Below are 235,392 nucleotides of genomic sequence, written 5' to 3' on the forward strand. Positions count from 1 at the left end.
GGGGGGGGGGGTGTTATGGTGTGGTGGTTGTTTTTCAGGGGTTGGGCTTTGCCGCTTAGTTCCAGTGAAGGGAACTCTTAAGTCATCAGCATACCGAGACATTTTGGACAATTTCATGCTCCAATTTTGTGGGAACAGTTTGGGGATGGCCCCTTCCTGTTCCAACATGACTGCGCACCAGTGCACAAACAAGGTCAATAAAGACATGGATGAGCGAGTTTGGGGTGGAGGAACTTGACTGGCACAGGGTCCTGACCTCAACCCGATAGAACACCTTTGGGATGAATTAAACCAGAGACTGCGAGCCAGGCCTTCTCGTCCACATCAGTGCCTGACCTCACAAATGCGCTTCTGGAAGAATGGTCAAACATTCCCATAGACACACTCCTAAGCCTTTGAGAAGAGTTGAAGCTGTTATAGCTGTAAAGAGTAGGCCAACTCAATATTGAACCCTACAGACTAAGACTGGGATGACATTAAAGTTCATCTGTGAGTAAAGGCAGTCATCCCAATAGTGTGTATGTACAGTATCTGATAAAAGTGAGTACACCCCTCCCATTTTTGTAAATATTTTATATGTTTTCATGTGACAACACTGAAGAAATGACACTTTGCTACAATGTAAAGTAGTGAGTGTACAGCTTGTATAACAGTGTAAATTTGCTGTTCCCTCAAAATAACTCAACACACAGCCATTAATGTCTAAACCACTGGCAACAAAAGTGAATACACCCCTAAGTGAAAATATCCAAATTGGGCCCAGTTAGCCATTTTCTCACCTCGGTGTCATGTGACACACGCTACAAGGTCTCAGGTGTGAATGGGGTGCAGGTGTGTTAAATTTGGTGTTATCGCTCTCACTCTGTCATACTGGTCACTGGAAGTTCAACATGGCACCTCATGGCAAAGAACTCTCTGAGGATCTGAAAAAAATAATTGTTGCTCTACATAAAGATGGCCTAGGCTATTAGAAGATTGCCAAAAGCCTGAAACTGAGCTGCAGCAGGGTGGCCAAGACCATACAGAGGTTTAACAAGACAGGTTCCACTCAGAACAAGCCTTCGCCGTGGTTGATCAAAAAAGTTGAGTACACATGCTCAGTGTCATATCCAGAGGTTGTCTTTGGGAAATAGACATATGAGTGCTGCCAGAATTACTGCAGAGGTTAAAGAGGTGGCGGGTCAGCCTGTCAGTGCTCAGACCATACACTGCACACTGCATCAAATTGTTCTGCATGGCTGTCATCCCAGAAGAATGCCTCTTCTAAAGATTATGCACAAAAAAGCCTGCAAACAGTTTGCTGAAGACAAGTAGACTAATGCCGCGTACACACGAGCGGACTGTATGGCGTACTTAGTCCGTCATACAATCCGACGGACAGTCCGTCGTACTTTCCACTGAACGGACTTGACCACACACGGATGCACAAACAGTCCGTCGAAAGCTTGCGCGATGACGTGTACAGCACGTACGACGGGACTAGAAATAGGAAGTCCAATACACAGCAAAGCACCCTTCCGCCGTGTAAATCCTTTCTGGGCATGCGCCATTCTTAGTCCGTCGAACTAGCCTACTGACGAGCGGATTGTCCGCTGAAACCAAAGTATGACGGACAGAAATTCGAAAAATCCGAAATACTTAGTACGCCAGACTGCACGCTGAAAAAGTCCGCTGAAGCCCACACACGAGCGGACTGTCCGCTGAAATGTGTTTCGACTGACTAAGTAGGCCATACAGTCCGCCCGTGTGTACGCGGCATAAGGACAAGGATTACTGGAACCATATCCTGTGGTCTGACGAGACCAAGATAAACTTATTTGGTTCAGATGGTGTCAAGCGTGTGTGGGGGCAACCAGGTGAGGAGTAGAAAGACAAGTGTGTCTTTCCTACAGTCAAGCATGGTGGTGGAGTGTCATGGTCTGGGGCTGCATGAGTGCTGCCAGCACTGGGGAACTACAGTTCATTGAGGGAACTATGAATGCCAACATGTACTGTGACATACTCAAGCCAAGCATAATCTCCTCTCTTTAGAGACTGGGCCACAGGGCAGTATTACAACATGATAACGACCCCAAACACACCTCCAAGATGATCACTGCTTTGCTAAAGAAGCTGAGGGTAAAGGTGATGGACTGGCCAAACATGTCTCCAGATCTAAACCTTATTGAGCATCTGTGGGGCATCCTCAAATAGAAGGTGGAGGAGCGCAAGATCTCTAACATCCACCATCTCTGCGATGCCATCATGGAGGAGTAGAAGAGGACTCCAGTGGCAACCTGTGAAGTTCTGGTGAACTCCATGCCCAAGAGGGTTAAGGCCGTGCTGGAAAATAATGGCAGCCACACAAAATATTGACACTTTGGGCCCAATTTGGACATTTTCGCTAAGGGGTGTACTCACTTTTGTTGCCAGCGGTTTAGACATTAATGGCTGTGTGTTGAGTTATTTTGAGGGAACAGCAAATTACAGCTTATACAAGCTGTACACTCACTACTTTACATTGTAGCAAAGTGTCATTTCTTCAGTGTTGTCACATGAAAAGACATAATAAACTATTTTCAAAAATGTGAGGGGTGTATACTAATATATTATATATTATACAGTTACAGTGTGTATGTATATATATATATATATATATATATATATATATATATATATATATATATATATATATATATATACACACATACACACACATATACGCACACACATGTCCAAAATTAAGCAATTGTATTGATGTAAGACTGAATATTCAAATTCTTCCATAAGCCCAATTGTGACTGGTTCCACCAAACAGTATGAAGCCTGTCTATGCCACAGTCAACATGAAAGTCAACAGTTCCTGTTTAAATGGTTAGACTTCATATACATGTTGACCAAATGGCTGTGGTCATCGTGCACAGATACCACTTCTTTTCCTTCTCCTGCCCAGTCCGGCCAAACGTCCTCCAGTTATCTCTTTAGATTCTAGCACTAAGGGTGTGTGTGTGTGCAGTAACTTTTTTTCCCCCGACTAATAAACAATTAAGGCACGGCACAAACACACAGATACACAGACGCACACACACATTGGACACACACATACACGCCAGTGTGGCCCCTCGCTTCTCTTTAAGAGACTGCAGGGGATGGGGAGCGATAAGGCTCATTGCAAAAAAAAAAAATTCCATGGTGGCAGCTACTAAGTCCAGCCCCAGTTTTTCTTCTTGCTTCCTCCTCGTGCGGTAGAGGGCTAGGCCACAGTTACGATATCAACCACTGTGATTCTGACCCTTTCACACCCTGACATTCTAGAATTGTTTGTTTAAGAGGGGTGGTGACTCCTAACTGTGGTAGCTGTCTGAGAACTTGGAGACTTCAGTGGTGCACAGGTCCCGCTCTTGCCATCGCTCTGGACTCCGCTAACGGTAATAGTTATGGGAGACTGCTTACGTTGTTCTGGACTGGTGACCTTAAGAGAAGTCATTGAGGTCTCTTTAGTCTGTTTGCTGTCAACTGTGCTGCTTCCAGCAACAGATTTGGACAATCTTGTTTGGTCATTTTCCACTCCAACGTTAGTAGGCTTATTAGGTAAGGAAGAAGGGGTGATTGATACCTGATTGGTGTCAGGCTTGTTGACCTTGTCATGACTTGGTGGAAATGAGTTCTTTTTGGCCTGGTCACTCAGAATTCTGCTGATGCTACCATCCGAAGCAGCAGTTGGCAATTTGGCTTTTTTTTTTTCCTCACTAGCATTATAAGTGCTTGGATGATCAGAGGTGCCCCTCATCTTGTCGCTGGCTGTTCCTGAAAGCCCGCCGGTAACTGAGGGGTTCTCAGTAGGACTTTTAAAACCAGCTTCGGGGCCAGGTACCGGAGGAGTGGTGACCGTTGTCTTGTCACTCCCCGCTCTGCTAACCTTGTTTACAGTTAACTGAGTATTGCTTGTTGAATGATGAATTTCTGTCTTACTAGTCTGGCTCTGGTTGGCTGCCAGTTTATGTACTTCTGCTCCACCTATTTTATCTTGCATTTTTGTTTTATCACTATCTGCTCCATTTACCGAACTATTATCTGACATAGTAGAAGCTTGGGGTGTCTGTGTGCTTTCCACATTGCTTATCTGTATGCTTACTGGGGAAAGAGGTTTCACAGTAGCTAAAGCAGGAACAGGAATTTGGGAATCTTTTACAGCAGCTCCATTTCCTATAGTGTTTTCCATGGTGGGCACTGCGGTAATAAAAGTTTTTGTTAGTTCCGATTTTACTTCACTGCTCCTCATGGGCGATACATTATTATTATCCTGATTAGCTGGAGGCTTCTCACCATTTAGTATGGAGGTAGAATCCTTTACCTGGTCAATTTTCACTTCATTTATTCTAACGGGGTGGGAGGAAGCAGACTGGAAGGTCTCTGAGAGCTTGGCACTTGGCGGAGAAAGGGAAGGACATTTTGAATTATCAATGTTTAATTTTTCATCCTTTATACTGAAGGGTGGGTCACCTTTAGGGGCCTCTGGTTTCTTCTCTTCAGTTGGCTGAGAAGAAGGCTTAATAGCTTTAGGGTCAGTTGTCTTCATTGGAGTAACTTCTTTGTTTTTGTCTTTTGTAGCATGAGCGTGATCGGAGTGGAGATGTTGAAGGGAACTGGTGGTGTATTTCACTGGGTCAGGTTCAACAGTTTTAGACTTAATTATGTGTGAACTTGCCTGAGAAGCCTGGGAGTCTTTGTGGATGGAGGGACTACTTTTTATAGTACTTTTACCCACTGTAGTCAGCTCTTCAACCACTTCTAAATACCAACGTTCCTTCATGGTCCCACTGTCTTCCTCGTCATCCTCTCCTTTTTCTCCCTTTTTGCCTTCAGCTTCCCCGATGCCTTCTTCTCCTTCCCCCCGTCTACCTTCATGTTCCTGCACAGGACTTAGCGTTTTGACCTGACATCTTCCTGTCATGGCATGAGAAGGCTCACCTTGTGTGGGTAGAGCAGCCGTCACAATGGAAGGCGGTTCCTGGGGTGAAAATGAGGTGGGAGTTCGAACAACAGTGCCTATCTTTCCTACTACTGGAACTTTCCCTTCAACACCTTTGTGCCCCTCAACCTGTTGTGATATTCCGATCCCAATATCACTCTCCAGCCTTTCCAAACTGTCCACTAACAGGTCTCCTGCACATAAGCTCCGAGGAGATTCCTGTCGGCCTACTCGTCTAACTGGCTGAGATCTTCCCCCCATACTTTCTCCCACTTCTCCCTCTGGTGTTCCACCTCCTGGCTCTTGTTTTCTTGGTGACCCACCACTTCCCCCTCCACCCAACTTCTCTGCAGACTGCACTCTCTTCAGGAGAGGGGAACGTGGGGGCTCTGCACTTTTCGGGCGTGGACGGGAAACAGGAGGGGAGGGGTGCAATTTTGGAGGGAAGCTCTGAGTGGTCAAGCTGCTACCTACACTGTGGCTAGGAAGAAGAGGAGGTGAGGCAGCTGCAGTGGGTGAAGGTGTATGAGCCAGGGGGGATAAGGGCATGTTACCGGCAGACTTGCATCTTGCAGAGCGATACTGGCGGTGCAGTTTTGGGGACAACCCATGAAGTGTGCTTGGGCGAATGTGAGGAGAGGTAGATGCAGATGATGAGGATGAGGAGGATGTTGGAGCACAGGACGTCGAGGAGGATGGAGGAGGAGGGGCTGGGGAGTTGGGAGTGCTGGAAGAAGGAGAACTGCCTTGCGAAGAAGCTCCTGAAACAAAAAACATGAGAGGAAGCATTAATAATCTGAATAACAATCTCATCCTGGAGCCTGTTATAAATCTACACAGTCTGCTGCTCTTTGATTCAACACTACCATTCTGTAAAATATTTCTCCCAAGCAGAAAGAACATTTTAATCTGAGATTAGACAAGAACATCAGGATGTAAGCAAGAACACCATGACCCAGCAAAAAAAAAGAAAGTGCATCAGAACTGTAGGGAGATACAAGAATTTCATTCCCCAACCCTTAAAAAAGATTGGGATGAGCCAAAGCTGGATTCCATAGCCGCTATCTGTTCTTGACTTTCAAGGGCAGTGCAAGAGTTGTAACATTTGTTCCTACAAATGAACACATTTTTTTTCAATTTGCATCATTTTCTTTGCACCTTTTCACAGGGGATGTTTGTTTTGCATAATATACTGTTTTTTGTTGCTGTGAAATAGAATTATATATACATCATATAAAATACCCCCATTTATGAACTCAGCATTTATTTTCCTGGGTATTTATGTCTGATCAAAGGTTTTTCAGGAGCATCCAGCAAAACCAATTTCCCTGCCAACCTTTTTGGATCTGTCCTCCATAGCAAACCACTGTTACTTGTATTTAATGTTAAGCAAACTCACCAAGGATTATTTTAGGCACACCAAATACTGTCTTTATGCTTGCAGGTCTGTGAAACTCCAAAGGTATAGTTGGAAGTAACAGTACAAAATCATGAGTAAAGAGCATACTTGTTGGATGTCCTGTCATGGAACACTGTGGGTTTGAATTACTACAACTGGAGAGTAAGGATCAGGCGTGTTCACATCCACACGTGCAGAGCCCGCCAGGAAGTTGGCACTGCGGAACGCTTATCACAAGCAGTGAGACATTTTCCCGATCCAACGCTGTGCAGTGCCGACTTCCTGGCGGGCTCTGCATGTGCGGTTGCGAACACGCCTGAGATCATCCTTACTGGAGAGTGCAAAATCTGCTGTAGCTGTGCATGGTAGCCAATCAGCTTCTAACTTCAGCTTGTTCAATTAAGCTTTGACATAAAAAAAAAACTGAAAGCTGATTGGTTTCTATGCAGAGCTGCACCAGATTTTGCGATCGTCAGTTTTAGTAAATCGACCCCATATTGATCTAGGCTGTGGTGTGCTTGGAGGGTTCCATTCTGCAAAACATACCATGCGCAGAAACTCTAATGGGCAGCTGCAAACACTTCTCTGTGGCAGAAAGTCCAACTAGTGCACTTTGTTATTGTTTTCTAGTCTCAGGCCGCGTACACACGGGCGGACTGTTCGCCCAACCTTGTCCGCTGAACAGTGTTTGGGCGGACAGTCCGCTCGTGTGTGGGCTTTCAGCGGACAGTTTCAGCGGACAGTTGGACGAACAAGGTTTTTCGGAAATTCCGTAAAACTGTCCGCTGAAACCTTGTTTCAGCGAACAGTCCGTCCGTGTGTAGGCTTGTTCGACAGACTAAGTTTGGCGCATGCTCAGAAAGGATTTACACGCCAAAAGTTATAATGCAGTGTATAGGACGTCGTATTTTTCGTCCCGTCGTACGTGCCGTTCACGTCATCGCGCACGGTTTCAGCGGACTGTTCGTTCGTCGTGTGTGGCCATGTCCGTCCATGCTAATTTTGAGCGGACTGTTTGCCGAAACTGTTGGACGGACAAAGTTGGGCGAACAGTCCGCCCGTGTGTACGCGGCCTCAATCATCCGCTGTAGCGAAGTTTCAAAAGCTACAGCTTCAACAGTTCCAATGCCCCCAAAAGGCAGATTAAGCTTGTAGTTTAGGTGTAGATATTTTGTTGCAAAAGTTCCTTAAATAAGAAGTGTGACAATGCTATGGACATGTGAGATATTTTTTAACAAGCAGTAAATGGGCTTTAAAACAAGCCCTGACCGATCTCTGCAGCTGGAGGTACTGTGGAGTAATCCATTAAAGAGGAGCTGCACCTAAAAAAAAAATATTAAAAGCCAGCAGCTACTAATATTGCAGCTGCTGACTTTTAATAAAATCACACTTACCTGTCCCAGGTTCCAGCGATGTCGGCGGCAGATGACGAGCGATCGCTCGTCTCGCTGCTGCCACCGCCGCCATCCTCTGTCAGGGAATCGGGAAGTGAAACATGACGGCTTCACTGCCCGGTTCCCTACTGCGCATGCGCGAGTCGCGCTGCGCGTCTCTTATGGTCCCCCGCTGTGTCTCTGGGAACTGTGTGTTTCCCAGAACACAACGGGGGGGGGCGGAGCGTCTGCGGGGGTCTGCGGCGGTCTGGCCGGAAGTGGGTGCAGTTACCTGGATTATCCAGGTAACTGCACCCCCCTCCCCCCTGAAAGGTGCCGATTGTGGCACCGGAGGGGGGGAGGGATAAGATTAGCGGAACTTCCCCTTTAGGGTGAAGAACCGCTTTAACAGCATTTACAGTAAAAACAAATTTATTGTTTCTCAAAAGTCACCTTTCATTCCTCTTCCCAGCAGTGACAAATCTCTAATGTAAACTGATACATAGAAAGGGGGAGCCCAGTGCTGAGACCTGACAGGGCTTCCTCTGTGAACTTTGAGAATTAATTGCTCCATAGTGCCTGCAGCTACAGGTCAGTTAGGGTTTGCTTTAAAGTGATATTAAAGTCTTGCTTTTTTTTTAAAAAAAAATATCATGTTGCACTTACTTTCTCTGTGCAGTGGTTTTGCACAGAGCAGCCCAGATCCTCCTCTTCTCAGATCCCATGTTGGCACTCCTGGCCCCTCCCTTCTGTTGGGTGCCCCCACAGCAAGCAGCTTGCTATGGGGGCACCACTGAATCACTGCTCAGTGTGTCCATTTGCCTATGGAGCCATGGTTTGGCCCCACCCTCTCCTGCTACTGCCAAAAGCCAATCAGGAGTACAAGTTTCCAGAGAGGCAAGACTCCCCTGGACATCGCTGGATCAAGAGGGGGCTCAGGAAAGTATTGAGGGGGGGGGCTGCTGCACACACATGCATAGAATGAGCCACGATTAAGGCCTGATGGCCAAAACGCATTGGAATTATTGACTGTGCTATAATAAAACAATGTTTTAGCCAACTTCCATGGCACCAGTACATTCCCCTTTTTTGCATGGTTTACATGGAGGTTTAAAGAGAATTCAAAGGCTGAGTGCTGTGCTCTTGAGGCTCATCAGGGGTTGCACAGGAGGTAGTAGCTCATATGCACCTCTTCCAAAAAAACCTTGTGCCTTTACAACCTCTTTAAGTGCATGTACTAGTTAGGAATATTGAAATATTTGAATGTCTATAGTCTGGCTCCAGTTCTACTTTAAATATATAAAAAGACTTTGAGTGCATTGACCAACAGCCATCCACGCAAAATGTATATTTGTTTGGGTATGCCAAGCCTTTAAAGTACCAGTAAACATGACATGGTTTTAGTTATGGTAAAGCCCTACCAACAACATATTATCTCGTATATTACTCTTGTTGAGAATCCCATTATGCTTTGCTGTTCCATCATTTTAGGTGTAAAAAGGCTTACCAGGGGCATTTGGCGGTATAGTTTACTGGAACTATATATTTTAGAAAATAATTTCTGCTTAGGCTCCATTACCCAAAATACCTGCTTGAATGAATGAATGAATGAATGAAATACTTGTATAGCACACAATGCGAACTGAATCGCCTCTAGGCGCTGTGGCGAGCTTTGATCATCTGCTAAAAGAGGAAGGTCTTGAGTTTTTTCCTAAAAGCCAGGTGATTTTCTTCCTGGCGGATGTTGATTGGTAGAGCATTCCATAGCCGAGGCCCTTGGACAGCGAATCTCCGATCCCCCTTGGATTTATACCGGGCTTTGGGCATGAGGAGGAGGTTTTTGTTGGCTGATCGAAGACTGCGGTTTGGTGTGTAATGATTTATTTTCTCCATTAGGTATTGCGGAGCTTCTCTATGCACGCATTTGTGGGTGAGGCAAAGGGTCTTGAACGTGATCCGATTTTTTACGGTTAGCCAATGTAAGCTCCTCAGTGAAGGAGAGATGGATTCCCAGGGTTTTTTTCCTGTTATCAGCCTTGCCGCCGTGTTTTGGATCAGTTGTAATCGCGCAAGTTGATATTGTGGTAATCCTATGTAAAGCGAGTTTGCGTAGTCCAGTCGTGAATTAATGATTGTTCCAACTACCACTGCTTTGTCATTCTTTGGGATAAAAGGGATGAGTCTGCGAAGCATGCGCAGCAGATGGTGAGATCCACTGACTACAGATCCTATTTGCGCATCCATTGACATTTGTGCGTCTAAAATAACCCAGAGACTCTTGGCTTTGGTCTTTGGGGAGATAGTCTGCCCAAAGACGGTTGGTGGAGACCAGGAGCTTTTGGTTGCGGGCTTATGATTTGGGTGTAAGATAAGAAGCTCTGTCTTTGATTCGTTCAGCTGGAGGGAGTTAGTGGTCATCCAGTCCTCTATTGATTTGAGGCAGTTTTCAAGTTGTTGTTGGTGATCTTTTTTTCCATTGATCCGGAAATAAAGTTGCGTGTCGTCAGCGTAAGAGTGGAAGCAGAGATCTGAGCATCTGATGATTTGAAGGAGTGGGCGAATGTAAATGTTGAAGAGAACGGGTTGATTTTACACCAGGTCTGTTGTGCCGTGTCTGGGCATAGATGCCCAATGCAGGCTCAACTCAAGGACGAGGCAGAAATCCTTGCTTTGTATGCAGCCTGTTCATACCAATGTCCTTTGGTGATAAAATGTTCTAGGCATGTTGCGTGGTACAACTTGACACTGCACTGCAGCACGATTGCTGTGTTGAACCTTATATAAAGTGTAATTTTGTGAAACTTCAAATAAAGTTACAAAAAAGTAAACAGTGTGCAATGCTTTTTACCAGTGCACCAATCATTGCTCCTATACATTCTACACTAACCCACCTGCATTTTAACATGTGAGCTGGTGAGAACCAAACCCAAATGGAATGTACACCTTTCTTTTTTCCTTTTTTTTTTTGCACATAGAAGAGATCACCTAGATGATGCAGTGCTCTACTGCTCCTTCTCACATATATCTATGAGTCAACTGACTTGCTGGAAACACCACAATCCCTCTGTAGTTATTTTATCTCAACAATTGTTAAGAAGGTAGACAAAGTGATTGTAAATGAGTGTTTGGTCATCCCCCATAAAACCAGCTTCAACTGAATTAAAGTTGAATTCCACAACTGTTCTTTCCTCAATGTTTGGAAAGCAAATGTAATCTGTATTAGATACACACTATTAGGTCAAAGTTTTGTGGACATCACACCATCACGCCTACTGTGTATAAGTTTCTTGGACATCCCATTTCCAGACCATTGACATTAATACGGAGTTGGTTTGCTCTTTGTGGCTATAACAGCCTTCACTCTTCTGGGAAAGTGTTTCAATGTCTATGGGAGTTTCAGCCCAAAGAGTATTTTGAGGTCCGGTACTGATTTTGAACAAGAAGGCTTAGCTCACACTCAGTGTTCAAGTTTATCCCAAAGATGTTCAGTAGGGTTGAGGTCAGGGATCTGTGCAGACTACTCAAGCTCCTTCACAACAAACTCACCAAATCATGTCTTTATGAAACTTGCTTTGTACACTGGGGTACGGTCAAAATGGAACAGAAGAGGGTCTTACCCAAACTGTTTCCACAAGGTTGAAAGCGCACAATTGTCTAAAATGTCTTTGTATGCTGTTGCATTAACAGTACCCTTCGCTGGAAACCCCTGAACGCAATCATTGGGAAAGTTGTCCACACACATTTGGCCAGGACTGGTGCAAGAATTTTTGACACCCTAGGCGAAAACCTAATTTTGCCGCCCCCATTGGCTCCACCCCTGACTCCACCTACTTTGCCCTGCCCGTGTGACAGGAGGCAGCGCTATACAGGAAGCATAGACTCTGCTTCCTCTAGTGCTGGCTCCAGTGCTGCGCTATGCCTCTAATTACAATACCGGCTAGATGGAGCAGCTGCCTGGGATTGAGTTAGTTACATGCTGCAGCCTGCAGACCATGCGGACGTGGAGGGAAATCAGTGGCCGAGTGCCCCTAGGTAGCAGTGCGCCCTAGGCGGCTGGCTAGGTTGCCCAGTGGTAGCGCCGGCCCTGCATTTGGCCATAAAGTGTGCCTCTGTAGTGTCCTGCACTGGAAACACTGAAGTAAATTATTTGACCTCCATGCACTTCACTTTACGTGGACATGTGTTTACGTGGACATGTGTTTTCTCCCTGCATTCTGCCCTATTTAAATCTTATAGTCAGCCAAAAGGTCACCGCTGCCGTTAGAACAGCAGACACTATTTCACCTCATACTCCATTGTGGGGCAACCCTAAACTACTGCATTTTAGATCCATTCCAGACCCCAGCAATTGCGCTAAAGATGGAATTGTGAAATTGCAGCAGATTATGCCTGCTGGGGTTTTACTTTTTTTTTCCCTGAATTATGGGAAACATTTCAACTCCCCTCGTGGATGCTGTTTCGCTACCTACAGCTGGAACATGCAGCACAGGCGCAATTTCCCCAGAGTGGCCACCATGATGCCAGGTTTGTATGGAGTCAGTGAAGTCTTACACTGTCAGGTCATTCTTGTCAGTGCCATGTTGATATACAGCCATTGCAGTTTTTACTCTCAGATGGGGTCTATTACAAGCTGCCATAAAGCAAAGGTGGCCAGTATGACTGCAGATCCCCAGTGAGGAGTGATTAGAGGTGGCAGTGATGCAACACTTGAGCTACTTGAGCTACAGAGACTTCTTCAACTTTTCTAACCAGCGCATGCATCTCCTTTAAAGAAACCCATGGTGAGGAATCATGGAGGCTCCCCTTCTAAAGATACTGGTTTCTTGGCTGTAATGCTGATCCAGTGGCTTCAATGCTTTCTTAGTCACAGATATGAAACAAGCATGCCCATCCAGAGGTCTGGCCTCACTCCAATTTTCCTAAACTTTATGCTTGTTTCATGTCAGTGAGCCAAAATTTTGAACCCAGAGACAGCCAGAGAACTAGCACTTTCGGAAGATGGTCAGCAATGGCAGCACAGCTTTCCTTTAAGGTTTGATTCTGAATTTCTGAATTCCGCCTCAACTGTCCATGAATCAGCTAGATAATGCAGATGTTGGACTGAGCTGCTTCCTTTTCTTGCCCAGTTTTCCTAGGTATGGTATAAATTTGGGTTGTACCGGTACCCTTCTTTATCAGCGAGTACTGATGCTTTTGGTCAAGTACTCACCGATACCTTGTAACAATACTTTGTGGTCAATTTGCATCCATACAAAGTGAATGGGCGCAAAAAAAAAAAAAAAAAAAATTGGAATTGAAAAAAAAAATATTACAAATTTAAAAAAAAACTTTGTAATTCAGGGAGGTTCTGTCAGGTAGACTGTACAGGGCCCCCATGATTTATAATGGCAGCCCTGTTAGGACTGCTCCAGCACTGTACAAATATGGTATTTCCAAGCAGCAATTCAGCATCAGCAAATAAGGAACATAATTATATTTCCTATGTTACAAAACACACTTATATACTTGTCACCCCTACCTAGGTATGCAGAGTCCATTGACCGATAGCTGTGGGTTGGAGAGCGAGCAGAGAAGCTGTGAGTGGGAGATCCTGGCAGACTGTCACTAGAGGATAGAGAGCGGCTGAGAGAGGAAAGAGAGCGGCTGGTGTGCAGCAGATTGGACTGCTTGGTGATCTTACGAAAGAGAGAGCTGCGCTTCTTACTGTCAGGGGAAGAGCAAGACAGGAAAGAAAAGAGAAAAGGATGGAAAAGGAACAGACAGCCCTTCAATAATAATCATACGTTTGTGTGATTTTCCTATTGCCCACAGCTGAGTGGATTGATTGTTGATTTACCGCTGCCTATCTGCCACTCATTCCATTTACACCCACCCCTTGTCTCATTCCTTTTGTATTCCATAATTCCTTCTTTGTCTTTTTACGCAATGGCAAAAGGTCTGCACTGTCAACTGCTCATCTGCTACCTTATATGCCACCCATGATACAAAGACAAAGGTTTCAGTGATTTTGGAATAATGCCTCCTTAGTCACAGCCCTCCATACAGCTGCACTTCAGGTAGATGATTAAAGTTGAATTCCAGGAATTCAGCCCCTCTGTAAAAAAATGAAGGCACACTATGTGTTACGTCCAGCGAGGTGCATGGCACCTCCAGGGCTTAACTCTATTATTTACATCTGACAGCTTTATAGTACTCCCAGAAGATGGTTGTTCAAGAAGCCCAATGCTGATCCTTCTGAGCTCTGCATCTTGAACAGGAGAGTAGCTGCAGCTGCTATGCCCGCCCTGCCCTGCCCCTGCCCAATCACAGAAGCTTTGGTATTCTTTGAACTTCTTCAGAAAATACACAATATACAAAGGCTTCTGCTAGTGGGTATCAAAAGGGGAAGAGCCCTGGAGTATCTCCCCAGCAAAGTAATAAACCTGTGAAATGTCAATAAACCTGAAAGATATCATGCAGCTCCTTAGACTTAACTCATAGTGTGCCTTCACGTTTTTACAAAGTGTTCAGCTTTAAATCTACAATTGAAGTGGTTCTAAACTCAAAATACTTTTTTTTTATTAATTTTTTATTTTTTTTTACGTTAATGCATTACTGGCATTAGGAGAAAAAAAACACCCTACTACCTGTTCTACCCACCTCTCTAAACACTTACCTGATAGCGCTGTCCCAGCGGCAGAAACACTCTCCCCTTTTGCTGTTCTCACAGGAGAACCAGGCAGCAGTGGAAGCTATAGGCTGTCAGTCAGATTCCTGTGTGGAGGATGTGGATGCGTGGCTAACCATTGCTGTGTGTGTCTATGGACACACACAGCCAAGCTCGGGAGCATGCCCGCTTCCTTAGCATGGGGCTTGCTAAGGAAGAAGGAGCGAAAAGCTCCCTAACATTTCAGAGAGCAGGAAAAAATATATAGTTTTAATTTTAAATTAATTAATATATACAGTATCTCACAAAAGTGAGTACACCCCTCACATTTTTGAAAATATATTATATCCTTTCGTTTGACAACACTGAAGAAATTACACTTTTCTACAATGTAAAGTAGTGAGTGTACAGCTTGTATAACAGTGTACATTTGCTGTCCCCTCAAAATAACTCAACACACAGCCATTAATGTCTAAACAGCTGGCAACAAAATGAGTACAGCCCTAAGTGTAAATGTCCAAACTGGGCCCAAGTAGACATTTTCCCTCCCCAATGTCATGCGACTCGTGTTACAAGGTCTCTGGTGTGAAAGGGGAGCAGGTGTGTTACATTTGAGGTTATAGCTCTCACTCTCTCATACTGGTCACTGGAAGTTCAACATGGCACCTCATGGCAAAGAACTCTCTGAGGATCTGAAAAAAAGAATTGTTGCTCTATATAAAGATAGCCTAGGTTATAAGAAGATTGCCAAGACCCTGAAACTGAGCTGCAGCATGGTGGGCAATACCATACAGTAATTTAACAGGACAGGTTTCATTCAGAAGAGGCCTCGCCATGGTCGACCAAAGAAGTTGAGTGCACGTGCTCAGAGTCATATCCAGAGATTGTCTTTGGGAAACAGACATAAGAGTGCTGCCAGCATTGCTGCAGAGGTTGAAGGGGTGGAGGGGGTCAGCCTGTCAGTGCTCAGACCATGTGCCCCACACTATGTCAAATTGGTCTGCATGGCTGTCATCCCAGAAGGAAGCCTTTTCTAAAGACGATGCACAAGACAAGCCTGCAAACAGTTTGCTGAAGATAAGCAGACTAAGGACAAGGATTACTGGAACCATGTCCTGTGGTCTGATGAGACCAAGATAAACTTATTTGGTTTAATTGGTGTGAAGCGTGTGTGGCGGCAACCAGGTGAGGAGTACAAAGACAAGTGTGTCTTGCCTACAGTCAAGCATGGTGGTGGGAGTGTCATGGTCTGGGGCTGCATGAGTGCTGCCGGCATTGGGGAACTACAGTTCATTGAGAGAACCATGAATGCCAACATGTACTGTGACATACTGAAGCAGAGCATGATCCCCTCCCTTTGGAGACTGGCCCGCAGGGCAGTACCCCAACATGATACCAACCCCAAACACGCCTCCAAGATGACCACTGCCTTGCTAAAGAAGCTGAGGGTAAAGGTGATGGACTGGCCAAGCATGTCTACAGACCTAAACCCTATTGAGCATCTGTGGGGCATCCTCAAACGGGAGGGGGTGTACTCACTTTTGTTGCCAGTGTGTTGAGTTATTTTGAGAGGACAGCAAATTTACACTGGTATACAAGCTGTACACTCACTACTTTACATTGTAGCAAAGTGTAAGCAAAGTGTAAGCAAAGTGTAATTTCTTCAGTGTTGTATGAAAATATATAATAAAATATGTACAAAAATATGAGGGGTGTACTCACTTTTGTGAAATACTGCATATATCTAAATTTATTGCAAACCCATAAAATGACAAAATTTACATGTAATGTTCCAAATACAACAGTCATTTTATGAATTTACAACAAATTTGAAGTGCAACAATCCCTGATTGACTTTTTCTATATATGACCTTTGGGATGGTCTGATTGCTTTGCACTGAAACAATTCCGTTGTGCTATGCACCACACCTTTTTGGACTATCCCCCACTTTTAGTCCCAGTAACAATAATATCCAGGAGAACATACCGTATATACTCGAGTATAGGCCGACCCGAATATAAGCCGAGGCCCCCAATTTACCCCCAAAAAACTGGAAAACTTATTGACTCGTGTATAAGCCGAGGGTGAGACATGGCTGTCCATCCCTGTGTGTCCGTCCATCCCTGTGTGTGTGTCCGTCCATCCATCCCTGTGTGTGTGTCCATCCATCCATCCATCCCTGTGTGTGTGTCCGTCCATCCATCCCTGTGTGTGTGTCCATCCATCCATCCATCCCTGTGTGTGTGTGTGTGTGTGTGTGTGTGTGTGTATCCATCCATCCATCCATCCATCCCTGTGTGTGTGTGTGTATCCATCCATCCATCCATCCATCCCTGTGTGTGTGTGTGTGTGTGTGTGTGTGTGTGTGTGTGTGTGTGTGTGTGTGTGTGTGTGTGTGTCCATCCACTCCTGAGATTTTACACGGTTTTACCATATAGCGCAGACAGACTGGTGACCTGACATATATGTGTTGTAGTTAAGAAATACAGATAGGTCAACTTCCTGCCCTTAGCCTGTGAAAGGATTGTACAAAAAGCTGTAATAGTTCACGGTTCCTCCTGTTTTCTCCTCATCATATTTCTTTTCAGCACATGTACTGCTCACAACTCATTGGCTCTTAGTTCTACCCTTTCCTGTATCAGTCTGCAGTGCTGGGGACCACAAAATACCAATATCATGACCAATGCATGTACTTGCACATTGGTTGCATTTAAAAATACATCCATCCCTGTGTGTGTGTCCGTGCAGCCTTGTGTGTGTGTCCAGCCTACCTGTGTCCCGAGCCTCCGTCCCGAGCCTCCTCCGTCCCGTGCCTCCTCCGTCCCGTGCCTCCTCCGTCCCGTGCCTCCTCCGTCCCGTGCCTCCTCCGTCCCGTGTCGTGCCGATGGATCGCCGCTCTTCTCGGCGGCCATTCTACAATTCAAAAGCCGCGCCTCCGCCTCCGCCTGTGATAGGCGGAACACTCAATTTCCCAGCAGCCTGTGTTCCGCCTATCACGGACATCCTCTCATCGTCGTCCGTAGTATGAGAATGAGCGGATGTCCGTGATAGGCGGAACACTGACTGCTGGGAAATTCAGTGTTCCGCCTATCACAGGCGGAGGCGGAGAAGGTGGCGCGGCTTTTGAATTTTAATGTCCGCCGTCTGTCTGCTCGATACGCTGATCGAGCAGTCAGACAGCGGTGACTCGAGTATAAGCCGAGGGGGCACTTTCAGCCTCAAAAAAGAGGCTGAAAATCTCGGCTTATACTCGAGTATATACGGTACATTCATTATTGACCTGTTTTCTTTTTAATATGTGGCAGGGGGTCCACTATAAATAGGGCATGTTTTTTTTTGTTTGTTTTTTATAATTGTAATTTTTATTAATTTTTAAAGCAAAAACAAAAACAATACACTAAAGCATTAGAAAAATCAGTAAATGGCATGTTAAAGTGGAAGTAAACCCTTCTATCGTTTTCAGTCAAGGAAGCCGCCATCTTGCATGCTGCACATGTGATCAGTTATGACTCCAGCCATTGGCTTATTTGAAAGTTTGGTTGAGAGCACAACCAATGTGAACGTTAGCATTTACGGCATGCCGGGAATGTAAGTGTTTTTTTAAACTGGGTTTACTCCCGCTTTAAAATACACTGAAACCTTCACTGGAAAACCCTACCCTAGCCAACTCCTTATAATGGACCTTTATTGACCCGCATAGCCCCCTCCACTTTTCCCAGCTTACCTCTCCTGTCCTTCTCTTCCTATGCTCCTCTTGGTTCTCCTGGCCATCTTTGACCGGTAGCTGCTTCTCCTAGCTGGACCAGTTCTAATTGACGTGTTCTCAAAAGGCGTTGTGGTGACAAGAACCTTGTTACCGCTCTGTGGAAAGATGGTGAGCAGTCAAGCATGCTATAGCATAAGCTGGAGGACCTTTCTCTTTACTTCACCAAGGAGGAACTGAATGTCTCACCTTCAGAATTAGTTCCACCACCTCAGTGTGAACTAAGCCATGAACCGGCTCGCCATTAACATGGGTGATGAGGTCGCCAGCACAGAGCCCTGCCTCATGGGCGGGACCACCTTCTTCAACATGCTATGGAAAACAAAGGTAGAGTTACCCGAGAAAGATACCAGAAAAATGACAGATGCAGGATTTTTCCACTAGGTTGAAGTATCAACAAAACCGGAATGCTATCTAATTATGTAAATTGTGGGACAGACACACACAGTGCCTTAAAAAAGTATTGATACCCCTTGAAATTTTCCACATTTTGTCATGTTACAACCAAAAACGTAAATGTATTTTATTGGGATTTTATGTGATAGACCAACACAAAGTGACACATAATTGTGAAGTGGAAGGAAAACAATAAATGGTTTTCAAAATTTTTGCAAATAAATATCTGAAAAGGGTGGCATGCATTTGTATTCAGCCCTCTTTACTCCAATACCCCTAACTCAAATCTAGTGAAACCAATTGCCTTTAGAAGTCATCTAATTAGTAAATAAAGTCCACCTGTGTGTGCTTTAATCTCAGTATAAATACAGCTGTTCTGGGAATCCCTCAGAGGTTTGTTAGAGAACCTTAGTGAACAAACAGCATCATAAAGGCCAAGGAACACACCAGACAGGTCAGGGATAAAGTTGCGGAAAAGTTTAAAGCAGGTTTAGGGTATAAAAAAATATCCCAAGCTTTGAACATCTCATGGAGCACTGGTAAATCCATCATCCGAAAATGGAAAGAGTATGGCACAACTGCAAACCTACCAAGACATGGCCGTCCACCTAAACTGACAGACCGGGCAAGGAGAACATTAATCAGAGAAGCAGCCAAGAGTCCGGTGATGGTAACTCTGAAGGAGCTTCAGAGATCCACAACTCAGGTGGGAGAATCTGTCCACAAGACAACTATTAGTCGTGCACTCCACAAATCTGACCTTTATGGAAGAGCGGCAAGAAGAAAGTCATTGCTGAAAGAATGTCATAAGAAATCCCTTTTGCAGTTTGTGAGAAGCCATGTGTGGAACACAGCAAATATGTGGAAGAAGGTTCTCTGGTCAGATGAGACCAAAATTTAACTTTTTGGCCTAAAAGCAAAACGCTATGTGTGGTGGAAAACTAATGCCCCGTACACACGAGAGGGATTAAGTCTGACAGACCTCCAAAGGAGTTCCGCCGGAGTTCCGACGGAGTTCCGACGGAGTTCTGGCGGACTTTTCGACCGAACGGACTTGACCACACACCATCACACCAAACTCCGACGGAGTCGAACGTGATGACGTACGACTGGATTCGACGTAGGAAGTTCCTAGACAGTAGCCAATAGCTGCCCTAGCGTCGGTTTTAGTCCGTCGGAGTAGCACACACACGAGCGGATTTTTCAAAGGGGACCGGGTCCGGCGGAGTTCCGTCGGGAAAATTTAAAGCATGCTTCATTTCTAAAGTCCGTCAGACTTTAGCTTCGCTAAAGTCCGTTGCAGCCCACACACGATCGGATAGTCCGCCGGACTCAGTCCGTCGGAGTTTGGATGTCGAAAAGTCCGCTCGTGTGTACGGGGCATAACACTGCACATCACCCTGAACACACCATCACACATGGTGGTGGCAGTATCGTGTTGTGGGGATGCTTTTTTTTTCAGAAGGGACAGGGAAGTTGATGGGAAGATGGATGGAGCCAAATACAGGGCAATCTTAGAAGAAAACCTGTTAGAGTCTGCAAAAGACTAGAGACTGGGGTGGAGGTTCACCTTCCAAGGACCCTAAGTATACAGCCAGAGCTACAATGAAATGGTTTGGATCAAAGCATATTCATGCGTTACAATGGCCCAGTCAACGTCCAGACCTAAATCCAATTGAGAATCTGTGGCAAGACTTGAAAATTGCTGTTCACAGACGCTCTCCATCCAATCTTACAGAGCTTGAGCTATTTTGCAAAGGAGAATAGACAAATATGTGACTCTCTATATGTAAAAAAGCTGGTAGAGACATCTCCATAAAGAATTGCAGCTGTAATTACAGCAAAAGGTGGTTCTACAAAGTATTGACTCCGGGGGGCTGACTACAAATGTACATCACACTTTTCACATATTTATTTGTAAAAAAATTTGAAAACCATTTATCATTTTACTTCCACTTCACAATTATGTGCCACTTTGTGTTGTTCTATTACATAAAATCCCAATAAAATAAATTTACGGTTTTGGTTATAACATGACAAAATTTGGAAAATTTCAAGAGGTATGAATACTTTTGCAAGAAACTGTAGCAAAAAATAAATCTAAAGAGTTATGATGATGTCACGGGTAAATAAAATCTACCCTCATTACAGGATTAAGATAAAACAGGGGTCTCCAAACTTTCTAAACAAAGGGCAAGTTTACTGTCCTTCAAACCTTTGGAGGGCCGGGCTGTGGGAAAAAAACAATGCCCCATCATTGGTATTCGGGGGGGGGGAGGGATAGTGCCCCATCATTGGTGTCAGTATCAGGAATAGCACCCTATGATTGGTGGTAATGGAAATAACAATGCCCCATCGTTGGTACCAATGGGAGGACTAGTGCCCCATCTTAAGTGCCAGTGGGCAGAATAGTGCCCCATGATTGATATCAGTGGGACAAATAAAGCCCCATTATTGGTGTCAGTAGGAGGAATTATGCCCCATCATTGGTGTCAGTAAAAATAGTAGTTCCCCATCATTGGTGTCAGTGGGAGGAATAGTGCCCCATCATTGGTGTCATTAGGAAGAGTAGTGCCTCATAGTTGGTATTAGGGATGCACCGATACCATTTTCTTGGTACAAGTAAGAGTACCGATAGTTTTCTTTAGTACTCACCGATAACAATTACCGATACCTACAGCAACTGTTTTGTTTTAACTTCAGCTTTCAGCAATGGTACAAAGCATTTAAAAGTCATTTACAAACAAAATAAATAGATTATTTTTAATTTTGCGCTTTTTCAATGTGAAATCTGTAAATAATATATGTTAATATATATATGTGTAAAAATATTCACTAACAAGGAAAACAAAAAAGTTTTAATTGTTTATCGTTTATAAAATAGATGTGAAAAAAAGCAGGAAAATAATAATTAAATGGAGGAGAATAGGGAGTTAAGGCTGATTAGAGTAAATTAAGGGTTAATAAGGGGATAAACAGGGGAACATTTGTTCATCCCTTTGATCTGAAGATGAAAAAACAGAAAGATACAAAAAGAAACAATGTTTCTTTTTATTTTAGTGTTTCAGAGCTTAGTAATGTTAATAAACATTGCAGGCTGCTTTTTTTTTGTTTTTTGACAGCTCCAATTACCGGACTTCTTTAACACAGGGGAGACCCACTGACAGCTCAAAGAACCGAGCCTGAAAGTATCGGTTTCAGGTATCGGTGCATTTGCACGAGTACCGATACTCGTGAAAATACTCGGTATCGGCACCGATGCCAATACTAATATCGGTGCAACCGTAGTGGGTATAATTGAGAGGAATAGTGTGGCATTGTCAGTGTCAGTAGCAGGAACTATTCCCCACTTTTGCTGATGGTGGGGGGAAATAGTGCCCCAAGGGCCAAGATAAAAGAGATGCTTTAAGCCCCCGGGCCACAGTTTGGAGACTGGGATAAAAGATAGAAACAATTCTGGGACATGCTCTAGAGCAGGGGTCTCAAACTGGCGGCCCTCCAGCTGTTGCTAAACTACAAGTCCCATGAGGCATTGCAAGGCTGACAGTTACAAGCATGACTCCCACAGGCAGAGGCATGATGGGAGAGAGAGAAGTTTGGGGTAGATTTAGGTAATGCCTGGACATAACCCTTAAGTCTATCTTTGACCTCTCACGTGTCTGTTTTGATACCTCGAAAGGCAGAAGACACCCCAGTCCAAAATTAATGAGACCCTAGGCAAATACTGACTTTTAAAAAATTTGGTATTTGCATATGGCTAGGCACAAACTGATGTCACAGGCACTCAGATCCCGACAGTAGGCCGCTCTTATGCTGCGTACACACGATCGGAATTTCGGCCAGCAAAAGACCGATGAGAGCTTTTTCATCGAAAAATGTGACTTTGTGTATGCTCCATCGGAATTTAGCTGGCAGAATTCCTGCCAGAATTTTTTTTACAGCATATTCTCAATTTTTCCGATGGAAAAACGTTCTATCGGAAATTTCCGATTGTGTATATGCAATTGCGACACACAAAAACTCACGCATGTTTAGATTCAACTACGAGATGGAAGCTATTGGCTACTGGCTATTGAACTTCCTTTTTCTAGTCCTGTCGTACGTGTTTTACGTCACTGCTTTATAAACGATCGGAATTTGATGTGACCATGTGTAGGCAAGACAGCTTGAGCGAAATCCTGTCGGAATTCCGTTGGGAAAACCATCAGAGCTTTTTCCGACCAAAATTGCAATCGTGTGCACGCGGCATGACACAGAAAATTGCGTTATGGTGGGGAGTGGGAAGGTGCACCCCATACCTGGAAATATCAGTTTTTTAGAAGGCTGGAGAAATAGATCAGGGAGCTGACTGACTATAAAAAGATTGTATGGCACAGTAACTAGATGTTTGCTTTTATTTGCTAATTCAAAGACAGTGGTTGGTATGCCAATCACTGCACTTTATTTCTTCCCACAAATATTTTTTACAGATTCCACCCTGTTTCTTTGAAAGTTAGGTTCACAACTTTGTCTGCCTGAGTAGCTTTGCTGTAATAAAAAGGCATACAGGAAACCTATTGATGCCCCCTATTGAAAGTCAAACTCCTGCAAGTATTAACTGCTTGTTTATGTCTACGGGACTTAGGCTGGCCATACATTATACAATTTTTCCTTAGATTTCCCCAAATCACATAATATGAGGTCAAACCTAAACATTTTCAATTTGTATGCAATCAGGCAGACCCTTGTACTACATAGTTGAAGGTAAATCTAAAGGAACTTGAATAATAAAATTGTCCATTACTGCAGTTTTCTTTGTGCTTCTAGAATGGTCCCCACAGCCCCTTCTCCCCTGTGCTCTAGAGGTCTAAGATCTTTTCACATCATCAAGACTGATGCAAGGACCATAGATGTGAGGGTGCTGAGGAACAGTCCATTGCTGAAGTATGGGGGAGAGCTGTCTGTCGGAGGAGCAGAGGTAGGTAAGCAACATCTTTTAAAATCGCTTAGACCCCTTTCACACTGGGGCGGCGCGGGCGCCGGCGGTAAAACGGCGCTATTTTTAGCGACGCTTTAACGTAGTTTTAGCTGCGTTATTCGGCCACTAGTGGCGAGAAAGGGTTAAAACCACCGTATAGCCGCGCTGCCCCATTCATTTCAATGGGCAGGAGCAGTGAAGGAGCGGTGTATACACCGCTCCTTCACCCATCCAAAGATGCTGCTAGCAGGACTTTTTTTACCGTTCTGCCAGCGCACCACTCCAGTGTAAAAGCAGTATGAGGAGCGGCTCTTTCAGGGAGCTTTGCAGACACTATTTTTAGCGCTGTAACGCCTGCAAAGCACCCCAGTGTGAAAGGGGTCTTAGATCATGGGTATCCAAACTTTCTAAGCAAGGGGCCAGGTTATTGTCCTTCAGTCTTTGGGGGGGCCGGACTGTGGAGCAGAAAATGCTTCAGCATCAGTGCCCTATGATTGTTTTTTATGGGGGGAATAGTGCCCCCTTGATGGTGTCAGTAGGGGGAATGAATACAAATGTGTAAGTGCTTCCACCTTCTTGCATCCAGTAGGGGGAATGGTGCCCCATCACTGGTGTCAGTGGGTGGAATAGTGCCCAAAGGGCCAGATAAAGGCAAGTGAAGGGCCACAATTTGGAGACCACTGATATAGACATAAGCAAGCAGTTAACCCTTCTAATGTGGATGCAGTCACACTGCAAGGGAGAGTTTTTAGATATTCTGGAATTGGGCTTTAAGGTATTGCATTATCAGTGCTGCAGTGTGAACAGCTCCATTGGAAGCAATGGGTGGCATTTCAGAGGATGAAGATGTACCATCCCCTTTCTTTCCAGTCACTCACCCAGACAATGTGCTGAACGCTGTACACATCGCTCTCCCCCATGTAGACTCGTATAGCCCTGAGCGTGAAGCCATACTTCTTCCCTGACCGCTGAATGGTGATGGGGGAGCGCAGGCTGCTGACGGCGGGGGTGTAGTCACGGCTGGGTGAGGAGTCCCGGGAGGAAGGATTGGATGACAGAGAGCGGGGGGACATTGGACTGACCAGAGGGGAGCTGCTGTGCTGTTCCACTGCATTGGAGACATAGAAATCAACTGTAAGCTTCATACTATACATACAGACAATATATAAATATATGCCATACAACATCAACTCTAACCAATATCACCGGCTACTGATGCCTCCTATTACCTTGAAGAGAACCCGAGACACAGGAAAGGAAGGGCAGAGGGCTCTGTGATATGAGGGCTGCAGCTAACATCCTGGCTTCACCTTCACTAGGATATTCATGGGGGAAGATAGCAGTGTCCTACTGGGGGTAGTTCTTGGGGGCAGACTGGAGCTCGTGTTTACTGACTAGGCATCAATTTGGTGCTTATAAACTGAATACTTCATATGTGGCAGCAGCTTCTACAAGCTCTGGCAAAGAAATGGGTTCTTTGTCAACATTGACAGAACTGGGCTTTCAATGGGCTTCATAAATATAGATTTGGTCGTTCCAATCCACATATGAAGGGCCGCTGTAAGACCACAAAGTAAAAAGTGAAGACCAGACATACAGGACGCAAATGGCTGAGACTCAGTAGGCTAGCAAAGGCTGGGGCTCAGGACTTCTGTTCAGCCAATCTTGTGATTCACAGCCAGGAGGGTAATACCTTCTTGTCTATATTCCTATCGCACACGTTCCTGGAAAACAAGGCTCATCAATGGTGGGTGCTGCGGTGATTACCAGCTGGATCCTGGAGACATCAAGAAAGTGTACATATTCACCAGCTCACCATGGATCTATAATCATCGTCCAAAGACTTTTATTGCAGAGAGATCACATCACACGTGTCGGAGTCGCGTAGGACCCTTTGTGCCTGACGAAGGGTCCTGCACAATTCCGAACCATTGCACCTGTCTTTGTGATGTGATCTCTCTGCAATAAAAGCCTTTGGACAATGATTGTAGGAGGGCGACACCTAGTGACAGCTGGTGCTCCGTCGGGGGGGGGGGGGCAAACCTGAGATGAACAAACCTGAGACTAACCCCCCCCCCCAGTCGCTCCAACATGCAACCCCACATCAATCCCCTCATTTGCCGGCTCACGCTGATCGTTCGGCACTTACCCCATCCAAGTCATGGCTGCGCCCCCCCCCTCCGTGTCACAGCATTTGCTGCTTCTCCTGGCACATTGGGTCTTTGGACTCCTGGCCAATGGGGTCTTAGGACTCCCAGTCAATCGGGTCTGAGGACCCGCTTCCTGATTGTCCAGGAGTAGAAACAGGAAGACATTAGCGAATATTAATTTGCTAATGTCACACAACAGGGTGGGGTCAGGGCGCAGTGCCCCCCCCCAGTTGCTCCAGCCCCCAACCCCACATCAATCCCCTCACTCGTCGATCGTTCGGCACTTACCCCATCCAAGTCACATCTGCAGCCCCTCCATCTCCTCCGTTTCCCAGTGGTCACTGCTTCTCCTCCCGGCAAATTGGGTCTTTGGACTCCCGGCCAATGAGGTCTTAGGACTCCCGGCCAATCGGGTCTCAGGACCCGCTTCCTGATTGGCCGGGAGTAGAAACAGGAAGACATTAGCGAATATTAATTCACTAATGTCACACAACTGGGTGGGCTCAAGGCTCCAGCCATGAGCCAACCCTTTTTTAAAGTCAATTAGATCATGTGCCTTAAAAAAAAACAAAAGCCATGGAAATCCATGTGTCGGGGGCCCTGCATGTAGGCCAGGTGCACTGGATTAGCGGAGTAGCGCCCCTTAAAGTGGGGTGCCCCTTAAAAAAGAAAAGAATTCAAGTCAGCAGCTACAAATGCTGCAGCTGCTGACTTTTAATAATCGGGCACTTACCTGTCGATGCGGGGGAACGAAGCTCCGCTCGGCGGCGCCGGCTTTCTTACCATGGACACTGTGCGGCATATCACGGCATGCGGTGCCGCTCGCTAAGCCACAGCCGGGTACCCACTGCGCATGCGCCAGCGGCACCGCGTGCCGTGATACGCCGCGCAGTCATCTGGGACCTGTCACGTGTCCCAGATAAATGACTGCGCAGAGGGGAAATTACATTGGGTGCCCGGGCACTGAAGGAGGCAGGCTACGAGGGACCCCCTAGCAACAGGCATTTAGAGGCGAGTTAAATAAAAAAAAATTCCAATTTCTTTTTACATTTTTTGGGGGAATTTTACTCATATTTTTTTTTTGGGGGGAAACCACTTTAAGGAGTGCCCATCACTGATAATACCGCCTTCTTTTCTAAGGTATCCAGCAATTTTTCTGCTTCAGCCTGCTGAATGGATGATAAAGGAAAAGCAGCACACTGATAAGATCCTGTCTGCGGCCTCTATTTGCCTTTAGTAAATTAACCCCAAGGTGTGTGATGGTCATGCAATTCCAAAGTTACTCAGGTTTAGGAAGAATGATGATATGAAGACTAAAATGTTAAAAACCAAGCATGTAACATGGCAGGGGTCATACTATCTTTCATCAATTTTGAATGGCTTTACCCTTCAAAGTGAGCCTTAAAGACAGCTCCCAGTCTCTAGTAATGAGGGGAAGGTTGCGGGACAGGCTCACAATCATGTGACCACTGTGACAGCCAATTGCATGACAGGGCAGGCCTTCCTTCACCTTGGGCATAGAGACCTATTTAAAGGGACACCAGGGCTGGGAGGAAAAGGTTTAAAATGCACAGAATGTAAATACATACATAGTAAAGGTATCACATAAAAAAAAAAAAGCAAAAAATATGCAGATGGGTTTTAAGTGTTGAGCAGCACCTGTAGGAATCATCACAGACAGTGCAGTGGTGGAAGCCGATTTTATAACCTTGCCCCCGGTTCTCCTCCGGTCACTGTCCCCAGATAGATGCTGGTGACGAGCTCTACGCAGAACAAGGTCATTGGTGGCGCGAGGGGAGAAGTCTGCATCCTGGTGCCCTTGAGATTCTGACGACTTGTCTCCTAGATGATGGAGGAAGTGAGTTACATTAAGTAAGATGTAGGAATTGTGTACTAGGTTTATGTTTATGCATGGTCTCCATCACCAAAGGGGGGAAGGGAAAAGAATAAAAAATTGGGAATACTTTGTCAAATAATGATTGCTATGTGGATGAGATGATATACAGATGTGTATCTTACTATCATGCACACACATATGAAAATGTGAAATTCCGTCTTTTTCAGTTGTCTGTTAGTCCTGTGAGGTTCCCCTATACCCCAAGCCACAAGTTTACCAGCACTTACCCAGTTTTTGTCCCGAGGAAGTTAATATTTTAGTGAAACGCGTAGACAAGCAAGTTTTTGGAGGCATTACTGGATCAGAAATTCTCCTCTTACTTTAATACATTATAAAAAAAGGCAAAACACTGCGCTACTAAAATAAGACTAGCAGCTAATACTCAAACAAACAAAGTTATAATAAGTGTGAGAAAACAAAAGTATAGCGCTGAAAGAATGGGTCCGAAAACCTTAAAGTGAATTAAATAAGTGCAAATACCTAAACTCGAAAACTGGAGTTAGTACTTACCGGTAACTCCTTTTCCGGTGGTCTTCCAGGACAGCCCTTGAGAGATGGAGCTCCTCCCATCGACACAGGAAACACATTGCCACAGTTCAAAAGGCGGTCCCTGGTCAGTCATTCACCAAGAACCGAAGGATGGAACTGAAAAACATATAAACCATAACAGGTAATAACATTAGTACATCACTACAATCAAATAAAGGGTGGGATCGTGCTGTCCTGGAAGACCACCGGAAAAGGAGTTACCGGTAAGTACTAACTCCAGTTTTCCCAAGTGTTCTTCCAGGACAGCCCTTGAGAGGATCCCCAAGTACTTACCAGATTAGGGGGGGACCACAGCCTGGAGGACTTTCCTCCCAAAGGCCTGATCCTGACTAGACATTAAGTCCAGTCGGTAATGCCTTGTAAAGGTGGAAAAGCTTTACCATGTGGCTGCTTTACATACCTGCTCCGGGGTGGCACCAGCTCTTTCTGCCCAGGATGCAGACAACGCTCTTGTGGAGTGAGCTTTAACACCCTCAGGAGGATCTCTATTCAAGGCCTTATACCCCTCTGCTATAGCTAGCCTAATCCATCTAGCTATGGTTACTTTTGAAGCTTTCTGTCCCCTACGCTGTCCGGAAAAAAGGACAAAAAGGGAGTCTGAGATTCTGAATGGATTTGTTATTTTAAGATATTCTAGAATACACCTCCTCACATCCAATAAATGAAAAACGTTCCTCTTTCTCATTTGCTGCATTTTGACAAAATGAAGGGAGGACAATATCTTGGGACCTATGGAAGCTAGATGCTACCTTTGGTAAGAACCCAGGGTCTGTCTTTAGAATGACTCTGTCTTCTAGGATCTGTAGGAATGGTTCCCTGATGGAAAGTGCTTGGATTTCACTGACCCTACGGGCTGAAGTGATTGCCACCAGGAGAACTGTCTTAAAGGTAATAAGCCTTAGGGAGGCCTCTGAGATAGGCTCAAAGGGTGACCCCAAGAAAGCTTTTAGCACAACTGCTAAATCCCAGGATGGGACTTTTGTGATTCTGACTGGCTTGCGTCTAGCGACTGCCTTACAGAATCTAGCGACAAAAGGATTTTCCTGTAAGCGTTCATCTAGGTATACACTTAAGGCAGCTATCTGTACCTTAATAGTACTTAGGGTTAAACCCTTGTTTACACCTTCCTGTAAAAACTGTAGAATATTAGCCGTATTTATGTCCCGGCTATTCAGCCAGCTATTGAATTTTTTCCAGACTTTTTTGTAAATAGCTCTCGTGACTGGTTTGCGACTCTGTAGTAAGGTCGCAATTACCTCGTCTGACAGGCCCTTACTCCTTAAGATTTCCTCCTCAGTAACCACGCTGACAGCTTCAGTGTGGCGACCTGCGGATGGTAAAGAGGTCCCTGCGACAGGAGGTCCTGTCTGTAGGGAAGTCTTAGAGGCGGACAATCTGTCAATTGTAGCAACGTTGTGAACCACGGTCTCCTGGGCCAAAAAGGTGCTACTAGAATCAAACAGGTTTTCTCCTTGAGGAATCTTGCTAGGACCCTCGGAATGAGATGAAGAGGGGGAAATGCATACGCCAGACTGAAAGTCCATGGAGTTTGCAAGGCATCTACCGCCAGGGGTTGATCTCCTGGGTTTAGCGAGAAAAAATTGGGAACCTTTGCATTTTTCTTGCTCGCAAAAAGGTCTACCTCTGGTTCTCCCCAGTGAGCTGTTATGAGATTGAATGCCTCTGGGTGTAAGGACCATTCTTGGTTCGAAATCCTCTGTCGACTCAAGAAGTCCGCCTTGTTGTTCAGCTCCCCTTTCAGGTGAACTGCAGAAATGGATTCCAGATTGGCTTCTGCCCACTGGAGAATGCGTCTGGCTACCAACATCAAACGAGGACTTCTGGTTCCTCCTTGTTTGTTTATGTATGCTACAGCCGTCGTATTGTCTGAACGGACTTGTAGATGGTGACCCTGTATTGCGGGGTGGAAAGCTAGAACAGCTCTCAGGATTGCTGTTAGTTCTTTCCAATTGGAAGAGAAACATTTCTCCTCCGGGGTCCACTTGTCCTGGACCCAGCTTGAGCCTAGGTGGGCTCACCAGCCCCAACTGCTCGCATCCGTTGTTAGTGTTGAAGTGATAGGAAGGACCCAATGAACCCCTTTGTTTAGGTTCTCCCTGTCCTTCCACCACCAGAGGGAGCGTTTTACCCTTGAGGGGATCGATACCTCCTCCTCCAGATCTCTGCCTTTTAATTGTTCTAACAGAAAACCCTGAAGTTCTCTTTGATGGAACCTGGCCCATTGTACGGCTGGAATGGCTGCCGTCATAAGACCTAAGACCGACATTACTTCCCTCACCGTACACTTGGGGCTGCATTGAAGAAAAGATATTCTCTGCCACAGATTCAAAATCTTTTCTTCCGGCAGTATAATTTTCTGATCTACAGACTTGATCCAGTACCCCAGATACAGGATCTCCTGTGTTGGGGTTGTCTTGGATTTCTCCTGACTGACAATCCACCCTAATCGACTCAGACTGAGTTGAGTCAATTCTAGGTCCTGAGAAAGACGACTCTCTGAGTGGGCTGTTAGGAGCAGATCGTCTAGGTAGGGGATAATTGAGACTGATTGAAGCCTCAGAGGAACTAAAGCCTCTCCGAGAACCTTGGTAAAGATTCTCGGAGAGGATGATAGACCGAAGGGAAGTGCTCTGCACTGAAAGTGGTAAACCTTTGTGTCTATCTGCACTGCCATCCGAAGGAATTTCTGGCATTCCTCCCTTATTGGAATGTGCAGATAAGCATCCCTTAGGTCCAGGGTTGCCATAAATGTCTCTTTCTGCAGGAGATTCTTTATGGAATAAATGGACTCCATACGAAATCTCTTGTAACGGATGGAGCGATTCAGTGGACGGAGGTTCATAATTAGTCTGAATCTCCCTGACGGTTTTCTTACCACAAAGATGTGCGAGTAAAAACCGTCCCCTTGTTCCTGAATAGGGACTGGTGTCAATACTTCTTGATCTACCATTTCCCCTATTAGTAAAGGTAAGGCCCTGGCCTTTTCTGAGTGACTTGGAAGCTTTGTCACCAGAAACTTGGAAGGAGGGTTGCTGTGAAATTCCAGCGCATGACCCCTTTTTATTATATTTAAGACAAACTCGTTCGAGGTTGTCTCTTCCCATTGAGGAAGAAATTTGCTTAATCTTCCTCCCACAGGAACCCTGACGTCACTGGGGTTTGGGATCCTGATTGGGGCAGCTAAACAGTATGCCCCCTTTTCCTTTCCCTTTATGTCCCGACCAATGTTTTTTGGGGGTTGAACTCTTCTCTGGTTTAGAGGGTTCCTTAAAGGGACGAAAACATTTTCTTTGAAAATTTTTCTTTTTTGCGGGAAAGGTTTTCTTTTTGTCCGCCGTCCTTTCTAAGGCGGAGTCTAATTCAGGCCCGAAGACTAAGTCTCCTGTAAAAGGGACGCTGCACAGGCGGGTTTTAGACGCCGTGTCTCCCCCCCAGGTTTTCATCCATACTGACCTCCTTGCTGCCACTGAAAGTGCTGCAGATTTAGCCGTAAATTTAACGGAGTCCGTGGAGGCGTCAGAGATGAAACTGGTGGCCTTAAAAAGCATAGGGAAGGATTTCAAAAGCTCCCCCCTAGGAGTGCCTGCCTTTAAGTGTTCTTGTAGTTGCGATAACCAGAACTCCAGGTTTCTAGCTACACAGGAAGTGGCTAGAGCTGGTTTTAAGCCTGCCATAGAGGCATCCCAGGCCCTCTTTAAGACAATGTCTGTTCTCCTGTCCATGGGATCTTTCAGGTGGCCCATATCCTCAAAGGCCAGATCAGCCTGCTTTGAGATTTTGGACAGAGGGGTGTCTAGTTTTGGATTTTTATTCCAGACCGCCTCTGGGCTCTCATCAAAAGGGAACCTTCTCTTAAGGGATTTAGGAAAGAAAACCTTCTTGTCTGGTTCAGACCACTCCTTATAGACAAGGTCAGAAAGCACCTTATGTATAGGAAAAACCCTTGCTTTCTTTTTCCCCAGAGCCTCATACATTTGATCATGTCTGGATAACTGAGTTTCTTCCTCCTCAATTTCCAGCGTATCATAGATAGCCCCCATTAGCTCATCTACTTCCTCGAGAGATAATCTATATTTTGAGGCTTTAGATGTTGCTTGATCCTCTTCCTGACCCGAGTCAGTGTCAGAGGATTCGGGGCTAATCAACGTGGGGCTAGGCTCCCTGACCATACGGGGCTCCCCTGAGCTGGGTGTTGTAAGGCATGGTGAGGATGAGATTATAGTTGTTTTACTCGTGGAGGCAGCTGCAGCTGATCCCACGTCAGTGATTAACTCCCGGAGGGACTTAAAGGTCGACGCCATTTCCTCTTTAAAGGAGCCCAAAAACTTTGCTAAAGGGGAATCTGCCTCAGATTTAAGCAAGCTTGCAATGCATTGCTTGCATAGGGCTTTGTTAGAGCCAGAGGACAACCTATTCCCACAATTAGGGCACTTTTTGCGGCCTGTCTTGTCTTCCCTTGGCATCTCTTTAGCCTGAAAATAAGAAGACAAAGGATTTCTTAGCGTCAGCACCATGTCCCTCTTAGAATCACCACTAACAAACAACCTCACTGTGAGTAAACCGCCACCGTGGGGCACTACAGGGCCCAGCCTACAAACACCACCACTCCACCAGAGTAATAGCATGCCCAGCAGCCTACCTGGGTTTGGCTGGTGCCTGTCTCCGCCGGAGTATCCTGGGGAATAGCCTCCATGGTCCCCCTCTGACGCTCCGAATCCCGCCGCTAATCCGGTATAGCTGGACGCTGGTCGGGCTTCACAGGCACAGCGCTGGCTCTCCCTCTCCTCCTTGTACCCTAGAGACCCGGAACCGGAAGTCTCGGCACGCAGTGATGACGCGGTTCCGCCGGAAGTGAACGCTCGGCGTCTCCGACCCCCTGCAACGAGGAGGGAAGATGGAAGGTTCCACTCACCACTCCTGGGGGAAACCGGCGTCATTCTGCCCCTGGCCACCTCGGCACTGGAAGGAGGAGGGTAACGGGTCTGCTCCGGTTCAGCTGGACGGTACCCGAGCCAAAGAAAAAAGGTATGGACCCAAACTGCAGCCATAAACCAGGACCCGGTCCCTTAGGCTTGCAGGTTCTCAGGCAGCCCCTGAGAGGGGCCTCCAGGTTCCTGGCAACATGTTCCTCCGACGGAGGAAACACAAATGACTGACCAGGGACCTGAGGGACCGCCTTTTGAACTGTGGCAATGTGTTTCCTGTGTCGATGGGAGGAGCTCCATCTCTCAAGGGCTGTCCTGGAAGAACACTTGGGAAAGAGAACTTTGCACTAAACAAGTGCAAGCAACAACATGTGCAAAGTGCAACCCTTAATGTATACATATAATAGTGCATTAAGAATATAATGGCAGTGAGATCACATGACATGAATCTTTAAAAATAGGCTAACAACAGTTCGTCAGTCTATATATGGGTCCACTTAAATGGAGGGAGAGTAGCAGATCTTCTCGTATAGACTTTAGATCAAGATGACATAGGGACAACCACGTCAATCTGTTTGTCTGTAGAGATATCTGTAGATGCAACAATCTGGAATTTATAAGATGTATACTCTTACCAGAACAGTTGGACCCGCATGCCCTATGACAATGGGTCTAAAGAGCTTGTAACCCCTAAGGGTTGTACTCCAGCCTCTGAAGAGTAGGATCCCAGTATGGAGTCTTCTTACAGGTGTCCACGATCCCAGCTGGAAATGATTGGGCCGGATGATTAGCAGCCAGTAGTTCCCGTATTCAGGGATGGTGGGGGGTGGCCCCTGTTGATGACCGCTTGTGTCGAAACGCGTCGGGAAGCTTTACTTGCATCCCATATTGCTTTTTCTCAGCTTTTTTGTCCTTTTGTGATCACTTTTTACTTTTGCAATATATGTTTTTTAATAAAACCTATCGGTTTTTGTTTGACCTACACTATCCGGAGCCCTCTTCTTTTTTACTTTTCGTTATATGTTACGAGTACGAATCCTTGAAACAGGAGCTGGGACATACTAACCTCTGGAAGTACAACCATCCCTGAATACGGGAACTACTGGCTGCTAATCATCCGGCCCAATCATTTCCAGCTGGGATCGTGGACGCCTGTAAGAAGACTCCATACTGGGATCCTTCTCTTCAGAGGCTGGAGTACAACCCTTAGGGGTTACAAGCTCTTTAGACCCATTGTCGTAGGGCATGCAGGTCCAACTGTTCTGGTAAGAGTATACATCTTATAAATTCCATATAGTTGCATCTACAGATATCTCTACAGACAAACAGATTGACGTGGTTGTCCCTATGTCATCTTGATCTAAAGTCTATACGAGAAGATCTGCTACTCTCCTTCCATTTAAGTGGACCCATATATAGACTGACGAACTGTTAGCCTATTTTTTAAGATTCATGTCATGTGATCTCACTGCCATTATATTCTTTATGCACTATTATATGTATACAACATTAAGGGTTGCACTTTGCACATGTTGTTGCTTGCACTTGTTGAGTGCAAAGTTCTCTTTCGAGTTTAGGTATTTGCACTTATTTAATTCACTTTAAGGTTTTCCGACCCATTCTTTCAGCGCTATACTTTTGTTTTCTTACCTTTAATACATTATGACATCAATCTCTGTACCTTCGTTTCAGCCCTCTGTAACTGCATCATTGGGTAACTGTGCCCATGCATGGTGTTGTTTGTATGTTTGTTATAGTATTTTTTGTCATTTTAATTATGCTGTAATAATTTTTTTTTTTTTTTTTTTTTTTTTTACACATTTACCCTGTCATTGTGTGCCCACAAAGTCCGCCAGTTTTTTTGACTTGGCCAATCATTGTATATGTATTTTGGATTTTGGCATGGTGAGGGTCCTCCCTACCTAGATAATATATTGAATTTTTTATTTTTTTTGTAAATTGTTGCACAAACTGCTGGCACTATAAAGTATATGTCCTATAAAATAAATATTTTTTTTCCTATATTATATACCAATATTATAATTATAATAATATTTGAGCATATTATACAATATTCTCAAATTGGGAATGTATTATATTTGAGAATATTTTGTTACAATATCTCCCGAAGTCCAGAACAATGTACTACGAAGGGAGTATTAAAGTATTTGTGAACCTTGTAAAACAACTGATTCAGGTTAAACTATAAATGAAAGTCAAAACATTTGTTATAAATATAAATATATATGTTATGGGGCTTTTTATTTTTGCCTCTATTATACAATCTCAGGAGCTGTAAGTGCCCGTTCACACAGGGGTGACGCGACTTGCAGCGCGACTCACAGACGCGACCTGCACACGACTTCAGCGGCGACTTGCAAAATGACTTCTGTATAGAAGTCAATGCAAGTCGCCTGAAGTCGCCCCAAAAATAGTACAGGAACCTTTTTCTAAGTCGGAGCGACTTGAGTCGCTCCTATTAGAACGGTTCCATAGTACAGAACGGAGCGCGACTTGTCAGGCGGCTAAGTCGCCTGACAAGTCGCGGTAGTGTGAACGGGCACTAAGAGTATTTAAGGTCAGGCAACTAACAAGACAGCAGCTCTGACACTAAAGTTGAAGTATCATATTCAGAAAAAGCAAATAGAACTATGTGGGAAGGTACTGTGAGATATATACATACACACACATACACACTATATTGTCATATATAGTCAAAGTATTGGGACGCCTGCCTTTACACACACATGAACTTTAATGATATCCCAGTCTTAGTCTGTAGGGTTCAGTATTGAGTTGGCCCACCCTTTGCAGCTATAACAACTTCAACTCTTCTGGAATGGCTATCCACAGGTTTTAGGCAGAGCCGGTACAAGAGGGTGGCGGAAGGGACGGATGCCCTGGGTGATACAAGTGTCCTTCTAAAACAGCCATCACTAGTTTGCTGGGACCGCGGATTTCCCCAGCAACCAGTGACGCTGCGAGCGTGAGTGCGCCCACCCTCCTGCTCCTCACCGCAGGTCTCGGAGTTAACAGACTACCAGCTCGCACTCACGGTAGGGGCGTGACGTCACGTGCGCGCCCCATCCCCCTGCTACTCACGGTTCCCGGGGTCCTGGCTCTCCATATCTCGCAGCTTCCGCCCCTTTGGTATTTCAGCTGTGCCCTCCTGTATTCAAGGTGTGTGGGTCACATGTTAACTAGTGATCACTGATGGGCATATTTTTATTGTGAACACTGCTGGGCATATTTTGTTCAAAGTCACGCTGATGGGCACCTTTTTTATGTTAAGGGGCACTTTGATGGACAAATTTTATTTTAAGGGGCACGCTGATGGGTATATTTTTAATGTGCACACTGGTGGGCATATTTTCTTAAGGGTCACACTGATGCACACATTTTGTTGTGCCCATCAGAGTGCCCCTTAACATAAAAGGTGCCCATCAGCGTGACCCTTATTTTATGTTAATGGAAACACTGATGGGCACATTTTATGTCAAGGGGCACTCTGATGGGCATATTTTATTTTAACAGCAACACTGATGGGCACATTTTATATTAAGAGTCACTCTAATGGGCAAATTTTACGTTAAGTGGCACGTTTTGTTGTGCCCATCAGAGTGCCCCTTAATATAAAATGTGCCCATCAGGGTTCCCCTTAACATACAATTTGCCCATTAGAGTGTCCCTTAATATAATAATAAGTATATTCTTGTTTTGAAACAACATTGATTCTTTCTTAAAAATGGGGGGGGGGGCACGACATAGTTTTCCATCTTCACCCTGGGCACGAAATGGCCTTGTCCCAGCACTGGGTTTAGGAGTGTGTCTATGGGAATGCTTGATCATTCTTCTAGAAGCGCATTTGTGAGGTCAGGCACTGATGTTGGACAAGAAGGCCTGGCTCAAAGTCTCTCCTTGAATTCATCCCAAAGGTGTTTGATCAGACTGAGGTTAGGATTCTGTGCAGGCCAGTGAGGTTCTTTCAACCCAAACTTGCTCATCCATGTCTTTATGGACCATGCTGTGTTCACTTGTCCAAAGAATTTGTTGGGGGGGGGGGATTATGGTGTGGGGTTGTTATTCGGGGGTTGGGTTTGGCCCTTTAGTTCCAGTGAAGAGAACTCTGAAGAGAAGTCATCAGCATACCAAGACATTTTGGACAATTTCATGCTCCCAACTTTGTGGGAACAGTTTGGGGATGGCCCCTCCCTGTTCCAACATGACTGCACACCAGTGCACAAACAAGGTCCATAAAGACATGGATGAGCAAGTTTGGGGTGGAGGAACTTGACTGGTCTGCACAGAATCCTGACCTCAGCCTGATGGAACACCTTTAGGATGAATTCGAGCAGAGACTTCGAGCCAGGCCTTCTCATCCAACATCAGTGCCTGACCTCACAAATGCGCTTCTGGAAGAATGGTCAAACATTCCCATAGACACACTCCTAAACCTTGTGGACAGCCTTCCCAGAAGAGTTGAAGCTGTTATAGCTGCAAAGGGTGGGCCAACTCAATACTCAACCCTACGGACTAAGACTGGGATGCCATTAAAGTTCATGTGTGTGTGTAAAGGCAGGTGTCCCAATACTTTTGGAAATTTAGCCTATATTAAAAACATTATAGATTTTTTTTTTTAATAGGTGATCACATACCCTCTGTTTTTGCTGCATTAGGAGCTCAGATAGCTGGGGGAGGGTGGGGGGTAGCAACACACTGGTCTTCCCAGTGAATGGGCTGTCATGCCTAGTGTGGTCAGTTTGACATAGGAAAGCAGGGTGACTGGCAGGAACACCAGAGATTTTATGCAAATGAAGCGATACAGAGAACAGGATACTTTCTCATACAAGTACATGGCCCAGCTGGCACATATTAGGAATATGGAATTTTGTGTTTACATATTCTTTAAGAAGGGATGTTGGAGCATGCTTCAGCTGTATGTTGTATGCATCCCTATGTTGGCCTAAGGCTGCATTCTGCGGGGTATTTAGCCATGCTGCATATCCCAGGGGCAAGATTCTTGCAGATGGGAATGACAGCTGTGTGCTGATAGGTGCGACCACCAAACCTATACAGTGCAATGACAGACTGTCGGCGGCTGCCGAGATTTGCAATTGGTCACACAGCCAGCGATTACCTGCGGTGATCATGGCTGGACGCAATTTGCCCTGAACTTTAGTACTAGACGTGCAATTTGACAATTTTTTCAATTTCCGAAATTTCGAATTTCTAAATTTTCGAAAAAAATTCTAAATTTAGAAAATTTAGAAAATCAGAATTTTGGAAATTTGAAAATTCGAAATTTCAGAAATTAGAAATTTCAGAAATTCAAATTTTGGAAATTCCAGAAGTTCGGAAATTCGAAGTTCGGAAATTCGGAAATTCAAAAACTGGGAATTTGAAATTCCAAAAATAATAATGAAAATCTGAACATTCAAAAGAATGAGAATCTGAAAATTCGAAAACCCGAAAATCTGAAATAATAACTAATAATAAATATTAAATTATAGATATTGGAATTCCTTTCAAAATTTGCCTGTTAGTGAACATATTTGAACGAATTACCTGAAATAACGAATGCCGTATCTAAACGAATGGAACGTAACGATCTAATAATAATAAATAATAATAAAATCTTTTTTTATTATTATTATTTATTATTATTAATTTGTTGCATTCCATTTGTTTAGATGCAGCATTCGTTATTTCGGATAATTCGTAACTTCAGATAAATTTGTATTCGCTTCATTCGCAAACAGCCAAATTTGAAATGAAATTCCAATACCTAAAATTTAAGTTAATTATTATTAGTTAGCTAGTTATTATTTTGAATTTTACCGGTTTTCTCTCTTTTTTCAGATTTTTGGATTTTCGAATTTCTGAATTTTTGAAATCCAAAAATTCTGAGATTCGGAATTCAAAAATTCTGAATTAGAAAAATTTGGAATTCGAAATTCAAAAAATTTGGAAATTTGAAAATTTGAAAAAATTGAATTTCCAAATCTCAGAATTTCAGAGAAAAGCAAAAAAACGAATGAAACGAAAATGAAAACAAACACATTATTTTGTCAGTGCACATGTCTATTTAGTACCATTTTGGTGCAGTGTACAGCCCAGTCCATCCACAGCAGCTTTTAGCCTCTTTGGCCATTTGCGTCTTATATCATGACACCAGTGGTGACTCACCTGGTTCTAGCTCTCCCAGGGGGATTTTACTTTGGCCGTGCTGAGTTCCACTGCTGCCCTTCACCCTGCTCTCTCCTTCCCCTTCCAGAGGGGCCACAAAACGAGCGGTGTCCACCAGGGCGGAGAACCGGCGCCTCGCAGCTAGTGGTGGGCTGGAGTCAGCATCGACTGAGTCTGAAAAATGTTTCCTGCAACAAGATGCCTCATCTGTAACCTTTATACCAAACCTTGCAGCTTCTAATTAGCTGATTTTCTAACATTGACCGGATGCCAAGCAAAGGGAATGGAGGAGCCCACTTACATCTCAGGAGACACAGTCCTCCAGCAGCGATCCCTCAGGGTCACACCTCCAAGGGTCTCCCTCTTGCTTGTCCTTTCAGATCTCTCTTGCTTGTTGCTGTCTTGAGATGTAGAGGGGGCCTTCTGCTCTAGCTGTGAAAGCTGTTCCATGCTGCTGTACACCTGTGCAGCATTTGGAAAATGGAGACAGAATTCAGAATGACAACTTTAAAATGGGTAAACAGACATTTAAACTGATATATACACTGCTGTGCAAAAGTTTTAGACGGTTGTAAAAAAAAAAAAATGCTTTCTGTAATAGAAGTGTTAATAGTTTATTTTTATCAGTTAAAAAAAATGGAAAGTAAATGAACAGAAGATTAGTGATGGCCGAACGGTTCGCCCGGCGGTCGTTTCGCGGCGAATTTCCGACATTCGCGGTCCGCACGTTCGAACGCCTTTTTCCGTCGTTCGCCGCGGCGGACTTACGTGTTTAATGTATACAAGAACTTTAACCTTTGGTGACACGTTTATCATGTGATACAGGACAGCCAATTGAGACATGACAGCACATGGACACTTGTACATTCCCCCTAACCTATAAATACACCCGATCCGGTGGCCATTTTACATTCTTTCTTCTGTTAAGATAGGGACAGGTTCCTGTGTGGAGTAGGGAGAGATAAACCACTAGCTATTTGGTACACAAAAGTTCTTTTCAGGACTGGTATAGGTGTTAGGTGTTGATAGGTTTGCTGTGCTGCTGATTCTTGCAGCAGCCTGAGTGTCTTTTGTTAGTTTAGAGAAAGGGAAAGGACGGTGTATGCTACAGGGACAGCCAGATTAGTCTTTCATCATCATCATCATCATCATCATCATTAGCTGTTACTATCAAGGTCCACAAAAGAGCTGTTCCAGTAACCACTAATCGTTCTCTTTTTTTGCCAATTTGTATAGGGACAGGAAGGAAGCAGTGTTGTCAGGCAGTGAGGGTAATTTTAAAGACTTGCTGTTATTATTAGTTCCACAAAGGTTCTTTTCAGGACTGGTATCAGTGGTACAGTAATAGGCTTGTACATGTATAATATTCTTTCTTCCAAATATAGAAAGGATATTATACTTGACTGCTGCCCTTCTGCTGCAGTCTGCTAAACATTCACAACTCACTTGTTCCACAAAAGTTCTTATAAGGACTGGTAACTTGGTATAGGGTGCTACGGTACATAGGCTTGAGTGCGGTACAGTCTGCTGTTCTGTAAGGACCGCTATCGGTCCACAATAGATAGGGTTGACGTGCACCACTGCTGACCGCTGCCCTATACTGCAGCAGTCCTTCAGCGGTATAGGGACTGACGTACAGTCTGCTAATCACTAACACACAACCTGCTTGTTCCACAAAAGTTCTTATAAGGACTGGTAACTTGGTATAGGGTGCTACGGTACATAGGCTTGAGTGCGGTACAGTCTGCTGTTCTGTAAGGACCGCTATCGGTCCACAATAGATAGGGTTGACGTGCACCACTGCTGACCGCTGCCCTATACTGCAGCAGTCCTTCAGCGGTATAGGGACTGACGTACAGTCTGCTAAAAACTAATACACAACCTGCTTGGTCCACAAAAGTTCTTATAAGGACTGGTAACTTGGTATAGGGTGCTACGGTACATAGGCTTGAGTGCGGTACAGTCTGCTGTTCTGTAAGGACCGCTATCGGTCCACAATAGATAGGGTTGACGTGCACCACTGCTGACCGCTGCCCTATACTGCAGCAGTCCTTCAGCGGTATAGGGACTGACGTACAGTCTGCTAAAAACTAATACACAACCTGCTTGGTCCACAAAAGTTCTTATAAGGACTGGTAACTTGGTATAGGGTGCTACGGTACATAGGCTTGAGTGCGGTACAGTCTGCTGTTCTGTAAGGACCGCTATCGGTCCACAATAGATAGGGTTGACGTGCACCACTGCTGACCGCTCACCTATACTGCAGCAGTCCTTCAGCGGTATAGGGACTGACGTACAGTCTGCTAAACACTAATACACAACCTGCTTGTTCCACAAAAGTTCTTATAAGGACTGGTAACTTGGTATAGGGTGCTACGGTACATAGGCTTGAGTGCGGTACAGTCTGCTGTTCTGTAAGGACCGCTATCGGTCCACAATAGATAGGGTTGACGTGCACCACTGCTGACCGCTCACCTATACTGCAGCAGTCCTTCAGCGGTATAGGGACTGACGTACAGTCTGCTAATCACTAACACACAACCTGCTTGTTCCACAAAAGTTCTTATAAGGACTGGTAACTTGGTATAGGGTGCTACGGTACATAGGCTTGAGTGCGGTACAGTCTGCTGTTCTGTAAGGACCGCTATCGGTCCACAATAGATAGGGTTGACGTGCACCACTGCTGACCGCTCACCTATACTGCAGCAGTCCTTCAGCGGTATAGGGACTGACGTACAGTCTGCTAAACACTAATACACAACCTGCTTGTTCCACAAAAGTTCTTATAAGGACTGGTAACTTGGTATAGGGTGCTACGGTACATAGGCTTGAGTGCGGTACAGTCTGCTGTTCTGTAAGGACCGCTATCGGTCCACAATAGATAGGGTTGACGTGCACCACTGCTGACCGCTGCCCTATACTGCAGCAGTCCTTCAGCGGTATAGGGACTGACGTACAGTCTGCTAAACACTAATACACAACCTGCTTGGTCCACAAAAGTTCTTATAAGGACTGGTAACTTGGTATAGGGTGCTACGGTACATAGGCTTGAGTGCGGTACAGTCTGCTGTTCTGTAAGGACCGCTATCGGTCCACAATAGATAGGGTTGACGTGCACCACTGCTGACCGCTCACCTATACTGCAGCAGTCCTTCAGCGGTATAGGGACTGACGTACAGTCTGCTAATCACTAACACACAACCTGCTTGTTCCACAAAAGTTCTTATAAGGACTGGTAACTTGGTATAGGGTGCTACGGTACATAGGCTTGAGTGCGGTACAGTCTGCTGTTCTGTAAGGACCGCTATCGGTCCACAATAGATAGGGTTGACGTGCACCACTGCTGACCGCTGCCCTATACTGCAGCAGTCCTTCAGCGGTATAGGGACTGACGTACAGTCTGCTAAACACTAATACACAACCTGCTTGGTCCACAAAAGTTCTTATAAGGACTGGTAACTTGGTATAGGGTGCTACGGTACATAGGCTTGAGTGCGGTACAGTCTGCTGTTCTGTAAGGACCGCTATCGGTCCACAATAGATAGGGTTGACGTGCACCACTGCTGACCGCTGCCCTATACTGCAGCAGTCCTTCAGCGGTATAGGGACTGACGTACAGTCTGCTAAACACTAATACACAACCTGCTTGGTCCACAAAAGTTCTTATAAGGACTGGTAACTTGGTATAGGGTGCTACGGTACATAGGCTTGAGTGCGGTACAGTCTGCTGTTCTGTAAGGACCGCTATCGGTCCACAATAGATAGGGTTGACGTGCACCACTGCTGACCGCTGCCCTATACTGCAGCAGTCCTTCAGCGGTATAGGGACTGACGTACAGTCTGCTAAACACTAATACACAACCTGCTTGGTCCACAAAAGTTCTTATAAGGACTGGTAACTTGGTATAGGGTGCTACGGTACATAGGCTTGAGTGCGGTACAGTCTGCTGTTCTGTAAGGACCGCTATAGGTCCACAATAGATAGGGTTGACGTGCACCACTGCTGACCGCTCACCTATACTGCAGCAGTCCTTCAGCGGTATAGGGACTAAGAGTTTTGTCACAGGGTCATTTAAAAAATGACATGCAGAGGAAGAGGCAGGCCCTTCCGCAGGGGTGGTAGGGGTAGGGCAGGAGCAACAGGCTTGAGCCAAAGTGGGAAGTTGCAGAAGGTGCGTTCAATTACTTTAAAGGATGCACCAGACTTGGTTGAGTGGCTCGCTCAGCCTTACTCTTCTGCACCCTCCTCATCCTCTCGATCTGCACCCTCTTCTTCACTCTCTGCTATGTGCACCCCCAAAGACACTACCACCAACAACACGACCACCACCACCACCACCACATACCTTCCGCTTGAGTCACTGGAATTATTTTCCGATCCATATCAAGAGGACATTTCTGATGCGCAGCCACTCTTGGTATTGGATCAGGAAGAGGAGGTAGCAACAAGCGCTACTCAGCAGTCTGACGCCAGTACCCAGATCAGCCCAAGGAGGAGGTTGGTCCCCGGTGTTGCTGCCTACTCCGAGATCTCTACTTATAGCGGTGGGGAAGGTGACGTTGATGATGACGTGTCTAGTGATGTCACGTGGGTGCCCACAAGAGAGGAAGAGGAGGGGAGTTCAGAGGGAGATATGGACCAGCAGATAGGGAGGAGAAGCAGCAATGACTTACATTGCACAGCAGGGACAAAGCAGACTGCAAATGTATCAGGAGCGAGTCATCGACCATGTACGGTCACATCTGGCGCTCCCAGGACACCGGCACATGGCTCCGCAGTGTGGGCTTTTTTTAACGTGTCCGCTGCTGACAATAGCGTTGCCATCTGCAATCTTTGCAGTCAACGCGTTAGTCGCGGTAAGCCCAATACTCACCTAGGGACGACCGCCTTAAGAAGGCACATGAGCAGCCATCACCGAGCCCAGTGGGAGCAACGGAACACACAAAGCCACACTGCAGGCTCTCACCGTCCAGCCTCGTCTTCTACTTCTCCTTCTCCTCTCTCCTCACAATTGTCCTCCACTCCACCTTCCATCACGCCAAGCTCACATTTTTCTGCAAAAAGGCAGGCTTCCGTGGGCCTAATGTTTGAGCGTAAAAAAATGATGATGCCGGATAACCCTCTTGCCCAACGGTTGGCGGCTGGCTTGTCAGAACTCATAGCCCGCCAACTACTGCCATATAAACTGGTGGACTCGGAGGCCTTTCGCAAATTTGTGGCCATTGGAACACCACAATGGAAGGTCCCAGGAAGGAAGTATTTCTCAGAGAAGGGCATCCCAGAGCTATATGGCCATGTTCAGCGGCAAGTGAATGTATCTCTGGCACACAGTGTCGGTGCCAAGATACATCTGACCACAGACACGTGGTCTAGCAAACACGGGCAGGGAAGGTATATCAGTTTTACTGCCCACTGGGTGAACCTTCTGACGGCCGTCAAGCATGTAACCCGTGGCACCCGTGTAGATTTGGTTTTACCGCCACGGATTGCATGCAGGCCTGACTCTTCTTCTCCTCCTCCTACTCCATCCTCCTCCCTCTCCTCCTCAGCTGCCTCCTCCTTTTCCGCTGCTAGCGTCTCTTCCACTGCACCGCCCAAGCTCCCCAGAACCTATTCCACATGCCAGGTGAGACGTTGCCATGCCGTGCTGCGTCTGTTGTGCCTGGAAGCAAAGAGCCACACTGGCCCGGCACTCCTTTCAGCTTTGCGTTCACAGGCAGATGAGTGGCTAACACCGCTCAATTTGACAGTTGGTAAAGTGGTGTGTGACAACGGTGCCAATCTGCTTAGCGCATTGAAACAGGGCAAAATCACGCACGTGCCGTGCATGGCACACGTCTTAAACTTGGTCGTGCAGCGATTCCTTGTCAAATACCCTGGGGTCCAGGACATCTTGCGGCAGGCAAGGAAAATCTCGGCCCATTTCAGAAGATCTTACACGGCCATGGCTCGCCTTGCTGACATTCAGCGGCGACACCATCTGCCGGTCAGACGTCTTATTTGCGATTGCCCGACGCGATGGAACTCAACCTTCTATATGCTTGATAGGCTGCTCCAGCAGAAACGTGCAGTTAACGTCTACCTGTATGAACTCTGCGAAAGAAACGGTTCTGGGGAGCTGGGTTTTTTTTCACCGCGCCAGTGGCTGCTCATGCGCGACACATGCAGACTTCTGCGGCCATTTGAGGAGATCACCAAACTGGTCAGTCGCAGCCATGGCGCCATCAGTGACATGGTACCTTATGCCTTCTTTCTGGAGCGTGCATTGCGTCGTGTCATTGATCAGGCTGTGGAGGAGCAGGAGCGGGAAGATGAGGAAGTCGCAATGCTGGATGAATTCCCAGGGGGGGCTACTCTATCTGAGACAAGTCAACAACAGGAGTCTGATGAGGAGTCAGAGGAGGATGGTGCCGGGGCGGATGAGCAGGAGCAAGAAGAGCATGCTTTAAACCTTTCTGGGATCCCTGTTGTGCGAGGATGGGGAGAGGAGAATGAAGAGGACGACATTATCCTGGATGATGAGCAGGAGCCAGGCCACCACACCGCTTCCACTTTAGTGCAAATGGGGGCCTTCATGCTCCAGTGTTTTAATAGGGACCCCCGTATAAAAAGCATGAGGGTCAAGGACCAGTACTGGGTGGCAACGTACTTAGACCCCCGGTACAAACACAAAATGGCGGAAATGTTACCGCCGTCGCAGAGGGCTGTCAGAATGCAGCACTTCCAGGCCTTGCTTCGAGAAATGCTGCATTCTGCTTTTGCGTGCGCTGGCAGAGGAGCAATTCCCACTCCCAGAGAAGGATTTGCGGGTACCAATCCAACAGCGCCTGCAAGAAGAGGCCGGTTTGAAGATGTGTTGGTGACTTCGGATATGAGGTCATTCTTTCAGCCGACCCATCGACAGGTGTCATCCGGATCCAGCATCAGGGAACGCCTAGACCGTCAGGTGTCCGACTACATTGGGTTAACGGCCGATGTGGACGCTCTGAGGAGTGATGAACCCCTAGACTACTGGGTGGGCAGGCTTGACCTCTGGCCAGAGCTTGCCCAATTTGCAATCGAACTGTTGGCTTGCCCCTCATCCAGTGTCCTGTCCGAAAGGACGTTCAGCGCAGCAGGGGGGATTGTGACCGATAAGCGTACTCGCCTAGCTCACCACAGTGTTAACTACCTCACATTTCTAAAAATGAATGAGGCATGGATCTCGGAGGAATTCAACACATGTGACCAGTAGACCATGTATATGTCTATAAACTATTTTTTTAATCAAGCACACAGACCTTCTTAATTCATTTGGCTCACTTCCTTGACCCAAAAAAGCACACCGTACTATATGCCCCTACCCTCCTCTTTGAAGAGGTTGAGCGGTGTCATATTTCTACTGGGGCTGCTTATGATATCCCTGTGCTGTGCTGACTTCCTCCTGGGGGTTCTTATTATGAAGGGATCACACTATCCCTGTGCTGTGCTGACTTCCTCCTGGGGGTTCTTATTATGAGGGGATCACACCATCCCTGTGCTGTGCTGACTTCCTCCTGGGGCTGCTTACGGTGCTGCTGTCAGTGCTGTATGTCACGGTGCTGCTGTCAGCGCTGTATGTCACGGTGCTGCTGTCAGCGCTGTATGTCACGGTGCTGCTGTCAGCGCTGTATGTCACGGTGCTGCTGTCAGCGCTGTATGTCACGGTGCTGCTGTCAGCGCTGTATGTCACGGTGCTGCTGTCAGCGCTGTATGTCACGGTGCTGCTGTCAGCGCTGTATGTCACGGTGCTGCTGTCAGCGCTGTATGTCACGGTGCTGCTGTCAGCGCTGTATGTCACGGTGCTGCTGTCAGCGCTGTATGTCACGGTGCTGCTGTCAGCGCTGTATGTCACGGTGCTGCTGTCAGTGCTCTGTATTACGGTGCTGCTGTCAGATGCCTCTATCACGGTGCATGTGTCATTCCGGTATGTCACGCTGCTGGTGATCATCTCCTGCACCCTCTTCTTTGCCTACCCTGGTCCCTGACCTTCCCTCTCCTCCATTGCCTTCATTAGCTCCATAGTCCTGAATTGTTAGAACAATTTCCCAAATAAAATAAAAATGCTTGTAGTTATCGATCCCAAATTCACCTCATACATGTATTATGTCATTGTCCAGATGGTGGGACTACGTTTTACCCCCTAATAATTACCACGTGGCCGCAAATTCGACATGAAGGTTTGCAAAGTTCGCCTCCCATTGAAGTCAATGGGGCCCGCGGCGAACGGTCGGTTTCGCGAACGTTTGGGTCCGTTCGCATTTCGCGTTCGCGAAACGTCCCGTCGGAAGTTCGTCCATCACTACAGAAGATAAATCCTAATCAATATTTGGTGTGACCCCCCTCCCTTTGTTTCAAATCTTCTAGGTACACTTGCACACAGTTTTTGAAGGAACTGGGCAGGTAGGTTGTTCCAAATATCTCGGCGAACTAACCACAGATGTGGATGAAGGCTGTCTCAAATCCTTCTGTCTCTTCATGTAATCCCAGACAGACCCCATGATGTTGAGATCAGGGCTCTGTGGGGACCAAACCATCACTTCCAGGACTCCTTGTTCCTCTTTACAGTGGAGATAGTGCTTAATGACATAGGCTGTATGTTTGGGGTCGTTGTCCTGCTGCAGAATGCATTTTAGGTCAATCACACGCCTCCCTGATGGTATGGCATGATGGATAAGTATCTGCCGCCATTTTTTCAGTTTTGAGGACACTATTGATCCTAACCAAATTTGTGACTCCATTTGCAGAATTGCATCACCAAACTTGCAAAGAACCTCTACCATGCTTCACTGTTGCCTGCAGACCCTCATTGTTGTACTGCTCTCCAGCCCTCTGGTGAAAAAACTGCCTCCTGTTACAGCCAAATATTTCAAATTTTGACCCACCAGTCCAGAGCACCTGCTGCCAGTTTTCTGCACCCCAGTTCCTATGATTTTATGCATAGTTGAGACACTTAGCCTTGTTCCCATATCAGAGGTATGGCTTTTTGCCCGAAATTATTCCATGAAGGACACTTTTGGCCAGACTTCTCCGGAGTAGATGGGTGTACCTGGGTCCTACCAGTTTCCCCAAGTTCTGTGCTGATGGCACTACTGGACATCATCGGATGTCAAAGGGAAGTAAGCATAAGGTGTCTTTCAACTGCTGCATTAAAATTTTCCTTGGCCGACCACTGTATCCTTAACATTGCCTATTTCTTTGTCCTTTTTCCAAAAAGCTTGAAGCACATCTTAAAATTCAAGGCTGCTTTGAAATCTTTGCTGGGAGAGATGTTACTGATGTAGTATAACTATCTTGTCTTTTGTTGCTGTGCTCAGTCTTGCCATGGTGTATGACCTGTGACACAAAACTGTCTTCTACAACCTCACCTTAGTAGCAGCATTTGGCTGTTCCTCACCCAGTTTAAAGGAGTTGTAAGGTCTCATGGTTTTTCACCTTAATGCATTCTATGGACTTCTGGACTCCTGACAGACCCTTGCATCTTTCATCCAGTGCTGCACTGACATTTCTGGATTCTGAGTCATGGGGACAGCAAAAGAATTGTCAAAGGATCTTCGGGAAAATTTAATTGAACTGTCTAAAACAGAAAGGGATATAAAAAGATATCCAAAGAATTGAGAATGCCAATCAGCAGTGTTCAAACTCAAAACAAGAAGTGGAAAGTGAGGGGCTCTGTTGAAACCAAACCACGGTCAGGTAGACCAACTAGAATTTCAGCCGCAACTGCCAGGAAAATTGTTCTGGATGCAAAGGAAAAACTCACAAATAACTTGGTGAAATACAGGACTCTCTGAAAACATGTGGTGTGGTTGTTTCAAGATGCACAATAAGGAGGCACTTGAAGAAAAATGGGCTGCATGGTCGAGTCGCCAGAAGAAAGCCATTATTACGCGAATGCCACAAATTGTCCTGCTTACAATACGCCAAACAGCAAAGAGACAAGCCTCAAACCTTCTGGCACAAAGAAATTTGGAGTGATGAGACCAAAATTTAGATTTTTGGCCATAACCATAAATGCTACATTTGGAGAGGAGTCAACAAGGCCTATGATGAAAGGTACACCATTCCTACTGTGAAACACGGAGGTGGATCGCTGATGTTTTGGGGATGTGTAAGCTACAAAGGCACTGGATATTTTGTCAAAATTGATGGCAAGATGAATGCAGTATGTTATCAAAAAATACTGGAGGAACATTTGCGTTCATCAGCCAGGAAGCTGCGCATGGGACGTACTTGGACATTCCAACATGACAAGGATCCAAAACACAAGGCCAAGTAGACCTGTCATTTGCTACAGCAGAATAAAGTGAAGGTTCTGGAGTGGTCATCTCAGTCTCCTGACCTCAATATCATTGAGCCCCTCTGGGGAGATCTCAAACATGCAGTTCATGCAAGACAGACCAAGAATTTACAGGAACTGGAGGCTTTTTGCCAGGAGGCATGGGCAGCTTTGCCATCAGAGAAGATAAACAGCCTCATCCACAAAATACCACAAAAGACTTCAAGCTGTCATTGATGTTAAAGGGGGCAATACACGGTATTAAGAACTGGGGTATGTCAACTCTTGATCAGGGTCATTTGGGTAGTTTCTGTTGTCATTATGATTTAAAAAAAGTAAACACAGTTGATTGATAATAAATGGCTTCAGCCAAACACTAATCATGAGTGAAAGAAGTTTTTGTGTTATCATTCATATTATCAGAAAAATGGGCAAGAAACCATAAATTCTGTCAGGGTATGTATACTTATGAGCACAACTGTATATGTATATATATATATATATATATATATATATATATATATATATATATATATAGATATATATATATATATATATATATACACACACACACACACACAGTGCCTTGCGAAAGTATTCGGCCCCCTTGAACTTTTCAACCTTTTGCCACATTTCAGGCTTTAAACATAAAGATATAAAATTTTTCTTTTTTGTGAAGAATCACCAACAAGTGGGACACAATTGTGAAGTGGAACGAAATCTATTGGATTTTTGAAACTTTTTTAACTAATAAAAAAATGAAAAGTGGGGCGTGCAAAATTATTCGGCCCCCTTGCGTTAATACTTTGTAGAGCCCCCTTTTGCTGCGATTACAGCTGCAAGTCGCTTGGGGTATGTCTCTATCAGTTTTGCACATCGAGAGACTGAAATTCTTGCCCATTCTTCCTTGCAAAACAGCTCGAGCTCAGTGAGGTTGGATGGAGAGCGTTTGTGAACAGCAGTTTTCAGCTCTTTCCACAGATTCTCGATTGGATTCAGGCCTGGACTTTGTCTTGGCCATTCTAACACCTGGATACATTTATTTGTGAACCATTCCTTTGTAGATTTTGCTGTATGTTTGGGATCATTGTCTTGTTGGAAAATAAATCTCCATCCCAGTTTCAAGTCTTTTGCAGATTCCAACAGGTTTTCATCCAGAATAATCCTGTATTTGGCTGCATCCATCTTCCCCTCAATTTTAACCATCTTCCCTGTCCCTGCTGAAGAAAAGCAGGCCCAAACCATAATGCTGCCACCACCATGTTTGACAGTGGGGATGGTGTGTTGAGGGTGATGAGCTGTGTTGCTTTTACTCCAAACATATCGTTTTGCATTGTGGGCAAAAAGTTCGATTTTGGTTTCATTTGACCAGAGCACCTTCTTTCACATGTTTGGTGTCTCTCCCAGGTGGCTTGTGGCAAACTTTAGACGAGACTTTTTATAGATATCTTTGAGAAATGGCTTTCTTCTTGCTTCCATAAAGGCCAGATTTGTGCAGTGTACGACTGATTGTTGTCCTATGGACAGACTCTCCCACCTCAGCTGTAGTTCTCTGCAGTTCTCTGATCAGTCTTCTACTTGTCTGAGCTGAAAGTTTATACTCCTTCCATTTCAAAATGATCGCTTGCACAGTGCTCCTTGGGATGTTTAAAGCTTGGGAACTCTTTTTGTATCCAAATCCGGCTTTAAACTTCTCCACAACAGTATTACGGACCTGCCTGGTGTGTTCCTTGGTCTTCATGATGCTCTCTGCGCTTTCATCAGAACCCTGAGACTATCACAGAGCAGGTGCATTTATACAGAGACTTGATTACACACATCAGTCATTTAGGACAACATTGGATCATTCAGAGATCCTCGCTGAACTTTGGAGTGAGTTTGCTGCACTGAAAGTAAAGGGGCCGAATAATTTTGCACGCACCACTTTTCAGTTTTTTATTTGCTAAAAAAGTTTAAATTATCCAATAGATTTCGTTCCACTTCACAATTGTGTCCCACTTGTTGGTGAATCTTCACAAAAAAATAAAAATTTTATATCTTTATAGTATAAACTCTGGTGCAGTGGATTGGTTCAGATCAGATAGCCTCCACTGTCACCTTGTGGTTATATAAAATACTGCATTTTATTTTGCTGCTTCATTATAAAGCTAAACTCAAAGCAGCTCAAAAAAAAATAAAGATTAAAAAAAGAAAATGTTTAGCTCAAGGTACACCACTATACAACTTGAAACAATAAAAATATAGAATAAGCTGGGATAACTGGATAATAATAAACATTATTAATAAATAGCGAACACTCATCTTATAATGAGACATGACTTGTCATGCGACTTGTCATTCGAATTTGAACTGTCAAATCGCATGAGAAATCACATCGGTGTGAACCAGGGCTTAAAGAGGAAGTAAACCCTGATGGGTTTACTTCCTCTTTTTTTCCCTGCAAAGGTAAAGCATAATGGACTACTATGCATTGCATAGTAGCTCATTATGTGTCACTTACCTGACACAGGAGCCAGCGAAGTCACCGCTGTCCCCTGTAGTCCGCCGCATCCATCTTGCTGGTGGCGTCTCGCAGCTCCGACGAATGACAGCGGCGAAGCCGCGATGACGTCACTCCCGCGCATGCGCACGGGAGTCGCGTCTCGCAGCTCCGCCGCTGCCATTCGGCGAAGCCGCGATGACGTCACTCCCGCGCATGCGCACGGGAGTCGACAAATTAGGCAAATCCATTCTTGGACTTGCCGCATTTAGTGCGCCTGCGCGCCGCTGTCTACGGCGCATGCGCCGTAGACAGCGGTGCCCATTTTCGGGCAAATATCTCCTAAACCATATACCGTAGGTTTAGGAGATATTGCTTGGACCTACAGGTAAGCCTTAATCTAGGCTTACCTGTAGGTCAAAGTGGTTTGAAAGTGAATCTTCCTCTTTAAGACTGATGCTAAGCAGTAAGTGATCTCACTGATATGATATGGTGGGCAATGATTCCAAAACTTTTACATGTAGGTGGATGATGAATAGTCTTTTTATATATGATTACTGACACAGAGTGACAGTGAATTGAATACATTGTTGCTGATTGTCAGTAAAACAATACAAAGCCGTGTTTCATGACAGCTGGTGCAGGATACAATGTTATGAATGTGCATTGCCCTGAGCAGTGTTCAAGAAGGAATTTAGCATATACTGTACATAAGGATAAGTAGCAGTTCTTAGCCCTGGTAAGGTGATTGCAGTGTATGGATACGTCAATCAGGGTGAACTAATATTGATCAGTTGTGGATTTCACCCTATACCCTACAATCTTTGTGTCAATATTGCAGGATACCGGACCATGTTGGCTAAGCACGGGCAAATGATGAGATGTAATAAAGCAAACCCTGATGCTTGAGGATGGTTAGCACCAGTGCCGGGACAAAGCCGTCTAGAGCCCATGGCAAACATGCCCCCCCAAGATGTATGAGCATTATGTGTCAGCAAAAGTCGCCCCACAAAAGCACTAGTCTGCATGCTTGCCACCTAAGCATAAATCCCCCCTTCCTGCTGAAATCCCTTGCCTCCCAATACAAATTCCCCTTAAATTCCTCCACCACAAATCTTCTCCCTCCCCCTATCCCGCTCCCAACACATATCCCCCTAAATCTCCACTCTTAGCAGACCCCTCTTAGAACAAAACGTACCCCCTACAGCACCCCATATTCCCCCTTACAACACAAATCACCCTCAATTTCTTCATGTGTGCCCCCCCCCCCCCCCCCCATTTCATATGATACCACAGTGCCCACCATTTTTCCCAACTCTAGTTAGCACTCAACCAGTATAGACATGTTGGTGATGATATATGGCTATGTCTTTTAATGTGAATTTGCAGCATGGATATTTGCAATACTAAAATGATGGATGGGCTAATGCAATAAAGAAGTTAATTTGTGAGAACTGGCAAATTTTTGGATTTGATTACATCCCTGTGTTTTATTAGATATAAAGTATCTCACAAAAGTGAGTACACCCCTCACATTTTTGTAAATATTTTATTATATCTTTTCATGTGACAACACTGAAGAAATAACACTTTGCTACAATATAAAGTAGTGAGTGTACAGCTTGTATAACATTGTAAGTATGCTGTCCCCTCAAAATAATTCAACACACAGCCATTAATGTCTGAACCACTGGCAACAAAAGTGAGCACACCCCTAAGTGAAAATGTCCAAATTGGGCTCAAAGTGTCAATATTTTGTGTGGCCGCTATTATTTTCCAGCACTGCCTTAACTCTCTGGGGCATGGAGTTCACCAGAGCTTCACAGGTTGCCACTTCTCCATGACAACATCCCAGATCTGGAGGATGTTAGAGATCTTGCACCTCTCCACCTTCTGTTTGAGGATGCCCCACAGATGCTCAATAGGGTTTAGGTCTGGAGACATGTTTGGTCAGTGCATCACCTTTACCCTCAGCTTCTTTAGCATAGCAGTGGTTGTCCTGGAGGTGTGTTTGGGGTCGTTATGTTAGAATACTGCCCAGCGGTCCAGTCTCCGAAGGCAGGGGATCATGCTCTGCTTCAGTATGTCACAGTACATGTTGGCATTCATGGTTCCCTCAATAAACTGTAGTTCCCCAGTGCCAGCAGTACTCATGCAGCCCCAGACCATGACACTCCCCCACCATGCTTGACTGTAGGCAAGACACACTTGTCTTTGTACTCCTCACCTGGTTGCCGCCACACAAGCTTGACACCATCTGAACCAAATACGTTTATCTTGGTCTCATCAGACCACAGAACATGGTTCCAGTAATCTATGTCCCTAGTCTGCTTGTCTTCAGCAAGCTGTTTGTGGGCTTTCTTGTGCATCATCTTTAGAAGAGGCTTCCTTCTGGGATAACAGCCATGCAGACCAATTTGATGCAGTGTGCGGCGTATGGTCTGAGCACTGACAGGCTAACCCCCCACCCCTTCAACCTCTGCAGCAATGCTGGCAGCACTCATATGTCTATTTCCCAAAGACAACTTCTGGATATGACGCTGAGTATGTGCACTCAACCTCTTTGGTTGACCATGGCGAGGCCTGTTCTGAGTGGAACCTGTCCTGTTAAACCGCTATAAGGTCGTGACCACCATGCCACAGCTCAGTTTCAGGGTCTTGGCAATCTTCTTATAGACTAATCCATCTTTTTTTCTTTGTCATGAGGTGCCGCGTTGAACTTCCAGTGATCAGTAAGAGAGTGAGAGCGATAACACCAAATTTAACACACCTGCTCCCCATTCACACCTGAGACCTTGTAACACTAACGAGTCACATGACACTGGGGAGGGAAAAATGGCCAATTCCTCCCAATTTGGACATTTTCCCTTAGGGGTGTACTCACTTTTGTTGCCAGCAGTATAGACATTAATGGCTGTGTGTTGAGATATTTTGAGGGGACAGCAAATTTACACTGTTATACAAGCTGTACACTCACTACTTTACATTGTAGCAAAGTGTCATTTCTTCAGTGTTGTCACATGAAAAGATATAATAACATATTTACAAAAATGTGAGGGGTGTACTCACTTTTGTGAGATACTGTATGTGGCAACATTCTGCTTTTCTGCGTTTACATATTATTGGGTAAAGTTGCTGCCTTTCATATGCTCTGAGTTGTATTTGCTTTGAATGGGTTTAAAGTGGTTGTAAACCCTTACAAACCACTTTGACCTACAGGTAAGCCTAGATTAAGGATTACCTATAGGTCCAAGAAATATCTCCTAAACCTATATGTTTAGGAGATATTTACAAAAAGACAGCTCGCAGCGATACGCCGCGAGTGTCGGCTCCCGTGTGCATGCACGGGAGTGACATCATCGCTGCTCCGGTGAATCACAGCACCAAAGCAGCGAGACCCGGAAGTCACTCCGGGATCCATGGCAGCGGCGGACATGAAGACGGAGGACCGCTTTGGGGGCTTCGTTCTCAGGTAACTTATTCATAATGAGCTAGTATGCTATGCATACTAGCTCATTATGCCTTTGCCTTGCAGGTTCCCTTTTTATTTTATTTTTTCAACTGCCTTTACTTCCTCTTTAATGTTTAATAACATAACTCGGGTTATAGTCTGTTATGTTAGTAACTGTAATATGTTTCTATTACCTCTATGTAATTGAATGTACAGGATTCAGGAGGAGGGTCAGCAGTATGACCCAACCCGACTCTACAGTTTGCATAGTACTGTCACTCTAGCACTGGCAGCTTGCTAACAAAAGGAGGGAACAGAGTGATGATCTCATCAGTGTTCCTCTTCTCCTGCATTTTCCAGCCAACAGCTTACTGGTGAGTTCTAAATTGAATAAAGTCAAGTCAAACCTGGTATGTTATATGGCAGGGGTGCATGCTTGGATCAAAGGATGAGCTGAACAGAATTGTAAACCCTTTGGTATAGTCAGATTTAAAGGAACCTTGTAGTGAGGATGTACAGGGGCTGCCACTACTACCTCTCCTTCTGAAAGTAGTAGTTCCCCAGCTATCATGCTGATCCAATTGCTTTAGGACTTTATAAGTTACTGAATGGGAACAAGCATGCAGATTGGGAGCTCTGCTTGTACAATTACTTTTCTATCCTGCATACTTATCTAGGTTTGTGTGTTAAAATACTGAGACAGACAGGCAACCAGCATTTTTAAAAGGTCAAACATTTCAGCTTTTTTATTTCTATGAGTGGACGTTTCTTTTAAGGAAAAGTACATATAGCCCACCTCTTGAGAAGGGAAAGTACATGGTAAGTCTGGATTCAGGGCTTTTATCTGGATAGGTCATGCCTGCCTCTGGCAACCCCCACATCTACCAGAATATGAAGATCAGTAAAAATAAAAAACAGGCACTGCCTTTCAACATGGAAGAAACACATCCCAAATACACGTGTTAAATGCATTGCAATACCACCTCATTTCCAGCACTATCACTTGTTCAGGCTGAATTATTATGCCACGTACACACGACCGGACTTTGACAGACTTGGTCCGGCGGACAATCTGACGAACTTTGCAGCTGAGGTCCGCCAGACTTTCAAACGAACGGACTTGGCCCCACACGATCACTCCAAAAGTCAGACGGATTCGAACGTGATGATGTAGAATAAGGAAGTTCAAAGCCAGTAGCCAATAGCTGCCCTAACATCGTTTTTTTTGTCCATCGGACTAGCATACAGACGAACAGATTGTCCGCTAAAAGCCGAGTCTGGCTGGCAAATTTGAAGCCAATCCTATTTCTAGGTCCGCCGGACTTTTGGGAAGAAAAAGTCCGCTGGAGCCCACACACGATCGAATTGTCCAACGGACTCTGGTCCGCTGGAAATTCCAATCATGTGTACGCGGCATTACAGGTAAGAGAGCAAATGCATAACCTGTGTATCCTGTCCCATTATCAATAATGGTACTCTGCACATTTACACATTAGGAAATACTGAACCTACAAAATATTTTTAGGCTTACCTTACTGAACCGTGGAGTGCAGGATGAGAACTGACGAATCTCTACAGAGTCTTCATCATTTGTATCATCTTCATCATAAGAGTTAATATGCTGATAACGATCTGATCGAGCTAAAGAGATACATAAATATTAAAGGAGAGTAAAGTAATGTCATTATCCTCGTCTCCTAAATGTATTATTACCCCCCCGCCCCCCCCCCCCCAGCATCTTATTATAGTAACCCAGCTCCTGAGTGTCTTATTACCCCTGTAATATCTTATTACAGTAACCCAGCTCCTGAGTGTCTTATTACCCCTGTAATATTTTATTACAGTAACCCAGCTCCTGAGTGTCTTATTACCCCTGTAATGTCTTATTACAGTAACCCAGCTCCTGAGTGTATCACCCGTTTCCTTACCCTGAAGCTCTGGTGAACTTTGTGCCCAAGAAGGTTAAGGCAGTGCCAAAAAATAATGGTGGCCGCATAAAATATTGACACTTTGGACCCAATTTAGTGGTGTACTTACTTTTGTTGCCAGTGGTGTAGACATTAATGGCTGTGTGGTGAGTTATTTTGAGGGGACAGCAAATTGACACTGTTATACAAGCTGTACAATCACTACTTTACATTGTAGCAAAGTGTCATTTCTTCAGTGTTGTCACATGAAAAGATATAATAAAATATTTATAAAAATGTGAGGGGTGTACTCACTTTTGTGAGATACTGTATCTTTTGTAATAAAAACCATTTAATAATTTTACCTTTGACTGCTTAATGCCAGGTAATATACGGTACCATCAAAGTCCTTCTCTCTGTCTATATCTTATTGCAGTAACCCAGCTCCTGAGTGTATCACCTGTTTCCTAACCCTCCTTTGTGGCTATTACGAACATTTTCTCATACTCACTGTCAAAGTAGCTTGTATCATCTTCAGCCTCCAGATGAGGTATAAATTCAGCTTTTTGTCTCAGTAACCCATTCCAATCCAAATCTGTGAAAAATTTGTGTGCTTTGACCTCAACAGCACCCCCTGAGAGAACAAGAAGACAGGAAAACACATAAAACACACGCAATGGGGGGTTATTTACGAAAGGAAAATCCACTTTGCACTGCAAGTGCACTTGGAAGTGCAGTTGCTATAAATCTAATGCCGTGTACACACGACAGGACTTAAGTCCGGCAGACTTTCGACGGAGTTCTGACGGAGTTCTGACAGAGTTCTGACGGACTTTCCGAATGAACGGACTTGGCCACACACAATCACACCAAAGTCCGACGGATTGGAACGTGATGACGTATGACTGGACTAGAATAAGGAAGTTCATAGCCAGTAACCAATAGCTGCCCTAGCGTCGGTTTTAGTCCGTCAGACTAGCATACACACGAGCGAATTTCTGGGTCCGGCAGAGTTCTGTCGGAAAAATTTGAAACATGTTCCATTTCTAAAGTCTGTCAGACTTTTGCAAATCAAAAGTCCGCTGCAGCCCACACACGATCGAATGGTCTGCCGGAATTATTCCGTCAGACTTTTGATGTTGAAAAGTCTGGTCGTGTGTACGGGGCATTAGGTGTAGATCTGAAATGAGGGGAAGCTCTGCTGATTTTATCATCCAATCATGTGGAAACGTTAAGTGCACTTGCAGTGCAAAGTGGATTTTCCTTTAGTAAATAGCCACCATTGTCTATGATTATAATATAGTTCTATTACACTTTATACATACATAGAACCCTGCACTTCCACTGTGACCTTATTACCGATCAAGATAGTACTGTAAAAGGGGAAGTATGGTCAAAGTTTGTTGGCCATACTTCTCTTAAAGAGGAAGTAAACCCTGATGGGTTTACTTCCTCTTTGATTCCCTGCAAAGGTAAAGCATAATGGACTACTATGCATCGCATAGTAGTCCATTATGTGTCACTTACCTGACACAGGAGCCAGCGATGTCACCGATGTCCCCTGTAGTTCCGAGCGTCCATCTTCTTGGTGGGTCTCGCTGCTCCGGTGCTGTGATTCGCCGGAGCAGCGATGACGTCATTCCCGCGCATGCGCACGGGGGCCGACACTCGCGGCATATCGCCGCGATCTGTGGCTTACCCAGTGCGCCTGTGCGCCGCTATCTACGGCGCATGCGCCGTAGACAGCGGTGGCTGTCTTCAGGTAAATATCTCCTAAACCGTATAGGTTTAGGAAATATTTTTTGGACCTACAGGTAAGCCTTAATCTAGCCTTACCTGTAAGTCAAAGTGGTTTGTAAGGGTTTACAACCACTTTAAGGGTCCCCTATCACCCAGTGTAAGCTGATATTGGGCTATTGCCTGCCATCAGCCGATGAGGCATCTCAGGAAATATCACAAAAAGATTATTCAAGTACGAGAGATACAGTAGATAGATAGATAGATAGATAGATAGATAGATAGATAGATAGATAGATAGATAGATAGATAGACATGAGAAGTAGAGTTTGTAATGCCCTGAACTCTCTCGTCACTTTCAGTTCAAATAGCACTAAAAAAAGCATTCTGCATATCTCAGTGCCTGTTAAGCAGGTTATTGTTTTTGCATTTGAACATGCTTTGGGCAAACATAAATCTATAATCAGCAAAAAAGGTTAAAAACAAAAATAGACAAAAAAAGGAAAAACAAAAAACAAAAAAAAGTAAAAAAGAGCACTTGATCTTTTTCGGTCTTAGCTATGCTATGTGCCATGTTTAATCCCTTCACGCCGACTGTACACAAATATGCGGCCTGTTGGCAGGTGGGCCTTGGAGCTGAATGGTCGCATATTTGCATTCCACGCTGCAGACACAGCTGTGCCGAGAGCGCAAGCCCTGCGCACTCCCGACACAGTTATAGGCGGCTAACGGAAAGCCCCTGAACTCTCCTTGCGATCGGGAACTTTCCGACCATGTTAATGCCGGGACAGCCAATTACAGCAGTCACATGACCATAAACCCCGCCCTGCCTCCCGACATTAGAAACCCCTTAAAGAGCCAGCTCAAAGGGGTTAATAAAGTAAACATGTGTCCAGTCCATGGTTATGACAGTATCTGCATATTCTTATTAAGCAGTAAAAAGAGCTTTAACACAAAGAAAGGGTCCTAGCACTTGCCCAATCCACTTGTAGCGTAAATGGCCCCTAAAGCTGGCCATACCCAAAGCAAATGTCAGCTAGTCCCTGATGAACCCAACCAAAATTTGAGCCATGGGTGGCCGTGTTGGCCTCATTTCGCCTGACATCCTTCAATCAATCCGAGAATCAATCAAACCAATTTATTAACCTTCTATGAGGAGGTGAACTGCCATCTAGATAAAGGAATGCCCGTAGACGTGGTATATCTGGCTTTTGTAAAGGCATTCGATACAGTTCCCCATAAACGTTTACTGTACAAACTAAGGTCTGTCAGCATCGATCAAAGGGTGAGTACATGGATTGAAAACTAGCTACAGGGGCAAGTTCAGAAGGTAGTGATAAATGGGGAGTACTTGCATTGGTCCAGTATGGAAAGTGGGGTCCCCCAGGGTTCTGTCCTGGGTCCAATCCTATTTAATTTATTTATAAACGACCTGGAGGATGGAATAAGCAGCTCAATCTCAGTATTTGTGGACAATACTAAGCTAAGCAGGGCAATAATTTATCTGCAAGATGTGGAAACCTTGTAAGAAGATCTGAACAAATTAATGGGGAGGGCAACTACATGGCAAATGAGGTTCAATGTAGAAAAATGTAAAATAATGCATTTGGGTAGCAAAAACATGAATGCAATCTACTCACTAGGGGGTGAACATCTGGGGGGAATCGAGGATGGAAAAGGACCTGGGGGTCCTAGTAGATGACAGGCTCAGCAATGGCATTCAATGCCAAGCTGCTGCAAGCAAAGCCAATGTAATTTTTAGTATGCATTAAAAAGGGGATTAACTCCAGAGATAAAATTATAATTCTCCCGCTCTACACGACTCTGGTCCGGCTGCACCTGGAGTATGCAGCCCAGTTCTGGGTTCCCTCCAGTCCTCAGGAAAGATGTGCTGGAACTGGAGAGGGTCCAGAGAAGGGAAACAAATCTAATAAAGGGACTGGAGGATCTCAGCTATGGGGAAAGACTGCAAGCACTGAACTTATGCTCCCTAGAGAAGAGACGCTTGAGAGGGGATACGATTTCAATGTACAAATACTGTACTGGTGACCCCACAATAGGGATAAAACTTTTCTGCAAAAGGAAAATTTAAAAAGACATGCGGCCATTCATCAAAATTGGAAGAGAAGCGGTTTAACCTTAAACTGCATAGAGGGTTCTTTACTGTTAGAGCGGTAAGGATGTGGAATTCCCTTCCACAGGCGGTGGTTTCAGCAGGGAGCACAGATAATTTTAAAAACTATTAGATAAGCACCTGAGCGACCATAGAATACAGGGCTATACAATGTAATACTGACATAAAAACACACACACAGGTTGGACTTGATGGACTTGTGTCTTTTTTCAACCTCACTAACTATGTAACTGTTAACCTCCTTAGCGGTAATCCCGAGTCTGGCTCGGGTTGGGAATTTCATTACAATAGCGGTAACCCCGAGCCAGACTCGGGCTTGCACCGCTCGATGCAGGGGAGGACACAGGTAACGTCACTTACCTTGTCCCCTGGATCCAGCGATGTCCGCCGCGCTGTGTGATCGAGCCGTCCTGCGCTCGATTCACAGTGCCGAATGCCGCCGAGCTCCGTTCCCTGCGACGTTACGGCGCACGGGAGCGGAGAACGGCGGCAAATTCAAAAATGTAAAAAGACACAAAAGACACACAGCACTGTAATCTTACAGATTACAGTGCTGTAGTAAAAAATACACACCCCCTTTGTCCCTAGTGGTCTGTGCAATGCCCTGCATGCACTTTTATATTATAAATACTGTTTTTTACTGCTTGTAATTTGGAGATTGTCCATAGCAACCAAAACATGTCCCTTTTTCATCTTTTTTTGGATTTGATTACATTATTCAATAATTTTTATTATTCTTTATTATATTATAAACTTTATCATACCCGGGATGTCCGCTAGACTCTGGTTTGAAGAGATTTCAGAACGTTATTCCTAAGAATTACAGGACTACAAAATAAAAGCCAGATTTCCATGCAAAATAATTGTACCGCTTTCAGCACCTTATTCCAGACTGAATCATACCGCCAGGGAGGTTAATATGCATTTGGAAAAATTCTACAGTGAACCAAGACACATGGACCTGAGAATTTGAGAATGTAGTGTATTGTAAAATATGTGTAGTTTGGCTTCTAGAAAAAGGTGTTATATAAATCGTTATTTAGGACTGTGGAGAGCAAGCCAGTTTACTAGGAACATTGACCCAATTGGGTTGAATTACTAAACCTGGAAAGTGCAAAATCTGGTGCAGCTCTGCATAGAAACCAATCAACTTCCAGGTTTTTCTCTCAAAAGCTTAATTGAACAAGCCAAGGTTAGAAACTGATCGGTTACCGTGCACAGCTGCTCCAGATTCTGAGTGCTCCAGTTTTAGTAAATCTACCCCAATATGTCTAACCTGTGCCTAGTCTGAGTAATGGATCTGTCTGCAGAAGGCTAGAAATAAGATGTTGGGCATCAGCTGGAAGTGCTTCTTCCCCTTCCGGCCACACTATGTCATCTGGAAGAGAAGAAACAAGGAGAATTAACAAGAGAAGTAAGCATGACATATATATTATCACATTTTTTAGGAAATCAAACAAGTTTAACTACAAGTCCATCAAAACTCCCTATTCTCATATCTGCTCAAATTCTGAACCAGTCTGCCAAAATACATTGAGAGCTAAAATATGACAAAGACAGCAGAGAAATGTACAGATGCCAAACATATGATAGACATGAGCATAAGAGATACTCACCACTAATCACCTGACCAAACAGCTCTTCAGGGGTGTCGCCAAAGAAAGGGACACAGCCCACCAGGAACTCATATAGTATAATGCCCATTGCCCACCAATCCACAGGCTTTCCATATCCCTGCCGCAGGATTACTTCTGGAGCAATGTATTCTGGGGTCCCACAAACCTAGGATACAAGAAAAAATATGTTCCTGTAGTTGTTACCTTTCTATTAAAAAAACAGACTACCGTATATACTCGAGTATAAGCCGAGATTTTCAGCCTCTTTTTTGAGGCTGAAAGTGCCCCCCTCGGCTTATACTCGAGTCATCGCTGTCTGCCCGCTCGATCAGCGTGTCGAGCAGACAGACAGCGGCCATTCTATTCAAAAGCCGCGCCTCCGGCTCCGCCTTCGCCTGTGATAGGCGGAACACTGAATTTCCCAGCAGCCTGTGTTCCGCCTATCACGGACGTCGTATCATCCTCGTACTACGGACGAGGATGATACGACGTCTGTGATAGGCGGAACACAGGCTGCTGGGAAATTCAGTGTTCCGCCTATCACAGGCGAAGGCGGCGGCGCAGCTTTTGAACTTACAATGGCCGCCGACGAAGAGGGCACGGGACGGCACGGCACGGGACGGGACGGGACGGGGGCAAGGCAAGGCACGACACGGGACGGATGCAAGGAGGCAAGGCCCGGCACGGGACGGAGGCAAGGAGGCAAGGCACGGGACGGAGGCTCGGGACAAAGGTAGGCTGGACACACACACACACACACACACACACACACACACACACACACACACACACACACACACACACACACACACACACACACACACACACACACACACACACACACACACGGATGGAGACACACACAGGGATGGATGGATGGATGGATGGAGACACACACACACAGGGATGGATGGATGGATGGATGGATGGAGACACACACACACAGGGATGGATGGATGGATGGATGGAGACACACACACACACAGGGATGGATGGATGGATGGACACACACACACACAGGGATGGATGGACGGACACACAGGGATGGACGGACACACAGGGATGGACGGACACACAGGGATGGACGGACACACAGGGATGGACGGACACACACACAGGGATGGACAGGCATGTCTCACCCTCGGCTTATACACGAGTCAATAAGTTTGCCAGTTTTTTTGGGGGTAAATTGGGGGCCTCGGCTTATATTCGGGTCGGCCTATACTCGAGTATATACGGTATGTAAAAAGTCTTTCCCACCCATGAAGTCTGTCTCTACAACCACAGGGTGGCACAGACAGGAGGAGCATTGTGACATGGAGTCTGTCCCTCCCACCACGGGGTGACACAGACAAGGGAAGCTATGTGCATCATGGAGCTTGTCCCTCCTACCACAGGGTGACATTGACAATTTAAAGTAACCCTTTATTATCACCTGTTTGTCCAGGAATTCTCTGGCCTCACTCTCGATATGTCCTTCATATAAATTGGTGGTGAGATTCATAAGCCCCATTTTGGATAAGCCAAAATCAGTTAGTTTTACGTGCCCCATGGAAGTAATCAAAAGACTGAAGTGAGAAAAAGAAAAGAGACAGAAAGGAGTAAAGATACTTTAAGTCAGACATTAACAGAGAAAGACACAGATTATACATAATGATATATACCACTGTGGAAGCAAAAGGTTTCAGAGTGAACATCAACTACTGGGCCTGACCTGTGAAAAGGGTCCAGCCTTGTCTTTTGTCTACATGTCTTTCCTTACTCATTGCACTGATAGAAGCATTAAACAATGTGTATATGATCTAGAAGATGATTTTATACCCACAAATGTGTTAGACTGTGTAAAGACTGAATAGTAAGTATGTGTATAATGTGTGTACAGTAGGTGGTTCTTACCCATTACAACTACAGTTTTGCAACACCTTTGCTATATTCATGACTATAAAAAAAACTAGTGCAGTGGTATAGCAACAGCAGGGTGGCCCATGTGCTTTGCCCTTGGTACAGCCCGCTGAAGAGTGCTCTATAAGAGTAGGCAGGGGAAAAGTGACCTGGGCCAGAAAAGCCGCCCCTGCACATTAACACTTTGGGGTTCCAGGTGATGTCAAAGTTTACTTTGTCCAAAACTCTGCAAGATCAACCACATAGTAGTGTCTGCCCTGTGTATACCCCTGGAGAGCAGAGGGAAGTCCTTGTAGGCTCCTCCTTGGCTCTGATGTGTCACATGACACAAAGGAGAGGGCGTTGGGAGGACTTCACCTTGTTTTGCACTAGGCACCGCTCTGCTTTTGAGGTCTGATTCATTTTTTGCATGGTGGGTGGAAAATTTTTGCTGAAAGTCAATTTGTGCTGGGTAGGGGTGGCAGATTTGGTGCTGGGAGATATGAGCAAATATTGTCACTTTACCGATTTGTTGCCCACATTGTAATTATTGCCCGTTTGCTGTCTGGGTTTCTTTTTCATTTATTGAAGGGTACAGCCAAGATCTTCTGTATGACACACAAAAAAAACAAAAGCACAGCCTAGGGGCGGCCACTGATGGTGGTCAAACACCCCATATGCTAGAGGCAGCTCAGTTAATCAAAATGCAGTAGAACAACTGGTAACAAACAAAGAAGATGGGAGGGTGCTGTGTCCTTCAGTCAGAGAGAAGAGTGCTGTGCCCTTCATTGAACTTTGAGAAAAGGGTTTTAAGGTAGGTACAAAAATCCAATTTTTATAATGGTTACCCATATGTTGCCTACATAGGTTATGTGATAGCCCATTTGTAGCTCATGCCCTGCCATTTATTTTCCTGCAAATTGTCAACTCACTTCTGTTTCAAACACTATATTAATATAATACATTTTCTAGCAGGTCTGTCGTTCAAGCGACCCCATTACTTTCCCCATGTTTTTTGTAGTTTGCTAAGTACGCCACAGCTTGACTCTTGCATATGGGTGGGTGAGAGGTATTTAAAAAATAATCCACTGTTGCTAAAAATTCCTTGTTTGTATGTACACAATTATACTGTATGAACAGACTGGTCTTTACTTGTCAGGTTTCAGGTCACGGTGAACTATTCCATAATTGTGCAAGTACTCCAAAGCCAATACAGTCTCAGCGAAATATAGCCGTGCCATCTCCAGTGGAAGGGCACCAATGTGCTTCAGAAGTGTGGCACAGTCACCCCCTGCCAAGGACAGAACACAGCATCAGTAAGAGTACAGAAAACACTTAATACAAAAATTATACAAACACCCCATCAATCAAGAACCAGGAGGCAAACTGCAAAGGATGCAGGCTGGGATTCTAAATACTTCATAGAGGACTGATACCTAAACATAAAGATTATTTTAAAGTGACCCATGCTATTCCTTTTGTTATCCCATATAACAGTACATGTGCAAAGAGGCAGTTGTAAGCTCTGTATTGCTCCCTCTCTTATGGCACAGCTCAATAGCAATACCTACATAGCATCTATGGATACATTTTTTATGTTTTTAAGCTTTTACACAATTTTATTTTTATTTATTAAACTATCTGTAAAATAGGAGAGCAAAGAAAGGTAAGCATTACGGTGGGGCACTATTAAAATGGAGAATAGAAACTTCCCATATACTATACTACCAACAGGGGGCAATGGGAAGAGAAAGGGGATTTATGTGCCAGAACAAAAATCAAAAAAAGACATAGGGGGATATTTACGAAAAGGAAAATCCACTTTGCACTGCAAGTGCACTTGAAAGTGCAGTCGCTGTAAATCCAAGGGGGGCATGCACGGAAAATATAAAACAGCTGTAGCGCCCTGCTCCTGATGAGCAAACGCTATTGTTTTTTTCTTAAATGTAATTATCTGAAGCTGTAGTTTGGCTCAGACTAATGTCTCTAAAGTTCTGGTTTCTGTACCAGTTCAGCTGGGTTGCACCGATTCCCACCTGACCGTAGGTGTCGCTATCACCGTCAGTGGGTGTGGAACAGCAGCAGGCTGGATGTATTGAATTCCGCCTCTTGCTCAGAAATGGTTCAGTGGGTGTGGTTTCCCTGTTGCGCATTCTGAGAAAGGGTATTTAAGGTACAGACGCCATTTTTCTGGGTTCGTCCGTTGTTTCTGGGGTCCGTGATCCCAACCCCTCCTGGCCTGGGGTCTGTGACACATGGTCCTGCGCCTCCGGCCTGCTGGCCCGAGGCTCTGCAACTGAGAGTGTAGGCCCAGGAATGTCTTGGGGCCTACTGATCCAGGGGTCGTCCTGTGCTGTCTCGCCTGCGGGGAGAAGACGAGTAAAGCTGAAGGATCCAGGGGAGGACTTTTCCAGTGGAGGACCGAACGCTAGGCTGGAGGAGGAGCCTAGAAACTCAGTTTGAGGACGCATCCCGGAATCAATATCCTTACAGTATCGCCGGGTCAGCTGAAAGAATCTGGTACTGTATGGTAGTTCTTCCTAAAAACTCTCAAGCATTTCTAAGTTCAATTAACAAGTCTGTGGCAGAAACTTTGTTGTGCATCTACTCTCAAAAACCACTAACTTTCATTAACAAGTCTGTGGCAGAGACTTTGTTGCGCATCTACTCTCAAGAACCACTAAGTTTAACTAACAAGTCTGTGGCAGAGACTTTGTTTGGCATCTCATCGGCTGCTAGGTCAAGTGAGAGGGGCCTATCCGGTGATTGGTGGATCCAGTCTGTGGAGCTGTTTGTCCTCTGGATCTGACTGATACCTCTAACCCGCAATTACCAGGTGCCTGAACTCCCTCTTATCCTCTAACCCTCTGTTGAAGGGCTGTGTCTTGTGTCTTTCTTTGGTGTCTGCTTTGGTGTCTTTGGTGTTACCCCTAAATAAATCTTCAAAAAGGGCCACGTGTCTGATATATCTTCATTTGGGCTACTTTCCATGGGACTCCCCTAGGATGAAGAGGCGAGCAGAAGAGGTAACGGTAATAATAAAACCAGCAGCTCCTTCGGGGGTTAGTGCTACACAGCATTTTAGCTTGCACATGATTGGAAGATATAATCAGCAGAACTTCCCCCAATTTCAGATCTACCCCTCAGATTTACAGCGACTGCACTTCCAAGTGCACTTGCAGTGCACTTGTAGTGCAAAGTGGATTTGCCTTTTGTAAATAACCCCCACAGTCCATAAAATTACATTTTTATTTCCACATTAAAATGAGCAAAACCTAAAAACATGCATCATCAGCTACAATCTGGTATAAGGAATATGCATCAACATACAAAAGATGATAAGTGGATCAGTATTACAGGGAACCTGTTGCTTTGCCAATACATTGGGTTCTTTTACAGCCTCACCTGTTGAGTTCTGTAGAAACCAGACTTTTTTTTTTTAATGACAGAAGGAGATACTGGAAAATACATGCAAAGAAGCGTAAAGCTCTACTGGCTCAAAAGGAGAATGCAAAATATCAATGTGCAATAAACCTGACTTAAAGTGGAACTCCAGGCCTGGTATCCCTCCCTCATCCTTCGATGACCCCCAAGATTTTATTTTAAAATAAACCGGACATATGCCTCAGTCCAGTAATGTCCATCCAGTACTGAGCAGCGTTCATAAAATTACATTCAAATGCTGCAGTGTCCTGGAGTACTGTGATCCCAGTCAAGGTGAAGATGTATCCCCTAGGGGTGAGCGTAAACAACAAGCTAGCCTCACAAGAAAAGGACATAATGGCAGGGCGTCTGTCTGCACTGAAAAGGACTCTCAGAGCTGGACTAAGGGGGACATTAGAGACAGTGCTGGAGAGTGGAGAAGGTGTGTGAAGAATGGCACTATTTTTTGTACAGAAGGAGTATAAATATGAATAACAATCCTGGAAATCATATTTTAAAGTTAAAAAAAATAAAATAAAAGATTTCAATATTTTTTTTTGCTAATCCTGAGTCCTGACCAAAAATGTATAAATAAAGAAAGTATGTACAAAACCACTACATCTTAAAGCACGCCAAACTTTGGAGTTTAGATCTACATTAACATTTGAATAAAGCACTTTGGGTTTAGGACTTTTATTTAACTGTACATATCTTGAGCCTCACCTTCTACATACTCCATGACCATACAGAGGTGTCGGCGGGTCTGAAAGGAGCAGAACATACTGACCACAAAAGGGTTCTGTGCAAAAGTTAGGATGTCCCTCTCTACGAAAGCCTGATGGACCTGGTTTCTCAGGAGAAGGTTCTGCTTGTTGATTTTCTTCATAGCAAACCTCTGTCGGGTCTCCCGGTGTCGTACCAAATATACAGCCCTGTGATGAGGGGACCACACAACATTTAAAACTTTCTTTGAAACGTATAGGTTAACCCTTCAAATTAAATTCTGCATATTGAATATATACGGTACATTGTACAACGATGTACGCAAACGTCATGGCATGTTCTAACCTGCTTCTGTAGATTTTAAGACAGGCCTTGTCAATGCACTTGCTCACAACATCCAGAATAGTTTCTTAGTGGGAAGTACTTAAAATATAATCACAGGTCCTGGTCAACGGTACAACATCGGCTCCCTTTGACATTGCCAACGGTACTCGACAGGGCTGCCCCCTGTCCCCCCTCCTCTTTGTCATCATCATTGAGCATTTGGCTTGTGCCATACGACAAAACCCCTCCATTCTTGGTATTCAAACTCCGTCTGCACATCACAAACTTTCCCTGTATGCTGATGACCTCCTAGTGTATATTCAGAATCCACACATCTCCATACCATCCCTACTCAGTGAATTTCAACGCTTTGGTATCTATAGTAACTTTAAGCTCAACATCTCTAAGACAGAAGCCCTCAACATATCCCTTACCCCCTCCACGCTGTCCCTTCTGAAATCCAACTTCTCATTTAAATGGCAGGCTAAGGGGATCTCGTACCTAGGGGTTGTTATACCCTCCAACCTAGCTGATTTGTTTTCTCTGAATTATATCCCCCTGCTTAACCGTATACGGAAGGACCTCGAGGAGTGGGGGGGATCTCCCTTACCCTGGTTCGGACGGATTAATATCCTAAAGATGGACACTCTACCCAAGTTCCTGTATTTATCTCAAACAATACCCATCCACGTCCCCAAATCATTTTTTATCTCCCTACGCTCGCTGGCAATCAGATTCTTGTGGAACAGGGGCCTTCCCAGGGTTAAATTTACACTACTGACGATCCCGAAGACTTTAGGAGGAACAGGCCTCCCTGACTTTGAGACTTACCATAAGGCCGCTCATATGACTCGCATCATAGAATGGTTCTCTCGCCCTTCCTGCAAGGCCTCGGTGTCTGTTGAACAGGACCTTTCTCCTGTAGATCTCCGAGCCCTTCAATGGGGTTATAAACAGGACTACTCTCGTATGACCTCCTTGTCCCCACTGACTTTGGCCTCCCTGACGATGTGGTACAGGACGGGGCTAAACTCCACTCTCTCCTCGGACCCGGGCCCCTTGATGTACCTCTTTGACCATCCTGCTTTGCCACAAAGTACAGGGGTAGCCTCCCTAGGACCCTTTAAGCGCACAGAATGGCCGCAGGCCCGTACATTTGTGCACCCCTCTCAGGGGACCCCGGTCTCCGTGACTGACTCCGGAGATTGGCTCACGGCCCTACATGTGTCCACATTTGCCAAACGCCTACACTCCTCCTCTCAAATACATCGCAAGCTTACCAATTTCGAGGAACTGTGCTTGCTTCCAGAAACTCCCAAACACTTACTGTCCTCCTTATATAACCTACTACAGACTTTAGCACATGATCAACTCCCACATTACACCAGGCTGTGGTCTGCGGATTTGGGTGAGGACATCTCTGTGCCGGAATGGCATACCTCTTTTCATTTCACACATAAGTCAACAATCTCCTGCTACTCCCAAGAAAAGAACTACAAACTATTATCCAGGTGGTACAGGGACCCTGCTACTTTACACAGGATTTTCCCGTCTACCCCGGCCACCTGCTGGCGCTGTGAAGCTTCAGTCGGAACTTACATGCATGTCTGGTGGGACTGTGAGAGGATCCGCCCCTTCTGGACACAGGTTTTTGAATGTTATAATCTCTTGGCTGATATCCCGGTTCCTATCTCTCCAAAAATTGCATTACTCTCTATTCTGCCCGGGTCTATTAAATCGCAGAGACAAAGATTTCTCAGTTTCTTTATGTCCTCCGCTAGGCAACTGATACCTGCTTATTGGAAGACGACGACCACCCCCCCATTGTCACGGTGGGTATCGATTATGAATGACACCATGAGAATGGAGGAGATGTTGGCACTGGACAATGACACTTACGCCAAATTTATTTCTCAATGGTCGATCTGGCTCCGCTTCTCTTCTTCTGACTCTTTAATGAACCAAATCTTGAACGCATGAGGACGCTGTGGGCTCTCCCTTACCCTACCCCCCCCTACCCATATTCCTTCCCCCTCCCCCCCTTCCTCCCCCTTTTCCCTCCTCTCCTCTTGCTATTTAGCTTTCCCCTATACCGCCTTGCTCCTCTTTACTTTGCTCCTTTCTCTTCTCTCTTCCTTTCTATCTTTTTTTATGTTATTGTCTAAAAACTGCCTCATGTAGTAACCCATGAGTGTTTCTCACTACTGTGGCCTCAGGGATCGGAGCACAGGCCGTCTTCTCTACTCTCCAAGCTTCCCGTCAGGGACCGGCTGTGGCCGATTGTCATTAGCCGGTCTCCCATAATTGTACTCCTGTCTGCATTTGCCTCATGATGGTTACTGTTTATTGTTTTTACTTGACATGTTTCAATAAAAATATTTTCAACACTATAATATAATCACAGTGTCAGCCCCGGTGTTGTAATAAGAAACATTGCATCAACGACATCTCCGAAGGCATGCAACTTCTAGTTTGTGAAGTAAACTGTAGAACTTTGTGTAAAACAGTAGGACTAACTCATGAAAACTGGCTACAAGGGCGAGTTCAGAATGTGGTGATAAATGGGGAGTACTTGGAATGGTCAGGGGTGGATAGTGGGGTCCCCCAGGGTTCTGTGCTGGGACCAATCCTGTTTAATTTATTCATAAACAACCTGGATAATGGGGTAAACAGTTCAATCTCTGTATTTGTGGACAATACTAAGCTAAGCAGGGCAATAACTTCTCCGCAGGATTTGGAAACCTTGGGTCCGGCCGCACCTGGAGTATGCTGTCCAGTTCAGGGCACCAGTCCAAAGCAAACAGAATATTGGCATGCATTAAAAAGGGGATTCATTCCAAAGATAAAATGATAGTTCTCCCACACTACAAGACTCTGGTCCGGCCGCACCTGGAGTATGTTGTCCAGTTCTGGGCACCAGTCCTCAGGAAGGATGTACTGGAAATGGAGCAAATACAAAGAAGGGCAACAAAGCTAATAAAGGGTCTGGAGGATATTAGTTATGAGGAAAGGTTGCGAGCACTGAACTTATTCTCTCTGGAGAAGAGACGCTTGAGAGGGGATATGATTTCAATGACCCCACAATAGGGATAAAACGTTTTCACGGAAGGGAGTTTAACAAGACACGTGGCCACTCATTAAAATTAGAAGAAAAGAGGTTTAACCTTAAACTACATAGAGGGTTCTTTACTATAAGTGCGGCAAGGATGTGGAATTCCGTTCCACAGGCTGTGGTCTCAGCGGTGGGCATTGATAGTTTCAAGAAACTATTAGATAAGCACCTGAACGACCACAACATACAGGGATACACAATGTAATAATGACATATAATAACACACATAGGTTGGACTTGATGGACTTGTGTCTTTTTTCAACCTCACCTACTATGCAACTGTTTTTGCCCACAGCAACCAATCAGGGTTTACCTTTTATTTAAGACTGGTCATAAAGGTCAACAGTTATTCAAATTTTCTTCCATTATGTTTACTTATTTTTTTCTTTTCTCCTCATTTTGTGGATCGGCTGTGTCCACCATGAAAAAGACAGCCTTTTTTACTTCAAGCCCTGTACACACTTCTTCAAGAAGCAGTGAACCAATTTCAGAAGCATTGAGCTGAGGATTCTGGGAAATCCTGTCTACAGCTTGCTAGAAAAATAAATGTTCCGCTCCTGTTCGCCAGTTGCAAGCTGAAATTTAACAGCAAGTTTTAATGGGATCCCATGCTGTAGAAAATATGGTAACTGACATCGTTGACCTCCTGAAAATGCTAGATGCCTGGATGTCATGCTGCCTACAGCTAAATAGGGATGGACGGAATAGCTTTCACCTGGATATAAAGTTTCCAGCAGAAGCCCAGTTATGACTAGTTGCCTTTGAGTGAGGAAGCCAATTTATGATCTGGGCACATAGGCACATAACTTTAAAGTACAATATTTCACAATCTAGATAATGTAAAGTTTGGTTCAGCTCACAAACTGACTGTCTTCCCTATGTCTTTTTTTAAAACATTAGGCTTTATATACTTATAGAAGCATTCTACAAAAATTAAGAAACTGACCACATGATGTTGAGCCAGTAAGAATACAAATGTTCTAGTACAGATTGGAAAATTAAAGCTAAAACCAGATTGGTTGCTATAGAACAGTGGTTCTCAACCAGGGTTCCTGGGAACCCTAGGGTTCCTCCAGAGGTTGCTAGGGGTTCCTTCAGCATTGGGCCATTTCTGCCACTGAGATAGGCATTCTTCCCACTGACCATTACACTAATGTATCATGAGTTGTAGATTTCTAATTTTTAGTAGGGGTTTCCCGAGACCAGAGAACTATTTCAAGGGTTCCTCTGTGTTGAAAAGGTTGAGAAAGGCTGACCTAGAAGAAAGACCTCAACTTCTTTTATTTCTCATCTCCCTAGTTTTGTTTTTATATTTGGTGTGCTAACCCTTCATTAAGCATTGAAACCTACTTGCCGGTAAAAAGTGTTCCCCAAACCTTATGCAGAGCCTATTGTTAATGTTATTTTTGACTGCAAAAGTGTTGCATTTGACAAGGTACACTCACCCATAGGCCCCATTACTGATCAGCTTAATGGTTTCAAAGTCGCTCTCCTCTGGCGGTCTAATGGGCTTTGAGACAGCACCTCCTTTTCCCTAAAAATAGGTTCACAGAGAAGCCCAAGGTAAATCTACTAAGATAAGTTGAGATATAATATGTGCAAGAAAAGTTAGAATGACTGCAAAATTTACAAACACCTTTCCTGTGTAAAGAAGAAATAAAAATGCCATCTGCAGATGAAACCTGGTATCACTGTCTGGGTATCCAAGAATAGTGCTCTAGAAATATATATCAATGGTCAGATTAAATCAACCAAGTTAATGCTAACAATAGAAGAGCAGGTGTCTTGTGATGCTTAAGCCGGGCTATACATGAATCAAAATTCATCCAATTCAGCAGGGACTGGATGAATTTTGATCCCTAGCTGGTTGTACACAGGTTGACCAATCGATCAACATGTGTACAACCAGCCTACCAGGTTTCTCCCAAATGATCAGTGCCATCGGCCATAGCCGGAAACGCTGATTATTGTATTCTGCTGGCGGGGAAGACTCCCTCCTAGTGGAATACAATAGCTCAGCAGGAGTGAGTCCACCATCCACATCGAATGTGTGGATGGGGTAATGGGTTAATTTTTTTTTTCATTCAACTCCGCTGGTTGAATGAAAAAAATGAATCACTCTACTGCTGTTAGTATGGTGTCACAATGTAGAGTCTCTGCTGCAATATTCTTTTAAATCATTAATTACAAAGCAGATGGATATCAATCTCACCTCTGCAATGTCCTCGCTTTCTGGTGTGTGCGTCTCCACGCTGACTGGCTCCTCATCCGCTTCCTCTGTGCAAATACACCAGCAAATTAATAGTTAGGCTTTTCTTCTCATTACAACCACAGCAACCCTAAGGAACTAAATTCAGACATGGACAACGATGCCTCACAGCATGTAAGGTCAACGCTGTTGTGGAAAGTTATGACACAGTACCAGTCTTTCTGTTTTATGTCCCATTCCTTTATTAGTGTTAGAGAGTGGATTGGTAAATGGAGGAAACAAACTAGCACAGCAACCTGTCTGATCCATTGGACAACCCAGCCTTGTGTCTTGACTTCTGCTGAACCTTGAGCTCTTTGCTCCTTCTATGAACTTCCTGATTTAAGCCATGTCTCTGCACTTCCTGTTTGCCAAATTATTGTGCTCCCTTCAGCCATTATCTTGCTTTTATCTTCCCTGCTGCCATCCATATTTTGATACCACTCGGTATTGCCCCCTGGCTTGTTCCTCAACTTTGCTTTTGCCTGATCCCAACCTGCAACTACTCGTTACTGACATTTGGCTTGTTTTACTGACTATGCTTCTGTTTGATCTTTACCTGCTTATCCTCTTCTGGACCCCGGCTTGTTCACCTCCTGGTGGGACGATGCTGAGGACCGCAACCCAACATGCAGCCAAATCCATCTCCACCATCAGGAGCTCTGGTGAACACTGAATATTACTTAAACTCCGCACCTCAGGTGAGCCCGCGTCATCTGCCAGGGAGACTGCCTGTGTACCCATAGTGGTGTTTGGTGGTAGTCCTGCTACTGCTATAGATACTGATCTTTGAGCCTGACCCCAGATCGTGACATCTGTATTCAATTTATTCTGATACTATAGCCTGACCTATATTGACATTGCTTTTGATTCTGTCCATTTGAATGTGTATACTATTGCTCTCAGTTCCAACTCGTTACTGGCTGTATGCTGTGTACTGGAACTCTGTCTGTGCCTATCTGACGTTTTTATCCTGTTGCAAGTCTATCTGTACATTCACCTAACTTAAGTGTGCTCCATTGAGAGATATTTATCATCAGCTGGCAATGTGGTATGCTTTTTGTATGCTGTTTGTATGCTGTTTGTATGTTCTGACCAGGTACTTGCTATGCTGTGTGTCTGCACTATTCCCATGTTTCTATTCTTGCTCTGCTCTGTATTTTTATCATGCTCATGTCATTAAGTTTCTTGGCTCCAAAACCCCTAGACATAAGCTGCAGGCCCCAGATGTCCAGGCACAGCCCCAGTCTACTTGGAATCTAAGAGTGGCTTACCTGGGAAAGGGTCCCTGGTGAGTCCCAGCTGACGAAGGATATATTGGGGTATGTCTGTCTTCAGATTTCCCTCCTTCACCTGGTCCTCAGCCGCTTCCAGTAAGTGATAGAATTCCTCAGGGTTAAACTCCTAAAAACAAAATACAAATAAACTTGATCTAAAAAGATATATGGTCTCTTTGCATGTCCCTAAATGTTTCTGCAATTTTTATCTCACAATTTAAAAATATACTGGTAGGTGAACTTACTTCTGTATAGGCATGAGTAAAAACATTCTCCATAACTCTCAAAAAAATGGTCTTGGCTTTGTATCTGAACAGACGAGTTTTAGTATATTAAAATTACAACTTTGCACACTGGTAAGATGACTACTACTGCTGTTTGTACAGATACTATGGGACGCATAGACTGGAGGTGCATGATCTCCTGTCAACTCCACATTCAGTGAAGCAAGGTGCACTCTATACTGTCTGCCTGACATCTGTTTGTCTGATGTCAAACGATCTGAAGCAGTAGGTGTGCACCTGCCTAGATCATTCCATTCATCCATGGGGCAGTTGGGAGGCTCAGGGTTATAAAGATTTTCTTAGCTCAAACCCATTTATGTTATGGTATCCCATATGATCCTGTATATTACATTAAATGAGGCGTGGTTTTAGGAAAAAGGAAGTGAGGACATTGAATTTTGGTGAAGTTTTTGGCTTTAGTGATGATGCTTGTTCCATTAACAAAATATAAAGTAGGGTATGTGTACATTAGCCCCAGTTTGGCTTTTGTTTCCCAAAACAATTAACTACACACCAGGCACTCTAGCAGACGAGCTGGCCGAGAGATAATAATGAGAAGATTCTTCATCAACTGGGCGATAAAAGCCACCTCAGAGCATTCAGATCGTTCCACGGCCTGCAGAAGAGAAGCATGGTTATATGATTGGTTACTCATTTCAAGAATCTTAAATGACTGATGATTTTTCTGATAGCTAGCAAGAGAGGCTACAATATTGACTGGACTGTAACGATAGATGGAGCCAGCCCAGCATGGTGAACAAATATCTTTACGGTGCCACCCCAGCCCAGTCTACCCCTTTGTGTCTGATAATTACATCCAGTAGCAATTTGTCCAAGTTATCCTGCAGCTGATAGAAGTAGGTACTGGTGATCATGCCCTCAGTGCTCCGGGTCAGACAATCTCTGGCCAGCTCCACAATCTGGTGGTGGATGAAGTTAAGGACCCCATCAGCCAGCGGTAGAACATTCTCTGGAGAGAAGTTGGAGATGAAAACCCGAAGTCGATCTTCCATCTGCGCCGTGGCCTGAGGAGACAAAAGTTGATGCTCTCATTAGGTAGCAATGACTGAGTGGAGAAGACATTTAATCAAAGATACAGTTAGTTCCATAGACATAACAGTGATACAGAAATTTTCCTAGAAGATGGCTATGTAATGAAACAATATCCTTACTTTAGGGAATCTCTCCTTGTAGACATGATTCATCATCACTATTTCATTGTCATAAGATGAGGGCGACCGGCCAGGGCTGTAAAAGAATGGACAAGGTCATTAAGAATTTGTCAGTGTTTCCTTGAACTGAATTCCCATTGGATTTTTTACTATGCTCCCTCACACAATAAATGTGTGCTTTATTTACATTGTTAGGCCCATTGTTGACCAAGAGATACCTGCTTTCAAATTGAATGAAATAGAAGATGTTATTGTGTAGGTGTGCTTATGCATCCAATTATTTTTCTACTGTTTTTGGGATATTGTGATGATAGATTAAAATCTTTTTTATTGCTATCCACATTGTGGAGACTTCCTTTTTTTTCTTTCCCTCAGCGATTGCGTGACAGAGTATCACCAGAAAAGAAAGTAAAAATGAATCTCTAATGGAGATGACAATAAAGAGCTAACATTTCTCCACTCCTAAAACTAAAAAAATAAAATTTGGTTTGAGTTTCACTTTAATAATTATGAGCAGCACCCACTGAAACCACCCTTATCTGTTATAATATACCATTGGTAGAGCCAGGAATGGAGGTTAACAATGCTAAATAAGCAGGGGTAGATTTGAAGATGGAGAAAGCATTTTAGATTTTCTTTCATTGCCACCATTTTGGCGTGAATCTGTATTATGTAAACTTCATAACACCATAATCCCACCAAAAATAACCAAATTCTACTCATTGTGAGTGAAGTCAAACCATCCAGAGATTGGCATACTTCTTGGCAATTCAACTGACAAGTATAGTGCATTGAATCATATATAGAGAGCTCCCTTCTATATCCAACGGTCTGGTGAATTGCTAAAGAGAAAAATAAAGACACATCTTGAGTCAGATTGGCAAACTGGTGACATAGAAAGTCATATAATTCCCGGTCCTGATGCTTTACCCTGTTTTAACCCGTCATCACAATAAGTCATCTGACATTCCTTTATTGATAATCATCAGAAAACACTATATCTGTTGTTTTTCTACTGAAAAGTGGAATGAGATGCAGCAACCTATAAGAATCATTCAGAAATATGTTCCTTTACGCTAATTAATGCTGGTCTGGTCAGTTATTGGCTTCTGTGGATTACAAAACACTACTCTTGGCCGTATGAATTTTTTTTTTTTTAATTAAGTGCAAACTGTAGGCTTGTCATTGAAAATGCTTAAAAGAAGGAAGGACTGTTCCTGGTGTCCATATCAGAAGTTCTCCCTTTCTTTGTTCCATATATCACAATATTAAAGTGATCATTTGGTTGGTTATAGGATGTCACTTCCCTTCAAAAGACCGCAGGTTTCTATAAGGCTTCTTCAATAAAATTTCAGTAACCCAAATCAACCTCTCAGAATTTATCTTCCACTAAAGTACTGGCTGTTTTTTGGTATCTAAACTTTGTAGCTTTGCACTGCCATTTTAAGAGAAAGAGTAGATGGGCCCTAGCATAGAACCTGAGCCCTAGCTGTTTCTAGCCATACTCAGAACAGCCCAGATGGAAGCTGGAGTGACCGTCCTACTTGCCGCCTTCAGAGTTCATTGAAATTTATGATGAGTGCTCCCAAAATTTTTCCTAGCACTCATCAGGGCAAGTTCCTATTTGGACTCTTTTCAATACAAACAGCAATTTAAAGTGTAACTAAAGGCAACCCTTTTTTTTTGTTAGTTTTGGATAGAGTGGTGAGGGATTAGAACAATTGTCAGCATTGAAAGTGAAAGTAAAGAAAATATCAATTTGTGGGTTCACATCAGAACACTATTACAGGGGAAATCTTCCAATGGGGACACTAGTTCTGGCGGCCCTGGTGATAGACCATGATTCCCTCAATTTGTAGGGATTTCATCTCACGTCCTGTTTTAGCTATAGGACAGGAAGTGAAGGGATGGCAAACAAAAAAAAACTGACGGGGGTTATAACCCTCCCTTGCTCTATCCACAATGAAAAAAAAGTTTGCAATTAATTAGGCTTTAAAATTAATAACTCAAAGATGTGTGCTTTGGGTGTTTTCTCATAGGGTTCAATGATCCTTGAAGCTAACAAGTGAAAAGGCCATGAACCCCGATTTAGGTCACTTTGAGTCAGACTTGCCTACCATAAATAAGCTTGTAAGGGAACCTTGAGAGTACACAGACTGACAAGAATTCAGAGCAGAATAACATCCTTAAACCACCAACTGACCTCAGGCTTCGAGACCGGGGTCTCACCGCAGGGGACCTTCGACCCCCATCATCATCAGGGATGCTCTCAGTGCTGCCAAAATGTTTGGAGAGGAAATGAAGCTCATCCAGGGTGGGTTGGAAGGGAAGCTGGTGCAGACGTTCTTGAGATGAAGAGGAGGACTTCAAAGAAGAAAGAAAGAAAGAAAGAAGAAAATAAGGGAACCAAGAGAAACATTTGAAATCCAACTTCCCTACAAAATAATTGTGTGTTGATGGATCCTTCCAATGCAATCTGTTGTCTATCTGTAACTTTAAACGGCCATTGCCTTTCCAAAAACAGAAGCCATTTGGCTGTCAAGGGGATCCTTTGGCTTCAGAGTCTCTGATTGAGCAAAAGCAGGAAGACTAGGAACCCTGACTATTATTTCTTTCATAACAGAAGTCCATTAATAGTTCAAAGAGTTATTTTGGTTGGTTTCCATGCTTTGTCATCATTTTTCTGTACATCTGGTTCCTGGCACTGCAACACATCTGCATTGGCTGGAAAAATTGGCTCTGTCAAATGGCAGGGTGAGTATTCAGAAGAGCTACCTACTGGCTGGCTCTACCTTTATGTCACCTACTGAAGTGGCCATGTAATGTACTGCTGAAGCTGTGCTTGTGTGCCAGGAACCAAAGTTGTGAAAGAGGTGTAAATGTGAGTATAAGGTTAGACTTTAGGTCCACTTTAAAAGGATTTATTACTCACTGACACAGTGGAGCTTGGGGTATTTGTTCCATATCCTGATGATGGAAGAGAGGCAAGGGACCAACGACGGCCATCTGTCCTGCTAAAAAAAAGTAAGAGCATTTACCCATGTATTGCTGAGAGACAGCATACCTAGAGCATGTTAGGAGACATGATGCTTAATTACACAAAAGGGATAAACATAGCTACCGGAACGTAGAGCTGAACTCCAGGCAAACAGCTAAACACAGAGCTGACATGCATATACTGCACATGATTTATAACTGTACCAAATGATTTATAATTCTGTTATGCAATTCTTGTGATCCAGACACCCTTGCCAGAGATCATAGTCAGCCAGGTGGCCTAAATGTTCTCCTTTGTCATTAAAGCTCAATTACAGGAATTCAGCCACTTTGTAAAATGTGAAGACACACTATAGCCCCATACACACTATCAGATTGTCTGCTGATTTTTCCTTCAGGTTTACCAAAACCATGTAGTACAAGGGCCTGCCTGATTGCATACACATTGAAACCCATAAGGTTTGACCTCATATTATATGGTTTTGGTAAATCTGATTGAAAAAATCAGCAGACAATCTGATAGTGTATGTATAGTGTGTATAGTGTGTATAGTGTGTATGAGTTGAGTCCAAGAAGTTGCATGACAGCTACTAGGCTCATCTCTATTATTTATATCTAACAGGTTTATTGCTTTGCTGGGACTTACACTGGAGACACTTGGGGCTGTGAGAGCAGCTATGACTGCCCCTCCCCTCTGTTACCTATTCAGAGAAGTCTGTATTTTGTGAATGTGTTAATACAAAGGCTTCTGTGAATGAGCAGGAGGAGGTGAAGGATGGGCATAGCAGCTGCATCTCCTGTTCAAGATGGGTAGCTCAGAAGAATCAGCATTGAGCTCCCAGAACTATAGCGATAGCTGTCTTCCTGGAGTACTATAAAACTGTCAGATATAAATAATAATGCTAAGCCCAGGAGGTGTCATGCACCTCGCTGGACTTAACTCATAGTGTGCCTTCATTTGTTACAACTAGCTGAATTCCTGGAAGTCAGCTTTAAAGCCCAATAAAAGTTTTACACCATTTTTTACCTATTCATACGCCTACCCCAATTTATGACTGAATTATGTTTGAAAATGTCTTGAAATACCCTTTTCCCTCAGCGAAAATACTGCTTCCTACTCTTCTCTGACAGTGCTCTGTGGCAGCATAGGCGAGTACCGTCCTCACCCACCAGTAACAATTTCGCCATCCAGACTTATGTTGTAGAGCGTTGATAATTGAGAGCACTTGGTCTAATTCTGGTGCCTATAAGCCCTCTTACACACGGTCGGACATTCCGATGGAAAATGTCCGATTGGACCGTGTTGTCGGATAATCCGACCATGTGTGGGCTCCATCAGACTGTTTCCATCGGAATATCTGACCGACAAAGTTTTACAGCTGGGCTATAAAATTTTCCCAAAAACATGATCCGATCAGACTTTGTCCGATCGTTTGTAGAGAATTCCGATCGGACAAAGTGCCACGCAAGCTCAGATCAAATTCCTAGACCAAAGCTATTGGCTACTAGCCTGAACGTAGTCCCGTCGTAACGAAATAACGTCATCACGTTACGAACGATCGGATTTTCCGACAACTTTGTCTGACCATGTGTATGCAACACCAGTTTCGGACAAAAGCCGTCGGACATAATCCAAAATTGTCGGAATGTCCGACCGTGTGTACAAGGGCTTAGACTGCACAGCCATTTTTAGGTATCCTGCACAACTGAAGTAATAGAAAAAAATTATAGTTACTGCAATGTCTTTCAGACAGGTTGGTCACAGACCCCCTGCCTGCTAACTGGACAATAAAGGGGGCTCACCACACTGTTTAGAGCAGTGATTGGTAACTTATGAGCTAAAGGGGGCCTCAAATGCGGCCCCAGACATCACAAAAGGTAGGTACATAATGTTCAATATATATAATGATTGAGAGGACTGTCAGAAACTGCAGACCTAAGAGAAGAAATGAGGGTCAGAGAGTTTAGATATGCTACAGTGTTGGCTGGGGATGGCTGCAGAAGACAATACAAAACTGGGAACATATGACATGAGGCTAGTAGAGATCAAGGTTATTACCTTAATCAATGTTCCCATTACAGACAACTGAGGTCCAAGGGCCACACATCACTTATCAAAGGTCCGCCTGTTGGGCACCAAGGGTTTAGAGCAGAGGTATCCAAATTTTCTAAAGAAAGGACCAGTTTTCTGTCCTTCCGACTAAAGCCCCATACACACTATCAGATTTTCTGCTGTTTTTTTCCTTCAGATTTACCAAAACCATATAATATGAGGCAAACCTTAGGAGTTTCAATTTGTATGCAATCAGGCCCTTACACTACATGGTTTTGGTAAATCTGAAGACAAAAATCAGCAGAAAATCTGATAGTGTATATGGGGCTTTAGGGGGACCGGGATTGTGCCCAGTGGGAGTACACAATGCTAGATCTAGAGAAATATTTGTTGTCATTGTGAGGAATAGTGCCCGATTTCTGTTGTCGGAGGAAGAAATCATACCCCATCCTTTGGAATCCGCGGAAGGAATAGTGCCTTATTGTTGGTGTCAGTGGCAGGAAAAATGCCTCAAGGGCTGGATAAAGACAAGCATAGAGCCACAACTGGCCCCAGGGCCACAGTTTGGAGACCACTGGTTTAGAGCATCTCTCTGCTCAGTCTATCTCCACTCCTGTAGGTAATTTCACAGTGTTAGAAAAAAAGCACTGTGCAATAACACTGTGCAATGAAGTAAAGCAATGAAATAATGTAAAATTGCTTCCCAGCCCTGGCATTCCCTCTCCTAATCTAAGGCTGGCCATACATAATACAATTTTCTTGCACAGTTTTCCTTTAGATTTACCACACAATATGAGGTCAAACCTGAACACTTTCAATTTGTACGCAATCAGGCACGCCCTTGCACTACATAGTTGAAGGTAAATCTTTTTTTTAAAGTAAATGCCATCTAAGCAGTGACCTATTGCTAGAATCTAATTTCCATACTATTGGTCATTTTACAGTTAATTAATTTTACCGAAATCACTCTGTTATCCCTACTCAGGAGCTGAAAGACAGTGTGGGAAATCGGGCAGTTGACAAGGCAATAATTGTTAGACTTCAGGTGACACGTTCCCTGGCACGCAAGCTAAAAATATCAGACGAAGTAAGCAGATCTAAATCGGAGAAATATAAATCTTTTCTAAGGAAGAGTATTTAAAGTGAGAGTAAACTCCCATCAATGAATTTTAACTATAGTTCAGCCTATATTAAGACTTATAGGTACAGTAAATATCTCCTAAACGTGCCTTGTTTTGGAGATATTTACTTTTGATGCAGCCGTTAATGTTATTGGCGCATGTGGTCTGAAGGAACAGCACATTGTGTCGTTTCAGAGTCCTGTGCCATGAACAGCGGCTCCCGCATTCATGCTGGACGGGAGATGGGTGAAGATGGAAGCGCCTTCAGCGGTGACATTGCGCTGCTGGAGGGCTTCGTTCTAAGGTAGGTTTCACATAATGTGCTAGTATGCACATTATGACATTGCCTTGCAGGATTTAAAAGAAACAGCGGTTTACTAACACTTTACAATGGAATATTCCGATTCTTGCATAAGATCAATTGTGACTAGTTTTCTTTAAGCAAATAAACAAAAAATAAACAAAAAATAAAAAAAACTCAGAGAGAGGGCTAAAAAAATAAAAAGCCAAGATGCTATGTACTGCCACCAGTTGAAGAATCCTAATTGGTGCCCTGTAATGAAGAACACTTTGGTGACTAACCCCGGTCTAACTACGTTTTGTTGATTTATTTATTTTTTTAAGTGAAATGTTAGCACAGCCTCTACAGGGAACAAAAGTAAATTGAACCCGTATATTGATTGGACTGGGCAAATTAAAATGCACACTGTACTGCAGGGGATAATAAGATGCCTGATGTTGGCTGCCCTACACTCCTCTGCTACCATGGCCTGTTATGGGAGCCCCCTAAAATCTTTATATTCATTTCTTGCCCAGAACCTCTGTTATGACCTCTACCACAGCTGGCATCAGCCTGGAATGATGATATTGCATTGGAGCAAACAGGGCCGTTCTAAAAACTGGGTGGACCCATGGGAAATATCTTGCATGTCTTAAAACATCAACCAGACGTCACAAGAATCCAAGATGTTTACGTCCCACTGCCCTTCACTGTAATTGACATACATCACTACACAGGCGGGGTTTGAAAAGAAGGGTCCCGATTACAGTAATGGGCAGCAGGATATATGCAGGGCATACAAAGCTAAACACTTGGAATTTGGAACCCCATTGGTGTGTCCAAAGAAGCTGCCTCATTTTTATTATGGTTAATGGTTCCCTGGGAGCAGCTTGGAGGAGGGAAGACCTAGATTTGACAGTCCATGGGGGGATTTATTGTTCTTTTTTTCGGATATGTTCAAAGTTTATATTTTAATAGGTGTGGGTGGATACTGATACTCGAAGAAAGGGCCTCAAGTTGACCGGGCATGCTAAGACCAGCAATCATCAGGCCATGCTGGATTATATTGTAGCCACACAGGTAAAAAAAAAAAAAATCCCAAGAATCCAAGATGTTTACGTCCCACTGCCTTCACTGTAATTGACATACATCACTACACAGGTGGGGTTTGAGAAGAAGGGTCCCGATTACAGTAATGGGCAGCAGGATATATGCAGGGCATACGAGGCTAAACACCTGGAATTTGGAACTCCATTGGTGTGGGTGGATACTGACACTCAAAGAAAGGGCCTCAAGTTGACCGGGCATGCTAAGACCAGCAATCATCAGGCCATGCTGGATTTTATTGTAGCCACACAGGTAAAAAAAAAATAAAAAAATGGTGGTTGACACATTTTAATCTAAAATGTTCTTGGATTCTCTATCGCCATTAGAGATGTCTGTTTTACATTCATCCTTAAAGAAAGCTTGTCAACATAGTTCCTGATAAAACATTAAAACCACCCAATGTGTTCAGGACCCCCAACCTGTGCAATGAATCCAGATTATTTAAGCCTCAAATTTTCTGATTTAGAAATAAGCCCTGCCACTCAACAATGCTAGATCACAACTTCCTTCACAGAAAGGATAGCACTTGGGCAACCATCCATCACCTGAATGTACTCCTCTAATCCTAGCAGAAGGGATTACCTTAAGAGTAGTTGAAGATTGCCTTATATAGAAATATATTCCACCATAGTCTAAACATCTAACTGGTATAACGGACGTCTTCCCAGAGTCCTCACCATCCTATCAGTGTGACAGTATGTGCTTTAGAGGACTTCTTATGATCTACACAGCCTCAATACAGCAAAGTTCTGTGTGTTCAGCAATTCTGTCTTGTTGGTCGGGGGAATGTTTTTCTTTTGTTAAACTGACTCCTTTCTTGTTTTTATTAAATGTATATATGAACAGTTGTCCTGAGAAAATAAAACGGAATTTACCTTGTAAAAAAAAAAAAAAAAAAAAAAAAAAAAAATCTGAAAGAAATTGAATATAAAAATTGTATAATGTATATTTAACTTTAGTTCTGCTGTACAGGGGATTGCAGGAAGACAGTATACAGATAGATTCACATATTTAAAGGAAATATATTTATATTTAAAATACAACACATAACTGGATTCAACAGGAATATTTTATTGTCCCTTATCATTGGCCTGCCTCTCCATAGGCTATCCCCTCTTCAGTCTATCATGAATGCTGCTGCCAAACTTATCCACCTTACCAACCGCTCAGTGTCTGCCAACCCTCTCCTCCAATCCCTACACTGGCTCCTAATCACCCTGCGAATAATATTCAAAATACAAACCACAACATACAAAGCCATTCGCAACTCTGGCCCGAGCTACATCACCAATCTTGTCTCCAAATATCACCCAAAATGTCCTCTCCGCTCTTCTCAAGACCTCCTACTCTCAAGCTCTCTCATCTCCTCCTCCCATGCTCGTCTCGAGGATTTCTCCACAGCCTCTCCCATCCTCTGGAACTCCCTACCTCCACCTGTCCAGCTATCCCCTACTCTTGCTACTTTCAGGCGATCCCTGAAAACTCATCTCTTCAGGAAAGCCTATCACGTCTCCATTTAATCTCTTTTACCACTTCCATCAGCTCATTCCCCACAGTTACAACCCTTTGTACCACCTGTCCCACCCTATTAGATTGTAAGCTCTTCTGATCAGGGCCCTTTTAATCATCTTGTATTTTATTGTATTATAACTGTATTGTCTCCTTTTTATGTTGGTGCTATATAAATCCTGTATAATAATAATAATAATAATAATTGTCTGCTGTAGTTCAGCGTTATAATAAATCCTTACTTCAAAACAACCTGCATGCACTTTACCCTCTGGGGCTGCTGTGACCTGCCCTGTGCATGACTACCAATTACAATAAAAATAGTGTGCGATTTAATTCTGCAACCAGTTTGTCCTGTGCACAAAGAGTTGTTATGTGTACAGATCGCCATCGCAAAGTGCCAAAAGCCAGAAAGATACAGCAAAGTAAAAATAAGTATAAAAAGTGGAGAGGACAGTAATTAAACAGTCTAAAGAAAAGCATTTGCATAGTTTATAATCGCAGGGTTGTCCCTTGAAACTATTCAGGCACCACATTGTGCAAAGCAATAGATTTCTTAATCGATCCTAGTACTTTCCTTCCCATTCTCAGTCAGAGTGCTGCTGGGCAGTGTGGTCAGCTCAGTACAGGAAGTTAGGAGCTGTTTGCATTTCTGGCAGGATCATCAGGTATTTTTCAGTACTTGCAGCAGTTGACAAAACAGGGAAATGTTCTGAGCACCATGGGAACTACACAGATATTGAGTAAGGGCTCTTTCACTCATTGTCCGTTTTTTCAAGGACTCCGTTTGCTCAACGGGGATCAGTGCTGAGCCGGCAAAAGACAGGTCAGTCTCCGCTCACTGTGGAGAGACGGACCTGTCAAATCTCCATTCTTCGCTATGGGAGATCGGATGAAAACGGATCTGCCTGTCCGTTTTCATGCGATCCGATCAGCCAGATTGATGGAAAATAGGGTTTCTATCCGTCTGAATTTAGCGGAGTGGATCGGATGTCAGCAGTGACCTGTCTGCTCATAGAACTGTATGGAGTGTCCGTTCAGGTCCGCCTAAAAAAACTGACAGGCAGACCTGAACAGTCCGCATGCGTGAAAGTGGGCCACGTCGCAATTGTCATTTAAAGAGGTCAGGAAAAGGGTAAATTCTTCCGGGGCTGAAGTGATTAAAGAGTAGAGCTGCCAGATCTGAACTCTGCTTGGACCCATCAGTAAAAGGTAATATGCTCAGGCCTCCACTCAGAATTGAAAGGAGGTAGGAACTGCATTTTCTTCAGGAAAGGTATTTCATTCAAACCATCCATTACGTTTTATGCATCCACAGCAAAGATCTAACAAAAAAAGTATGAGTAAAAAATAAAACATATTGTCCATTTGACAGACAACCAGAGCAGTGAGCGAAGAAAGTGTGATATTGGATTGTAAGCACTGTAACCAGCAGGGACTTCCTACCCATTATTTGCTGTTATGTTCCTTATTATTTATAATTTATAAATGCTTACTGCTCACTCTACTCTAAAACTATGTAATATACAATCACACTATATAAATAAAATATATTATTAATAATATTCAATATTAATGCTATGATAGAACATTAGTTAGAATCCTTATTCTCTTAAAGATAGTTTAATACTGTATTACCCATCTGATTATGTGTAATCTCAAGTGGTTAAGTCTTTTTCTTCTCTCTTAATTCAAGGCCAATCCTTGTAGACCTAGCCATAGAGTGTCCTTGTGTCTTTATCAAGTGAACAACTGTCCAGCGAGTTTACTATGTGGACTATTTATGCCTAGCCACCCCTTTTCAAAGGAGGCTAAATTCAGTTAATCTTTCCTTTATCCAGGGCTGGACTGGGACAAAAATTTGGCCCTGGACTTCATCCAGACCAGCCCACTTTAAATTTTTGCAAACAAGCACAAAAACAGTATATAAAACTATACGTAATTGTGCAAAAAAACATAAGTAGCATAACATAAGGAGTCCTCACTAACCTCTTTTATTATTTCACTTATTCTCCTCTGTATTTTCCTCATCTTTCTCACATCACTGCATGAAGTTGAGGGCGAGCCGCGCAGCCATTACTTTGTCACTGAAACCGGCCCACTGAGCCATCGGCCCACCGGGAAACTCCTTGTAGTCCCAATGGCCAGTACATGCCTGCCTTTATCTAAACCCTCTTGACCCTTATTAGTTTAACCACTTGAGACCCGCGCTATAGCCGAATGACGGCTACAGCGCGGATCTCCTTTTCCGGGACTACGTCTATTGACGTAGTCCCATGCACCGATCAGAGCAAGGGGTCGATCCCGACCCCTTATCACGTGATCAGCTGTCAGCCAATGACAGCTGATCATGTGATATAACAGAGCCGGTAATCGGCTATTATTCCTCCTCGCGCTGACAGCGCGAGGAGAAAAAAAAAAAGAGCCGATCACCGGCGGCCGTGATCGGGACATCAGTCCCGATCACGGCCAGCCCTGCCAGTGCCCATCTGCCCCCTGCCAGTGCCCACCTGCCCCCTCATCAATAAAGATGATTAAAAAATAAGTGCCCCCCCGTCAGTGCCACCCAGCAGTGCCCATAGTGCCACCCAGCAGTGCCCACAGTGCCACCCAGCAGTGCCACCCAGCAGTGCCCACAGTGCCACCCAGCAGTGCCCACAATCTGCCTCAAAGGTGTTGCACCCCAGTGCCACATATCCGTGCCCATCAGTGTCATCTACCAGTGCCCAGCAGTGCCGCCCATCAGTGCCCAGCAGTGCCACCTATCAGTGCCACCTATCAGTGCCCATCAGTCCCATCTATCAGTGGTACCTATCAGTGCCCCTTAGTGCCACCCATCCGTGCCACCCATCCGTGCAATCTTATCTGTGCCCATTAGTGCCGCCTTATCTGTGCCCATCGGTGCCACCTTAACTATGCCTATCAGTGCCCACCAGTGCAGCCTATCAGTGCCCACCAATGCAGCCTATCAGTGCCGCCTCATCAGCGCACTTCAATGAAGGAGAAAAATGACCTGTTTGCAAAATTTTATAACAAACTATTAACCACTTCCCGACCAGCGCACGACGATGTACGTCGACAGAATGGCACGGGCAGGCATATTGGCGTACAGGTACGTCCAATATTCAATGCCGCCCTGCCATCGGGAGCGCACCGCCGGCGGCGCGCTCCCGCTCTGGTCGGGACCCCCGTGAGTCCTGTCGCGGGACCCGCGGACTCGATCGCCGCGGGCATCCCCGCGATCGTCTCACGGAGTGGCCGAATGGAGGAAATGCTGTGTAAACAACATTTCTCCATTCTGCCTAGCAACTAGTGACGCTGATCTCTGCTCCATGTGATTGGAGCAGAGATCAGTGTTCACTAAATGAAAGCCCAACCCCCCCACAGTTAGTAACACACCCCTAGGAACACTTAACCCCTACACTGCCACCCACTGGTTAACCCTTTCACTGCCAGTGTCATTTACACAGGAATCACTGCATTTATATAGCAGTGATTACTGTATAAATGACAATGGTCCCAAAAATGTCCGATAGGTCCCCCACAATGTTGCAGTCACAATAAAAATCGCTGATCGCCGCCATTACTAGTAAAAAAAAAAAAAAACAATAAAAAATTATTAATAAAAATGCTATAAAACTATCCCTATTTTGTAAACGCTATAACTTTTGCGCAAACCAATCAATAATTGCTTATTGCGATTTTTTTTACCAAAAATATGTAGAAGAATACGTATCGGCCTAAACTGAGGGAAAAAATGTTTTTTTATATATTTTTGGGGGATATTTATTATAACAAAAAGTAAAAAATAATGCGTTTTTTTCAAAATTGTCGCTCTATTTTTGGTTATAGCGCAAAAAATAAAAACCGCAGGGGTGATCAAATACCACCAAAAGAAAGCTATATTTGTGGGAAAAAAAGGACGTCAATTTTGTTTGGGAGCCACGTCGCACGACCGCGCAATTGTCAGTTAAAGCGACGCAGTGCCAAATCGCAAAAAGGGGTCTGGTCTTTGACCAGCAAATTGGTCCGGTCTGCAAGTGGTTAAACATGATTTTTTTTTTTTTTTGCATCTTTTTTTGTTTGTTTAGCAAAAAATAAAACTCCCAGCTGTAATTAAATACCACCAAAAGAAAGCTGTATTTGTGGGAAAAAAAATGATAAAAATTTAATTTGGGTACGGTGTTGTATGCCCGCGCAATTGTCATTCAAAGTGCATCAGCGCTGAAAGCTGAAAATTGGTCTGGGACTGAGGGGGGTTTAAGTGCCCAGTAAGCAAGTGGTTAATTGTCCTTCTCAGCACTCTTTTCAGGTTTACAACATTAACTGTTGACCACCCGCTCCTCCTCAATAAACTACATTCCCTTGGCCTCCGAGATTCTGCTCTATCCTGGTTCTCTGCCTATCTATCACAGCACTCCTTCAGTGTCACCTACAACTCTGTCTCCTCCTCTCCACTGCCTCTTTCTGTGGGGGTCCCCCAAGGCTCTGTTCTTGGACCCCTTCTCTTCTCTATCTACACCTCCTCCCTTGGTCACTTGACAACCGCTCATGGCTTCCAATACCACATATACGCCAATGACACCCAAATCTATCTGTCTACTCCTCACCTCACTCCTTCAGTCTCCTCTCGCATTACTAACTTGCTAACTGACATTTCAGCATGGATGTCACACCGCTTCCTTAAACTAAATCTCTCTAAAACTGAGCTATTAATATTCCCCCTGCACATGCCCCCCTCCATGACTTTTCCATCAAAATCAACAATGCAACCATCAGGCCCTCCCCTCACGTCAGGGTACTCGGTGTAACCCTAGACTCTGACTTGTCATTTCAGCCCCAAGTCCAATCGTTGTCAAAAGTTTGTAGAATTCACCTCCGTAACATCTCTAAAATTTGCCCCTTTTTAACAAATGAAATCACCAAGCTCCTCATTCACTCCCTCGTTATCTCTCGCCTTGACTATTGCAACTCCCTTCTCATTGGCCTGCCTCTCCATAGGCTATCCCCTCTTCAGTCTATCATGAATGCTGCTGCCAGACTTATCCACCTTACCAACCGCTCAGTTTCTGCCAACCCTCTCCTCCAATCCCTACATTTGCTCCCAATCACCCAGCGAATTAAATTCAAAATACTAACCACAACATACAAAGCCTCGAGCTACATTACCAATCTTGTCTCCAAATATCAGCCAAATCACCCCCTCCTACTCTCTAGCTCTCTTGTCTCCTCCTCCCATGCTCGTCTCCAGGATTTCTCCAGAGCTCTCCCATCCTCTGGAACTCGCTACCTCCACTGGTCCAGCTATCCCCTACTCTTGCTACCTTCAGATGATCCCTGAAGACTCATCTCTTCAGGGAAGTCTATCATGTCTCCAACTAATCTCCTACCACTTCCATCAGCTCATTCCCCACAGCTTAACCTTTTGTACCACCTGCCCCACCCTATTAGATTGTAAGCTCTTCTGAGCAGGGCCCTCTTAATCCTCTTGTATTTTATTGTATTGTAACTGTATGGTTTTATATTGTAAAGCGCTGCGTAAATTGTTGGCGCTATATAAATCCTGAATAATAATAATAATCTCGGTAAACCAGAACCTAAAACTGAACTGCAAGCTCAAGAAGAGGTCCTCCTACTCCTTAGTAGAGGCAAGATTATGTCTCCCTCTCTAGAGTCTATGTCTCTTTTTTAATACAAGAATGTATCTTGCTGCTTTAAAGCCTAATTCCAGGTTTTGTGTCACCTTAAATAATTTGCCTGGGCCAGGGTGGCCCACACAATCTATTTAAAGTGACACAAAACCTGGAGTTAGGCTTTAAAGAATATGTTAACCTGCTGGATCATGTACTTGTATGAAAAGGTATTCTGTTCTCTTTGTATTGCTTCCTTTGTGTGAAATCCCTGGTGTTCCTGCCAGTCCATCTACTTTCCTAATAAAAACTGACCACACTAAGCAGGAAAGCAGAGGGTGTACAATTCTCTAGCTATGCTGGGAACTCAGTGTTCTCTCCTCCAATGATCAGACTTGTCCTGACACCCCCTCCCCCCGGCACAGCCATTCACTAGGAAGATCAGTGTATTTCTGTTTCTCCTCCTCCCAGCTCTTATGCAGCCGAGAACAGAGAGAATGTGATCACTTATAAAAAAAGGGAAAAGAGGTATTTATAATGTATTTTTAAATCTATACAAAAATGTTTTTCATTTCATTTCTATTTTAATCGCTTCCGGAACCGCCCACCTTACATATACTGCCGCAGGGCAGCCCGGCTGTGCAAAATCACGTACCTGTACGTGATTTTGTGCACACAGTGTAGGGGGCGCGCACGCGCCGCCGCAGTGCTGCCATCAATGTGATTGGAGACACGGAGCAGCAGTGTGCCTATGTAAACAAGGCATACCATTGATCTGTCAGTGAAGAAAAGAGATCTTGGTTTCAGCTAAGCTGAAACACGATCTCTGTTTTCCTCCAGTGTATCCACTCCCCCCCCCCCAGTTTGAAAGCACCTCCCTAGGACACACTTAACACCTTGATCGCCCCTAGTGTTAAACCTTTCCCTGCCAGTGTCATTTATACAGGGATCAGTGCATTTTGTTAGCACTGATCACTGTATTGGTATCACTGGTCCCTATAAAGTGTCACTTAGGGTCAGATTTGTCCTCTGCAATGTTGCAGTCCCGCAAAAAATCACTGATCGCGCCATTACTAGTAAAAAAGGGTTATTTACAAAAGGCAAATCCACTTTGCACCACAAGTCTACACTGCACGGCTACTCTATAGGCCCTCCGATCCGACCCACCCAGATTAAAGGGGGCGAACTCCCTTCTATTTTTTTTATAGGATTTGTCAGTTTTCTTCCTCTACCACCAGCTTCATTCACAACACCGATGTTGTGGTATGACAGGTCGGCAACCTACAATCTGGGCTTGCTAACCCGCCATTCCAGAGCAGGAGGTCGCGGGCCACATCAAAGGGCTCCGCGGGCCACATGTGGCCCCCCGGACCACTGGTTGGCCACCCTTGCACTAGGAAGTGCAGTCGCTGTAAATATGAAGGGTAGATCTGAAATGAGGGGAGGCTCTACTGATTTTATTATCCAATCATGTGCAAGCTAAAATGCTGTTTTTTATTTTCCTTGCATATCCCCATCGGATCTACAGAGACTTCACTTCTAAGTGCACTTTCAGTGCAATTTCAAATGCACTTTGCACTTGTAGTGCAAAGTGGATTTGCCTTTAGTAAATAACCCCCATAGTTTGTAGACGCTATAACTTTTGCTCAAACCAATCAATATACACTTATTGGGATTTTTTTTTTTTTTAACAAAAATATGTAGCAGAATACATATTGGCCTAAACTGACGAAGAAATTTGATTTCTTGCATTTTTTTTATTGGGAATGTTTTGTAGCAGAAAATAAAGAATATTGTTTTTTATTCAAAATTGCTGCTCTTTTTTTGTTTATAGAGCAAAAAATAAAAACCACAGAAGTCTTCAAATACCACCAAAAGAAATCTCTATTTGCAGGGAATTTTATTTGGGTACAGCGTCGCACGACCGCACAATTGTCAATTAACCACTTAAGGACTGAGCCTAATTTTCAAACTCTGTGTTTACAAGTTAAAATCTTTTTTTTTGCTAGAAAATTACTTAGAACCCCAAACATTATATATTTTTTTCTAACACCCTAGAGAATAAAATAGTGGTCGTTGAAATACTTTTTGTCACACAAGCGCACTTTTTTTTTATAAATACACTTTTTTGAATTAATAAAATAAGACAACAGTAAAGTTAGCCCAATTTGTTTTATATTGTGAAAGATAATGTTACACTGAGTAAATTGATACCCAACATGTCATGCTTTTATCCTTAAAAATCTCCAATAGGTGACGTTTAAAAATTTCTACAGGTTACCAGTTTTGAGTTACAGAGGAGATCTAGGGCTAGAATTATTGCTCTCGCTCTAACGATTGCGGCAATACCTCACATGTGTGGTTTGAACAACGTTTTCATATGTGGACGCTACTCATGTATGAGTTCGCTTCTGTGCGCGAGCTCGTAGGGACGGGGCACTTTACATTTATTTATGTATTACTTTTTTTCTTATTTATTTTTTTGACACTGTCCTTTTAAAAAATTAAATTTGGGTTCCTATTACCATGAATGTAAACATCTCTTGTAATAGGAAAAAAAGCATGACAGGACATCTTAAATATGAGATCTGGGGTCAAAAAGACCTCAGATCTCATATTTACACTAAAATGCAATTAAAAAAAAAAATCTCCTTTTAGAGCCATCTTCCTCTCTCTCGGCAGCCAGGCATCCAGAGGACGGAATGCGATTGTCTCTGCCGCTACTGGTGGCTCTGGTAAGCGATGGAGATCACAGAGGCATGGCGGGAGGGGGGCTCTCTCCTGCCCCCGATAAAAGTAATCTTGCAGTGAATCCGTCACAGAGACCACTTTTATCTGAAAGCGGACAGCCCGCTGAAGAAGAGGATTTTATCTGCGATTTTATCCACGTTTTGCATTGGCGTCAATGCGCGTTTAGCCGCACTAGCTTTCAGCTGCGTTTTCAGCTGCGTCTGCCTCTACTGTATTCAAAATGAATGGTTCCCTATGGAAGCCCATTGGTTTGAATAGAAGTCACACCAGAAGTCAGATCAAGATGTGTGCTGACAATCTTGAAGGGGAACCCGCCAAATCTTAAAAAAAAATTTTGCCACCCCCACCCCCAAGACGGTACCAGACTCTTCGGTCTAATATGGATCTTAAGGGGAACCCCCCCAATGATTCATACAAGACCCTTATCCGAGCATGCAGCCCAGCAGGTCAAGAAAGTGGAGGACGAGCGAGCCCCCCCCCCCACTGGACCATACCAGGCCACATGCCCTCAATATCCCCCTTTAGGTGTACCCCATACTCATTCACCTAGGGTGGGGGCCTGGGATCTCATTAAAGGGGGCTTCCAGATTCTGATAAGCAGCCGCCTGCAGACCGCGACAACCACCGGGCAAGGGTTTTCTGCAAGAAGCCCTTGTCCTCATCAACAGGGGGTCAAGGTGCTTTGGGTTGGGGCCCCAAAGCACCCACCCCCCATGTTGAGGGCATGTGGCCTGGTATGGTCCAGGAAGGGGGGGTTGTGCTCGCTCCCCCCCCTTTCCTGACCTGCCGGGCTGCATGCTCAGATAAGGGTCTGGTATGGATCTTGGGGGAATGCCCACGCCATTTTATTGGGGTCTAGTATTGTCTTGGGGGAGAACCTCATGCAAAAAAAAATAATAATTTTGGCGGGGTTCCCCTTCAAGATTCTCCGCCCACAAGTCACACTGCAAGTTGGATCATCTTGATCCGACTTCTGGTGTGACTTCTATTCAAATCAATTGGCTCCCACAGGGAACCACCGATTTTGAACAGAGACAGAGAAACACTGGACGAGGCTTAACACTGTGTACACAGCGTTAAGCCTCGTTAGACCATGTTTAACACCCTTTACCGGCATCTGGCATTTTTAAAGCTTTAGTGCTGGAGCCTCACCTTGGTCCTGGGCTTTTTTTGGAGCTTGAAAACGCCAATGCCTGTTACAGCTCAAAAACATTGAATAACATGTAATGGCGATTTAAAGCTGCAAAAAAAACCTCAAAAACGCCTGTGTGTATGAGGCCTTAGGCTCCATGCACGCTGGCCTAAAAATCGCGGCTTCTACCGGAGTTTTGTGTGCTGCCTGTAGAAGCAGCTCAATATTCTCCTCTGTTCTCTCTCTTCTCCTCAATGTTCTCCAGTGTCCATGCACATTAGGACGATTACAGGTATATATAGAGCTCAACGTTTGAGGAACAGGAAAGAAAACTTTCTAGTTTGTGTTCCTGATTGAAGCTCTTTCTTGTAGAAAAAACAAAACAAAAAAACTCTCCTAAACTCGTCTAAACTATGTACAAAAAATGTTCTATGTGAGCGTTTTTTTCTGCCATGGGAACTGGAGTTTTTTTAAGCTCAGTGTGCATGGATCCTTCATGTTTTTAATGTATATATCAAAAGCCAAAACTTTTTTTTTTTTGGGAATGGGAAATTACCATCTGTTTCCCACTGGAGAAATTCCCCTTCACTTCCTGTCCCATAGACACAACAGGAAGTAAGAATAAATCTTTCCAAAGTGAGGTAAATGCCCTCTTAGCCCTTGTACACACGGTCGGACATTCCGATCACCAAATCCGGATAATTTCCGACGGATTTAGTCCGGAACTGGTGTTGCATACACACGGTCGGACAAAGTTGTCGGAATTTCCAGACAACAAGAACGCGGTGACATAAACCACGCACGACCGGACTAGAAAAGGGAAGTTCAGCACCACGTGTGGCACCCTTTGGGCTCCTTCTGCTGATCTCGTGTTTATCGCGTGTTAGTAGAAGTTTGGTTAGATACGATTCGCACTTTTCAGATTTGTGCTTCAGATCGTTACTGCTCTTCAGTTTGTGCTTGTCGGTGCGTATCTGCTTATGAGTGCGTGTAGCCAGTTCGCATTTGTTGGTCATTGCGGACTATATCTTGGTATAGTACGCTTTGATTTTCAGTGCTTATTGTCCGCTTGTTTCTGGTTTTCAGTTAGTTCATTCAGGCATTGCTGTTTATCGGTGCTTTCTGTTGTCTGTTCTGACCAGCCGACCGTTTTGAAGCCATGTTTCGTGTACGCACTCGTTCGTAGAGTTTGTGCTCTGCAGGGGTTTGGTGTTGGGCTTTTAGCTTTGACACAAGCCCAGTCCATAAACAGGGCGAGGAGGAGTTCATGGAGCAAGAATTGGTTGTTCCAGCGTGACCAATTCTCGCACATGCCTTTGCTTCGTGAGTTCCGGGAGAATAATCCTGATGATTTCAGGAATTATCTCCAGATGACGGACCCCGTTTTTCACCGTCTGCTGGCTTTGCTGTCCCCTTATATCAGCAGGCAGGATACCTGCATGCGGAAAGCCATCACTCCGGAGCAGAGGCTCATCACCACTTTGCGGTACTTGGCAACAGGGAGAAGTCTTCAGGACCTGAAGTTCTCGACAGGCATCTCCCCCCCAGGCTCTGGGAATCATTATTCCAGAGACCTGTTCTGCCATAATTCAGATCCTGCAGAAGGACTATATTAAGGTAAGTTTTCTCCTTTAACATCACATTCTATGTATTTAATGTTTGCGAATGTATTGTATTTCTTTCCTCATTCCCCAATTACCATGATTGCAATATGCTGTAATTGATATGCTGTGCCCCTTTGTCCTCATGCACGCTGGAAGCTTTTAAAGTTCCTTTTTTGTCCTTCATGCATATTTGCCTTCACTAACTTCCCCAGCATGCTCTTCTGGGCCCATAAACCTATAGCCTAGTCACTTAGCAATGTATTTTGTCAGCTCCATAGTATTGCTTTCCCCTAAACACCCCCTAAAATGTGTACAAATGTTATGTGTGTGCTTAAATTCATGCAGAGTGCCAGAGGGGTTTTTTTGTGGGCCAAACTCATTAGGAACCCCCCTCCCCCCAACTGCTAGGTCAGCTGATAGCAATCCTCTATCTGCTGACTTTGCCAAACCCAATACACACTATACCTACCTCTTTTGTGGTCAGATGTATGGATGAATTCACCAAAGCATGTAGTGCAAGGGCCTGCCTCAATACCTTCAAATGCTACTGTTTAAAGTTTATTTTCTCCTATTATTATCTTGATAGGTAATAACAGAATGTAAAAATGTGCTTCCATTTGTTCCTTTTTTTTTGTATTATGACACTTCTTACCTGTCCGGTGGGTTGCCAATAGTGTAAGTAAGGAGGGGCTGGCCAAAATATCACCCATTATTTATGCATTCAGCTCTCAATGAAGTGGAGAGGGTTACCTGTCCAAAACATCCCCCCCCCCTAATTTTTTGCAATGGAAAATCAGATGGGGGGGTGAGGAATCTGATAAGGGGACCTTATACTTTTGGCTTTAAATACTCATTTCCAAAAATGTTACACTGTGTCACGTACCTAGTAGGCGAGCCCGGAATGCAGGAAGCGGCCCCTCGTAGCCCCTGGCTAGAGAACCCCTGGAGATGGTAACAGAAGCTCAACAGTTCAGGGGGCACAAGTGCCTGGCGGGTAGATGCTGGTCCGGATGGGCGGCAGGACACCAACAGCGAGCAGATGAAGCTGAAGACAAGAGACTGGTGTAGGCAGGCACAAGTGGTGGACTGGCTGGCAGACGGACGTCAGCGGGTACAGCAGTCACAGGGTATCCAACCAGGAAGGTAGGAACAGCAGAGTCGGGTACAGGCCGGGTCAGCAGGTAGCGGTCAACGTGGTACAAGAGGGATGAGGCAGAGGCGTAGTCAAACAAGCAGGAGGTCGTGGGCAGGCAGCAACGGATCAGGGTCAAGGTCAAGCCGGGTAACAGGAACTAAGGTAGCAGATACAGGTATAGGGTAGTAGGATCTCCGAACGCGCTGTAGACTGGTCAGCACGAGTGGAAGGGAGCAAGTGCCTTAAGAAGACTGTAGGGCGCCAAACGGTCGCACGACGAGTCAGCGTGCGCGAGTGGACGTGCGCCCGTTCATGCCCCCACGTGCACGCGTGCGTTCGTTCAAGGCGACGCGAGTGCGTCCGATCGCTCTAGCGCCCGTTAACGGAGCACGACGGGTCCTTGAGAACAAACTTCTGTGGGTAAGTCTCTCGTGCGCAAACGAGACGCCAGGACGATCGTGACACTGCCCCCCCCAAAGGGCAGCCTCCGGATGCCCAACCGAGCCATCTTACTCGGATGGGAGTTCTTAAAAGCACGGATGAGTCTTTTAGCGTGAATATTAGATTCCGGCTCCCAAGAGTTCTCCTCCGGGCCGTACCCCTTCCACTTGACCAGAAATTGGGTCTGGTTTCGCCTTTTCCTGCAATCCAGTATGGATTCGATCTCGAATTCAATCTCTCCATCGACCATCACGGGTTCTGGAGGGCCGGTCATCCTGTCAACGAAGGGGTCCGGGACTGCGGGTTTGAGTAGTGACACGTGAAAGACTGGGTGGATCCGGAAGGACTCGGGAAGCTTAAGTTCGAAAGCCACGTTATTCAGTTTCCTTTTGATCGGAAAGGGGCCCACAAATTTCGGACCCAACTTCTTAGAGGGGCAGGACAATCTGAGGTTCAAGGTAGACAACCAGACCTGGTCCCCAATCTTGAGATCCAGCTCCCCCCTCCTTTTCCTGTCAAAAACTTCCTTGTTGTGCTCTTGGGACTTGGTCAGGGTCTCTTGTAGAAGCTTGTTGTTTGACTCAAGGAAGTTAAGACGATCCTGTACTGCTGGTACCGAACATTCAGGGAAGGTGCCAGGCAAGAATACTGGGTGGAAGCCGAAGTTCGCGTAGAAGGGGGACTGTTTGGTGGCGGAGTGGACCGTGTTGTTGTAGGCGAATTCGGCCATAGGCAGGAGAGAGGCCCAGTCGTCCTGGGAGAAGGAGGAGAAACAACGGAGGTACTGCTCCAGGGTCTGGTTCGTCCTCTCAGTCTGGCCGTTGGTCTGTGGATGGTAGGCTGAGGACAGACAAAGATCGATCTTTAAGGCTCCGCAGAGCGCTCTCCAAAATCTCGAGGTGAATTGCACCCCCCTGTCTGATGTGATGTTAACGGGAATGCCGTGGAGTCTTACGATTTCTTTGATAAAGGTGTTGGCTGTCTCTGTAGCTGAGGGAGTGCCCTTCATGGGCAGGAAGTGAGCCATTTTGGTAAGTCTATCGACTATAACGAAAATCGTAGAATAGTTCTCTGACGGGGGGAGTTCAACGATGAAATCCATGGAGATCATCCTCCATGGTCTATCAGGAACAGGCAGCGGCCTTAGCAGGCCCCAGGCTCTGGACTTGCTGCCTTTGCTTCGGGTGCAGATGACACAGGTTTCCACGTACCTCTTACAGTCGTCCTTCATGCGAGGCCACCAGAATGTGCGTTGGAGTAGTTCCAGAGTCTTGAATACCCCAAAGTGGCCAGCCAGTGGGTGATCGTGACAGGCGGCCAGGACTGGGGTCCGAACTTCTTGGGGAACAAAGATCTGATTCCCATGCCACAAAAGGTCATCGCTGGAGGACAACGGAATACCAGGTGGAGCTGTTAGGCCTACGGAAGCCTGCTTAATTTGGGATAGCACATCCCCCTGGAGCAGAAGGAAGTTCCCCGTAGAGAGGATAGTATCTGTGGATGGCGAGCTCTCTGATTGGTTGTACATGCGGGAGAGAGCATCTGGTTTGGTATTCTTGGATCCGGGACGGTAAGTAATGTGAAATGAAAATCTGGAAAAGAAGAGTGCCCACCTGGCTTGACGGGGCCTCAATCTCTTTGCGGTTTTCAGATACTCCAAATTTTTGTGGTCCGTATAGACCAGGATCGGGTGGGTGGCTCCCTCCAGCAGGTAGCGCCACTCTTCGAGTGCGGATTTTATCGCCAGTAACTCACGATCCCCAACGTCGTAGTTTCTCTCCGCCTCCGACAACTTACGGGAAAAAAAGGCAACTGGGTGGAGTAAGGACTTGGCCCCCTGCCTCTGGGAAAGTATCGCTCCTACTGCAATCTCCGAAGCGTCGACCTCAAGGATGTATGGTAGAGCAGGATTGGGATGTTTCAGGACAGAAGCGGATATAAACAAATCTTTTAAGGTTTTGAAGGCCTCTTGTGCTTCGGGAGTCCAATGAAACTTCCGAGACTGCTTCGTTAGTCCGGTGATGGGGGCGATAATTGCAGAGAAGCCCTTAATGAACTTGCGGTAGAAGTTCGCAAACCCCACAAATCGCTGAACTCCTTTCTTATCGGTGGGGGCAGGCCAGTCCTGAATTGCGGAGATTTTCTGGGGATCCATCTCAATTCCCTTTACCGAGATAATCAGGCCGAGGAACTGGATGCTCGATTGTTCAAAAACACATTTCTCGGGCTTAGCGTATAGACCGTGAAGACGGAGACGGGTCAGGACCTTTTTAACGTGTACCCGGTGATCTGTTAGAGAGGGGGAGAAAATCAGAATGTCATCAAGGTAGACAATTACAAACAGGTCAAGGTAATCTCTAAAAATGTCGTTGACAAAGTGCTGGAACGTGGCAGGAGCGTTACACAGCCCGAACGGCATCACTCGGTATTCGAAGTGCCCGAAACGGGTACGAAAGGCAGTCTTCCACTCGTCCCCTTTCCTAATGCGGACGAGGTTGTAAGCCCCCCGAAGGTCCAGCTTAGAGAATATTTTAGCGGAACCTAGTCTCTGAAACAGTTCGGGAACCAATGGCAAAGGGTAGCGGTTTTTGATCGTGATTTTATTCAACGCCCGATAGTCCACACATGGGCGTAGAGAGTGGTCTTTTTTTTCCACAAAGAAAATCCCCGCACCCGCTGGGGAAGTAGAGGGTCGGATAAATCCCTTTTCAAGATTTTCATCCAAGTAGGTTTTCAGAGTGCTAAGTTCCGATTCGGACAGAGGGAAAATTCTTCCAAAGGGAATCTCGGCCCCCGGGAGTAGTTCAATAGGGCAGTCATAGGTCCTATGAGGTGGTAGGGTTTCAGCCCCTTTCTTACTGAACACGTCTAGGAAGTCGTGGTATTCTCTAGGCACAGCTTGCCGGGTGTCATCATCTGCTTCCAAACAGAGGAGGGCCGGAGAGTCCCCGTTAATTGCTGGATAGCAATGCTGGAGGCAGTAGTCCGAAGGGAATTCAATCTTTCCGGTGGCCCAGTTGATACGTGGATTATGTGCCTTCAACCAAGGCATGCCTAGAATGATGGGGAACAGGGGAGATTTGATGACGTCTAGGCACAGAAATTCTTGGTGAGTCCCGGCGATGACAGCAGAGAGGGGACTAGTCTCCTGAGTCACCGGTCCTGATTCTAGAGCGGACCCGTCGGCCAGGTATACCGAGAGTCCCTTCTCTCTCGGTCTAAGGGGGATCTTGTTCTTCAGAGCAAAGGATACGTCCATAAACCCACTGCATGCCCCTGAATCAATAACTGCGTGGGTTGAAATAGTCCTTCCTGGAAGCTGCAAAAGAACAGGAACAGCCAGGTGAGAGGGGTTTTCAGACAGCACTGACGAAGGAATAGGTGGAACAGGTAGGCACTTACGTATCTTGGCTGGGCAGGAGCGAACAAAGTGTCCTGATTCTCCACAGTACATGCAGAGGTTGTTGACCCGGCATCGTTGGCGTTCCTCTGGGGTCAGTGATGGACGGAGTAGCCCTAACTGCATCGGTTCTGGGGGATCCAGCGTGGCTGTGGCAGGAGCTGAAGGAGCTGGGTGAGCGGAACTGGGTACCCGTGGCAACATCCAGACAGGGCGTGCGGCTGAAGAGGAACGTTCTTGGCGGCGTTCCCTCAAGCGCCTATCAATCTGAACAGAAATGTCTATCAGGCCCTCCAGGGTTTCGGGGATGCCAACACGTGCCAACTCATCCTTCAAAGGCTCGGACAGGCCCATGCGGAACTGATATCGCAGGGCGGCGTTATTCCAGTCCGTGTCAGCGCTCCATCGACGGAACTCCGACACGTAGTCCTCCACAGGCCTGCGACCTTGCTGCAGAACGTGTAGGGCTGCCTCTGCAGTTGCTGCAAGTTGGGGATCCTCATAGAGTCTTGACATTGCCATAAAAAAGGTGTCTAAGGTGTCTAAGGATGGATCCTTGCGTTCCAGTAGGCGATGTGCCCAGGCTTGGGGTTCGCTCGTTAGGAGGGAGATAACGAACCCCACCTTGGTCGCCTCGAGGGAGAAGGTCCTCGGTTGCAGGGCGAAGTAGAGCTCACAAGAGTTACGGAAGGCTCTAAACTTGCTCCGGTCACCAGTGAACCGCTCGGGGGTTGGTACTCTGGGCTCGGGTGGCATCATCACTACTGAGGGCGAGGTGTGACCCCCTGGAACAACGGGCGGAGAAGCAGATAGTGCTTGGACTTGCTCTTCCAGTCTGCCGTAGCCTTCCTGTAGGCTCTTCACTGCCTGGGTAAGACCGGCCAAATGGCGGCATAGTTCGTCCATGGGGGAGGCTCCCTGCGCAGGCTCGGACATGGCTGACCAGTACTGTCACGTACCTAGTAGGCGAGCCCGGAATGCAGGAAGCGGCCCCTCGTAGCCCCTGGCTAGAGAACCCCTGGAGATGGTAACAGAAGCTCAACAGTTCAGGGGGCACAAGTGCCTGGCGGGTAGATGCTGGTCCGGATGGGCGGCAGGACACCAACAGCGAGCAGATGAAGCTGAAGACAAGAGACTGGTGTAGGCAGGCACAAGTGGTGGACTGGCTGGCAGACGGACGTCAGCGGGTACAGCAGTCACAGGGTATCCAACCAGGAAGGTAGGAACAGCAGAGTCGGGTACAGGCCGGGTCAGCAGGTAGCGGTCAACGTGGTACAAGAGGGATGAGGCAGAGGCGTAGTCAAACAAGCAGGAGGTCGTGGGCAGGCAGCAACGGATCAGGGTCAAGGTCAAGCCGGGTAACAGGAACTAAGGTAGCAGATACAGGTATAGGGTAGTAGGATCTCCGAACGCGCTGTAGACTGGTCAGCACGAGTGGAAGGGAGCAAGTGCCTTAAGAAGACTGTAGGGCGCCAAACGGTCGCACGACGAGTCAGCGTGCGCGAGTGGACGTGCGCCCGTTCATGCCCCCACGTGCACGGGTGCGTTCGTTCAAGGCGACGCGAGTGCGTCCGATCGCTCTAGCGCGCGTTAACGGAGCACGACGGGTCCTTGAGAACAAACTTCTGTGGGTAAGTCTCTCGTGCGCAAACGAGACGCCAGGACGATCGTGACACACTGATCTTGGCCAAATTGTTTGTGTCTAATCTGCTTGCAATGTTGATGTGCAAAATTACTAATTTTTTTTTCTTGTTTGACTCCACAGTTTCCTTCAACACCACAGGAATGGCAAACTGTGGCCTCCCACTTTGCCAGCCGTTGGGACTTTCCCAATTGTGGAGGTGCAATTGATGGGAAACTTGTCCGCATGGTCCCATCCCCCAACCCGGGGTCCTACTATTATAATTACAAGGGGTATAATAGTATCGTGATGTTGGCGGTGGTGTCAGTGACATATGACTTCCTGGTTGTGGACGTGGGGAAAAATGGTCGGATGGTGGAGTGTTCGCGCAGACGGCGTTCTACTGGCGTCTCCAGAGTGGCAGCCTGGGCTTGCCACCTCCAGAGGAGAATGTGGAAGGACTCCCCTTCGTTTTCGTCGTGGATGAGGCATTTGCTCTGGCAAACCATCTGATGCTGCCTTTTCCGATGAGGACCCTGACCCCGAACCAGAGGATCTTTAATTTCCGGCCGGCCAGAGCCAGAAGAGTAGTGGAGAACACTTTCGGGATAATGGCCAGCTGGTTCTGCCTATTTTTGACTCCAATCCACATGGCGGAATATAAACTTAGTTAGTGGAATTATCATGCCCCTGCTGTGTCTCCGCCATGTGCTCCCCCCACTGCGCCAAAAGAGAAGGGGCGGGGAATAGACTAGAAGGAATGTCAGGGGCGGGTGGAGTTTTACGCATGCGCACTGTATATAAAACGCAATGCGAATGTGTCGTATGTACGATCTGTAAGCAGTGGGAGGAGCTGACGCGCCGATCATTCAAACGAAGGTACAATTTTAACTTGGTACATCACTAGCCTATACTGCTTCTAGATTGAGGCCTATATTGGGACAAGATTAGGAGAGTTTAGCCTGACATTAGGGTTTGTCTTGTGTTGTGTCTTGCAGAGAATATGGATGGGTTTAACGACCACAGCTTCCTCCCCCTGTTCATCGACAAGTACAGGGAGCTGCCCTGTCTGTGGCAAGCTACACATCCCCTCTACAGTAATACATTAAAGAGGCAGGCAGCAATGGAGAAACTGCTGGAGTTTGTGAAGCCGGTGGTCCCCAGGGCAGACATCACCTATTTAAAAAATAAAATTGGTGGTCTGAGGAGTACATATCTGAGGGAGCGCAAGAAGGTGCTGAAGTCCATGAAAACTGGAGCAGTAACAGATGAAGTTTATGTGCCCAGGCTGTGGTACTATGAGAGGCTGCATTTTCTGTCAGACCAGGCTGAGGTCAGGGAATTCCTCTCTACTCTTCCTTCAATGCTTCCTTCTATGCTTCATTCCACCCCTGCTGAGGCTTCCGACGCCCAACCTGGATTTTTGCTCACTAATTGCTGATTTTAGAAAGTGTTTCACATATCAATAGACAGTAGTGGCCAAAATATTTGGGCCAAGAATGAAAAATGTTGGGCTCAGAATGATAGTCTTTTCTATTTGTCAATAATTTGCAACAGTCAAGAGCTGAAAATTGTGTATGTTTAATGAACCAAAAACTAAAAGTATGTCCCTTTTTCATACACAGGAAGACCTCAGCCAGGAGGAGGGTCTGGAAAGCAGCAGCCAGGAGGTGGCTGTGGAATGTGGCAGCCAGGAGGTGGCAGGGGTAAGTGGCAGCCAAGAGGTGGGCAGGCCTATGAGCCTGACTCAATGACAAGTCCCTCTCCTCTACCTTCCACCCAAAAGGGCCAGAAAGGGGGGGGGATGTGGAGGAGTCAGCTCTCAAGCTAATTGGGGAGGCTTCTGCGGCCCTCAAAGCCACCCCCACATATCAAGAGGACTGCAGCAAATGGAGGAGGGGCAACACCTCATGTGTGAGGAGCTAATTATCCAAACACTGAATAAGTGGTTGAAGGGCCAAATCACACAAACACACTTGTGTGACGTGGACCATGCTCCTCCTCCTCCTCCTTCTGCCACACCTCCAGCACCACAGCCACAGCCTGGAAGGAAGCGTGGAAGGAAGACCATAGAGTGATGACATGGGTTCAGTCTGGTCTGACAGAAGATGCAGCCTCTTGTATGACCACAGCCTGGGGACATAGATGTCATCTGCTGCTGATCCGGGTTTCTTGGACTTCAGGACCAGGCCATCAATCTTTGCGTTTAAATAGTTGATGTGTGCCCTGGGGGCCAAAGGCTTCACTAATTTCCCCAGTTTCTCCAGCGCTGCCTCCCTTTTTATTTGTTTATGACACCTAAATAAAGGTTTTTTGGGGTTCAAAAAATACTTGCCTATGTGTTTTACTTCAAAAAGGACAGTTTATTTGGGAGTAGGCAGGTACATTTCAAAAATACAAAGTCAAATTAAAACAAGAGGCACCAACACCAAACAACCTCCTAGAGATTAAAAAAGAAAACAATAAAATAAAAAGATAATAATGGTGTTGTGGTAAGTTGACACACAAAACACACCAAAAAAATTACAAAGATGAGCAAAAATGTCATAAAAGGAGATCTTGATTAAAAAACCAACCACAAATTTTACAGAAAAAAAAATCAAAAATGATTGGGGAGATCTGATGAATAAAATATTGTATTCATGAAATGAGGAAAAATCATAAAGAAATAAGTTTTGGAGAAGTGTGTGTGAATATGAGCAGCAAAACAACTTCATTCTTGTAGCATTCTAAAGAAAAAGAGAATGCGCTGCATTAAACAGTTTTTAACATTGCAGCGTGACGAATGTGCTATATCGATTACGAACTGTAGTTTTACCTGACCGAGCGCTTCCATCTCAGAATTTATTCTGAGCATGCGTGGCACTTTGTCCGTCGGACTAGGCTACTACATGATCGGAATTGACGCGCATCGGATCATGTTGTAGGAAAAGTTTATATCCAGCTCTCAAACTTTGTTGGTCAGACATTCCGACTGAAAAAGTCCAATGGAGCCCACACATGGTTGGATTATCCAACAACATTTTCCGATCGGACATTTTCCATTGGAATTTCCGACCGTGTGTACAAGGGCTTAGATAGCTGTCACCATCTGGGGATGATTTAAAATGATGGCTTTTCACTAACTTGAAGCTCCAAACTTCAATGGTCACCATATTGCACAGGAACACAAAGTGTCCCCCCCCCCCCCCCCTTAGTGGAAGTGCGGTGTGGAGAACTCTAAAATTGGAATGCATTAGTGTCTCACTGACACTTCCCTGCGCTGCTCTGCTGATGGGGAGGGAGTCGAGTTCCGGCAAAAGAGGCTTTGTGTGCCGCTTGTGGCACCAGTGGCGGGAGTTGCTCGCCTCCGCTTTAAAGAATGCATAGTAACATGTTCATTTTGCATATTTGTAAACCTAACTTCCCTTTTTCAGTTTTTTGCTGTATTCTCATAAAAATAATAATATCAAAGTGGTCTTTTATTTTTATTTTTGTTACTGTTACTCTTTTTTAATTATTTATGACCTTTTTTAACACTAGTCAAAAGCCAAATAGGTTTTGTTTTTAGCCTTTGCAATGTATTGCCCAGGGGAACAAATGTTGCAATGTATTGACATGGAATCAATTTTCAACACAACTATTTTTGTTCTGTGCCTTTTAAATGAATGTTGTTGTCTTTCTGTTATATGTTAGTTGTTTACAGCTTAGAGTGAATTAAATATTATGATTGGTGCTACCTAGACCTTGCCTTATATTAGTGATGACGGACCCTGGCATTCCAAATATCTGGGGAGCCAAGGTTCACCATCACTGCCTTATATGAACCTTTTTATTAAAGCGGAGGTTCACACAAAAAAGGACCTCTGCTTTCGGAACCCTCCCCACCTCCGTTGTCACATTTGGCACCTTTCAGGGGGGAGGGGGGTTTAAATACTTGTATAATACAGGTATTTGCACCCACTTACGGGCATAGATAGATATCCGCAGAATCTACGGGTATCTACTCCATTTCCTGTCCTCCCCCCCACCCGCTGTCTGCTGGGAAGCATACGGGTCCCAGAGATAGCAGGGGCCATCAGTATTGCACAGCATGACTCGCGCATGCGCAGTAGGGTACCGGGAAGTGAAGCCGCAAGGTTTCACTTTCTGATTCCCTTACCGAAAATGATGGTGGCAGCACCCGAGAGCCGAGCGGAAGATCAGCTTCGGGTGCCCACATCGCGGGAGAGCTGGACAGGTAAGTGTCCATATTTTAAAAGTCAGCAGCTGCAGTATTTGTAGCTGACGACTTAAAAAATGTTGGCGGAACTCCGCTTTAAGCTCAGCAATGTTCGACACTAACATTTCAAGAAGAGCATCATTTCTAGCTGAAACTTTTCACAACAACCCTATAAAATTGTCAAAAGATCCATAAGCCGCAAATCAAGAAGCAGACCCATGTGCATGATGAATGGAGATGAATGGCAGCCTCCAGCCAAGCCACACCCCCAATGCATTTTTCTCCACCCTTTTATTATGGGTTCCCCACGATTAAGCTCTCAGGGGAGAGCGAAACACTTTAAGGGTGTGGCCTGGCTGTAGTCCAGGCTGAGGCTTCCCTTAATCTCACTTCATGCGCATGGATCTGCTTCATGATGTGAGGCTTATGGATCTTTTCATTTGACATTGTTGCAGCTTGGAGCTAGGACGAGCTCCCTGTCCCTGCCTGCACTCACAATGCTCTAGTTGGACTTTACCTCTCTACCTGAGAGGCACCTAAATGTTGTGTTTTTGGGTCACAAGCCCATAAAATTGCCTTATCATACGTGCTGCTTTGATCATTGGCACTGATTAAGCAACATGATTAAGCACTACCAGGAGAAGGCCTGGACCCATAGGAAGAGCGCTGTATGATTCTATGTATCATTCTGTCCAGAGCAGAGGGGACAGCACCCAAGAGAAGATGAGTGTTGCAGCAAAAATATTATTTCTGTATGTAGCGCCGGCTCCTGAAAAGCACGAGATATGTTTTTGAAATTTAATGTTACACCTGAACAGCAGTTTGGTTTGGATATAATTATTCCAAATTTGGACCTCAGCATCAGTCTGACTGGACTATAGGGTGTTCAGCCTGGCTATAGGGGGCACTGTCTCTTCTGGCAGGCATGAAACCACAGTCTGGTTGGGTGCTTTAAGGTTACTTTCTCTCTGAGCCAGCCCAGTGGGAGTGTCACTCTTGCTGTGCTTTCTGGGAGAGGGTACTTAAGATGCGGATGTCACGTGGTTCGGGGTTCTGGTCCAGAAGTATGTTCTGACTCCATGGTCTTGGACCTCCTGACTAGCCCCAGGAAGGCTATGGCCTGGGGTGCGGATCCACCCGACTTTATGTCTCGGGGCTGGCTAGCCCGAGGCAAGAAAAGGAAAGAAAGGATTCCGAGGTGGTCCGGTGCCGTCTCCGGTCGTGGAGAGGCCCAGCAACTTCGTAGCTATCCAGGGGAGGACTCTTCAGAAGGCCATATACGGGTTGGCTTCTTAGTAAGAGCCTGGTGAGGCTGAGAGACCTAAGTGAATCCAATCTCGTGGGTATCGCCAAACTGGCTGAAAGATCCAGATATCACACGAATGTTCTACAAGTCCTAGTTTTCTACATGTTCTACAATAACGTCTGTGGCAGAGACTTATTCCTGATTTAAGCATCTTGTTGGCTGCTAGGCCTTGTGAGAGAGGGACTGTCCGACTAGAGTGAACATCCAGCTGTTAATGGCTATTCTCTGGATTTAGCTGAAGTAAGCAAGTTCTTTATTATTGACTTTGACACTAAGAGTACCTTCCTCCTTGAACTTTCCTCCTAACCCTCTGATCCTATACTAAGAGACTGTTCGTTAACTACGTTTTTGAAAATAAAAATCCCTTTAAGCGGATCTGTCGTCAGTCTCTAAAGTTTCTGGGTCATCTACCATGGGAAACCCCTAGACGCAAATCGAGGAGGAGAAGTTAACGGTAAGCCCAATCAAACCAGCAGCTCCTTCGGGGGTTAGTGCTACATGTATTATACCAAATGCGGACTTATTGTAAAAAAAAAACTATTACACACTGCATCACAAAATCATTTTTTAACTCACTTTTATAATTGAGCATGACAATAAAAAAAACACCAACTTTTCTGTTAACCCTGTCCCTCTGAAAATGAGCATAGCCAGGAAAATTAGCAGCCCATTCATGTAAAGAATCAAGCCAAAATTCTGCAATACCAATTAAATCATACCTTCTTCATGCACTTCTGACACTCTTCTGGTACTCATCAAGTGACCAGATCCCGAGACACTAGTCATATTATGTCAGCTTAGGGGGCAGAATCTGTGTTTGGATAGAGCTGCTGATGGGTTATCAATCTCTAAGCGTGTTTGGCTAAGATCACATGGGAAGAGGGAAGTTTCAGGAAAAAATAACTTTTTTTTAAATAAACCATTCTGAAGCAAAATAATGTTCAGTGAGCATCAATGCAGCCTGATTAGTGCCCATCTGCAGCTTCAGTGCAGCCGGATCTGTGCCCATCTGCAGCCTGATCTGTGCCCACCTGCAGCCTGATCTGTGCCCACCTGCAGCCTGATCTGTGCCCACCTGCAGCCTAATCAGTGCCCACCTGCAGCATTGCTCAGTGTCCATCTGCAGCATTGCCTTTATATATGCTGTCATCGAGGGATAGGTGGGTGACGAGTGCTGCCAAAATAGAGCCGGATCTCCTGTGTACTCGGCTCGGTGTCACACCCAGTCCCGCCCCTTGGCCCAGATCCTATGATGGACATAACGCTGGTCCAATGGTGGGATGTCCATGCTAGGAGCCATCCAGGGATTGGGATCGAGCGTGACTGCGAGCCAAGTGGAGTACAAAGGAGATCCGGTTCTATTTCCTTCCCGTCGGTGGCACCCTATATCGGCGTATAACACGCACGCAGAATTTTCCCCCTATTTTAAGGGGGAAACAGTGCGTGTTATACGCCGATAAATACGGTACCTATTGCTGGCACCAGATGGAACCCAAGAAAGAAATCTCCTCCCATAGTTGAGTATTAAAAGTATATGTAAACCCTAACAATGAGCTTCTTTTATTTTCTCCATTTTGTCTATTAAGTATACGATTGGAAGCATTTTGTTGTATCTGTTAAAGTGGTTGTAAACCCTTACAAACCACTTTGACCTACAGGTAAGCCTAGATTAAGGCTTACCTGTAGGTCCAAGAAATATCTCCTAAACCTATACGGTTTAGGAGATATTTGCCCGAAAACAGGCACCGCTGTCTACGGCGCATGCGCCGTAGACAGCGGCGCGCAGGCGCACTGAGCGCGGCATTCTCAGCGACGGAGCTGCCGCGCATGTCAGCTCCCGTGCGCATGCGTGGGAGTGACGTCATCGCGGCTTTGCCGAATGACAGCAACGGAGCTGCGAGACCCCACTGAGAAGATGGATGCGGCGGACTACAGGGGACAGCGGTGACTTCGCTGGCTCCTGTGTCAGGTAAGTGACACACAATGGACTACTATGCGATGCATAGTAGTCCATTATGCTTTGCCTTTGCAGGGAATGAAAGAGGAAGTAAACTCATCAGGGTTTACTTCCTCTTTAATGTGCTTCTTCTTGAGCCACTCCTTTGTTGCCTTGGTGGTATGTTTTGGGTCATTGTCATGCTGGAAGACCCATCCTCCACTCATCTTCATTGTTCTGGCTGAGAGAAGAAGGATCTCATCCAAGATTTTACGGAAACCGGTCCAAAGCATAATGTTACTTAGGGTCATAGTCAGCATTTTTTCTTCCTCCAAACACGGCGAGTTGAGTTAATGCCAAAGAGCTCAATTTTGGTCTCATCTGACCACAGCACTTTCTCCCAATCCTTCTGAATCATTTAGATGTTCATTGGTAAACTTCAGACTGGCCTGTACATGTGCCTTTTTGAGGAGGGGGACCTTGTGGGCACTGCAGGATTTCAGTTCATGGTGGCCTATTGTGTTACCAATGGTTTGTTTGGTGACTGTGGTCCCAATTGCCTTGAGATCATTCACAAGCTCCTACCATGTAGTTCTGGGCTGATCCCTCACTTTTCTCATGATCATCCTTACCCTATGAGGGGAAATCTTGCATGGAGCTCCAGACCAAGGGTGGTTGATTGTTATTTTTTAGTTCTTCCATTTGCGAATAATCACTCCAACAGTTGTTTCCTTCTCAACAAGCTTCTTGCTGATGGTCTTGTAGCCCATTCCAGCCTTGTGCAGGTCTACAATCTTGTCCGTGACATCCTGTGGCAGCTCTTTTTTCTTGCCCATGATGTTGAGGTTTGGAAGAAAGAGATTCTGTGGACAGGTGTCTTTTATACGAGTTATCGTTAGGAGCACCTTCTTAAATTGACTGGACTAATATGTGTACCACATGAGCACATTTAAAATACACCTATGATAAAAATTATAGATGCTTCACTTCTTTTTAAGTGGGCAAACTTACAAAATCTGCAGGGGATCAAATAATTATTTTCCCCACTTTACTTCAGCATTATGCTGTTTTATTTTCCTTTGCATTGATAATAACTATAGTGAATATATGATCTAATATCCTCTATTCTGAACTTCATTCCACAATATACCTATATGTGATAAAAGAGACGCATTATATGGGCTCCTTGAGGGTAGGGATTGATGTGAGTGTGCAATGTACAGGGATAGGGACAATTGTAGACACTCACTCAGGTTGAACTGGATGGACTGGTGTCTTTATTCAACCTTACTAACTATGAAACTATATGTATATAAACTCAAAAACAAAAGTGTAATATACAGTATGTCAGTGTATCAGTCCACCATAGGGTTGCCACTTCATCCCCTTTAAAACTGAACACATATTAATTACACAGGTTCTGTGGCTGATTAAGGCGGTAATTAAACTCACTCTGTGCCTTATCTGCATTAAATTAACCTGTGTAATTCATTTGCGTTTGGGTTTAAAGGGATGAGGTGGTAACCCTAGTCCACCAGTCCATAGGTGGTATCTGTGTTACTTTTATTTTTCACCTGGTGATTCTTTCAGTAACACCCTTCTAGTCCTAGGGTGACAACACCCACTCACTGTGCTGTATCTATGGAGGAGCAGTATTGTCACCATGTGGTTGATTTACTAAGACTGAAAAGTGCAAAATCTAGTGCAGCTCTGCATAGAAACCAGTCAGCTTCCAGGTTTTATTGTCAAAGCTTAACTGAACAAGCTGAAGATAGAAGCTAATTGTCTTCCATGCACAACTGCACCAGATTTTGCACTCTTCAGTTTTAGTAAATCAATATGACTGTAAATGTGTAAGGACGGGGGGCGTGGCCAAGATGGCAACCAGCTAGGACGTGTTTGCAGAGAGCTCCGCACCTGGCAGGCTAATTATCCGGCATTTAGGGACATACATCTCTCCCCGTGGGCCGGTGAAGCGGTGGTGAGGCTCGGGGATGCGCAGGGGTAGCTCCGGTTCCCATAGGAAGAAGCATACGGTCCCGGGAACCCCGCCGGGAACTCCACTACAGACCCGCGCGGCACGCGGGCAGGCCTACACCAACATGGCGTCTCAAACGGACCACGCTGACACGCCACCGATGGGTGATGATCAATTTCAAGCTCTTATGCAAGCGATCACTGGTTGTCAGACTACCCTAACCACTAAGATAGAGCAGATACAGCTCGACATGGGGCTTATCAGGCGAGATATGGATAAACACCGGGAGCGGCTTGCCGAGGTGGAACGGAGGGTTGGAGACGTGGAAGATGTTACCCACGACCATGATGCCTCCCTCCGTACCCTGCAGGTGCGGGTGAAGGCGCTGGAATCCAGGGCAGAGGACCACGAGAACAGGAATAGGAGGAACAACCTGAGGTTGGTGGGCCTCCCGGAGGGGTCGGAGGGCCGTGACACCGAAGCCTTTACCGAACGTTTGCTACGTACACTTCTCCCGCTCGCTGAGTTCTCCCCCCATTTTGTCGTGGAACGAGCGCACAGAATGCCGTCGGTTCGTGGCCCACCGGGCGCCCCGCCACGCACGTTTATTTTCCGCCTTTTGAACTTTAGAGATAGAGACCTGGTTCTTCGGGAGGCGAGGAAGGTGGGGGACCTGCGCTTTGAAAATGCTAAATTAATGCTTTTTCCTGATTATTCTGTGGAGACGCAGAGGCAACGCAGGACATTCGACCAAGTCAAGGCCCAGCTGCGCACCAAAGGTCTCAAGTACAACATGATGTTCCCCGCGAAACTCAGAGTGATTGACGGAGAATCTGTTCGTTTCTTTACCGCCCCGAGTGAGGCCTCCAGATGGATTGATTCCCTTCCCCAGCAGAGATAATTTTTTGATGATGATTACCTGACTGGGGTCCACAAGCATCACAAGCTTTGCCCAGTGTCACGCGGATCGGATTTCCCCCCCCCCCTTGCTCTGTCCCTCCATTTTGGAACTTGGAGGGCAGGTCGGAGTGCCCCTCTCCTTTTCAATACTGGTTTTGGGCAGGGGGCGAGGAGCCGACCTGATATTCTGATGCTCCTTAGGGGGGGTCTACAGGTTCATGTCTTCATATTCTGTCTACCGGGCCTTAGGGCCCTACCCCCTCCCTAGTTTATACCCGGGGGGGTTTGCAAGATTACTTCTGGATGTGAATACTCTGTACTGATGATGCTGGACCCCGCTACTCCGATGTTGTCGTCCTGTTGGATGAGTTGTTACTAAGAATGGGCCCTTGGAACATTCCAAGAGAATTTTGCACTTCAATCTGAGGCGCCACATACACTACGATTTGTTCCCTTTTGTCTTGTTTTTTCTTTTTCTTTGCCTCCAGGAAGCGGCTGCGCTGGAGTCTGTCTACTCTGCGCAGGAGACTCTGTCCTAGGTGTGCTGGTTGATACGCACCGCCCCCGCGGGAGATTTCTCCTTTAAATGGGTTTGATTATGTTTGGTTTGGGTTCTCAAACACCCTGGGGCTGTTTTTCTGGGGTGTGGGGTGGGAAGGGAGGGGAGTTCTGTTTTTTTTTCTGTTTATTTTGTTGTTTTTTTGTTACATGCTTTCATGTTTTCTGGTATAGACAGCGCTACTATAATGAATGTATAAGGTATATCATTGCATTACTTAAGATGAGATATTTGTGCCCCGACCCTGGCCGGGTGGTCGTATCCGTTGGTCCCCCCTGCCCTTCCAGATTATGGCTCCGTTGAAGATCCTCTCCTGGAATGTTAGGGGGCTTAACCAGAAGATTAAACGCTCTCTTGTTTTTGACTACATGAAAAAATATGCTCCGCATATCTGTATTCTTCAGGAGACGCACCTAGTGGGGGGAAGGATTATGGGATTGAAGAGGCCCTGGGTGGGATACCACTATCATACCACATACTCCGGCTATGCCCGGGGGGTTAGCGTCCTTATCCATAGGTCCCTTAATTTTGAGCCTCTTGATATAGTCACAGATAAGGACGGGAGATACGTATTGGTCCATGCCACAATTGACATGATAGAAATGGTGCTGGTGGGTCTTTATATGCCTCCTCCTGCGGATCTGTCTCTACTACATAAACTGACTGCCCTGATAGCCCAATTCCAGACTGACAATGTGGTTATAGCAGGGGACTTTAATATTCCTCCTAATCCTTCCCTGGATAGGTTGACGCCTGACCGGGCCACAGACTCTCCAGTTTCTCGCTGGGCACAGGTGTTTGGGCTGGAGGATGTCTGGAGGTGGAAACACCCATCAGATCGCCAGTTTACGTGCCACTCCTCCTCCCACAACACACTCTCCCGTATTGACCTAGTCTATGCTGGTGCCCCCATGCTTCCCAGGGTCCTTGGAATAGAGTTACTTCCTCGGGGCATCTCCGACCACTCCCCACTGCTGTGTACATTGCAAACCTCTACCCCTCAGAGGGATAGACTATGGCGCTTGTCTAGGTACTGGATTGAGCATCCCACCATTGCCTTTGAGATGGGCGGTGAAATCCGGGGATTTTGGGCCTCAAATGTTGGCACGGCTTCTGGGGGGATGGTCTGGGATGCCTTCAAGGCCTATATGAGGGGGTGCTACCTCTCTTCCATTGGTCGGGAGCGCAGGAATGATAAGATCACGGTAGAGGAGGCAGAAGCCAGGGCCCAGGAACTGGAGACCCGGTTCACCCTCACGGGGAACCCGCTCACGGCTCAGGATATGAAAGTAGCGTATAGAGAGGTGGTGCTCCTTAGGGTGGCTAAAACAAGCAAACGTCAACTGGCTCAGACGCAGAGGATTTTTGAACAGGGTGAAAAGACGGGGAGATTGTTGGCCTGGATCTCGAGGGAGCAGGCCCCAATCTCCACTATCCCTCGAATACAGAATAGTGCTGGGACAATAGTGACGGATCCCCTTGCCATCAACGCTTGCTTTGCAGAGTTCTACTCCGCCCTTTATTCATCTAGGGTGCAGTACTCAGCGCAGGAGTTAAGTGCTTTTCTAGAGGGGGTGACACTCCCTGCCCTTACTTCTGAGGCCAGGGACGGTCTGGACTCCCCGATTACTCTGGCGGAAGTCCGGGTGGCGCTGGGGTCCATGCAGCCGGGGAAGACCCCTGGGGAGGATGGGATACCCCCGGAATTTTACAAGTATTACCTAGAGGAGATGTCAGTTAGAATACATGATATGCTCACCGCGTCCCTTCGTGAGGGGGAACTTCCTCCATCTATGGCACAAGCCATCATAGTGGTGATCCCTAAACCTGGGAAAGACCCCCAGTTGTGCTCGTCATACCGACCCATTTCCCTACTCAACTCGGACGCGAAAGTGCTGACCAAAATCCTTGCCAGGCGACTGAACGAGGTTATACTTACCTTGATCCATGAGGATCAGTCCGGCTTTATGCCAGGGAAGGGGACAGATATTAATATTCGCAGGCTCTTTACTGTTTTGGCCTCGGGGGATGCAGAAGGTGGGGAGGAGGTTGTGGTCTCTCTAGACGCGGAGAAGGCCTTTGATTCAGTGGAGTGGGACTATTTGTGGGCAGTCCTCCGTAGATTTGGATTCGGGCCAGCCTTTATCTCGTGGGTCAGGGCGGTGTACAGAGCTCCCACGGCCAGGGTGCGTACGGGTGCGGTCCTCTCCCCGCTCTTTCCCCTCCATAGGGGAACCAGGCAGGGGTGTCCACTGTCCCCGGGGCTTTTTGCACTGGCAATTGAACCTATGGCGGCTATTCTCCGCTCCTCTCCTGAGGTTCGGGGTGTTGTCCGGGGTCCTTTGCAGGAAAAAGTCTCGTTATACGCTGATGATACTTTGTTGTATCTCAAGGACGACGGAGCCTCCCTACAGGCGGCACTGTCGCATATAGACCGGTTCGGACAATTCTCGGGTATACGTATAAATTGGGCGAAATCAATTCTATTCCCACTACATGATGGTGAGGGCGGTCCCCGAGTAGATGGGCAACTGCAGAGGGTTTCTCAATTTAAATATCTAGGGGTGGAAATACACAGAGACTTGAAACAATTTATTTCCCTTAACCTGAGTCCGGTGGTTACCCAGTTGACCCGGAGGTGTACTGGGTGGAGGTCCTTGCCGCTTTCGCCAGTGGGACGGGTCAATCTAATTAAAATGTCGGTCCTTCCTCGGTTTACCTATCTCTTCCGTCAGACCCCAGTCCACATCCAGCTTAGATTTTTTAAGAAATTAGATGGCATTGTTTCATCCTTCGTCTGGAATGGTAGGCCCCCTAGAATAGCTAAAACAACCCTCCAACGGCCCCTTGTGAGGGGCGGTCTGGCACTGCCCTGTTTTCTGAAATACTACTGGGCGGCAGTCCTAGTGACTGTCAGGTGGTGGCTCTCCGAGGGCCCGGTCAACCCTGCGTCCTCGTTGGAGGCGGCGTTGTTGGGCTCTCATGCGGAGCTCAGGAACCTGATCTATAGGGGACCACGATCTAACCCTGGGATAACCCTTCCGATGCGTACGACGCTTAAAATATGGGATCTGGTGAACAAAAGGTTGGTGGGCGCAGGGGTGTGGGCCCCGGGGACTCCCCTTTGGGGGAACCCCCGCTTGCCCCACTTTCAATCCATCCCGGATCCGATTGTTTGGGCCAGGCATGGAGTTATAACACTGGGGGACATAGTGTCCCAGGGGCAGCTACTCTCCTTCGATGCTATTAAACAGGCCAGGGACCTCCCGAACCATATGTTTTTCAGATTCCTGCAGTTGCGACACGCCTTCCGTTCTCAATTCCCATCTAGAGCGACTCTTGGGGTGTCGGCGGTGGAGGAGGCGCTTGGTCCCGAGGGGGGAGGGACGCGCACGCTGTCCATGGTGTATGCCGCGTTGACCGTATCGGAGGAGACTAGGATCTCCCATTTGTTTGCGCTCTGGCAAGGCGACATTCCGGAACTTACTGAGGAGGACTGGGAGGAGGGTATACAGCAATACCTGACCCTTGCGATTTCGGCAAGGGACAGGTTTATACAATTGAAGTTCCTCCACCGGGTATATTTTTCACCGGCACGCCTGGCAAGGATTTACCCTGACCGATTGACTACCTGCCCCAGATGCAAAGAAGATGATGCTGACTTTTTTCACATGGTCTGGTCCTGCCCTGGGGTAGTGGGATTTTGGAGAGGGGTCCTGGCCGATATTAATGCAGTGGGGGAGCTTACGATTCCACTTAGCCCGATACCTCTCTTGCTGGGTATCTGTGATTTTCTGGATATCTCCTGGGGGAAGAAACTGTTTATTTTTTACACTACACTCTATGCGAGGAAAGCCATACTACTGCAATGGAATCAACCTCTCCCTCCTACTAAACAACTGTGGCAGTCCCTGGTGAACGCGGCTTTGCCGCTTTATAAACTTACATATCTGGGCAGGAACTGCCCTGGGAAATTTGGGAAGATTTGGGCGGCTTGGGTTGAGGCGAAGCATTTGACTATTGGTTAGGCTGGGGGGTGTGGAGGGTGGGGGGAGGGAGGGGGGTTTCCCCCTTTTTTTTTGTAATTTATGTGGTTTTTTGTGTGGTGGGGGGAGGTCTCGGGGAGGTTTTATATTCCATGTTGCAATGATTAGTGACTCTATATATTGCTAAGAACTATCTGTGCTTATATGTGATACATTTGATTATCTGTCTACTCAAAATATGTATGTACCTTGCTGACGCATGTCTGTTTTCTGTTTTTTTTTTGTTTGTTTGAAACATAAATAAAAATTCTTTGTTAAAAAAAAAAAAAAAAAAAAAAAAAAAAAAAAATGTGTAAGGACTGTAAAACAACTCCCCTCTCCTCATCTTCATAATACAAAGTGGTGTTTTGTAGTTTAAAAACGTGAGCACGGCATGGCTGGATAATATTGTATGAGATAACACTTCAGAGTGCACCGGACAGCAATAGATTTTTGGCAGGTATTTTTTAGACTCATTTAAAGAGGAAGTAAACCCTGATGGGTTTACTTCCTCTTTGTCTCCCTGCGAATCGCATAGTAGCCCATTATGTGTCACTTACCTGACACAGGAGCCCGCGATGTCACCACTTTCCCCTGTAGTCCAGAGTGTCCATCTTCTTCCGGGTATCGCTGCTCCGGCCACTCCGGAGCAGCGATGACATCACTCCCGTGCATGCGCACGGGAGCCGCCACTAATGGCATATTGTAGTTAGCAGCGGCATGCTGCTAATGGCGATAGTGTGCCTGCACGCTGCTGTCTACGGCGCATGGTCACTGTCTTTTAGTAAATATCTCCTAAACCGTATAGGTTTAGGAGATATTTCTTGGACCTACCGGTAAGCCTTAATCTAGGTTTACCTGTAGGTCAAAGTGGTTTGTAAGGGTTTACAACCACTTTAAGGTCATGTCAGTCATAGCCAGTCTCCAGACCTTAATCCTATAGAAAATTTATGGAGGGAGCTGAAACTTCGAGTTGCCAAGTGACAGCCAAGAAACTGTAAGAATTTAGAGAAGAACAGAAAAGCAGAGTGGACCAAAATCCCTCCTGAGATATGTGCAAACCTGGTAACCAACTACAAGAAACGTCTGATCTTTGTGCTTGCCAACAAGGGTTTTTCCACCAAGTATTAAGTCATGTTTTGCTTGGGGATCAAATACTTATTTTACTCACTGAACTGCAACTCAATCTATAACATTTCTATCGTGTTTTTTTCTGGATTTTTGGTTGATATTCTGTCTCCATCATTTAAAATACACCTATGATAAAAAAACAGACCCTTCATTTCTTTATAAGTGGGCAATTATTTTCCCCACTGTATATATATATAATACACGCATTGGTTGTGAATATTTACTCAGTATCCACATAGGGTTCATGGACTACAGACCATGGCTGTCCTTGGGTTCTTAGCTTGCTTGGTACATTACTGTTTTTTCTTGCTTTTCTAAGCCAGCTGCAAAAAGGTAGATGTGAATGTTATGTTACCTGCGTGATGATGCAAAGGAGAAATGAGCAGCGGCACTAGGAGAGAAATTTCGAGGGCTGTCCATAGGGCTTCCCCCTAAATGTAAAAAAAAGGCAAAGAGGGTTAAAGTAAATAAATGAAGGCCTCATGCACACAGGCTTCTGAAATTAAGCTGCAGAAGAAAACGACTCCAACGCTACAATATGTATGAGTGTTCATGCGTGTATGGTGTTTGAGCGTAAATGCATTCTACTGGCCAGAATGTTCATTTATCCTGGCCATGGGATTAAATTGACACTCATACACATGTTTTTCATCGTTTAGAATCGTTTACATGCATATGCAAGTTTTTTTCTGCTCAAACGCTCCTCACAGAACGCACCTTCGGTGTATTATTTTTGGCCTGTACACTCTCCTATTCATATACACCTGTAAACGCCTATGTATACATATACGTGGTGTTTTTTTAAGCTCCACATGCATGAGGCCTAACAGTGAAAAAAATAAAGACTGTTGCAGTATTTACAATGGCCACCAGCGTCGGGGCAAGGTCCTTTGGCATCCATGGTCATCAACACCCTTAATTCTGTGTTACAAATCTAAAATGATAAACAAAAATCTAGAGGAAGGAAATGAGAAGCAAATATATTAAGGGTTAACCCCCCCCCCCAAACTCTTTAGTTCACTGCTACAAAAACTAACACAGATCCAAAATAGTTAAAGTGTTACTAAACTCAGGAGACTGCATTCACTATATCTGGTCTCCAACAGTACACAGAACATGAACATGCAATTATTTTAGTAATAATAATATAAACTGCTAAATACCTTTTCCCATCAGCAGTATATAGCAGTCTTGTGGCTTCTATCAGTGTCTGGTTAAAGCTTGTAGGAGGAGTTTTCATTCTCCCCTGACCCTCTGTTTGGACAGTGCTGATTGGCCCTGTGCTGATCACATGCACCCTCCCAAGAAAAAAAAAACTCTAGCAATACACAACAAACTGAGCATGTGCAGAGTGCCCCCAAGGCTCTGCTCTATCGGCAGATAGATTGGGGACAGTGGAAGAAGGGGAGGACCAAAGAAGACAGGATCAAACAGCTGTTTTACACAATGCACATGATTAACCCCTTAGGTTCCACTGTGAGTATAACAAGCATGCTTTACTGCATATACAGACTTTAAGGCCAGGGTTTCCCTGCATCCAATTCACATAGCAGGAGAATGTGACCGGGTCCCTATGGAGCCGGGTTCACATATCTCTGTTGCAGCTGCGGAGTGCACTGCACAGAAACGCTGTGCATCTTTGGCTCTGTTTCAGGGCTGATTTCAGGCATAGATTCGGCCCTGAAACGGGGAACAGGGATGCACAGCACTCCAGTGGGATCCGCGGCTGGTTCCAGTTTGAACCCGGCCTTACTGTAGTGGGTTAAGTCACACTTAAAAAAAAAAAAAAAACTAAGGGAAGGGAATAAGGAGTAAATAAAAATAATAGGGGTTATCTAGAATTGTTAGGGTTAAAAACTAATTAGGGTTAACTACATCATTTATTCTGCAAGTTGTTCTTTTTACAAAGACAAAATAATCATGTTTCTGGCACAAAGCATTTTTTGTCAGTTCAGGTTGGGTCCACACTATTGTGAATTGGATGCGGATTTCCCCCACATCCAGTTTGCATAGGTGAAGTTTGTGACCGGCTCTCTATGGACCCGATTCACACATCTCTGCAGAGGCTTAAGTGCGAATTGCACAGGAGCCCTGTGCGTCTTCTGGTCCATTTCAGGTCCGAATTCAGTAAAAAATGTGGGCTTAAATCAGACCTGAAACAATGAATGGAGACGCACCGGACCCCTGCTGTGTCTTGCTGTAATCTCTAGTGTGAATCCAGCCTCAAACACAGATGAATGTAGAATAAAAGTATAACGAAAGGCAAAACTTTTTTTCATTTTGGATGGAGTGGAGAGTTATTATTGCTGCCTGTGCCCCCATTAAACAGGAGTTCCGCCCGGGGAAAAAAAATAAAAGTCAGCAACTACAAATTCTATAGCTGCTGAATTTTAATATAAGGACACTTACCTGCTGTGATGTTGGCACCCCAGCCGATTTTCGGATCGACTTCTGAGTGCCGCCATCGCCATTCCTGGTAAGTGAAACTGGCAGTGAAGTCTTTCCCTACTACACATGCGCCAAGCATGCTGCGCTTTCTTACTGGCCCGGCGGCAGAGGAAGGAAGAGGGGACCGAACTTCCGAAGAGTGGGGAAGGGTACCTGTCAAAAACAGGTGCCCGTTCCCCCACCCCCCCTGAAAGATGCCAATTGTGGCACATGAGGGGAGGAGGAAGCAGATAAGTGGAGGTTCCACTTTAAGGAGATTGACTCTCTCTATTTATCCTGTTTATCATTATCATTGAAAAAGAAAGTAAAAGAAAATCCCAAAAGTCCTTAATAGAGGGGAAACTTGTAATAGGGACACTGATTCTGCTGACCTGGGGGTCCCCAAGGAATTCCCCTAAAGTAAAACAAAAGTCTTTAGAGTTTTTAAACACATGTTATACTTACCCGCTCTCCATAATGGTATTGCACAGAGCAGCCCAGATCCTCCTCTTCTCGGGTCCCTCTTCTGTGCGCCTGGCCTCTCCCTCCTTTTCGAGTGCCCTCACAGCAAGGAGCTTTCTATAGGGGTGCCCGCGCCGCTCAGACACAGCTCCGCAGTTTGGCCCTGCCCTCTCTCTCCTGATTGGCTAACTGACTTTGATTGGCAGCAGCAGGATCCAATGGTCAATGGTTGCTGCTGTGTCCCAGTCAATCAGGAAGTAGAGTCCCGGATGGCCGAGGCACTAGTGCACATCACTGGATAAAGATGGGACTCCGGTAAGTATTAGAGGGGCTGAGGAGGGCTGCTGCGCACAGGTTTTTTTATCTTAATGCATAAAATGCATTAGGATAAAAAAAAAACTGCCTTTACAATCACTTTAATTTGCAGGGATTTCCTCTTACTTCGTGTATGGCCATGGGACAGGAAGTCATGGGAAATCTCCCTGCAATGGAACAGAGATGGCAAAAAAAAGGCTTTTCTTATATTTTTTCTTAATATTTAATGTTGCTAATATATTCAGCTAATCTGTGCAGTGGCATTACAGTTTTTTGGGGGTTCTTGTATTTTAAAGCAAAAAGCAATATTTTTGTTTGTTTAAGAAACTTGGATTTATGTATAAAGACGTTATATATCACAATGGCTAAATCTATTTCTATAGTGCATGTTCAAACCTTAATACCAGAAATAATAACATGTTATTTGATTTTTACTAAAGGAGTATTATATGGTAATTACGGTAGTTTGGAAATTCTAGAGAAATGTTTAAATAATGCATTACAATTTAACTAAACCCGTTCGATTTTAGTTGACTAAAATGTAAGAGATTTTAGTCGGCTAAAATATGACTAAAACAATTCAGATGTCTAAAATACAACTAAAACGAAAATGGCATTTTAGTCAAAAGACTATGACTAAAACTAAATCGAAATTTGAAGTCAAAATGAATTCTGGTTGCGATAAGGCAGCACTGCAAAGCGTCCTGAAAAATCAGACATGACACAAGATTTTTAACATAATGCACTATTTTGCACTGCAACTTATGTGTTTTGCCTTATTGTATTGGGCTGACATTCAAAATAAATGGCACTGCAAAGCATAAACACACGTAATATGTGTTGCCACTTTATTACGACAACTCAAAGATATAAAAGGGCACTTAGAAAAATGAAAACATTTGATGAAGGACTTTTTTGTGTAAAACAATCAAAAATATATATCCTTAAAAAAATGTAAAAATTATTTAGTTTAGTCATAGATGTATAAATCTTCACTCCAAAATACCCCTTTGTCCAACTGTATTCCTTCTCTTTCCTTAATCATAAAAAAAAAAAACTTTTTTTTAATTTATGGACCACATCATCCTTGCCTCCATTCTCGCCTAAGTGAGAAAGACATCAGTCACTACATATACATAATAGATATCCCAGGAAGTACTGGCTGAAGCATCAAAACCTTAGAGGAGGAAGACCTAGTGGCTTGTCATCAGGGTATGGCTGCAATAACCACCTAGCTCCCGATGACATTACAGAGGAACATGGTGGCCCTAGTGAGCAGCAGCAGAGCAGTGCTCAATGCTGCATTTGATGAGTGGGTGAGCGTATTTATTACAGGCAACCCTGCAAAAATGATAAGTTAGGATGAAAAAAATAAAAATTTAAGGGGGTACAATTCCTCTAAATTTTGTTTAAAAAAAATGGTGATCTGTAGAAGCCATAATTCTCAGGGTGGGTGCCGGGCTGTTTCTTATGCTGCAGTGGGCAGGAAAAGCTCCATAACTCACTGCTATATGTTTAATCGAGGGAGGTCACCTACTTTGTGAACAGCGTCCCTGTCTGATCAAATTCAGGAACACAGCTTGGTGTGACAAATGATGACCTTGCCGAACCCAGTTAGAGGCTTTTAATCTTGCTCAATAAACGTTTAAACCCTATTTTTCTTCTTTTTTTAGCACTCTATTCAGTTTTGTAGCAAAGCTTAACCAAGGATTCTTGCTGTGTTACTGGCCCCTGTCCCACTATACAGGGTCTTACTGGCCCCTGTCCCACTATACAAGCTTGATGCTACTGACCCCTGTTCCACTATACAAGCTCCTACTGAGCCCTTTTCCACTATACAAGCTCCTACTGAGCCCTTTTCCACTATACAAGCTCCTACTGAGCCCTTTTCCACTATACAAGCTCCTACTGAGCCCTGTTCCACTATACAAGCTCCTACTGACCCCTGTTCCACTATACAAGCTCCTACTGACCCCTGTTCCACTATACAAGCTCCTACTGACCCCTGTTCCACTATACAAGCTCCTACTGACCCCTGTTCCACTATACAAGCTCCTACTGACCCCTGTTCCCCTATACAAGCTCCTACTGACCCCTGTTCCCCTATACAAGCTCCTACTGACCCCTGTTCCACTATACAAGCTCCTACTGACCCCTGTTCCACTATACAAGCTCCTACTGACCCCTGTTCCACTATGCAAGCTCCTACTGACCCCTGTTCCACTATACAAGCTCCTACTGACCCCTGTTCCACTATACAAGCTCCTACTGACCCCTGTTCCACTATACAAGCTCCTACGGGCCCCTGATCCACTATTTAAGGTGTTTACTGGCCCCTGTTCCCCTATACAAGGTCTTACCAGCCCCTGTTCCACTATACAAGTGTCATGTGCCTAGGTATATTTGAACTGGGATGTTCCTGATCCCATAGCTGCAGTCTTGCTTGTTGGGCCACAGGGGAGCTCTGGAGTTATAGCTATGTTCTCTTAGTTTGATGCATTACCTTGGACTCATTAGCCCCACCTTCTGTCAGCTGTGGACAATCTACAATCAAAGCAGCCCATAAATAGCAGCACTTCCCATCTCTCAGTGCCCATTTGTTTGGACTAGCTTCCTGGGTGTTTTGACTCTGAATACCGTATTTGAACTTCTGTCTGAATTCCTGACTACTCTCTAGCCTGCTGATTTTGTACTTCATCGCCATCTCGTGTATGACCTTTGCCTGCCTGACCAATCTCTGGATTTTGATCATGTACCACTTTGCCTGATCTGTTGTCGTTCTGATCTGCCTGACTACGTTTTCGACTGAATCCTCAGCACTCAAGTTACACTTCGGACACTACCTATCACAGGTACCTTACAACAAGCTTCTACTGACCCGTTCCACTATACAAGGTCCTTACTGGCCCCTGTTCCACTATACAAGGCGTTTACTGGCCCCTGTTCCACTATACAAGGTGTTTACTGGCCCCTGTTCCACTATACAAGGTGTTTACTGGCCCCTGTTCCACTATACAAGGTGTTTACTGGCCCCTGTTCCACTATACAAGGTGTTATTGGCTCCTATTCCCCTATACAAGCTCTTACCAGCCCCTGTTCCACTCTACAGGTATATGAATTATGGAATTCAGGTGTTTCCAGTGAAGGGCATTGTTAATACTACAGCATACAAAGACAATTGCCAACTTTGTAGTTAACAGTTTGGGAAAGACCTTTTTCTTTTTTAGCATGACTGTGATTCTGAACACTACCAGCTCCATAAAGACATGGCTTGATGAATTTGATGTGGAGGAACTCAGTTTGACCTCAACCCTACTGAACACCATTGGGATGAACTGAAGGTCTTCTGCTTCATCATTAGTACTTGACCTCACTAAATGCCAAATGTGGACAAATTCTCAGATACTTCCCAAAATATTGTAGAAAGCCTTCCTAGAAGAATGGAAGCTCTTATAGCCAACTCCATAATAATACCCATGGTTTTGGAACAACATGTTCAACCAGCTCTTATGTGTTATGGTCAGATGTCCACAAACCTTTTGGTCATATGATGGATTTGTTGCAAGGCAGAGGGGCAGAGTTTGGTGCTGTTTTTTACACACAGTTAAGACATTGGAGATTACACTATTTCAATAAAGAACCGCGCATAACTATATTTTAGAGGAAAGCTGTTATTAAAAGGTTGACATTGCTGACCACCTTCTAAAAATGCACGTTGCCTGCCTATCAATCTGGTTATATTCATTGACCTGAAACAAGTATGCAGAAAAGAGCAGAACCAGAACTCCTTTTCTGCATACTTGTCCTAGACCAGTACTGAAACCAGCTTGACAGCCAGGTGACTAGCACATTCAGAAATACACCAACCAGGGCAAGTGTGCAGTTCAGGAAAGTTAGAGAAAGGCAGAAGTCCTGGTCTGCATGTTTGTAAGGTATTGAAGAAAAAAGGCCAGCATGACAGCCAAGCAACTAGCATTTTTAGAATGAGAGGTCAGCAATGGCAGCCTCCATGCTTCTTTCATAACAAGTTTCCTTTACACCTTATGTGTATGGGTGCAGGTAATAAAGTAACTGCTCCCGGTGGGTGATGGTGCAGAGGTTTCAGTTCATGATGGTTCAGGGTACTCATGGGTCCATCTCCTCAATCTGACTTTCAACTTTACTTTCGCTTTCCTGATTTGTCAACTTTTTTCTGGCTTAGCCTCTATATGGCATAACAGCCAGATAAAGAGTTATTTTTTTTAAAAGGAAGTCAACAATTTGAACCTACAGTATTTATCATAAATTTAAATATTTATGATAAAATAATACAATTTTTAAATAAAACTTTGCAAGCAATGCAGGCAGATAATGGCTGTTGGGAGGGTGCTGTACATAGCTTCTTGAAAGCATCCTGCATCAGTACTCCACTCTGATGGAAGCAGTGGGCTGGCTCTTGGGAGTGGTTATGCAAATATCATAATGCCTTCATGGGTGGCTGTAACACCCACACGGGATGCTGAACCTCCATGATTTATAGTGAAATTTAACTAATGAAAGGGGACGGCCAGGCTGGGGAGGAAAGAACTAGCTGAGGATAAACATTCTTAACCCAGGAAATGAATGAGGATTAATCTGACTTGCTGCAGCTTCTAATGCACGCTGTGAGTTTGCAGCGATATCAGAGTAAGCGAATTCAGTACAGGAGAGGGGCATATACAACTGTGCAGGACTGAAGGGAACAATATAAAAAGCAAAGTGACCACGCAGTGTGATTCTCCCTATAAATATACTAAGCAAACTGATGATGCCCCATCTTGGGGGCAAAATGCGTAAGATGGAGACAGTCGCTTGACATCATCACGCTACCTGGAAGCCGCTGTGTGAGTTAGTGTGGAGGATATACCCAAACTTGCACCTGGTCACTGCATGATCGCTATGATACTTTTTTATGTGAGAACACTGCAGTATATTTTAATAAAGCATTATACAGAGACGACTCGGAGTGTTTATTTTTGTTTTTGATGGCGAAGGACTGCAATATTGACTTAGGGCCGGTTTACACTGGTGCAATGTTAGAGATCGGATGTGATTCGTACCTCACTGCAGTGAAAATCACATGCAATCTCTGTGCGATGCAATTTCAGCGATAAAGATAGTATGGCTAAATTCGCATTAAACTCACACAGGACCCTTTTTTTTGTCCACGGCAGAATCGGATCGCATGGGTGTTCACATCCATGCGATCCGATTCCTGTCCGAGTTTGCAGATCGCATTGCGATATGCGAACTGATTTGGGGGTGTCATTAACTTTTACCTGACACTCCCAGCAGTTCGCATAGGGCAGTGTGAACTTCCGCCGGGAAACATGCAATGCGGAAACCCGCAGTGGATTTGCAGGCTTCCCGCATCGCAGCAGTGTGAACCGGCCCTTATTCGGGAGGGAAATTTCTTGCTGCTGTGGTGGGGAACCCCTGGAATAACAGAAAGGTGTTATACTCTGGCATGCTTAAGGGTCGGTTCCCACTGCTTGATGCGGGAACCCTGCGAATCCACTGCGGGTTGCCACATTGCATGTTTCCTGGCCGGAAATTCACATTGCCCTATACGAACTGCTGGGAGTGTCAGGTAAAAATGAATGACACCCCCAAATCAGTTTGCATATCGCAGTGCGAACTCAGAAAGGAATCGGATCGCATGGGTGTGAAAACCCATGGGATCCGATTCTGCTGCGGACAATAAAAAGGGTCCTGTGCGAGTTTGATGCGAATTCAGCCATATGAACTTTATGGCTGAAATCGCATCGCACAGAGATCGCATGTGATTTTCACTGCAGTGCGAATCACATTCGATCTCTGACATCGCACCAGTGTGAACCGGCCCTTAGACCTTTTATAACATTGAAGTCTTAAGGGGGGTGAGCACATTTGTTTGTCTGCATGTCGACACGTGGTGCATCTAACAAGAGGGTTGATGGGTGTCACGGGCACTTTTATGTGTATTGATGCAAGATATTGTGAAGAATCACTATTACAGGATTTTTTATTATTATTATTCATTCACTGTTTATGGATGTATTATGGCACACTTTAACTGTTTGCTGAAGTTTGTTGCATGATTTCATGCGTTAAGTAGTCTGACTTATAGCACTGCACTGAATAAGACTGCAGTCTCTTTAATTGCCCTGCGTTTCCAAAGAGCTTACCTATGTGCCCCGGCAGAGGAGAATGTGGCCGAGGAAGCGTCGGAGAGCTGCTGCTTGTCAGGATCAGGCTCTTTCTGTTGCTGCTTCTGCAACTGCAAGACACAAAGAAAAGAGCCAGAAATAAATATGCATGTCATCTAGGGGAACAGGTACACTTTATTTTGTACAGGAAGAGAGACCGCATCTGATGGACAGACACTGCCTGGAGATCAGTGCAGACAGTGAGTCTGGAATCCAAGACAAGACGGCTCAGCTGGCAGATAATAGAGGCAGCGTGACACCTCTAGGGAGAGGCTGTACATGTACAGACAAACACATATGTGCTACACGGAACATACAACCCCAGACAGACGCTCCTGAATAATAGATGATGTATGTGCTGCCTACCTACTCTATTACGCCTGACATACTTTCTTTAATAGAGTGTCAGCTCTGAAGAACAGGATCTGATAAGCCCTATCGCTTGACTTCAACCTATTGTAATTTTTTTATTCTGTTTTGGGTTCACATTTGTCTATTTTATATAGCAATTTACTAATCTTTTACATTCCTGCATTCAGTGCATCATATCCCATTCATTTCCATGTGGATAGTTCACGCCTATGCATGGCAGACTGGTTTAATGTTTAATTAAATTATAGGGTATGTTAATTATCAAGCAATGACACTAAAATGAATGATAACCACACAAAAATCCACGTATCATTCTGTTTTATGCGCATTTCAAGTGTAACTCCACTTTTGTGGGATAAAATAGCAAATTAAATAAAAAAATAATATAGTGTATACAATTGCTACACAACTCATAATGTAATTCAGGGGTCTCCACAATTTCTAAACAAAGGACCAGTTTACTGTCCTTCAGGCCTTAAGGGGGACGGATTGTGGCCAGTGGAAATAGAAAATCCCTTGGCGTCAATGAGCGTAAACAATGCCCCATCATTGGTGTCAGTGGGAGGAATAATGGCCCATCATTGGTAGGAATTAATGCTCTTTTGTTGGGGTTAGTAACAGGTATTGTGCCCCGATGTTGGTGTAGAAGGAACAGTTCCTCGTATCAGTGGGAGGACTAGTGCCCCATGGACCACATCCGGTCCCCGGGCTGCACTTTGGAGACCACTGTTGTGATTTAATCAGCAATAAATCACATATATGACATTCCCATAGAATGATTTCTTGTGTATATGTGCTTGTACCCGGTCTTTAGGTGCAGCCTCTGCACTAGTGGGAAAGAACCCTGGTCATCATCATTATTGGTGACATTAACATTATCAATCAGCGCCCCATTCAGAGGTTGCGCTACATTTATAAAGAACTTCTACCCATAGAGGTGTCTGGGGGTCCCCTCTTATACTCCACATGGCGTGCCACAAAATGCGTACGCATTACCTACTAAACAGCCACGTATCTCTCTTACTTTCCCTATGGAACAACTCTGACCTTCTTGCCTTCCCATTCTTAAGTGGTGGCAACTGAAATTGTCTCTATTCACATTTTCTCAGAAGTTACTGGGAAAATACCTTGGGTATGCATCAGGGATATCCTAACCCAGTTGAAAATGCAATTTCCACTTTATACAATTTATTCAGACAGTCGCTAGCCTACTCCTCTTCAGAGGATGTTCTTAACAAACAGACCAAATTTTGGGTTGATGCTCTTTTAAAATGAATTGTGTTTGTCCTAGGGAATGAATAAAGCTACAAAGTATCACAAAATGATGCTTCGACTTTTTCATCATTCTTGTATATCTCCGCATCGCTCCTACCTTATGGGCCTAAGCTCCTTTTCTTGCTGCTTAAAATGTGGGCAACTAGATGTGGAATTGTTCCATACTTTTTGGGTGTGCCCCAGGTTTAAATGTTTTTGGAACTCAATAGTGCTTTATGCTACCACACACTTAGTATATTACCTACCTCTAACCCCGGAGTTTGTGCTTTTAGGTCTACTCAATTACCCGATCATTAAAATCTCAAGGGGTTGCAAGCAACTCCTTATTATGATAAACCTTGTAGCGTGGATCTACCTAGAACCCCCCCCCCCCCCCCCACTATCTATTTATTTTGAGATAAATTTATCTTACATCTTTTGTGTGGAATGGGTGGAGGCTTCTTTGCAAAAATAAATTATGGGTCAGAAATTTCTTTGATGTTTGGAAGTTTTCATCCAAACTTTGCCCGCAGAAACCCAACAATCAATAGTGTAATGCTTCCAATAAACTCAATGGTATCAGCTCAGACTCTTAACTAATGATCCTCCAATCGACATTCTATCTCCCACTTAAATTGAATCAAACTTACTGCATTATTCTAATAACAGAGGCCTCCTCACCTTCCTTTTGCCTGCTACCTACTAGCCCACTCGTCATCCTATCAAGCGTCTCCAAATGTTCATCTTCAGACTCAGCATTGTTAGCTTGCCCTCAACCTGTACTAATACACTTTACATCTCTGCGCTTCTCCATGCAATGCAAACAGATCATGGCTGGATGGGGAGACAAACAGGGAGCTGTACATAGCTTCATTAAAACATCAGATCACCCTGCCTCAGTACTCCTCTGAAGAGCCATGTTTTTAACTCCTATGTCCTGTCAATACAAGCCCCCCCCCCCCCAGACTTAGTTGGGTCCATGCACAACATAATAAATGCATGTGGTGCGTGCAACAGATCTAGGCTTGCGACTTTTTATTCTTCAAAGTGTGCAGATATTTTCTAAGATATGAATGGGTCAGTTTTATCTAGAAACAAGGGAAGAAAAAACTTCCAGTGAACATGCACTGCGTCATTTTGTCAGTCAATAAGAAGTTGGAGATGGTTCCTGGCCATGCACAGTAAAGAGCCTAAAGAGGTAGATTTCACAATCTGTTATTCCTTGTCAGGGATCTAACCAGCCATAGAAAAAAACTAAATGTACTGATAGATACTCTTAAAAGTGTGCCCGATCCAGAAAAGGCAAGGTTACAGTATGCGTGGACAAGGAGCAGCATGTGCAAGAAAGGAATCCAAACTGTATGTGCAGGATAGGAGTGTGAATGGTCCTATTGATCAGAATGTGTAGGAGAGGACTGTGGAGGGTGTGAAAGAGAGCAGTGTGTGCCTAAAAGGGCAGAGGGTATGATAGTGGGCAGTATGTGCAGGAGAGGTGTGTGGAGGGTATGACAGTGAACAGTATATGCAGGGGGGAATGTGGATGGAATGACAGAGGGAAGTATATGCCGTAGGAGTGTGGAGGGTATGACAGAGAGCACTGTGGCCAGGAGAGGAGTGTGGAGGGTATGACAGAGGGCACTATGTACAGGGAAGGATTGTGGAGCGTATGACGGTGGGCGGTATGTACAGGAAAGGAGTGTGGAGAGCATGACAGAGAGCAGTATATGCAGGAGAGGAATGTGGAGGGTATGACAGTGGGCAGTGTGTACAGGGGAGGAGTGTGGAGGGTATGACAAAGGGCAGTATATGCAGGAGAGGACTGTGGAGGGTATGACAGTGGGCACTATGTACAGGAGAGGAGTGCGGAGGGTATGACAGAGGGCACCATGGCCAGGAGAGGAGTGTGGAGGGTATGACAGTGGGTAGTATGTACAGGAGAGAAATGTGGAGAGTATGACAGTGGGCAGTGTATGCAGGAGAGGAATGTGAAGGGTATGACAGTGAGCAGTATATGCAAGAGAGTGGAGTGTAGAGGATATGACAGGTAGCAATATATGCAGAAGAGAAATGTGGAGGGTATGACAGTGGGGAGTATATACAAGAGAGAGTGGCGGGTATGACAGTGGACAGTATGTACAGGAGAGGAGTGTAGAGGGTAGGACAGTAGGCAGTATGTACAGGAGAGGAGTGTGGCGGGTATGACAGTGGGCACTATGTACAGGAGAGGAGGGTGGAATGTATGAGGGAGGGCAGCATGTACAGGAGAGGAGTGTAGAAAGTAGGACAGTGGGCAGTATGTACAGGAGAGGAGCGTGGAATGTATGACAGTGGGCAGTATGTACAGGAGAGGAGTGTAGAGGGTAGGACAGTGGGCAGTATATGTTCAAACCTACATTGATGTCTGAAACAACATAGCTCACTACCTACAATAAATCAGTGACAACATAATTTGTTTTAAGGCGTGTTTTGCATAAAATGAGCCCCTACCCTTCAGGAATTACTCAGGAAAGGTGGCAGGATGGGTAATGAACCCCTTTAGGCAATGCATGTTTATTGGCTGCAATGAAAGGCCGCTAGATATCACAGCAATCGGAGGTGCTAAGGGACCCTCATCATAGATATAGCATGTGGAACGTGAAAAAAAACAATGCTAATGTAAGGCTCACACCCTCCCCAGCATCTAGGGTTAACAAAAGCAGACCTTAAATCAGATGTTCCATTTCAGCAACCCCCTACCGGGATCCTCCAGCACTGCTTATAACTTTATGTCTCAGTTGGCTGAGCTTGGATTTGCACCAGTGCTAGCCTGCAGCAGAGACTTAATAGGCTGCTTTTGCATTAGCTCATAGATGATCAGACAATTTTTGGTAGATGCTGAAATGTTAGGTTTGGGTAGATGCTTGAGTTTTTAACCCCCTGAGAAATGAGTCCATGTCTTGGGGACTCTTTTAGTGATATCCCTGTGAGTTGTTTTTGCAGCTGCATATCTGCTGTGGCCATTGCAATGGGGTTCTCACTCCAGGTATGTTTACATTCCTTTATTTTTCCCACATTATCTGCTAGTGTTTGGTTCTGCAGGCTTAAAGTGATACCGAAATTGTAAATTCTTCAACATTTGCTCTCCTCAACACTTCAATAAATATCCATTTTTTTTTCCGATCGACCTCATACAACCAAAATAATCAGTCTATAGTAAACAACCCATTAGGTCGATATGGTACACTCATGGAAGTTGATTTCAATGGATAGATAAAATATGACCGTAACATGATTGTAAGCCATAAATCGCATCCCTGTTTCCACCATGTAATCTCATAAATCTGGTCAAATGAAATATGATTGTATTTATGAACAATGTATCTCAATGCTGTCGATCGATACAAAACAATCCATACCTTTACACCCTGGCCGATCCAATCAGTTGCATTGAAATTGAGTCTAAATTGATTTGAAGGGAAGTTATTTGTTTTTTCACCTAAAGTTGATCATTTTGATCAAATATCATAAAATAAAAAAGCAAAAAAATAAAAAACAATATTGTATGACCACCATTAAAGGGCTGGTCCAAACAAAATCGGCAGAAGGTGGATCCTGGTTGGCTAAGCCTTTCCCCAGCTTCTATTCTCCAACTGCAAGATCTCCCTGCCATAATTACCCTCTCACGTTGCCACACACCTGGGAGTTTTATGTGGTCGCGTCCACCTTTGTGTGTTCCAGCTCCTCTTGTTTCATTCTCCATAATATAAAATAAATACATTTTCAGCACCAAGATCTTACCAATTGTGAAGTTTCTAGGTCAGGGGTAGCCAACCAGTGGCCCGGGGGCCACATGTGGCCCGCGGAGCCCTTTGATGTGGCCCGCGACCTCCTGCTCTGGAATGGCAGGTAAGCAAGCCCAGATCGCAGGTTGCCGACCCGTCATACCACATCATTGGTGTTGTGAATGAAGCTCGTGGTAGAGGAAGAAAACGGCTGCAGAGCAGAGCCCATAAGCTGATGCTTCCTGTACAGCGCCGGCTTTTGCCACAGGCAGAGTCTATGGCAAAGTTCAGTTAACCCACAGGATAGACACAAGTGCATTACACTGTACCCGCGGTGTGGGTAATCATCAGTGTGAAAGCAGTTTAGGCCCTTTTCACACAATCAGCCCTACCAAATCGGACCCTCAATTCACCTCTACAGAGCGGCAGATGTAAACAGACTTTTGTCCGTTTACTCCCGCCTGCCTCCAATCCGGTCCTAAAAATCAGATAAAAAAACTAGAAGGGAATTCGCCCCCTTCCATCTAGGTGGATCGGATTGGAGGGCCTATAGAGTAGTCGTGACCTGCCATCGCCCATTGTGACCCGCGACTGGTTACCAAGTTGCTTAAGTGGCCCTCGCTCTTAAAAAGTTTGGGCACCCCTGTTCTAGGTGGTTTAACTTTTCAACATCCACCAAAATATTAATATCATTTATAGCTGCACTGACTCTTTAATCCGTGTTTCCACTTGATTTTGGATGCAAAGTTTTAAATGAAAACTACGTTTTCGGGTCCGGAGAAGTAAAAAGAGCCTTATTTCTGGGTACTGCAGACAAAAAAAACTTGCCATTACACACAAAGCATTTCCATCCAGCATCAAACCTCTACTTGAGTACAGAAACTTGTGTACGCCTTGCTTAGATGGAAATCTCAGCATTCACTCTGAGTGTTGTTGAAGTTCCCATCTAAAAAAAAAGATCCGCACAGCCTGTTTATGTTAAAGCCTATTTATACCTGGTGTTGGAGGCTTCTGCATAGCAACCAGTCCAATAACGAGCAATTATTTTTTTAGAGCAGGTTAGCTGATGTTTCATAGCTTACTTTGGCAAATAACCTCTCTTCCATTTGCTCTAATTTTCCATGCTAATTATGCCGACTGAATTAAAAAAAAAAAAAAAAAACAAGATGCCTCCTGCTCTGTGGTGCCCTAGGCGTCTGTCTCATCTGCATACATTATATATACAGGGCTGAATTCATTGTGTTCGACTCTGGAGGCTAGAATCCCATTTTCCAAGATACAGAACCTGTTCTTTAGGCTGGCCTTTAGATGGGGCATTGTTCTCGGGGAGATGTCTGATGGAGAAATTTTATATTCACTACTCAGAGAAAATAGGGAAAGGTTGGTTACTTCAGCAAGTTAGAAAACCATTGTTAGTAGCAATGATACTTTTGGCCTCTTAAGGAATTGTTTTTTTTTCCCCCAAAGTGAACCCATAAACAATGCATTCCTCATGTGAACATTGTATTGGGGACAATTAATTTTATATATATTAGGTCATCTTTCCATTGCAAACAGGCATACTTTAGCTACTCAAGGGTAAGAGGTGGCAGTTGATGGATTCAGCTATGTCTAGCTAATTAGACAAGTCTCCTGTCTACAGGCCCCAAATAAGAATGTCAGCCAACCTATTCCAGGAGAAAGTATTGATCAGGTTAGAGAACATGTCCTTAGCTCTAGTCTACCTCCCATTGATAAGTGGTACTGACAGCATTTACCAGCATCACTCTCCTTTCCAATGACTTAACAGGATTGCTCAGCCAAGCCGACTGTCCCTGTTTAGGGGTGCATAGCCTGTTCCCCATCACACATGCCCATGTAGGTCTATTTTAATGCTCTTGTAGGTCTATCTTGATGCCCTCATCACATATGCCCTCATAGGTCTATCTTCATGTCCTCATCACACATGCCCTCATAGGTTTCTTCATGCCCTCATCACACATGCCCTAATAGGTCTATCTTCATGCCCTCATCATACAGGCCCTCATAGGCATCTTCATGCCCTCATCACACATGCCCTTATAGGTCTATCTTCATGCCCTCATCACACATACCCTCGTAGGTCTATCTTCATGCCCTCAATATACAAGCCCTTGTAGGTCATTCTCCGTGCCCTCATCGCACATGCCCTGGTAGGTCTATCTTCATAACCTCATCACACATGCCCTTGTAGATCTATCATCATGCCCTCATCACACATGCCCTTGTAGGTTCTCTTTTTAGATATGCCTTCACAGGCTCTTGAATAATCAATTTGCCCAGCGGTGGAAATGTCGATGATCATCTTACTAAATGGAGAACTGTATTTTATTTGCTCTGGAGAAGCCAAGGTAAAGAGATGAATAAATAGGCCAAGCTATAGATAGACAGGATAGATAACTAAACAGGTGAATAGAAAAGGAATATATGGAGCTGGAAAAAAAAAAGAAAAAAGCATAGATAGATAGATAGATAGATAGATAGATAGATAGATAGATAGATAGATAGATAGATAGATAGATAGATAGATAGATAGATAGGCAAAGCTCATACAGCAATGTCATCACACACCTGCTCACAGACAACATCCGCTGCAGTTACATAAAACAAAATCCCCATATTTGGGAGGTACACATAGCAGACCTTAATCTTCCATTAAAATCCCATCTTGCATGCCCTTCTCTACAAGCAGCAATGTTACCTCTTGGTCCGCCTGAACATGGCTGGAGTGGGTAGGTGACCTCGGCCAGGTGTGCAGGGGGCTGTCAGTGATGAAGTGGTTGTCAGAAGATGATCAGAGAAACTCCAGGAAAGACATGTCATTAGCGGAGACTGGAAAGGAACCAGTTGGGTGTTGAGGAAAGGACGATGACAGGACAAAAATAGAGGAACCACAGCAGAGGTGAGATGGGAAGAGAGTGTAGAAGGTTAGAGCGCAAGACAATAGAGGAGGTAGAGAAGAGAGCCACCGAGGGACAATAATGGACAGAGATAGATGGACAAAGAAAATGGGACAGGAGAAGGAGCCGGGCACAGCTGTGATGTATAGGTAGACAATGAAGAAGGTGACAAGGAATGAGCAATGGAGAGAGGGAGGGCAGCTGGAAAAGGGATTGGTAAAAAGACAGAGGAAAGGAGGGGAAGACAAAGGCAGAGCTTGGGAGACAGTAGAGGGAGAGATGCTGGAGATCCAGGGGGAGAGGAGACAGGGAAGGATGACAAGGATATTATGAGGGGAAAGGAAGCAGCAAAAAGAACTGCAGACAGGAGGGGGCGAGCAGACAGAGATTGAACCAGTGAGAGACTGCAGCTGTGTCCTTTACTGTTCAGCATGAGTGTGCATCTGCCTGTGTGTGTGACACGTCAACTACACGTGTGTAGATGACGATAACTGGCTCTGTCATGCCTGTAAGTTAGCACGCCTCTATAGGTGTGTAGAAGTGTGTCACTGCACATGTACATTAAGATGCCCAGAAAGCATTAGGTAACTGTCATCCAATCATGCCGGTTTTGGCAGAATCAGGTGATAATCAGGCAGCCTACGGGTACTGTCAGCAGACAACCGCAGGAAAAAGATCCTGGGGGGAACAGATTATGGCAAATATCCCCAAATCCATCTCTACACATGACACACTGTATTCACACAGTGCTATATCCACGTGTGTTCATGAAAAGCTATGAAACCCTTCCATCTTGACATAAGCAAGTAACCCCATATCCATATTCATAAGCTTTGTATGCCACATCTGTAGAAATAAGGTACGCACACCTTTATACCCATCTCTAGACGAAGTAAGCTCCTTACCCCTAAATCCACCTCTAGGCACTGGAAGCTTTGCACCCCATTTCCACCTTATAGATATAATATGCTTTCTATCCTTTATTCATCTCTAGCCCAGAAAAGCTCAGTGCCCTATATCCATCTTTATACACAGAAAGGTTTGTATTTCCTATATGCATTTCTCTGCTTCATAAGGTTTGAGTACACCATATCTACTTTTGACGCGATAAGCTCTGTACAGCCATATATATATTTCTAAACACAATATAAGCTCCTTATCCTAATATCTAGATACTCTTTTCCCTCATATCTGTCTCTAGATGTGATAAGCTCTGTACCCCATATCCACAGCTAGACATGATTAGCTCTACATCCTATAACCACCTCTAGACATGATAAGCTCTGCATCCTATATCCTATAACTCCAGATATGATAGGTTCTGTAACCTATATCCACTTCTAGATATGATAAGCGTTGTACCCTATATCCAACTCCAGGTATGATAAGCTCTGTACCCTATATCCATCTACAGATATGATAAGCTCTGTACCTTATATCCACCTCTAGATATAATAAGCTCTTCATCCTATATCAATGAAAGGTTCTGTACCCTATATCCACTTCCTAGATATGATAAGCTCTGCATCCTATATCCATCTCCAGATATGATAAGATCTGCGCCCTATATCCACCTCTAGATATGATAGGCTCTGTACCCTATATCCACCTCTAGATATAATAAGCTCTTCATCCTATATCCACCTCTAGATATGATAAGCTCTGTACCCTATATCCACCTCTAGATATAATAAGCTCTTCATCCTATATCCACCTATAGATATGATAAGCTCTGCATCCTATATCCATCTCCAGATATGATAAGCTCTGCAGCCTATATCCACTTCTAGATATGATCGGTTCTGTACCCTATATCCACCTCTAGATATTATAAGCTCCGCATCCTATATCCATCTCCAGATATGATAAGACATACTGTTGACAATATAGGCTCTGCATGCTTATATTTATCTCTAGAAACAATACATTCCAAATGCTCATATCCACATCTAGACCTAGTTAGTAATCTCTGTACCCCATACCCACCTATATATATATATATATATATATATATATATAGTCTGTAGTTTATATACAGTATGCTGGTAGACATTATAGGCTTTGCGTCCTAATATCCATTTCTAGACACACTAAGCTCTCTATTCCTATATCTATTGTATCTCTAGACATGATAAGTTATGTACCCTATATCCACCTGTAGACATGACAATCTCTGTATTTTATATATACACTAGACATTATAAGCTTTGCATGATCATAGCCGTCCCTAGACACAATAAGCCCAAATCCACACATTCTCTACCCTGTATCCTAATATCCCATATACACCTTAAGATCTGTACTCCATGGATATCATAAACTCTGTATTCCCATAGACAAGATAGGTTCTGTACCCTATACTCCATCTATTCTGGATAGTATAAGTGCTGCATTCCATATCCATATTCAAACACAATGAGCTCCAAATCCTCTTAATTACCTCTAGATGTGATAATCTCTGTACTCTATATATAGCTCTAGACATGATAAGCTCTGTAACCAATAAACACCTATAGACATGATAAGCTCTGTACCATATGTACAGTACACCTCTAGACACGATAAACCCTGTACCCTATATCCACCTCAATATATGTTAAGCTATGCATCCTATATTCGCTTCTAGACATAATAAACTTTGCACCATGTATCTACCTCTGGCTGCAGGTGGTAAGTGGCACACTGCATCTGGTGGCAAGCTGCAGGTGGCAAGTGGCATACTGCATCTGGTGGCAGGCTATGGGTGGCAAGTGGCACACTGCATCTGGTGGCAGGCTATGGTGGCAAGTGACAATTACAACGTAGTAATACAAATAATGTGATTTGATCATCCTGGCACCATATCAAGCATGATGTCAGTATGATTTAAGTACCAACACCAACAATTTGCCCAAAAAAAAACACCCGCCGCTGAAATCCCATCAACCCCCGAGACTACATCCCCCTCCATCTCATCTTTTTATGGGAAGGGGGGGGGGGGGGGGTGTGGCTGAATGCCAGTTTGGAAATGTGATCACCCTAGCCAAGGACCTGAAGGAAGACTTGCTTGAAGGAGATTGGCCTGTGAAAGCTTGGCTGGAGAGGTTGGTGCCTTTCGACTGTAGCTCAAGGTGTGGAAGTCCCTTTTTGAGGAAGAGACGCCAAAGGTTGCTGCTTAAGGACTGACTGCTCTTATAGGGTCTTGGATATACTGGCTGTCTCCTCTTTAGCATTATTTTTGAGGCTGCTAATATAGGGCCTAATACTACTGGAGCAAGATTTTTCAGAAAGTTGTCCTTCAAGATCTGTAAGTGTGTTTGGGTATCCTGCACCCTCAACCTTCCTCCCTGAATTTGTTCCAAGACCTGCAATAACTCTTCAAAAGAAACCACTAGACTGAGCCTAAATTTGTACTTCTGGAACTGAAAACCAGACGGGCAGCCTCTGGGCAGGTAAGGGGAACCTAATATAATTCCAGTGGCCCCATTGGCAGTTGACCCTACATGATGATAAGCTCGGTACTCTATATCCATCTCTAGATATAAGCTGTGCAGCCTACAGTATATCAACCTCGACATGATATGCTCTATACCCTAGGTCTACCTTTAGCCAAGATAAGCTGTATACTCCATATTATCCTATTAGATTGTAAGCTCTTCTGAGCAGGGCCCTCTTAATCCTCTTGTATTTTATTGTATTATAACTGTATTGTCTCCCTTTTATATTGTAAAGAGCTGCGTAAACTCACTATATAAATCCTGTATAATAATAATAATAATAAGTGCCCTCTAAACATGAACTCTAGTCTTACATCCACTTCTAGGCATGATAAACTCTGTATCACACATCCACCTCTAGACATGTTAGGGTCTGTGCCCTATATCAACCTATAGACATAAGCTCTATCCTCCATATCCACCTCTGTACATGACAAACTTTGTATTCTTATATTTACCTCTAGACATGATAAGCTGTATACCCCATATCTACCTCTGTACATGACAAACTCTGTATTCTCATTTCCACCTCTAGAAATGATAATCTCTGTACTTTGTGTCCCTCCAAGTCTCTCCCTAGAGATGATAAGCTTTGTAATTCTTCTTAGACAAGATAGGCTGTGCACCCCACCTCCATACCCCATCCATCTTCATTATAATCTCTTCATCCATCTTCATTTTTAGACATGAATAGCTGTACCTCATATCAACCTCTAGATGTGATAAGTTATATGTTGGGAAAACTATCTCTAGACTTGACAAGCTCTGTATTCTGTATTGCACATCCATCTCTAGACATAATAGGCTAAAGGCCCATACACACAGGCTGAATGTCAGGCGGCATCAGTCGGTTCATTAGAAACCAGCTGACATTCAGCCTGTGTGTTGTCAGCCAGTCCGACAGAAGCCAGCCGTGGCTGGCTTGTGTCGAAGGGGCATGACCGAAAAAAGTCTGCCGATTGGCTCCCAATCAGCACTCTCAACCAATGTTCTGGTGGGGTTAGAACACAATAGCTCAGTGAGCGTTATTGCTGTACTAATGTTGGATAGTTAGTACAGCAGCCCTTCTTTTCTTTTCTTTTTTTGTTTCATTCAGCCATCAGGGTTGAACCAAATAACTGTTAGTATGTACCAGACTTTGGTATTTTCTTTAGCCATGTAAGCTACCCAAGATCTATCTCAAGTCAAAATTTCCAATCTTTCCATCTCTAAATGCTTTAGACTCTGTACACACAATATACAGTATGTTCTTTACTTTCATAACCATCTATAGACATAAGCTAGAACTGGACAAACACTTTGAGACAGTATTTTTTTTTAAGAGCCAGGAAGTTTGCAGCCACAGAGAATAGAAGGATAGGTTACAAAATGGAAATAATACTTACCCACTGCTCTTCCTGGGCAGGGGCAGATCCTGTTAAAACAAAGAAAAGCAATTAGGACCAGACAAAATCCAGCTAACAGAGATAAAACAAGATAATCATTATCAATCATGTAATGACCATAAACCAGTAGTTGACAACTTTTGTGTCATAGTGGGACTCATAGAACACACATACAGTAATGTTCAGCATATGAAATTCTAGAGAGGACTGTCAGAGGCTGCAGATGGCGAACCTTGGCATCCCAGATGTTTTGGAACTACATTTTCCATGATACTCATCCACTCTGCAGTGTAGTTGAGCATCATGGGAAATGTAGTTGTAAAACATCTGGGGTGCAAAGGTTTGCCACCACTGTAGGAGTGATGGTCAGAGGCTGCAGACATACTAGAGGAATGATGGTCAGAGACTGCAGACATGCTAGAGGAATGATGGTCAGAGACTGCAGACATGCTAGAGGAATGATGGTCAGAGACTGCAGACATGCTAGAGGAATGATGGTCAGAGACTGCAGACATGCTAGAGGAATGATGGTCAGAGACTGCAGACATGCTAGAGGAATGATGGTCAGAGACTGCAGACATGCTAGAGGAATGATGGTCAGAGACTGCAGACATGCTAGAGGAATGATGGTCAGAGACTGCAGACATGCTAGAGGAATGATGGTCAGAGACTGCAGACATGCTAGAGCAGGGATATACAATTAGCAGACCTCCAGCTTTTGCAGAAATACAAGTCCCATGAGGCATAGCAAGACTGACAGCCACAAGAATGATACCCAGAGGCATGATGGGACTTGTAGTTTTACAACAGCTGGAGGTCCGCTAATTGCATATCCCTGTACTAGAGGAATGATGGTCAGAGACTGTGGATATCCTGTAGGCTTGGATGGAGACTGGAGACATGCTGCAGGAGACAATCAGAGATTGAGGATAAGTCTCTATGAATAAGCCCATTGTATGCGTTATGCTTTAAAGGACAGAGGTGGAGGTGGTTTTCCGGTGGTTCTAAGGGGCTGATCATGGACCACTGGGTAAGCCAACACCTGTGGTTGGGAGTGAGCAGGCAGATGATCAGCAGTAGAGTGTTGAATTATTTGTACATGTGTTAAGGTGTATACAAATCTCTTGCAAATCTTTCAGAACTATCACAAGCATTTTGCCTGGTAATTGGCAGACAGAGAGGCTATTTAGAGCAGTTGGGAGAGTAATGCAAACTGAGAGGAACCAGAGGAACTTGAAGATAAATTTGAGAAATTCTTTGGTAAAATAGAAGGACTAACCAACGGCTATGCTCTAAGCACATTTGATGAAAACCCATGTACCCAGCTTCTTTAGATACGTTTCATGCAAAATTTTGTTGCATAATTGACTCAAATATGCAACACAATACTTACACGTGTGGCACCATTTACTCTAGCATGGAAGAGGTTTTATCTACCATCGATACAGCCGTATTTCTTTGGGCTGAGTAAAAAAAACTGATCTGTGTATGGCCAGCCTTAGAGCTCTTTCACAATGGCGACAATGCTTACCATCCCCTGAAAAGTGTGTAGGTGGGATTCAGCCTGGTGCAGCAATAATAATTCACACAGTCAGGTGCAGTGAAGAAATGGAAATAGTACAGCAACAATTCACAACAAACCCAACGGGAAGGCTGCCTAACTGGGTGCACTCACGGTTTCCAGTAATGTGAAGAGGGCAGGTATCAACCGGACTGAGAGCGTCTGTTAAGAGAGCAGAATGCAGCCTGGCCGTCTTGTGCCCAAACGGGGTAAAGTCCAAAGGAGATGTGTCCCTATGCTTTCTCTCCTCGTCAGGAGCCTTTCACTTATTGCTAATACTGTCCCTAGCAGATGGGGAGCCTGTCTCCAACTCTACCAACTCGCAACAGCACACCGAACCTGGGAGACAGGGCCTTAATAAGGCTCTGCCTGACCCAAGATTGCTGTCAGAGTCACATGGGATGGCAACATCCAATTGGATGCCTCCCCAGTGACCTAGGAAACCATAGAGGAAATCTGTTCTTCTAGACTTCCTCTCCAACAATAGTGCCACTGTGGAAGAGTGCCACCTGCAGTGGAGAAAGTAGACTGCAGTTGCCTACAAGTGACCTAGGAAATCATAGAGGAAATCTGTTCTTCTAGACTTCCTCTCCAACAATAGTGCCGCTGTGGAAGAGTGCCACATGCAGTGGAGAAAGTAGACTGCAGTTGCCTACAAGTGGCCTAGGAAACCATAGAGGAAATCTGTTCTTCTAGACTTCCTCTCCAACAATAGTGTCGCTGTGGAAGAGTGCCACCTGCAGTGGAGAAAGTAGACTGCAGTTGCCTACAAGTGACCTAGGAAACCATAGAGGAGATCTGTTCTTCTAGACTTCCTCTCCAACAATAGTGCCGCTGTGGAAGAGTGCCATCTGCAGTGGAGAAAGTAGACTGCAGTTGCCTCCCCAGTGACCTAGGAAACCATAGAGGAATTCTGTTCTTCTAGACTTCCTCTCCAACAATAGTGCCGCTGTGGAAGAGTGCCACCTGCGGTGGAGAAAGTAGACTGCAGTTGCCTACAAGTGACCTAGGAAACCATAGAGGAAATCTGTTCTTCTAGACTTCCTCTCCAACAATAGTGCCACCTGCAGTGGAGAAAGTAGACTGCAGTTGCCTACAAGTGATCTGCAGTGGACAGCTTTTCAGAGGACGGTTTAGCAGCAAGTGGTAAATATTCAGGGGGTGATCCTTTTTTTAAAATTATATTTATTAATCCCAAGGGGCATTTTGTATTAAAATACCACACCGCAAAACGCAAACCAAGGATCTGGCTTGTGGTTTCAGGGGCGTGCTCCCGTTGACCTCAATGGGTGAGTTAAAATTGCCATGGCCACAACACTTTGTATGTGTACAGCCCTGTTTGACTGTAATGTTAGAATTTAGGTGGGTGGCCAAGTGGGGGTAAAACTGCAGCGCAGCTACCTATTTTTACTGCCCCCCAGCTGCCCAAGTGAAAGAGTCCTTAGATTTCTTCCACAGTCATCACTACCTCTAAAATTTTATTCTCCAACCTCCCCTTCCAATGCAGGCTCTAATCTGATTGGCAGCTTCTAGGCAATATAGAGAGTTCGTATTTCACACACAAATGAGATCAGCTGTTCATATTAGAAAAAGGGGAAGCGGATTGGTCATTGTAGACAACACAGACAGTTCTTACAAGCACAGTCATGGGAAACAACGGTTGTGGTATCTGTCGGTGTAGATGCGGAGCACACTCCTCTTTAATGCTAAATTCTCTCCTCAATTCCCTTACCTCCCTGCATTGGAGCTCAGTTACTACGGAGACCAGACAGCAATGAGGAAAATGCTGATATACTCTGGAGGAAGGCGCAGGCCCGGTGCACAGCACAACGAATCAGGGCTATGTTGCCATGTTACGTGTAATAACATCTGGAAAATGATTATACTGTATATCTGCTGTACAGGCAGCTGCCTATCAGGAATAGCTCCAATGAACGTCTTATTTTAAACAGCGTATACTACATATAGACATCATATATGACCAGAAAAAATTGCTTTTTTTTTTCTTTTTCACATTAATTTTTTTTTGTTTGTTTTACATTCTTTACCCGCTTCAATACCGGATATGTTTATCCCCTTCCTGCCCAGGCTGATTTTGAGCTTTCAGCACTGTCGCAATTTGCATAGCAATTGCGCGGTCATGCAATGCTGTACCCAAACAAAATTTTTTATCACTTTTTCCCCACAAATAGAGCTTTCTTTTGGTGGTATTTGATCATCACAGGGTTTTTTTTTTGCTAAACAAATGAAAAATGACAGAAAATGTAGAAAAAAATAAGTTTTTCTTTGTTTCTGTTATAAAATTTTGTAAATAAGTATGTTTTCTCCTTCACTGATGATGAGGAACTAAGATGCAGCACTAATGGGCACTGATAGGTGGGACTGATATGCAGCACTGATGGTTACTCATAGGTGGCAGGGATAGGCCGCACTGATGCGCACTTATAGGTGGCACTGATAGGCGGCTCTGATAGGCAGCTCTGATAGATGGCACTGATAGGCAGTACTGATGAAGAGGCACTGACAGGCATCCCTGGTGGCCACTGATTGGCATCCTTGATGGGTCTGCACTGATAATCCCCCCCATCTGGAGAACCCCTGATCGGCTGTCCTCTACTCGTGCCTTGTCAGCACGAATAGAGGAAAAGCCGATAAATGGCACTTCCTGGATACGATGTTACCAGTTGTGATTGGACACAGTTGATCACATGGTAAAGAGCCTATGTCAAGATTAGATTAGATTAGAGCCTATGTCAAGATTAGAGACGTGGTGTGTCAGCGCGACACAACTGCACTACTGATCGCTGCGTTGTGCGCCCTCGCAAGCGCGATCAGCTTATCCTGCTGGACATCATATTATGCCCAGTCAGGATAATTGAGCCACTCTGCATACGGCAAGCGGGAAGGGGTTAGCCACTTTAACACTGCCTTCCTCCGATTACCCTCTTCCTGCCCAGGCCAATTTTCAGCTTTCAGCGCAGTCACACTTTGAATGATGATTGCGCTGTCATGCCACACTATATGTTTATGTCATGTTTATCTTTTTTTTTTTTTTAAATAAAGCCTTATTTTGGTGCTATTTAATTGGCACGTTTATTTTTATTTTTTTATAAATGAAAAAAGTTTTAAAAAATTAAAAAAAAAAGCATTTTTCTTTGTTTCAGTTATAACATTTTGCAAATAAATAACTTTTCTTCATAAAGTTAGGGCAAAATGTATACTGCTACATTTCTTAGGTAAAAAAATAACTCAAATCAGAGCATCATTTTTAGTCTGTAATAAAGTGAGAAAATCGATCAGTCCTGATGTACTGAAGGGCTATCTCATTGCTTGAGGCCCGAAAATGCCAGGAAAGTACAAATACCCCCCAAATTGCCCCTTTTGGGAAAGTAGACATTCCAAGGTTGTAATTTTATTGTCACAATTTTTTGGAAAATTAAGACATAAAAAAAGGTTTTTTTTCCTTAATTTTTTACATACTGTCACCAGTCCACCGATTGGTCACTGTATGTAAAGAAAAAAATATATAATTTTTTTCAGGTTTTTTCTATATATATTTTTCTCTTTTTTCCTCTTTTTTTTTTTTTTTTTTTTTTTTTTTTTTTACATACAGTGACAATAGTAACACTATACTACTCTGGGGAGGTGACCAGGATAGCTATATACAGTTGTGCTCATAGGTTTGCATACCCTGGCAGAATCTGATTTCAGAGAATAGGAATGATAACACAAACATTTCTTTAACTCATGGTTAGTGTTTGGCTGAAGCCATTTATTATCAATCAACTGTGTTTACTCTCTTTAAATCATAATCACAACAGAAACTACCCAAATGACCCTGATTAAAAGTTTACATACCCTGGTGATTTTGGCCTGATAACATGCACACAAAAGGTGACACAAAGGGGTTTGAATGGATATTAAAGGTAACCATCCTTACCTGTGATCTGTTTACTTGTAATTAGTGTGTGTGTATAAAAGGTAAATGAGTTTCTGGACTCCTGACAGACCCTTACATCTTTCATCCAGTACTGTACTGACATTTCTGGATTCTGAGTATGGGGAAAGCAAAAGAATTGTCAAAGGATCTGTGGGAAAAGGTAGTTGAACTGTATAAAACAGGAAAGGGATATAAAAAGATATCCAAGGAATTGAGAATGCCAATCGGCAGTGTTCAAACTCTAATCAACAAGTGGAACATGAGGGGTTCTGTTGAAACCAAACCACGGTCAGGTAGACCAACTAATATTTTCACCACAACTGGCAGGAAAATTGTTCAGGATACAAAGAAAAACCCACAAATAACTTCAGGTAAAGTACAGGACTCTCTGAAAACATGTGGCGTGGCTGTTTCAAGATGCACAATAAGGAGGCACTTGAAGAAAGATGGGCTGCCTAGTCGAGTTGCCAAAAGAAAGCCATTACTACACAAATGCCATAAAGTATCCCGCTTACAATATGCCAAACAGCACAGAGACTAACCTCAAACCTTCTGGTGCAAATTCATTTGGAGTGATGAGACCAAAGTGGAGCTTTTTGGCCACAACCATAAACGCTTCATTTGGAGAGGAGTAACCAAGGCCTCTGATGAAAGGTACACCATTCCTACTGTGAAACACGGAGGTGGATCGCTGATGTTGTGGGGATGTGTGGGCTACAAAGGCACAGGAAATTTGGTCAAAATTGATGGCAAGATGAATGGAGTATGTTATCAAAAAATACTGGAGGAACATTTGCATTCATCAGCCTGGAAGCTGCGCATGGGACGTACTTGGACAATGATCCAAAACACGAGGCCAAGTTGACCTGTCAGCAGAATAAACTGAAGGTTCTAGAGTGGCCATCTCAGCCTCCTGACCTCAATATCACTGAGCCACTCTGGGGAGATCTCAAACGTGCCGTTCATGCAAGACAGCCCAAGAATTTACAGCAACTGGTGGCTTTTTGCCAAGAAGAATGGGCAGCTTTACCATCTGAGAAGATAAAGAGCCTCATCCACAAATTACACAATAGACCTCAAGCTGTCATTGATGTTAAAGCGGGAGTCCGCCGGGACTCCGCGTTTTTTTTTTTTTTAAAGCCAGCAGCTACAAATACTGCAGCTGCTGACTTTTAAAATAGTGACACTTACCTGTCCAGCGCGCCCGCGATGTCGGCACCCGAAGCCGATCTCTCAATCGTCTCTGGGGTGCTGCCGCCGCCATCTTGGGTATGGGAATCAGGAAGTGGAGCCTTTCGGCTTCATTTCCCGGTTCCCTACTGCGCATGCGCGAGTCGCGCTGCGCAATAAGGATGGACCCGCTGCCTATGGGATCTGTGTGTTTCCCAGCAGGCAGCGGGGGGACTTTCGGAAAGGGGCGTAATCTACGCCCCTTTCCGCAAAGAGCTATCCCGGAAGTGGGTGCAGATACCTGTACTGTACAGGTACCTGCACCCCCCACCCCCCTGAAAGGTGCCAATTGTGGCGCCGGAGGGGGGGAGGGTTCCGATGAGCGGAAGGTCCACTTTAGGGTGGACCTCCGCTTTAAAGGGGGCAATATAAGGTATTAAGAACTGGGGTATGTAAACTTTTGATCAGGGTCATTTGGGTAGTTTCTGTTGTGATTATGATTTAAAAAGAGTAAAGACAGTTAATTGATAATAAATAGCTTCAGGCAAACACTAACCATGAATGAAAGAAAAGTTTTTGTGTTATCATTCATATTATCTGAAAAAGGCCAAGAAACCATAAATTTTGCCAGGGTATGTAAACTTATGAGCACAACTGTACTTCTCAGCCACCTAATAGGTACTCACCAAGGATTGGCTGAGACCGCATAAATATTCAGCCCCAGGGTCTTCCTCTTCCAGCCCACTACATTCTAGACTCTACTAGAAGGCAGGGAGAAGTAGTTGAGCCTGCAGCCTGTGAAACCTAGAGCAGCCAAAACGAATCGCACACTGCTCCACTGTTTACAGAAGAGCCAAAAAAACAAAATTTGCCTGAACCTCCAGGAGGGTGCTACATTAACCCATTTGTGCCAACGGTACGCAAATGTGTGGCCCCTTGGTGTGTGGGCATTGATAGCGAGCGTACCAGAATGTGAACATAGCTGTGTTGAAAGCAAACACACTGCACAGTTACAGGCGAGTAACGGAAATCTCCCAATCACTACTTGTGATTGGGAGCTTTTTTGTTCATGTGATCGCTGTGACAGCCAATCACAGCAATCACATGATCATAAACCCCACCCTGCCTCGTAGCATCTGAAACACCTTAAAGGGCCAGGAGTAGCTGGCGCCAAGGGGTTAATAAGGTTGCAAAAAAGACACTTGTCCATCATGTGCAACCAATAGAAAAACATGAATAGATAACTACATTGAAAAACCTCCATATACAGTCATGGACACACACCCTAGGTTAGCATCATCACTTCACCTGGACTCCCAGTATTGCTGGTGGAGATGCAAAAGCTCACCAATCATAAGATGTGATTGTTGCATTGGTTTTGTTTTTTAGGCTTTTTTCACCTCTGTTTTCACCTGGTGATCTGGTCAGTAACACACATCCCGTATTAGCGTGCCCCCACTCTGAATGAAAAAGCAAGGGGGCACCTTTGGACAGCAGCATTGTCAGTCTGGGGGGAAGGGAGAGTTAGATGAACAAGCAAATTTAGATACATTAACAACTTGAAGGCAATCCCCAACTCACACTTTATAGGCAGTTACAGCAAACAGTTTTCTTCCTTTTTGGGATAAAGGTTTTACATAAATACATACAAGCTGATCATCTTAACCATCCCGGTCAGTGCTAAATGGTTTGTTTTAGCTCTTTAAATGCTACATCTGCAAAAGAGCTTGTTCTTTTGAAAAACAGACTTAAAGCGGTTCTGCACCTAAAAAAAAAATATTAAAAGCCAGCAGCTACTAATATTGCAGCTGCTGACTTTTAATAAATTGACACTTACCTGTCAAGGGGTCCAGCGATGTCGGCGGCAGATGACGAGCGATCGCTCGTCTCTCTGCTGCCCCCGCCGCCATCCTCTGTCAGGGAATCGGGAAGTGAAGCGTTGCGGCTTCACTGCCCGGTTCCCTACTGCGCATGCGCGAGTCGCGCTGCGCGTCTCTTCTGGTCCCCGCTGTGTCCTGGGAACTGTGTGTTTCCCAGAACACAACGGGGGGGGGGGCGGGGCATCTGCGGGGGTCTGCGGCGGTCTGTCCCGGAAGTGGGTGCAAATACCTGGATTATCCAGGTAACTGCACCCCCCTCCCCCCTGAAAGGTGCCGATTGTGGCACCGGAGGGGGGGGGGATAAGATTAGCGGAACTTCCCCTTTAGGGTGGAGAACCGCTTTAATGAGAAGACCACCATGTAAAAATAGAAGAAAGAAAGCCTAAAAAAAGAAAACGAATGCAGCCATCACATCTAACAATTGATAAGCTGCAATATAATAAAGATTTGTTTTTGGGTTTAAACTGCTTTAAAAAATAAGTATAAATATACAGTATATAGATTAGATTAACAACTGAGTCTTAGAAACAAATTACATGTACCCCAATAATATAACCTTGCCTATAATCTGAATTACACATGATGTCTAAGTTATGTTGACAATAGGGATGTATAAGCAAGTTAGCAACTGAATAAGTAATTGACTATATAGGCAATATATTCAATATTCATATGCAATATTTCAACAATGTTTCAATATTTACCGGAGTATAAATATACCTATTTTAAAAAAATTGATAGTCATGAAAATAACAGCTCTCATGGCTCTGCTTTATGCACAAACTATGTTAAAATCTAGGTTTGTACAGGTATTTACTGCAAAAAAAGTGGACTTATATATTTTGTAGTTGTTAAGGAGCATATTTACATGGAGTTCAGCTTTAAGGCCCCATTTTCACTTCAGTGCATCAGAATGGTGGGCAAAATCACACAATTCTGGTCAAGATTCCAAATCACAGCAAAAAGTTCAACACACGTTTGGGTGCCATAATTCTTAATGACACCCCAAACCTGTTAAGAAAGCTGAAACGTGTGGTACAAAAACGCACCAACATCGCATCAAAAAAAGAGGTATTTTGAGTTTTTTTTTAAAGCGGAGAGCAGCCCATTCAAATGAATGATGCTGTTCCAAATCCGTGAAAGAGAACGCACAAAAAAAGCATAAAAAAACAAGGCGTGGGAGCATAGCTAGATTTGAACAGGCTCTTAAAGTGGTTGTAAGCCGCTGGACATTTTTTTTTGTAACTGCAAGAAAATGTCATAATGTGATGGTATGCATCGCATACCAGCACATTATGTTAAACTTATCTTATAACGAAGCCCTCCAGCACCGAGATGTCAGCGCTGCAGGCGCTCTCATCTGCACCGTCTTGCTTCCGGGTTTACAGACTCCAGCTCTGAGACTGGCCAGAGCCGCGATGGCATCACGGCACAGGGCTCTGAATAAACGGCACGGGTGGTCGTTCCTTCAGAGCGCTTGCACCAGTAATGTCACTGGCTGCATGTATACTAAATATCTCCTAAACAGTGTACGTTTAGGAAATATTTACACTACCTACAGGTAAGCCTTACTATAGGGTTACCTATAGGTAAAAGCAAGAGATGGAAGTTCACTTCCACTTTAATGTATTCATTTACTTTAAAATGTTTGATATTATGAAATATTTGTGACCAAGCTGCTTAGCCATCATATCTATTCCCTCACTGTTCTTTCCCCTAAATCATCTGGCATTGTAAACGTGTTGTACCAAGGCTACTCAATTCTTATTACACTTCAGAGAAGCCAAACCACCTTTGTCACCCTAGTGCCCATTGGAAAATGAAAATGCGTTTATAATTTCACAGCCAGAAATAACATATAAAAGATGATTCCGCCACAACCTGGTTTCCAACCAAAAATGAAACTGTACTTCTCTTGTGCCCTTTTCTGATTAGTTTTACTTTGTTGGGGCCTGACTTTATGGCTGAACCTTGCTACTGCCATTCTGCTATCCACTGAGACTCTCTTATGCCGTGTACACACGGCTGGACTTTTCGACAGCAAAGGTCAGACGGAACGAATACATCGGACAATTCGACCGTGTGTGGGCTTCATTGGACCTTTGCTGTCAAAAAATCAGACAGACTTTAGATTTAGAACATGTATCACATCTTTCAGACGGACTCGAGTCCGGTCGGAAAATCCGTTCGTCTGTATGCTAGTCCGACGGACGAAAACCGACGCTAGGGCAGCTACTTGCTATGAACTTCCTTATTCTAGTCCAGTCATACGTCATCACAGTCAAATCCATCGGACTTTGGTGTGATTGTGTCCAGCCAAATTTGTTCGTTCGGAAAGTCTGTCGGAAGTCCGCCGAATGTCCGTCGGGAAGACCGTCGGACCTAGTCTGTCAAAAAGTCCAGTCATGTGTGCACGGCATTAGAACTTAGTATAGATAATATTATTGGAGAAGGTAATGGCAGGTGGTGGAAGGTTAGGCCCTAGTAATAAATGAAACTAAATCAGAGAGATGCTCGGAAGAGGTTTTCTGGCTAATAAGGTTAATAGCAAGAATTATGTGGTGTCTGCTCTTAGGCAGACCTGTTACACAAGTAATAAATAGAAAGTCCTGATAGATCACTTCAGGCTGGCCTCTTTTTCAGTTATAGCTATGTAAAACACTTAGGCCGCGTACACACGCGGGGACTGTTCGCTCAACTTTGTTCGTCAAACAGTTTCAGCGGACAGTCCGCTCAAAAATAGCATGGACGGACTTGCCCACACACGACGAACGAACAGTCCGCTGAAACCGTGCGCGATGACGTGAACGGCACGTACGACGGGACTAGAAAACGACGTCCTATACACTGCAATGCAACCTTCGGCGTGTAAATTCTTTCTGAGCATGCGCAGAACTTAGTTTGACGAACAAGCCTACACACGAGGGGACTGTCCGCTGAAACAAAGTTTCAGCGGACAGTTTTTCGGAAATTCCGAAAAACTTTGTTCAGCAGACTGTCCGCTGAAACTGTCCGCTGAAGCCCACACACGAGCAGACTGTCCGCCGAAACACTGTTCAGCGGACAAAGTTGAGCGAACAGTCCCCGCGTGTGTACGCGGCCTTACAAATTACAAATAAGTGCTTATATGGTTTAAAATCCAGCATCGCACAGACCCACCCTGCTTTGCACATGCTCAGTTGCTCTCCATTCTGGGCACTGTGCCTAAAAGCAGATCCACTAGAGGCCGATCTGCTGACAGCTTTAAGATTTAGGCCTCATGCACACTGGTTATAAAAAAAGCCAGTAGCGTTAGCTGTAGAAAGCTGTAGCTGTAGAATTAATTTTTCATCGTTCCTGCAGTAGCGTTTTTTAACAAAATTATACTTCCACAAAAGCTTATGGCTCAAAAACGCTGATAAACGCCAAAAAGCCAAGTTTTTCAGCGTTTTTTGGGTTTTTACGCTGGGGGGATGATGTAGCACATGGACATTTGTGGGATGAATAGTTCTCCTGACTGATAATTCCTTTGCATGATTATGTGCCTAGATTACATATCCCAGGGATCTTTGCTATCATCAGGAAGATTGCTGGGAGTATCTATAAAAGGAAGCAAAAGCCCATGCGGAGCTCTCTTCCTCCTGTGCCTGACGCAAGACGGACCTCTCCGTGCATGGAGAGAGGGGTCACGGCCTACCACGCGGTGAGAAGCAGAGAAAAGCACTGTTTTGGAGATCTCTTAAAAAACTAAGAGAGAGATCAGAATGTGGCTGAGAACCCATGGAGGAAATAGATCAAGTCAGGGCACTAATAGAATGGCAGGAAGAGGCCTGTGTGCTTTCAGGAGGAGGTGATATGTCTGGCTGAAGGAGTGACTGCTAGAGTGTTCCCACTCAAGATGGGGGGAGGCACAGACTGAGAAGCAGCCCTAGACCAGAACTCAGGAGAAGGGTCCTGTACCTGTGGAAGCCGACTCTCAAGGGGCCGGTACCCCGCCCTTCTCTTTTTACATGGATATGAGCCAATTGGTTGATAGCTTGGTGAAGAATGGATCTGGAAATGCCAGTAAGAGCTATCGAAGACTCAGGTTTTTCCCCTGGCAATTGCCAAACCCTGTGGGAGAAGACGAGTTTGAGACCTGGATGTGTCAGGCTCTGCAAGCCATGGAGTGTTCCAGAGGCTGTGAAATGACAACGGCTTAGTGAGAGCCTTCGAGGCCCAGTGGCTGATGTGATGCGTAATCTGAGGATGGGCAAGAAAACTTATATTGCCATGGACTACATAGATGCCCTGTATGCTGTATTTGAGAGGGTTGCAACTACTGCTGACCTGATGTATGAATTCAACCACACTTCCCAACAGAAGGGAGAGAGTCTGTCTGAATACATCTCCCGAGTAGACAGAATGCTGCATCAAATTATCCTCAAGAGGGGTATTGACCCCAAAGATGTTGACAAGGCTTGCCTGAACTGGGTTCTGCAAAGTGCCCGGCCAAATCATCCTATCGTATTAAAGTTATTATTGAAGAGAACTCGAATGGTACCCACATATCCTGAATTGATAAGAGAGGTACGAGAGGAGGAGGCTCTGTTAGAAGAGAAAAGTCAAAGATCAAGAGAATTGAAATCTATTGCAGGGAACAAAGAGAAAGTGGTGGCTCAAGCTGTCCATGCAGAAATTAATTTCTCAGATAAAGACAGTGGAACTGAGTCTCAACCGATGGGGTTGGCTCCTCCCGACATCCATAAACCAGTAGCAGAACTTGGGCCAACCAAATTGATGGCCCAGGTAGCTCAGGCCCAAGCGCAAATGTATCACACTCTGATGCAAGTAATGGAGACCCAAGTGAAGGTCTAGGGACAGGGGACTTATGACCAAAAACTGTACCAAGGGTGAGAGAGGTGTTATGGGTGCGGAGAGGTTGGACACTTCCGAGCTGAGTGCCCCAAGTCTGGTATCAGCTCTCAATTACTCACCGAATTCCTAAGATCCTTACAAAAATTGCCGTTCCCAAAACCGGCGGGAAACTTCAAGGAACCTCAGTGAAGGAGCTGTCCCAAGGGAAAACTGCGCTCCAAAGACAAGAAAAGAGACAATAAAAGAGACAAGGGAAAAGGGGTGTGCAAGTCACCTGTCACCCCTGACCCATTGGCACCTAAACGAGCCACAGAATTAAAATTCTCGAAGGGATGATGGGGGTAGGAAATCAATGTACACCTTGCGGAATGAGTAGTTAGACCAACTCCACCGCCTCCAAAGAGGCTAGTTAGGGCACAAACTATAGAGTCGCCTGTGAGAAGCCTACCCAGTGGGGCCTTCCCCCATAGTACCAATACGGTTAGAGGGCATCTATACACAAACCCTACTGGATACTGGAGCCCAGGTGATCTTGCTATATGGAGACTTTTACCACCATGCTGGATGGTTTAATAGCTCCCTCTCCGTACTAAAGCAAGAACGCAGAAGAGCGGAAAGAACATGGAGAAGAAATTCCACCGAGGAAAACCTATTTAACTACAAAGGTCTGACAGAGAATTATCGGAAAGCAATCTTCAAAGCCAAAAAGGACCACTTCTCATATACAATCTCAACGGCCGCAAACCAACCACGGGAACTGTTTAAACTGGTTAATCAATCAATGAATCCGGTGTGCCTAGAACCCCCAGAAAGCGAATCCCAGGATTACTGTGACAAACTGTCAGATTTTTTCATCGATAAAGTCAAAACCATCAGGGAAACAATTTGTCAGAAGAAAACATCCGACCTCAGCCAGCAAATACATAAAGAGGATGTCCGCACCAACATACCGCAACCGCCAAAATTTTCACTATCCCCAATTACCGTAGACACCGCAAAAAACATCATTAATAAACTGCGTGACAGTACCTCACCTATTGACATCATCCCCACAAAACTACTGAAAGAATGCTCCGACATCGTGGCTCCAACCATAACCCACCTCATAAACCGATCATTCCACGAAGGGATTGTTCCCAGCATCCTCAAACAAGGCATCGTCAAACCTCTACTCAAGAAACCAAACCTGGACCCTCAGGATCCAAACAACCGTAGGCCAATTACAAGCCTCAACACCATTTCTAAGATCATGGAGAAAGCTGTAGTACATCAGCTACAACTTCACCTGGATACTCACAAACTCCTGGACCCGCTGCAATCAGGCTTCCGCCCGGGTCATGGAACAGAAACAGCTCTCCTCAAGATTTGGGATGACGCCCTCGAAGCGGCAGATGACGGAGAGCCGTGTCTCCTCGTACTGCTAGACCTAAGTGCAGCGTTTGATACAGTAGATCACAATACTCTACTCGTCCGCCTCACAGAAGTAGCCGGAGTCCAAGACATAGATCTCCATTGGTTCGCGTCCTTCCTAGGAAATCGGTCACAGACAGTGAAACTAGGAAAATTCCTCTCCGAAACTCGGGCAGTCACCTGCGGAGTCCCTCAAGGCTCTCCGTTGTCACCCGTTCTCTTCAACATTTACATTCGCCCACTCCTTCAAATCATCAGATGCTCAGATCTCTGCTTCCACTCTTACGCTGACGACACGCAACTTTATTTCCGGATCAATGGAAAAAAAGATCACCAACAACAACTTGAAAACTGCCTCAAATCAATAGAGGACTGGATGACCACCAACTCCCTCCAGCTGAACCAATCAAAGACAGAGCTTCTTATCTTACACCCAAATCATAAGCCCGCAACCAAAACCTCCTGGTCTCCACCAACCGTCTTTGGGCAGACTATCTCCCCAAAGACCAAAGCCAAGAGTCTCGGGGTTATTTTAGACGCACAAATGTCAATGGATGCGCAAATAGGAGCAGTAGTCAGTCGATCTCACCATCTGCTGCGCATGCTTCGCAGACTCATCCCTTTTATCCCAAAGAATGACAAAGCAGTGGTAGTTGGAACAATCATTAATTCACGACTGGACTACGCAAACTCGCTTTACATAGGATTACCACAATATCAACTTGCGCGATTACAACTGATCCAAAACACGGCGGCAAGGCTGATAACAGGAAAAAAACCCTGGGAATCCATTTCTCCTTCACTGAGGAGCTTACATTGGCTAACCGTAAAAAATCGGATCACGTTCAAGACCCTTTGCCTCACCCACAAATGCGTGCATAGAGAAGCTCCGCAATACCTAATGGAGAAAATAAATCATTACACACCAAACCGCAGTCTTCGATCAGCCAACAAAAACCTCCTCCTCGTGCCCAAAGCCCGGTATAAATCCAAGGGGGATCGGAGATTCGCTGTCCAAGGGCCTCGGCTATGGAATGCTCTACCAATAAACATCCGCCTGGAAGAAAATCACCTGGCTTTTAGGAAAAAACTCAAGACCTTCCTCTTTTAGCAGATGATCAAAGCTCGCCACAGCGCCTAGAGGCGATTCAGTTCGCATTGTGCGCTATATAAGTATTTCATTCACCATTACTGGAAGCATATTCCCTTGTGCAAGCTCAAGGAATTAGAGATTTGGGGCATCAGGACCCAGAAGTGCCCATATGATGGATACATACCCATAAAGATAATCTTCTACTTTGCTCTAGCAGGAAAACCAGAGACCCTTAATACACTGGCATTTGTTTGCCCCTGACCTCCCAGGGCAGGCCAAAACTCTCTATTGATAGGCACCAACAAGAACCTGGTGGGGAGACCCCTCACTCCTCTGGCCGTGGAGGGCACCCCGGTAGGGAATATTCATCTTCAGCTGAGGCAGGCGTTTCAGAGAGTGTTGCAAGAGAAGGAGGCATATGCTGAAGGAGTGGGAAGATTGTGGCGACTGGATACCCATGAGAAGATGTTGCAGCCTGGAGAGAGGGCCTGTCTGAAAATCACAGTTAAGCTGTCATGGGACCAGCCAAGTCCGTATGTGATGGTAGAAGCTGACTCAGCGGAAGAAGAGGTCAGAATAGAACTGGTCCCGGAGATTGTCCCCACTCGAGCCTTACTAAGAAGTGGGGGGTGAATTCCTGTCAGCGTGCAGAACGTCACCAGCCACCCAATCAGGTTAAAACCTCGGATGGTTATTGGAAAAGTGAGTGCTGCCATCCGGGTAGCGGGGGAGGAGATCATTTAGAAGGGAAATGAAAGAAGAACCACTGTCCACTGCCAAAATTTACTCTCTTCATGGAGGATTAAAACTCTGATAGCTCACTGGGAGAAACTGTTCTCAAAGAATTACTTTGATGTGGGCTGTGCCAAGAGTGCTCGACATTAAATTCGACTGACCGAACGTAAGCCATTTAGAGAAAGGGTGAGGCAAATCCCCTTGTGTGATCTGGAAGATCTTCAAGAACAATTGGCTGAGTTAAAGCAGAGCTCCACCCTAAAGTGGAACTTCTGCTCATCAGAACCTTCCCCCCCTACGGTGCCACAATTGGCACCTTTCGGGGAGAGGGGGTTGCAGATACCTGTATAATACAGGTATCTGCACCCACTTCTGGGCATAGATATCCGCAGAATCTGCGGGTATTTACACCACTTCCTGCGGGGCCCCCGCTGTCTGCTGGGAAACACACGGATCCCAGAGACAGCAGGGACTGTCCTTATTGCTCAGCACGTCTTGCGCATGCGCAGTAGGAAACCGGGAAGTGAAGCCGAAAGGCTTCACTTCCTGATTGCCATACCCAAGATGGCGGCGGCAGATCGGCTTCGGGTGCTGACATCGCGGGCATGCTGGACGGGTAAGTGTCCATATTTTAAAAGTCAATAGCTGCAGTATTTGTAGCTGCTGACTTAAAAAACAAACAAAGAAAACGCGGAACTTTAAAGAAGTCAGGGGACAGTAAGGAGTCCAGGAGTCCCTATGCCTCCCCAATTGTAGTAGTAAGGAAGAAGAATGGGTCCCTTTGGATGTGTATCGATTACCAAACTATGAATCGAAGGACTATCCCAGATCAATACACAACCCCTTACATAGAAGAAGCCTTACAATGCTTATCAGGGGCCAAATGGTTCAGTGTGTTGGATCTAAAGAGTGGTTATTGCCAGATCCCCATGCATCCAGATGACCGAGAAAAGACGACTTTCATCAGCCCCCTGGGGTTCTTGGAGTTTGATCGAATGACACAGGGACTAACCGGGGCCCCTGCCATTTTCCAGTGACTGATGGAGAACACCATGGGTGGTATGAACTTGGTGGAAGTGCTAGCTTATCTCGATGATATCATTGTGTTTGGCCAAAGGTTGGAGGAGCATGTAGATCGGTTGGAGAAAGTTTTTCAGCATTTACATGGCGAGAGGTTGAGGCTGTCATTGGAGAAGTGCCAGTTCTATCAGACTTCAGTCACATACCTAGCACCAGTGGCGGCCCGTCCATAGGGGGCGCCCAGGCGCCGCCCCCCCTGTGTGGTCACAAAAAAAAAAAAAAATGTAAAAAAAAAAAAAAAAAAAAAAGTTTTAAAACTGCCCCTTTAAAAAAAAAAAAAAAAGTTCTTTAAGGAAGTGCACTGTGCTCGAGCGCCGGTCACAGTGCACTATGGGAACCGCCACGCCAATGCAATCATGAGATTGCAGGCAAGGCGCTTCATTTGCGGGCGTTTAGCCCGCCTCAGGGCGCTTTCTGAAGCACTGAGTAGCTTCCGCCCGGCGCTGTAGTATGTGTTACTACGGCCGGGCGGGCAGTTTGATTGACATCTGAGTTGACTCAGATGTCACTTCCTGTCTTCTCTCTCCCATTTCACCTGAGAGAGGAAACAGGAAGTAAGAGGAGTAGAGCGGTGTGCAGGAGAGGAGCGGCTGTGGAGAACACCGGAGAGGAGCACACAGTCAGGTAAGTGGGCTTCGGGTGTGTGTGCAGGTCCCGGGCATACATGGGACTATTGTCTGAGCTCTGCATTGTCCGGACCAGGCGCCAGCGACAAATACCTGGATGTTCCTGCTCATACAACAGATAATTATCTCCTGGCCACTCCGACCTGTCCTCCCTGTAATGTGCCTTGCGGAGGAATGGCCACAGGAGAGCAACAGCACACCTATGTGTAACATTATTTAGGATTACAGACTTCTGGATAGACATATCTGTGTGTATATATGTGTACCACTACCCAGGATTGCAGAGTGCTGTATAGATATATACTGTGTATTGATAGGTATACCATTATTCAGGATTGCAGACTTCTGTATAGCTATCTATGTATAGATGTGATATTATCCAGGTTTTGCAGACTCACATGGATTGCAGAGTGCTGTATTGATATCTATATGTATAGGTGTACTATTATCCAGGATTGCAGAGTGCTGTATTGATATCTATATGTATAGGTGTACTATTATCCAGGATTGCAGAGTGCTGTATTGATATCTATATGTATAGGTGTAACATAATCCGATATTTCAGAGTTATATATATATATATATATGTGTGTGTGTGTATAGGTGTACCATTATCCAGGATTGCAGAGTGCTGTATATATATCTATGTATAGTATACATAGATATATATACAGCACTCTGCAATCCTGGATAATGGTACACCTATACACACACATATATATATATATATATATATATATAACTCTGAAATATCGGATTATGTTACACCTATACATATAGATATCAATACAGCACTCTGCAATCCTGGATAATAGTACACCTATACATATAGATATCAATACAGCACTCTGCAATCCATGTGAGTCTGCAAAACCTGGATAATATCACATCTATACATAGATAGCTATACAGAAGTCTGCAATCCTGAATAATGGTATACCTATAAATACACAGTATATATCTATACAGCATTCTGCAATCCTGGGTAGTGGTACACATATATACACACAGATGTGTCTATCCAGAAGTCTGTAATCCTGAATAATGTTACACCTATACATATAGAACTCAGTAATTCTGAATACACAGCTACAATGTTACACTACTGTTAATATATACAGTTTCTATACAGCTCTCTGCAATTCTGGGGCAATGATACGCCTATACACAGTTATACACAGGTATGCCTATACATAACCCTGTATTTCTGGATACATAGATAATGTTAGTACAGTATGTCTATGTACACAGCTACTGTATTTGCAGGACAATGACATTCTGGATACACGCCAATATCATTCTACAAATTCTGGGTGTGGCTTATGAGAAGTGGGAGGGGCCAACCGTGGATGGGCGGGGTCTTGCGCCCCCCCATCCTAAAACTTCACCAGCCGCCACTGCCTAGCACATGTGGTGTCCTAAAAGGGATAGCAACTGACCCTCAAAAGCTGGAGGCTGTCACTTCCTGGCCTCGCCCAAATACCGTCACTGAGTTGAGGTCGTTCTTGGGTTTCTGCTCTTTGTATAGAAGATTTGTGAAGAACTTCTCGCAGATTGCCCGGCCGTTGAATGAGTTGTTACAGAAAGGGGAACGGAAGGAGAACAGCAGTGAACTCATCAGGGAGGTCCCAGCAAGCCACATGAATCTATCCAGGAACAATGGACAGTGAAATGTGAAAGTTCCTTCGAACGGCTGAAGGAGAGCCTGGTTGAAGCACTAGAGTTGGCCTATGCTGATCCATCCAAACCACATGAATTACACGTGGATGCCAGCAGAGATGGCATGGGGAGGTGTTTGCCCAGTGGGCTATGATGCAGCCTCACCCCCCCTCAGAAGAACTATTCAGTGCATAACTTGGAGTTCTTGGCCCTAAAGTGGGCCGTGGTAGATAAGCTACGTGACTATCTGTATGGGGCTACCTTTGTGGTGGGGTTGACAATAACCCATTGACTTATTTATGAAGAACCAATGGAAGCCCAAGACACCAGATACCGCCGGCATAGATCAGCATCGGGCAACAGGTCACATGCGCCAGCCAGAGGATCCCACAACGGCACCAGCCTATCCGACTCTCCGTGACCACGAAGAGCCAGACGTGACTTTGGTCCAACCCGTGGATCCACGACGATCTGAACAAAAGATCACCCAGAATACAGAGAAGGTCTTTTTTCTATTTCTCTTTTTTTCTGGTTACAACAGGTTTAATCTTTAGGTGTCTTTTGAGTCAGTTGGACAGCTCCTCTAATCTACTACCACATATTCCTAACAGGGTCATTGCTATGGGACAGGTATGACGCCCACACTTATACTTGTTGGTTCAGTTGTCCCACCTACCAGGAGACTTTGTTCACCTCCTGTCCTTTAACAGAGACAGTGTATCCCACAATGTACTACCATATACCCTCACTAGCTGAGAGATATAATCGCTCTAAGGCCAACATACTGATGGTTTTGATGCAGGTTTACCATTGTTATATATAAGTTAATATGTTTGAGGACTCTAACCATTTAACGGTACTCATATTCTAATATAATGGCACATTGAAACACCCTGCTATAGAAAAATCAAATACATGCTTATTGTGGGGGAGATGCGGGGATTGATGGTTGTGCTGTTGTGGGCTAGCTGGAGCCTCTCTGCCACTAAACACCCTGTCACTGTGCTCCCTATATTTTTCTCCATATGGGAGTCCCCCCCTGGCGTTTCTTTACCCTACCTTGGTATCTACGCTGCACCTAGTATGATGCCCACCTAGCATTCACTCCAACTACCAATGTTTACATGGAGACGATGAAGACAATAGAGGAAGCTCCAGCTGGCTCACATTGCCACATATATTTGGCTTGCTATACACGTACAATTACGGACCATCCAGTTAAGTCCAACACCATATAAGCCAAGTTTATAGATGGCACCAAAACAACATAATGATAAAGCTTCCTATACATTTCTGTTCGCATGTCATTGGCCGTGATAGCAGTGGATTGTCACATTATTCACTCACTTCTTTCACGTGTAGTCTTGCCCAACCCCCACACAGCAGTTTGGTTTGGAGTTTGCCTCTCTTGAACAGGCTCTCTCTAACCTCACTCTGTACCTCACTGAACCCACGCATACAGGTGAAGGGTTAGACCCCTTGCCTGCTCGGGTTTCCAGATTAGGAGTATAATCCTCCTACTCCTCCACCCTTTCCCAACACCCACATCACCTCCTCATTCATCCACACAACATTCACACTTCTCGCACACACAGGGTGGGAACTTCCAACCCCATTATGCCGCCTCCCGGAGCAGGCTGCCCCCCCCCCAGGTCAAGCTATACTCCTTAAACATAAGGGGACTCAATACCCCCGAAAACAAAACTAACAGTATTCCCAAACTTTTCAACTCCTCCTACCCAATGGTATACCATGCCACCAATGATGATTCAAAAACGAAAGGAGTCTCCATCCTAATTTCCAAAAACTGCCCCATTCAGGTTCACGGCACCCTAATTGATACCGATGCCCAATACATTTTTCTGCAGGGCAAGTTACACAACAAACCTATCACACCGGCCAACCTCTAGGCCCCCAACAAACAGCAAGTACCCTTCTTCCGTAACACTCTACAATGCCTCGCCACATTCTCCAAGGGTGTGCTGGTTGTTGGGGGCGATTTCAACTTAGCCCTCACTCCCTCTCTAGATTCATCATCAGGCTCTTCCACTATCACATATAGAGCACTTCGAAACACAACTTTCCAACCTAGCCCTACATGACACCTGGCACACATTACACCCAAATACTAAAGATTTCACCTTCTTCTCTCCCCCATCACAAATATTCAAGGATAGACAATTTTTTTATGTCTCAACCTGACCTAGACTCCCTCCTGACCGCCACCATAGACCCTATGATTCTGTCAGACCATCATCCCATTTCCATCATCATTACACTCCCGGTAGCCCCCACAAGACATCCCACCTGGCGATTAGACAACTCTCTCCTCACAGATCCTGTACACATCAAGAGATTAAAGGATTGCTTGTTACATTACTTTCAAGAAAATGCATCCTCCGATACCAACCCGCTCGCCCTCCGGGCGGCTCACAAATGCGTCATTAGGGGTGAATTAATATCAATAGCCGCACAACAGTGAAAAGCCAGACAAACAAATATTTCTAAACTTTCGGAAAGAATCCACTCTCTAGAAAGTAAGCACAAGCAAATATCAGCAGACCAATCCTTCCAAGAGCTGCTGAAAGCCAGGGAAGATCTTCTTGAAGAATTGGGGAAGTCCACCAAATGCAAATTCGCCCTGTCACAACAATTTTTTTACAAATTCATGAACAAATCAGGCAAAATGCTTACGAGAGCCCTCCAACATAAAAAGACGAATTCGGCCATCCACTCGTATACTTCCTCTACTCCCCTCACTGGTCTCTTTAGATCAGGTGGGATTCATCCCTGGTCGGGAAGGCAGGGATAATACCCTAAAGGCAATAAACATTCATCATTGGCTAACGTCCTCCAACACTTCAGGTTTTTTCCTCTCCCTTGATGCAGAGAAGGCATTCGACAGAGTGGCTTGGGACTACATGATGGAAGTTTTACGTAAAATAGGATTTTAAGATCGCATGCTTCAATGCACCCTAGCCCTCTATTCATCCCCTACTGCAAGAATCGGGGTTGATGATCATCTGTTAGACGCCTTCTCTGTGTTGAATGGAACTAGACAGGGGTGCCCCTTATCCCCCCTCATATTTATACTCTGCAGGCTCCAGACTAACCCGAACATCAAAGGGGTTGAAATCAACAACACTACAAAGTAGCAGCATACGTGGACGACATCCTTTTATTCCTTACAGACACCATCACCACACTTCCCAACCTATTAAAAGATTTCTCCCTCTTCAAAACGCTTTCCAATCTTCAAATCAATTTGCCAAATCAAAGGCTCTTAGCGTCTCATTACCTGATCCCACGGTGACCCTATGCAAAGCTAACTTCCCTTTCAGCTGACACACACACACGCTATAACTTATTAGGGATTCAGCTACCACACTGACTGACCTTTATCCCAGAAACTTTGTCCCCATTCTAAAAACGCTGCAAAAGGACCTCCAAGAATGGAACAGAGGTACTTTTTCATGGTTTGGGAGGGCGGCGATTGTAACAATCAATATCCTCCCCAGACTTCTTTATCTATTACAGACGATCCCGATCTAACTACTGCCATCATTCTTCGCCACCTATAAAAGGTTGTGCCTACAGTTTCTATGGGCAGACAAACAACCTCGAGTTAGATGGGTAAAGTTAGTGACTCCTAAACTGAAAGGAGGAATTGGCCTCCCTGATATACAAAAATATTATTGGTATTGCCACCTAGCTGAAATGGTAGATTGGCACTTACACAATAAGGGCCGGTTCACACTGCAGGCGAGGCGAGGCGACTCCGACTTGCCTCGCCGCGACCTGCCTTCTGTATAGAAGTCAATGCAAGTCGCCCCGAGGTCGCCCAAAAGTAGTACAGGAACCTTTTTTCTGAGTCGGAGCGACTCGAGTCGCTCCTCTCAGAACGGTTCCATTGTACAGAACGGGGGCGACTTGCGAGAGCGAGGCGAGGCGAGTCGTGTCGCCTCGCATCACCCGCTGTGTGAACCCGGCTCTAAGACTAAAGCATGGATAGGCATAGAGGAGGCGTTCCCTGAGATCCCTTCCACAGAAGTCGTGTCATGCCTAAAGTGGGAGAGAGAACTGTCCAAAGACGTTACACAAGACTACTGGAATAATATATACACTCATATACAGGTTCTCTAAATGTGTCTGCACAAGAAAATGGTTTCAAAATATACTCTAGGTGGTATAGAACCCCAGACAGAATACACAAATTCCACCCCAGTGTCCCTCCACTGTGCTGGAGATGCAACGCCGCACATGGGTCTTTAATCCACATCTGGTGGGACTGTCCTCTAATCCAACCTTACTGGAACGAAGTCCACCGTCTTACCTCACAAATCACAACATATACCCCAGACTTCACACCAGCTCAGTATCTGCTACACTGCTACACCTCCATACCCCAATCGGTTTATAAAAAATCTCTCACCCTACACCTCATAGAAGCAGCAAAACTATGTATTCCCATTCACTGGAGGACCACTCCCCCCCCCCCCCCCCCCCACAACACAGCCGAATGGGACAGCCGAATAGGGAAAATAGCTGAGATGGAAGATCTAATCCATCAAGCTAGAAACACCCCAGCTAAATGTCAAAGAACATGGGCATGTTGGCTCCATTTTAAGGAATCAACAGAATACCGCAACATCTTATCGAATCACTAATAGCTTGGCCTGGGGGGCAGTAATTGGCACCTAATAAATGACCCATCAAACCATTCCTGACCATTCCCCTACCCCTCCTTGCCTCCCCCCCTCTTTTGACCACTTCCTTTACCTATATACACATATGATACCTGCATAGACAGATCTCAGATGAAAAACATCACACGGAAAACCCATAACAGCAATAGGACTTGCTCACCAAAAATTACATGCCTTGTATGGCAAGGTAAATGACTATGAGACCGGCAGGTTCACATCTTAAATGTAGTCGAATAATGCCCCCATCCACGTACAGTTATTTTCCTATAGGGGTACGTAGGGACAGGGCAATACACCCGGTCACACGAAGAAACTCGCAGAATGACCTCACTATGGGTCCTCTAGAAAGACCACATACCCCATGTTAAGTTCTGAAGCATTCCACAGCTCCACCTATTATAGATGATGATTTTTGTATGTAACATCCTGAGTTGGGTCTTCTTTTCTTGTTTATATTCCACCTGCCACTCTCATTATATGATACTGTTCACAATGTATTTTGAGAATGTATGGATGCTTGGGTCCATGTTTTATTATTTGCAGTTTCTTTATTAAAAACATTGAAACAAAAAATAAATTAATTAACGTGACTTCTCCTACTGATGTATATAATTTGCTATCAGAAGACCCTTCATTAGGTCAGTTATTAGCTGTTGCAACTGCTAGTTTGTTAGATGGTTAATTGTTTAGCTTTCATGATGCAGTAAAGTGATTTCACAGATTGTGTTCTTTTTTTAGGGACCAAAGACTTTCAAGTGGGGGGAGGATGTAGCATATGGACTACAATCGTAAAGTACAGTATCCTCCAGCATTTCCATGCATTGCATATCCCTCTAGTGATCATTATAACAGGTGACATCATATTTGTGAGCCAAATAAAAGGAATTGTGGGATGAGCAGTTCACCTGACTGATAATTGCTTTGCATGATTATGTGCCTGGATTACATATCCCAGGGATCTTTGCTACCATCAGGAAGATTGCTGGGAGTAGCTATAAAAAGAAGCAAGAGCTCTATTCCTCCTGGGTCAGACACAAGACGGACCTCTCCTTGCATGGAGAGAGGTGTGGCAGCCTACCATGCGGTGTTCCCCCTTCCAACCCATGACAGAGGGGCCTAGCTCTGCCATTTGTCATCGGAAGTCCATTCAGCACCACTCCGATCACCTGCCAGAAAACGCCCTAGCCAAAAACTGCTGATAACAGTCTATGTGTGCATGAACACATAGGATAACATGCTGGAGAGTTTATTGGCTGCAGAAAAAAATGTATGTGGATGGGGGCATCATGACTTTTTTTTTTAGTTTAACCGTTGCACCATTGCACTATTGTATTCTGACAGCGGGAAGTGTACTGTGCAGCATGGTCAAACTCTGGTATCTATTGTCCTGAGCAGTAAAATGATGCCTCCTCACTGCCTTATGTAACCCGATAACTGCTATACCACCGCAATGCAATTGCAGGGCAACCCATACAACTGCATTATTTGCGTTTGGCAGGAGCACCACCCCCCCAAAAAGCAACATGGGGGTTAAGTTTTGCAGCGGCAGTGGTATATGTACAGCTGAGAGCGACTGTATATTAGGGTTCAGGGGGGCAGTAAAACCATTACCGTTACTTAACCACCTAGCACCCCCTGCCCAGATATGTGAACAATCCCTAGCTGGGCTAAACAATGTACTAACACATTTATTCAATACACAGCACATGAAATACAGTATGAACTGCAATATCATAACAACAATCATATTCCATATTTTACTGCTCTAGCTTCATTGTAGTAAATTGTGATGGGTCGGTGTGGGTTAGTCTGGCCCTTACGCTATTTATTGAATAAAACATACTTTAGTGAAAGAGCCAAATGCAGCATCCACCTCCCTTCCTTATTCCCGTTATTATGTTTGCTACTATAATCCAGGTGCACTTAAAAGCAGGCATCTGCAGAATTGCTTTATGACAAATATCCAGTTTTTCATTCACGTTTTTATACACGAGACTCATTGAGATGCACAGACAATATGGGCACGGGCTAATTAGTCATAATACAGACACCTCTTTTGGCTACTTTCTGGTAAACTGAGCTGGCTGGTGTAAGGCAGAAACAAATAGAATTGGCAGACGGCTAAGAGAGTAAAGCCCAGCAACTGCGGAGATCCATTGTTACCTGTACTTCAAATAAGGGATAATGTTGATATCCATTCATCTACAGTGTGTGATGACATTCATTAAACTAAATGTAATCCTAGATTTCAGGCTGGTAGGTTTTATCTCTTGCTGGTCTCATCTTATGGTCTTTTCTGTCTCTAGACCATAACAACACCATAACAAAGGGGGTCAATGTGTAACAAAGGGACCCCTAATAATTAGTTTATTCTACATTATTAAAGTACAACATTTTTACTTGGCTAAGTAGTGGCCACCGAAGTTGGTGGGGTTTTAAGGATGACAGGTTCTCTTTACAGGTCATGGCTATTGGTACGCTTGTGGGACCCCTTTGGTGCTCATGTTGGGTCTGGGGGGCCATGTAATATTTCCCCTCTAGGGGTTCCCATTTCCTATCTAGTTGTAGGTATTAAAGAGAGGGAGGGGTGGAGTCTGAGAGGAGTTGTAGTTAGTAGTCATATTATAAAGAAGCGGGTACTGAGGGAGTTCAAGGGGCCTGCAACTTCGATAAAGTTGACTGGGTTATGTATAAACGTTGAAACACTCTGTAGGAGAAGTAACTATGGAGTGGGCATAGCACTGTATAGAACCAAGTATGTTTGATGGAACTATGAAGTAATGGATTGTTGTAAGTTATATTGCTTTGAACTGCTAAATACCTTGCTGTATGTACTATTGTGAAGCCTGTTACCTAAGAAAAAAAAAGCTCAGCATGAATAGGGCTGAGCTTCTTCATTCCCTTGGCCTATACCCGGGGAAGAAGAAGCAAATGCAAACATTGGTTCCGGCAGGGGACTGGCGGTGGTCAAGAGAAGGATAGTCAGCCCGCTCCGGCAGTGGTAATGGGTTTTCTGTCTGAACCATGCATCGGGAAAACCCGTGACCCTGTTGTGTTTGAGCCAGGTAGGTAGTCAGCCTCCAAAAGACCAGGCCTGGAACCATTGTGTGCTTTTGCTCAATATCAGTGACACCTTATTTTCAAGAGCAAAGACCGTCTTACATTATAGTTTAAACATCTACAGTAATACCTTCTCCAAGGCTTATTACTCCACATATGGGATCCAGTATCTTTGCTACAAGCCTCAACTCCAAAGTGCAAAACACAGCCAGCAATGCCATACACCATGGTGCCTTCTAATCCACCAACTGCTCAAGAGCCCACCCAGACATACCCTTCCACTCTGTACTTCACTATAACACTACGCTACACATGCTGGTGTGCCTCATAAATCAGAAAGACAGCAGGCCACCAGGATAATGACATCCTCTTTTAGGATCCCCGTACATCTCCTAAGGGTTACTATAAAGACTGTATATAACATGTTAAAACATCATGGCCCTTGGTGTAGCAGAATTTGTACTGAATGAAGTGGATTTAAATGCCAATAAGATTCCTCTTTACACAGTCCGACCTGCGGAAGAAAACTGACAGATGGAGCCTGCTTGGTTCATTTTTGGATGCGAGGCCCAAGGAGAGCAGGTAACTGACTGTGTAATTCAGATAACAGCTAAATCGCATTTCAGCAGTGTTAATACATAACCCTCATGGGTTATTCTTCTCTTGTAGCAGAAAGCCAGCAATCTCCACAGAGTCATCATTTCTTAGTTATCGTCATCTCCAAGACAACTCTTTTTTTTTTTTTTGACAAGTGACTAGAGAGATTTAGCTGGCAGCCTGTGCAGTGTGCACAAATTTGCCAATGATTTCTCTTCCTTGCCAGTTTTCTCAACAGCAATTATGCACCAAAAAGCTCAAACCAACTTACTCTGCTCAGAGGAGCTCCCACTACAGGGCTGTAGTGTTCTAACTCTACACTTCAGAATCACGAGAACACAGGCTAGCCATTCACTAGAGATCAGTGACACTACTGAGATACTTCATAATCATGAGTACACAGCTTATCCATTTATTAGAGACCAGTGACATCACAAAGACCCTTCATATTCATGAGATCACAGGCTACCCATTCACTAGAGGAGAGTGACATCACTGAGACCCCCTCATATTCATGAGAACACAGCCTATCCAGTCACTAGAGACCAGTGACATCACTGAGACCTTCATATTCATGAGAACACAGCCTATCCATTCACTAGAGACCAGTGACATTATTGAGAGCCTCCATATTCGTGAGAACACAGCCTATCCATTCACTAGAGACCAGTGACATCACTGAGACCCTTCATATTCATGAGAACACAGCCTATTCATTCACTAGAGACCAGTGACATCACCGAGACCCTTCATATTCATGAGAACACAGCCTATTCATTCACTAGAGACCAGTGACATCACCGAGACCCTTCATATTCATAAGAAAACCGCTTATCTATTCATTAGAGACCAGTGACATCACAAAAACACTTCATATTCATGAGAATACAGCTTAATCACTCACTATAGACCAGTGACAACACTGAGACCCTTCATATTCAAGACAACACAGCCAGTCCACTTACTAGATGCCAGTGAGATCACTGAGACCCTTCATTTTCATGAGAACACAGCCTTATCCATTCATTAGAGACCAGTGACATCACTGCATTACTTCATATTCAGGACAACACAGCCTATCCATCTACTGGAGACCAGTGATATCACTGAGACCTTCATATTCATAAGAACACAGCTTATCCATCCACTAGAGACCAGTGACATCACTGAGACCCTTATATTCAGGAGGACACAGCCTATCCATTAATTAGGGACCAGTGACATCATAAAATGGAAAAAATTGAAACAAAAGAAGAGTTAAAGTTACTTCAGTGAACCACAAATATGGTGCCAGGTCATGGAAATTGTACATTTCAAGTGGTATTATACATGAGTGCGCTGTAAACTTCAAAAAACATTTTCTTAATGCGGTTCTTCACCCTAAAGGGGAAGTTCCGCTAATCTGATCCCTCCTCCCCTCCGGTGCCACAATCGGCACCTTTCAGGGGGGAGGGGGGTGCAGTTACCTGGATAATCCAGGTATCTGCACCCACTTCCGGGCAGACCGCCGCAGACTCCCGCAGACGCCCCGCCCCCCCCGGTTGTGTTCTGGGAAACAAACAGTTCCCAGGACACAGCGGGGGATCTGAAGAGACGCGCAGCACGACTCGCGCATGCGCAGTAGGGAACCGGGCAGTGAAGCCGCCATGCTTCACTTCCCGATTCCCTGACAGAGGATGGCGGCGGCAGCAACAGCGAGACAAGCGATCGTTCGTCATCTGCCGCTGACATCGCTGGTCCCTGGGACAGGTAAGTGTGATTTTATTAACCACTTAACAACCGTCCATTGCCGATTAACGTCTTCAGGGCGGTTGTTTAACTCTGAGAGGCCGTTAATTAACGGCCTCCCAGAATTCTGCTCTCGCGCGCCCCCTGGGCGAGATCATCGAGATCATCGACGCGGCCGTTTACCACGTGATCGCTCCGTCAAATGACGGAGTGATCACTTGTAAACAAACCGGCGTCATCTTATGACGCCGGTTCCTCCCTCCCCCTCTCTGTACCAATCGGTACAGTGGAGGGGAAAGAGATCGGTGTCAGCAGCGATGTGGGCTACATCTGCAGTGCCCACATCACTGCTCACCGAATTTAACCCCTCAATTCCCTGCCAATACTCTGCAATACCCTGCAATACTCTGCAGTACCCTGCCATTACTCTGCAGTACCCCCCATTACTCTGCAGTACCCTGCCATTACTCTGCAGTACCCCCCATTACTCTGCAGTACCCCCCATTACTCTGCAGTACCCTGCCATTACTCTGCAGTACCCCCCAATACTCTGCAATACCCCCAATACTCTGCAATACCCCCCAATACTCTGCAATACCCCCCAATACTCTGCAATACTCTGCAATACCCCCCAATACCCCGCCAATACCCCACCAATACTCTGCAATACCCTGCCAGAAATTGCCATACCCAGCCATACTCGGAGATACCCAGCCATACTCGGTGATACCCTGCAATACCCAGCCATAGACGCCCCCCCCCCCCCACCCCTCACTGCCCTCCGGTGCTTCTACCAACTCGCCAGTACGATCAAAGCCAGAATCTTTTTTTTTATTTTTTTATTTTTATTTCAGGCTTCCCAGCCTAGAGGTGAGATGTGGGGTCATATTGACCCCCAGATTTCACTGTAAAGAGGACCGGTCACCCCATATTCCTATTACAAGGGATGTTTACATTCCTTGTAATAGGAATAAAAGTGATCAAAAATTTATTAAGTAAAATGAACAATAAAAAAAAAAAAACATTACTCTGCAGTACCCCCCCAATACTCTGCAGTACCCGCCATTACTCTGCAGTACCCCCCCATTACTCTGCAGTACCCTGCCATTACTCTGCAGTACCCCCCAATACTCTGCAGTACCCTGCCATTACTCTGCAGTACTCTGCCATTACTCTGCAGTACCCGCGATTACTCTGCAGTACCCTGCCATTACTCTGCAGTACCCCCAATACTCTGCAGTACCCTGCCATTACTCTGCAGTACCCCCCAATACTCTGCAGTACCCTGCCATTACTCTGCAGTACCCTGCCATTACTCTGCAGTACCCCCCAATACTCTGCAATACCCCCAATACTCTGCAATACCCCCCAATACTCTGCAATACCCCCCAATACTCTGCAATACTCTGCAATACCCCCCAATACCCCGCCAATACCCCACCAATACTCTGCAATACCCTGCCAGAAATTGCCATACCCAGCCATACTCGGAGATACCCAGCCATACTCGGTGATACCCTGCAATACCCAGCCATAGACGCCCCCCCCCCCCCACCCCTCACTGCCCTCCGGTGCTTCTACCAACTCGCCAGTACGATCAAAGCCAGAATCTTTTTTTTTATTTTTTTATTTTTATTTCAGGCTTCCCAGCCTAGAGGTGAGATGTGGGGTCATATTGACCCCCAGATTTCACTGTTAAGAGGACCGGTCACCCCATATTCCTATTACAAGGGATGTTTACATTCCTTGTAATAGGAATAAAAGTGATCAAAAATTTATTAAGTAAAATGAACAATAAAAAAAAAAAAACATTACTCTGCAGTACCCCCCCAATACTCTGCAGTACCCGCCATTACTCTGCAGTACCCCCCCATTACTCTGCAGTACCCTGCCATTACTCTGCAGTACCCCCCAATACTCTGCAGTACCCTGCCATTACTCTGCAGTACTCTGCCATTACTCTGCAGTACCCGCGATTACTCTGCAGTACCCTGCCATTACTCTGCAGTACCCCCAATACTCTGCAGTACCCTGCCATTACTCTGCAGTACCCCCCAATACTCTGCAGTACCCTGCCATTACTCTGCAGTACCCTGCCATTACTCTGCAGTACCCCCCAATACTCTGCAATACCCCCCAATACTCTGCAATACCCCCCAATACTCTGCAATACTCTGCAATACCCCCCAATACCCCGCCAATACCCCACCAATACTCTGCAATACCCTGCCAGAAATTGCCATACCCAGCCATACTCGGTGATACCCTGCAATACCCAGCCATAGACGCCCCCCCCCCCCACCCCTCACTGCCCTCCGGTGCTTCTACCAACTCGCCAGTACGATCAAAGCCAGAATCTTTTTTTTTTTTTTTTTTTTTTTATTTCAGGCTTCCCAGCCTAGAGGTGAGATGTGGGGTCATATTGACCCCCAGATTTCACTGTAAAGAGGACCGGTCACCCCATATTCCTATTACAAGGGATGTTTACATTCCTTGTAATAGGAATAAAAGTGATCAAAAATGTATTAAGTAAAATGAACAATAAAAAAAAAAAAAAAAAAAAAATACGCCCCTGTCCCCATGTGCTTGCATGCAGAAGCGAACGCATACGTAAGCCCCGCCCACATATGAAAACGGTGTTCAAACCACACATGTGAGGTATCGCCGCGAACGTTAGAGCGAGAGCAATAATTCTAGCCCTAGACCTTCTCTGCAACTCAAAACATGTAACCAGTAAAAAAAAAATTAAAGCGTTGCCTATGGGGATTTTTTAAGTAGCGACGTTTGGCGCCATTCCACGGGCATGTGCAATTTTGAAGAGTGACATGTTCGATATCTATTTACTCAGCATAACTTCATCTTTCACTTTATGCAAAAATTGGGCTAACTTTACTGTTTTTTTTGTTTTTTTTAAGCACAAAACTGTTTTTTCCCCCAAAAAAACGCGTTCGAAAAATTGCTGCGCAAATACCGTGTGAGATAAAAATTTGCAACGACCACCATTGTATTCTCCAGGGTCTTTGCTAAAAAAAAAATATATAATGTTTTGGGGTTCTCTGTAATTTTCTAGCAAATAAATGATGATTTTTACATGTAGGAGAGAAATGTCAGAATTGTCCTGGGTGCTCCAGAACGCCTGATGGCGCTCCCTGCATGTTGGGCCTCTGTATGTGGTCACACTGTGTAAAAGTCTCACACATGTGGTATCGCCGTACTCGGGAGTAATAGCAGAATGTGTTTTGGGGTGTAATTTGTGGTATGCATATGCTGTGTGTGAGAAATAACCTGATAATATGACAATTTTGTGGAAAAAAAAAAAGGAAAAAAAATCTTGATTTTGCAAAGAATTGTGGGAAAAAATTACAACTTCAAAAAACTCATCATGCCTCTTACTAAATACATTGGAATGTCTTCTTTCCAAAAAGGGGTCATTTGGGGGGTATGTGTACTTTTCTGGCATGTTAGGGTCTCAAAAATTGAAATAGGCCGTCAGTCCTTCAGGTGTGATCAATTTTCAGATATTGGCACCATAGCTTGTGGACTCTATAACTTTCACAAAGACCAAATAATATCCACCAATTTGTACTTATTTTTACCAAAGATATGTAGTAGTATAAATTTTGGCCAAAATTTATGAAGAAAAAATTACAAATCTGCTAAATCTTATAACAGAAACGAAGAAAAATTCATTTTTTCGCAGAATTTTCGGTCTTTTTTCTTTTATAGCACAAAAAATAAAAAACTGAGAGATGATTAAATACCACCAAAAGAAAGCTCTATTTGTGTGAAAAAAGGACAAAAATTTCATATAGGTCCAGTGTTGCATGACTGAGTAATTGTCATTCAAAATGTGAGAGCACCAAAAGCTGAAAATTGGTCTGGTTATTAAGGGTGTTTAAGTGCCCAGTGGTCAAGTGGTTAAAAGTCAGCAGCTGCAATATTAGTAGCTGCTGGCTTTTAATATTTTTTTTTTTAGGTGCAGAACCGCTTTAACCACCATAGGCTGCAGTATGGTGATCACTACAGAGAGTTAATGTGGAGTGGACACATGAATGGGTATTTTTGGTCATGCCTAGACTATAGATTTAACTGTGTTATTCTGGAGTTTCGCTTTAAAGTAATTCCGTGTCTTGTACATTCAGGGAAAAGCATCAAGTTCACTTTAATCCCCTCTTATTAGCTACTGAGTTCTCCTAAACGTCCTTACTGATCCATTCCACCACTGGCAGTGTGAAGAAGAAGTCCTGAGTTGGCTCTATGTTGCTCCAGTTGCACCATACATGTCTCTAAGGACTCTCCGAACCCCTATGTGTCTCCAATGGGCTGATTAGAAAGTACCAACTCTGTCATGTTGAGTGAGTTACGTGTTCCTCCATACCTGGAAGTCCTGGGTAATTTCTTTGCTTCCAACTTCTCAATAGAGAGGCGGGAGAGTGAAGTAAAAGTGAGTACTACATGTACTACTAGGAAGGGAGGCATTGAAGAGATTTAAATTTAAAAAACGTATAAATTTACACCTGCATACAACCATAGTAATAGGTGTACACCAGTTTTTTTTATTGTTTTTGTTGCAGACCAGCCCTTTAGAACACCTCAGGGATTTTCTTGGTAAATACTGGCGAAAAGCACAGCCATGCTCAACACCTCCCATACCTATCACTTAAACACATTTCAATATGGCAGATGTCGGCATTACCAATTCACATGTTTTAAATTAAAATTTACTCTTTCTTTCCATGTATACAAACCTGCTTCTCCTAAGTTCTTGCATGTTTCCCAATGCCTTGGCAGATAAGATCACATGATCTCTGTGCTAGCCCGCTGTTAACATAGAGATAGGTGCAACAACCATTCTCATATAGATGCATTGCATAAAATTAGAATATAATCACAAAGTTAATTTATTTCAGTAATTCAATTCAAAAAGTGAAACTCATATTTTATATAGATGCGTTACACACAGAGTGATATATTTCAGACATTTCTTTATTTTAATTTTGTTGATTACGGCTTACAGCTAGTGAAAACCCCAAATTCAGTGTCTCTGAAAATTTGAATATTACATGAGACCAATTAAAAAAAAGAATTTTTAATACAAAAATGTTGGCTTATTGAAAAGTATGTCCATGTACAGTATAGTATGCACTCAATACATGGTCAGGGCTGCTTTTGCATGAATTATCGCATCAATGCAGCGTAGCATGGAGGCGATCAGCCTGTGGCACTGCCGAGGTGTTATGGAAGCCCAGGTTGCTTTGATAGTGTTTTTCAGCTCATCTGCATTGTTGGGTCTGAGATCTCTATTCTTCCTCTTTACAATAGCCCACAGATTTTCTATGGAGTTTAGGTCAGGTGATTTTGCTGGCCACTCAAGCACAGTGATACCATAATCATTAAACCAGGTATTGGTAGTTTTGGCAGTGTGGGCAGGTGCCAAGTCTTGTTGGAAAAAGAAATCAGCATCTCCATAAAGCTGGTCAGCATAAGGGAAGCATAAAGTGCTCTTGAATATCCTGGTAGAGGGCTGCACTGACTTTGGACTTGATAAAACACAATGGACCAACACCAGCAGATGACATTACTCCCCCATATCTCATGGACTGTGGAAAATGTTGCATTTATTAGGAAAATAAAGGTCCCAGAGTCTGGAGGAAGAGTGGAGTGGCACAGGTCCCAAGTTGCATGAGGTCCAGTGTGACGTTTCCACAGTCAGTGATGATTTGGGGAGCCATGTCATCTCCTGGTGTAGGTCCACTGTGTTTTATCAAGTAGAAAGTCAGCGCAGCCCTCTACCAAGAAATTCTAGAGCCCTTCATGCTTCTCTCTGCTGACCAGCTTTATGGAGATGCTGATATCATTTTCCGGTAGGACTTGGTACCTGCCCACACTGCCAAAAGTACCAATACTTGGTTTATTGTTCATTGTATCACTGTGCTTGATTGGCCAGCAAACTAGCCTCACCCATAGAGAATCAGTGGGGTATTGTCAAGAGGAAGATGAGAGACACCAGACCCAACAATTCAGATGAGCTGAAAGCCACTATCAAAGCAACCTGGGCGTCCATAAAACCTCAGCAGTGCCACAGGCTGTTCACCTCCATGCCATGCCACACTGATGCAGGAATTAATGCAAAAGAAGCCTCGGCCAAGTATTGAGTGCATACTATACTGTACATGGACATACTTTTCAGTAAGCCAACACTTTTTTATTGGTCTTATATAATATTCTAATTTTCAGAGATACTGAATTTGTGGTTTTTCGCTAGCTGTAAGCCATAATTATCAAAATTAATCAAAAGAAATGCTTGAAATATATCACTCTGTGTGTAATAAATCTATATAAAATATATCAGTTTCACTTTTTGAATTGAATTACTGAAATAAATTGATGATATTCTAATTTTATGAGATGTACCTGTATATTATGCTCTGATAAGTGGTCATGCCACTAGGCAGTAGTGTAATCCTTGTATAATGTATTATTCTCCCTAATGGGACTACGTGGTAATGATGTCATTTCCTGTCTCTCTGTTCTTGTTGTTTTCCAACAAAGAAAGTAGGGTTAAGCCATGTGTCCAGCACCATCTTGACAGGTAAGAATCATAATTGCAGCAGTTTTTCAACACTGCCTACCAGGAGCATTGTCATGTTTTACAATATGAGTGAGATAAGAGGCGCAGCAAGGCACAACCACTGTGCGGCACTGCCAAGCAGGAAGCTGAATCTGCAAATGTAATGGGCAATATGGCTGCCCTTATGTGCATATACAAGCAATATGTAGACAAATGTTCTTAAAATGGATATCCAGCTTCTACCCTCCAGTGGGGTGCCCAAACCTATAGTGTTACTCTGGCACCTCTGGGTCACCACTTCCAGGGGCCACTTGACACTGCAGGCAGTCTACCTTCCCAGCCCTCAACAAGAGCAGGTACCACCACTCAATTCAGGAGGCACTGGGCACCTTGGAATACTCCACACCAGGGGAAATATTCCTGACCCCCACCTTACCCAGTGCACAATTAATTTGGTTTCTTTCCCATAAGGAAGATCCCCAGAACCCCCGTCATACTAGCAGGGATACCATATAGCCAGCCATTTTAGTCAAAAATCCAGTATGATGGCATAGCACCCCTACTGGACATTAATAAGAACATACAGTGTCTTGCAAAAGTATTCACCCCCTTGGCTTTTTACCTATTTTGTTACATTACAGCCTTTAGTTCCATGTTTTTTTAAACTGAATTATATGTGATGGATCAGAACACAATAGTCTAAGTTGGTGAAGTAAAATAGAAAAATATATACATAAAACTAATTTTTCAGAAATAAAAAAATAATAATTGGCATGTGCGTAAGTATTCACCCCCTTTGTTATGAAGCCCATAAAAAGTTCTGGTGCAGCCACTTACCTTCAGTCACATAATTAGTGAAATGATGTCCACCTGTGTGCAATCTAAGTGTCACATGATCTGTCATTACATATACACACTTTTTTGAAAAGAGGCTGCAACACCTAAACAAGAGGCACCACTAACCAAACACTGCCATGAAGACCAAGGAACTCTCCAAACAAGTAAGGGAAAATGTTGTTGAGAAGTACAAGTCAGGGTTAAGTTATAAAAAAATATCCAAATCTTTGATGACCCCTAGGAGCACCATCAAATTTATCATAACCAAATGGAAAGAACATGGCACAACAGCAAACCTGCCAAGAAACAGCCGCACACCAAAACACAAGGACCCGCCAAGGGGGGCATTAATCAGAGAGGCAGCACAGAGACCTAAGGTAACCCTGGAGGAGCTGCAGAGTTCCACAGCAGAGACTGGAGTATCTGTACATAGGCCGTACGCTCCATAGATTTGGGCTTTATGGCAGAGCGGCCAGAAGAAAGCCATTACATTCAGCAAAAAACAAAATGTCAGGTTTTGAGTTTGCGAAAAGGCATGTGGGAGACTCCCAAAATGTATGGAGGAAGGGGCTCTGGTCTGATGAGACTAAAATTTTACTTTTTGGCGATTAAAGAAAATGCTATGTCTGGTGCAAACCCAACACATCACATCACCCAAAGAACACCATGAAACATGGTGGTGGCAGCATCATGCTGTGAGGATGTTTTTCAGCAGTCCGGACTGGGAAACTGGTCAGAGTTGAGGAAAAGGTGGATGGCGCTAAATACAGGGATATTCTTGAGCAAAAAAACTGTACCACTCTGTGTGTGATTTGAGGCTAGGACGGAGGTTCACTTTCCAGCAGGACAATGACCCCAAACACACTGCTAAAGCAACACTTGAGTGGTTTAAGGGGAGGATGCAAATGTGTTGGAATGGCCTAGTCAAAGCCCAGACCTCAATCCAATAGAAAATCTGTGGTCAGACTGCTTACTGACTGATTGCTGTTCACAAGCGCAAACCATCCAGCTTGAAGAAGCTGAAGCAGTTTTGCAAGTAGGAATCCGCAAAAATCCCAGTGGTAAGAGGTGGCAAGCTCATAGAGACTTATCCAAAGCAACTTGGAGCTGTGATAGCCACAAAAGGTGGCTCTACAAAGTATTGACTTTAGGGGGGTATATAGTTATGCACATTGACTTTTTTCTGTTATTTTGTCCTACTTGTTGTTTGCTTCACAATTTAAAAACAAATCTTCAAAGTTGTGGACATGTTCTGTAAATTAAATGGTGCAAATCCTCAAACAATCCATGTTAATGCCAGGTTGTGAGGCAACAAGACATGAAAAATGCCAAGGTGGGTGAATACTTTTGCAAGGCACTGCATACTACACTTGATCTTAGCCAAAAGGCTAGAGTGCTAGCTACCCCCCCCCCCCCCCCCCAAAAATCATAATAAAATAAACAATCCACAAAAGGAGAGTGGAGTTGCGCTTTAATATTGCCTGCAACCAAGAAACCTTTATCGTTCTTCTGTATCTCTCTCCATATCTTAAAAAAAAAATCTGCAGTGCCCCTTTAAATAACTGACTCAGGGCACGCTGGAACTTTTAGTATCACAATGACTGGTGAGTCTATACTATCCTGTCTCATTTAATTCAACCTGTTAAAGCAATTATTTAATCAATAGCTGGAAGGCAGCCCCCATCCATAATGCAGTGCGGCCCTTTTAGCGCACAACATAAATATATTCTACAGCCATAAGCTCATACAGCACCGGCGACGTCACAAAGCCGAGGAAATTGAATTGACACCAGTCTGAGCAGTCTGCAGAAAGCATGCTGACCATTTCTGAGAGCAAGACTGCAACACCCAAAATGCATTGCAAATGACCGTCCACAGACTGTTGAGTTAAAACTGAATATACCAAGAAATTTCTGAAAATATTGAAAAATCATGCAGTTACTCTTTTTTATAATAAAACACACACTTGCAGTTGCTTTTCATTTTTTTTCTTTTAATTTTACTGTACATCATTTTGCACTGATCTGATTGGTTCAAATAATTTGCTACACTTTGCACATGATCCTTGCTCTTCGAATAGGACGGATAGGCTACCGCTACCCATGATTCATTGCAAGCACGTCGGGGGGGGGGGGGGGGGGCAGTTAGGTACACAGCACCACAAGCACTGTAACACGAGGAAAAGATGAAAACAGATGTCACCAAAATGCTTTGCAAACCTAGAAATAAGAACTACGGGGCCCATAATGCAAAGCAGCATCACTGCCAAGCATGGGTCATGATGCAGGGGTTGCCTAGCAACAGATACAGGATCAAAAGATGTACCATATTGATGGAACTGATACAAGTAACAGGGGAATCTTGACTTGTATATCAATGACAAGGGAAAGAAAATCTGTTCTGATCCGCCCCGTGGATGTCCGTTTGCTCAGCGGGGATCACTCCGCCGATCCCCGCTGAGCAGGGAGATGACAGGTCTGTCTCCGCACACTGTGCAGGGACGGACCTGTCACAGCGCCGCTCTCCCCTATGGGAGATCGGATGACGACGGACCGCAGTGCCCGTCGTCATCCGATCCGATCCGCAGACGGATGGAAAAATAGCTTTTTCCTCCGTCACACTTTTTCGGATCGGAGCGGGTCGGATGTCAGCGGACATGTCACCGCTGACATCCGACGCTCCATAGAGCTCTATGGAGCACCCGTTCAGGTCCGCCTGAAAAACTGACAGGCGGGCCTGAACGGGACGTCAGTGTGAAAGGGGCCTAAGGCCCCTTTCACACTGACGTCCCGTTCAGGCCCGCCTGTCAGTTTTTCAGGCGGACCTGAACGGGTGCTCCATAGAGCTCTATGGAGCGTCGGATGTCAGCGGTGACATGTCCGCTGACATCCGACCCGCTCCGATCCGAAAAAGTGTGACGGAGGAAAAAGCTATTTTTCCATCCGTCTGCGGATCGGATCGGATGACGACGGGCACTGCGGTCCGTCGTCATCCGATCTCCCATAGGGGAGAGCGGCGCTGTGACAGGTCCGTCCCTGCACAGTGTGCGGAGACAGACCTGTCATCTCCCTGCTCAGCGGGGATCGGCGGAGTGATCCCCGCTGAGCAAACGGACATCCACGGGGCGGATCAGAACTGATCCGCCCCGTGTGAAAGGACCCTTACTTTAAACTACCAGGCAGGTGTTTTCCTTTATTTTACTGCTATATGGAAACAAGGGCAAGATTTTTATTGGTGTTCATCCCTCCCATTCTCATACAAAAAGTCCACTGTGATATGTGCAACTGTAATCAAAGGTTATATCGAGTTATAGTGGGGAGAGAAATTTGGAGTAGGGTGGGCTAAAGCCAGGATAATTAGAGGGCATGGGAAGAACTGTGTAATATAGAGTTGTAGCAGGAGCTATAGGGAGAGTAATATAAGGCAATAGGAAGTGTTATGGGGAGTTTAACACCTTGCTTATCTAGCATCTGGGGTTCAGGAGTGAATGGCGCACAGCCCACTACATAGAATACAACCAAAAATCACCCCTCCTGTCAGTGCAAATATCGCCCCCTTCACTAACGAAAGACCCATATCCCCCATAGTACAGATCTCAGCCTACCTCCTCAGGACAGACCCACCCACTACAGACCCCCCTGGTAAAGACTCACCCATACAGAGACCCCTACAATACAGGCATCCCCCAGTACTGCCCCTCCCCTTAACTGACCCCGCCAGCACAGACACCCCAAACTACAGATATCCCTCGGAACAAATCCTCCTCAGTACCGACACCTCCTCCCAGTATATACACCCCCAGTGCAGACCCCTCTATGTACAGATACTCCCTAGTACAGACCACCTCAGTACAGACCCCACCTTAGAACAGACCCTCCTTCAGTGCAGATCTCCCTACAAGAGGCAGCGGCATATTAGAATAATGGGAAGTCCTCTTCTTGGCTGCTTCATGTGAGCGGAGCCAAGGAGGAGCCTCCCCTTGGCTCTGAACTGCAGTTGTCAGATAAGTAGAAGCAGTGCTGTACTGCTAGTATCCATGCAACACAAAAAAAAAGGTGGCCGTGAAGAATGCTTACAAAAGGTCTGTCTATACCCGATCTGTATGTCAAGTCATTTTTTTTTTATTTCAACGCATTTCGCTAAATAAAGAATTAAAAAACAATACATTTGGGTAACCAGCCAGCACCCCCGAGACTGCCAGTACCTAGTGTGCGCTGCAATCCCCTAAGTACACCACTGTGTACTAAAGAGCAGGCAGGATTATAGGCAGGATAATATGTAGAACATTAGAGGGATGACAATACCAAAAAGCATGATTCAGTATGTAAGAATTTTTTTGTTCACTACGCAGTAATCAACAAGAGCCAATATGTTTGGGGGCTCTAAAACTCCCCCTTGGTAAGGGCAAGCGGTAGATGATTGGCTGACTTTTTAACATTATTTTGTCTAAATAAAAACTACTATTTATGTCTGGAGGAAAAAGATTTAACCTCCATGTACGGAAAGGTTTCTTCACAGTAAGAGCTGTGAAAATGTGGAATAGATTCCCTCCAGAACTAGTTCTGGCCAGCTCAGTGGATTTTAGGGCTCGCATCTGGCACCCCACATTTCTTTTATCCTGTTCTTTTGTGATCACCAGTCATAATATTTGTCCATTTTTATGACCTTTTAATAAAACCTGATGGTTAATATTTTTTTGACCTGCACCATTTGGAGCTTTCTTTTTTCTTTGTCTTAATTTCTACAAACCCCCTCCCCCTTCATTTGGGGTTGGAATTCCTACTGAGCTACATCGGATTTGGATAACTTGAGGAACATTCCGAAGAACATCTTGAGAGATGCCCCCCAAGGTCCTCCGTCATTTGGAGTCTTCTTGAAATCCGGTCTGACCACCATCAATCTACCATCTGATCCTATGTCTGGATCCTAAGCGCTTCCGACTCAACCGTTGTAAGACTGTGTGAGTCCAACATATCTGGTAAGAGTATTTTACCCACCTTCTAGATCTCTTCAGACAAGTTGATATATTTGGTTGCACTCGACCAGTGAAACGTCCATTTTTTTTTTAAGAAGTTTTATCACAATTCCCTGTGCACCAGTCACATTACAGAGGACTTTATTTACTGTTTTTCATATCATTCATGATTGTATACAGATCTTTTTTTTGTGATTACACATTCACTTTAATTAGCGCTACACTATTTTTAGTTTTAAATTGTTTAACTTTGTTTGTTTGAAGTGTTGGCAGCTGTTTTTTGCATGTTTTTTTGCTAGTTAGATATAGCGCTGTGTTTTCCCTTTTTCTTTTTTCCAGCTCAGTGGATTGTTTTAAAAAGAGCTGGATGCATTCCTAAATGCACAAAATATTTCAGGATATTACAACCAGGCATTGATGATCCAGGAAAAATCTGATTGCCTTCTAAAGCCGCGTACACACGGGCGGACTGTATGGCCAACTTAGTCCGTCAGACAATCCGACGGACAGTCCGTCCTACTTTCGAACGAATGGACTTGACCACACACGGATGCACAAACAGTCCGTCGAAAGCTTGCGCGATGACGTGTACAGCACGTACGACGGGACTAGAAATAGGAAGTCCAATACACAGCAATGCAACCTTTCGCTGTGTAAATCCTTTCTGAGCATGCGCCATACTTAGTCCGTCGAACTAGCCTACTCACGAGCGGATTGTCCGCTGAAACCAAAGTATGACAGACAATATTACGGAAATTCTGAAATACTTAGTCCGCCAGACTGCATGCTGAAAAAGTCCGCTGAAGCCCACACACGAGCGGACTGTCCGCTGAAATGTGTTTCGACGGACTAAGTTGGCCAGACAGTCCGCCCGTGTGTACGCGGCTTAAGGGTTACTTTTTTTTTTCCTTCCTCTGGATCAGTTGTGTGTATAAGGCTGTGTATGTGGAGGCTTTCTATTTATTTATTTTTATTCACCCTTTGAATGCTCTACAGACTACTCCTACTGCCCTGTTCACGCGACCGGTTTTCCCGTCTAAATAAACTCTGAAGGTTTTTCCGACGGAGTTCCGACGGAATTCCGCTGAAACTGTCTTGCGTACACATGATCACACCAAGGTCCGAGAGTAAAAAACGCGGTGACGTACAGCACATATGATGAGACTAGAAAAAGGAAGTTCAATAGCCAGTAGCCAATACTCTGTCTCGTACTTGCTTCAGAGCATGCGTCATTTTTGGTCCGTCGGAACAGCATACAGACGAGCGGTTTTCCCGATAGGAATTGGTTCCGTTGGAAATATTTCGAACATGTTCTATTTCTAGGTCCATCAGAATTTTCGGAAAAAAAAAGTCAGATGAGGCATACACATGATCAGAATATCCGATGAAAAGCTTCCATTGGACTTTTTCTGTCGGACATTCCGCTCGTGTGTACACGGCATGAGACCCCATGTGGTACAACGGCTGACTCACCTCTGACTTGGCATACATTTAACCCACTGGCAGTACTGACCATCGTCTTTCTTATGTTCAACATCTCAGAAGATGGATATCATTTAGTTCTAGTTTTGGTGGACCACTTTACCAAGCTTCAGTGGCGGTTACTGACCAGACCGCCACTTATGCCTGTCTTACGAATATCTGCAGAAGACGAATTCAGAACAAGGACCCTATGTTTAAAGTGAGTTCTTCCAAGAATTGTGCCCTTACTAGGGATTGAAAAGTCATACACTACCCTGTACCACCCACAAAGTAATGTGAGAGGTTCAGTCACACCCAGATACTCCTGCTGAGAGTCCTAGCTCATGAGAAATAAAGGAAATGGGCCCATTACTTGGCTGACGTGGCCTGGTAATACAACCATGTGGTGCATCCCGTGATGTGGTACCTTGGTATGTTTGTCTGCACTCTAGAGAGGCCTGCAGAATTTTGAGGCACAGTTCCCACAGAAGAACTGAAACACACTCCAACTGGATTTGAAAATGGAAACAATGTCTGTTTGAAGTCCAACAGTTTGTTAATGACTGGTCATGGGTGAAGCAAGAGGAGTCAGAATCATCAAACTTTAACATACAGACTAGCCTGACGCAAAGATGCACACGAGAAAGGAAAATTGCAAACACCATTGGATGAAGTCACTGGAGTTGTTTTACAACAACCTTTTCCAACTATGATGGTCTATGATTTCAAGAGAGAAGGTACTCGAGGAAAACAAGGCCCCTATACCATAAGCTCTTCAAGCCTGTCCAGAACCACAGAGGGGCCTATGGGTTATTGTTTTCAATGAGCCCCTCCAAATTTAGGAGCCACAAGTATCTCAGCCACATGAGGTTCAATGGTATCTACCTGCTCCTCTTTCATCATGACCTCAAAGACCACCAGGAGAAGCCATGGATCCTGCAAAATGTTACACACTGGCATTCCAATTGCATGCTTCTGTTGTGAAGCCCTCTAAACCACCATCCACTGACACGCCTATAGGCAGAGATGAGTTGCCTCTTGTCCTAAAATCTGAGGCCAAGACTCAACTCTTCATGTGCTCCCAGAGACCTAATTTCAGTAGAGCTATAGAATGCTTTGCACAGGACAACTTTAGTCTGCAAACTTCCCAGAGACAGCGAGTTCAAGTGGGGGTTAGTGTAGCATAGTGCTATTTTACCTACCACTGTCTAGCAGTTATAGGCAGTGTAATATATATTGTGAGCCATTATAGTCAGTGTAAGGTATAATTAATATAGGCATTTAGCCCATTAGTGTCAAATTCAGACCCTTTGGGCACCTGGATGGCTCAGGTGCAGATTCCAGCCCTGCAACCAGCAACCTGTCAAATGCTGTACCGAGCTTTAAGGGCCATATATGTTCAGGGACGTATGCCCCAAATGCAGAATTCCTGGCAGCAGGCTGGATGCTGCACCTGTGCCTCCCAGGTACCAAAAAATGCCAGGATTTGATGCCAAGGGGCAAAAACTACCTGTGTGCACGTAGCATCATATGTATTGGAGCAATAATAGGCAGTGGGATGAAGAGAGTACCTCAGCAGCTGTGTATTTTGGCTGCTGTGATCTTAGGAAGTCAGTGCTTTGAGCAGAAGCAAAGTCAAGGCCTCTGAACTCTGTAACAAAACTCATAGGAAAAATATGGCAACATTTCTAGGTACAAGAAGCTAGACACAATATTACTAGTAAAACTAGATGTAAACCCAATCGCTAAAATCTTATATAAGTTCTAATAACTTAAAGTCATTTCAAAAGTCATTACTAATACTTTCAAAATAAAATTTCGTTAAAATAATACATAGAAATCCTGGAATGAAGGGGTCCTCATGCAGGCACATCCTGCTACAGAGGGACAACACTGTCTTCCAATTGTTCATACTCTCTGCCAATTGACACTACAAGTGACCATGCCAATGCAGATCACAAAAGCATAGTCCACTGTTGTCGCCATCAGGATACCCACCCTAAGAAATGCCATGTACCCATCCCTGGAGTGCAAGTGTATGAGCAGTGGCTGCAAGGGGCTGTAACAGATCAGCAGCACAGAGGGATGAAAAAAAGGGATGAAAAAAGGGATGAAAAAAGTTGAAAATTGTTTAATTAAAAATGGCAACTGTTTGACACACGCTGCTTTAGCAAACTAAATATAATCTACTTTGGGTTTACATATACTTTAAACAGGGCTTTCTCAACCAGGAGTCAATAGAGCCCTAGGGATCCTTCAAAGGTTGCTAGGGGTTTCTTGAGCAATGAGCAACTTCTGTTGCTCAGATATATAAATCACTTACACTGACATGATAATGATAATTTTTGCTATCTGTAAGGGGAAATTTTTCACACTGACCACTAATCCAAGGAGCATTCTTTCCGCTGACCATCAATGTAAGAAGCATTCTTCTCATTGACCACCAATGTATGGAGTATTCTTCCTATTGACCAGCAATGTATGGTGTATTCCTCCTATTCACCACCAATGTAAGGAGTATTCTTTCTATTGACCATCAATTTAAGGAACATTTTCCCACTGACTACCAATGTGAGGAGCATTCTTCCCACTGTCCACCAAAATAAGGGGGTATTCTTCCTATTGACCACCAATGTAGGGAACATTTTCCCACTGACTACCAAAATAAGGAGCATTGTTCCCACTGGCCACCAGTAAGCGGGTATTCTTCCCACTGATCACCAATGTAAGAAGCATTCTTCCCATTGACTACCAATGTAAGAAGCATTCTTCCCATTGACCACCATTGTAAGGAGTATTCTTCCCACTGACCACCAATGTAAGGACCATTCTTCCTATTGACCGCCAATGTAAGGAACATTTTCCCACTGACTACCAATGTAAGGAGCATTCTTCCCACTGTCCACCAAAATAAGGGAACATTCTTCCTATTGACTACCAATGTAGGGAACATTTTCACAATGGCCACCAATGTAAGGAGCATTCTTCCCACTGGCTACCAATGTAAGGGGCATTCTTCCCACCAACCACCAATGTAAGAAGCATTCTTCCCACTGTCCACCAATAAAGGGGGCATTCTTCCCATTGACCACCAATGTATGAAGTATTCCTCCTATTGACCACCAATGTAAGGAGTAATCTTTCTATTGACCACCAATGTAAGGGACGTTTTCCCACTGACTACCAATGTAAGGAGCATTCTTCCCGCTGTCCACCAAAATAAGGGGGCATTCTTCCTATTGACCACCAATGTAGGGAACATTTTCCCACAGACTACCAATATAAGGAGCATTCTTCCCACTGGCCACCAAAGTAAGCGGGTATTCTTCCCACTGACCAACAATGTAAGAAGCATTCTTGCCATTGATCACCAATGTAAGGACCATTCTTCCTATTGACCACCAATGTAAGGAACATTTTCCCACTGACTACCAATGTAAGGAGCATTCTTCCCACTGTCCACCAAAATAAGGGGACATTCTTCCTATTGACCACCAATGTAGGGAACATTTTCCCACTGGCCACCAATATAAGGAGCATTCTTCCCACTGATCACCAATGTAAGGAGCATTCTTCCCACTGGCCACCAATGTAAGGGGCATTCTTCCCACCGACCACTAATGTAAGAAGCATTCTTCCCACTCACCGCCAATTTAAGAAATATTCTTCCTATTGACCACCAATAAAAGGGGGCATTTTCCCGCTTACCACCAATGTAAGAAGTATTCTTCCCATTGGCCATCAATGAAAGGAGCATTCTTCCTTCGAACCACCAATGTAAAGAGCTATCTCCCCACTGACAACCAAAGCAAGGTGCATTCTTCCCACTGACTGCCAATGTAAAGAGCATCCTTCCCCCTGACCAATGGGTATTAATGGGTACAAACAAATGTACTTTGAGCTGAAGATATAGTAATTTTCACCCGGGGTCCCCCGAAACCTTAAATTTATTTCAAGGGTTCTTCCATGTTGACAAAGGTTGAGAAATGCTGCTTCAAACTATTTCTTTGTTTACATGACCCTGTGTGTCAATTGCTGTAGCCTATAGGAACCAATGAGATTTTAATCAAGTCAGGTCAATAAAAATGAATTATGATTGGCTGCTATGGCTTACTGCAGTTTGTCTTATTAGAACTTGCAGTATTAAATTGGAGCAATGTTAGGAGTCACTATAGCATTTAGAAGGGTTAAACAGGGAGTAACCCATAGAAAACACAAAGCAGAATATGGGAGCAAGAGGGCAGCTGTTGCCCGTAGGAACTAGTCGGATATTATCAGTCAAATGACAGTGGCAGCATGGAATAGTTCCCATGGCAACCAGATTACACATTTCCTTTTTCCAAGGGATGGTTGCTATGGGCAACAGCTCCACTTTTGCTCCAGCTTTCCTACATCGGCATGGAGCAATAAGGGGTGTGATAGGGGAAAACGTTATCTGGAGTAACAGGAGGAGCTGCGGATATGGGCTAGGTTTCTATAGAAGATGTATAAGGCTTCTGCTATATAAACAGTGCCAGGAGAATGGGAGAGAAGGAGAGAAGGGAGGAAGTGGGGATCTTATAGAGAGCTAAGACATGCCATGAGACAGGAATAATGTAGCGGGGTCAGCAGTTGTATGAAAACCTCCAGGACAGGGGTGGCACAGACAAGATGAGCAGAGGGCACCCTGCTGGGGGTAGGAAGGGGAGACCAGGGCACAGAAGAGGTGGCACCGTACCTGCAGCCTCCTGCGTCTGATGATGGCAGAGTCATCCATGTCATATGGAGAGTGCAGAACACAGAGGATCAGACAGGGAGGGGGAGAGGGAGAAAGAGAGAGAGGGAGGGCGATGAGGAGGAGGAGGAGGAGGAGGAGGAGGGAGGCTGCACACTTTAATACATCAACACAAAGGCTCAGCTACCTTTTACTAGCACACAGGGAGGAGGGGGAGGATGGACGACCAAACCCACAGGGCCATTACCGGAATACAGGGCAGGTAAAAGACCATTGTGGGGAGGCCGCACAATGGGCAACATCAAATGGTACCCTTTGAGGGAAGATCGACAGGACGGCTATTTGTTTGGAGGATGCATGAAGAGGCCACAAATTTACCAGTCAATAGGCTCAATTGGCAAAGCTTTACCACCTAGGATAAAGATCCTTATTTTACCCATTTGACTGCCATTTTCCAATCTCATTGGACACAGCTGAAAATAACTGTCTTTTTTTTTTTTTATTATTAAATAAGGATCGCTATCCTGGTGTTTTTGCTTTGTGTATTCGGACTAGTATTTGCTGTTGACGTTGGCCTGCATGACTACACACCTTGAACCATCAAGCCCATAGTTCCACCTTTAGGCCTCACTTTTCACCAGTAATTCCAGCTTTAGGCCTCATTCACACAGGCGTACCTGTACGCCATCAGAAGGGCCACCCTTGCCTGCACAGGGATAGACAGGTGTCTGTGCATCCACATGCAGGCAGTCCTATTCATTTCTATTTGGACATGATAGCTGCATTGACACTAGGGTTGCCATCTCATTCTTTAAACCCAAACGCATATTAATTACACAGGCTCTGTGGCTGATTAAGGTTGTAATTAAACGCACTTGGTGCCTTATCTGCATTTAATTATCCTCAGAACCTGTGTAACTGAAAGGTGTTCGGGTTTAAAGGGATAAGGTGGGAACCCTAATGATCACAGATGCTGCTCCCTATTTGACATCCGTGCAGGTGAGTACAGTGTGCACTTGAGGACACGCACTCACGCGGCTGTCAAATTGGGACTTGCAGATGTGTCCATGCAGCCGATGCATCCCAATAGGCATGAATCGGACTCCCTGCAGCCCCTGTGCAGGTAAAGGTGGCCCTTCACATGGTTGAACAGATAGATATGCACGTGAATGAGGCCTTAAGTTTAAAATACACAGTGGGGGAAGATTTACTAAAACTGGAGCACTCAGAATCTGGCGCAGCTCTGCACAGCATTGCAGATTTATAAATTGCATCCTTGCCAAATTTCTTGGTTCGCTCTGGTGTGACGTGGGAACCACGGCGATTCCTTGCATCTGGCGTCACATCTAACTCGCAGGCAGTTCACACTGCTCTCTGCGAACCGCTGCGGGTGTCAATATAAAGTTAATGATACCCCCAAATCGGTTTCGCAGATTGCAGTGCGAACTGTGAAATCGGATCACATGGGTCTGAACATCTATGCGATCCCAGATTACAGTATGGAAAAAAAAGGGGGGGGGGGGGGTCTTGCACCATTTTGGTCTGAATGCGATGCAATTTCAGCTGTATGGCTGAAATTGTACTGCACAGACGTCGCTTGTGAGGTGCACAAGGCATGCGGTGCGAATCACATGCGATGTCTGGTATTGCAACAGTGTGAACCCAGCCTGAAGCAGACCTCTCTTGAAAGAGACGTGCGGGGCAGCTTTTGCCAATCCCATTCTGAAGGTTATGGGTGAGCAAAATTGAAAGTTTTCATTTCACAAAATGTTGGTAAGAAACTGGAAAATCAGCAGAAATGCAATGGAAATGCAAACTTGAAATATCTAAAATATAATATACATATATATATATATATATATATACACATATATATATACATATATATATATATATATATATATATATATATATATATATATTCATATATATATATATATATATATATATATATTTTTTTTTTTTTTTTTTACAGTTGTTATATAATCTTTAATATGTTAAACTCATTTTCACTTTTTTTTTTAATTTGCAGCTTCAAATAAAATAATACCTGCTGATTCTGCCATGAAGGTCCTTGTTAAAGCTTTTTCTGTTATAGGGTGACAACGTTCTGTCCCTGTCTCACAATTATTTTCTTGTGTTGTCACTCTGTCACATGGGCTTGCAATAGAGACTACAAGGGGCTGTTTCAACACACATTACACAGAAATGTTCCTTTGTTGTCACCATCAGGAACCCCTCCCTGGAAATGCCATGAAAGCTGGAGTACATGTAAACAGAAGTGGCGGCAAAGAGGTTGCAGGAGATCAGCAGTGCTGAGATGAACACAATGAATACAAAAACAAGGCGCATGCATCGGTGACATCACCGGCTGCTCAAATTGCGGATATCTCCTGAATGACACAAGCTTAGGAGATATTCACTGTACTTACAGGTGAGCTTTATCATAGGTTTACCTTTGGGTACAAGGGAAAAAGTAGAGTTTACTACCGCTTTAAAGTGGTTGATGGTGTTTTTTAAAGTTGTGATGGGCTTTAAATGGCTTCTGAGGATTATGGGGATAATAAGCTATCTATAAACGATTAAAAAAAAAAAAGATTAATTTTGGTGTTTTTTTTTTTTACAAAAAAACCCTAAAACAGCTAAATAAAATGGACATTTAGATGGCAAAAATAACAATCGAATACACACAAAAAAAAAACTAAATACAAAAAGGGTTCACATAAGACTATCCCCCCCCCCCCCAAAAAAAAAAACCCATACCCCCTAATTAGAAACAAAAAGCTATTTTCACACAAATTTCATATAAACAGCTCAATGAGCAAATCTGAATGTTTTTGCTTCACTGAAATCTCACTATGTGAAATCAGAAATTTAGCAGTCAAATCAATTTTAGCAAAATCACTCTGGTCACTGAAAATGCTAGTTGTCTGGCTAGTACTGTACATTGACCACCTGGGATCAATAAGGTTAAAGAGGAAGTAAACTTTCCTCTAATGTTTGTACCTATAGGTAAGCCTAGAATAAGGATTACATATAGGTACTGTAAATATCTCCTAAACTTGCACCATGCCATTTCTTCAGGGCGCTGTACCGTGACCGGTGGCTCCCTCGTGCGTGCGCAGGGGCAGGGGCGGACTGACCATTCAACCACTCGGGCGCTGCCCGAGGGCCCCAGGCCACTAGGGGGCCCCATCAGGGTTGCCAGCCTCAGTAAAACCCTACTATAATCCTATAATCCGGAGATTATAGCTGCTCCTCCTCTCCAGTACTTTCTCAGCCAATAGAAACATGTCTGGGTATACTGTGTGATTGTATACTGTGTAGCCCTATAATCTCTGATTGCCTGGGGGCCCCATAATCTCCTATTGCCCGGGGGCCCCATGAGTTGTCAGTCCGTCCCTGCTCAGGGGTGACGTCACGTGGCTCCAGGCAGACAGCCAGAGTCCGCAGACCCGGAAGGAAGATGGATGTGTCCTCCAGCAGGGACGACCAGGGCTTTGTTTGCAGGTAAGTAAGTTTTGCATAATGTGCTAGTATGCAATGCATACTAGCACATTATGCCTTTACTTTGCAGGTGACCAAACAAAAAAAAAGAGGCAGTGTTTACTTCCTCTTTAAAGCAGTGAACAAGTATGCATCCCTCTAAAATCAGAGTCACAGGTCCTTACTTGCATGGTTGTTCCAGGTAAGGGACACAAAATATTGAAACACATGAGTAAGACAGACTCTGCGTCTCTCTCCATCAATACAGAAGTGATGGGGAGTCCGAGGAAGGAACCACAGAGCACGGCGGGAGACCTATTCATCTGACATGTCTGAAGTGTTTGATTCTGAAATGGGAGGAAGATAGGCCACTGGAGAGGGGACAATAAAAACTCTCTCGCAGGGCCTTTCATCTGCTGACTAGGCCTAAGCACTGTCAAATAACGGAGGGGGCAATATCAGCACTATCTCTAGGCTCCAACACCTGCCAACATCCCTGAAAAAAGTATTATTGGGCTTCACATAGGCCCACTGGGCCAAGTTACAGTAAGGCTGGGTTCACAATTATGTAAGTTGGTCACGGATTTGCACTGACAACCCTTAACCCCAAGCCCCCCCCCGGTCGGCTAGTAGCACTTACCCCATCACTTCACAGGCAGCATCCTCTGCTCGGCGCTGGCCTCCTGACCCCCTGCTCTCAACAGGGTCATTGCGACATTGTTTCCTACCTCCTCCTTGGTGGCCAATCAGGAATCTTCTCTTTTTGGCCAATGGGAAAACGGGTTTTGCGCCCGCTTTTGATTGCGGATCAGTGTTTCAACAGCGAATATTGAAAATGGATTCTGATAAAGAAAATTATAGCGGGTGTGTCATATCCCAAATGTATTAAAGAAGAGAGAAAAAAACCCCAAGGGTGGACTTTTAATGCACTACCACATGGACAATAAGAAGTAGTAGAATATTGTTGAACATTTATTGGAAAACATATATTAAATATGGCACATAGCCGTGGATACAGTCTATACAGAAATGCAAAGAAAGATACAACTTCCTGAGCCCGACAGATAGATGCTGTCTCCTTCGTCAGGGGTTTGACAGAAAATATAGTATCTATAAAATCCAAAATGCCAATCCCTGATGAAGGAGACAGCATCCATCTCCGAAACGCATCGGACTCAGGAAGTTGTATCTTTCTTTGCATTTCTGTTTACACTGTATCCACGGCTATGTGCAATGTTTAATATATGTTTTCCAATAAACGTTCAACAATATTCTACTACTTCTTATTGTCCATGTGATAGTGCCTTAAAAGTCCCACCGTTGGGTTTTTTTTCTCTCTTCTTTGGGATGTGGCACACCCTCTATAGTTTTCTTTATCAGAATCCATTTTCAAAAGTCCCCTAAGGTGTTCTGTTGGGTTGAGGTCAGGACTCCGTGCAGACCAGTCAAGTTTCTCCATCCCAAACTCGTTCATCCATATCTTTATGGACCTTGCTTTGCGCACTGGTGTGCAGTCATGTTGGAACAGGAAGGGGCCATCCCCAAACTGTTCCCAAAAAGTTGGGAACATGAAATTGTCCAAAATGTCTTGGTATGCTGACGCCTTAAGAGTTCCCTTCACTGGAACTAAGGGGCCAAGCCCAGCCCCTGAAAAACGACCCCACACCATAATCTCTCCTCCACCAAATGATTTGGACCAGTGCACAAAGCAAGGTCCATAAAGACATGGATAAGCGAGTTCAGGGTGGTGCACTTTGAGATGAAATAGAGTAGAGACTGCCTTCTTGTCCACATCAGTGCCTGACCTCACAAATGTACCTCTGGAAGAATGGTCAGACATTCCCATAGACACACTCCTAAACCTTGTGGACAGCCTTCCCAGAAGAGTTGAAGCTGTTAGAGCTGCAAAGTGTGGGCCAACTCAATATTGAAACCTATTGACTAAGACTGGGATGCCATTAAATTTCATGTGCGTGTAAAGGCAGGTGTCCCAATACTTTTGAAAATATATTGTATACAATTGTATATTGTATGTAGCATGACCCCCTAAGGGACTGCTTGGAATTACCTGCTCATCTGCACTGCCATGACCTGGTGAACATTCCAACCCACCTGACACTCTGGGTTGCACCTCCTTAAAATAATAAATCAGAAAACTCTGTGTATTCACGTTCTGATAATGTTTACTAGAACAGATTGAAAAGGATATCGACACAAAGGGGAGGTAATAGATCTGCTGAGTTTTAGATGACAGTGCCAACTCGGCAAAGGAATTCCTCTAAGTAACACAAAGCAAGAGATTATCAAGTAGAACAATATATTACATACATTGGGTCAATGAAGTACTGCTAGCACCTGTAAGAATGGACAAAGCTATCTGAAAATACTGACACACTTCTTAAGAGGGCGGGTCCTTGGCCGGCCTAAGAGGTCAGACTTAGAGGTGATAGTATAAGGGCCCTTAAAGCAGTAATGACAGTAATGTCCCTGTTGCAGATCTGATATTCTTCACTGGCATGTAGGAGTTCATTACCTGTCATTCAGTAAGGTGCGGTAACAAGCAATAGGTTCCTTCTAAAGAAAACTAAAGGTGTCTAGGCACAGTGGTCAAAGCAAGTTTAGTAAGGGATTTATAAGGTATAGATGTCTGTGCAAAGTGTCCCAGTGGAACCATGATAAAGGATTTGTAAAGGTTGGGCGATTGCTCGCTCATCAACAACCAGGCCGATATGATGTCTTCCAGACAGTAGCTCGTGCAGTGACACTTATGCAGTGGATATGCCATCTCGATTTCCCTATATGAAGCTTGGTACCAGGGCCAGAACAAGGGGTGGGCAGAAGGGACGGATGCCCTGGGCAGAGCAATTTATTGTAGGAAGGGGGCGCAGCAGTGGCATACTAACTGGGTGCCATACATTAGGTGCCATCCTCCCCTGTATGAAGCAGTGAGAGCGGGACAGGCTTGGTAGTGCAGCGGCAATGTGACACGCTGACAGCGATGGGAGAGCTCTGGCGGACTGACCCATAGTCACAGTTCTGTGCCTCTCACTCTCTGTTAAATTCTAACAGCCCAGTGAGTACAACTCTCCCCTCCACAGAAATGGAAGAAGCTGCATCGTCTCCGCCCCCTCCCTCCCCTCTGTGTTCTGTGTCCCGTCCATGCTCCGGCAAGCCCTGCCTCTGAAAGGAATGTGGGAGCGGGAACATTTAAACAAGTAGCCACCGACGGAACTAGTGTGAGCAACCTGGGAACATCCAAGTGAGTTATCAGCACTGTCCCTGTGTCCAGACTCAAATCACATGCGATGTCTGTGCAATGCAAATTCAGCCATACAAACTGTATGGCTGAAATCGCATTTGCACCAAAACGGTGCAGGAACCTTTTTTTGGTCTGCACTGGAATCAGATTGAATGGGTGTTCACACCTATGAAATCCGATTCCTACACCATTTTACAGTTCTCACTGTGATCTGAAAACCGATCTGGGGGGTATCATTAATTTTACATTGACACCCGTAGCAGTTTGCAAAGAGTAGCGTGAACGGCCAGCAAGTGACATTCAATGCAGGAATCCACACTGTGAATCGCGCTGATTCCTGCATCGCATTTATGTGAACCAGGACTTAAGTGGGTTCACACTGATGTGCTGTGGTTCAGTTGCGGTGCTGGTGTATACAGTTTTCCTGCATTTAACTCCATTTTCATTACAGTCCCACAGACTTCTATTAGGTTACACATTTTTGCAACATTTTCTGAAAGCGCACCAAATGTCCTCTATACTGAATCTTTGCTGTGCTTTCAGAAAACACAGTAAAATTACACAAGCTAATAGAAGTCTGTGGGACTGCAGCTAAAAATGGGGATAAACGGCGTATACGCCAGTACTGCGACAAACTCCAGACACCAGTATGAAACCAAAGGCTTCAGGGTGCTGTGTAATGTAAAGGAGTCCAGAGGTGCAGGGGGTTTTGTAACGTAAAGGGGTGCAGAGGTGCAGAGTGCTGTGTAATGTAAAGGGGTCCAGAGGTGCAGGGGGTTTTGTAATGTAAAGGGGTCCAGAGGGGCAGGGTGCTGTGTAATGTAAAGGGGTCCAGAGGTGCAGGGGGTTTTGTAATGTAAAGGGGTCCAGAGGGGCAGGGGGTTTTGTAATGTAAAGGGGTGCAGAGGTGCAGGGTGCTGTGTAATGTAAAGGGGTCCACAGGTTCAGGGTGCTGTGTAATATAAAGGGGTCCAGAGGTGCAGGGAGTTGTGTAATGTAAAGGAGTCCAGAGGTGCAGGGTGATGTGTAATGTAAAGGGGTCCAGAGGTGCAGGGGGTTTTGCAATGTAAAGAGGTCCAAGGGCGCTGTGTAATGTAAAGGGGTCCAGGGGTGCAGGGAGTTGTGTAATGTAAAGGAGTCCAGATGTGCAGGGTGTTGTGTAATGTAAAGGGGTCCAGAGGTTCAGGGGGTCTTGTAATGTAAAGGGGTCCAGAGGTGCAGGGTGCTGTGTAATGTAAAGGGGTCCAAAGGTGCAGGGTGCTGTGTAATATAAAGGGGTGCAGGGAGTTGTGTAATGTAAAGGGGTCCAGAGGTGCAGGGAGTTGTGTAATTTAAAGGGGTCCAGAGGTGCAGGGTGCTGTGTAATGTAAAGGGGTGCAGAGGTGCAGGGTGCTGTGTAATATAAAGGGGTCCAGAGGTGCAGGGAGTTGTGTAATGTAAAGGGGTCCAGAGGTGCAGGGGGTTTTGTAATGTAAAGGGGTGCAGAGGTGCAGGGTGATGTGTAATGTAAAGGGGTCCAGAGGTGCAGGGAGTTGTGTAATGTAAAGGAGTCCGGAGGAGCAGGGTGCTGTGTAATGTAAAGGGGTCCAGAGGTGCAGGGTGCTGTGTAATGTAAAGGGGTCCAGAGGTGCAGGGAGTTGTGTAATGTAAAGGAATCCAGAGGTGCAGGGTGCTGTGTAATGTAAAGGGGTCCAGAGGTGCAGAGTGCTGTGTAATGTAAAGGGGTCCAGAGGTGTAGGGGGTTTTGTAATGTAAAGGGGTCCAGAGGTGCAGGGTGCTGTGTAAAGTAAAGGGGTCCAGAGGTGCAGGGGGTTTTGTAACGGAAAGGGGTGCAGAGGTGCAGAGTGCTGTGTAATGTAAAGGGGTCCATAGGTGTGGTGAACTCACAATTTAACCATTTGCCGACACATATATGTACATATACTGCGACGGGACTGCAGCTACAGTATTATATTGTTGTATTGTAGTGTTGTATTGTTTTAAGTGTTTTCTGGCTTTGAAAGGACACTGACTCTTTCTTTATACCCGGGGGAGGGAGGCGCAGTTTGCCATCTTCGCCCTGGGCACCAGATGGCCTTGTCCCAGCACTGCTTGGTACACTGACTGGCAGACGACCAGAATGATGCTGGATGGATGTATGATGACAAAACAGCAGAGCTAGGCCCCTCTGGTACAAGTTTGAAGGTGGTGCACCGCGTGGTAGGCCGCGACCCCTCTCTCCATGCACGTAGCAGTGGTCTCCAACCTTTTTGGCCCCGTGGACTGGCGTTGTGGAATAAACGTGTGTCAAGGCCCGGGTGGGGTTTATGCGGCTTTTTGCAGGCAATTTGTCAGGGAAATGGCTGGTGTTAGCACTTCAATCATCACAGCACCATGGCTGATATGGTGTCAGGATGATTGAAGCACATTATTTCTATCATTACATTGTAATATAAAATGAAATACTTACTCTCACCATAATGCAGAATCTGCCACCAGATGCAGAGTGTCACTTGCCACCTTACCTGCCACCAGATTTGGATTTATACTTTCCACGTCGCCTGCCTCCAAATGCAGTTTGTCACTTGCCACGTCACCTGCCACCAGATGTGGATTGTCACTTGCCTTGTTGCCTGCAACCAGATGTGGATTGCCACCTGCCACCAGATGTGGTTTGTCATTTGCCACATCACCTCCTGCCAGATGTGGATTGCCACCTGCCACCAGATGTGGTTTGCCACCTGCCATCAGATGTGGTAAACAGACTAACTGTACAGCCGCTGACATGTTTCACACCGAACACGGTGCTTAGTCATAGCAAGGCTCCTGACAGGGACTGAGGTACTCACTATCCCACCTAGTCGAAACCAGGCAGACCCCTTTCTCTGGGAGGTCTGCCGAAAACAGACCAACCCCAAGTACTAGGTGGGGCTTCCCCAAAGGGAAACCCCATGAGAGAGGGCGAATAAAGCCAGAAGGCCATATCCACCCCCTCCCAAGACTTTGAGGGCAGGTCCAATGACCTACACCCTACTAATCGTGCACTGAAAGTATACTGTGCAAAAAGTGCCAAACACATAAAAAAGGGGACAATAAAAGGGGGTAAGTGCAAAGTGCCATGGTGAAATACCACGGCAGGCCCTTCGGCCAGGAATCAAAAAGTATGATAGTGCAGTGACCATTTGGCAAAAAACTCAAAGTGTACCCCATACACAATGAGAACTATGGCACCCCTGGACTGCCACTCCAGGGGCACATACACCACAGGCTTCTTTCAAAGCCCGGCCCCCGGCCAGAGCAGTGCAGCCCCATCCCTACCAGGAGAGCTTGGGGATAGCCTTGCCTACAACTAGGGGCAAGCCTTGTGCACAAGGCCAGAATCAACCCTCGAGAAAAAAAAGATACTTTCACCGTTCCCACATAATTACATCAAGGAAATACTAACTGGCCCCCCCAAATTGGTGAAGGGGGTCAGAGTTATTTCCCTAATGACTGATAAGAACAGATACTACACTTGTCTTAGCCAAAAGGCTGAGAAGTGATGCTACTTATCAATGGTAAAACTGAAAGCGGGATGATACACACAACCGCCTCAATGAAATTAACATCATGTCAGTGGTCCCCCCATCACCATAGATTCCTCACATCATGGCAGCCAAGGCGAAAGCGCCGTACCCTGTTTAGGAAACACTGCATTAGACAACCTGCGTGCCAGTGAACAATAGCGTGCTATAGTCATCATTTGTTTTCAAATTTTGCACTCAGTTATAAGGCTAATGGTAAGTTAAACTTATTAGTTAATATATTAACTGGAGCACACACTAATCATGTTTATATTTAGATCACCCCCAATGCATGCTCCTTCACACCTCAGATCAGCCCCAATTACTGCGCCTTCACACTTCAGATCAGCATCAATTCTGGCACCTTCATACCTCAGACTACGCCCAATTCATGCACCTTCAGACCTCAGATCATGCCTAGTTCATGCACTTTCATACCTCAGATCATGCCCAGTTCATGCACCTTTATACCTCAGAACACTCTGAATTCCTGCACCATCCTGCAAACCTTGCACCTTTAGTTTCCAGATTATCCCCAATTCCTGCACTATCATACCTCAGGTCAGTCCCAATTCCTGCACCTTCAGACATCAGATCAGCCCTTATTCCTTTAACTTCAGACCTCAGATCAGCCCTGATGCCTGCACCTTCAGACCGCAGATGAGCCCAGATTGCTGCACTTTCAGGCCCCAGATCAGGCCCGATTCCTGCACCTTCAGACCCCTGGTCTTCCCCAATTCCTGCACTTTCAAGCATCAGGTCAGCTTTAATTCCTGCACCTGCAGACCTCAGATCAGCCCTGAGTCCTGCACCTTCAGAACCCAAATCAGCCTCAATTCCTGCACTTTCATACATCAGATCAACCCCAATCCTTGCACATGCAGACTTAAGATCAGTCCCAATTCCTGCACCTTCAGGCCTCAGATCAGCCCCTTTATACTTCAGATCATGCACAGTTCACGCACCTTTGCACCTCAGAACAGTCTGAATTCCTGCACCATCCTTCACTAGAGCAGTCCCAAACTCTGCACCTTTAGTTTCCAGATTATCCCTAATTCCTGCACAAACCTACCTCAGGTCAGTCCCAATTCCTGCACCTTCAGACCTCAGATCAGCCCTGATTCCTGCACCTTCAGAACTCAGATCAGGCCCGATTCCTGCATCTTCAGAACCCAAATCTGCCTCCTGCACTATCAAACATCAGGTCAGCTTCAATTCCTGCACCTGCAGACCTCAGATCAGCCCAGAGTCTTGCACCTTCAGAACCCAAATCTGCCTCAATTCCTACACTTTCATACATGAGATCAACCCCAATCCTTGCACATGTAGACTTAAGATCAGCCCCAATTCCTGTACCTTCAGGCCTCAGATCAGCCCCAATTCTTGCACCATTGTACCTGAGATCAGCTGCAATTCCTGCACTTTCAGTCCTGTGATTTGCCACCGTTCCTGCACCACTTTCATACATCTGGCCACCCCTCCCCCCCCCCCGTTTCTGCAGCTGCAAACCTTAAATCATACCCAATTCCTGCACTCTAAGGTCAGCCCCAATTCCGGAATATTCAGACCTCAAATCAGCCCCAAGTCCTGCACCTTAAGGCACCAAATCTTCCCTAATTCCTGCAGTTTTACACATTAGCTCAGCCCCAATACCTGCACTTTCAGACCTCAGATCAGCCCAAGTCTCTGCACCTTCAGACCTCAGATCAACCCCAATTCCTGTACCTTCAGACCCCAGATCAGCTTCAATGAATGGACTTTAGGTCTCAGATCATCTCCAATTTTTGGACCTTCAGACTCCTGATCAGTCAAAATTCCTGCACATTCAGATCTTAAATCAGCTCCAGTTCCTGTACATTCAAAGCTCAGATTAGCCTCAATGATATAATTGGCAAAATATAAGTAGATTAAACGTCAACTTTATTTATTCTTTGTCTGCGTAAATGGGGCCTGACAGTGAGTGTGTACTTTGGATATGTACCTTGTGCTAAAGGCTGTCCCTCTCATCTCACAAAGTTGGGAGAAAATGTTGGGAAATTCAGAGTCTGACTTATCATTGAGACAGAACAAGTCAGCAGATGTGATTTCAACTGTTAGCTGCTGTGACAATAGGAGGTGAATGGTTCTACATACTCTGTACTGCAATATGTGTTGCACTATACAAAAAAGATATATACAGTTGTGCTCATAAGTTTACATACCCTGGCAGAATTTATGATTTCTTGGCCATGTTGCAGAGAATATGAATAACACAAAAACATTTCTTTCACTCATGGTTAGTGTTTGTCTGAAGCCATTTATTGTCAATCAACTGTGTTTACTCTTTTTAAATCATAATGGCAACAGAAACTACCCAAATGGCCCTGATCAAAAGTTTACATACCCTCGTGATTTTGGCCTGATAACATGCAAACAAGTTGACACAAAGGGTTTTGAATGGCTATTAAAGGTAATTATCCTCACCTGCGAACTGTTTGCTTGTAATTAGCGTGTGTGTATAAAAGGTCACTGAGTTTCTGACAGACCCTTGCATCTTTCATCCAGTGCTGATGTTTCTGGATTCTGAGTCATGGGGAAAGCAAAAGAATTGTCAAAGGATCTGTGGGAAAAGGTAGTTGAACTGTATAAAACCGGAAAGCAATAAAAAATATATATCTAAGGAATTGAGAATGACAATCAGCAGTGTTCAAACTCTAATCAAGAAGTGGAAAATGAGGGGTTCGGTTGAAAAACAATCACGGTCAGGTAGACCAACTAAAATTTCAGCCACAATTGCCAGGAAAATTGTTCTGGATGCAAAGAAAAACCCACAAATAACTTCAGGTGAAATACAGGACTCTCTGAAAACATGTGGTGTGGTTGTTTCAAGACGCACAATAAGGAGGCACTTGAAGAAAGATGGGCTGCATGGTCGAGTCACAGAAGACATTACTACGCAAATGCCAAAAATTATCCCGCTTACATTGGCCAGACAGAGACAAGCCTCAAACCTTCTGCCACAAAGTCATTTGGAGTAATGAGTAATTGAGCTTTTTGGCCACAACCATAAACGCTTCATTTAGAGAAGAGTCAACAAGGCCTATGATGAAAGGTTCACCATTCCTACTGTGAAATACGGAGGTGGATCGCTGATGTTTTGGGGATGTGTGAGCTACAAAGGCACAGGAGATTTGGTCAAAATTGATGGCAAGATGAATGCAGTATGTTATCAAAAAATACTGGAGAAACATTTGCATTCATCAGCCAGGAAGCTGTGCATGGGACGTATTTGGACATTCCAACATGACAATGATCCAAAACGCCAGCCCAAGTCGACCTGTCATTGGCCACAGCAGAATAAAGTGAAGGTTCTGGAGAGGCCATCTCAGTCTCTTGACCTCAATATCATTGAGCCACTTTGAGGAGATCTCAAATGTGCAGATCATGCAAGACAGCCCAAGAATTTACCAGAACTGGGGGCTTTTTGCCAAGAGGAATGGGCAGCTTTACCATCTGAGAAGATAAAGAGCCTCATCCACAAATACCACAAAAGACTTCAAGCTGTCATTGATGTTAGGGGGCAATACACAGTATTAAGAACTGGGACATGGAAACATTTGATCAGGGTCATTTGGGTACTTTTTGTTGCCATTATGATTTAAAAAGAGTAAACACAGTTGATTGTATAATAAATGGCTTCAGCCAAACACTAACCACGAGTGAAAGAAAAGTTTTTGTGTTATCATTCATATTCTCAGAAAAATGGACAAGAAATCATAAATTTTGCCAGGGTATGTAAACTTATGAGCACAACTGTATATATACATACTGTGTGTGTGTGTGTGTGTGTGTGTATATATATATATATATATATATATATATATATATATATATAAATGCAGCACACAAAGCCCAGTGAATGATACCAAAACGCTAACTGTCATGGACCACCAACTCTTGACCCAGCCGTTAAAAGGACAAAAGAAGGTCAGACCCCCTATCTGTCTTCCCCAGCATTGTATGGCTGGAGGGGTCAGTGACAAGGACAGCGGCGGGAAGGGGGAGACCATCCATAGCAGACAATTTCTGCTTATTCATCCCTGTCATCTGCTGCTAAATTACTTCTTTTACATTTGTAATCCCTCACATTCTGCAATGCTCCAGCAGCTCTAAACATTCCCTCCCTATCTATCCTATCCTATATTACTGGGAGGTTTAGCTGTTTCACAATTGATTAGTTCCTCATTTAACAAAATAATAAAAAAAAACTGAGAAAGAGCAGGCCGTGGAATTTACAAATATGCATATACCAGTACAGAAATTTTGATATTTGACATTCATGCACATTTTCTCTGCATCCTATTGCTCTATGTTAGCTGCCATTTTAGATATGCTTTTACGCTACATCATATAAGACATTTTAGACTAGTGATGGTCATAAACAATCGTGCAAGCTGAACTAAATGTCACCATGTGTTTTTGAATAGATTAGCTCATGTATCATCAGGTCCATCTAGTGGCCAAAATGAGGTATAGTTTTCTAAAATACCTCAATGAGAAAATATAGCTCATTTTGGCCACTAGATGGAGCTGATGATCAAGGAGGTAATCTATTTCTAAACCATATGATGAATGTTAGAATGTAAACTAACGTGGATAGGTTGTCACAATACAGAGCACTTCATCCCTGGGTTATGGAAACAGATAGAGCAAATAGGATGGGACTATACTGGCAGGGACCACAGAACGGGTTGGTTCAGATATTAGCAAGAGATCCTGTGGCCTGCGTGTGTCCCTGCATGTCTCCAGCTGGAGACATGCAGGGAAATACACAGCCCACAGGATCTGCTGCAGTTTAATACCTGAACCAACCCGCTGTGGTCCCTGCCCCTGCTGTCATTCAATTACACATCTTAATTTAATCTAGTCCCTATCTGCTTCCCGTGGCCACCTGAAGGCTTTGCAGTGGATTCAGCACTTCATCATTCATTGAATAAAATTGTGACTATTGTTCTAAGTGTTATATCAGGAATACAGGAAGGCGGAGACCCCAAGCCTATAACAACCCCTGAAGAAGCCCAATACATAGAGCTAAACACGTCGGGATTCAATTCTATGCCGCTATAAACAGTTTACGGACCACGTTTATGGGTTTAAGCCTATGTGGAAGTGCAGTCGCTGTAAATCTAAGGGGTAGATCTGAAATGAGGGGAAGCTCTGCTGACTTTATCATCCAATAATGTGCAAGCTAAAATGCTGTTTTTTATTTTCCTTGCATGACCCCCCCCCCCCCCCGGATCCACAGCGACTTTACTTCCAAGTGTACTTGCAGTGCAAAGTGGATTTTCCTTTAGTAAATAACCCCCTATGTCTTTTTGATATGACTTTTTAAACTGTTTTGTTAATAAATTTTGAAGATTTTATCATAATATTATTTCTTGGTTTGATTTGTGCAGTATAGTTCCATACTACCTGCTCTATTTGTTTCCATATGATGAATGTTAATTCAGTTTGCATGTTTCTGATATTTGTGTAACAAATGTTTTATAAGTAGGCCTTAAAGACTGCTAGAGCATAGATCACTGCTATTACAGCCTCTTTAAAAATCAATGCTTCCATATCTGTGCCCCCTAAAAAATTACTTGTACCAAATTTGATACTATTCTCAGCAAGGTTCATGATTAGAGATAAAAGAAAATATAATTGAAAAAGAAATGCGCATGAGCTGTGAAAGAAAAGAAGATTTCTGGCCCAAGATTTTTGTTTTTCATAACAACATGAGGTGAAAATTGAAGGCTTGGTTGGTGGAATTTTCTAAATCAATGGTGGCACCATAGGATAACAAAATGCAATAATTTTCGATCAACAAATCGTTCGGAATACGACCCATGTAGAGCCTGTATTAGTAAGTGCCTGGGATGGGAAAACGGACTAGACTACTGTCAACAGGGGCCCTGAGGCCTTGTAAAAATAAGTGCCATAGGGCTGCATGCAGCATCTGGGCCACAGGTTGTGTGCTTCCAGTTGGTGAAGACCCTTTTCTGTTCCATCACCAGCTCCATACAGACATGGTTTGATGAGTTTGTTGTGGAGGAAGTGTCGTGCTCAAGGCTCTCACCTCAACCCCCCATTGAACACCCATGGGATGAATTAGTAGGTAACACAGCCCCTTGCTGTTCCTCAGATTGTACAGTAATGACATCTTTGAGTGGCATGTTCACTAGATTAGAGCCTGCAGTACAAATAGCAATGAGGATACTCCAAGTGCGGTAACCATAGCAACCAATCAGATTTCACTTGGTTGGAGTTGGATGGGCGAAGGTAAAGTTCTGATTGGTTGTTCTTGTTACTTCATTGTGATCTGCTCCTTGCTGCATAAGCCCCCTTATCATACTGGCTTTCATAGGTGGGAAATTAAAAGGATAGTTCACCTTTACAAAAAACCTGCCTATGCAGGTAAGGGATGTTTGCAGATTAAAACAAACTCTGTAGCTCTGACTAAAGTTGAATAATACCCTTGCTATAGGTGTAGGCCATTGACTTTCCTTATGAAGCATAAATGGAATACTCCCAGACATTGCTAAGTACTTCCAGAAAGTTGCTAAGTGAGGCCTAGTCACTACTCACCTCTACCATCACAGGAGTGAGCTCTTTCTCTGATTCAAACCCCCCTCACATACTCTCTTTCCCCTGATGGAGTAGCTCTGAGCTCAGCGTTTGAGAGCTAACTCCTGTGATGGTAGAGGTGAACAGTGATGACTAGGCCTTACTTAGCAACGTCCTGGGAGTACTTAGCAACATCCTGGGAGTACTTAGCAACGCCCTGGGAGTACTTTGCAATGTCCTGGGAGTACTTAGCAACATCCTGGGAGTACGTAGCAATGACCTGGGAGTACTTAGCAATGTCCTGGGAGTACTTAGCAACGTCCTGGGAGTACGTAGCAATGACCTGGGAGTACTTAGCAATGTCCTGGGAGTACTTAGCAACGTCCTGGGAATACTTAGCAATGTCCAGGGAGTAATTAGTAACATCCTGGGAGTATTGCACTCAGGCTTCATAAGGTATGTAAATGGCCTACACCTATAGCAAGAGCTTTATTCAACTTTAGTCAGAGCTACACAGTTTGTTTTTATCTACAGATGCCCTTTATCTGCACAGGCAGTTTTGTGGTAAAGGTAACCTATCCCTTTAAAGATATTCCCACAGCACCCAACTAAAGCAGGCCCATAATCACAGGCAAGCATCTGCCTGGTTGCTATGACAACAGACTGTTTTCACTTAGGTCACAGATTTAGAAATGAGTCCCAGAGAACGCTCTATGTTGCAGCCTCCAGTTGGGAAGCTACAGGTCTCAGGATGGCTGGGAGGCCACAATGACACTTTTAGATGTTCTACAGCTGGACGGACATGTTACATATACAGCACACCCTTCAATCTCCTTTGATAAGAGTGAGACACGCTGTTTAGCAGAAAGTATCTGAGCGAAGGACAACCTCATGCCCCTCTGCCAAATACACAGACCATGAGGGGTCATTTACACCAGCAGAAGTGCATTGAGTTGGTGTAATGCACACTTTACTGCAACATGCAGCAATGCACTTAAAGTGTAACTTCACCCAAAAAGGGGAAGTTATGCTTTTCTGCTTCCTCTGCAACCAACCCCCACCCTCTCACACAATTTTTTTTTTGGGGGGGGGGATTGGGTACCTAGTTTTGACAGGTACCCTTTCCCACTTTAGCCTAGGCATTCTGAGGGGAGGTTTTTCTAGGTCATGTTAAAAAGTTCTCAGAAAGCTGCAGGAGCATTCACAAAACGCAGCGCAACTTGTGCATGCGCAGTAGGAAGTCAGCTGTGAAGCTGCTAGGACTCATAACTGGCTTACATGTGTAAACGTGCCAGGGACCCGAAGCCTGGTGAAGAACTGGCTCAGGTTAGGACAGTGCTGGACCCTTGGACAGGCTAGTTTCCTTATATTAACCACTTTCCAATGTACTGCAGACAGACGTCTGGTCTAGGCAAAGTGACGTACCCGTACAACGATGTCTACTTCTGGGTTTAGGGCATGTGCATGCTCGCCTTCCGGCTGACACCCGCTGTGAATGTACACAGAGGGAGCCTCTCAGCAAGTCCTGCCCAATGATTCACAGCTGGGATATGCCAATCGGCTATGTATAATCACAGCCCACAGCTATGCGTTGATAATCAACACAGAGCTCTGTAAAGATAGAACGATCTCTCTGTTTCTCATCCCTGCAAACCATTAGTAAAAGCAGCACACTTTACATTACACATAGTTAGGCACACATTTAACCCCTTGCTCGTCCTAGATGTTAACCTCTTCCCAGCCAGTGTCATTAGTAAAGTGACCGTGTTTAATATTATCACTGATCGCTGTTTTAATGTCATTGTTGATGTCAGTGGCAGTTAGTCAGCTCCCCCCAGCATCAGTTAGTGTCAGATTGTATGCCACACTATCGCAGTCCCATTATAAGTTACTGATCACCACTATTATTAGTATAAAAAAAATGAAAAAAATTCCAGAATATATACCATAGTTTGTAGGTGCTAAAACCTTCACGCAAACCAATCAATTATTAGGATTTTTTTTTAATCAAAGACTTGTAGCAGAATACATTTTGGACAACATTTATGAAGAAATTTGATTTTTTTTTTTATTGGATATGTTTTATAGCAGAAAGTAAGAAAAAAAATGGCTTTTTTTCAAACTTTTCGGTCTTTTTTTTCCTTCCATCTACATCACAATTTTGTTATTTGGGTACAGCGTTTGCAATTATCAGTTAAAATATTGCAGCGCTAAATAGAAAAAACTGGCCTGGTTATGAAGGGGGTAAAATCTGTCTGGGCTGAAGTCGTTAAAAGTCATCAGCTACAGCATTTGTAGCTTCTGACTTTTGATTTTTTTTTGGGGGGGGGGGGGGGGACACTGAAGATCCTCTTTAAAATAAGTTACTGCAATGAGGTTGCATTTATTCTGAACCACCCAACACACCTTGCAATGTACAAACATTGCAGTGCAATGCAATTCTTGTCAAAGGCTTGTCAAAGGCAAGCACTAATGTGCCACAAGGTGCACTGCCTAAAAAATGGTGCATGCCCGTCAGCAAGATGCATTGGAGTGCCATTCAAATTAATGGTGTCACATTATGCCAATGCATGTAACGTGTTGTGGTAGGGCATGTAGTAACACATGCAATAGTTTATATGGGTCCTGAAGAATTCATAGGCAAAATGATTGGCTAAACCCACAAGGGCTTTATTTTTCACCATAACCTCTCCTCCTGTAAGCTGGCTTTTCAAAATAACAAATGCAAAAATTTAGGGTTGGAATGAAACATTTTGTGCCAGCAGAACATTTTTGGTAATTAAATATTGTTTTTTTTTTTTATGTATAAATACATCAGATCAAAAAAAGGAACAACTGAAGAGGAAAGAGGGACAAAGGGATTTGGTTCCAAAAGAGGCAGAGTCTAGTTGAAGCCATGACACAAGTCATTACAGCATTTATCCCGAGTGTCATTATGGAGCTGTCCATGGTGCTGACTACACATATACTGTACACAGTGCTGCATGGCTCAACTACAGAGGAGAGCGTCTGCATTTATAGCAGGTCACTGAGGCATAAAGGAATTGCATGGTTCTTCCTATGGGAATTAAATGAGGAATAATCATCCCCCTTCATTGGCTATAGGATGGAAGTGATGATATAAATAACTGCTATTTCACACGAACATAAAGAAACCAGGCAGAGCGATAGATAATGATGCAGAGTATACTATATACTGTACACCGATAATGATCACACCACGCTGTATAATGATACCGAGTATATCTACACCGATAATGATCACACCGCACTGTATAATGATAGCGAGTGTATATACACCGATAATGATCACACCGCACTGTATAATGATACCGAGTATATATACACTGATAATGATCACACCGCACCGCATAATGATAGCGAGTGTATATACACCGATAATGATCAGACCGCACTGTATAATGATACCGAGTATACTATATACTGTAGACCGATAATGATCACACCGCGACGTATAATGATACCAAGTATATATACACCGATAGTGATCACACGGCACCGCATAATGATAGCGAGTGTATATACACCGATAATGATCACACCGCACTGTATAATGATAGCGAGTGTATATACACCGATAATGATCAGACCGCACTGTATAATGATACTGAGTATACTATGTACTGTACACCGATAATGATCACACCGCACTGCATAATGATAGCGAGTGTATATACACCGATAATGATCACATCACACCGCATAATGATAGCGAGTGTATATACACCGATAATGATCAGACCGCACCGCATAATGATACAGAGTATATATACACCGATAATGATCACATCACACCATATAATGATACCGAGTATATATACACTGATAATGATCACACCGCACTGTATAATGATATGAGTATATATAAACCAATAATGATCACATCGCACCGTATAATGATACTGAGTATATATACACCGATAATGATCACACCGCACCATATAATGATATGAATATATATACATCCATAATGATCACACCGCACCGTATAATGATACCGAGTATATATACACCAATAATGATCACACTGCACTGTACAATGATAGCGAGTATATATACACCAATAATGATCATATCGCACCATATAATGATACCGAGTATATATACACCTGTAGGCAGGTGCAGTCTATTTTCTCCACTGCAGGTGGCTCTCAACTGCAGTGGCAATGTAGGTGGAGGAGGAAGTCGAGAGCACCCTTGGTCCTCTATGATCTCCTTGGTCACAGAGAGGCAGCATCCGATTAGATGCTGGCGTCTCATGTGACTTTGGCAGTTATCTTGGCAAGACCATGGTTCCTGGGGTTGCCGCGCATTTTGCATGTGGATACATCCTTCCAGGAAGCCTCCCCCCTTGGGTACAAACCAGCCAAGCCATATTCCACCCCTTGAAACAGATGCTGTTGACACACCTGAGCAGTTATGTAAGTAACTGAGTTAAAGTAAATGGCGTTACTTAACGCCATTACTTTAGAGAGGGTAACGAGTAATCTAACTGATTACTCTTCCCCTCATGGTAACGCCGTTCCCATTATTTGGGCGACGTTACCGCAATTACATCGACCACCACTAGGGCGCAACGGATCGTCACGCGCCACGATACGGAGCGCTCCGCAGCCTCAGCCTTAGGAAAGGCCGTGGCTTCGGGCCTAGCTCCGGAGTGGCGCCCATCTTGGTGCACCCGTCGGCCGTTTACAATGTGATTGCTCCGTCAAATGACGGAGTGTTCACTTGTAAACAAACCGGCGTCATGATGATGCTGGTTCTTCTCTCCCCTCTGTGTACAGATCTGTACAGTGGAGGGGAGAAATCGGATGGCAGCAGCGCTGTGGTCTGGATCTGTAGTGCCCTCCATACTCTGCCAATACTCTGCAATACCATGCCAATACTCTGCAATACCATGCCAATACTCTGCAATACCATGCCAATACTCTGCAATACCCTGCAATACTCTGCAGTACCTGCCAATACCCTGCCAATACTCTGCAATACCCTGCCAATACTCTGCAATATCATGCAATACTCTGCAGTACCCTACCAATACCCTGCCAATGCTCTGCAATACTCTGCAATACCCTGCCAATATTCTGCAATACCCTGACAATACTCTGCCATACCCAGCCAATACTCTGCCATACCCAGCCATACTCTGCCATACCCAGCCATACTCTGCCATACTCTGCCATACCCAGCCATACTCTGCCATACTCTGTAATACCCAGCCATATTCTGCCATACTCTGCCATCCTCGGTAATACCCAGCCATACTCTGCAATATTCAGTAATACCCAGCCATACTCTGCCATACTCTGCAATACTCAGTAATACCCAGCCATACTCTGCCATACTCTGCAATACTCGGTAATACCCAGCCATACTCGGCGATACCCAGCTGTACTCAGCCATGCTCAGCTGTACCCAGCCATACTCAGCCAATATTACAGTGGGGGAGATGACATGGATATTACAGTGGGGAGATTGTGGATATTACAGTGGGGACTATATGGTGGTGGAATTTTCACAGGTTTTTGCAAATTCAATTATTATTTGCTGATCCGAAAAATGATCCGATCTGTGACTCTGATCCGAGGAACGATCCGATCCGTGAGTTTGGGGGGGGGACATATGTACAGAGGAGAAACAGATATATGTTTGTGGGGGGGGTGGCAGACATGTAGTGGGGTACAGAGGGGGAACAGATATAGGTGTGGGGGGGCACAGACGTGCAGGGGGGGTACAGAGGGGAAATAGACGTGCAGGGGGTTACAGAGGCGAAATAGGCGTGCAGGGGGTTACAGAGGGGAAATAGATGTGCAGGGGGGTACAGAGGGGAAATAGACGTGCAGGGGGGAACGCGCCCCTTGCTTACAGTAATACCAGAACCGCCCCTTTGAATATAAAAAAAAAAGTCACAGTTACTTTGCTGAGTAACTAATTACTTTTCCAATGTAGTAACTGAGTTACTAACGCAATTACTTTTTGAGAGAAGTAATTTGTAACTTAACTAATTACTTTTTTAAAGTAAGATGACCAACACTGCACCTGAGACCTACTGCTAATGTGCATTGCTGTGCATCCTGTAAATGCAAAAATTACTTCTTGCACCCCTCCAAGAGGTAGTCTGGTCTCTGCTCATTGGGGCTTACAAGAAGCCTCAAGGGGTCACAATAATGGTGGAACCCCCGAAAGTGACGCCAGGAGAGTGGCTGGTTGCACCTTATCCAAGGTCTACAAAGCGAAGGTGCTGGCGCAACTCATCAACCTGGAGCTAACCCCGATTTCACTCTTTAACCATGCTACAATAGCAGACCTTTACGTGCGTCACTATATCTTGAAGGCTCAACCAGGGGTGGGGTAGAAGTCATTTGTGCCGCACTACAAGCAGCCATGGCCCAATTAGATGAGTCACAATACAAACTACTGCCAGAACAGCTGGCCATAGCCTTCCAGGATTATCCTCTACCTCAACAGCGGCTGATTTCCCCAACTACTAGAGAAACACCTACTGGTCTTTGCCACCAGCCCGGAAGACTATGGTTGAACAGAGGCCATCGACCACCAAATTCATATGGGGGAAACTCCACCCATCCTAGAGCAGTTCTGACACATTCCCTCACCCCTGTGCCAGGAGGTCAAGGACTTGCTCCACAAAATGCTACAGAGTAGGGTGATTCAGGAGAACCGTAGCCCATGGACTGCTCCCATGGATGCTGGCATCTCATGTGACATCAATGGCCATCTTGGGTCAGGCAGAGGCTATTTAAAACCCTGGCTCCCGGATTTGGCACGTATTTCGCGTGTGGGTAGTGTAGGGACAGGTTACCCATCTGTCAGGGACAGTGCTTAGCATCAGGGAAAGATTTCAGATAAGTAGGGAAAGTGCTGGGACATGTTGTGCATTACTGAACTACAATTTTAATACAGTTCTGTTCTCTGAAACTGGGCTCTGAGTGTTTACTGCCGTTGCACCACACGGCACCTCCCCACACCCTGATAATGATCACATTGCAGTTAACAGGGGTATATATAAACATAGTTATAGAATTCTAAATTTGATTTTCTATATATAGTATACATTTCTTCATAGACAGAATTGTTGTTGGATGTAAGCAGCTGTTATTAGCTGCTGTAATGAGCTCAACCTTGAAGGATGCATCAAAGTAAAACCTGCACCTTTTTAATGAAAGAAATGACATGCTGTGATGTACCATTAAAGCATATTTCAGGCCAAAAACATTTTCTCTGGTTTTGGTGTGAATAGGAAAGGATTAGAACTTCTGGCAGATTTTTACTGCTATCCAGGGCTCCCTTTGCCCTCACTTCCTGGCAGAGAGCATGATGTCACTGCCCTCACCTAACCAGTGAACACATTTCATTCATTCAGAAAATGGAAAACATTCTTTATATGGTTCCAGTACTGAGCGGCCGACCTCCTGTGTTCACAGTGCATCAGGCCAGGCGCTCAGCACAGGACCCAGAAGCAAGTCGAGATCATTGAGGTAGTCATGTCTACTTCAGGGGTTTGAAGCTTCCAGGGGCATCAGCTGGGTATGGTATATACATATTGTAGGATCTCGCATCAAGTGTAGAGCTTTTAAGGACACCGCCACTCACTTTTTCTTTGTTTAAGGGCTGGTCTTGCCCATTTTTTAAAAGAAACGTCAGCAAACACACATAAGTTTACCTCGCAGATGTATTCAGCATTTTAATCTTGCTTCAAAATAAATTACATTCAGCTCTTCTGGCTTGTAAATGCAGCATTTCTGCTCTGGCCTTACCCTTAGGCTTTTTCTCTGTCTCCCACAGACTGGATGCCTAATAACTTGATCCATACAGGTAGCAGCCTCGTGCTGCACTGGCTCCCACCTCTCTCCTAGGTGAAGCCCTCTTGACTCCTGGGCCAGATCTCCTGCCTGCCAGGGTGGAGCCCAAAACCCTAGTTAGGTCAACACACGGCTAACCCATTAGTGTAAAAGTAAGAGCGGGGGGGAGGCGCCAACTGAATGAATCTAACTCATTTATATAAATCAGTGTAAGATGTACACTTACAAGTCCATACGATGAAGATGCCCATCAGAGATTAAAACGTCCTGGGGTACTCGGATGCTGCTCCGAGGGTTCCGGTGTTGATCCCTCAGCCGTGGAGATGTTGATATTCAGTCACAGGCTTCTGTTTGGTGTTGTTTACTTGGCAAGAAGCTTCACAATAACCAGTCTGGAACGTGGAAGTGGAAGTGACATCACCATGGCAGGGCAGGCATCTGAGCTGGGGATTGTAATGCAGGAAATATACAGGGTAAGTGCTTGGAGCTCACAACTCCTTCTACTGGCCTACTGCTCTTGGGAGGAGAGCAGTTTACATACCTGGGCAAGATTTTCGAGGCCGTGGGGCTACAACAGCCAGCAGACCAACAATTGTAAAAAATCAATTTTTATCTTAAAAACATATGTTTAATGAAAAAATAATAAAAGATGAGATATAAAAATTTGAAAAATAATTAAAATGCACTATAATAAACATGTAATGGAACATATTGATGGGAATTCAGAGTCCTGAAACAATGCTTATTTCTAGATCCAGATTTGTCAAAAGAATGGACATTTGTGTCCTAATTCTGTATGGAGAAATGGATCAAAATCATTATAACAAAAAGAAAAAGAAAATATGAGACCATGGTGGTCGGGATCAGGGAACTGTGTGGTGACATTCTACAATGTATCACGCAGCTCCCTCAAACCTGACTTAGGACTCTCAAAAGAAATACCACCAGGCAAGAGAATGACCTAATTGCCAATAAATTGGCGAAATTCTTGAGGGGCATTAGTGATTACACCAACAATAAGGTTTTTTGCTGGAAAAAAGCTTTTAATACACCTATTGCCCCTCCATCCTGGTACCCTGAACCAAAGCCCCTCCTAGATGGCAAACCATCGACAGCACCAACCCAGCATGCAAATTCAAATCCATTTCTCATTCCCACTCAATGTATGTTATGTATACGGATCTTAATCAAATGTGCAAATCAGCCCCCAAGAATAAATCCAACCTCTCCAAAGTAGAACAAAAGGATCTTAAGGAACTAAACCCACAACCATAACAACATTCTAAAAGCTGAAGATAAGGGAGGTGGCATTTTCTGTATACTTTCACCTGTTCAATCAAGTATCCCAGAGTTGCTGTTTCATACTCCCTGGATAAAGGCTTATAACAGCTTGCCTTCTGGTAAGCATGCACTTTATATGCTGGAGGTACATGAATTTATGGTGGTGTTGGAAGTCAGTTCAAGAGTTCAAATAATTTTTGTATCTTATCGACTAATTTTAACATTTATACATCTTTTTCACTTTTTGGTGTGTGGAGTCATTAGCACATATATATATATATTTATGTGTGGTAATTTGTTCATCACAATACCATTTTTAGCGCAGCTTCATCCTAATTATTATTTTTATACGTGTGTATCTCACTTTTCTGAGCTGCTGCTTTTCTGTATGTACCAGTTCACTTAGCGCAGTATTCATTTATTGATTAGTATATATAGTAAATACAGTTGTGTGAAAAAGTATTTGCCCCCTTTCTGATTTTTTATCAATTTTTTTTGCATATTTATCACACTTAAATGACTCATATCATCAAATAAATGTTATTATTACACAAAGATAACCCGAGTAAATACAAAATGCATGGTTTCATTTACTTAGGCAAAAAAGCTGTCCGAACCTACCTGACTTTATGTGAAATAGTAATTGCCCCCAAACCTAATAACTGGTTGTGCCACAATTGGCGGCAAAATAACTGCAATCAAGCGTTTGCGATAACTGGCAAGGAGTCTTTCACATTGCTGTGGAGCAATTTTGGCCCACTCTTCTTTGCAGAATTGTTTTAATTCAGCCGCATTGGAGGTTTTTCCAGCATGAACGGCCTGTGTAAGGTCATGATACAGTATCTCAATTGGATTTAAGCCGGGCTATGACAAGGCCACTCCAAAACTGAAATTTTGCTTTGTTTGAACCATTTGGAGGAGGAATTGCTGTTGTGTTTCAATCATTGTCCTGCTGCATAACCCAAGTGCACTTGAGCTTGAGGTCACAAACTGATGGCTGGACATTCTCCTTTAGGATTTTCTGGTAGCGCGCAGAATTCATGGTTCTATGAATTATGGTAAGTCCTCCTGGTCCTGAAGCTGCAAAGCAGCCCCAGACCATCACGCTACCACCACCATGTGTGACTGTTGGTATGATGTTCTTTGTTATGAAAGGCTGTATTAGTTTAATGCCAGATGTAACGGACGCACACCTTCCAAAAAGTAAAATTTTTGTCTCATCAGTCCACAGAATATTTGCCTAAAAGTCTTGGGAATAATCAAGATGTTTTTTGGTAAATGTGAGATGAGCCTTTGTGTTCTTTTTGGTCAGCAGTGGCTTTGGCCTTGGAACTCTCCCATGGATGCCATTTTTGCCCAGTCTCTTTCTTATTGTTGAATCATGAACACTGATCTTATCTGAGGCAAGCGAGGCCTGCAGTACTTTAGATTGTTGTTCTGGGTTCTTTTATGACCTCCTGGATGAGTCGTCGTCATGCTCTTGGAGTAATTTTTGTAAGCTGGCCACTCCTGGGAAAGTTCGCAAATAAGGATGTGCTCCGGCGTATTTGCATGCTCCACGTGCAGAGCCCGCCAGGAAGTCAGCACAGCGCTGCCCTAATCACAGGCAGTGAGACATTGCCCCGATGCACGGCTGCAGAGATCGGGCCAGGAAGTCGGCGCTGTGCTAATCACAAACAGTGACACATTCTCACTGTCTATAATTAGCACAGCGTCGACTTCCTGGCGGGCTCTGCACGTGCAGCATGCGAACATGCCGAAGCTCATCCCTATTCACCACTGTTCCAAGTTATTTCTATTTGTGGATAATGGCTCTCCCTGTGGTTCCAAAGCTTTATGCCGCGTACACAAGACCGGACTTTCTGGCAGACTAGGTCCGACGGTCTTCCCGACGGACTTTCGGCGAAGTTCCGATGGACTTTCCGAACGAACGGTCTTGGCCACACACGAACGGACTAAGTCCGTTCGAAAGTCCATTCATTTTGAACGAGATGACGTAAGACGAGACTAAAACAGGAAGTTCAATAGCCAGTAGCCAATAGCTTCGTATTTGGTCCGTCGGACCAGCATACAGACAAACGGTATTCCCGATAGGAATTGAGTCCGTCGGGCAGATTTGAAACGTTCTATTTCTAGGTCCGTTGGATTTTTTTTAACGAAAAATTATTGGATTAGCCCACACACAATCGAGATTGTCTGACGGACTGATTCCGTCAGACCTAGTCTGCCGGAAAGTCCAGACATGTGTACGCGGCATTAGAAATGGCTTTAAAACCCTTCCTAGACTGATACATGTACATTACTTTGTTTCTAATCTGTTCTTGAATTTTTTTAGATTGTGGCATGATGTGTTGCTTTTTGTGATCTGTTAGCGTGCTTCACTTTGTCAGACAGCTTCCATTTATGTGATTTCTTGATTCAACAGGACTGGCAGTAATCAGGCCTGGGTGTGGCATGTGAAATTCAACTCAACTTTCCAACAAATTGTGGTTAATCATAGTTCATTCATGATTTAGCATGGGAGGGAGCAGTTACTTTTTCACATAGGGCCAGGCAGGTTTTCAGCTTTTTTCCTTTAATAAGTGAAATAATAATTTATAAACTGCATCATGGATTTACTTGGGTTATCTTTGTGTAATATTAAAATTTGTTTGGTGATCTGAATCATTTAAGTATGAGAAATATGCAAAAAAATAAAAAATCAGGAAGGGGGCAAATGCTTTTTCACACAACTGCATCTCCTAAACCAGGGATATGCAATTAGCAGACCTCCAGCTGTTGCAGAACTACAAGTCCCATGAGGCATAGCAAGACTCTTGACAGCCACAAGCATGACACAGGCAGAGGCATGATGGGACTTGTAGTTTTGAAACAGCTGAAGGTCCACCAATTGCATATCCCTGTCCTAAACAGTGCAAGTTTAGGAGATATATACAGTACCTACAGGTAAGCCTTATTATAGATTAGATACAATTAAAGAGGAAAACTGTACTTCCTCTTTAACCACTTGCTGACCAGCAGCCGTCATTATGCTGCGGCAGGTTGGCACGATCCCACAAACCATCGTAGCTGTACGTCGGCTCCTTTAAGTGGGATAGCAGGCCGCACACACGTCCGTTGCATTTTTGGGGTGCCGATGCTTGTGTCTGGTGGTCGCGATGACCACTGGCCACGCACGGTCGTGGGCACAAGAGGCAAAACAGGGACGTGTGTGTTAAACACACAAATACCTGTTCTGTGAGCAAAGGAGATGCAGATCATGAGTCCCTAATAGATAAGAACCCACAATCTGTCATCTCCTATAGTCAGTCCCCATCTCCCAAAGGTTATAACAGACACTAGGGAACACAGTTAATCCCTTGATTGCCCCCTAGTGTTGACCCCTTTCCCTGCCAGTGACATTTAGACAGTAATCAGTGCCAATTGTCCCAAAAATGTGTCAAAAGTGTCCGATGTGTCCGCCATAATGTCGCAGTCTCGATAAAAGATCGGTGTCATTACTAGTAAAAAAAAATAATAATAATAAAAATGCCATAAATCTATCCCCTATTTTGTAGACACAATAACTTCTGCACAAATCAATCAATATACGCTTATTGCAATTTTTATTATCAAAAATATGTAGAAGAATGCATATCGGCCTAAACTGAGGAAAAAAATGTGCTTTTTAAAAACAAAAAAAAAATTGGGGATATTATAGCAAAAAGTACAAAATATTGTGTTTTTTTTTTTCTAAATTGATGCTCTTTTTTTGTTTATAGCGCAAAAAATAAAAACCGCAGAGGTGATAAAATACCACCAAAAGCACTTTTTGTTTTTTATGTATACCACCAAAAGAAAGCTCTATTTGTGGGAAAAAAAGGATGTCATTTTTGTTTGGGTACAACGTCACACGACCGCGCAACTGTCGGTTAAAGCGACGCAGTGCTGTATGGCAAAAATTGGCACTTGGTAATTTGGGTTTTCTGTTCTGGGCCACGACTCCAAGAACAACCTCAGCCCCTCTGACACACCTGGTTGAATGAACGTCACTGCAAGCACTTATGAAGAACATGAATCAGCTGTAATTTGGCTGGAGGAAATAGACACAAGATGTTTAGTGATAAAGGAACTCAATGTATTGGTTCAGGTTAGAATAAATGGTGGTTTGAGCATAAATGAGCACACAGAGGAAAGATTCAGACACAGTCTACTAAACAATGTAATCCCTAGGACAAAGTGACCTAGGCTAGAGTTCTGTACTACTAGACCAGGGGTAGGCAACCCTTTGGGCACAGTGTGCCGAAAAATGTTTTCAAAGAAACTGAGTGCGCTGATTTTATAACAAAAAAATGTCAACTTCACACTCAATCACAAAAAGGATTTCTTATAAAGTAAATGCTGTAAACTACTTTAGTAGTGAGAAATTAACATCCTGCACTCTCACACCTCAGATCACTGTCCCTGACTCCCCCCTACAAATCTGTTTCACCACTGTACCCTCGTGAATATCTACCCCACCACTGTACTACCCTGATCATCTGCTCCACCACTGTAACCCCCTTGCTCATCTGCCCTACCAATGTAACCCCCTGCACAATTACCCCACCACTGTACTACCCTGATCATCTGCTCCACCACTGAACCACCCTGCACATCTGTCCCACCACTGTACCACCCTGCTCTTCTGTCCCACCACTGTACCACCCTGCTCTTCTGTCCCACCACTGTACCACCCTGCTCTTCTGTCCCACCACTGTACCACCCTGCTCTTCTGTCCCACCACTGTACCACCCTGCTGTTCTGTCCCACCACTGTACTACCCTTCCTATCTGCCCCACCACTGTACCGCCCTGCTCATCTGCCCCACCAATGTACCCCTTTCTCATCGGCCCCACCACTGTACTACCCTGCACTTCTGCCCCGTCACTGTATTACCCTGCTCCTCTGTCCCACCACTGTACCCCCCTGTACATCTGCTCCACCACTGTACCACCCTGCTCTTCTATCCAATCACTGTAACCCCCTGCTCATCTGCCCCATCAATGTACCCCCTTTCTCATCTGCCCCACCACTGTAACCCCCTGTACATTTACCCCACCACTGTACATCTGCCCCACCACTGTACTACCCTGCAAATCTGCCCCACCACTGAACCCCCCTGCACATCTACCCCCACCACTGTACCACCCTGCTCTTCTGTCCTACCACGCTCATCTGCCCCACCACTGTAACCCCCTGTACATCTGCCCCACCACTGTACCACCCTGCTCATCTGCCCCACCAATGTACCCCCTTTCTCATCTGCCCCACCATTGTACTACCCTGCACTTCTGCCCCGCCACTGTACTACCCTGCTCCTCTGTCCCACCACTGTACCCCCTGGCTCACCTGTCCCACCACTGTAACCCGCTTATGCCATGTACACACGGCCAGACTTTGACAGCAAAGGTCAGACGGAACTAATCCGTCGGACAATTCGACCGTGTGTGGGATTCATCTGACCTTTGCTGTCAAAAAATCAGATGGACTTTAGATTTAGAACATGTTTCAAATCTTTCTGACATACTCGAGTCCGGTGGAAAAATCAGTTTGTCTGTATGTTAGTCTAATGGACGAAAACCGATGCTAGGGCATCTATTGACTACTGGCTATGAAGTTGCTTATTCTAGTCCGGTCATAGCTCATCACATTCAAATCCGTCGTGCTTTGGTGTGAGTGTGTGTGGCTAAGTCCATCAGTTCGAAAAGTCAGTCGGAACTCTGCTGAAAAGTCAGTCGGGAAGACCGTCGGACCTAGTCTGCCGGAAAATTCTGGTCGTGTGTACACGGCATTAGGCTCGATTCACATCTATGCATGTTGATTTTGAGCATTTCTGCAGTGCTTTTTGCGGTGCTTGCTGCCTTTTTGGACACGTGTTTTTACCAAGAGCTTGATGTGATTTGCGGTGGGTTTTTTTTACACTGTATTTAGCTGGTTGCTAAGAAGGGGGCCGGGATAGCTAAATGTAAAAAAAAGAATTGCAGACTTAAAAAAAAATCTTGAAAAACAGCGGGGGGTCCACCCCCAGGTCCATACCAGGCCCTTGGGTCTAGTATGCATTCGGAGGGGACCCCCCACACCATTTAAAAAAAAAAATTGATGTGGGGAGTCCCCGAATCCATACTAGACCCAACAGCCTGGTATGGACCGGGGGGTGGCCCCCTGTTGTTTTTTCCCTAAAATCCATACCAGACACTTATATGAGCATGCAGCCTGGCAGGTCAGGAAAGGGAGGGAATGAGCGAGTGCCCACCTCCTGAACCATACCAGACAGAATGCCCCCATGTTGATGGAGTCTGTGGGTGTGAGGCTTATCAGAATCTGCAAGCCCCCTTTAACAAGGGGGTCCTCAGATCCCGGCACCACCCCTATGTGAATGGGTATCGGGTATATTGTACCTCTACCCATTCACCAAAAAAAAGTAGTGTAGTGTGACAAAAGACAATAGACAGTTTTTGACAAGTCCTTTACTAAAAATGTCTTCTTCCTCCTCCAGGCTTCTCCCACTTATTCCTCCGGTCTTCTCCTTCTCCCGTTTTGTCCTCCGGTGTTCTTCTCCCGCTTCTTCTTCCGGTCTTCTTCTTTCTTCTGTCTTCTTTATCCGGTGTTCTTCTTCCTCCGCCGCTGCTCCCGCCAACAACCCTCCTCCGATGCTGACTCCCGCTGATCTGTCCATGCCGATGTCAAGCATTTCTTAGATAACTAGGGGGCGTGGCCATTCGATGACATCATCCAAAGGCCCTGCCCCCTTGTGACTTCATGGACCCATCATGCCCCATGCGGTGACGTTACGAGGGGGTGGGGCCTCTGCTTGATGTCATCTGATGTCCACGCCCCCTAGTTATCTAAGAAAAGCTTGGAATCAGCTCGGACTGATCAGCGGGGGATCGGCGAAACCCGCTGACAGCTGATGACTCAATGGTTGTTAAGCACGCAGAGGCCGGCTTCCGGCCCACACCTTAGCAATCAGCTATATACAAGGTAAAAAAAAATAAAAAATTGCGGCAAAATCGCAGTAAAAACGTGGTACTTGCATTTTGGATGCGAGTCCATTGAAGTCTATTACATGCAAAACGCTGCATTTTTCCTGAAAAAAAGTCCCTGGCCCTTTCCAAAAATGCAGAGGCACAAAAATGCATTGATGTGAACATGTTCCATAGGAACCCATGTTAAAAAATTTCCCTGAATTTCTGAAAAATGCATCAAAAAACACATAAGTGTGAATGGAGCCTAAAGATGTGCATTGAAAAATGCAAAATGCACCTGCAATATGCAATATGCAAACTGCAGCCTGCACAAGTGTAATAAATCAGGCTCCAAGACATGCTGGTAGGTTAATTGGCTCCTGTCTAAGGCTGGATTCACACCTATGCATTTTTAGTGCATTTTGCAGATTTGCATTACAGTCCATTTAACATGGTTTCCTATGGAACACGTTCTGTAGAGCAAATCTGTAAAATGCAAAATTTTGCAGTTTGCATATTTTCAGGTGCATTTTGCGTTTTTCAATACATGTTTTTGATCCCTTGAAGTCTATGGAACCAAAAACCAGAAAAAAAGTCCCTTTCCATAAAATGCACAAATGTGAACTACATCCCTAGGAAACCATGTTAAATGGACTGTAGTGTGCTTCTGAAAACCCGAAAACGCACTGAAAACTGCATAGGTGTGAACCAGGCCTTAATTGGCCCTAGTGTGTGTATGTATGAATGTGAGAGAATCTGACAGAGCTATATAAGTACCTACATGTTTGGTATCTATTTACTGGATGCAACATCATATTTTATAATTTAAAAAAAAAAATGGATATTATATTATTTGTGCGCTAAAATTATTTTGTGTATTTTTTTTACAGTAATTTGCGTTCGAAAAAGTGTGCTCATTTTGTGCAACATAAAATTTGCAACAGCCATAATTTTCTTCTCCACGGGCTCTGCTTTGAATAACTTTCTAGCAAAACAAAAATACGCTGCTTTTAACATGTGTGAAAAATAAAAAATTTGCCCTGGAGAGCAAGTAGTTAAAATGCAACTTTGGCTTCTGTTCCACATGTATCCACCAGGTGGCAGTCAGAATACATATACAATTGTGAGTGATGTTCCTTGTGTTCCTGTAACCATATACACTATTTGTAAAAAAGCTTCAAGTCGCAGTACGCTCTTGTAGCCAGCACTGGTGCAGCTAATGACAATCATATAATAGAACACCTGTCAGGTTTTTATTACTGTCTGTTTACTGAGGTTCATCCTCTTTATTTGTCCTGTTTGCCATTATCACTGAGAGTGACAGTGAAAGAAAATCCCAAATGTTAGGCCGTCACCAGAACAGGAATAAGGGAGAAATCTTCCAACGGGGACACTAGTTCTGGTAACAACCAGGGATTTCCTTTCACTTCATGTTTTGGCTATGGGACAGGAAGTGAAGGGAAATCTCCCCAATGGGACACTGATGGCAAAAAACTGACAGGGGTTATAACCCTCCCTTACTCTGCCCGCAATGAAAAAATGTTTTGTTACCTCCCACACCTCCCTTTTTTTTTTCCTCCCCTGGACGCCCCCCCTAGAAGGTTAACCCCTTCACGCCGACCATATGCAAATTTGTGTTCATGGCTTTAAGGGGTTATACCGGGATGATGCTTGCAGCTGCAGGCATCACCCCGGTCAGTGGCGTAACTAGAACCTTCAGGGCCCCGATGCAAGAAACCATGAAGGGCCCCCCTGAACCCCAGCCAGGGCCCTTCCCTCCGAGTCCAGGGCATGGTCACAGGTATGACCTTTGTGAGCCCTGTAGTTCCACCACTGGCGGGGGGAGAACAGACATCGGACTGAGCAGCAATGCATGGAGCAGGAGAGGGGTACTCTGAGGAGCCGGCCGAGGACACAGGTCGTGCGAGGTATGTACAACTAAAGAGCAGCCAGTGCGATAGTCGAGCATGGAGCTCTGCTAGTCACACTCCACCTCCAGCCATCTGTGTGCATGGTGCACTGGTACCCCTAACTGCCTATGCTGCTGCCAGCCATATGTAGAGGGGGCTGCATGGGCCCCCTGCAGCAAAGGGCCCAGTTGCGGTCGCGACTGCTGCACCCCCTATAGTTACGCCCCTGACCCCGGTACTGTTTTTTTTAGAGCTGATAACAACCGATGTGGCTAAAAGCTGCTAGGCTGTTTATACTAAAGGAGCAGGAGGGGATGACCTCCCTCCCGCCACCTTCCCGGGCCCCCCCCGTCCCACCGGGAGACCTGAGCTACCAGCCGGGTGACACCCAAACAAAGCCGGATTCGATCGGGTCTCTGATGTAAAATCCCAGAAGCGACATCAATGGTGTTGATTAAAAAAAATTATAGTATTCAGAATTGCCAATTTTCGGCGTAACATCATATTTCACATTAATTTACAAAAAAAATGATTTTTTTTCCCCAAAAAATGTGCTTATAAAACCGCTGCTCAAATACCATAAAATATTGCAACGATCACCATTTTAGTCTCTAGGGTCTTTGCTAAATATATATATATATATATATATATATATATATATAGTGGGGATGATAAGTACTCAGACCCCCTTAAATGTTTCACTTTTTGTTATATTGCAGTCATTTGCTAAAAGCATTTAAAGGGGTTGTAAAGTAAAAAATTTTATTTTTTTAAAATAACAAACATGTCATACTTACCTCCACTGTGCAGCTCGTTTTGCACAGAGTGGCCCCGAACCTGCTCTTCTGGGGTCCCTCGGTGGCTGTCTCTGCTTCCTCCCGCAGGTGCTTCTCACGTTAATGCGAGCTCCCTCGCATTGGTGAGAAGCACTGCGGGCGCGCTCCCGTGATACAGCCGGCGGCTATAGCCGCTCGCTGTATCACAAGGCCCCGCCCCCGGCGCGCTGCGTCATTGGATGTGATTGACAGCAGCGCGAGCCAATGGCTGTGCTGCTTTTAATCCATCCACTCCAGCCAATCAGCGGCCAGGCTGAGCGGCGAAGAGGACGGCGAGGGCGAGCGCGGGATTTTCGAGGGGTCAGGTAAGTAAAACGGGGGGACTGGGGGCGCCGGCAGTGTGAGATGTTTTTTCACCTTAATGCATAGAATGCATTAAGGTGAAAAAACATTTACCTTTACAACCCCTTTAAGTTCATTTATTTCCTCATTAATGTACACACAGCACCCCATAGTGACAGAAACAGAATTGTTGACATTTTTGCAGATTTATTAAAAAAGAAAAACTGAAATATCACATGGTCCTAAGTATTCAGACCCTTGGCTCAGTAATTACTAGAAGCATCCTTTTGATCTAATACAGCCATGAGTCTTTTTGGGAAAGATGCAACAAGTTTTTCACACCTGAATTTGGGGATCCTCTTCTATTCCTCCTTGCAGATCCTCTCTAGTTCTGTCAGGTTGGTGGGTAAATGTAGGTGGACAGCCATTTTTAGGTCTCTCCAGAGATGCTCAATTGGGTTTAAGTCAGGGCTCTGGCTGGGCCATTCAAGAACAGTCACCGAGTTATTGTGAAGCCACTCCATTATTTTAGCTGTGTGCTAAGAGTCATTGTCTTGTTGGAAGGTAAACCTTCGGCCCAGTCTGAGGTCCTGAGCACTCTGGAGAAGGTTTTCGCCCAGGATATCCCTGTACTTGGCCGCATTCATCTTTCCCTTGATTGCAACCAGTCGTCCTGTCCCTGCAGCTGAAAAACACCCTCACAGCATGATGCTGCCACCACCATGCTTCACTGTTGGGACAGGTGATGAGCAGTACCTGGTTTTCTCCACAAATACCTCTTAGAATTAAGGCTTAAAAAGTTCTATCTTGGTCTCATCAGGCCAGAGAATCTTATTTCTCACCATCCTGGAGTCCTTCAGGTGTTTTATAGAAAGCTCCATGTAGGCTTTCATGTGTCTTGCACTGAGGAGAGGATTCTGTCGGGCCTCTCTGCCATAAAGCCCCGACTGGTGGAGGGCTGCAGTGATGGTTGACTTTCTACAACTTTCTCCCATCTCCCGACTTCATCTCTGGAGCTCAGCCACAGTGATCTTTGAGTTCTTCTTTACCTCTCTCACCAAGGCTCTTCTCCCCCGATAGCTCAGTTTGGCTGGATGGCCAGCTCTAGGAAGGGTTCTGGTCATCCCAAACGTCTTCCATTTAAGGATTATGGAGGCCAATATGCTCTTAGGAACCTTAAGTGCAGCAGAAATTTTTTGTAACCTTGGCCAGACATTTCCTTAACCTCATGATTCTCATTGCCTCTGACATGCACTGTGAGCTGTAAGGTCTTATATAGACAGGTGTGTGGCTTTCCTAATCAAGTCCAATCAGTATAATCAAACACAGCTGGACTCAAATGAAGGTGTAGAACCCTCTCAAGGATGATCAGAAGAAATGGACAGCACCGGAGTTAAATATATAAGTGTCACAGCAAAGGGTCTGAATACTCAGGACCATGTGATATTTCAGTTTTTCTTTTTTAATAAATCTGCAAAAATGTCAACAATTCTGTGTTTTTCTGTCAATATGGGGCACTGTTTGTACATAAATGAGGAAAAAAATGAACTTAAATGATTTTAGCAAATGGCTGCAATATAACAAAGAGTGAAAAATGTAAGAGGGTCGGAATACTTTCTGTCCCCACTGTGTATATATATATATATATATATATATATATATATATATATATAAAATGTTTGGGGGATCTAAGTAATTTTCTAGCAAAAAATACTGATTATGACTTGTAAGCAACAAATGTCAGAAATAGGCTTAGGCATGAAAGTGTTAAAAAACACTCCTAAAGCCGAATTTTGCACACACATTTATGCGTGTTTATGCACATTTGCGTATTTGGCCAGATTATTAATTTATTCTGGCCATTAGAATGCATTAATGCACTAATGCACCTAATTGCTTCTAGCGTTTATGCAGGTTTATACACGTTTGTGTGTTTTATATGCCCAAACGCTCCTTTCCTGAATGCGCTGGCGATGGGTTTTTCATTCAGTCTGTAAATGCTCCTCTTCTAATACGCCTCTAAACACTTACAGGTAAAATTTGAAAAATTTGAATATTGTGCAAAAGTTCATTTATTTCACTAATGCAACTTAAAAGGTGGAAGTAATATATGAGATATACTCATTACATACAAAGCAAGGTAGTTAAAGATGTGATTTGTCATAACTGTGATGATTACGGCTTACAGCTCATGAAAACCCCAAATCCACAATCTCAGAAAATTAGAATATTACATGCAATCAATAAAACAAGGCTTGTACATAGAACATAGAATATCGGACCTCTAAAAAGTAACCATGCATATGTACTCAGTACTTGGTTTGGGCCACTTTTGCAGCAATTACTGCCTCCGTGGCTATCAGCCTGTGGCACTGCCGAGGTGTTATGGAAGACCAGGATGCTTCAATAGCGGCCTTCAGCTCTTCTACATTGTTCAGTCTCATGTCTCTCATCTTTCTCTTGGCAATGCCCCATAAATTCTCTATGGAGATCAGGTCAGGCGAGTTTGCTGGCCAATCAAGCACAGTAATCCCACGGTCATTGAACCAGGTTTTGGTGCTTTTGGAAGTGTGGGCAGGTGCCAAGTCCTGCTGGAAAATGAAGTCAGCATCCCCATAGAGCTCGTCTGCAAAAGAAAGTATGAAGTGCTCCAAAATCTCCTGGTAGACGGCTGTGTTGACCCTGGACTTAATGAAGTACAGTGGACCAACACCAGCAGATGACATGGCTCCCCAAATCAACACAGACTGTGGAAACTTCACACTGGACTTCAAGCATCTTACTCTGGGTCCTTGGTTTCCAAATGAGATGCAAAATTTGCTCTCATCAGAAAAGAAGACTTTGGACCACTGATCAACAGACCAGGTCTGTTTTTCTTTAGCCCAGGTAAGACGCTTCTGATGTTGTTTATTGTTCAGGAGTGGCTTGACAAGAGGAATACGACATTTGAAGCCCATATCCAGGATCCGTCTGTGTGTGGTGGCTCTTGATGCACTGACTCCAGCCTCAGTCCACTCCTTGTGAAAGTCCCCAACACTTTTGAATGGCCTTTTCCTGACAATCCTCTCCAGGCTGCGGTCATCCCTGCTGTTTGTGCACGTTTTTCTTCCACACTTTTCCCTTCCACATAACTTTCTATTAATGTGCTTTGATACGGCACTTTGGGAACATCCAACTTCTTTTGCAATTACCTTTTGAGGCTTTCCCTCCTTATGGAGGGTGTGTCAGGTCACCTTGAGGCGAGGTGACAGATGCACACCGTAGGGATCAGGAGTGCACCGCAAGGTTGTGGACCCTACGGCTGACTGCTGCGGATGGGAGACAGGTCCCACCGGGGTTAGAGCGTAAGATTCCCTGGGGCGCAGAGTCTAAGAGCCAGCAGGTGTTCACCAGAGCCTCAAGTGGTGAGGATGGACTTGGCTGCAACTGGCTCCAGTTCGCGACCCCCAGGGTCCCCCAGCTCACATCCACAGTAGGCAACAGGAGGATAGGGATGGTGAGGGACAAAGCCAAGGTCGGGGCCACAAGCAGACAAGAATAGTCGGGGACACGCCAAAAGGTCAGGATCACAGGCAAACAGGGATAGTCAAAGACACGCCAAAGTCGGTAACGGAAAACAGTAGAAGAGCACACGACAGTTAACAGGACGCTAACACACAAAGGAATACACAATGGTTGATCAGCACTGATGGCCTGCAGTGCACAGGTTAATATAGGGCTCCCTGATAGGGCCTGGGGTGGAGCCATGCTTAGAGGAGAGGTTATAAAAACCACCAGGTGGAAGTGGCTGGCCTCTTAGTCTGAACACATGAGGGGAGGTAAGCAACCAGAGGAAGATCACTGCATAACCATGACAGGGTGTCAATGATGGTTTTCTGCATGACGGTCAGGTCAGCAGTTCCCATGATTGTGATTCCTACTGAACCAGACTAAGAGACCATTTAAAGGCTCAGGAACCCTTTGCAGGTGTTATGGCTTAATTAGCGGATTAGAGTGTGAGCCTAGAATTGAGCCTAGAATATTGCACCTTTTCACAATATTCAAAATTTTCTGAGATTGTGGATTTGGGGTTTTTATGAGTTGTAAGACATAATCCTCACAATTATGTCAAATCACGGCTTGAACTATCTTGCTTTGCATGTAATGAGTCTATCTCATATATCAGTTTCACCTTTTAAGGTGCATTATTAAAATAAATTAAGTTTTGCACAATATTCAAATTTTTCGAGTTTCACCTGTATGTGGTCATGGGCACATAGGCTAGCATAGAGGTGCTTTTACAGGCTGGAAAAAAAAAAGTCAAACACCTGTAAAAGTGGCACAAGACCTTAAATCCTCAGAATTTTTTTAGCTAAACACATTGAGCATGGGTTTGCCAGGTATGCCTAATCACCCCATGCAGCACAGATTCCCCCTGCTGATATTTCACCAAAGCCCCCCAATGGGGCTCCTAAAAATTTTTTAAAAAATAATGCCAAAAAAAATAAAAATAAACCACTGACACCAACCTCTGTCCTAGAGACACATCCACAGCCCTACTAACATGTTTTAACACATTTTAAAATGTTTAAAATTATCAGTGCAGTCCCATCAGTGCCACCTATCAGTGCTCATTATTGCCGCCTATTAGTTCCCATCAGTGCTGCCTATCAGTGACACCTATCAGTGCTCAACAATGCCACCCATCAGTGCTGCCTATCAGTGCTCATCAATGCTGGTTATCAATGCCGCCAATCAGTGCTCATCAATGCCGCCTATCAGTGCCATCAATGCCGCCTATCAGTGCCATCAATGCCGTCTATCAGTGCCCATCAGTGCAGCCTATCAGTGCTCATCAATGCCCCCTATCAGTGCTTCCTCATCAGTGTTGCCTATCATTGCCACCTATCAGTGCATCCTCCTCAGGTCTCTGGGCTGAGAGCGTCTCTCTCTCTCTCATACAGCTCAGAGCCAGTAATGACAGTTCCCCCTCCCTCACATTGCTGGGAGACGAGAGAGCCGATCTGCTCCTTTTCCACCGGCCCTCCTCCTCCTGTGTGCACCGCGGGAAAGTGTGAAGCCCAGCAGCTGAATTTGATCATTCAGCTCCTGTCTGTCATGGTTATGCAGTAATCTTCCTCTGTCTGCTTACCTCTCCTCATGTGTTCAGACTAAGAGGCCAGCCACTTCCACCTGGTGGTTTTTAAAACCTCTCCTTTAAGCATGGCTCCACCCCAGGCCCTATCAGGGAACCCTATATTAACCTGTGCACCGCAAGCCAGCGGTGCTGATCAATCATTGCATATTCATTGTGTGTTTGGCTTCCTGTTTCCTGCTTGCTGTGTGCTCTACGTTTGTCTCTGTTACCGACCTTGGTGTGTTCTCAAATATTCCTGTCTGCTCGTGACCCCGACCTTTTGGCATGTCCCAGACTATCCCTGTCTGCCTGTGACCCTGAACCTTTGGTGTGTACTTTGTTGTTCCAGACTGCTGTTTCCTTCTCCTGTAGTCTACTGTGAGCGTGAGCTGAGACCCTAGGGGCCGCGATCTGGAGCCAGACTGAAGAGCAGTCCATCCTCACCACTAGAGGCTCTGGTGAACACCTGCTGGCTCTTAGACTTCGCACCCTGGGGAATCTATGCTCTAGCTCCAACTGGGATCTGTGTTAATGATCCAGTAGACCTGCTTCCTGAACCTCCCTGCATACAGTCTGCAGCAGTCGGTCCTAGGGACCACTATCTTAGCGGTGCACTTCCAATTCCTATGGAGTGCATCTGTCACCTGGTCTTAGGTGACCTGACACTGTCTTTCACACTTCCCACGATGCACGGAGGTGGGAGGAGAAGGAGCAGATTGTCTATCTCTTCTCCCAGCCATGCAAGGGACGGGGAACTATCAGTGCAGGCTCTGAGCTGTATGAGAGAGAAGCTCTCAGCTCAGAGCCGGTCAAACAAGCCCGCTGGGTCCCCCCAACAGTGGCTGAATGCCAGGGCCCAGTCACAAATGCAAACTCTGTGACCCTGGTAGTTCCACCACTGGCACCATATGATGCTGCAAGACAAAGTATACACCCTGAAACAAGAAAAACTGGGGCCAGTGTGGGATCTTCACAAAGTAAGTTTACAAACTTCATGATTATTTGCATAAATTGGACATAAGAGTGCTAAGTGGTTAGCACTTCCACCTAGCAGCAATTGGGTTGCGGGTTCAAATCCCAATCACAGTACTACCTGCCTGGAGTTTGCATGTTCTTCTTGTGCCTGCGTTGGTTTCTCTGGTTTCCTTGCACACGCCAAAGACATGCTGGTTGGTCAATTTGCTCTAGTATGTGTATATAAGTTAGGGACCTTAGACTGTAAGCTCCTTGAGGGCAGGGACTGGTGTGAATGTATATGTAAAGTGCTGTGTAAATTGATGGTGCTATATAAGTACCTGTAATAACTAAATGAATAGAAGTAGGCTTGAATTACAATGTGGAAATGAATATATGAATTTACATTTTCACCACTTTAAATAAGGGGGGTCTCCAAACATTCTAAAGAAAGGGCCAGTGTACTGTCCTTCAGACTTGGGGGGTGGATTGTTGCTATTGGATATGGAAATTGTCCTGGCATCAGTGGGAGTAACAGTGCATCTTTGGCATTAGAAACAGTGCATCTTTGGCATTAGAGGAAGGAATAGTGGACCATTGTTGGTGTCATTGGAAGAATAGTGCCCTGTCCTTGGTGTCAATGGGAAGAATAGCGCCTCATTGCTGATATCAGTGGAAGAATAGTGCCTCATTGTTGATATTAGCGGAAGAATAGTGTCTCATTGTTGGTGTCAGTGGGAGGAATAGTGCCTCATTGTTGGTGTAAGTGGGCGCCTCATTGTTGGTTTCAGTGGGAGGAATAGTGCCCCATTGTTGGTGTCATTGGGAGAAATAGTGCCTCATTGTTGGTGTCAGTGGGAGAAATAGTGCCCCATTGTTAATGTCAGTAACAGGATTTATGCCCCATTGTTGGTGTCAGTGGGAGGAAAAGTGCCCCAAAGGCCCAATAAAGGCAAGCAAAGGTTGGAGACCACTGCATTAAATGATGGAGTTACATAGCTGACTAAATATGTTACTGTGGACTGAAAGATTGCATTCCACAATATTATATAAATCACATTTCATGAACATCCCTTGTGAGGCAACAATATTTCTTACTGTATCCTTCATCTGTATTTTTATTGGTGAAGTGGTGACAATGTACCATTTAATACATTCTAGCACACTGGTATTATTATTATTTGTGCTTCGTGTTACAATAGAGAAACATGCTGTACAGATCCCAGATTATAATGTTACACTATGTTCCGTGTACATATAAAAATAGAACATTATTTTACCCAGATAAGCTAAACTACAAGAGCAATTTTGCTAGTAGGAATTGTAACCACTTGCCAACCGCACTATAGTCAAATGACGGCTACACCGCGGTCGTCTAGTTCTGGGACGCCGCCATATGGCGGCTTCTCGTGATTGCGCACGCTGATTTTCGCAGGACACTGCTGATCATGTATTGAGGTAAAGAGCCAATCAGCAGCTCTTTATCACGTGATAAGCTGTGTCCAATCACAGCTGATCACAATTGTCAACAGAAGCCGGATATCGGCACTCTTTTCATCATGTCAGTGTTCCGATTATCAGTGCAGTCCCAACAGTGCTACCAATGTGCGCCCACAAGTGCCGCCAATCTGTGTCCACCAGCTGCCAATCAGTGCCCATCAACGCTGCCAATCAGTGTCACCTATCAGTGCCGCCTATTATTTCCCATCAGCCTCATCAGTGCCGCCTATCAGTGCCTCCTCATCAGTGCAGCCTCATCAGCGCACCCGCACAACTCTGTCAAATTAGGACCTGTGGCTGTGTTTCTAGAGCCACTTTGTTCCCATTGAGTAACATAGCCTGCCTACACACAGCTCCAGCCACAAAAAAAAACACTCACACTGTACAGATCACAGCACCCATGTGAATGAGCCCCAAGACCTCATCGCAGACAGAATTGTATTATTGTATTGCTCAATACAGTTTTATCTTTTCGATTTTTGAAGTAATGTTGTAAGTTATT

The 235,392-nt window shown here is 44.7% G+C and overlaps 1 protein-coding gene and 1 pseudogene across 3 annotated transcripts; both read right to left on the reverse strand.

Annotated features, from left to right (window-relative positions):
- Positions 1-2,662: 2,662 nt before the first annotated feature.
- Positions 2,663-191,390, reverse strand: MAST1 (microtubule associated serine/threonine kinase 1). Of its 3 annotated transcripts, XM_077470390.1 has the most exons (27): positions 191,316-191,390; positions 142,674-142,702; positions 129,487-129,578; positions 120,453-120,528; positions 80,213-80,294; positions 79,484-79,644; positions 77,281-77,356; positions 76,924-77,133; positions 76,623-76,724; positions 75,822-75,951; positions 74,512-74,576; positions 73,745-73,833; positions 68,864-69,072; positions 65,870-66,008; positions 64,272-64,404; positions 62,837-63,002; positions 62,497-62,598; positions 57,861-57,983; positions 56,974-57,083; positions 39,516-39,676; positions 39,215-39,402; positions 27,296-27,478; positions 24,365-24,594; positions 18,323-18,445; positions 18,095-18,231; positions 13,242-13,426; positions 2,663-5,712 (listed from the first exon to the last, which is right to left on the reverse strand). In XM_077470390.1, the coding sequence occupies exons 1-27, from the start codon at positions 191,352-191,354 to the stop codon at positions 3,305-3,307; spliced, it is 5,748 nt and encodes a 1,915-aa protein (XP_077326516.1). In that variant the 5' UTR covers positions 191,355-191,390; the 3' UTR covers positions 2,663-3,304. The 3 variants fall into 3 exon arrangements, with proteins under 3 accessions (XP_077326516.1, XP_077326515.1, XP_077326514.1); XM_077470389.1 differs by lacking the exons at positions 142,674-142,702; positions 191,316-191,390 and adding an exon at positions 137,614-138,197 and having other exon boundaries at positions 80,213-80,291; XM_077470388.1 differs by lacking the exons at positions 142,674-142,702; positions 191,316-191,390 and adding an exon at positions 137,614-138,197.
- A 9,978-nt stretch (positions 191,391-201,368) lies between these two features.
- Positions 201,369-201,579, reverse strand: LOC143964655 (U2 spliceosomal RNA; annotated as a pseudogene).
- Between the last annotated feature and the right edge of the window lie 33,813 nt (positions 201,580-235,392).

Source organism: Lithobates pipiens, unplaced genomic scaffold, assembly GCF_037356315.1.
Source record: "Lithobates pipiens isolate NorthernLeopardFrog02 unplaced genomic scaffold, aLitPip1_a1.2 Scaffold_8, whole genome shotgun sequence".
Classification (NCBI taxonomy): domain Eukaryota; kingdom Metazoa; phylum Chordata; class Amphibia; order Anura; family Ranidae; genus Lithobates; species Lithobates pipiens.

What these genes read in the sequence shown, in the direction of transcription:
- MAST1 (XM_077470388.1), bottom strand. Translation starts at nt 137,735, where the DNA reads ATGACATGTCTTTCCTGGAGTTTCTCTGATCATCTTCTGACAACCACT. An exon ending in CCCCAAGCTCCACTGTGTCA is followed by an intron (nt 79,645 to 80,212) that starts GTGAGTAATAAA and finishes TCTTCTTTGAAG; the next exon opens with TCCTCCTCTTCATCTCAAGA. An exon ending in CCTGGGAGAGCTAGAACCAG is followed by an intron (nt 27,479 to 39,214) that starts GTGAGTCACCAC and finishes TCCATCATCTAG; the next exon opens with GAGACAAGTCGTCAGAATCT.